Raw genomic sequence first — 243,793 nt, 5'->3', positions numbered from 1 at the left:
AGATCTATGTAAGGAAACTAAGACTGAGATTTAATCGGTTAAAAGCTTGCAAGTGTCATTAATTAAGGAGAATACACAAAAGGCATCTAAAGTTGAGAATTTGGAAAATGCTTTAAGGAATCGTAATTTAAGGCTTATACATTTTTCAAAATGTTCGTCAGTCCCTCCTAAGGACATGTTGAAAAGATATTTTCTTGAGATGTTAAAAATTCGAGAACAAGCATTACCACCTATATCTAAAGCTTATTTCATTCCGAATTTCAAGAAAGAACCTGTATCAACATCACAGCAAGATTCATCAATGGTTATGGATAATTTAACTATGATTTTGGAGAAGTCTGTTACAGAAGAAATTAGTTCGGCTACTTAGTTCTTCAGGCATAAATCTATATTATTTTTGGGTTTGCAAGTTCGAATTTTCCCTGATATAGCAAAACAGGCCCAGAAAAGGCGCCAGCAATTTCTGATACTAAAACCAAGGGCTATGCAAGTGGGAGCTATGTTGTGTTTTTTGTTTTTTTTTTTTGTTTGTTTTTTTTTAAGTTTCCATGCAAGTGTTGCATCAAAAATAGGGGTTCATCAATCACAACTATCAATGTTTCTTGCTGATAAATTGCCTGTTAATGAACCAGCTTCATTGGCAACTTAAAGATACATTATTGCAGCGTTAGTTCTAGCCTCGTTCGATACACTGCCTTTTTTCTAATGCATAATGGGGTAGATTTTAAAAGGTTGCGTGCAGGCGTACGTGTGCGTGCTACCCAGCGCGCACACATGTACGCCCAATTTTATAACATGTTATAAAATCCTAGGTCGGCGCGCAAGGGGGTGCACAATTGTGCACCTTGCGCACGCCGAGCCGTGCTGCCTTCCCCCATTCCCTTCCCCTAACCTGACCTTCCCCCCCCCCCCCCCCCCCCCCCCCCCCCCCCCCCTTTATCTTACCTTTTGCACCTGCCGGCATGCGATCCTCCAACACAGTGGCAATGGCCGGTGTTGGATGTCTCTGGCCCCGCCTCCGGACTGCCCCTGGACTGCCCCTTTCTAAAATAGGCCCGGCCTGCGTAGGGCTTTTAAAATCAGCCCCAATATGTGTGTATTTTTTCTTGAAATTGTGAAAATGCTCCTCCTAATTTGAGGACTTGTTTTGTAATAGGCCAGATTGTGTTTCTTATTACTTTTCCTTTTGTTCTAATTTCTGTCCCTTGTCAAATTTCCATGTCAAGATTTGTCTTGAGATATATTGTGAAATTTAATAAAGTATAAATTACAAAAAAAAAAAAGAACGTTAGCTGCAGAATGGTTTCTGATTCTTAAATAAAATATTTGGTCATATTTCTCCAACTTTGGCTACTCTTCATTGGCTGTTGTCTGCTGGATGCAGTTTAAGACCCTCCATTTGACTTTTAAAGCCAGATATATGGTATGGGCATGAGCTGTCTTAGTAATCAGCTGAACCTTTACTCCCACATGATCATTAGGTTATGTTATGTTAGTTTTATTTATAGGCTGTGGCTCACAACAAAACATACATAGTAGTACCAGAATAGATACAGCGTAGTAAAACAAAATAAAAAGACATAACACTATTTGTTCCTGTAGTGATTTCCGTTTCTGATCTCTCCATCTAGGGCCTACAGATGAGCACAAACAAAGAATCAGACTTTTTCCATTTGCTGTTCCTTTTTTTTAAATGCTCTTCCAAGGGAATTGTGCTTCAAACATTAAAATTTAGGGAATGGTTAAAGACCTTTAGGGCCAACTTGAGTGAAATATTGTATAAAGAATTGATGATATATTGGGTTGATTTGTAATATAAAGTTGTATTTCACTTATTTTATGATTTTAATTGAATATAGTGTTTTGCTATTGTAATATACTTTCTTTTGGCTAAATTTATTTTATTTATTTGTTTTTATATACAGACATTCATTGGAATATATCACATCAGTTTACATTATAATTAATGAAATAATAAGAGTAGGGTGTCATAACTTTTATAGCAGTGAGGGCATAAAAAGAATTTAAGGGTTGGGTACATTGTAACATTTGTTAAATATTAGTCTGTACATTGTTTTGAGCTATGGGCAGGTGAGTCACAGGAAGGGTCTAGCATTTGGTGCCAATTCCCTTGAGTCATGCAGTTTGTATACCATAGACACCATTGTGAAGGGTTTAAAAAAAGAATTGGCATGTTCATAATAGGATGGGAGTCGTGATCCCATCAAGAGTAACTAGAATGCTTAGAATGTTTCCATCAGACAGTATTGGAAGAATGTCACTTAAGAATTTATAGATATAGGTATATATACACATTAGGTCAAACCTAAGATAAAAATTGAAAGTAAGGATAAGTTTGAATTAAAAACAACATTTTATTGCGAGGGTGATAAGGCTCTGGAATAGTCAGTGGCTAAAGGTAACAGCCATTATCAGTGGAGGTTTTTAAGAATTTGGGTGCTGAAAACTGGATCCTTTGCAGTTGTGACACCTCATATTGGATCAACAGAAAACTTAATCAAATCTGTGAGAGGGTTGCCTGCTGCCTCAACTTCTCCATTCCTGACTTTATCCTGTTGCACGTTTGGACTTGGAACTGCTTTTTGTAGGGAAAGCAGAACTACAAGTTTATGCATGTGGATGAAGAAAGAATCAATGTCTGAAAAGGCTTTCTTCAGATCTGAAGACATCTGACCGATGTGGTCTTAAATTCTCATCTTTGTGTAATCAGCCAAGAGAACCGTGGAGTGTTTTCCTTCTATTTTCCATCTTGTTCTCAACATAGTCACTACTCGTAACCATATTATAAAAAATAAATATAGGTTTGTTATCTCAAAAAAGAAGTGACACTTTAGAAAAATATGTGACTTTAATTCTATCTTATAATGCAGTATGTACATTTAGACCTGAACTCTTCCCCATGTTATACTAATAGCTAGACATTTTCTTGTAGGCTTAGAAGACCCTACATAAAATCGACATGGTAATATTACCTAAAATAGAATATGTACCAGTATTACTTCAGTGTTCCTTTTCCCAATTATACAATAACGAATACCAGAACAATATTTCCAACACACCCTTCAAAAGGAAGAAAACCATTTCTGTATTTGTGGGATATGTTCCAAGTCCCATTCTTCCTCATTGGCCTCTTTTGGAGATCAGCTTTCAGAATAGGCAGCTTGAAAGCATAGAGTAAAAGGTTAGATAGCCACCAGAGAGGGGATTAATTTTTCCTGGCTTGTACAAGGTTATATTTAAGGTATAAGGTTATTTTAGGGCCTTCAAAGACTGCATAGCACTATATTGCAGTACCGTATGCCAACATCTGAACATTTCACCATAGCCAACTGGCTTTGCTGACTTGCTACTTTAAAAAAAAAGAAGTCTCTTCTCTTTCTATAGTTGAAACCCCTAGAATGCAGCCCTTAGCTCCTCACACAAGCTGTGGTAAATAATTCAGCTTGCCCTTCATGTGGAGCCTGCCCGATGAAGGATTACAAGACAGTACGTCAGATTCCAGGTAACTCTCCCAAGTGTTGCTTCAGTATCATCGTTGGAGATTATCCATCAGCATGGTGCCACGTTGCACACCGTCCCCGTAACATATGAAGCAGGGCCTGGTCAGGGGTGCTCCATATCCATGAGGTCCCGCAGAGTTTTTGAGACATGCTGGGGTTGACTAGAGGCATATTCCTCCAGGCTAGGTCCCATCTGTTTGTGCAGGCTCTTGATCAGCATGCAGACCACGGCCTTGACGTTTCCACTCCTGCTGACTAGGACCCCATTGCCCGTCATGTTGTTCAGGAAGTACCAGAGTGTGGGTAGGACGTGACGCTCCACAGCCTGAGGTTTGCGGGGATAGACGGAAGCTACCATGACTGCAAGACAGAAGGACAAAAGATCTTGACTTACACATACCTGTTTTGTTAAAAGAAGGACACATCTTCGGTATAGTATATGGCACTTAAAAAGTGCAGAAAGCAAGCACCCTCTATCAATTACATTTTACTTCATTGTTCATTTTTAAATTCTCCTGCAGTTCCCCTGATTGCCCTTGTAGCAATTTTATTAGACCTCTCACAGGGCTGGTCTTATAACTCGATGGCAAGTTCTATGCATTGTCTTGTGAAAAACCTGGGTTTGATTCCTGCAGAAGCAGCATTCCCAGCCCCTTGCATGGAGGAAGAGGAAGAGTCTCAACCATTATTTAATGGGGACTCCTAATGACTGAATTTAGTGTCCACATTAGCCAGGATGTGTAAGAAGCCCTTGGGTGTGTCAATTTGTAGCTACTGGCTGTGGACTGTTACAATGATGGCTGGCCTGAGTTTGGAAGGGGATGCAAAAATTAGTGGGAAAAAAAAACAGTTATCAATGAAAGCTCATGGCTCACTAGCCCAATTCCAATCTAACCGGAAGCCCAAAACAGGAGGAGGAAACTTTCAAGCCAAAGAGATTGTCACAAACTCTTCACATGTTGAATGTGATGCGCTTTGGTTTGTGCAGTATTTCTGGTGTCATTTGCAACATCATAACTTGAGCTGTGTGAATCAGTTTGATGGAAATTTGTTGGATTTTTCAGAAGTTCTGAAAAATTCAACCAATTCTGTCAAATTCAAAAAGTTGTCCACAGATTCGTTACAGACATTATAAAAATGGACTGTATCCCCAGAAGTGTTTGTGAGGAGTTTGTGGACAGAGACAGCAAGAGTGAGATTTTTTTTGTTTTGTTTTTCAGTTTTTCTTTGTCTGGGTTGATTGTTTGGTATCTTTTTTTATATTTTGTGTTTCTTGGTATTCCTGCTAGAATGATAAGAGGGTTAGAGGAAGGCAGAGCACTGGCAGTGGTGAAGAGCTAGTGACAATTTTCCATCAGGGCATATAAAGACCATTCAGATATACAATCTCTCGTTCTTTCATTTTATAGTATTCCTTATTTATATAACATTAGGAATGTCACTAAAACCTGCAGTCACAAACTGGTTGGCACAATACCACATTTCTTTTTAAATTTTTCTCTTTTACAGTAACTGTCCAATAAGCAGGAGGAGGGAGGAGGAATAGCCTAGTGGTAAGAGCAGTGGGCTATGAACCAGGAGACCAGGGTTCGAGTCCCACTGTCGCTCCTTGTGACCTTGGGCAAGCCACTTTACCCTCCATTGCTCAGGTACAAACTTAGATTGTAAGCCCTCTGGGGATAGGGAAATACCTACAGTACCAGTGTGATATCTCAATTGAGATCAAATGTTGGTACATAAAAATAATAAATAAATAAAATAAATAAGCAGCTTTAGACTTCAGATAAGAAGTTGCCATGCTGGGTCAGACCAAGGGTCCATCAAGCCCAGCATCCTGTTTCCAACAGAGCCCAATCCAGGCCACAAGAACCTGGCACGTACCCAAATATTAAGTAGATCCCATGTTACTAATGGCAGTAATAGCAGTGGCTATTTGTTAAGGGATCGATATTAAAAGTGCACACACATGGATGTGCCAGTTTTATAATACACGCACACATGGGGAAGGAGAATTTTACAAAGCAACATGCAGTGATGCAATCGGGCCTGCCCCAGTTCCCTCCCAGTCCGTTTCAATTAAGGAGCGGACTGGGAGGGAACTTTCCTACACCTAACTCTATCCTTCCTCCCTCTTCTGCTCTCCTCCCCCTAAATCTACCCTAATTATCCCTAATTCTTCTTTATATTTACTGCTCCTCTGGAGCAGAAGTAATCTGCACATGCCGGCCAGCTGCCAGCGCGTTCTTCCCTAGGAGAGTGGCTAATGGTGCTGTCCCGGCCCATACCCTGCTCAGTCCACGCCCCATACCCCGCTCAGTCCACGCCCCCCTTGCCACCCCTTTTCCCTCGGCTGACACTTCTGCAAGTACTGGGGTTTATGCACGTGGCCGGGCCTGTTGTAAAATGTGCACGGTGAGCGCAAGGCCTGGCCACGTGCATAAGCCCTGAAATTTACGTGTGTAACCCTTTTAAAATCCAGGCTTAAGTCAACTTGATTAATAACAGTTAATGGATTTCTCTTCCAGGAACTTATCCAAACGTTTTATAAACCCAGCTACACTTACTGCCCTTAAACATCCTCTGGCAACAAATTCCAAGGCTTAATTGTGCGCTGAGAGAAAAAGAATTTTCTCCGATTTGTTTTAAATGTGCTACTTGCTAACTTCATGGAGTGACACCCCCCCCCCAGTCCTTATAAGAAGAGAAGAAGTTCTGTGGTAGTTTCCATCAAAGTACATTCCTTTGATATGCACAAGATTTTACCAAGGTTTCTCAGATTCGTTGTCTTGGTCCCCACCATTCCAAATAAATGATGCTCAACTGTATGTTATAACACATTTCACAAGTGTTAAACAAGTGGAAACCTAGGAGTGGGAAACTGTCGGGGTGTACTGGGAGCAATCTAAATGCAGCTTTTATGTTGGCCTTCGCCATTAGCGCCCCTTTTCCACATTGCCTTACCAATGCAACTGCCGCGAAGGACACGTATTGTACCGTACATGCTTCTTCCGGTAGTTTGTTGTTTACCGACTCCCCTGGTGGATAGGACAAGTTCTGTATTAACCTAAACTCACCCTGTTCTTTCTTTGGCACTACCGCCAAGGGCGACAGCATCATTTCCTGGAATGACGGGTCCACAAATGGACCCGCCATTCTACCCATTTCAATTTCCTTGTTGACCTTACGTTGCATTATATCCGCATGCCTAACTATGGAAAAGGAATTCCCTGAGCTTGCACTCTTAATTTTCCCCTGAAAGGGTATGATGAAACCATATTGGAAACCCTCCCTTAGCCTGGCAGCGTCTGTTCGTCCAGGGTAATTCTGCCAGCCATTTGCATCGGTGAAGGTGCCTTGCCGAATGCGCTATTGCTTTCCTTTTCTTCTAAAACCCACCGCGTGCCCTGGGCCTCTCTTTGCACACTTACTTGCCGGGTGTGCTGTGGCACACACGGAACAGATATGCTTGAATTTACATTCTTGAAAAGTGCATCCTGATTTGTTAAATCTCCAGCATACCTTATTGTTTCCATTTTCCCCCCATTGATTATCTCCGGTGCTGACTGCCCATTGCCTGCCCTCTCTGTTTTGTGTGTCACGCCTATTTCCATGGCCTTACTGGTCATCTGCCGCAGCCATAAACCCACATCCTGTGTTCCCCATGACATGTTTCTGTTTTCCTCCATCTTGTCTCTAAACTTTTCATCATAGTTTAGCCAGCGCCAGCCTTGATATTCTTTGTATGCCCCAAATATCGTGTCTGCGTAGCTAAGCATGGCGCACTGGGATGGGTCCTCCCTCCCTATGACACTAATCATTCTTAAATATGCTCTGGTCCAATTAATTATATTTTTTGGGACCTTCACTTCTCCCCCTTTTTGTTCTTCCTTTTTTCGCTTTTTCTTTTTCTCTGCTGCACCTTTCCTGCCTTCCAATATTGAGAATATATCGATATACTCTCTCCTTCTTATTTTGCTTCGCAATGACCTAGGGACACTCTCCCATAACTCAGCTAAAGTAGGCAGCGCCGCCAAAGTTTTCGCACTCCCTGCTTCTCGCTCGGGCATCAGAGTCACTGTTGATGCCTCGCTCCCTTCAGAGTCCTCCTCTGATGAGCCAGCAGTGGATCCGCTTGCCTCTCTTCCTTTTGGTACCCTTGCCTTTTGATTCTCTGGCTGCCCTCCGGTCACCTGCACTCGTTCCGGCTGATGCCTCTCGCTCGGCCGTCGTTCCCGCTGAGCCTCCAGGTGTCCCCACCTCATTGGCCTCCTTGGTGCTCGCTTCTCCATCGACAGTTACAGTTTCCTGCGCCGTTTTCTCTCTGCTGCTCCCCTCCGCATTGCCCCGTCTTCTGGGCTGCCGGGCCTTTCGGGTTTGCCTCTCCTCTACCTGCGCTGGCTGCTTCTGTCCCTCAGCGCCTGTGGCTCTGCCGCTCGATGTGGGGTGGGTAAGAGTATATGTCAGGGGCAGGAGTGTGGCCTGCTTGTTGCAGCGGTTGCTACCCCTAATTGAGCTGGATGTTCACGTGGATGCAGATCCGGCGCTGCTCTCTACATTGGTGGTGGGGTGGAGGGGAAATAGGGCTGGAGGGTACTGGAAGCCAATAGTAACAGGTGGGAGAGAGAAAAAGGGAAAAAAAAAAAAGGATAAAGTGCGTAGCTTGCTGGGCAGACTGGATGGGCCGTTTGGTGGTCTTCTGCCGTCATTTCTATGTTTCTATGTTTGTGCCCCCAGGCGCTGCAGTATACCACGGCGGCGGTACATATGCTGCTGGTAAGGCTGCGACATTGCTGCTTGCCATGGTGGGGCACTGTACTGGTTTCCCTCCTGCCCTCCTTGCACAGTCAAATTCGTGATTGAACCTGGTGCTCCTGTTCCGGGCATAGCCCCTGGTCCCATCATGGGTCAACCCCACTGCGGTGGACCACCTCAGACTGCGTTCCTGCTGTCCATCGATCACCGCCTTGCTCCTTTGCGCTTGCCGTCGGCTGCTGCCTGCTTCCGCTCCTTCCTTTCTGCGCCTTCTGTCTCTCTTATGGCCGATCCTGCTCCCTTTTGGCTCCTGACCTCCGGTCTCTGTCTCCTTCCGGCTTTTCCTCCTCCCTCCTCTAGACTCGGGGATGGCTCCCCCTGCGCTTCTTGGATTTCTGCCATCCTCTGCTGCCTTTCTCTCTCCCCTGCTCCTCCCCCGGCCAAGCTTCTTGCAATGTGCAAAATGGGGTTTGTTTTTTTGGGGGGGGAGGGGGGGTTTGTACTCACAGTTGACAGTTGTGGGGAGGGAGTGCTGCAAACGTCCCTGGGATCCTTTCCGACCTCACCAGTTCTCCAGTCAAGTCTCTATCCTCTCCTTGCCCCCTTCGATGTTAATGCAGGGGTTCCAACACGTGGCTGCTGTACTGCAGCCCCTCGCGGCGAAAAAAGGCTGCCTGTCCCTTTAAAATTTTTTGCTCCAGCCCCGGGGTCCTCTTTGCTGCCTTGTAGACTGCCTGCCCGATTTCTTGCCCTTCACATGGCTCCGATCGGCCCGGATCCGCAAACCTCCGGCCTCCGCGATCGCCTTGCCCTCCGCTGCCTGACCGCAAACGCGAGCGCTGCCCGTGAAAAGAGGCCTGGACCAGCGCTCGCCGGAGTTTTGGTGACATCGGCCTCGCGATACCCGTGAGGCTGACGTCACCACGTGATGACGCGCCAGCGTCGCTTCGCCACGCGTGTCATCCTTGCACCTCCCCCATAGCAGGGGGGACTCCTGAATCGTGCAAGCACCAGGTTAAGGGGGGGCCCTCCCCACATGCCATGGGTCAATCCTTTTTTTTCTAGTGATTTGCAGCCTATCATTTAAAACAACCACAGCATCAGAAGCCTTGAAGGTAGCCGATGTGACACCAGTTTTGATAAAGGCCTCCTGGGGTAATCCAGGAAACTATAGAATGGTATAAGTATTCTTAAAAACTTATAAATACAGGAGATCTCTGAGGGAGTGATGGGAATTGGAATAGCTAGATAAAGTGGGCGGATGGGCAAACTAGATGGGTCATATGGTCTTTTTCTGCCATCATGTTTCTGTGTTTCTAACAAAATTACTGACCTCATAGATATGGTTTAATGAGTGAGAGTCAACATAATTTTTGCAAAAGCAAGTCTTGCCTTGCCAATTTACTAGATTTATTTGAAGATGTAAATAAGCATGCAGATAAAGCTTTTCAGAGGCATTTGACAAAGTGCCTCATGAGAAACTTCAGGAAATTGGGAGCTCATGGGATAGGAAGCAGTGTCCCCTTGTGGATTGGTAACTGGATGAAAGACAGGAAATGGAGGATAGGGCTAAATCAGTTTTCCAAATGGAGAAAGATTACTAGTGGATTGACTCAAGGGTCTGTTTTGGGACCTGTGCTATTTAGCATATTCATAAATGATCTAGAGAAAGGAACAATGAGTGAGGTAACCGAATTTGCAGATGCCATAATTGTTTTGAGTCATCAAAAAAGCAAATCATGAAGAATTGCAAAAGGAGTTTGTGAGACTTAGGAGACTGAGCGTCTAAATGGCAGATGCAATTTAATATTGACATGTGCAAAGTGATGCACATAGGAAAACATAATTCTAACTGGGTTCCCTATAAGAGAAATGAAAAGGACTGCCTTGTGTGGCTCAGTGTGCGGCGGCAATCAAAAAGGCAAATAGGAATTATATAGAAAGAAAGAGAACAAACCTGAGAATATCCTAATGCCTTGGTATAGATGCAACCACACCTTGAATAATGTGTGCATGTCTGGTCACCTCATTTCCAAAAAGGCACAGTGAACACAGAAAAGGGTGACAAAAATAATAAAGGGATGGAAAAGCTACCTTTTGGAGAGGGGCTTTTAAACTAAAACATGGGGGAAGCCAGACGTCGCTCAGCAGTGCATGATTCGGAGGGCGGCATCTTCAATGGATGATAAAACAACAGAGGAATTAGGGTATTCTGCTAATTTATATTCCACTTTCCAGCACTTCAAAGCAGATTCAATTTAGGTACTGCAGATATTTCCCTATCCCCAGAGGGCTTACAATCTAAACTTTGTGCCTGAGGCAACAGAGACTTGCCCAAGGTCACAAGGAGCGACAGCGAGATTTGAATTCTGGTTTCCCTGGTTCGTAGACCACTGCCCTCACCACTAGGCTACTCCTCCACTCCGGTAGAGAAGTTCCAATAAAAGCAATAGTAGCCCGTGCATCTATAAGTAAAGAACCACCTGAATTAAAAGATGCCAAAATCCCCCTATCAAGTGATAGGCAGATTCTTAATACTAACAAAAAACATACTTCAAAATGTCTGTGTGTTAATGCTACAAGACTGAAAAGTAGATGGGAGAGTTAGAATGTATAGCACTAAATGAAGAGGTAGATATAATTGGCATCTCAGAGACCCGTTGGAAGGAGGATAATCATTGGGACAGTGCAATATCAGGGTACAAAATGTATTGCAATGATGGGGGGGGGGGGGGGGGGGGGTCAGTGCTTTATGTTAGGAATGGCATACCATCCAACAGGATAAAGATCCAGCAGGAGACTAAATGCACAGTAGAATCCTTATGGGTGGAAATTCCATGTGTGCAGCAGTAGGGTTTTACTTCCGTCCACCTGGACAAAATGAACAGATGGACAACGAAATGCTAACAGAGATTAGGAAAGCAATTACATTTGACAGCACAGTAATAATGGGAATTTCAATTACCCCAATATTGACTGGTTAAATGTCACATCAGGCAATGCTAGGAAGGTAAAGTTTCTAGATGAAATAAATGACTGCTACATGGAGCAGTTGGGCCAGGAACAGACAAGAAGGGGAGCTATTTTAGACCTAATTCTTAGTGGAGTGCAGGATTCGGTGTGAAATGTAACAGTGTAGGGATGTGCAGCTTTTTTCTGATGGATGAAAATATCGTACGATATTGTCTAATCCGTCAAGTATAGGGGGGTCCCCGAAAGCAATAGGAAACCCCCACAAAATTTGTGTGGTTTTCTTATCGTTTTGGAGGGGGGGGGAAGAAAGGATACACAACCCCCCCCAAATCCACCCTGACCCTTTAAATCTAATTATTTAGAATCCCCCTCCCTCCCGACCCACCAAAACTTTCCTAAAGTACCTGATGGTCCAGCAGGAGTCCCGGGAGCAATCTCCCGCTCTCGGGCCATCGGCTGCCACTAATCAAAATGGCGCCGATGGCCCTTACTATGTGACAGGGGCTAGCAGTGCCATTGGCTGGCCCCTATCACATGGTAGGAGCAATGGATGGCAGCCGACGGCCTGAGAGCGGGAGATCGCTCCCGGGACCCCCGCTGGACCACCAGGTACTTTAGGAAAGTTTGGGGGGGGGGTCAGGAGGGTGGGGGATTCTAAATAATTAGATTTAAAGGGTCGGGGTGGGGGTTTTTTTTCGGCTTGGGACAGCCGGAAAAAAAAAGCGGGCAGAACCGCGAGAAACAAAGATTTCCCGCGGTTCTACGAACCGGATACCGGAAACTATTCCGGAACAGATTCACATCTCTAAGAGCCACTCAGCAACAGTGATCATAGTTCGATAAAATTTAACTTAATGACTGGGAGGACATTAAGTAAATCTACAACTCTAGCACTAAACTTTCAAAAGGGAGACTTTGAGAAAATGAAGAAAATAGTTTACAAAATAACTGAAAGGTGCAGCTACAAAGGTTAAAAGTTGATGTCAGGCATGGTCATTTTTTAAAAATAATTTCTTAGAAGCCCAGTCCAGAAGTATTCTAGAGACAGGACTGAGACTGTGCAGAGAAGGGCAACCAAAATAGTGAGGGGTCTGTATCGGAAGATTTATGAGGAGAGGCTAAATGATCTGAATACCTCTACCCTGGAAGAGAGGAGGTGCAGGGGAAATATGATACAGACCTTCAGTTACCTGAAAGGTTTTAACGATGCACAAACTTGAAATGCTTTCCATTGGAAAAGGTAGAACTAGTGGTCACAAAATGAAACTCCAGGGGGTACAATTCAGAACCAATGTCAGGAAATATTTCTTCACGGAAAAGGTAGTGGATGCCTGGAATGCCCTTCCAGAAGAGGTGGTGAGGACGAAAACAGTAAATGAAGACAAAAGGGCATGGGATAAACACTGTGGATCCCAAAAGGTTAGAGGTTGGAAATGAAGAAAAGGGTGCATAGGAGTAATCTGCATGGAGCAGCAGTTACTACCCTGAATAGAAGGCATGGGGATTACTACCATTAACTGATGCTTTTGACGCAACTGCAACGTTGCTCTCTTCAGACAACAGCTAACCCTGGGCCCCTGACTTTTACAGTCCAGAATACGGATATGTAGGTCAGGGAAAAAGCACAGGACTTTGGCCACGTCCAAAAGAAAAGCATGTTGAAGTAGCATTGTATGAATTATCACGAAGGGTGCTCACTATGCAAAAATGATGCTAGCGGTAATTTTCTGTACGAGTTTGACAGTTTCTTGGTTTTGATTGTAAATATTACTATGCTTAACATAAGGCTTGAGGGTAACCTGCACAGAGCGGCAGTTATTACACTTAACAGAAACATGGGGGTAACCTGTACGGAGCAACAGTTACTACCATTAGAAGCTTGCTGGGCAGACTGGATGGACCATTTAGTCTTTTTCTGCCTTCGTTACTATGCATGCCATGCATTAAAAAAAGTGAAAGGAAGGCCAAATGACTGCAAACATGGTTAAAAAGTGAAGTGAAAGAGGCTATTTTAGCAAAAATCTTCTTTCAAAAATTGGAAAAAAGAATCCATCTTAAGAAAATAGGAAAACGCATAAGAATTGGCAAGTTAGATGTAAAACATTGATAAGGCGGGATAAAAGAAATTGAAAAGAAGTTGGCCATAGAAGCGAAAATTCATAATAAAAATGTTTTAAAATATATCCAAAGCAGGAAGCCTATGAGGGAGTCGGTTAGGCAGTTAGATGGTTAAAGGGGCACTTAAGGAAGATAAGGCTATTGCAGAAAGACTGAATTAATTCTTTGCTTTTGTGTTTACTGAAGAGGATGTTGGGAGGCTATCTGTGCCAGAAACTGTATTCAGTGGTGATGATTCAGAAGAACTGATACAAATCACTGGAAAACTGGAAGATGTAATAAGGCAGAATGACAAACTAAAGAGTAATAAATTGCCCGGAACTGATGGTATATTCCCCAGAGTTCTGAAAGAACTAAAAAAATGAAATTGCAGATCTGTTACTGGTAATTTGTAACCTATCAGTGGAATCGTCCCTTGTGCCTGACGAATAAAAGGTAGCCAATGTAACCCTGATCTTTAAAAACAGTTCCATGGATGCTCTTGGAAGTTATTGAATACTACATCTGGGAGACTGACCGGTGCCAGGAAAAATCGTGGAAACTATTATAAAGAACAAAATCATAGAACATATAGAAAGGCTTGGTATAAGGGGACACAGTCAGCATGAATTTAAACAAGGGACATCTTGCCTCACCAATCTGCTACTTTTTATTTGAAGAGGTTAATAAACATGCGGCTAAATGGGGAGCTGTTGGATGTAATATATTTGGATTTTCAGAAGGCATTTGACAAAGTCTCCCTTGAAAGAATCCCAAGAAAATTAAAAAGCCATGGCATAAGAGGCAATGTACTATTGTGGATTGCAACTGGTTAAAAGATAGAAAACAAGAGTAGGGCTAAATGGTCGGTTTTCTCAGTGCAGAAGGGTAAACAATGGAATGTTTACAGAGATCTGTACTGGGACCTGTGCTTTCTAATGTACCGGTATTTATAAATGACCTGGAAAAGCAACAACGAGTAAAGTGGTCAAATTTGCAGATAAAATTATTCCGAGTTATTAAATCATAAGTGAGTTGTAAAAATTGCAGGTGGACCTTGAACAACTGGAAGACTGTGCATTGAAATGTTGATGAAATTTACTACGAACAAAGTGATGCATTTGGAGAAAAGTAACCCACACTGTAGTTACACTAGGTTAGGTTCTATATTAGGAGTTACTGCCCAGGAAAAGGACTTGGGCCTCATAGTGGACAATACTTTCAAATTCTCTGGTCAATATGTGGCGGCAGTCAAAAAAGCAAACAGTTAAGAATTATTAGGAAAGAAATGGAGAATAAAACAGAAAATGTTATAATGTCTCTATAATCACACCATGGTGAAGCTGCACATACTGGGGTAGATTTCATAAATTTGCGCACACGAGTACTTTTGTTTGCGCACCAGGCGCGAACAAGAGTACGTGGGATTTCAATAGATACGCACGTAGCTGCGCGTATCCATTAAAATCCGGGGTCGGCGCGCACAAGGCTGCCCAAAATTGGCAGCCTGCGCGCGCCGAGCTGCACAGCCTGCCTCTGTTCCCCTACCTAACCCCCCCCCCCGGTCCTATCTAACCCCCCCTACCTCTGTCGCAAAAGTTACGCCTGCTCGAGGCAGGCACAACTTTGCGTGCGCCGGGCCGGCTGCCACGCACCATGTTCCGGTCCGGGGGCTGGTCCGGAGGCCGCGGCCATGCCCCGGGAACGCTCCCGGGCCGAAACCACGCCCGCGGCACCGCCCCTGGGTGACGCGCCGGCCGCATCACGCCCCCCCAATGACGCGCGTATCGCGACACCCCCCCCCCTAGGAAAGCCCCAGGACTTACGCGCGTCCTGGGGCTTTGTGCGCGCCGGAAGCCTATGCAACATAGGCTCGGCGTGCGCAGGGGGTGTTTGGGCCAGGTTTTCGGGGAGTACGCACGTATCTTACACGCGTACCCCTTTGAAAATCTGGCCCACTGTATGCAATTCTGGTTTCCGCATCTCAAAAAAGATATAGTTGCATTGGAAAAGGTACAGAGAAGGGCAACCAAAATGACAAAGGGGATGGAACAGCTCCCCTATGAGGAAGGGCTGAAGAGGTTAGGGCTGTTCAGCTTGGAGAAGATATGGCTGAGAGGGATATAATAGATGTCTATAAAATGAGTAGAATAGAACAGGTAAATATAAATCGGTTATTTACTCTTTCAAAAAATACAAAGACTATGGGACATTCCATGAAATTAGTAAGTAGCTCATTCAAAACATTGGAAAAAAATTATTTTTCACTCAATGCATAATTATTTATTTATATATTTATAAACTTTTATATAGCGCCATGCATTTGCATATCACATCGGTTTACAATTAACGGGAATTAATCAAACAACGTGCTTTTTAGGAAAGGGAAAATTAAAGTTACATATAACATATAATTAAGCTCTGAAATTCATTGCCGGAGGATGTGGTTAAGGCAGTTAACATAGCTGGATTTTTAAAAAGGTTTGGATAAGTGCCTGGAGGATAAATCAAATTGTTATTAATCAAGCAGACTTAAGAAATAGCCACTACTTATCACTGCACGATAGCATCTATTTACTGTTTGGGATCTTGCCAGATATTTGTGACCTGGCTTGGCCTGTGCTGCAAACAGGATACTAGGCTTGTTGGACCCTCCATCTGACCCAATATGGAAGAGGATAATAGCAGGATAGTGCCCTTGTCTCCTCTGCATAAATGTTCGAATCACCTCAGCATGGGTGAGCAGTCCAGAACCCCACAGGGAAGAGGTGGAAATCAATAGTTGTCCATCTGGCAAGTTCAGAAAACTAACAGCAAGTATATTGTTGTCCGATCTGAAGGTAGTTAGCTTAATTGTGCCCTTGGTGTAAGGATTATTTTATTCCTGCGTTAATGACCATGGAGTGAAGTGTTTTGACTGCTTCAGGTTTTGTTTTGGTGATGATTTGGAAACCAAACCAAAACAATGACCTTTCAGTTGTCTTAGCTTTGACACAGGATACCAAAGAGCTGAAGGCTGCATCAGACCCCTATAAGGGGAGTGGTCAGCTTTCAGCTTGATTTCTCTGTCTCCAGGGAGACATAACCCCCACTCATCTGGACTGATCTGGCAGGACTAAATGAAAGGAAATCAACAGTCAAGTTGAAATTTCATCTCCCCCCATTGTATAAAATAATTGTATTCACGATTGATATATAAGAGAAATTTATGGAGTTGCACTCATAACTGATAAACTGAGATTCTACTGAATTTAATTAGTGATTGATATACAGAGGCTTCAGAGAATCTGAAGTGTGCTGAGAATTAAAAGGCATTTTTAAAGGGGGCAAGGACCAACTTCAAAGGGTTAAAATAATAAAAGTCCATATTGCCAATGCGGTTAACAGTCACTATATTTTTGGATGAGGAAAAACGCAGGTTCAGTCTGAACCCACTTACATTAAATGCTTCACAATCTGCTCTGAGTGAGGAGTTTGCAAGAGCCATTAATTCCCATTAGATTCATGTGAGCTCATCTCCTCTTTCAAATCTGCTTAACAATGTATGAAACAAGGCACTGTAATCAATGCAGATGAGAGTTTGGTGTTTACAGAGATTTGTATTATATAAATTGACTGGGAAGAGTCCCAAGTTTTGTAGGGGGAAGAGTTCAAGAGCTTCTGTTGGGAGTGATAATAACTGAGTAGGCTTTATTAAATCCAGGATTTAAACCATATGGGATAGTTACCACTAGCAACTTACTCCTATTAAACCACTTCTATTACACAGCTTTCGCATTCGACCAAGTCTCATCATTCTCCAGCTTCTTGAATGCATTGAATACCCAAAGATACCTCATGTCTGTAGGGCAGCCTAAGCTGTACTGATAGTGAAAGCAACACAATTTCTTCTCTTACTGACGGAGATGTGGTGAAATGTGTCCAACAGAAGCTCCCTGGAAAGGAGACAAGAGGCCAAACTACAGGTCACAAAACCCCAGAACAAGAAGACTACATTTCCCAGAAGGGACTGGGAGACTATAGACCAATGGGGCTCTGAGGTTGGCGCTCCTGACAGTTGGGAGGGTGAAGACTCCAATCTCCCTGCAAATGAGGGGGAAATATATCGTATAGCACTAGAGAGGAGGAGGAGGGGATTTTCCTATGATGCAGGAGAGTAAATTCCTCTGCAAGAGGAGACGACGGAGGTGGGAGAGATGGGCAAGCCTGAGAATATGGAGTTGGAAAACTGAAAACTTTTTTTTTTAATTTTCAAAGAACTGTTTGCTTGCATGTACTTTTCCACTGAACCAATGAAGCAGTGGGAAAGGTTCAGAGGCCTGAAAGCTTTGTTTTGTTCAGAAAGAACTGTGTTTTGTTTGCAAATGGTTTTCACCGGGCCAGGGAAGCAGCGAGATAAGGGGCTGGTACAACGGCCAGGGAACAAGGCCTCTGCAGGGCTATTTTCTTTTGCGTCTTTTCCCTTTTATTTGTGTTTCCTCGAAGCAGCCATAAGATTGAGACAACACAGAGCTGGCGGCAAGGAAGGCCTGGGAAAACGCTAAGCGAAAGGAGCATTTTTGTAATCAGCTACTGCAGAGGGTAACTGGCAGGGCGGGAAAAGCCTGTGTTCCTGTTTTGTGCAAGATCCCAGAAGGAGAACTGTGACGGGGGAACAAGCCCACACGTTAACAGTTACACAGGATTATCCAACCAATAATAAATCTGATATGAAGAAGGGCAACAATAAAATGCATCACTCATATAAAATAGAAAAAAATGCCTAAGCATAAATAATTAGAAAGTGTATATGCATACAGTATCAATAAATACGGAGCTAGACAGTGCTTTCTGGGGCATGGTATTTGTTTAAAGGCAAGCTAGGTGACTTTCTACAAGTGTCTGCTTTCCGAGGTAGCTGCAAAACGTGCAGGGTACTTTTAGGGCACGCACACTTTGCAGGCAGCCAGCACAGGGCCCAGGTATGCCTGCAGATTTCTTCCATAAACACACACCCCCCACCTCAGCTTAACATTCCCCTCTTCCTCCCCAAGCCGCTGGGAACGGCTCTTTGTAACTCCACTAAAAGCATTCACCCCAGGGAAATCCATGCAGACTTTGAGAGCAAGGCAGAGGAGGGCAGTTTTCAGCCAGGCCGGGTAAATGGCTTTGAAAATTGCTCTCATCCTCAGCTTGGACAGATGCCTAAACAGAATTTCCATTTAACAAAAAGAATTAACGGTAAATAAAATAAATATTGCAAAATTGGTAACATTTTCATTTGGAAACTTTTTTCTGTTTTGTGAATATTAGAAAGTGTACGGGATCAAATACAACCCTCACCCCCAGCAATTCTTATATAAGAAAGGAAAAAAAAAAAAAACTTACGCACGTGGGGGGGGGGGGGGGGGGGGGTTAGGCGCGCCGGGCCTATTTTAAAAAGGCCCGGCGACGCGTGTAAAGTCCCGGGACACGATTTCGGAGCGACCTTGGAGGGAATGGGGGAAAGCCATCGGGCCTCCCCTAGGGCTCGGCGCGCGCAAGGTGCACAAGCGTGCACCTTGCGCGCGCCGACCCCGGCAGCGCGTATGTTATAAAATCGGGTGTACATTTGTGCGCGCCGGGTAGTGCGCACAAATGTACCCCCCGCGCGTAATATTAAAAATCTGCTCCAATATGCGCAGACCACAGACATAGGCCTGCATGCATCCAGGAAAGTAGACTCCTTCAGTTAAGTGAATTTTTTTTTTTTTTTTGGACCTCTCGGTTTCTTCTTTGCTCTTTTGGCAGGGCTGGTGCTTCCATTAGGCAAACTAGGTGGTTGCCTCGAGCACCAAACGTTTTGGGGCAGCAAAATTCTGCCAGGGTAGGGGCCAGATGGTTGCTGTGCCAGGGCCAATACCGCTAAAGAAGAAAGAACTGTGCTGGAGCCTGCGTCAATAGATAAGTTGGAGAAGGGAGGTGCATGACCTAAAGACTCACCTACCGGAGCCAAATACTCTTGTACTGCACCTGTCTTTTGGGTTTCCAGCTTAATCGGAATCATCCTGTGTTGGGCTACAGCACCATGAGCCTTCATTTGCAGAGTTTCCCTCCCCACTCACTTAGCCCTGTCATTGCAGAGATGGTCCTTGGCTGGGAACCACATGCCAGGGCTCCTGGAATCCTGCAATCTGAGGCTCTAAATCTAGTCACACAGTATTGCTGTTGCACAATGACTGGGCTTCCCTTCTCCCACTCATCCCGGGTCCCAGCCAGCCCAGGCAGCAGAAGACCTGAGCTGAAAATCAAGCCCAGATCTCTCCACACGGAAGTGCAAAGTGCTTACCCTGAACTACGAGGCAAGCCTTCCTGTCTTTAATTTTTAAAAGGCTCAGTACAAACGTGAAAAAGAAATAACTGGAAGTTCCTTTATTGCACTTTTAGTGTTTAAAGATTAGATTGATGTCCCCTCTTTTGCAGACCCCTATGTGCATTACATGGGGGTCTGGCACATTTGCCGACCCAGAGGAGCCTGGGCAAGCCCCAGCTGTGTTACCTGACAGGCGCTCTGTAATGTCGTTCACAGCTCTCCCACTGAGGAACTTCACTCTGCTTGCGAACGGCTGCAGGAGCCACACGTTATCTGAAACGGACAGAGGACTACCATTAATTATTTCGCCATGGCCGCTGAAACAAGTTAAATCAAAATATTTCATCAGCCACATAGACATCCACAAAAAGTACTGCAAGAGTTTGCTCACCACTGAGTTCAAACTTAATACCATGGCAAGGCCACAAGAAAAAGCATGAGTTCTAATTGCAGATCAATAACTAATTTTGTTACAATTACAGGTTTTGAGGGGTGTCTTTACAGCAGGGGTAACATTCAGATACTGTGGATATACATTATGCATATACATGTGAAAGAATGGACTTTGGCAGGGGTAAGACAATTAGGTGTACTTGTTGTCAAGAATTGGGAGGGTGCTGGTAAGATGCAGTGATCTTTGTAGAGGGAGAAAATTCTACCCCGTTTCATTGCTGTGGGCCAAAGGCTGATTGAAAAAGCCACGTTTTAGAAGCTTTCTGAAGGCTGGCAGTGGGTTCCAGAAGAAGGTTGGTGCAACACCTTGGAAAGGGTTTTGCCTGAAGCTTACACGCGCAGTTCCTTGAGAATAGGCACCGTTGACCGTCGAGCAGGTTTGTGACCACGAGCGGAGGGAGCAGGATGGCAGGGTGGTGAGATGGTTACTAAGGTAGAGAGGTATGTTACCTGCAAGGGTCTTGTGGGCTAGGGTTTTGATTTGGAATTTTATATAGTAGGGAGCCAGTGGCAGGCCTTTAGGGAAGACATGATCTTGTCAGATTTGTTTTTGTTACTCAGTCATACTGCAATATTTTGTACAAGTTGCAGTCACCGGTTCAGTTTGATGAGCAGTCCAATGTATAACAAGTTGCAGTATTTCTGGGCAGGAGATTACAGAGGTCTGGGTGACTGCTGTCAAGGCTTAAGTCATTGAGAAGAGTCTGGAGATGTCGTAGATGAAGAAAGCGGCTTTCGTCATTGCTTGGACTTGTGCCTCTGCTGTGAGGCTTGAGTCTAGAAGAAAACCTCCGTTCTGAATCGCTTAACCCACGGCTGGGCTCAGGTCGCTGGGTGAGCTGCTGGACAACTTGGCCTTAGCGTTAAAACGACGGACCCAATGGGGGCTCTGCACCCCCTGCCATGAAATCCTCTGGAGAAGATCCAAAGGGGAAGGGAAGAACCACTCGGATGAGCCAGCTGATTAGGACACTCCCTGTTCAAGTCTGAGATGCCAAATTTATCAGTAAGAATGGAATCGCTGATGGATGAAAGGTTTTTCATCATGTGCAAATTTATATCTGGAAATAATGACATGCTCAAATAGATGCAAAATACATTTTAAAAATGTCCATGATTCTTCTCCTTTAAACTCACCAGAATTGAATTGTATGTGTGCTATACCAATACTTTGGTGGGTGCTGATCTTTCTTCCCTTCCCAAATAAATATGATTGCTGGGGTATAAGGGACTGGGTATCCCATAAGAACATAAGCTGCCATACTGGGTCAGACCGAGGGTCCATTAAGCCCAGGATCCGGTTTCCAACAGTGGCCAATCCAGGATACAAATACCCAAACATTAAAAAGATCCCATGCTACTAATGCCAGTAGTAAGCAGTGGCTGTTCCCTAAGTCACCTTGACTATTTATTATTTATTTATTTATAACTTTTCTTTACCGAAGTTCAAATAACAGAGTTAATTATCACTCCGGTTTACATTGCAACCATAAAAAAACAGTGACAACGTTGTCTTACATAGAATAATAGACTAATAACAGTTTATGGGCTTCTCCTCCAGGAATTTGTCCAAACTTTTTTTAAACCCAGGTAAACTAACTGCATTAACCAAATCCTCTGGCAATGAGTTCCAGAGCTTAATTGTGCAATGAGTGAAAAATAATTTTCTCCAATTTGTTTTAAATGTGCTACTTGCTAACTTCATGGAATGCCCCTTAGTCCTTCTATTATCCGAAAGAGTAAATAACTGATTCACATCTACCCGTTCTAGACCTCTCATGATTTTAAACACCTCTATCATATCCCCCTCAGTCATTCTTTCTCCAAGCTGAACAGTCCTAACCTCTTTAGTCTTTCCTCATAGGGGAGCTATTCGATTCCTTTTATTATTTTGGTTGACCTTTTCTGTACCTTCTCCAGAGCATCTATATATTTTTGCGGCGAAAGGAATTGAACACAGAACTCAATGTGCGTTCTCACTATGGAGCGATACAGAGCCATTATGACATTCTCCATTTCATTCATCATTCCCTTCCTAATAATTCTTAACATTCTGTTTGCTTTTTTTTGACTGCCGCAGCACACTGAGCTGACAAATTTGTATGTATTGTCCACTATGACACCTAGATCTTTTTCCTGGTTGGTAACTAACATGAAACCTAACGTCATGTAAGCATCACCTTGCACTTCTCCACGTTTACTTTCATCTGCCATCTGGATGCCCAATCTTCAAGTCTCGCAAGGTCCTCCTGCAATTCATCACAATCTGCTTGTGATGTAACAAATCTACATCCTGGACTGGATCCGGCAGAATAAGGACTTTGTTGAGTTCAGTTCAAAGGTATAGAAGGCAACATCTGAATCCTCAGACATGCTAACCAAGGGCTGACTTATTCACTTCCCCTCCACTGCTGCTGGACGGAAGTCCTCTGTTCCTTTCAGGGAAAAGAGCAAGGCCACAAGCTCTATCAAATGGAAACTTTCCCTTCATCTTGTTATGATTAGTGAGGTTTGGGTGGACCCTTGGACACTGTGGCAGCTGACCACGCCCATGGGGGGAAGTCCCGTGAGAAGCCACAGGTCAGGCTCAGCTTAGGACACACAAACACAGAGATTGATCTTTTATTAGACAATGTGATGAAGCCACCAGAGGTGGCAGTAGTGAGCAGTAGAAGTAGCCCACCTGGGCTAGTATCTCTCAGGCGCTGGAACAGCGACTCCTCCGGTAGCAGAGCTGTAGTGAAAAGAACTGAGAATAATGAGTACAGTGGAATATGCACAAGCCCAGTATAGAGAACACCAGGATAGGGAGAGCAGGCCCTCGAGGAGCGAGTACCTGATCCCTGAGAGGCTTGTAGGAGATGGCACCAGGGCTGGAACGGAGTCAGGCCCTCGAGGAGAGAGTACCTGGTTCCAAGGAACAGCTCTGAGGTGAAGATGGTAGTACTCACTGGTGTTGAAGATAGCGAATCCTTCCAGGCAGAAGAGAAGGTAGGAGCAGGCAGAGAGTCAGGGAACATGGGCCCTCGAGGAGCAAGTACCGGTTTCCTGATAGCAATCTGAAAAGCAAGTGAGCATTAAGAGTCCAATGGAATTGGAGGCAGACTAGCTGGGTACGGAGAGCAAATCCCATCTGTAAGAATCCCCCTTGCTAACTCAAAGGCTAGCAAACATTGTAGGCTTTAAATATCCGGGCAGTGTGACGTCATCACGGGGGGACGCCCCTGAGGTTCGCGCCAAGTAGGAAATAAGAGAGAGGGCCACGTGGCATGCACGCCCAAAGGTACTAGTGGAGCATGGCGGGAGGCAGTGCCCAAGCCAATCCAGGAACGCCGGAGCAGGCAGACGCCGCGGTAGCCAGGCATCCATCTGCAGCAAGAGGAGGAGCAAAGAAAGAAAGATAGGCGGAGTGAAGCCGTCAGGGACGGTTGCAACAGTACCCCCCTTCAAACAGCGGTCTCCTCTGCGGGTACCAGGTTTAGGTTTCCAAGGATGCAAGAGATGAAACTGATGGAGCATCTCTTTGGCAAGGATATTAGCCAGAGGCTCCCAAGAATTTTCTTCAGGGCCAAAACCTTCCCATGAAAGAAGGTATTCCCAGGTTTTACCTCATTTGCGGATATCAAGAATGGCTTCGACCTTGTATTCTATGTCATCTTCTGCATTAATAGGAGATGGTTCCTGAGATTTGGAAGAGAATTCACTGATGAGTGATTTCAGAAGTGAAACATGAAAAGCGTTATGGATGTTCAATCCAGGTGGTAACTTCAGACTGTAGGTAACATTGCCAAGACATCGGAAGATTGGAAATGGTCCAACATAGCAAGGAGCAAATCGAGAGGAGGGTAACTTCAGTCTAAGGTGCTTAGTGGATAGCCAGACTTTGTCACAAGGTTGAAAGACAGGTGCTTTGGAATGATGAGCGTCAAACCTTTTTGGCTCGATCACTCACTTTGAGTAGTATTGCTTTCGTCTGAGTCCATAATTGATGGATTTCTTCAGCAGTGGATTGAGCTGCTGGGGACGTCACAGAGAGCTTCAGTGGAAGTGGCGGTGATGGTAAGCGTACATATACCACTTCAAATGGTGTTGATCCAGTTGATGTTTTTGGATGAGAATTAATGGCGAATTCAGCCCATGGTAACAGTTCAGCCCAGTTATTCTGATGACAGCTCGCATAGGCCTGAATGAACTGTTTCAGGGTCCTAGACATCCGTTCTATTTGGCCATTAGATTGAGGATGATAGGCAGATGTATAATCTAGAGACATGTCAAAGAGTTTGCACAGGGCCTTCCAGAATCTTGTCGTGAACTGTGATCCTCAATCCGAGACTATTTATTTATTTATTTAACACTTTTTTATACCGACCTTCATAGTAATAACCATATCGGATCGGTTTACATTTAACAAGGGTATAACTGAAGCGTAACTAAAGAAAATTAAACAAAAGAGGTGAATAAGGCAAAGTTACATTCAACAAGGGGTAAGAACTTGGAAGCTTACGTAGCTGGAAGAAAGGTAAAGGCAGATAATAAACAAGAAAATACAATAGAGAATACAGGTTAAAGCTACAGGTGCTTTAACCTAGCAGTGCCATAGTCCATCGTTCATGAAAAATCAAAGACCATCGTCCAGATAAGAGAAGGGCAACTAGTGATTATCTTGGGGATCCTCAAAGGCTTGGTGAAAGAGCCACGTCTTGAGTTTTTTTCTGAATGTTAACAGGCATGGTTCCAATCTGAGGTCTGACGGGATGTTATTCCAGATCAATGGGCCTATGTGCTTCGGTAGGCCATGGAGGTGAAAGATATGGACTATGAAGAGCTTCGCAAGTTCAGAGGCCGAGGGTAAGCCAGGCAGTGCCACGAAATGGGCCATCTTGCTGAAGCGGTCGACTGTGACCCAGATGGTATTCATACCTCCAGAAAGGGGTAGATCAACTACAAAATCAGTAGCGATATGCATCCAGGGCTGTTCCGGAGCTGGAAGCGGTTACAGCAATCCCCACAGTTGGCCAGAAGTAGATTTGTGCTTGGCACAGTTGGTACATGATGGCATATAGGAGAGTGTATCTTCCTTGATAGTTGGCCACCAATAATACTTCTGTAGCTTCAGCAGGGTACAGTGTTGACCAGGATGGCCAGCCAGCTTGGAATTGTGCGCCCAATAGAGCACTTTCTTTCTGAGATGCTTTGGCACGATGGTCTTACCAGCGGGCACAGAATGAATAGCTGCTAAGACGACTTTCTTCGGGTCGATTATGTGCTGCGGCTCTTCCGGAATATCCTCCGAGAGAAAGGAGCATGATAGGGTATCAGCTCTGGTATTCTTGTCTCCGGAGCGATATTTGAGCACAAAGTCAAAGCGGTTGAAAAATAAGGATCATCTAGCTTGTCTATGGTTAAGACGTTGCGTATGGCGGAGATACTCTAGATTCTTATGGTCCGTAAACATGGTAATTTGATGTTGAGCGCCTTCAAGCCAAGGCCGCCATTCCTCGAATGCCAACTTAATAGCCAAGAGCTCTTTGTCACCGATCCCATAATTCTTCTCTGCCGGAGAGAAACGTTGTGAGAAGAAGAGCAGGGACGTAAAGACTTGGAGTCTCCAGTCTGGCTCAGAATAGCCCCCACACCGATGTCAGAGGCGTCGACCTCTACGATGAATGGCTTGTTGGAGTCCAGATGACGTAGGCATGGTTCCGTGGAAAAGGCAGTCTTTAAATCTTCGAACGCGGAAGTCACCTCCGCAGACCATTTAGAAGCATTGGCCCCTTTCTGGATCATAGCAGTCAAGGGCACCTTTAAATAAGAATAGCTCTTTATAAAGCTTCTATAGTAATTAGTGAACCCCAAAAATCATCTCAGGACCTTCAGGCTGGTAGGTTGTGACCAATTCTTGATACTTTCTAATTTTTGGGGATCCATCTGGAAGCCATCTTTAGACACAATGTAGCCAAGAAAAGGCACGGAGTCTTTATGGAATTCGCACTTGGATAGCTTGGTGTAGAGTCTGTGTTCTCGGAGTCTTAGTAGAACTTGCTTGACGTCTTCTATATGAGTAGACAGATTCTGAGAAAATATCAGGATGTCATCTAGGTACACGACGACACTCATTTATTTATTTAATGATTTTATATACCAACATTCATCAAAGATATCACATCGGTTAACAGTAAAACAGTAAACTACACTTAAGATGCGTTTGACATGAAACAGGCGAAAAAATATATACATTGCCATGAACAAAATATATGTCAGAAAAAATATGTCAGAAAGATTAACTATATATGGATAAATGGAAGTTCAAGATCACTATATGACAGAATATAATGGTTCAAAGAAACCTACAATCAGAAAGACTGTATATATGAGGCGGTATGTAAATGGGAACTATATACATTGCACAACAAATATTATATACATTGCACTACAAATACTAATAAGATTGCTTCAAGTATATTGAGAATGTTTAAAGAATACAAACGGAGATTATCAATTACTTGCAAGATTGCTTCCATTATACTGCAGGATTTGGGAAAATTGAACATGAGACGTGGAAGTCGACTCAAGGAGATGAATGGGAATAGTGAACATTTATCATGGAAATAGTATCAAGGAAGTGCATTAAGGAAAGGGGATGCCTCAGAAAATAGACATAAGGAGGAGGAAGGGACAGTGGGAGAGTTGAGTGTGTAAGGTGTAGGGTGAATAGACTGGCTGGTGTTAGGTGTAAGCTTTTGTGAACAGCCACGTCTTAAGTTTCTGCTTGAACATGTTTTGGCAGTCCTTCTGGCATAGCTCAACTGGCATTGTATTCCAAAAGGCAGGGCCAGCTACGGAGAGTGCACATGCTCTTGTGGAGGCCAGGTTGGTGTTTTTGGAGGAGGGTGTATGAATGGTAGCGAGGTATTGGTGTCTGGTAGGTTTAGTTGACTCGTGGAGTATCAATGAATCGTTGAACCAATTCTTCTAAGGATTGTGAAGTGCCTTATATATGATAGAGAGAGTCTTATATTGGATTCGGGTTGGAATTGGGAGCCAATGTAATTCCTTTAGTACGGGTGTTATGTATTCGTTTCTGCACGTGTTAGTGAGGATCCGGGCAGCTGTGTTTTGTAGTATTTGGAGAGGGTGGATGGAGTTTTTCAGTAAGCCTAGGAGGAGTGAATTACAATAATCAATTTTAAAAAATATTGTAGTTTGAAGTACTGTATGAAAATCAGGAGGGTGGAGTAAGGGTCTTAATTTCTTAAGTGTGTGCAATTTAAAGAAACACTCTTTTAAAGTGGTGTTAATGAATTTCTTGAGGTTGATGTGCTTATCGAGGATGACCCCTAGGTCCTGTACCTGTTGAGAGAATGGGACTGGTGGTGATAGAGAGTGAAGCAGAGGAAGGGTGTTGGGGTGACTTTGGGATTAAATAAGCATGATTTCAGTTTTTGCAGTGTTCAGGGCAAGGTGAATGTTGGTTAGGAGCTTGTTGATTGAAAGTAGAGTGGATTTCCAGATATTCATGGCATTAGGAAGTGTGTCAGATACTGGAACAAGTATCTGCATGTTATCTGCATAGATATAGTGGGGAAGCTTGAGGTTGGAAAGGAGGTGACAGAGTGGTAGGATGTAAATGTTGAAGAGGGTGGAAGACCGGGAGGAACCTTGTGGGACTCCTTGGTCGAGGGGTATTGCTTTGGACTCATGGTTTCTGATTTTGACTTTGAAGTTTCGATTACTGAGATAGGAATTAAACCAGTTGTGGGCAACACCTGTTATTCCAATTTCATTTAGTCGCTGCAGGAGGATATTGTGGCTGATGGTGTCAAATGCTGAGGATATGTCTAGGAAGACTAATATATAAGCTTGTCCTTTATCAAGGCCTTTAATAAGTTGGTCTGACAGGGAAAGGAGGAGAGTTTCTGTGCTATGGAGTTTCCGGAATCCGTACTGTGAGGGAGCAAGGAGTTGATTGTCATCAAGGTGTTCTGTGAGTTGCTTATTGATTGTTTTTTCAAGGATTTTTGAGAAGAACGGAAGGTTTGAGATGGGGCAGTAATTAGACAGATCAGTGGGGTCGAGTTTCGGTTTCTTCAGTATTGGCGTGACAATAGCTTGTTTGAGGGGGTTAGGTACAAGGCCTGAGATAATGGAGGCATTTATAATGTTGGCTATGGGTTGGGTGATTAAGTTAGGGATAGAAAGGAGGTGTTTTGTGGGGATTGTGTCTGAGAGGTGGGAGGAAGGTCTGGCTCTCTTAAAAAATGATTGTATTTCAAGGGCGGTGGTTTATTCTAATGAGTTAAGGCCTTTGGGAAGGTTTTTTGGGAAGGCCGGGTAGGCTTCTTGTGAGGTTTGAATTGGTGAAGAGGTGGGGGAAATCAAGTCAGCAGTTTGTTGATTTTATCTTGGAAGAATGTAGCGAGTTCTTCTCTTGTACAACAAATCCCATAGAATGTCATTCATCATGTTCTGGAACACAGCGGGTGCATTACACAGGCCAAAGGGCATTACAAAGTACTCAAAATGACCATCTCAAGTGTTGAAAGCCGTTTTCCACTCATCACCACTGCGAATCCGGACTAAGTTGTAGGCCCCCTTCAGGTCAAGTTTCGAAAATATCTTGGCCCCCTGAAGCAGGTCAGACAGCTCTGAGATTAAAGGCAGGGGGTAACGGTCTTTAATCGTAATCTCGTTCAGACCTCGATAGTCGATACAAGGACGTAAGGTTCATCCTTCTTCCCCACAAAGAAGACGACTTTGAAGGTCTAATGAACCCTTTCTGTAAATTCTCCTCGATGTACTCAGACATAGCCTTATTCTCAATTGCAGAGAGTGGATAGACACGTCCTTTAGGAGGATCAGTGTTTGGTTTCAGCCGAATGGCACAGTCATAAGATCTGTATGGAGGGAGGATATCAGCAGCTTCTTTGGAAAACACATCACTGAATGATGTGTATTGAGGCGGCAGTCCTGCCATCACTGGAGTTGTAGGCATGCAGAAAACAGGAGAAACTTCCTTGAGGCAACTGCCATGACAACCTGGGCCCCAGCGGGAGAGTTCCAAGGAGGACCAGTCGAATTGAGACTGATGCAACTGCAACCAGGGTAACCCCAGAACAATAGGGTGCATGGCCTTTTCTAACACAAAGAAGGAGATTGTCTCCGTATGGAGGGCTCCGGTGCAAAGAGTCACTGGTTCGGTGCGAAGAGTCACATCACCGGGCAAAGGCTCTCCACGGATGGAAGACAAGAGTAGTGGAGCTTCTAAAGTAACGAGAGGAGTCCTCAAATGTTCCACTAGACGTCGAAGTATAAAGTTGCCTCCTGCCCCCAAATCCACAAGGGCAAGAGTTTGGATTGTAGACAGTCCACAAATCAGGGAGACTGGTAGAGAGAGCAGAGGAGGAGGCAAGGTAAGGCCTAAGAACAGTCCTCCTGCAGGACTTAGGCCCGTCCGTTTTCCGGACGAATAGGGCATGTTGGGACATCGTGACCAGCTTGTCCACAGTACATACATAACCCTTGCCTCTTCTGAAGTCTTCTCTCTTTTGGAGTCAAATGACTGCGACCAAGTTGCATCAGTTCTTCTCTACTGGCAACAGGCACTGCTGGAACCACCCGAGGTGCAAGTTTAGCATGAGTCTCCTTCTGAACCGGTCCTTTAGTAGGCTTGAGTTCTTTCACCTTATCACGAAGCCGGTGGTCAATTCTAGTAGCCAAAGCCACTAATTCATCCAGCGAGTCAGGTGTCTCACGAGCGGCAAGCTCGTCCTTCAAGCGGGTATTCAGACCTCTGAAGAAGAGAGTTTTCAGGCATTAGGTTCCCAGCATAATTCTGTAGCAAGAGTCTTGAACTCTATTGCAAAATCAGCCAGTGGTCGGTTGCCTTGCTTCATGTCTACCAGGTCTGAACCAGCAACAGTCACTCGAGCAGGATCATCGAAAACGGATTTAAATAATTCTAGAAATCCATCAATATCCTGCAGGATTGGATCCTTACGTTCCCACAGCGTTGAAGCCCAAGACAAGACCCTTCCATCAAGATAAGATAGAATATAAGTAGTCTTGGCGTAGACTGTAGGGAAGTGTGCAGGCTGCAATGCGAAATGCATGCAGCATTGGTTTAGGAAACCTCTTGTTCTTTGAATCTCTCCAGAGAAAAGAAATAGAGCAGCCAGAGGTACCATTGTCTTTATAGTTACTTCAGGTAACTGACCGTCATTACTGGAAGTAGCACCTTGCGTCTTCTGTGCTTGTAGCTGATGAAACGCTGAAGTGAGTTTCTCCAATGCATCTTGTAGTTCAGCAATGCGTAGGGCCAGGTCTGGAATGGCCTGCAAGGCATTGAGCTGTGCAGGATCCATGGAGTTAGCAATCTATTGTAAACTGTGAGGTTTGGGTGAACCCTTGGATGCTGTGGCAGCTGACCACGCCCACGGGGGGAAATCCCGTGAGGGGCCACAAGTCAGGCTCAGCTTTAGGACACACAAACACAGAGATTGATCTTTTATTAGACAATGTGATGAAGCCACCAGAAGTGGCAGTGGTGAGCAGTAGAAGTAGCCCAGCTGGGCTAGTATCCCTCACGTGCTGGAACAGCGACTCCTCCGCTAGGAGTGCTGTAGTGGAAAGAACTGAGAATAATGAGTACAGTGGAATTTGCACAAGCCCAGTATGGAGAACCCCAGGATAGGGAGAGTAGGCCCTCAAGGAGCGAGTACCTGATCCCTGAGAGCTGAGAGGCTTGAAGGGGATGTACTCACACAGCGGTTCCACGTAGGAGATGGCACCAGGGCTGGAACGGAGGCAGGCCCTCGAGGAGCAAGTACCTGGTCCCAGGGAACAGCTCTGAGGTGAAGATGGTAGTACTCACTGGTGTTGAAGATAGCGAATCCTCCCAGGCAGAAGAGAAGGTAGGAGCAGGCAGCGAGTTAGAGAACATGGTCCCTCGAGGAGAGAGTACCGATTTCCTGATAGCAAGTGAGGCCCCCGAGGAGCGGGTACCTCATTAGCATTAAGAGTCCAATGGAATTGGAGGCAGAGTAGCTGGGTACAGAGAGCGAATCCCATCCCTAAGAATCCCCCTTGCTAACTCAAATGCTAGCAAATATTGTAGGCTTTAAATATCTGGGCAGCGTGATGTCATCACGGGGGGACGCTCCTGATGTTCGCGCCAAGTAGGAAATAGAGAGGGCCGCCCGGCACGCGCGTGCCCCAAGGTACTAGTGGAGCATAGCGAGAGGCAGCGCCGAAGCCGATCCGGGAACGCCGAAGAGGGCCGCAGACAGACGCTACAATAGCCAAGGCATCCATTCACAGCAAGAGGAGGAGCAAAGAAAGGTAGGTGGAGTGAAGCTGTCGGGAAGGGACGGTTGCAACACAGCTCTCTATACCAGAGAAAGATCAAAATCTTTTCTTCTCCAGACATGGGCAAATTTCAGATTGAAGATTTCTTTCAGGGGGACCTCTGAAAGAAATCTTCTCCCCCACTGCATTCCCAGTCCGGTTGTGCAAAACTGAACCACTCTCTTTCCCAGAGAATGTAGTATCCCTTTCTCTTTAGTAAGGAAAGTTTTTAAATGTCCATTCCCTCTAGGTCTTTCCGACTCCAAAACAAGTGTATGGTGACTCACAGAGCTCTATGGCCTGTGTTTAGTTCGTTCGCCTTTTCCTTCCTTCTTTCCTTCCAATGAAACAAGCTATGACTGAAATGCTCAATCTTCTCCTTCCTTATTAATCATTTGTCCTTCACTTAAGATCTCTATTTGGTGATATTTTTTGCTTCCTTGTCCCCTGCTCCAGGCAAATAAACGCCTACGCCAACCTTTAGAAATGGATGAAGTTGTGCACATGCATTTATCCGCGTAGCTATCCGATGTTCCGACAGGATTTATGCGGGTGACTTTCGCTTGAATATTGGTTCAGTTTGTGCCAGCTTAAAAGTATGCGCGTCCCCTCAGTTTCAGGTGCACGACTGAAAAATGTACCCAAAGAGGATCTAATGCCCAATTGTGCTGAAAACATCCTTTTGGGTGGTATCATCCTCACACTCATCTCAATTCTAACAGAGGCATAAAGAGGACAATTTTACCTAAGTTGGCGATGAGCTCATCGAGAACTTTAATAGCTGCTGTGTAAATACCGGGATTCTTGCAGTTCAGTTTATCAGTGACCGGAGTTACTAGGGAGATTAAAACGTGGTGCAGGCTGTCCTTCAGCAGAGGGATCATGACTGCCATGGACTCCAAAGCATACTGGTTCACTTTCTTATTGGAGTCCTGAAGTCTTGGAGTGAAGGAGTCAAAGATCTAAAAAAAAGAAACAAGCATTTCTAGGCATGACTTGTGATCATGTTTAGAAACAGTAGGTAGATATTAAAATGAAGAGACCTTTCTATTGTACTTGTAGTTATTTTATGCTACTTTATATTAAAGCATTCAGGGTTCAGGCTGCTAGTGTTTGTGAGAAAGTAAACTGTGTAAATGCCCCTTATGGGGTAATTGTGTATCATCATGCATTAAAAAGTCAGCAAATGTGAGTATAAATAACACCAGTTTTCCAGCTTTGAAAATTATCCCACCAAATCTTCCCACATGACGTACACCTGCTAAAATGCACATATTTTTCATGAAAATTTATGTGCATAAAATCGAAAAATATATGTTCAAGTCCAAAACCCCTTCCCAACTCTGCCCCTAGGAACGCTGCTGCTCAGTCCAGGTAAACTTACGCAAAAATTAGCAATGTGTACATAAGTTTACTCGCATATCAGATAGGCAGTTTTATAAAAGGCCATTTCTGCATGTAAAACACTGTCTCTTTGAAAATTACTCTCCAAGTAAAATTATTTTGTATATTGAGTGTGCTACGCTGCAAGCCAAATTAAAAATGCCCTCGGGGGCAACTACAGGGCCAAGTGAAACGCTATCATTGTGACACTATAGGCTTAAAAACTGATTTGCACATGGCAGAAAAAAATTAAACGGGACTGCAAGACTTGTACACACCACCGTTTTATGTTAGACATGAGTTTAGGGCTTAAAAGCAGAAAATCTGTCCGCCGACGTGGGAGTGCCTCCAAACCTCTCTCGTCTTCCTCTGGGCAGAGTCAACGCTGTGCTCTTCCGTGACTCATCGGAGGTGAAACCAAAGTGCTCCTTGAGATGGCAGGCAAAGGAGCGAGCGTTTGTGCTGGAAACGGGGCCTATAACATCTGTCGGCAAAATGCCAAAATAGTTCTTTACAGGCGAGATTGTCACAAATTGCACCAGGTGTTGGCACCGTGTGTTTGCCAGTGCCTGCGTGTGGCGATCTTAGCTGTGAAACCTGCCAACGGAGGCAGAGCTAGGACTCTTCATGCTTCCCTTTCCAGGTGAAACAGAGCTAATGTTTCCCTTCAGATGTACCTTAGTCCCATTGGAGGGCTAATTTTCAAAGCCATTTACCTGCGTAAAACATATGTAACCCCCCACCCCAGAGTGCCTGTCCTGCACGGGTGAGGCCATAAAAGAATTTATAAGTTCTTTGGGGCAGGGACCCTGGCTAGCTGTAGACACTGGTTCTTTTCTCCCTCGAGGTGTAGGTCCTTTGTTGGCCGAGGGAGAAGTTACCTTTCACAGCCCCACGTGCTAAGGGTGTCTTTTGTAAGTCTATGTACTCCTTGGAGAGGATTACACTATAGGAAAGTTCACACTGTAGGCCTATGGTGCAAAAACTACTCCAGTCGCCAAGGTGGTGTCCAAATCAAAGTTTATTTTCGGATAATAAATAGTGTAGTGGCACAATTCACTCTGTCATTAGCTCCACAGGTAAGGTTAACTTGATTACAGGTCCTTCTCTCAATCTGTGAAAGATTTCCTCACAGGAACCCCGGGCATCTCCACCCTCCAGGGTGTGGAAAAGTGAAGGACTTGGGTAGAGGAAGTATCCTTTTTTAGGAAACAGGGATCCCCCCTTCAACCCTGTGTAAGAACAGATAAAAACAATCTTGACAGTGAATTGCAAATCCTCTCTCTCCCTCCAGAGGTGAAGAAACCTGGGGGGTGCCCTCAGTGATATCAGAAAAGTTCTTATTCACAGTTTTGTTAAGCCCTTTGCTTTTGTTTCCTTGTATCTGGATCCCCAATGGAGGGATCCTTCTGGAACAGCAGCTCCTGATGTTCCCTTCAAGTAGCAAAGGGGCAGCCAAACACTTCCTCCTGAGCCTCAAAACAAAGTCTCTGCCCTAGTAAAACAAATCAACAGCGGAGGGTCCTGGCACTACCTCCTAACCTAACTTCACAAAACCTATAAAATACTTCCCACAGACTCCCTCTAAGGAGCTGCTTAAAAACCTCACAGAGGGACGGCCATTCCAGATTCCTCTAAGGGAGGGGCTATATATATATATCATTGTAACTGCAACCCTGATGCACCAGTTTATAGTTTTATTTTTATATGCACCCCCTGTTCAAATGTAAACCGGCATGATGTGATCTGTTCATGAATGCCGGTATAGAAAAAACCTAAATAAATAAATAAAATAAATAAATAAATATCCTCCTCCTTACAGACGTGCAAGGCTCTAGCTTAAAAATAGGACTTACCCAGGGCTTACTGCTAACCGAAAATGGCTTACACATAGGTTTATGCACATAAATATGAATGTATATATATATATATTGACAGATATGATGCACCCTCGAATATAGGTATAAAAAAGTTGTTAAATAAAATAAAAAAATTAACAAATGGCCTGTTACAAAACTGCCCGGGTTTGTCCTTACTTTTATGCACTCAAAACGTAGTTCAATCTGGGGGACAAAGTTGATTTTAAAAACTTTGTGCGTAAATGAACTGTACAAAATAAGCCCTGCAAAAAGCAGGAGTATCCCTGTGCAGGTTATTTTTTTACATGTTATTTCGGATAATTTTCAAAGCAGACATGCACATAAGTTTGCTTTGAAAACTGGCGTTAACTTTTGCATTTTTGAAATTCAGAACTTACACAGGTTATTATAAAATTACTCCCCACCCCCCCAAGCCACCATAATTAAACTTCTGACTCTTGTTTAATTAAAACAAAGACTCTTGAGGAAAGAAAACATTAGAACGCATTTAGAAAGAGTATTTTTTCCTCTCTACTGCTCTCATCCTTCCTACTGTATTGCTGTTTCTCTGAGGACAAGCAGGTTGGTAGTCCTCACACATGGGTGACATCAGATGCAGCCCTGATGCGGAAAACATGCCAAAGTTTCTAGAACTTTGGCTAGGCATACTGAGCATGCTCAGCATGCCCTATACCACATGTCCACATGGAGTCCCCTCTTCAGTCTCTTCCACGGAGCTGTAAACCTTGCGGTGTGATTGAGCTTACTATGGCTGTTTTTAACCTTGTGGAAAACTTTACTGCTCTTCGCGCTTTTGCGTTTTTTCCTTTGATTCTGTCACCGGTGCCTTCCCGTAGTGTCTCCAGTCAGGGTTTTTGGCATGTCGGGTAAGTTTCCTTATGCAGTTGATTCCCTCCCTTGGTGGCAGTGCCTCGGTGCCTGTTGGTCATTGACACCTGCCGCCATCGCTTTCAACTTTGCAGCCCTTTTGTTTCGCCCCATTATGGCCATGTCTAGTTTTCACCAATGCCCCTGGTGCCTGAAGACCACTTCTGTTACTGATCCTCATGAGGTATGCATCCTCTGCCTGGGGGCATCACATGATGTCTAGGGTGGTTGCTTATGCACCCACATGACCCCGAAGAGATGTTAACTTTGACTCAAAAGGATGGATCAGCTCTTCGAGTCGAGAAAGTCCAAGCCATCAGCATTGGCGGCATCAATGGACCTTAAGCCACACCAAAGGACAGTAGAGGTGCTGGAGACCAACCATTGTCAATCTCCTGAAAGCCAAGGACACCAGGTTTGTCTTCAACCTCAGAACCAGGCAAAGACTGGGCCAAGCATTGCGGGAAGCCTAAGAAGCATCGGCACTGGTCCTCATCAATACACGGTGCTGAGTGCGGGGATGCATCGGCTTTTTCGTGATGCCCCCAAAGTGACCCTGCTGTGAGAAGAGCCCATCCTCTATCGGTGCTGGGGTTCACGATGGTCTCCACTGGTCCTGGTGCCAGTCGCCGATCCCCCTCGCGGATCCAAAGAAGATTTGGTCACCCCTTTTTCCTCTCAGTTGATGTTGACATTGGCAATGTTTGAGGAGGAGCTGGAGAGCTGAGTCCAGCTGGCAATGGAACGGCCGCTGTAGGGCTTTGGTCCAGTGGCACTGACGGCACCTGATGCTGCCTGTCCTCGTACAGCTTCTGGAGAAACTCAAAGTGCTCATCAATGTGTTACTGAGCTGGCTGGTGCCGGTTCCCGGGACTGCATTGGTGCTCAGTGTGGCACAGAGGCCTCCCCCTACCGATATATGCTTATTGCCGGTTTCGAGGAGGAGGAAGCTCCACCAAGGCTGGCAGAGATACTGAGGTCTGTAGCCTCCCCATCCAGTTCTACTGGTGCCTGCATCTCTGGACAAAGGCCAAGGACCTAGGGCCCCATCCCATGTAGCAAACAGTGAGGATGAGGGTCCCTAGGACTCCTGGAGGGATGATCCAAATGTGTCCTCCTCCAGGGACTCTGATGGTCTCCCGTCAGACCCTTCTTCTCCAGATGAACGAAGGAAGTCCTTCACAGGATTTGTGAGGTTGATGGGGGAGGCCATCCCATTTCAACTTTTAACAGAGGAGGATGCCAGGCACAAAATAATCAAGATCCTCCAGTTTGAGGAGCCTCCTAAGGAGATTGTAGTGGTCCCAGTACATGAGATCCTTAAGGAGTTGCTGCTGAGGATTTGGGAACACCCCCTCACAGTGCCTCCTGTTAGTAAGAAGGTGGACAGGGTCTACCTCGTCCAGAAGACTGCCAGATTTGATAAGCGTCAGCTGCCTTACCAGTCTGTGGTGGTTGAATCCGCTCTCAAAAGGGTCAAGCGCTCTTGGACCCATTCCTCAACACTACCGGGTAAGGACCTCAGAGCGGTGGATGCTCTTGGGAAGAAGTTGTTCCAAGATGCCATGCTTATTGCCTGCATCACTGCCTACCAGCTCTACATAAGCCAATACTCGCAGGGCATCTGAAAGCAGGTGCAAGAGGTAGCTGAGAAGCTGCCTCAACAGCAGCAAGACATCCTCATGTTGCTGGTACACAAGGGTCTGGAGTGCAGACAATATGAGGTCCGTGCAACCTACGATGTTTTCAAACTGACATTGAGATTCTCTGCAGCAGAAATCAATGTCCACAGAATGGCATGGCTGTAAGCCTTGGATCTCCGACCAGAGGTACAAGAATGACTTGCTGTGTACTGGAGAAAATCTCTTCAGAGATAGGGTGAGGGATGCTGTGGCCCAACTTTGGGACCACCATGAGACCCTCAGACAACCCTCCACCAGTATTCAGGACCCATCCTTCTCATCCAGGAGGCCTTCGAGACTGGGGCCAAGGAAGTCTTTTTTTCACCAGAGGAAGAACTATCCTCCGCCTCCTCACTCCTGTCAACACCATTAGGACTCCTGCGGCCATCCCAGGCAGCAGAGAGCCCCAAAACCCCAGCCAGCTCTTCAGTCAACTCCAGGGACGGTATTTTGACTGGGCCATAGGGAATGTAAGCCAGTTGCCCGTACCAGAGACAATGGACCTTCGGGTTGGGGGTAAGCTGTGGTTCTTTGCGAACCAGTGGCACAGTGCAACCTCGGACCAGTAGGTTCTGTCTATCACCTGCCAAGGGTACCAATTTAATCTATTGAGTGACCCACCAAATTGCCTTCTGTGCCCACATGGGGGCCGGTAGTGCATCAGGACATACTACAAACGGGACTCTCCTACCTTTTAATAGCCAGAGCGGTCTAGCCCATACCACCAGGGCACAGAGAGCCGGGATTCTACTCCAGGTACTTCCTGATTCCAAAGAGAACAGGAGGACTTCATCCCATCCTAGACCTAAGGGCCTTGAACAAGTTTCTAAAAAGAGAAAAGTTCAAGATGGTTTCCCTGGCCACCTTGATCTCCCCTTCGCAAAAAGGAAACTGGCTATGCTCGACCTAAAGGATGCATATATTCATATCAAGATCTTCCCAGGTCGCAGGAAGTATCTCCAATTTGTGGTGGGAACACAGCACTTCCAGTACTGAGTGTAGCTGTTCTGGCTCGCATCTGCCTCATGGATATTCACAAAATGCCTGACCATGGTGGCTGCACACCTCCACAGACTGGGGGTGCATGTCTTCCCATATCTGCATGACTGGCTGGTCAAGAGCATGTCTTAGGCAGGGACCATCAGGTCCATGAGCTCGAGCATTCGGATGCTGGAGTCACTAGGGTTCATTCTAAACTACCCAAAGTCCCATCTCAACCCGTCACCTCAATTGTACTTCATAGGAGCCCTGCTAGACACAGGTCAGGCCAAGGCCTCTCTCTCCTGCCAGAGGGCCATCGCCACAGAGACCACTGAGGCAGAGATTCAACAGAGCGAGGAGTCGGCCTGGCACATGTTGAGACTATTGGGCCATATTGCAGCAATTGTCCACGTTACTCCCTTAGCACATTTACACAAGCGCACAGCCCAATAGACCCTGAGGTCACAGTGGCGCCAGGCCATTTAGAGCCTCCAGGATTGCATCCGAGTCATCCCATCTCGCCAGGCCTCATTGGAAAGTATCCACCACCAGGACAATCTGGAACAGGAGATCTTGTTTCAGAGTCTCCCCACTCAAACTGTCCGCTCTCGTTTCAGAGTCTCCCCACTCAAACTGTCCGCTCAGGAATGTTCTTTTCAAATCAACTTCTTGGAGCTTCATACAATCAGGTACATGCTATAGGCTTTGAGATCGGCTGTCCAACAAAGTTGTCCTGATCCAAACTGACAACCTGTTAGCCATGTGGTATGTCAACAAGCAGGGAGTCATACCCCATGGACTGTGTCAGGAAGGAGTCTAGATCTGATCATGGGCCCTGTCCCACAGGATGGTGCTCAGAGCCAAGTACCTGCCGGGACAGAGAACGTGGTAGTGGACAGGTTGAGTTGAGTCTTCAGACCCCATGAGTGGTTCCCGGACCAGAGGGTAAGAACATAAGAACATGCCATACTGGGTCAGACTAAGGGTCCATCAAGCCTTGCATCCTGTTTCCAACAGTGGCCAATACAAGTCACAAGTACCTGGCAAGTACTCAGACATTAAATAGATCCCAAGCTACTATTCCTTATTGATTAATAGCAATTTATGGACTTCTCTAGGGATTTATCCAAACCTTTTTTAAACCCAATTACACTAACTGCCATAACCACATCCTCTGGCAATGAATTCCAGAGCTTAATTATGTGTTGAATGAAAAAGAATTTTCTTCAGTTTGTTTTAAATGAGCTACTTGCTAACTACATGGAGTGCCCCCTAGTCCTTTTATTGTCTGAGAGAATAAATAACTGATTTACATTTACTTGTTCAAGTCCTTTCATTGTAGACCTCTATCATATCCCCCCTCAACCATCTCGTCTCCAAGCTGAACAGCCCTAGCCTCTTTAGCCTTTCCTCATAGGGGAACCATTCCCTCCCCTTTATCATTTTGGTCACCCTTCTCTGTACTTTCTCCAGTGCAACTATATCTTTTTTTGAGATGCGGCAACCAGAATTGTACACAGTATTCAAGATGCGGTCTCACCATGGAGCGATACAGAGGCACTATGACATCCACCATTTTATTTGCCATTCCCTTCCTAATAATTCCTAACATTCTGTTTGCTTTTTTGACCACCATAGCATACTGAGCCAATGATTTCAATGTATTATCTCCACTATGACACCTAGATCTCTTTCCTGGGTAGTAACTCCAAATATGTAGCCAAACCTTGTGTAACTATAGCAAGGGTTATTTTTCCCTATATGTATCACCTTGCACTTGTCCATATTAGATTTTATCTGCCATTTGGACGCCCAATCTTCCAGCCTTACAAGGTCTTCCTGCAGTTTATCACAATCTGCTTGAAATTTAACTATTCTGTATAATTTTGTGTCATCCTCAAATTTGATCACATTACTCGTGCTCCTTTCCAGATCATTTATAAATATATTAAAAAGCGCCGGTCCAAGTACAGATTCCTGACACTCCACTATTTACTTTTTTCCACTGTGAAAACAAACCATGTACTCCTACTCTCTGTTTCCTGTCTTTTAACCAGTTTGTAATCCACAAAAGGACATCACCTCCTATCCCATGACTTTGTTGAACACCTTCTGAAAATCCAAATACACTACATCTACCAGTTCACCTTTATCCACATGTTTATTCACCTCTTCAAAATAAGGTAGGAGATTTGTGAGGCAAGACTTCCCTTGGGTAAATCCATGCTGGCTGTGTCCCATTAAACCATGACTATCTATTCTCAGGCCGATACAGTAAAAATTGCGGGAGAGTGGGCGAGCGCGATTCAGTAAATTAATTTATTTAAATTAGGGCCCATGGTAAAAAGAGGCGCTAGGGACACTAGTGCCTCTTTTTGGACAGGAGCGGCGGCTGTCAGCGAGTTTGACAGCCGACACTCAATTTAGCCGGCGTCGGTTCTCAAACCCGCTGACAACCACGGGTTCGGAAACTGGACGCCGGCAAAATTGAGCGTCCGGTTTTCAAACCGTGAGCCGCAGGCCCATTTTAAATTTTTTTTTTTAATATTTTTAACTTTTTTTTTTTTTTTTTTTTAAACTTTTGGGACCTCTGACTTAATATCTCCATGAGAGGGAAAAAGTGCACAGAAAAGCAGTTTTCTGTGCACTTCCCCAGCGCCGGCAGAAATTAACGCCTACCTTTGGGTAGGCGCTAATTTCTTAAAGTAAAATGTGCGGCTTGGCTGCACATTTTACTTACTGTATCGCATGGGATTGACTAATAGGGCCATCAACATGCATTTTCATGTTGTGGGCGCTATTAGTCTTGGGGGGGTTGGACGTGTGTTTTCAACGCGCTATTACCACTTACTGAATAAGGGGTAAAGCTAGCGCGTCAAAAATGCGCGTCCAAATGCAGGTTAACAGTGCACTCCACCAGAGCGCACTGTACTGTATCGGCCTGTCTGTGATTTGATTGTTAACAGTTTCCACGATTTTTCCCGTCACTGAAGTCAAGCTCACTAGTCTATAGTTTCCCGGATCACCCCTGGAGCCCTTTTTAAATATCGGGGTTAAATTGGCCACCTTCCAGTCTTCAGGTACAATGGATAATTTAAATGATAGGTTACGAATTAATTGTAATAGGTATTACATTTTATTTTTTAGTTCTTTCAGAATCCTCAGGTGTATACCATCTAGTTCAGGTGATTTACTACTCTTCATTTGTCAGTTGGGCCTACTACATCTTCCAGGCTCACCGGTGATTTGGTTCAGTTCATCTGAATCATCATTCTTGAAAACTGTCTCCAGAATAGGTATCAGTAAACACAGAAGAATTTGTTTAGTCTTTCTGCAATGGTCTTATCTTCCCTAAGTGCCCTTTAACCCCTCTATCATCTAACGGTCCAACCTACTCCTTTGCAGGCTTTCTGCTTTGGATATATTTTTTTAAAGTTTTTATTATGAGTTTTTGCCTTTACGGTTAATTTCTTTTCAAATTCTCTCAGATATTCCCCCCTCTGGGGGAACTCAGATGTAGATCTGTTCACAACCCTCTACAACAGGAAGGTGCCTTGGTTCTGCTCCCTGTACAAGTCAGACAGCAAACCAGCCTTAGACGCCCTTGCCCATCACTGGGGCAAGGGTCTTCTATATGCGCATCCTCCGATTCCCTTAGTGGCGAAGACTCTCTTGAAGCTTTGCAAGGACAGATGGACTTTGAAACTCTTTGCCCCTCATTGTCAGAGACAGGTCTGGTTTACACTCCTGCGGGAGGTGTTCATAAGAGAAACCGATCAGTCTGGGGACTTCCCCAGATCTCATTATGCAAGATCAGGGCAGGCTGCGGCATCCCAACCTCCAGGCCCTGTCGCTCACAGCCTGGATACTGTGAGGTTGATTCTGCAGTCGCTTGATCTTTCAGAAGATGTGTCTCGGGTCCTGGTGGCTTCTAGAAAGCGTTCCACTAGAAAGTCCTACAGACTCAAGTGGAGGAGGTTTTCTGTGTGGTCTGAGCAGAAGGCCTTAGATCCTTTCTCCTGCCCCACACAAAAACTGCTTGATTACCGTCTACAGCAATCTGAGGCTGGCTTGAAAACCAACCCCAATAGAGTTCATCTGAATGCAATTGGCGCATACCACCATGGTGTAGATGGTACGCCTATCTCTGTACAGTCTATAGTTGTTCATTTCATGCAGGGCCTGCTTCAGTTGAAGCCTCCCCATAAGCCCTCCTGCTGTGTCTTGGGACCTCAACAACGTGTTAGCTCAGCTAATGAAAGCTTCTTTTGAGCCACTGCATCTGTGACCTGAAGTACCTGACATGGAGGGTCATATTTTTGGTGGCAGTCATTTCATCGTGCAGGGTCAGTGAGTTCCACGCCTTAGTGACTTATCCACCGTATACTAAATTTTATCACAACAGGTTGTCTTGCATATGCACCCTATGTTCCTGCCTAAGGTGGTGATGGATTTCCATCTTAACCAGTCAATTGTCCTGTCAATATTTTTTCCCAAGCCGCATTCACACCAAGGCAAATGAGCACTGCACAGTTTGGACTGCAAGAGATCCTTAGCTTTCTCTCTAGAGCAGACAGAAGCCCATAGATAGTCCACCCAACTTTTTGTTTCTTTAGATAAAAATAGTTTGGGCGTTGCCATTGCCAAACAGACACTATCCAATTGGCTACCAGATTGCATCTCCTTCTGTTATGTCCAAGCAGGACTGCATATCTTGGGAATCATGTCAAGGCTCATTCTGTCAAAGCCTTGGTGGCGTCGGTGGTCCACTTGAGAGCAGTTCTCGTGGAGGAAATCTCTCCACGAGAAATGTGTGGAGAGAACATCGAGTTCTCTCCACACATTCACATCTCATTACTTTCTGGATAGGGTTGGCTGACGCAACAGTAGGTTCGTCAATCTGTCCTTCGGAATCTGTTTGAGGTGTAGAAACCAACTCTCCTGCCTAGGGCCTTTTGTTTGGGATCAGGCTCTCTCCCCCTCTATTACCAACAGCACCGGTGTTGTTGTGCCCATTGGCACCTAGTTAAGTGTCTTTCGGTCCCGTTTTTGTTGAGGAGCAGCCTTTAGCTAGGGATTCACCCATGTGTGAGGACTACCATCCTGCTTGTTGCTTACCTATAACAAATGTACTCCAAGAACAGCAGGATGTTAGTCCTCACAAAACCCGCCCGCCACCCCGCAGAGTTGGGTTTTTCATATTTTTTTTTATTTTTAATCATAATTCTATGTTACAAGACTGAAGAGGGACCCTGTGTGGATAGATGGTATAGGGCATGCTAGGTGGGCCAAGTCAAAGTTCTTGAAACTTTCACATAAGTTTTGAGCTTCAGGGCTTCATCTGATGATGTCACCCACGTGTGAGGACTAACATCCTGCTGCCCTCGAAGAACACCTGTTACAGGTAAGCAACTCTGCTTTACCATGAGATGTACAGAATGGAGCAAAACTGACCCTTCCAGACAGGGTGTGGACATGGCCGGTGGCACCTATCCAGATTAACAGCGATGACTCGCCCATCCCCTAAAGTTCTATTGCTCCTGAAGCAAAAGAGACATCGATTTACAGGGTTTTATGGCCTGGTTTGGCCTCTGTTGGAAACAGGATGCTGGGCTTGATGGACCCTTGGTCTGACCCAGTATGGCAATTTCTTATGTATATATATATATATATCATTTCAAAGTGAAAATGTTAAGCACAAGAAGGAATATGTTTTATGGCCATTAAGTCATATATAAAAGCATTCTAGAAGGGACCTGGTGCCCGACCTATGGCCCAGGACAGTCACTGCAATGACCGGATTAAAATGCAAGTTGGGAGGGGAGATAACGAGTGTGGGGGGATGGGGGGAATCCCAGGGTATTTGCATATGAAGGCTGATGGAGCTGGATCCCAGCCTTGGCTCTGATTAAGCTGGAAATTTTTAAAAAGCAGGAGGATAAAAAAATCGCTGGGTTGAACTGCCCCCTGCCCTCCCCTCCCCCTTTGCAAAGTCCCAACAAAATGTGGTTACAGAACTGGCAGCACCGCCTAGCAATTCAAGCACAACCCTCAGACCCTTCAGATTCTCCTCTCCTCCTGCCTCCCTGGGCTTAGTTAGGCTGAAGCTTCCTGGGTTTAGAGATCCCAATCTTGTATATTGCTGTGCACTCCTGCTTTTTTAAAAATTTCCAGCTTTTGAGTCTGGCAAATGTTGAGTTATGTGATGACCGGTTACCTGTTGAAATTTGCAAATATTTTGTCAAACTGCAATCTTGTACAAGAATTCTCTGCTGTTAATAAACATACTTAAACAAAAAAAATTTCCAGCTTAATCAGAGCCAAGGCTGGGATCCCCAGCTCCATCAGCCTTCATATGCAAATACCCTGGGATTCCTCCCCTCCCCACCACACACACTTTATCTCCCCTCCCAACTCGCATTTTATTCCGGTCACTGCAGTGACGGTCCTGAGTCATAGGTCAGGCACCAGGTCTCCTTCTAGAATGCTTTAACCATAGGCCAAACATGTAAGGACCATGACTCCCCCCTCCCCCACAGGGGCTGTGAAAGCTTCCTCTGCAGTATCCCCAGTCCCAACTGAGCTCCTAGTATAACCAAAAGCACCAGAACTGCTTCCCTGCATCCTACCCCCTCACTGCATCTCTGGCCGCCGACTTCTCTAAACCCATTGCATAGTACACGTAAACCACGGGGATGGGTAAAGCATGAATTAAAACGATGCTTCAAGGTTAACACAAGGTCAGACCTTTCAGAAGAGTGGGACTAAGAAGTAAGCCAGCAGTCGGGGTAGGCAAACCCTGAGATTCTGTTCTATAGCACAGCCGGAGCCAGGCCAAACAGCAGCTCTGACCTTCGGAGGGCGTGGGCCCTGCAATGCTGATGTGCATGGCTCCGCCCTCCCAAGCTGACAGGACATTACGGTGTTGAGGATAGGGTGACTGCCCTGGACCCCCATATTGCGGGGCCCAGGGCAGTCACCCCTATTCGTTACCCCTAAGGATCTGAGGTGACTCTTAGAGCCAAGAACCAGCTAAGTCAGGGCAAACATTGGTGATCTGAGTTCTACTCGGTGTGAACACTGCAATGCCTACAGCATTCACTGCAGCTTTCCCAGGACCCGGATGTTTCACAACAGCTGTGTTGTATTCTGGGGTGGGGGAGGGGGTCCAGGCCTATGAGCACTGCATATTTTGCTTCGGCTCATTGCTGGAGACCTAGACAGCAGCCATGGCTCAGCCAACCCAGACTCTTGTCTTTAACCCAAAAAAAGTCACTGACCTGGATGATGTTTGAGGCGACGAACCAGGGATTGCTCCTGCACTGCTCCAACAGAAGCGTCACTCCGTCCATCTTGTCCTGAAAATGCTTGGCCGTCAGCAGTTTGCTCAGCTCTTTTATCTGCTCCGTAACTTCTGCCGTACGGATGGACTGGTGGCGGGCTGCTGGGAATGACTGAGACGAAACCTCAGAGTCGGCCCTCAATTTAAAGGAGAGAGAACCTATTATAGCTTTATAATGCTGGAGAAAAGAGATGTTTAACCTAGTGCATGCAACTTTCCCCTCAAAAGAACCAATCCAGCCGTTCTCAGATGCGCTTATGTAAAATAAGCCTTATGCTTGTCTCCGTCCTTGTATTTAATTTTGATGTGTTTTTAAATAATTAATTGAACTTTTGGTATATAAGTATCTGCATTTTCTAATACTGATGAGCACCCAACCTAGGTGGGCAAACCTTGGCTGCTCGGGTGTGGGTGAATTTTCAGCTGCTCCAGCATGCTGGCTTAACATTTCCTAAATCCAAGCAGCCCAAATCTGCCGTATGGACCACCCGTTTAACCACCCAGCACTGGAAATCTATCCCTGCCCCAGGAACACCTTCAGGGGCCGCCCACACTCATAGCAGCTAAACCGGCCACTCGGAGTGGGAGCAAATTCTAAACATGGGGGCCAACCAGCTGACATCAGACGTTAACTGCCCCGCCCCTCCCCTTCGCAGAGCCGCGCCCAAGCCCTTGAGAAAATGCTGGAGGCAAGGGGGGGCTAGTGATGACCTTTTTTTACGTCGCTTGCCCTGGTGAATTAAAAGTGAGTTTTATGCACGCGCTGTTTTTGGCTGCGATGCATATGAATTATTTGGAGGAATGGCTGGATTGTTTGATGCTGTGCTAATCCGGCTCTGCTAGTTAATTGTCTAATAATTTTCCTGTGCTAAGAAGAGCTCCGTTTCTGCTCTCGAGACTCTGAAGGCACGTGAATGATGTTCCATTTGAGGTCCAAATGTGTATGAAGTTCATTTCTGGGAAAGATACAGGAGAACCAGTGCTGTAACTCTCCAGTTTGTTGTACAGGCGTAATATATATACTTTTGTAAAAAAAACTGCCATAGAAAAAAAGTGTGATTACTGATGAACAGAAAGTGGAGCTTTCGCCCCTGTAAATCATTCCTGCAACAAAAATTGTATTTTTCATACTCCACGGAAGCCCCTTTTTAAAGAACCTGTTGGGATTTGCCTTGTTCTTGGAGAATTTTGCTACTTTCCACTAAGGTGAAGAAACCCTTTCGCAGTAAGTAGCAAATTCTTAGGATACAAGAAAAGAGAATTTAACTTCTCACCCATCCTTGAGTCTCACTAATAGAGGGTGAAAGAAGCTTGTGACCCACGATCGTCATCTGAGCCCTGTGCCCAATTTCCAGCTGTTACCAGTCAGATCAACCTTTTCTTGCTTGAAGTCGGGACTCGAAAATGAACGAGCGGGGAGCATTTGCTGGGATTTTTACAAAGCTCCAGATGGTATAGCCCAGAGAGCAGGTGGATAGTGCCCCTGCTTATAAAAGCTGTATTTATTTTACCACTGCCTTCTCTTGTGCTGTAAAAAAGTCTGCTGCCTCCCTGTGCTAGCACAGAAATCAGCACCTCACTTATGGTTAACTGGTTTATCCTCCAGTGTAAAACTCCTTTTTTACTGGAATAACTGCATGCATTTTTGACAAGCTTTTCAGAGTTAGTGTCCCTTTGTCAGGGACTACAGCTTGACAGCTGGTCACAAGCAGAGATGTGCAAACGTCATGAAAAAAAAAAAAAAAAGCAATGCTCGGACATCTCACGTTGCAAATGTCCTAAGCTGGTCCTGGAGGCTCAGTGGCAGCAGGCGCTGCACTGCCACCGAGGATCTGGGGTCAGTGCCTGGTTCAGATCTTCCCCCTCCCTGGGTCTGCTGGGGCCGGGGTGTCATGAAGAGGCAGCGTCCACACCCCCTGGGGGGGGCCGACGGATTTCCCAGTCATTACGCAACGGCGACACCTAGTGGCTGGATCAGGTCCCATGACTGCAGGGTCCCAGAGGGAGCACCGGTGCACAGCATCCTGGCCCAGGACAGTCACTGCAGTGACTGGGCAAAAGCAATTTGGGAGCGGACACAAAATAAAGGGAATCATCCCCCAGGCAGTTGCAAATGAAGGCTCGCGGTGCCAAGTGCCGGGTCCCGGCCCCGGTTCTAAGAAGCAGGAGGAAACTGCCAGCCCTGAAAAAGAGAGAGGTCTGGCCTACAACATTTTTGTTGATCTGTATTTCTAGTTGTCCGAGTGGACTTACAGCAGCTTATCCCACAGAGCGGTAAGAGATTAGCATCTAGAAGCTGCCTGGGAAGGAGGTCACTGTAGCCCTAGATGCTGATAAGGGGACCATATCACGCCCCTTCCTCCCAAAAGCAGTTCCTCTCTCACATTTACAGATGGCTCTCGTGCACACCTTCAAGTTTCACAGAACAGGATCCCTGGCAGATAATGCTCCAAGGGTCTCATTAAACTTTGCTCTCTCTCCACAAGGGGATTAAGTAAAACCCGATCCTCGACATTAAAAATAGCAGTACCAGGTCTGCCAGCTCCGAAACCCCAAGCATCAAGAGAGAAGAAGAGGCCGATACAATAACAGACGCGGGGTGGGGGGAGGAACGAAGCTGTACAGGCTCCCTCTCCGGTGCTCTCAGGGCGGTTCAGTCTGGGGGGGGATGCCAATAAGATCTGCCACGGGTGTTTAATACAATAATCTCATGCCATGCACCTATCAACACGCAACCAAAGGATCAGAGCCCTCAGCAGTTCAAACACAGGCAGTGGTTGAAGCGTCCGAGTTCTGGCACCGAGGTGTGAAAGCTCAGATGCCCCTGCCACCGACATCTCCGTGGGATCTGCGGCCAGACCCATCATTTTCCTGTGCCTCCCTTTGCACGCCCCTGCTTAACACTGTTCCTTCTTCCTTTTCGGAAGCTTTCCCGCCACCCAGGCACCAGAAAGGCGCCGCCAAGATGCGCACCCCAGAGCTGGCCGCACACACGTTGTTGAACTTCCAAACTGTAAAGCACCTTGGGCTGGTGTGTGGGGACTGAAGGTACCGTGAAATGCGCCTGGGGGATCCTCTGTTTCCCCCCCCACCTCCCTCCCACCGCCCCGCTGGGATTCTGGCGTCTGACAGGCAGCTTGCAGCTCCATCTGTTCATCTGAAGCGCACAGACCAAAGCTTTAATGCAGCCTCCCTCTGGCTCTCTTCTTCAGAGCAGGTTCAACACAAGAATGGTTTCGCGGTTTCTCTTTGCAAGCAGTGGTGTGACTTCTATGGCCTAAAAATGTTGCAGTTTCTCACTAGTAACAGAATTTTTTTCTCGTAAACTAAAAGAATGAATCGCCTTCTCGATAGCTGTATCGTTATAATATGTTTGACGTTAATGAGGATTCTGTTATTCCTTCTTTTCAGGTAAACCGTTGGAATTTGGAGACGGTGAACTAATTCCAACAGCACGGTGGTAGACTGCAGTGATTTTTCAAACAAAAATATAATTTTCTAGTTCCAGCATTTTGATGCAACTGCAGCTTGAAATAAATCAAGGCCCCCGGTCTCCCACAATTCCGTGGCCACGGCAAAAGACTGCAAAATCTGATTTCTTGCTGTGCAACTGCCCAGTCCCCCGCAGCATTGCTAGTATGTCTCCCGGTCACTTAAAGGCAGATTTTAAAAGCCCTGCACGCGCCAAAGCCAGGAGATACGCACAGAAGTCAGACCGGCGCGCACTGCAATGATTTTAAAAAGCGCACAAGTATTCGCGCCTCTCCGGGTCTGCGTGCAAAAATATTTTTGCAAAAAAAGGAGCAGGGCGGGACCGTGGTCTGGACGGGCGTTCCTAGATTTCTCAATGAAATCTGTGTGTAAGTATTTACACGCACAAGCGTGCGCCAGAGTCTCCTACCACGTTAACTTTACTTCTGCTATGGATGGCGTGTAAAGTCCTGAAACAAAACTATCTAAAGAGTGTAGCAGGGTAAAAGGTAGGCTAGTTAACTGGGAGAGTCCTGTCCTTTACCAGGGCAAACTGGGAACGAACTGGGGAAACCTGCAATTTGCGTCAGTGCGCGTATCTACTAAAATCCCCCCCCCCCATTTAACGCGGTACAGGCAGCATTTGCGCGCACACGCGAGAGTCTAAATAAAATTGTGTGGACATGTACGCGCGTACAGCTTATTGTACACCATGCACGCACATATGTATGTAAGCCGGCATACACGCCTACATGGGCGCGCACGCGACTGTCTTATGTAGCACTACAAGGTGTACGCAGTGCTGTACAGATACACACAGAAGACAGTGACCTGCAGGAGCTAGGAGCTGGTGTATATGCGGATGTATATGCTGGTGTATATGCTGATGTATATGCTTATTCCTCAACACCCCAGTCCCATTCACAAGCTGTGACAGACTCTTGGAGCCAGAGCTTGGCGGTTTTCATTACCTCATTATATGAAAATGCTAACAAACGGATTCGCCCCCATAGGAAAAAGATAAATAACAGTCTACACAAATGGTGTAATCATTCCACGAATGGACAGCAGCTGGCTGATTTGTGGAACTCACTAGAAAGCTGCGACAGACTTAACCCATCAAGCAATTTAAGTCATTCCTTCTAACTTGTCTACCCCTTGGTTTTCAGTGCTCTACAGCCTAGAAGTGACCACATGAATAAGGCCCTTGAATACATTGTGGGGCCTGCGACCTTAAGCATCGCACGCCTGCCCCCAGCTGGAAAACGGTTCTTAGTTCACTGAATGAAGGGAAATCAGAAGCAATCAAACCTGTTACTAGTCGCACAACTCCCATGGCTAATGAAACTATTGCCTTTTCTTTTTTTTTTTTCCTCCTGGCCTTTAAGGTAAAAAAAAAAAAGTTATCCCGATCATAAACTCAGCTAACACTCTCAGTAACTTCCCAACACCGTAGGAATACTTTAGCACTCATTAATGAGGTGGAAATTTCTCTAAAATCTCACCATGCAACCTGGTCGATCCAAATTCGTCATCAAATAAATCAGAGTAAATTCCCTGTAGCGATCAAAGCATCAGATTCCACTGTGCCAGCTGTTAAATGGTACAGAAAAAAAACAAACCTACCCTTCATCTGAGAGAAGGCTATCTCGGGATGCGGCTATGCTGCTGCTCCGGTGTGGTCTTCGAGTTTTAGCGGACGGTGGTTCTGATATGCTGTCACACGTTCCCTTTAAAAAAAAAAAAAAAAAAAAAGAGATAGATTTGCTGTATATTGTAAGTTGAGAGGGTGCTGTACGTTACGTTTCTAATTATATAAGATGGTGGGGTTTCAATCTGCAGTCCCAGAGGGGCTGCAAACGGTTCTGGTTTTCGGGACATCCTTGATGAATATAAGCCAGTACACAGAAGATTCACCATTTTACTTACAAGCTTCTCAAAATGGTATTACCTGTTTCCCCCGACCTCCCCTGCAGCCCCTTTCGTCCTCTCATTTTATCTCTGTCTTTCTTCCAGGTTTCCTTGGGTGGAGTAAGGATTCAGGGTGCAACATTTCTGTGAAGTGTACTGGTTGGTTTTGCCCTCTAGTACAGTCATTCCCAAAACGGTCCATGAGGCCGGGTTTTTCAGGCAATCCACGACAAATCTACAAATCTACGTGCATGGGCATAGTCCAAGAACCAAGTTGATCTGGAGTTTCATCGCTTGCAAATCTCTCTCATGCATATTCGTTGTGGATATCGTGAAAAACTGACCAGCTGGGCGGCACGCGAGGACTGGTTTGGGAAGCGCTGCCCTACAGCGAGGGTTTCTCAGCACCGGTCCTCCAAACTCCACAAACAAGTCTGAGTGTTTTTTCCACAGTTACCAAGACATGCAGATCAACTTGGTTCTTGGACTACGCCCATGCACATACAGCCATAGGGCAATTTTCCAAAGCAGTTCTTGAGGGTAAGAAACATTTTTCTGGCATTAATTGTCCGTCTGAAAATTGCCCAGTCTCGGTGCGGCTAAGAGCATGCAGGGTGTTTAACGACTTGCGGAATTTAACAACACGGGCCCTTCCAGAGGGGCATGAGGATCAGGAGGGAGGAGGCCCGCACCCAGACGGCATTTTCAAATCTCTGCACATACTTTCCAAGCAAAATTCTACCCCTAGAAAAAGCAGGCGTACGTGACCTGCGTGTATGACACTTTGTGCCCGCTGAAAGTTTCGAAGTGAACGCATGCGCATACTTTTGCTTTGAAAATTGGTGCAAAGCCCACGGGTAAAAAAGTATGCACGGTCTTTGTCCCAATGTGGACAGTGTTATCCCACCCCCCAGGCCACCAGCCAAGGGCTTTTTGTGACCCTTGAGGACCGCAGCTGAGAATCCCTGGTAAAGCATTTTTCTCATCTGAATCGGCTCTTTCCCCTAAGGGGGGGAGTCCATTTTTCTTCTGCCTAATCCTCCCCAGATCTGTTATTAAGTTTTCCAGCTCTGGATGAACCTGTTCCTGGAGGTTTCGTCATACTCTATAATGGGTCTAATGGCTGGGATTATTGCAATTGATTTTATTAGGAAAAGAGCAGATTACATGCAGACGTCTTATGTAGGCACAAAGTGCAAGCCTGCTACGTAAACAAAAAGATACTGCAAACCTTGGTAAGACTATGAATTGTATTTATTAAAGAGTGGGTTTAAAGTCACTTTTTAATGTATGTTAATGTGTGAGTATGTTAGTTTACCCCTTTTAATTTAAAAAACAAATAGTCTATTCTTAGTAAATAAGTCATACCTTTAAAACATTCGTTAGACTAAAAAATGAAGACATATTTTTATGGTTACTTCATAAAATGTTGTGTCCTGTAAATGAGTATTTTTGCTCAAGTTGGCTTTTCTCCGTAAACCACTGTTTCCCAAGCCACAGCCCACTGATGCGCCTTCAGACCTGATCCGGTGCACCATGGAAAAAAGTCAACACCGCCTGATGCTCACATCCACACACCTGGGCTCTGCTCACTGCATCTCTCAGCAGTGGTGGCTCTTAAGCATGGAGAAGCCTCCTCTCTCAGAACGTGTGTAACTAATTATGCATGCCTCGTCTTCCTAGCTAGAGCATGTGTGATAATTAATGGGCAGCAGGCAGGGCACGGATAGCTGTGGCCTACTTTGGTTGGCACACACAGTACATACGGCACCTTCTCATTCGCCCCTTTCTCAGCCTCCTCCTTTAAACCCTTCCAGCCTCTGTCTTATCCCCAGGCTGAGAGAAACAAGAAGAATGTGCACTTTGTACTCAATGTGATTCACTCTGTGTTCGAAGCAGCAATGAAGGCGCTCTGGCAGCCACATGCAGCAGCCAAAGTAACTAACTTAACTGGCTGCCCGCATCACATTGACTTCTATAGAGGAAGCTGGTACATTGTGAAAAGTTCATGTCTGTCTCCACCCACTTTCTCCTTTTGTTTTAAAGTCTGGAAGAGACTGGTGGGGCTATTAGTGCTTCCCTAGTTCCCTGGCTCTTCTTTGGACTATGAATCCTCTCCATATCTGCACTGTGTGCCTTGGGCTTCAAAGGTTTGGGAAGCATTGCCTTAAACATGGTGGTAATAATAGCTGGCTGGTCTGTAGTGTCCACCATACATACATGAAAAGTACACTAAGCCAACAGCACACCCAATCCCCCTCCCAGCTTAGAATTCTCTTTCAGAGAAGCACCTCTGACTATTGCCCGGGTTCTGCTCCCAGCAGCATCCCAAAGATTGCCCATTCATCCTGGAGACCCCAGGACAATCCTGAAGGCTAGGCAACCCTATCCGTCGTGTTTATATCTTGCCAGAGGGCATGATACACGGCAAGAAACTTGGAGATTGCACGGAGCCAATTTTCATCCTATGAGTCACAGAGTAATTCCAGTCACTAGTGAGGAGGAGTGGGAGGCATAACTTGAAAATGTGTCCCCCTTTGCAGCACTAGGTGCCATTCGAACACAGTTTCTCATAAGGGTCAGATACTGGTTTAATTTTATTTGCCACTTATCTGCAGCTTGAATTGTTCTCTGTAACTGTCTGATATGCGAGCTTAGGGACAGCAGAGTAATACCTTAGTTCTCCTATCTGCAAGGGATGGACAGTCAGCAGGTCATGCTTTGGGATTCTCAACCTCATTCATTTGGGTATCACGGTTGAACCTTTTCATAAGGGTTGGGGGTGTTAAGCACCACACCATTTCACGAGCAATGGTACTATCAAAGATATCAGAAAATACAAAGTGTACTCAGCCATGGCAGTGGCCACCATCCTGTCCACTTACTTTCTGTTTAATGGTGGCCATAATGTCCCGCAGGTCATGAGAAGGGACCGAGCGCTCCATATACACCTCAAACTTTGGATGGCACATCAGTACATTGAGCATCTTCCGGCCATAGAACCTGGTGAGGCACACGTGCACGGACATGAACATTAGTGACCATGAAGGAAGAAGAATGCAGCAAACAAATTTGATTTATTCATGTCAAAAAAAAAAAAAGTAGAATTTTTTTTCTAGACATGTGATTTCTTGAAATCAGAACAAGGAGTGCAAAGGTTAAGGATATATCAGAATTTTTAAGTTAAATAAAAGAAGCTTCAAGCTAGAAGCCAATTTTAGAGTACTACTCTTAGTCCTACAAAAGAATTAATTTCCAGTGTTGCGTGAGATACAAAACATTACAAGAAGCTGTTTTCTTCTGTCATCACCTTTGTAGACAGATAAGACACGCTAGACTAGATAAATACTATAGGACAGGATGCAGAGATACTTGGAAATGAAATATGGCATCACAGAACACGATATGCACACACACAAAAAAAAAAATCCTGTAATTTGCAGGCACGATTTATGTATACACCCTGTAATAAATTCCCCAAGGAAACCAAAGCATTTACTGTATTAATGTTTCTCCTCTGACCATGTAAAAAGGTGGTTACAGAAGAACAGAAAGTCTTTAATAATTCCTCCATGGAAGTCAGGGCATTTATTTGCAGTCTCTAATGCTGTGGAGCCCCTGTATTATCCCAGCTCTGCAGAAAATGGGTGAATCGGGACTAAGGCAACATGAGGATGAATTTTCCAAAGGAATACCGGGCTACACCTGACATGGAAAATCCCCCCCCTCCCCCACTGACCATCTGAATGTGTCTGCCCAAATTTAGCCAGTCAAAAAGATTCTCCCAGTGCAATTTTAGTGCGAACCAGCTAAATTTAGCCGGACAACTCCAGTTGTGCAAATGGCTGCCCTAAATCTATCTAGTAGGGTTCCCAACTCACCCCAGGTTGACTGAACAAGCTAATCTAGTCCTCGTTTTGCTCCATGGCATACATGGAATTGTAGTTCTGACTGTCTAAGAGAAATCAACGAGACAATCAGAACTACAACTTGATATATGTGTGCCTGAAATCAACACAGAATTCTGGCTTAGGCCAAGCCGCAAAGGAGTCTGGGTATATGAAATTCTGGCCATGAGAACCTCAAATTGACCCTAGCTTGGAGAGACTCTGGGAGACATCTGGACTGCATTTGGAGCTGTTCAAATATGATGGAGGGTCATGAGGTCACACGGAGCATATGGACGAGGTTACATTCTCACAGGATACTCTCTCGACCTCAGGGGCCCAGTGAAGCTGGAGTTTTCTAATTCCCCCTGAGGATGAAAGATTGACAGGACAAAGAACTAACAGAAGATTGACAGTGAGCAGCAAGCACGTGGGCCTCAACTGGGCCTCAAGGTGGGAGGGGGGAACAGGGTACTTAGATTTTAGTTTGTCTTATTTGGACATGAGACACGAGGAACGTGATCCTCCCATATATTCAAGCACTACGGGGATTGAGACTGTCTGTGTTATCTATAAAAAAAAAAAAAAGAGGACTTTACTCATGTATGGGGAGACACACAGGAGTAGTTCTGTAAAGATGGAACTACTACTCCGTATCTCCCAGAGGTACCAGGATTGCTTTTTGATATGCAATAATAAACTTAAATTTGTTTCTGATACATTTGGTGTGGTACCTTTGTGTTCATCGGGCAGCGCCGTTAAGCTAATTTAATGCTTAAACTGCATACATGTCACGGGGCAAAATCACAGTAACATAGTAATGTTCTTGTAATAATGTTCCTTGTAATAATGTTCAATGGTTGATTGTTATTGTTCAATGTAAAAAAAACCCAGGTCTAACCTCCCAGACCAGGGCAACCTTTTTGTTACTTGTAAACCGGATTGATTTGTATTGCATACAGGAATTCCGGTATATAAAAGAATTAAAATAAATAAAATAAATAAATAATGGTGGCAGAAAAAGACCAAATGGTCCATCCAGTCTGCCCAGCAAGTTTCTTATGGAAGTAATTGCTGCTCCATGCAGGTTGCCCCCATTATTCTGTAAAGGGTAGTAACCGCCACTCTGGGTAGGTTACCCCTAAGTCTTATCTTAAGGGTAGTAATATTTACAATCAAAACCAAGCAACTGTCAAACCCATAACAAAATTACTGCTAGCAACATTTTTACAATGTGAGCAGCCTTCTTTATAATTGAGACAATGCTGCTTGGATGTGCTTTGCTTTTGAACTTAGCCATAGATGCAGTACTGTGCTTTTTTTTTCCCCTAATGTCTGTGTATCAGTACCCTAGACGGTAAAAATCAGAGCCCAGTGTTGGCTGTTGTCTGAATCCAATTCCCTTTTTTACCTTCCTATCCCCTGTCCCCCTCGAAGCAGAGAGCGATGTTGCAGTTGTTTCAAAAGAATTGAGGTTAATTGGAATAGGATGGAAATCCCCAAGCTCTCCACTAAGGGTATCAACTGCCACTCCATGCTGGTTACCCCCTAATCCCGGCACTTTATTCTTCGTTTCCACCCTCTATAGCCTTTAGGGATCCAGTGTTTATCCCATGCCTTTTTTAATTTGTTTACTATTTTCGTCCTCACCACCTCTTCCGGAAGGGCATTCCAGGCATCCAACACCCTCTTCGTGAAGAAATATTTCCTAATGTTAGTTCTGAGTCTTCCCGTTTGGAGTTTCATTTCGTGAACCCTAGTTCTACTGCTTCCTTTCTAAACGGAAAACGTTCGAAGTTCATGCATCATTAAAACCAGGGCAGGGGCAGTCTGCTCGGTTTACCTGGGTGAGTTGGTGATCTTAGCCGGTGACCACACACCAGGGTTTCTTCCAGAACCCTGCAATCAAGGGCCCTTCTCCTGCCCAGTAGATGTGTCATGTTAGCCTCCCTAACGTGTGTAACGTTGGACACAGGCATTCCAACTCTTTGAAAATGTGGCCCTATGGCTTTTTCCAGCTGCAGGTTTACCAAAAATCCCACTGACCAAGCAGTGATTCCCAATCCATTCCTGCCGGCACATTCACCCAGTCTGCTTTTTTGGAAACCCTCAATAAATGTGCCCGAGATATAGATGCACACAATCGAGGAAGTGCATGCCCAGGATCTCTCAGGTATATTCACTGTATGCTTTAAAGGTATCATTACTGGCTGGCCTGCTGGCTCGGGGGTAGTGTAGTACTCTGCCTACATGGAAGACTTGGGTTCGATTCCTGGGCTAGGACTGCTGATCGCCCAGAGCTGAAGATGCTGGAAAGGTAGTGTTCACACAGCCCCTGGGAGGGTATCTCAGCCATCATGCAATGGCAACATCTAGTGGGCACATTTAGGGTCTGTGTTAGCTGTGTTCCACAGAAAGGTGCGGTGGAAGCCTCTCCCCATCCCTCAGCCAAGGATTGTTCCTGTTGATGGCTGGGCTAAGTTGGGAGGGGGATATAGAAATAGAAAAATATTGTAAATGAAGGCTCATGGTACCATAACACAATAGAGGCAGGTTCTGAGTGAGCAGGAAGTCCATAGGATCAACAGAAATGGACATCACAGCCTAGCAAGACTCCGGTTTTCTCCAGCACCAAGACCACTAATAGAAATGCAGCACATATTCACACGGAGATTTCTATTTCCCATTTCTGGTTTTCTCAGTTTCTGTCGCCTTCTCCCAGAATAACAGCATTTCAACAAAAATATCTGAAAAATAAAATCCCTTAAGACGATATGTCTCAGCCACTGGTCTGGGGACAGACAGCGGTCCCCAGCAGCATTTTTTTGCTGGTCCACAGAGCGGCAGTCATTGCAGGAGGAAGCGGCCCTGTGCTGCGGCCGCACAAATCCCAGCTCCTACACCCAATGATCATGAGTGGGACACTCTCTGCTGCCCTGAACGTCCAGTCCAAAATGTCCTGGCAGCGCTGCGCACTGCTGTGGCTTCTGGAGGCTGGGACGGGCTGCTGACACTCTCCGGGCTCTTCGTTACTGCTGGCACTGAACAACTGATTGGGCCAGCAGACTGAACAGAAACATGGGGGGCTCAGTTGAGCCTCAGACTGCCCCCATTCTGGCTTTATAAATAAACAAAATAAGCCCCACAGGGTTGCTGGTTATGCAGCCATGAAGGCTACAGCAAGCATCAGGCCTTTTAAAGGGGCCCTCCTGACACCAAGTACTGTTCAGCCTTTGGTACATTATGGCCTGGAATGAGAAGACCTGAATGTTTTCCCTTCCGCTGCTCTGGGTGCAAGCAGCGGAGTTCCCATGCCATCATTCTTGTAATAAAAAACATTAGGGGTAGTTGGGTTGAGATTGGGAAAGATTCCTGAAAAGGGGGGGAGGGCGTGTATGCCCTCTCTCTTTAGGTATCTCCCCCCAAATCGACCAGTCACCCGGTCCCTGGTATAAAAAAGGTTGAGGAAATACTTCCCCGGGAGAGTGTTCAAGGGATGCATGAAATCTACAGCACACAAAAGGTGCACAGTATGATCCTATATTTTATTTATTTACTTATTTTATATTCTGTCATTCGGTGTAACCATCACAACGGTTTACAAACAGCAATAAAATTACAATAAAATAACTAAAATCACATTTATACAAAATAAAATAAAAATATTAAAATAAAAAAAATTAAGATACAATAACATAGCTTAATATCATTACAATAAATATAAAATACAATAAGATTATACTTGAGAGCATAAAAGCAAGGAAGAACAGTAATTGGTAAAATGAGTATAATTTCTAAACTAAAAATCATTGTAACATGAGGGAAGAAGCCACTTCCTACCCACATCATTCCTCTCCATGGAGTTGAAGGGCTCTCAAATATCTACTGCCCAAGTCATTTACCCATGCAGACCTCAAAGGAATTACTCTATTAAATATTTATTTTAAACATTTCTAGACCTCCTAACCTCCTTAATAAGCAGTTTACAATAAAAACATTCCCAATTAAGACAAATAATAAAACAGACATAAAATCAATACAAAATAAAAACAACCAAAAACATTGAACCACACAAACATAGAACATACACTTTAGACTTACAGTATGGAACTCTGCGTTGATATAAAAATTCAACGCCTTAATCCTGTCTTAATTACCACAAGTGTTCAATAACAATTTTGTGTAGATTTTACCTCTCCCATATTGAAAGCTTCTAGAAACAAATGCGCTCTCACCAGTTTTCTAAACTTGAGAAGACAAGATTCAGATTTAATGGGACCTGGTATGGCACTCCAACTTGCCAGACCGTGCACGTAAAAGACGCTCCCATACCTCATCCAATCTCTTTCTCCATAACCTTCAAAACCATTGCCCTCTTGCATGTCTTTTCCCCCAGATTTTTCACTTCCACAGGCTTCAGTTGCATCATTCTCCGTGCTAGGACTAACAGAATAGCCTAGCCAGTGGCAGCTCAGCATGCCGGCGAGTGGGAGACCAGGAATGGTTTCTGGACTCAGCTCCTCGGGCTGGTCGTTGCTGGGGGTGCTGTGGAGGCCGCATTCACAGCCCCTGGGGATTACGGAGGCTTGTAGCCATTGTGCAAGAGTAACACCCGGAGGCTGGCCCTAGAGCGCACGTGTGCCAGATCCCACTGGGAACCGCAGCCCGTGCCTCTCAGCTAGAAGGGCGTCGCAGCGGTGCTTGGTCTGGCTGGGATGGGGAATAAACTGGGTGGAAACTAGGTCTCGTGGTACTACGGTCCTAGCGTGACAGGCCCTGACTGAGCTTGAAAGCACAAAACAAGTCCCACGCAGTGGCTTGGCAGGTGGGGGGAGCCCGGGGATGGCAGCATTACCTCGTATCCTGGTGCCCATCCTGGGTGAGCTTCACCATCATCCGCAGGAGCAGCTCTGTGTTGTCTTTGGTCCCCGCGAGAAGCTTGTCTGCTCCGAGCTGTTCCACCACATAGAGCAGGTGCTCCGCGCTACACCTCCTGACAGAACTGTTACGGTGGCTGCAAAACAATCATCGGGTCCATCACAGAAACAAGGACATGCAAATTCCAAACATCCTCTTATTTAGCCAACAGAATTATTATTTCACCTAAATAGTGGTTTTTTTTTACTCCACGGCATCGCTGAAGCTGAGCACCGTTCGCCGTCCACTTCTCCTTCTCAAAGGAAATTCTCCCCCCCACCCCCCCCAAAAATCCCAAACTGTTAAGATTTCCATTATTATTCCTTTTTTTTTGGATAAAGCTGTGTGGTTGCCGTGTTAGTCCGTCTAATTGCATGGATATAAAGGTTAAGGAATAAAAAAAAAACAACAAAATCTATAAGGTGATCCTTTTTTATTGGACAAACAATATAATTTTTGGCTAGCTTTCGAGAGCTAATACTCCCTTCCTCAGGTCAGGTCCTCTTGCTCATTCTGTGATGACCTGGAGAAGAGAGTATCAGCTTCATAGGGGTCTGGATGTCATAGAGGTAGGCTGGGCAAACTGGGTGGACTCATTGGTCAAACTATTGCCTGGCATGTGCTCACGTATTAAAATCTACCTCGCTGCGCACATTAAAGCCCGCAACTTCCTAAGGACAGGGGCCGGCCAATGGCACGGATACCCTGTCATATGGTAAGGGCAAAGGGCCATCAGCGCCATCTTTATGAGTGTCAGCCGACGGCCTGAGAATGGGAGATTGCTCCCGGGACCACCACTAGACCACCAGGTATGTTTTGGGGGGGGATCGGGAGGGGTTTTTTTTTGTTTTTTTTATCGGGCCATCGGCGCCATTTTTGAGTGGCAGCCAAAATGGCGCCGATGGACTGAGAGCGGGAGATCGGTCCCCGTGCCCCCACTGGACCACCAGGTACTCGTAAAAAGTTTTGGGGGGGGTTTGGGAGGGTGGGGGAAGGTAAGGGATTCGTTTTATAGGGTCGGGGTGGGTTTAGGGGGGTTTTTTGTGTGCCGGTTTTCCCCACCCTCCCCCCTCCCCCGATTTACGATTTTTCATGATAAATCGGGGGAATTTCTATTGTATCGCGACTCAACGATTTTTGACGATTTAAAATATATCTGACGATTGTTTTAAATCGTCGAAAAAATGATTCACATCCCTAATAATAATAATACCTTCAGCCCAGTAAATAACTGAACTACCACCTACCTCACGCCTCCTGTCAGTGCAGACAGCGCTTTCGAAGGGGACACATTCTCCACCATGATTCCTAGGGACCTGTCCGACTCTTCCCGAATGAATTCATTTGAATCTCCCGTCTTGTGGAGGAGCATCCGGGTGACCTCTTCCACCTCTTGGTCCATATTTTTCTTCATGGCCAGGAAGAGTTCACCAAGAGACCTTATAGCATGGCGGGACACCTTGGAGCGCAGATTGCTGACCTGGCCAGGGGACAGGAAGCAGGAGAAGTGTACATTGCATGGCTCACGTACAAACGCTAGATAGAACAGCCACTGTAGCAATTGTCTCTGACAGGGGAAATGCATTATTGACCAATATTAATTCACCAAAAATGTCAATACTCGCAATAAAACAGTTTCATAGCTGTTTTCCTATGCTTGAGAAGCAAAATACCAATAGGGGGCTTATTCTCAGTTGACTTTTCCAACTAGTTATGCATTCATGGTATGTATGCTTTAGTCAGTCAGCTTGCTGGTTTCTTGTACGTACATCCTATAATACAAACATTCACCTTTCAGTGTCTTATCTAAAGATGTAGAATGCCCATAAATGTTTTAACTTAATGAGAAACATCCTACCTCCCTTGTGACTGCCAGGGACACGTCGTGAAGTCTGCAAAGGAGGACATCAGAGTGATAGACTGCCAGGCGTCGCACGCTGTGGAGTCCCTTCTCCTTCTGTTCCCTTGGAGACAAGTGCCAGACTTGTAAATTCAGGACTGGAACACTAGTGGCACAGCACAGCTTTCTGTTTAATAAAGATCCCTAGGAAGAACTGAAGCCTGCAGTACTCTCTTCTTCCAGGGTCCTGTCTCCTCTTCATTTAGCCGTTGGAGTGTCGCATCTAAAGCTGGTTAGAGTACGATGTGCACTATGCAGCATTCCAGTGATTTTATCATAAGGACTTCCCAGCAATTTATCAAAGTCTATTTTTTACATTTAAAAGCAGAATCATGGAGGAATTAGCTAGGCAGAGGCGTACCTAGAGTATTTGGCACCTGGGGCGGATACTCCTTTGGGGACCCCCATCCCAATATATAATTTTAAAATTTCCTAAACATCGATAAAATATTTCAAAACAGCAGGCATCAAATAACACCCAATAATTAAAACTAATATGGATTTTAAAAATCTCCCTCTCTCCATATCGGTCATGCTAAGATGTTGTAGACTGGGGCACGCATACACACACACACACACACACACACAATACGCTCCCTCTCTCTCATACACACACATACATGCTTGGTGAGAGACAGAGGGAGCATATGTGTGTGTGAGACACACACCCACACACTTTCTTTGTGTCTCTCTCACACATTAAAACACACACACACACATCCTCTATTTCTCTCTCTCACGCACACATGCAGACAAAAACTGAACTGGAAACTACAAGCCAGATTCTGTATGCAGTGCAACAATGGAAAAGCAAAAAATTGCTATTCCTCAAAACAATACAATCAAAAAATATCAATCAGAATAGTAAAACCATACTAAAAAATATACATTTCAAAAGAGAGCTAATGATTTCCTAAACATTGATTAAATATTTCAAAAAAAACAGCAGCCATCAAATAACACCCAGTAATTAAAACTAATAAGGATTTTAAAAATCCCCTCATTCTCCATACCTGTCACCCTGAGATTGTCATGGACTGGAGGTACACACACACACACACAGAGACACAAGCAAAATGTGCTCCCTCCGACTCACATACACATACATGTTTGGTGAGAGACAGAGGTAGCTTGAGTGTGTGTGTGTGTGAGACAGACACACGTTTCCTCCATCTCTCTCACACATAAGTTTCCTTTGTATCTCTCACACATGATTCCTGTCTCACCCAGGCACACACACACATGCTTCCTCTCTCACCTCCACCCCCAGGCACCCTCTCATATATATACACAAGCACTCACTCACTCACTCTTCTATACACTCACCGTCTCAATCACACACAGGCATCCTATCATACACACACGCACACACACACTCATCCTCTCACTTTCACACAAGCTCACACACATCATGGTCTCCTGTTGTCTTCATACCGTGGCAGGATGAGCTCCACCATGGCCCAAGGGCCTCCTGCTAACTTCGGGCCATATGGCCCACCGATCTTCCAGCTTGGGGGGGAGAGGGGGGGGGGAAGGGAGCGGAAGCTGTGCGCGGGAGGGCATGCGTGCACGCCTGTGTACAGCTTCCGCTGCCTCCCCCCACAAGCAGGAAGATCGGTGGGCCGTTACAGCAGCAGGAGAGGCCTCGGGCCGCCAGCTGGTTAGGCTCCGCTGGCAGCCCGCAGCCTCTCCTGCTGCCGCCGCCTCCCCGGCTGTGCCACTCCAGGCCTGTTCCCTTCGGCTGGCAGGGCTGCGGGCTCCCTGCCGGCCCACTGCTCCTGGCTGGAACGTTTCTTCTTCCCGGGTGACGACAAGAGGTTGATTGGTTGCACAGTCACTGGCACCCGCCTCCTTGTCACCTGGGGCAGACCTCCCTCCTCTCCCCCCCCCCCCCTTAGCACGCCTCTGCAGCTAGGAAACTTTAAATCACATCACAGTGCAGGATGCACTTGAGGGGTAGTTTTGTGAACGCCCACATTGGTGCAAAGGTTGGCGGGCACTTTTCACCTGCAGACCTTACTCCAGTTTTCGAAGGGAAAGTATGCCCGTGCGCTCTCTCCAGCACGCACCTACTTTTGAAAATGCAAAAGCATGCACGAGGCTCCAAGCCCCACCCTAACCCTGCCCACAAGACCGACCCTTCACACCGCGGGGAAAACGTATGGGCGCGTCGGCCCACCGCGCGTGCCTTCGCCTACATATCGGGGAGGAGCCACAGAAAAAGCACCGTCTTACCCAGGGAAATGACTTGGCAAATTCCCCTCCCTACACGGTCTTTATCAGAAAATCTCAGATCTAGGAGAAAATCTGCCCGCCCGCTGCTTTCGGAGTTTTCACGATGGAAACCAGACTTAATAATGACCAGAACGAGAGAGCGTTTGGGGCTGCTTTTTTAAATTTTTTTAAAATGTTGGTCATTGTATGAGACCAAACTAAAGGAAATTCACAGAAATGCCGTTGTTCGGAGCCTGGTAAATCTTTCCAGGACCCTTCATCCCATTACGAGTTCCCTGGTAACCTGGATGACTCAGGCAGTACTGTAACAGCATTGTAACCCCACTGTAATAGTGGTCAGTCTCATGCATTTGTGCTATGAAATATGTGGTGAGAGTATTAAGGGCAAAGACACAAAGTGTTCTGTGCTTCATCATTGGTTTGCTACTCATATTAAAAAGAGTTCTAATTCCATAGTATTGAACAAAATGAAAAAGCCACCAAGAGTGTCTGGATATTATTAATAAGAGAAATACTGGATTTATAAGTTAAATAAATACTCTTTGACCAGTAGGGCAAATGTGCCAGAAAGTACACATTCGTGATTTTGTAAGTTTCTTTTTGGACATTTTGTATGGACTTCTTGTAGCTGGATTTTGTTTTAAGCATAGAAAAGATTTTTTGAAAGTGACATTTGAGCAAATGTGTGTATGTCACCGGATGAGTTTTGTAGACAAGGGTTTGTGCGCGAGTTGATCTTGTAACCTCTCGCAAGCGCGCCTCTAGCATGGAACGCCGTTAGTTTGGCCAGCATTCCCTCCCCTTAACACAGAAACAACGGCAGAAGACGACCAAACGGCCCATCCAGTCTGCCCAGCAAGTATGCTCTTCTGGCCATAGTGCAAAGATTTGAAGAATGCTTTGACATTTTGGCTTTGCCCTTCCTGCAACTCATTGGAGAGTTCATTTAAAATGGAGCGTGGTGGCCTGGTTCTGCTACAGTTTTCCTTTCTGAGCACGGGGGCCACGGGTGTCCTTTACTTGCCCAGGGGTCGTGCAACCAGTTCACTCATTTGCCCAGTATCCCTTGATGGTCCTGGAACCTTATTAAGTTTTATATAGTCTAGTTCTTTTTTCACCCAAACCAATGTTCCCAAAATCGCATGGCATCTAATGGGCAGAACCCAATACCCTTGTAGGATAAGCTTCCTCGATCATCTGTTCGAAAACGATTCTCTAATCTCTGTGCCTATTCCCAGCAAATATGCTTTCCACTTCGTTTACAAAGTGGCCTACAGCATCCCTCCTCATCCTTTTATTATTCATATGCTTGAAAGGAACGTTCGGGGCTGTTTTTGATGAGTATGGCAGTTAGTGGACAAGTTATCTGGATAAATAACCCGCTGAATATACTTGCTTAACATCATCCCGGCTACATGCTGGACGTGCTGGGAGCAGGTAGGCGGTTCAGTTCCCTTGCTCCCAGCAGGGTTTCTGAGGGTCCAGCGGGGTGGGGTAAATAGTATCGCGAGTGCTGGTGGGGAGGGGTGGCGGTTGGAAAGCTTTAATAGATGCCAAAACAGAAAAGGAGGGGGGTGGAAGCGATATGCAATCCCCATCCCCAAAAAAATCAAATTATCTTTGTTCCCGGGTGTCTGGGGACGAATGGAGTAGCTCGGCCCAATGTGGTCAACATGAATTTATTTGGGGGGGGGGGTTTGGAATTGAGCTGTTGGCACACAGAGGCCTTTTTTTTTTTTTTTTCTATTTTACAGTGCTGCTCACCCAGATATCTTTTAAAAGTAGATGGCTTGCCTGTGTCACTGAGGTTTGCATTGCTTGTGCCAACCGGATCAGTGCAATTTGCTGGCTGCTCACCAACGCCAGCTGCTGGGCCACTTGTTCTGTCACCATCCCCCAGGTTTTCTGCTGCTCCTTTTAAAAGATATCTGGGTAAGTAGAAAGTTATCCGGCCACACTAGGCCAGATAACTTTAGGCCTACTCTGAAGCAGGCCTAAAGTTATGCGACTGACCTAGCCAGATATATCTGATATTCAGCTAAGTTAGCCAGATAACTAAACCTCTTCCCAAATACCTCTTTTTTCATCCAGATATAATTTAGCTGGATAATGAGTTATCTGTCTAAATGGCTTTTGAATACTGAACTCGCTATTTTTAGTCACATTTTCTTTCACTGTTCCTTTTTATGTAGTCTGATCACTGTCTCACACTCCTTGTTCCATACTTGGTGGTTTCATAAGACTTATCTTTGTTCCTTCCTCTTTATTATAAAGGCGATTTCTTTTCTTGACTTGTTGATTGTGCCACATGGGATTTGCACTTCTGCTCTTACAGTTGTCTCCCAGGGGCATAGACACTTCTTGGAAACATTGTAAAATCTTTTTTAACTCTCTCTCATCTCCCTTTGGTGTCCTTTCCCATGAATTTGCGTCCCAGTACACCTTAGCCAACAGACTCTGGTAAGCTTAAGGTTGGTCCTTTTACATTTTAATAGCTTTGTTTTTCCACTTGTCTTTTCTATTTTTGTCCTCAAGATACAACAACACAAGTGTTTGTGAACTGATCCAGCACAGAAAAAAACCATAAAGGCTCTAATCAACATTTTTAGGGTCCTAAATAAGTTCATAATGAACTTGGAGAAGGTTGCTCGCGATGAGTTCAATGAGTGAGTACTGCACCCTGGAAGCCATGTTGGAAAAGGTACTCTCTTACACATTTTCTTTTTCTCTTTTCTTCTTTCTGCTCTAGAAATATCTGGAATAAGATTATCACATGACCTAGAATAAGACCCACATTTTAAATGATCCACCATTAGTTTACCTCTGAATAAAGAAAATATATATTTTTTTTCTCCAGAGTGCATAAGACGGCGAATTCATTGCAAAATTGAAGGATCCTACCTAGGAAGATATTAGCCCTCTCTTTCTTTCTCTCCAACATAAAGAGTTAAAGCAATTTGGCATCAGAAAGAATTATCCATCTGCCCTCCAGCCTGGAGGAGGTACAGCACCCTTCTCCTTACCAATCCTTATTATGGAGACACTTCAGGGCATCAATCAGTCCCTGCTCGGGATGGGAGAAAGGCCTCATTTCCAAGGAGTCTCCACTCTCAGAGCTGTCATCGTAGTCTGGAGAATCCAGAAGATTCACTGGCAGGGAATTAGCTAAATGTACAGTAAAGACACAAAATAAAACAAAAGCAGGAATATCAAATCGTTTCCTTTGACAACGAGGCAGAAAGACTTCTCTTAGGTTGAGAGAACACAAAAAAAATATATATATGCCACCATACTGAGTAATTTCTCTGTTACTAATTAGTTCCATGAAACCTCATTGTATGAACAACTTCTGCTATAACACCGTGTAGCATATTTTTAGCATATTTTAAACTAAGGACTTTTTCAGTGAATGCTGGTCTTGTGAAAGCTGAGCTAAGATAATTAGAGAGTCTCTTCGTCTATGCAATCCCAGCCGTGGAGCAACTTGCATGTTTTCCCACAGTCTGTTCTGCTATGACCACTTTCTCCAATTTCAACAACCACTGTTTCCTAGGATTAGGACAGAAGTTAAGTTTCACTATCAGCTTAGTCCTGGGCCTCTCAGCAGAAGCTGCAAAATCTTCCAAACTATAGACGGGGGAGGGGGGGGTTATGATCTGATGGCTCCACTTAAGACCCAAACTGTCAAAAATCACTTTAAGACTTGAACGTGATTGTGAGATGAGAAAGACAGGGTGCTGTGCTAGGTAAAGCATCTCTCTCATTCTGTGACGACTGGAAAATGCTTCTGAAAATAGAGCCTGGGGTCTTCATCAACCTCCCCCTATGTTCTCTTCCTCAGCCTACTGACTTGGTTTAAATTAATAGCCCTAAAAGTGCTAAGTTTTTAAATTCTTGACCTTTACAGTAAGGAGGAACATTTCAATGGGCCGCCCAGCAGCAAAGTGTGGAGTTATTTATGAACCCCAAGAAACTCTTTACCTTTCCTCAGCTCTCTTACCACTAGAGGGGGCTTTATTATAAAACACACCTGAAGAGTGTCGGCAGTTGCTGATGTCCTGACTCATGACGGGAATGCTGGGTAGAGAAGGCCTGTCAACTCGTTTCCTTAAGGTGACACTGCCAGTCGTTCTGTGAGGATCTTTCATGCTGACCGGTACTTGGATCACACCGTTGAGACTAAATGGGCCAGTGTCTGCTAAGTCTGCAAGAGAAGGTTTGGATCGGTACAAGCTTCTGATTCACCATTATTTGCAAAATCTCATGCATTTTTATTGCCTACATCCTGAAAACCAGATTGGTTAACTGTGCCTCCAGGACAGGGTTGGGAACCCTCAACCCAGTTGGAAACAACATTTTTTTTTTTTTTTGGAGCACGTAACTGCACTTTCAGCTTACTTTCCTGAGAGATGCCCTTAAAGTCCAAACTCTTCAAGGTCCGAAACTGCTGCTGGGACCACTCCTTTTCCTTCATTTGGCGCCGAAGTTCAATCTCTTCCATCTGCTTCTGGCGCATCTTGTCTTGGGCCGACTTGGATATGGTGACGTTGATCTGTACACATCACAAAACCCGGTTAATAACATCTCTGCAGTATAACCGGACAAGACAGACAGTGTGAAAGTGAAATTAAGACTAAGAGTAGCAGAAATCAATATTCATGTTCACTTACTACCCACATGGGGTTTCTGCCCATGCTGCATCTATATGGGGATCACTAAGGGGGTAAGAATCAAAGCCCTTTACATGCATAAACCCCGATTTCATACGAAATGTAAAGGGCTGTTCTAAAATTGACCCGGCCTCAATGCGTATAAAAGTAATCCAGTTTCATGCATATCTTTATGCACACCGAGGAGAGGCATTTTGGGAAGGGGTGGGGGGTGGAGTCAGCACTTATGCGCTTATGTTTTGATTTTAAAACTATCTGCATGAGTGTACACATATTAGTTATATCTCCTATTTGGAGGGCAGAGCTATGAGTGAATGTCTGCACCTTGTCAGCCAGTCATTAGCTCACTTTGAAAGTACTCGGTAAAGATGGCGTGTACATTGGTAAAGTCTATGTCTCTCAGGAAAGTAAGTCGACACTGCAGTAAAAGGAGAGAAATGATTGTAGTATACACTGACTTTACCACTAAGTGGGCTGTTCCAAAACCACCCTCCCTCCCTCTCTCCACATGGGGTCTTAGTCCAGGCTGTACCTGTCCAGGTTGCGTCAACCGGAAAGAAAATAATTGTTAATTTGAAAAACTTATATTCTATTGACAACTGTGCTTACAGCATTTAGTTATAAAACTCTGAACAGGAGGATTTCTTTTCCTTTTGTGAATGAAAGAAATCAAGTTTACTTTCCTGTATAGAGTTCATCTCTGCCTTCTAGACACAGTGAAGCTGACATTTTGGCTTGGAAAGAGCCCTAGTCAGGGTTAAGGGACGGGTACTCTTTCTGCATCTCTCAAATCTGAAGAATATGCTTTGAAGAAATGCAAATATACACAGAAACATAGAATTGGATGGCAAATTAAATGCACTGAGCCTCTGATCCTGCTGAACCTCCAGCTTAATCCTTGCTTTCCTACGCTTTCTGTTTTTGTGCCAGCCTTTCCATGAAGTAAAACCGCCATACATTACTCCTTAGACCAACTCTCTCTAAACTCGTTCTAGAACCTTTTTGGCCACCATTGTTGATATGCTTGAAGTTTTGGAATGTCTCTGTCATCCATTCTTCTCTATATATTTTCCCATTCAATGACATTATTTTGGTTACTCTCTTTTGCATTGCCTCTACTCTATGTCCCTCCAGAGATGCAGCCCCCAAAACTGAACACAGTGTTTCAGCTGAAGTCTCATCAGTGATCTGTGCAGGGGTATCACCTCATTTTCTGTTGGTTATTCTTCTCCCCATCTGTTCCAACATCCATGCCCAAATGCACTAGTCCTCTTGGGTTCTACATTCCAGATGTCTGACTTACCTATTTGTACCATATATTTTCTTGAATCCACCTTCATCTGGAATGTCCACACTGTTCTGTTGCATATCTTGGCATCATCTCTTCCAGACCCTCTGCAATATCTTTTAATAGATATTGAACAGAACTGGTTCTAGGACTGATACTTGGGGCACCCTAATGAACATCCTCCTCTCCTCATACCCTCCTCTGTTGCCTGTCACTCAACCAATTTTTAATCTGGTTTACCACCTGGTACTCTCAGGCTGCCTATTTTGTTTATGAATATCCTACATATAATGAATGATATTGAAAGTTACTAAAGTCCAAGTAGATCAAATTACTACTATTGCTCTTTATTGTTTCGATAATGCTATGATACATATGCAACTCTATACAGATTCACAAGAAATTCTGGTCTATGGCATTTTCAATCTAGTCAAGACACACATGCAAGACAAACGAGAGGCTTTGGGAAATCTATTAATTATAGGAAAATAGTTAACATCAGAGTTTAATATTTAAAAGCAACCTCAAAAAGATGGGTTTTTAGCAGAACTTGAATAAATACTCAATAAAATTCATTCTGTATTGTATACACTTCTTAAATATCTCACCAGAACTTATTTGAAACTAATATAACGGACCCTCATATAAGGAAATATTTGGCAATTATACTGAATCTGCCTTTAATTGTTCCATGATATAACCATAGGCTCCAATCCTCATCTTTTTATATTCTTTTAAATGAGCAATTAAAATGCAAATGTACTTATCCTTATAATCCCATCATTATAGGTCCCATAGGGTCCTCAGGTGGTAAACCGGATTAAAAACTGGTTGAGTGACAGGCAACAGAGGAGGGTGTGAGGAAAGGAGGATGTTCATTAGGGTGCCCCAAGTATCTGTCCCAGAACCATTTCTATTCGATATCTCCTAAAAGATACTGCAAGACTTGTAACAATGGGATTTAAGGATAAGTACATTTGCATTTTAATTGTACATGTAAAAGAATATAAAGAGAGATTCTATCATGGAACAGGTTCAGGCAAATTCGGCATAAGCACCAAACCATTCCTTACGCGAGGGTCCTTTATGCTGGTGAGATATTTAAGAAGTGTGTACACACAGGATGAATGTTTGAGTACATTATTATGAAGTTTCATCCATTTTATGGATTTTTCTTTTCAGCAGATCGTGAATATGACCAGAGAGGGAGCGTGATACACAGACTAAGGAAGGGCAGTCCGGGTTCACAGTGCAGCAAGGTGGAAAGCACAGAGAAGGCATGGAGAAGGGCACCGATAAGAGCAGTTTGCTCGACGAACTGAAGTAGTGAGGAGGGACGTAGAAGGAAATAAGACAGAATGAAGGCAGGTGTAGGCGAGAAGAAGAAGAAGCTTGAACTGTATGCGGCAGCAGATAGGGAGCCAATGTAGTGACTGGAGAAGAGGGGTCACACTGTCTTAATGACACTGGAGGAGGCTAAAGCCATGCTGGAGACCTGTAAAGAAGAGGTTGCAATACTCTAAGTGAAAGGTGATGAGGGAGTGGGTTAAAAAGGAAGAGAGGAATTGAGGTGATATTATAGAGGAAGAAATGACATTTTAGCAATGTTTTGGATGTGTGCAAAGAAGGAGTCAAAGATGACCCTATTGTACAGCTCTGGTTACAGGTTGAAGATTTTGAGAGGATGACCGCGTTATCCATGAACAAGAAAGAGGGCAAGGGGGAAGTTGATTTGGGAGGAAAGAAATGAAGTTTTGTCTTGGCCAGGTTAACTTTAAGATGGTGGCCCTGGACATCCAAGTGGTGATGTCTGACAAGCAGGCTGAGATCTGGGAGAGGATTCTCAATAAAAGTTTCGGTGTAGAGCAATAGATCTGAAAGTCATTGGCATAAAGATGATACTGAAAGCCATCACTAGTAGAGCAGTGGGCTACGACCCAGGAGACCAGGGTTCGAGTCCCACTGTTGCTCCTTGTGACCTTGGGCAAGTCACTTTACCCTCCATTGCCTCAGGTACAAACTTAGGGACAGATTTTCAAAGCCCTACATGCGTAAATCCAGGAGGGGTTACGCACGCCGGGCCTATTTTCAAAAGGCCCGGCGGTGAGCATAAAGACCTGGGACGCGTGTAAGTCCCGGGGCTTGAAAAAATGGGCGGTCCAGGGGCGTGGCCAGAGGCCTCTCCACGGCTGCTGGATCATCTGCCGGCAGTCAGCCAGCAGGCGTAACTTGTGAAATAAATGTACGGAGTTTTGTTTTTTTTTCGGGCTGGGGATCGGGACAGTTGGGGGGGGGGAAACGTGGAAAGCCAGCTGGTCTCCCTGAGGGCTCGACGCGTGCTAGGTGCACCCCCTTGCGCGCGCCGACCCCTGATTTTATATCATGCACGCGGCTGCGCACACATGTTATAAAATCGGGCGTACATTTGTGCGTGCCGGGTTGCGTGCACAAATGTACGCCGCGCGCGTACCTTTTAAAATCTTCCCCTTAGATTGTAAGCCCTCTGGGGATAGGGAAATACCTGAATGTAATCCACTTTGAAGTGCTGAAAAAAAAAGTGCAAAAAAGTGGAATATAAATCTAAATAAATACAAAAGTAAAATAAAAATAGTCAAAGAAATCATTCAGATCTTTTTGATGTGACCTCCCATGCTGCCTGGGATCCTGCAACCTGCTGAATTTGAGAATATTCCATAATCCTATCCATTAATAATGAATCCACTAATATCCTCAGCATCAAGGCCACCCTTCCCTGCTCTCACTTTTATAGAGAAGGGTTGTATTTTCTCACTTTTGGACTTTTTGAACCACTGCTGTCTCCAGCATGTGATTAAAGAGGATATTTCAGTGGTGCTGCCTGCACCTTGCCAAACTTCCTTTATATTTTATGATGTATCTTAAGTGGCCTATTGCCTTCTCCATTTTCAGTTTTCCTAGTTCCATAAGGAATCTCTCTTCTGTAAATGGAGTGAGATCCATTATTACTCCATTTTTGCTCCTATAACTCATTTTTTTTCCCTACCCATCTCTTTCTTTAATGAATACTGCATAAAAGAATTTGTCCAGGGGCCAGTCCAGTGGCTCAGTGCCATATTTTGTGCACTACCATGCACACAACCTGGGTTCAATTCCTAGAGTAGTTCTTTGTTTACAAGGCCAACTGTAACGATTCTGGCTGCTAGAAAGCCCCCTCCCACCAGCAGAGGTTCTCACTGAGCCATGCTTTCTCCCACTCCAGCCACCTACTTGATGGCTCCATGATGCAGTAAGGCCAGCCCTATTTAGCCTTGCCTCTCCCACAACTCGGTGCCTCTTCATTGAGTCACCTTGGCTTCTTGCATTGGCCCATCTTACCTTGCTACTGCGTGGCCACTGTGGCCTTCATGCCTCATCTTGCCTTGTCCTGTAGCTTTCATGGTCTCCTTGCCTTGTCTTGTGGCCTCCTATGCCTCCTTGCTTTGTTCTGCAGCCTTCTTGGCCTACTTGCCCTGCCTTATGGCCTTCAGGCCTTCCTGTCTCATTCTGCCTTGCCCTGTACAGTCTTTGTCTCCAGTTCGAGCTCTGCCTTCAATTCCAGCCCTTGTGTGCTGTTACTGCCCTGTCTCCAGTTCCAGTCCCATTCTCTAGTTCCTGGCCTTGCCTCTTGTTCCAGCTCTTACCTTCAGTTTCTACCAATCCCGAGCTCCTCCCTGGTTCGCCTAGGCTGCCTTTGCCTTGCCTTCCCTGTCAGCCTTCCTTGAATTAATCTTGTTGCTGACTCGGATTGTCTGTGGCCTTGACCTCACTTGTTCGCTGCCTGCCTTGACTTGGTGCTTGGAAACTGACTTTGTCTGAATGCTGCCTGCTTTGACCTCTGCTCCAGGAAATCCCTTCTGGCCACCAGAACCTGCAAATTCAACCCAAGGGGAAGTTGGCCAGTCAAGCATAAGATCCTGTCTGGCTCTGCCCAAGTGTTTGGTCCTATTCCTGTTGGGGGAATCCCCCATCCAGCTAATTCCCTTCCACATGACACTGAACGGGGCTGAAGATGCGGCAGAAGCCACATTCATAGCCACTGGAGTGGGATGGAGACCCAGTCATTGCTCAGTGGTACACAGTTATCACTCCATGGTGACACCTAGTGGCCAGACTTAGGATCTACATATGCCCGGTTCTGGTGAGAGCTGCTTTTTGCTGCTCCAGGTCTGTGATGGTGGGGCTGAATTGGAAGGAGGATATGAAAACAGAATTAAAACCCTGGGTAATTGTGAATGAAGACTCAGGGCACTATAGCCCAGTACAGGCTGGCAAAAAAGAGCATTTGTTCAGTATTTTCTCTATCCCCCCCCTCCACACTTCTTGCCTTCCCATCTAAGAGACTCACAATCCCATCCATGCACTTTCTCCTCTCTCTTAACGCATCCATAATAAAGGCCTTGATTCCTTGTTTTAGGGATTTAAAGGCCAATATTCAAAAAAGCTGAGCTCCTTAATTTAAAAACCTAAATTAGGAGCCTAGAGCCCAAGTTTTAAGATGAAATTTCATCTACATTTAAGAACTTAAAACTTAAGTTCCTAAATTTATGACTGCTTTTCATTTGGGTTTTTATTAATTATGCAATATATATACATTTTTAAATAATTAAATTTAAACAGATCAATATGGAGGTCGATATTCAAAGGGTTTTCTCAGGTAACTTTTGAAGTTCCCATCCACCCCACCCCCACACTCCCTGGCTAAATTTTGTGTGGTCAGTGAGGTGTCCACACCAAATGTACCCACGTCAAAAGAGGCAGCGCTGGCAGCATTCCCAGGGCGTGGCATCGCTTTTTCCAGGCAGTGCTGGCATTCACCGGGTAAGTCTTGTTGGACAAATACCTGTGCTAAAGTTATCTGGATAACAATCAGAGGAACACTTCTTTAGGTAAGCTGCGCTGAATATCCAAGTAACGTTATGCGGATAATTTTACCTGGACAACTTCCCAGCTCACTAGCTTACTCAATATGGACCTCATGGGTTTAAAAAAAATCAGGTAACTGACATGGCGAAGACAAAATGGTCAGCATTTGGGAGACAAAAGGAACCACAAAAGAAGATAAGGAACCATATATGGAAAAGCAGGGAAGGCAGTCAGGAGACAAAAAGGCAAAATGGAGTAGCTAATGCTTCATTTAGTGTCCTCACAAAGCACTGTAAATTGCATTAGTGGATTATAAAGAGGTTATGAAGACCAAGACTGAACTATATTGGCAGTTCTTTATGGGTAAGCCTGCAGAGTACCTTCCAGTGCTAATTTAATCTTCACTTTCAGAAGCAGCTATAGGGACTTTAATTGGATTTCTCCTTGTTTCAAGTCATGCGAATATCGATATAATAGATTTTTAACATAGATCTGATGGATGGAAGGAAGAGGGAGAGAGAAACCTACCCTTCCATTGTTCTCTTTTCCGTCCTCTTCATTTAAAAGCTGCTGGTGCAGTATCTGGTCTTGCTCTTTGGATGGATTGAGAAAGATGGTCTTCAGTGGAATGGACTGGGGTGCATTTTCAATTAACTTTGCGGTGGTAGTAGGCGACCCACGTCCCAAAGCTCTGATTTCTGATCAGCCAAAAGCACAAAGTTTACATTATTAGAGACTTCACCTGTACATCCAGTCCTTGATGCCTGCACAATAAATTACCCAAGCCCACAGTGAAGTGCTGTACAACCCTTTACAATCCCACAGCAAATGCTGTCCATAAGAACCCTACTCTAAAGGAGTTTATAGTGCAAGACAAGACAGATTAAAGGAAATGAACAGTGCAGGATGATAACAGATAATGGTCAAGTAACTTGCTGGAGGTCAGAACATACGAGTGATGCAGACAAGATTCTAACCTACTCGTTCTCAAACGGGCTTGACTTTCCCAGCATGCTTGGGATTGACCTTTAACTCAAGAACACACATCTCAGTCAAGTAGAATGAGCTTCCTTTGTCAGACATGACAAGTTAAGCAATACTGCGGATAGGCTTACTATCAGACTGAGGTCACCCTTTACAGGCCAATTCACTCCTGGTTTGCCTAGACACCATTCTACTGGATTCTGGGAATTCTTGTCATAATGAAAAATTAGAAAACAAACCCTTTTGTCTATTGTGCAGTATTCCAGAGATCATTACCTCCAACAGCAAGATTCACTTTGGGGTTTATTTTGTGAACCTGCAATGCTTGTTAATGTCTGCTGGTGTTTACCGTGGCTTCCATTATTTGCGATGGGGATGATATACTAATAACGTACCTTAATGAGTGCTAATTATTCTTTTAAAAATGTTACTGTTGAGCCAGTATATTTGAAATCTTGAAATAAATTCTTCCCCTATAAATCCTCTGAAACCCAGGAGACAGCTGAAACCCAGGAGAGCCCAAAACTGCTGCATCTGATTGGTCCACGTTGGCTGTGATGCCACAAATAGCATCATCAACTAATTAGCTCTTTTTACATGTGCAATAATTTGTGTCATTGGTTTGAACGCAGCTGCTCCCAGGGGTTCAAAAGAATTGCAGGGAATTAAAAAAATATATATATGACTTGGCAATAAAATATTATTTGACGCAGGGAGGGTACTGCTGCTACCTGTGTGCAACCTGTGAAGTAAAGAACAGTACACAGGGAGAGTAATTTTATAACAAAACAAGTAATTTCTGCCTTGCTATAAAAGTTTGCTTTAAAAATTATCCCTTAGAACCCACACAAAGTGACACCAGCTTTTTGCAGGACCTGCACATTTTAATATTTATACATAACTTTTTTAAATCAAAATTATGCATGTAAACCCAAGCTCTATCCCTCACCCCCAGAACCCCTTTTTTTTGTCTGCATAGAAGTACGCGTGAAATCGGACGATGCATGCACTTTTAAGAACACAAACTGCAAGGCGATTTTATAATGAGTCATTTACGATTGTAAAGCCGTGTTTTATGCTAATCAGTGGCCTGGATGAGTTCCCCTCCCCCCCAATTAGTGCACGGCTCTTTTAATAGGGAACATCTCAGAATGCCATAAGTCTACGACAGGCATGAAATGTTTTCATGGAGTTTACAGCTGCACCAGTAACTGACTCTTTTGTTTTTGAGAAAAAACAGAACCCTAGCAAGTTACTTAGGGCCATATTCAGCATGTGCAGCAGATTACACCTCTACGGATGTCTGAAGTTTTGTTTTGTTTTTTTTACACAGAGTACACTTAGGAGGTACACAATGCCTTTTCCGAAGCTGCTGCTCCCTCTGGAATGCCAAGCATTTCACCGTATGATGCAAGAGTTACCCAGGGCACTGATGGAGCGGGCATTCTCCTAACCAATCCTCCAGCAGAAGCTGGTTCAGCTAAGGGTTGTTCCTTAGCACTGTAAGACCTTGGAGGCAAGTTCTCCCAAGAGACTTCCAAGCAACTGGCAAGAATCCCTGAAGAGCCTTCTGCGTCAGAACACATGAAAGTGTCTCATGCTGACCAAATGGTTATCCAAAGCAGAAGAGGCACAGACTTCGGGTCTCTTGAAGGACAGCGGGCTTTCCCTGGCCCACGTACATATATTCTGACATCTCTGCTGTGCCCATGTTGTAAAAGTTTCTATTTGTTGAAATGTATTAGTTTACTGAAGTTTCATAAAGTGAATTAAATAAACATACAGAGGCCAATATTCGGCACCATTTGTCCCACTAAGTTCAGACTTAGCGGGACAAACTGGATTTGAAAATCCCCACTGGATGACCATCTCCCACTTCTATGGCTATGTAGTTGGCTGGATACATCTTAGAGGGATAACTTAGAGGTGTTATTGCAAACCAGTTTTAAACTTTCTAAGTTCCAAATAGGTTTCTAAGAGAGAAAGAAGTTTGTTGGGAACAGTGGCGTAGCCAGAATTGATTTTTTGGGTGGGCACAAGGTTAACATGGGTGGGCTGTAGGCATGCAGGTCTACTAGTTGTTTTTTTACTGATAAATAATGCCAAATTATGCAGCATAGCATTCACATCCATGCCTAAGTATGAGGTTTACTTAATGATACAAACATAATTCACGGTGATTTGTGGTACTTTAGCCTTCTTATTATTACGATTTTATACACGGCTCCTACCTGTCCATAAATTTTGAGAGAGCGGTTGTGTTGCTTATATTTAAATTGCTAACATCTCAAAATATAGATATATATTTTTACCTTTGTTGTCTGATCTTTGTATTTTTCTAATCAGTTGGTCCTGGTCTCTTTTTCCCATTTTTTCCCTTATAGCTCATTTCCTAATTCCTTTTCAGTGTCTTTCTTCTATTACTGTCTTCTTCCCTTCCACACACACACACACACACACACACACACATACACGCTTTCTCTCACAGACTCCCTCTCACACACTCAAGCTGTCACTCTCATATGCTCTCCCACCCCCCCACAAGCTCACATTCAAGTTCTCACTTTCTCACCCCTCCCCAGGCTTATATTCTTATGCACACACAGACGCACATCCAGGCACCCATTCTCACCCACACACATAAACCCAGACTCCCATTCTCACCCACAAACCCATGCTCCCAGTCTCACCCACACATATTCAAGCTCCCATTCTCATCCATACATATACACATTTAAGGTACTATTCTCACCCACACATACACACATTCAAGCACCCATTCTTATCCACATATTCAAGCTTCCATTCTCACCCACCCACACAAACCCAGGCTCTCATTCTCACCCATATATACACACATTCAAGCTCCCATTCTCACCCACCCACAAACCCAGGCTCCCATTCTCAACCACACATACACACATTCGAGCTCCCATTCACCCACATATTCAAGCTTCCATTCTCACCCACATACACACCCAGGCTCCAGTTTTCACCCACACACACTCCCATTCTCATCCACACATACACATTCAAGCACGTGCACAGCTTCCGCTTTCTCCCACAGAGCAGGAAGATCAGCTGCCTCTCCTGCTGCCACCGGCCTCCTGCTATCTTCGGGCGTCGGGCCGTACTGCCCGCCGAACTTCCTGTCGGGGGGGGGGAGCGGAAGCGCAGCGCACAACGTCCGCTTCCTCCCTCCCCCCCCCCCCCCAAGCAGGAAGATCGGCGGGCCATAGGGCCCGACGCCCGAAGAAGATAGCAGGAGGCCGGTGGCAGCAGGAGAGGCAGCTGATCTTCCTGCATTGGGGGGAGGAAGCGGAAGCTGCGCGCGGCGCTTCCGCTCCCCCCCCCGAACAGGAAGACCGGTTGGCCATACGGCCGCAGCAGCGCTTCCCCATGTGTGCCGTGATGGCGCGCGAGGCGTGGGTTCTCTTGTTCGCTGTCGCGGGGATGGGATCCCGCGACAGCCTTGCAGTTCCGGTGCTAGTTGGGTGGGCCTGGGTCTAAGTTGGGTGGGCACCTGCCCACCCAGGCCCACCCGTGGCTACGCCACTGGTTGGGAAGTCCCAATATTTTGCCGATATGCTAAAGCAGCATCAGGAACTGTATATTTATGCTCCTTTTAGTTAATGTTAATTCTTTTTTCTAATTTCTGTAACATTTTACTGCCCGCATTTTTGTGTGTCAGTAAAAGTTAATTTTGGTTTGCAACAATGCTTCTCATGTGGCGACTTTTATTTGGAAAACCATAGGCCTGATCCTCTTGGGCCTTGGCAGCTGTGCTGCCCCCCTCAGTGTAAAAATCCTGATCCCAGACCTGTCGGAGGTTTTGTCTGCAGCTTCTGAATGTGGCCCCTTGCTACCCTGTGAAAGGGGGATAACACTGCTCTCATTTGTCATAATACAATTCCACGCCTAGCTGGAATCCAGCATGCAATCTGTCCAAAATGCACTCCGAGGACGCAATTTACGCTGGTAAAAATGGTTTGGCTGAAAGCTATCTTTCCTCTGCTAAAAGTATGCATGGGATTTTACAGGACAGATACTCTCAGCCGGGCTATGAAGAGGCAGTCCTGGGAGCACATTTAAATCAGAGAAAAAAAAAAACATTGCACGTACATTTTATTTTCAAATGTGCATGTGCTATTTTGCCCGTTCTCAACTACCCACCCACACTAATAGCAGCTGCAAAGTTCATAGATGCTTCCAGTACACATATTTATTAATTTTCAAAGGGGATCAATGCGCGTGGTTTCCCTTGGAAAAGAGACTGCAACGTAGACAGACTAAATCTGTGGTACTACAGGTATGAAGATTAGCAGGTAAGGAATAATTTTCATATAAACAAGGGGATAAAGGTGAGCCAGTTGATACAGTATATCTGGATTTCCGGAAAGCATTTGACAAAGTCCCTCATGAGAGACTTAGGAAATTAAAAAGTCATGGGATAGGTGGCAGTGTCCTGTTGTAGATTGCAAACTGATTAAAAGTAGGTCTAAATGGTAAATTTTCCCAATAGAAAAAGGTGAATAGTGGAGTGCCCCAGGGATCTGTTCTGGGACCACTGCTTTTTAATATATATATAAATGACCTGGAAATAGGGACAATGAATGAGGTGATCAACTTTGAATATGACACCAAATTATTCAAAATTCTTAAATCACAAGAGGATTATGAAAAGTTGTAAGAGGACCTTACAAAACTGGGAGACTGGGCATGCAAATGGCCAATTTAAATTTAATGTGGACAAGTGCAAAGTGATGCACTTAGGGAAGAGATACCCAAATTATGCAAAGTAATGCATATGGGGAATGGAAATCCGAATGAACTGTATTCGATGGGGGGGGAAAGGTTGATGTGCACGGAGCAGGAGAGAGACCTAGGGGTTATAGTGTCTAATGATCTGAAGTCGGAGAAACAATGCGACAAGGCGATAGCAAAAGCCAGAAGAATGCTGGGCTGCATAGAGAGAGGAATATCGAGTAAGAAAAGGGAAGTGATTATCCCCTTGTCCAGGTCCTTGGCGAGGCCTCACCTGGAGTACTGTGTTCAGTTCTGGAGACCGTATCTACAAAGAGACAGAGACAAGATGGAAGCGGTACAGAGAAGGGCGACCAGAAAGGTGGAGGGTCTTCATCGGATGACATACGAGGAGAGATTGAAGAATCTGAATATGTACTCCCTGGAGGAAAGGAGGAGCAGGGGTGATAAGGTTTTTCAAGTATCTGAAGGTCTGAATCATAACGATCCAAAGACAACGACAAACCTTTTCCACCAGAAAAAAATCAGCAGAACCAGGGGTCACGAGCTGAGGCTCCAGGGAGGAAGACTAAGAACCAATGTCAGGAAGTATTTCTTCACGGAAAGGGTGGTGGATGCTTGGAACGCCCTTCCGGAGGAAGTGGTGAAGTCCAAAACTGTGAAGGACTTCAAAGGGGTGTGGGATAAACACTGTGGATCCATCAAGTCTAGAGGGCGTGAATAAAGAGGAGGCAGCAAAACACTGCACGGAGCGGCAGTAGCCACAGAGGCATTCACGGAGCGGGATGCCAGTGGCCAGTAGTTATTGTTCCACCTTCACGGAGTGGAAGGATGGAGGGCTGCTATCTCCAAAAAAAAATAAAAAAACCAAACAAAAAATAATAACAGGGGTGGGTAAGAGTATGGGGTAAGGGTGTGGCCTGCTTGTTACAGCGGTTGCTACCCCTATTGAGCTGGATGTCACTTGGATGCAGATACGGTGCTGCTCTCTAAATTGGTGGTGGGGTGGAGGGGAATTAGGGCTGGAGGGTACTGGAAGCCAATAGTAACAGGTGGGAGAGAGAAAAAGGGAAATAAAAATGGATAAAGTGCGTAGCTTGCTGGGCAGACTGGATGGGCCATTTGGTCTTCTTCTGCCGTCATTTCTATGTTTCTATAAATCTGCTGACACACACCTCCCGAAAACTGCCTCCCTCCTGAAGTTTGCCCCCTTTATTACCATTACCCAACTAATTCTAATAGGAAAATGTTTCCTGTATTCTATGGGGTCTGTTCGATTCACATCCATAGTGGGGGTTTTAGGTCTGTTCCCATTCTCTGGCTTGTACTACCTTATTGACTTAAAACATGCACAAGGTGCATTGCCCTTTTTCAGACACGTAAAGTCGGTCTTCTGATGTCAGTAACATCTGGAATCGGGAGGAGGAAGTCTGGTGAGAGTGAAAAGCAGACCAGGTGGCATAACTCGAGGAGCAGCACTGAGAAGCCCTGGTCCAAAGCATTAATAAGTAGAATTAGAACAACCTGTTAAGCCAGGGCTACCCAAACCCGCCCTCAGGTCACTCAGCTTTGTAGGATATCCACTGTGAATACCCATGGGAGATATTTGCCTTCAGAGGCAATGCATGCACATACAGTATCTCTCATGCATATTCCCTGGAGATATCCTGAGGAGCTGAGCGGCAGAGGGCAGTTTGGGAGCCCCTGTGCCACTTACAGGTACATCTGGAAAAGAAACTACATGCAGACTCAGTGATTTATGTCAATAACATATCATTGAAGGTCTTCTCTTACTGTCATCATATTAGAACTGAATCCGGGGATGGGATTAATGCTGAATGATATTTTTAAAAACTTCTATATTCTAATAACTAAATGATAATCACTCCTCTACCGCAGTTGCTAAATTAAGTTGGAAAATGAGTTTCAGTCAATATTGTTGAAGTTCATGTACTTTAGGGATTAATAAGTGGGACACCTGGAAAAAAAACCCCCACATTTACTGCTCAGTTTTGCAGTATTTTTTAGTGTCTGGTTCATTTGATTGATGAATTGAGGACCTCCAGGTTCCTGGATGTCATTTTGACGTTGTCCATTTACTGATACCTATTAGTGTTAACTAATAAAAATCAATTATGATTCTTATCCCAAGGAAACAATATTAAGAGTGGTACTTCTCTAGTTTCACATAAACTCTATACTGTTGATCTTTGACCATTTATCTTGGAAGCAAAATAATGCACATGAAATTAGGAATATTAAATATTAAATGGTTAAACATTTTAATGGTGAATAAAGTTTAAGATTTAGTCGATTTTACTAGTGTAATATTTGCCAGCGCTCCTGCAGGGACAGACTCAGTAAATTAACCCACAGCTGATTTTTGGGTTTGCTGTGTGGCTCCCTTCATGTTGGAGCATGCCGAGCCACTATTAGCCAGCTCTAAGAGCGCGTGGACACATTAGGGGGTATAGATGTATAAGAAATGCAGAAATGCACAGTCCACACCCCTTGGGCTCCCACAGGCAGCATGAACACCACGTCTGGACCCTGCCGCCCCCACACCTGCCGCTCCTGCAAAGCCACCCTGGCAGGTAAGCGTTGCCCAAGGGCGATCCCTGTACATCCAAGGCAGTCTTCTTTTCTCCCCCTCACACCAGGGCAGTCTATGTCATCCCCCTCTCCTCCCCCTCCCCAGGCAGGGAACAGGAAACCTGGAAGTCAGCCACAGGCTGATTCTCTCAAGAGCTCTCCATCCCTAATTCCCCCAAACCCCTGTAACTCTTCCGTGTAGTTATTCAAACAGTTAACTTTGTAAATGATATTTACATTCTAACATGAAATGATTCAAGGCATTGACCCTGTGAGTATACCCTACTCACCCAGACATTTACATGCAACACTACCTCCAGTAAAATGCTGATCAGCCTTCAGAGGCAATAACAGAATCGGCAGCAAAGCTCTTGCTCTTGTCACTCAAACAGAAGACCCCCTCTTCTCTTTTAATAAGTGTCTTTACTAAGAAAAAGAACGTGGCAGTCTGGGGCGTGGTCACCAGCAAACAAACAGTTTCTGTAACACCACTGATGCAAATTCAGAGATTCCAGGTCCTCAACACAATGAAAACGTAAGAGCGCCAAAAGAAAAGGATCTCCCAGTTAAATGAACACAAATGCACCCTGCTCGGAAAGAAGAAGTGCTAGCATAAGCAAGGACACAGTTGCCATGTTTGTAAGAAGAACATAGTTCCCGATTTTGGTCATGTCTGCGATTCCATTCAATAAACTGGCCAGCCACTTCTGAGGTTCTCACGCATTCTGCAGCACTTTACCGTTCAATCTTCGGCTGAGCTGCAGAACACATGCAACGCTTCGGAGATGTAACAGTTCTCAAACTTCGGTTTCTATAAATCTCGACCAAAGCCAGGGTATAGTGGAGAACTGGCTCCTTGGTATTTGATTATCTCACTTGAGAAAGCTCAAATAATACTGGAAAACTACGGTGAGCATACACAACCAGGGCCAGTACGAGAGTATATGGCGTCCTAGGCAAAGTGTCGGTCATGCACTCCCCACCTCCATCTTACCTACTGGCGGCAGCTCCAGTACAGCATTAGCTTTCCCCCACCTGGCCTTGTGCTGGTGGGATTCTGCCACCCCTAAAAGTTTCATCAACTACTAACCATCAGGGGAACACCCAGATGTGTGGTTATGTACGGTAGATATATCCGAGATGACCACTCTGTAATCATCTCTTTGTATAGCCACCATCTTTAGTCTCCCTGAAGCAGACAAGCAATTGTCAAAACAATGCAGGCAGCTTCGACCCAGAGAAAGCCAATAGAAGTGGCAGGCACTCATTCACAGCATAAAGAACGATAAGTATTAATGACAAGAAGTGTAAGCACTCTAAGAGGGTCGAGCTGACCGCCAGGGAGAGTCTAAATCAAGGGCTAGATATGGAATAATTGATAAAAATACAAAAAGCTAAAAAAATATTTTGGGAATAAAGACAGTGGCTATACAAAGAGATGATTACAGAGTGGTCATCTCGGATATAGCTACCACACATAACCACATATCAGGATGTTCCCTTGATGGTTAGTAGTTGATGATCCCTTTAAAAAAAAAGGGGGAACAGAGGTTTGGTTGTTGATAACCCCTAAAATCTTGGCTTTCTAGGTGAGCTCCTAATTCGTCTAATTGAAACACTGGCCCTGTATGCAGCTACCATTTTTTTTTTATTTTTCATATCTGATCCATATAGTATCATCTTTAGCATCTCAACAAAGGCCTCAGGATGTTGCCTTGAACATTTACAGGTACCTTATTTCTCTATTATTCTAGTTTAATTAATTTTCTTGGCCACCAATTTGATGGGTCTGTGTTTTGATCCCCTTAATTAGTGCGTTTATTTGAACGTTCGTCCATTTAATTTGATCCTGTAAGCTGCTGATACATTGTTTGGCCTTATACTCATTCAGTTATGATGCCCAGACCTCTCCCAATTTCAAGAAAATTTCAGGTCATCCAAATTATCATTATTGTCTTCTAGATTTAACATGAATCTTTTGCATAAACTGTCACCTAGCACTGGATTTTCCAGATGTTATCTCTGTGGAAAAAAATAGTATTGCTCCCATATAAGCAAAGATGGTGGCTCCAGTTCCTGAGAAGCAGATAGGTCCAGATCTTCAGCTCTACACATACATTTGTCAAGGAAAAGAAGTTCCCTTTGTTGAGCTATACAAACAGCTATAAGTTAAATCCTACTATACTGAAGAGAGTGCAATCCACTATTCGGCCACCAGGTGGCACTTTTCTGTTTCCTCTTGTTGCCTCTGCTTTGCATGGTGATCGTTGCTAATCTTACTGATCCTTTCCTGTGGAGATTAAGAGCTAGATATTAAATAACCTAATATTTCAGATTCCTGCTGCATCTTAATCTTGAGCATGTCGGAACAAGCTCACGCTGTAACACCCTTCCCCACTCTCTGTCCTTTTTAACAAAGCAACAGTCCTGAAAATGACCAAGGCAGACAGCGGCACCGAGTCTATTCCAAATTCGGACAAAACTAAACTTTTAGTTCCACATTCGGCACGAAGCATAGCTGGACCCTTCATGCTCCTTGTTCTCCACCAATGTGCCCCCATCAGCTTGACTACCGAGGGAACGATCCTGCTTCCTTCTCCCTTTTGTGACAACTAGGAGGCTAACCTTCAGTGATGTCTGTTTTTCTTGTTAAGAGCATAAAACAAAAGAAAGAAGGAATGAAACAGAGTGAAAGATGGGAAGAAATGAAGAAAATAGAAAAGAAAAAAAAAAAAGGAAGGGTACAAGTAAGAACTGGGGCCGGCCGGGCAGTACGTCAGATCACTACCAGCCTGGCCAGCCGGGGATGCCACGGAGGCAGAGTTCACAACCAGCAGGGGAGGAAGTCTCCCAGATCCAATGCAGGCTCTGGAAGGAGCTCTGGGACACGACTCGGCCCAGGACCATCGCTGTAAATACTGGGCTATTCATAAGTTGGGAGGGGATATGAAATAGAGGGGGAAAATGAGTTGGTAGGTACAAAGGAGCAGAAGGAAACCCTCAGGTCAAGAAAAACAAAAAGAAAGAAAGATGATTTTACGTTTAAAGCAAGCACAGAGCCTTGGTTAACAACCTGTTTCTCCCGAGACATCCACTGTACGCACATAGTCATGCACACAGGACTCATTATCAGCTTTCACCCTCTGAAGCTGAAATTCACAGCACACTCAGGCAGATGCCCTGCGGAAGTTCAGATTTAACTCTTCCCTGGGAAGCTCTGGCTGTCAGACACATGCTGCGGCACCTGTACTGCTGGCGCTGTCCCTGGACTCGGAGGGAGAAGTGAATAGCTAGGTGGGAACGCAGATCCTAACTGCCTTGCAGCAGTATAGCAGTATCGAGGTGCTTTTGGTTCGCTTACTGAATATCGCGCCCTCCGCCGTGAGATGGAATTCGGTCACACGTCAACAAGGTGCAAACTCGATGGCTGACCTTGAACACCCAACTGTATAGTGATATCATCTATGCACCAGAAGTCAAGGAAACGTTTGTGTCATGCTCCAGCTTCTATAAAAACAGTCTGGACACTGAGCAAGCACCACTGGCGTGAAATCTGTTCTGCAGTAACTGTGCCCAGCAACAATCCGGTCATAGACATTGGACTGCACTGAACCGCCTATGTTTAGGACATGGAAGATGTGCCTCTTTTTTCAACAAGAGACGCATGAAGGAATCGCCAAACTACGTATGTGGAGAGGCCCTGTCAGCCAATGAGCCTCATAAAAAGTTCCATGCTGGGTCAGACCCAAGGTCCATCGAACTGTCCAGGTCACATGAACCCTTCAGATCCCCAATAGTTGATCTGTTTCTCGTATCACACGTCCAGAGAGAAGCGCTGGCTTTCCCAAATCTATCTGGCTAATAACTAACTGTTTATGGACTTTTCCTTCAGGAACTTGTCCAAACCTCTTTTGAACCCCGCTAGCTTTGTCACCTTGACCACGTCCTCTGGCAACAGATTCCATAGCTTGCTTGTGTGCTGAGTGAAAAAATATTTCCTACAATCTGTTTTAAATCTGCCGGTTGTCAGTTTCGTGTATTGTCACCTAGAGCTAGTGTTTGAAAGAGTAAGAACTGTCCCCTACTTACCCGTTCCACCTCACTCACGAGTTAGTAAATCTCAGTCATATCCCCTCTGATGTCTCTGTTTCATGCTATAGAGCTCTGATTTGTTCAGCCTCTCTCATCCCCTATCTCTGTACCTTTTCTATGCCCACAATGTTTGGGTTTTTTTTTAAGATGAGGCAACCAGAACTGCACACAGTACTCAAAGTGCGGTCGTACCATGGATCTATACAAACTGAGTATGATATGCTCAGTTTTATTCACTATTCCTTTCCACATAATTCCTAACATTCTATTTGCCTTTTTGAGCTAAAGATTTCAAGGTATTGTGCACAAGGGCTCTGGGGTCCTCTTCCTGGGTGGTGACTCCCAACATGGAACCCAGCATCGTGCACCTGAGGTTGGGATTATGTTTCCTTACATGCATTACCTTGCGCTTGTCCACATTAAATTGCATCTGCCATTTAGAAGCCCAGTCTCCTAGTCTCACAAGGTCCTTCATTAGTTCTTCACAATCCGCTGCTGTTCTAACAACGCGAAACAATTTTGTGTCATCTGTAAGTTTGGTCACCTCATTCATCATTCCTTCCTCCAGGTCATTCATGAATATGCTAAATAGCACAGGTCTCAATACAGACTCTTAGGGAACTCCACCAACAGCCTTTCTCCATTTGGAAAACTGACCATTTACTCCTACCCTCAGTTTCCTGTTCTTTATTCAGTTACTAATCAATAGTAGGACGCTGCCTCCAATCTCATGACCTCCCAATCTCCTGAGTCTCTCATGAGGGACTTTTTCAAATGCCTTCGGAAAATCCAAATATACTATCGGCCGAATTTTAAATCGGTCACATGCGCAAATATCGTCACTTATGTGCGTGGCTGGGCCCTGCACGCACCACGCGCATTTTGAAAAGAGCCCAGCCGCACATGTGATGATACACGTATAATTGCCAGGCCCTGAAAAAGGGGGTGGGCGGGACAGCGCGCGCCGGCCGACTGCCGGTGCACGCAAACTACTTCTGCTCCAGGGGAATAGTAAGTAGTGAAACGAAAAAATTGTAAGTTTTGGGGATGGGTTAAGGGGGTGGGGAGGAGAGGGACAGAGGGAGGGGGGTAGGGAATTTCCCTACCCCCCTCCCAGTCCGTTCCTTAATTGGAGTGGACTGGGAGGGAATGGGAGAAGGCCCAATTTCGTCGCCGCACGTACTTTTACAAAACATTTGGTCCCCCTGTGCGTGCCGCCCGCAAATGCACGCACGGCCCAAGGATTTTATAACATGCACGCGCCAGCACACGCATGATATAAAATCAGCGCGCCCATTTTACAATCTGCCCCATATCAGTGGTTCCCAAACCTGTCCTGGGGAACGCCTGACCGGTCATGTTTTCAGGATATCCCCAATGAATATGCATAAGAGAGATTCGCTTACTCTGCCTTCCATAGTAAGCAACATTTATCTCATGCATATTCATTGTGGATATCCCTAAAACCCGACTGGCTGGGGGTCCCCCAGGACAGGTTTGGAACCTCTGCACTACTGGGCCAATTTTAAAAGGCCAGCGCAAGTAAAATTCGGGGGTTATGTGCGTGGCCGGACCCTGTGCACGCGGTGCACATTTTCGAAGGAGCCCAGTCATGCGCATAATCCCTGGTTCGCGCTGATGTGCCGGGCCTCAAGAAAGGGGCGGGCTGGGAGGCGGGGTCTTGGCAGGGAGGGACAGGGGGGAGGGCCGGGACAGCGCCATTAGGCCCTGTCCCGGGGAAGCAGGTGCTAGCAGTCAGCTCCAGAAGAGCAGGGAGATTTAAAATAAAAAAATTTGGGGCCTGGTAGGGTTAGGTTAGAGGTCAGGGAGAAGAGTGGTAAGAGGGAAGGACAGGGTTAAGGAAGTCCCCTTCCTTTACTGGAGCGGACTGGGAGGGAACAGGGAAAAACCGAAATTGCGTTGCCACGTGTAAATTAAAAAATACCCCCCCGCCCCGCACGCAGAAGAGGCCAGCCGCCTACATATGCGTGGACAGATATTAAAATCCAGTGCTTATGTGTACATGGGAGTCCTATTTCATAACATGTGTGCACCGACACGCACATGTTATAAAATAGCCGTGTCCATGTGCGCGTGCCGGGAACCACACACACGCACGTGCGTTTTTTTAAAAAATCTACCGCATATCAATATGTTCACCTTTATCCTCATGACTATTTACACCCTCAAAAAAATGTAATAAATTGATAAGGCAAGACTTCCCTTTGGAAAAACCATGTTGACTCTCCCCCATTATCTCATATCTATTTATATGGTCAGTAATTTTATTTTAAGAATAGCTTCAAGCATCTTTCCTGGCACAGACATCAGGCTCACTGGTCTATAGTATTCCAGATAAACCCTGGAGCCCTTTTGAAAATCTGGTGTCACACTGAGCACCCTCCAGACTTCTGGTACATTAGCTGTTTAAATGATAGGTTGCAAATCACCAGAAATAGGTCTGCAATTTTATTTTTGAGTTCCTTCAGAACTCTGAGGTGAAAACCATTCAGTCCCGGTGATTTGTTATTCTTTAGTGTATCAAACTGATTTATTACATCCTCCAGTTTCACAGTGATTCCATCTAGTTGCTCAGCGTCATCACCATCAAAAAAATGTTTCCGGTGTGGATATGACCCCGACATCCTCCTCAGTAAAGACACAGGCAAGGAATTTAGTTTTTCTGCTGCTTTCCTCTCTTCCCTGAGCACTCCTTTTGTCCCCTCGGTCATAAAGCGACCTGATTCCCTCATTGGCTTTTTGCTTTGAATGTACTTTAAAAAGTTTTATTACTTGTTGTAAACCTCTATGGCTTGCTTCTTTTCAAATTCTCTCTTAAACTGCTTAATTATATTTTTGCATCCAACTTGCTTGTGCTTGTGCTCTTCCTTATTTTCTTCATTTGAGTATGATTTCCATTGCCTTGGATATGCTTTAATTGCTTCTTTCACCTCACTATTAAACCACACCAGCATTCGTTTGGCTTTCCTTTAAATCTTTTTTAATGCGTGGAATACATTTTGTCTGGGCCTCAAGAATGGTAATTTTAAACAATGCCCACACCTCCTGCAAGTTTTTAACCTTGTGACTTGCTCCTTTTAGGTTTTTTTTCTAACAAAATTCCTCATTTTATCACAGTCTCCCTTTTTATAATTAAATGCTGCTGCAGTGATTTTCCTTAGTATTTGCCCTCCGGTGATTATGTCAAATTCATTTATATTATGATCACTGATGCCAAGTGGCTCTAGCACTTTTATCTCTTGCACCAGGACCAGCCATTTACCATCGGACTAAATATTAACAAATTGTTGACATCAGCCATGTCTTCAATCGCTTCCGGTAACTTAAATCAATCCATTTCCTCCTTCAATTCCTGCGGCAAGTTATTCCGCAAGTCAGGGATTACGGCTGAAAAATACCTACTCTGCAAGTGCTCTAAATGAACAAAGTCTTCACCCTTAGGAGCTGTAAAAAGTGTTTGTTAGCCGAGCACAAACTCCTACCAGCTTCATACCACTTCAGTCTCCCCTGTAAACGAGGGGGACAAACACCATGCGACACCTTAAATGCCAGCACCAGATTTTCAAATGTGCAGCATGTATTTACCGCCAGCCAGCGTAAACCTCGTCATAAAGGGACAGCAGGTGGTCTTCTAATACAGCCCATAACAATACGAGCTGTTGTATTTTGTATTAGCTGCAACTTGTGTGTCAGTTTCATGGGAAGGCCCAAATATAGGGCATTATAATAATCCATGTGGGAAAGAACCAGTGCATAAGCAAATGATTTCAATGACACAATATTTGAATAGAGTGCAGTTGTACCGTTTTCATCTTTCCATAAATACTCAGTGTCAAATATGCAAAACGCTTCTCCATATTCAGATTGGAATCCAGCACAGTTCCCTAAGTTCTCACTTCACTCTTAGGAGTCAAATCATCTCCTTTCAGATTTAATGATTTAAAACATTCCCACTAGATTTAAGCACTTTTCCAGCAAGTCCAAACTTACCACCAGCAGATGAAGTTTCTGCTGTCAGCACTCCTTCTGGACTGAGGTATACTCAGGTCTTACTTTCCTATAATATCTTTCCTTAAAAGGAAATCTCCTGTGAGTGATTTAAACTGCAAGTAGATTACTATTAGTCCTCTCAGGTAATCCTCCTCTTTGTTTCTTAACAATATTTCTCCTTAACAGCTTTTCAGATCAAACACTAGTAACTAGGTGCCCAGGAACCACTTTATCAGATTAAGCAAGTGACTTTTGCAAACTCACAATTCTAAACACTGGCAAACAGATTGTAACCTTAAAACTAGCAAACAATATACACAGCCAATAATAATTTAAACCTCCAAGTTTTGGGGGGTTTTTTTTATATCATGGAGGGGCTGACACAATCCACTTTGCCAGTCTAGATATCATCAACTGGTTATCAAACTTCAAAAACACACAATTTTAATGAATCTGTACTTTTTCTTTTGTTGCTCACCCTAGCCCTGTGAAAGAAGGTGGTGGTGAATTCACAAGCACAAGATGAGTTATCCATACCCTTCATACCCTGTCATGCACTTTGTCCACACATTACCCAAGTTATTCTCCTACACTAGGGAATGTGTGCATCCTCAGGGAAAATTTACCAAAATAATCAAGATAAAAGATTCACAAGGCTTAAGATTCCGGAAAATATTGTGCAGCCAGTTACAACCTTGGCAAACTGAATACAAATATTCCTGCTGCTGCCTGGGACAAATACAACAGAAGTAAGTGAGAAGTCCCTGTGTATGTCAGCCTTCCCCAACAAACCAGGACTTCTGCATTCAAAACGCCACTGCCATATTTCCGTGAGGGTCAGGTGAGAGAGGAACTTTGTCAGCTTGCTCACTCTGCGATGGAAGTCCCAGCTGCTCTGTTTGGCCCAACTCCAGGGAGCACCGTCTGGAGTTTGACCCTCCTGCTGAGGTCATCGCAGGCCAACCTCAAACGGCAGCCTGCAGCAGGGGCAGGGCTCCTCCAAAAGGGTCAGCCCAAAGGGGATCACTGCTTGGGGAGCAATTTAGGGAGTACATTGGAAAATTTAGGGAGTACATTGGAAATGATTGGGTTTTCCCTTTCAACAGCTGGATTAGTAACTTGCCCTTTCTTTGTGAGGGATTGGTCTGAGTTACGTTTCTGATTTGCTAATGTATTTGCATTTTATGGATGCATTTTATACTTTATTGATGCACTGTATTTTATCGATGTATTGGACTATGATTATTATGACATTCACTTATTGTATATCTTTTGCTTGTTGTAAATTGCTTGGGGTCGAGCTTTTATTTGAGGAAGGTGATCTGTAACATAACATGACATGTTTCCCGAATGGCAAGCACCACCTTTGAAAACAATACTGACACAATCCCTAAATAAAATTGCTTTTCCCCATGATCCATGCAATTTAAAAGATAGTAAATGTAAAACACATAAAATAATTCTTAATATTACATTAGTGTCTTCCACCCAATATTTCTTTTCTGCTGTAATAACATTTGTATTGGAATTTGTTTTAGATGCATCATTTACTCTGAGGCTGTAACTTTATAGCAAATGATCCAAGGAGACTCTGACCCCTTTTTCTCATTCTGATGGATAACAGTGTCAGTTTTGCATCTTTCAAGGATGCTGTACTCTCTGCATATGTTCCATATTTCAAAAGTATACCAGCCAAGCAGCAATACCCAGCATCTATTACATAAAAATGAAAGGGATACTACTGGAGTTAGTACAATGTGAAATTGAAAATGTCTACAAGACAAATTATATTAGAGTGATGCTATTTGTTGCCAACTGTGTAGCTATGCCTTACATTCTTTTGGCTTTTTGATTAGTTTGTTAATATTTTTCAATTTAAAAAAAGAAGGGATATATTAGGGCCACAGTGCGCCAAACTTCAAAGTCAACATTAGTCTTTGATCTTTGTGCAAACTGAATCAACAGAGCCTCTGCAGCAGCTCAACAGGAACAGGCTCAGCGAAGTGGGTCAGTCCCCTTGCTTCGATTTGCATCTTTTTTTCTTTTTTGCTGTGGCACCACATCTGTAAATGGATGTCAACAGTTTTCAGGCTTCCTCAATTACCAATGCCGAGAGGGCCTTTTCTTTTTGGAATTCCTTAAGCAGCCGTCTCTGAAATTTTCAAACATCTTGGGCAACAGCTGTGTTAGCGAAAGAGTCACAAATTACACCACACACACACAATCTGGTTGATCCTTATTGAGTATAAATCCACGTACATCTCATGCATCCTACATGAACCAATGAGCCACCGCTCTGTGTGTGATGCAATCAGTGAACACGTACATCTCACCCACTCTACATGAACCAATGAGCCACCGCTCTGTGTGTGATGTAATCAGTGAACACGTACATCTCACCCACTCTACATGAACCAATGAGCCACCGCTCTGTGTGATGTAATCAGTGAACACGTACATCTCACACACTCTACAAGAACCAATGAGCCACCGCTCTGTGTGTGTGATGTAATCAGTGAACACGTACATCTCACCCACTCTACAAGAACCAATGAGCCACCGCTCTGTGTGTGATGTAATCAGTGAACACGTACATCTCACCCACTCTACATGAACCAATGAGCCACCGCTCTGTGTGTGATGCAATCAGTGAACACGTACATCTCACCCACTCTACAAGAACCAATGAGCCACCGCTCTGTGTGTGATGCAATCAGTGAACACGTACATCTCACCCACTCTACATGAACCAATGAGTCACCGCGCTGTGTGTGATGTAATCAGTGAACAAGTACATCTCACCCACTCTACAAGAACCAATGAGCCACCGCTCTGTGTGTGATGTAATCAGTGAACACGTACATCTCACCCACTCTACATGAACCAATGAGCCACCGCTCTGTGTGATGTAATCAGTGAACACGTACATCTCACACACTCTACAAGAACCAATGAGCCACCGCTCTGTGTGTGTGATGTAATCAGTGAACACGTACATCTCACCCACTCTACAAGAACCAATGAGCCACCGCTCTGTGTGTGATGTAATCAGTGAACACGTACATCTCACCCACTCTACATGAACCAATGAGCCACCGCTCTGTGTGTGATGCAATCAGTGAACACGTACATCTCACCCACTCTACAAGAACCAATGAGCCACCGCTCTGTGTGTGATGCAATCAGTGAACACGTACATCTCACCCACTCTACATGAACCAATGAGTCACCGCGCTGTGTGTGATGTAATCAGTGAACAAGTACATCTCACCCACTCTACAAGAACCAATGAGCCACCGCTCTGTGTGTGATGTAATCAGTGAACACGTACATCTCACCCACTCTACATGAACCAATGAGCCACCGCTCTGTGTGATGTAATCAGTGAACACGTACATCTCACACACTCTACAAGAACCAATGAGCCACCGCTCTGTGTGTGATGTAATCAGTGAACACGTACATCTCACCCACTCTACATGAACCAATGAGCCACCGCTCTGTGTGTGATGCAATCAGTGAACACGTACATCTCACCCACTCTACAAGAACCAATGAGCCACCGCTCTGTGTGTGATGCAATCAGTGAACACGTACATCTCACCCACTCTACATGAACCAATGAGTCACTGCGCTGTGTGTGATGTAATCAGTGAACAAGTACATCTCACCCACTCTACAAGAACCAAAGAGCCACCGCTCTGTGTGTGATGTAATCAGTGAATAATGTCTTTGGTGATCTCAACAGCTCATGTCCTGCATTGTCTTTGTTGTTGGTCCTTGGGGGAGGCCGATGTTCAGAACCCCAGTGAGGACTCCCCACTGAGTGGATGTGGGGGTTGGCGGGGACATAAATATCCTGCGGAGCTTGCAGGTACAAACCTCCTGCAGGGAAGTACGCAGAGGGAGTTGAAAAGAACCTCCCCGTGTGCATTTTGCCAGCCCAGCCCTTTTACATCGCAGGACACACTGTGCATGCTGTGGATACTGCGCATACTCTTCTCCACAATGGTGGGCGGGGGGGGGGGGGGGGGGTGAGTACTTTTCAGAGGGATGCTCTCTGTGGGCACCCATCCCCCCCCCCCCTCCCGATACACGAAACCCCAGCTGGGAGCGCAGTAACGTCTTACCTTCTCTTGGTGCTAAAGTAAATCACCTTTTTGAACTAACTGGTGATAGTAAAGTTACCAGGCAATGACTAATGAGCTTTCATTAGCAAGCTAAAACAAGATTTTGGGCATTGGGCCACGAGGAGCGTGGGACTGCTGTGCTGGTGCACTGTGCTTCTCTGGTCAACTGGCTAGCGAGACCTGCACGAGCTGGGTCTGTCACAACCATTCATAATTTATCTGCAGAGCGGTTTCCAATCCACATTTTTCCATTGACAGAGATAATTTCAGGGTCCACTTAAAGCATGCGTGTTAGAGGGACACCGGTTTGTGACCTAACTGTAATAAAGCACTCTTCCAGTAATAATTACGGTACAGGGTGCACAAAACTAGACGCATGCCTGCTTTCATTTGCACCAATGCGTTATTCATGCTTTTACTCATATATATATGTTAGCAGGACAAATCTGCAAGACACTGCAGTCTATTTTTTTTGCATCAAAGGACAGAGGCATCAATGAAAGGAGCTTAGAAATCCTTGTGCTTCTTTCTTCATTAACAGAACCGTGAAACTTTTTTTTTGTAGGAGAGATCAATTATTTCACCTATGCCGTATATTAGAGGTTCCAAAAGTGGGTTTATAGGGAGTACCTAATTTTTTGGGGTTAATTTATTTATTTATTTTTTTAACGGATTCTGGGACCTTTTCAGTGGGTCTTTTTAAATTTTTTAAATAGAGAGAGAGTAAGTTTCAAAGCCATTTCCTTGGTTAAAACTGTCTTACCTGCATAAATGGGCCTGTACAAAATTGTCTGACCAATATTTATTTATTTGCTCATTCATTCAAATTTTTTCTTGCTAGATGCACTACAGAATATGCATAGTAAAAGTAATATAATGACAACTAACAATAAACATCACAAAACTATAAAAATATCAGTAACACAAAACCAGTAAAATATGACAGCATAAGGTCAAGAGCAAAAGTCTCTGGTCCCAAACAATACAGCCAAATGGTCATAAATCAAACTAACAAGCTGGGGTGCTCAAACCGATCCTTGGGCCTCCCCCCAAACAGTTTTTCAGGATATACCTCATGAATATGTATAAGAAATATTTGCATGCATAAGAGATAGTGCATGCAAATAAATCTCATGCATATTCATGAGAGAGTTCCTAAAAATCTGACTGGCTGGGGACGCCCCAGGACCGGTTTGAGCACCCCTGGCTTACAGCACAGATAACAGCCAAGGGGGATGATAGCCAAAAGCAGACATGAATAACCTTGACTTTACGGGCTTATAAAACAAACCTATGAAGTCCCGCAATAACCTCATCTCTAGAGGCAAACAATTTCACACAGCTGAAGGCTCTCTCACGTGTTACTGAGAGCTGAGCAACCTTCGGTTAAGGTGTAGGCAGGCAAAAGTACAGGTGTAGAGCGGCACACGCAGACCGACAGGGAACAGCGGCATTTCTGGGGAAGGAACTGGGGAGGGGGTTTGCAATCGCATGTATTCTTTTTCATTTTCAAAAAGTACACGTGTTATTTTTTTTCCCCCAAACTATTGATTCGTACACATTAGCGGGTGCTGAAGTGTGCAGAATACTCTCAGTGGTATAATTTTCAAAGGGAAAGCGTACATGTGTACATTCCCCTTTGAAAATTAGAATAAAGGCCATGGGTGCCTGGTTGAGGATTTCTTGTAAATATAAAGGGGCTAATTTTCAAAAAGATTTACATGTGTAAATGTAACTGCTATCGTAGCAATTTTCAAAAGCCATTTACCCACATAAAGTGCACTTCTACATGAATATCCTATGGACAATTCAATGGCATATATTGTAGCAATTTTCAAAAGCCCATTTACATGGGTAAAGTGCATTTACACATGTAAAAACCATTTTTAAGTGTGTAAATGCTTTTGAAAATCAGGCCCAAAGCACAGTCCAGCTCAGAGTAAGACAGAGATTTTATTCCAGAAAGCACTTCATATCATAAAACCTGCCCCTGACTTACATTCTGCAGGAGGCGCAGTACCAGGCTCCCTCAGTACCACTGCGCAGATGTAAACGCTCCCAATTCTTCTGCATCCATGCAGCTTAGTCCCTCTAGCCCTCGAGCTGCCGGGAACACAATGGTGTTCCTCTGCAACCTCCTCCCCCCTTTGAACCTCCGAAGGGCCAATCCACATCCCCTGTGATGGGGGGGGGGGGGGGGGGAGAAAGAGTCACAGATCTGTGCCTGGGACCGCAGGGAAACCCCTTCTGACCTTGCTCAGCCTCTGTTCAGCAGATCCACCCTATGGCTCACAGGCAGAATTCCTGCACCCATCCCGGACAAACCCCAGCACAAACCTGGCCAGAGCTCCCCCCCTTGGTCCTGAGAGTAGGTAACCACCTTTAAATGTATTTATTTATTTATTTGTAAGCTTTTATATACCGAAGTTTAGCTAAAGGCCTTCACTCCAGTTTACAGGTATAACAACATATTACAGGCGTAACACAACTGGTATAACATCAGATACAGATCGGTTATAACATCAGATACAAATAGTTTATATATAACAGCTTATAAAGCAACAGATTAGGTATAGCTTCAATTACAAAAAAATTAAATATTACGTTCATAACTGTGGGGGGTGACGTGGGCTTTCCATTTGTAACTGTGGGAGGCGACGTTGATCGAGTGAATGATTAGCCGATCCCGTCTTTGTAGGCTTGTCTGAAGAGCCAGGTTTTGAGTGATATTTTAAATATTTTAGTGTTGTTTTGTAATCTTAGATGTTCCAGTAGGGAGTTCCAGAGGTGAGATCCTGCTATAGATATGGCTCTGTTTCTTACGGCAGTGAGTTTGGCGGTTGTGACTGATGGGATGCCTAGTTGTACTTTGTTGATATTGTACTGCGTTGGGAGTTGTGTCTTTGTATAATGGTGTTTAGGCATGTGCTTTCACTGTTGTGTATTGCATTGTGGATAATGGTTAGAGTTTTATATTCGATTCTCTTTTCTACTGTTAGCCAGTGTAAACCTTTTAGCACAGGGGTGATGTGGTCAACTCTTTTGTGACCGGTGAAGATTCTGGCTGAGGCGTTCTGTAGCAATTGGAGTAGTCGTATGGTAGATTTGGGTAGGCCTATCAGGAGTGAGTTGCAATAATCAAAGCTAGTGAATGTTAGTGACTGGAGAATGGTTCTGAATTCAGGGTGATACAGTAGTGGTTTTAGGTGTTTGAGGATTAGTAATTTGTGGAAATTACTAATTGTAATTGTCCATGTAAATCTACATGGACAATTACAAAATTACCACTTAAAGGGTAAGCCCTGGGGGAACCAAGATGGCAGCTGCAAAACAGACAGGTTCCAGAGCTGCTCCTGAAGAATCCCCTTAATTTTTCTTTGATTTCAGCAAAATTTTCTCTTCAAAATGGGGAAGCGGAAAGGAGCTATCAGGCAGGGCAAGACAGCTGTAATGTCTGCTCCCCTTCTCCAGCCTACAATGTTGGAATTGCGACCTACCCGCAGTTCGGTGATCGATGCTGGCTTGGTTGGACCTGGGGATGCCAGCCTGGCAGCGGCGGATGTCTCCATTAGCCCCGATCACCATTCCACTCTGCATCCTCCTGCCGGATCTGTCGCTTCAGTTGATGCCTCTTTGGAAGTGCCTAGGTCTTTGGGTGGCTTTGCTTTTTCCATTTTGCCAACACAGTCTCAGTGTCGGGATCTGGCGGATGAGTCTCGAGACGTGCGGCTTGCTGCAGAGGGATTGGTTCTGCCACTTTCCTTGCCGGCTGAGTCAACTGGAGCAGGTTTGGCAGGCTGTTTTATCCACCATGGCTCCCTTCTATAATTCTTCAAGATTCTGCTTCGATTGTTAAACCTGCTGTTATTACTTTGGACAGTCTTTGGACTGTCATGATGTCAATCAATCAATCTCTTACTTCCTTAGTTTCTTTGACCACTGACTTGCATAATAAAATTTCAAACTCATGAATCTCGGTTACCTTCTTTGGAGCATCAGGTGTCTGAGGGAAAAATATCTATAATAATGTTTCAAGATGTTCAAGCTAATATTATTAAAGATCCGTCTTCTACTTCTTGTAGAATTGAGAACACTGAGACCTCACTCATCTTTAAAGCTGAAGTTAATTTTCCTCGGATGGTGCTCTCTCAACACTCCCTCTGATCTCTTTTCTATTTACCTGAAAAAAGTATTAAAGATTCCAGAAGATGCACTTGCTCCTATGGAGATTTTTTTCTTTCCAGCTTCTAGAAGATAAGTGGATAATAATGTGATGGATGTTCCTACTAATGTAACCGATTTCCTTGGAAACTCTGATGAAGGAAATGTGATTGACCAAGCTACTTTGTTGGTGACTTTTGTCTTTATGCAAGGTCACAATAACATTCTCTGTCTATATTTTCATAATAAAGACGTCTTGTTTAAAGGCCAAAAGATTTGGATGTTTCCAGACATAACTACGGCAACGCAGGAACGAAGAAAGAAGTTCTTAACTATGAAAGATGCAACTCTTTTTCTAGGAGCCACATGCATTATATGTTATCCTTGCAAATGTGTGATAACTCTTGATTCTGTTAGATTTGCTTTTTTCAATCCCAGCCAGTTACAACATTTTCTGGATGCCCGATAAGGGGTTATGATTCCTTCTTCCTCTGTTAATGTGGATATTGTTTGATATAGTAATAAAAAATTGAAAATTTGCTTTATGGCTGCCATGTTATGATTAATTTATTAAACTGATTAGGGTTGACTCAGTAATACTAAAGGCGATATTAAAGGCAATATTAAAATAAGCACGGATAGCAATATCAAGTCGAAGTGATCAGGGTATAGAATCAATTTGTGTTGCTACATTTTAATTAATATGTGTTTTTAATCTAAATTGTAATTATTATTACATTTTATTTGTATATTTGTTTTATTTTTGTAAATCGCTTTGGGCAATAAATATTTAATCGGTAAAGCATTTAATAAATGATGATAAATAAATTAGTAAATTATTCTGCTCTGCAGCTTCCATCCTTATTATGGTTATATCTTGATTTGTGTCTTAGCCATTCCCCATAGTTATTTTCTTGTTCCCCCCCAATTTATTGGGATCTAATGTGGCAATTTACATTTCCTCTTATTGTTTTACTACTGGTGTATAATTACCATATTTTTCTTTGTCAAATGTTTTTTATATATTTGATTTGAAATTATAAACAAAGACAAAAAAAAAAAAAAAAAGGCACTGTTTAGCACCCATCTGGCCACGCGTTTTCGACACGCGCCTATTACCCCTTATACTGCAAGGGGTAATAGCGCAGCCAACCTCGCAAAAACTAATAGCGCTCATCACATGCAAATACACGTTGATGAACCTATTAGTTAATCGCCCAGGATACTGAAAGTAAAATGTGCGGCCAAGCTGCACATTTTACTCTAAATTAACGCCTGCTAGATCTAAGCAACTTGGAAAAGTGAACAGAAAAGCAGAAAATACTGACCTGATTATTAGGCGGTAAGAGTGCCCTGCATATGATAGCAATGCCAGTACTCTTACAGGATTAGGTCAAGGACGCCCCCCACACACACACAAAATATTTGCCCGGTTGCCCCTGCCCACAGTGCTCTGGCTGAGGCTATCTCCCAGCTGTCAGCTGTACAAGCTTGGCCGCCTGCGGGGAAACTGCTGTCGTGACTCCACCACTGAGGTCTTTATAGGGGGCTGAATTTTACTGCAAGCTGGCAAGAGCAGTGTTATTACAAAACGGAGGCAAGCCAGAGGTCTCAGAAGTGTAATAATCAGGCTTTCTGCATGCATATTTTTTTAAATATTAAAGTGCACGGAGGTCTTGTCTGCCGCCAGGTGCTTTTATGACATTACTGTTGCTTACATTCTTACTGAAATACACAAGAACCGAGACATGAAAAATGTTTGCTGGATCAGAAGATTCACAGTCACCGCGCTTGATCTCAGAGCTTTCAACTGCACATTAGAACAAACCCAGGTTTCCCTGTTTTTCTGCTCAAAATGTCAGCGGGAGACCTTTTTTTCATCTCAGTCCATTAATACCATAAATCCTTTACATCTCCTGCAGCAATCTACATATTTCTTACTTATTCTGGGAGCATAAAAAACTTGCATCACACGTACCCAGATATTCCAGGGTCCTCTCAGCCACATCACCATCTGTTGCTGTCCTGGGAGGAGGAGGCAGAACGTGCAAAGAGTCAGGGACATACCAGTGACATTTCTACCGTTTACCAGCTTTGTTATACAAGGTTTACATTGGGCATTCTTTACCATTCAACAGCTCTAATCTTAAATGACATTTTATACTGATCTTTGGAATGCTTCTGCGGTGGCTTGCATGCAGTATTTTCATTTTACACAAATTAATTTCACCCTAATTGATTCATCAGTGTTTAGCTACAATGCTGCCCCCGATTCATTCAGTCTCTGTCCCACACCCTTCATAAAAAGCCCAGCTCCCTCCAGCAATCTATATTTTTAAAGACTGACACCCCCCCAAAATGGAATCCATGGTCAAGGGAAGGGTATTAGGTAACCTAAGCAAACCTTACAGCCTCACACACACACACACACACACGTCCCCTCTACAAACATTCACACACACAATTCAATTATGCATTTATAACAGATTTTACATGAAAAAAGAACATTCAAAAGCACAGTCTTCAGAAGCAAAAATATCACTTACAACATACGTATTATTATTTACATGCACTGCTGTGGTGCCAACCAGAAAACTCTGCAAAAAAGGACACTTGGAATTCCTATGGAATTAAACTTTTTGTAATAAGTGCTGGGTGAGGGCTTGGCCCTCAGAAAGCCATGAATAAATGAAATTACCATTATAATATAGTAAACCTCCCACACCAAAACAACCTAATTGCTAGCACTCAAACAGTAGCTACCTTATGTATGAAAAGGTAACACTGCACATATTACACCAGGCCCTAGAACACCAGTACTCCTCCTATAAAGGAAACAGAACAAATCAGACTGATACAGATGCCTACAGATAAATTATATGGTAGCAGAATACCTCACCTCAGTCACACATGGGGAACACAGACATCTAAGGTTAACACCTTGAAATGCCCATGCCCTGCCCCTATCACTCCCACACCCCACTCATTTTTGGAAACTTTTGAGATGTGCACACTGCAGGACATATGCGCATATATCTGTGGTTTTTAAAATCCACTCAGCATGCACAAAGCCAACTTATTCACATATCCCCTAATTAATGCGTACGCCGGGCGTTTAAAATTCACTCTAAGAAAGCACCCCGGACACTTTCAGCTATGAGAATCATGGCATAGATAAGCCTCCCGAGGCATCCTTTAAACCAGATGCTTCATGTGTGCAGAAATAAAGCAGCATCCAGCAAGCTCCCAGCAGGCCTAATGCACATTTGACAAATGCTTATAGTTTTGCATGTTCTAATTCCAAAAACTTTTTTCTAGCCTCAAACTCCACAGGCTGCAGACCCAAGCGGACCTAGCAGATGATGCACCAGGAAGAGCTATACCTTGCATAAGGAGGTCCCCGGAGAGGCGGGGCAGGCTGCTCATCTCGCTGGGAGCTGAGATGAAGGCCTAGCAAAGTGTCCTCTGGGCTGGCGTCTGGCGATGACCTCACCGAGTTGGGAATAGGCGGGATCAGTGCGCCCGACAAAGACTTACGTTTCTTCTCGGCACTGTAACGCACGTACTGCAAGGACTTCTGCACCTGGAAGAGGAGGAGATGTGACCAGCCAAGAAGAGGGGGATGGGTTATACCACAAACCCCCCCCTCCCCCCACACATCCCAACACAAAATAGCCCGCAGCACTACAGTCACCTTCACCATAACAGGAGTATCAGACAGTATGGGTCTGCCATGCCAAATGCATGACGTTGTTTGAGGAGGAGACCTTAAACGGTCCCAAAACCCTTGCGCTTTGAAACATCTCATGGTGGTAACAAAAACATCAACTCCCGAGATGTGCCAGAAGCGTTTAAGGAGCAGCAAAAACAAACCAGGGCCAAAATGTCTACTGCTGAATATTTTTTCACCATGGATATTACTGGGAAACGTTTGCAGGGAAATGGACGAAAAGAGAGAAATGTGCTGCTCTGCGGAATACATGGGAAATCCTGCAACATGTCGGAATTTTCTTCCTTTCATAAGGAAATTCTTTCACTGAAGTTCATTGTGAACAGCTTGTGACTCTGGCAGATTAATTATTTGCTAGACTGTTTTTGAAACAAAAACGGTACTGTTGGCACATCCTTAAATCATCTCCACTCAATTATTTTTGTGGGGTTATTTTTTTTTTTTTATAACTCATTTTACTTTGGCAGCCACTTCCCTTTCTACAGACCAAAATCCATTACCATTTCCTTCTTTTTAGCCATGTTATTATCAGAGTGCGCACATGACTATGTTTCATATCACAACGAAGCCATATGGTCTCTGGCAAGGGATCCAACTTCATTAGGAATCAAGAGACCCAGCTGGTGAGCAGGCATTTCTCAAGCTTCAAAATAAGAAAAAAAAAAAAGACACCACATCATAAGCTCTTATCTTTCTCCAGGATACCTCCTTGGGTGCCGGAGTTTGCTCCACACTCTGGGGGTGATGACCTCTTTCCTCTGAGGGCCTCTGCTTATTCTCTGTGGATCCAGCTGGTCCTGGAGTGGGGCTCCTCTGAATGGGAGGCATGGGCTTGGGGGCATTCAGCAGCCTCTGAGAGGCAGATCTCGGAACGGCAGGCTTTAGGGTGACGCCATCACTGCTGCTGGATTCGGATAAGGCTGCAGTAAATAAAAAGTCACAGAGTGAAAATCCAAGTTGCACTATTGAACTAAAGAGTCAGAGTGTGTTAATGCCAAAAGATATTAATTCAGCAGTCACTACTTTTTCAACTTATTATGCATCTTAAAAGTACAATCCACAAACCAAGTGTGGAGTAGTACAGGAAGATGAAATTTCCCTACTGTTTCTTTTTCCTCCTTTCTCCTCTAAGTTCTCATCTCTGTGTGAGGGCAGCATTTCTAGAACTAGACAATGCATTATCATGAAAGCCTATACCCATGCTGCAATTGCTCAGACTCTGCCATGCAGAACCAGCTTTAGCTAACCAACATCCTATGCAATAATTGAAATTGGCAACCCTCCTCCCCACTTTTGCACAGTGCTCCCTCCTTCAGTGGTGACAGTGGTGGTGGCTCCAACACAGCATTCCACTCTCTCCCCTGTCTGGTAGCATCCCCCTCACTCTCTGCCCAACATCCCCCTTCTTCCCACTACCCTGCCTAATAGCATTTCTCTCTCTGATAGCCTGCCCACCATCCTCCTTTCTCTCTCAACTACCCCAGCAGGTGGTGACAAGCTAAACTCTGCCTATGACGACTATATGCGAAATTATCAGTACAGAAGTCTAAACCAAGAAGATCACAATGGACAACAGGAAGTGCTGGGAGCACACAACACCACAAAAACTCCTGGCAGCACAGCAGCATGCTATGCTGCAGATTTTGATTTGGCTAGACGTCTGAAGCAGCTAAACTTCAAGTGATATAAATCTTAGAGGAGCAACTTTAGGGTAACAACTTTCAGTAATAGGCTTTGTTAATAAATTTTGGGTGAATTCCTATTTTTAAGTGATATCCCTGGACTGAGAGTTATTGGAAGGGGTGGGGTCACATAGCCTATAATTGATTTGTACCTGGAAAGGGAGGGGTCCTCTAAGGGTGTTCACTTAAGGGTTAGCCCATTTGTATATTACAATTATAGATCATTAGCCTGGAGAATAATTTGGGGCAACAGGAATCCAAGATTTTGAGATTAGTCTTGTGATTTCCATTCTCTACATATACTCAACTTTAAGTTTAGAATGGCAGGTTTTCAGATGTTGTCTAGAAAAGAAGGGAAAATTAATGGACAACAACTGGACAATGATAAAGAACCCCTTCCAACAAACAACTGAGGAAGGAGATGACACTTTTTGTACCTATAAAGTAAGAGAAAGTATAGACAAATTATTAAACTCACAGAATAACATTTATACTATGTGTCTTTTGTTCAGTGAGGGAGGCTCTCTTTACTTATGCTGTAATAATTACACTGGAAAATGGTTAAAAATTACATTTTATATTTTTGTATAATTTCTTATCTATCTCTGCCTGATGGTATGTATATCATCAGTAGTTTATAATGGTACATTGAGTGAAAAAGAATTTTCTCCGATTTGTTTTAAACATGCTACTTGCTAACTTCATGGAGTATCCCCTAGTCTTCATATTGTTTGAAACAGTAAATAACAGATTCACATTTACCCATTGTAGTCCACTCATGATTTTATAGATCTCTATCATATTCCCCCCCCCCCCCCTCAGCTGAGTCTTCCCCAAGTTGAGCAGCCCTAACCTCTTTAACCTTTCCTCATAGGGGAGCCATTCATACCATTTATGATTTTGGTCGCCCTTCTCTGTACCTTTCCAGATGTGGCGACTAGAAGTTCTGTCCACCCTTTTCTTCATTTTGGGTTGCCTTTTGGAGCTAGGTTATTTTTACTCTCTGGGTTCACAAGGACCTAGGGACTCTGTATTGCCATCTACAAGGAGAGTTAAGAGCCTCTCACCCTGAGAGATCCATGGACCTGTGAAGGTCACTGGGGGAATTCATTCTCATTTGTTCCTGGTAAGAGGAGAAGTTGGACTCCAAAGAATACCAGTCACACTCATTTGATGTTAACCACTACGCTATCACTGGATAATGAAGAGAGGAGACTGAAATGGGAAGTAAGAAGTGCAGTCTATGCATCTGAAGAAATATGGGACTTTATGGTGTATCACATTAACCGACTTAAATCTGCTACATTCTGAAATTTGGGACGGAGCTTCTAAACTACCTTTATAATTGGAAAGGATCAGGAGTGAAAGAAAAGAATAATAATGAGAGAAAAGATGCATGAAGTGTTTACAAAGTCACAGATTTATTGAAGAGCTGCACATGCAAATGGATTGGATTGCCTGAGGAGTTGCAAACAGTAATTTTCACTATTGCACCTTCAAATGTCAGTAAAGTTGGAAGCAACTTCCAGCTTGATTATCACTGCTGTATGCAAAGACTGTATTAACAATGCTCGGGCCTTGGAGAGAAGTCTCTCCCCCTTCCTTCCCTCAACAGGGAGTTTTGGAACTCAGAGAGGGACTTAAGAACTGTATGGGAAATCTGACTATCCTAACCTTTAGGGCTGCAGGTTGACCTCAGCTCAGGGGTTACATACAGTACAGGTTGAGCCTATCAACTGGCAGAATAGGTTTTGCCAGCTGTCCCTGGAATTCCCTCTTCAATCACTGGCAGGAAACTCACAACCAACCCCCAGAGAGTCTCCTTCCTCTCTTCTATGGCTGGTGGGATGGTTTCTGCCAGTCTCTCTGGGATTTCTTCCTCCCTTTGGCAACTGACAGGGTGGAGTTCACTAGCCATCCCATGCCAGCAGTAAATGCACTTTCAAAACTTATGGGCCAGCCCTTTCTGGCTACTGACCTAACAATGCATAAGATCAGAAGTCAGGCAGTGCCAGCCCACAGGTTTTGAAAATGTCCGAGTGTCTTAGAAGGAAAGAGAAATTATGTGCAGATATGATTTAAATTGAGCAATGCTACTCATGTGCACAGCTCAAAGAGAACTTTGGCAGGCAGAATATCCCCTCATGCCTGGTGCCCTGCGCAGGTGCACAATTTGCACGCCCCCAGAGCTGACCTTGCCAATGTGACATTTTGATCTCTTTCCAGGAGAACAAAGGAAATTGATATAAAGCTTCAAGATTCATAGTTTGGGCAAAAAAAGGGAGGGGAGCTGGGTGCTGATTTAAATATGGGAGCTTATATGTTCATCAACTGAGAATGGTAGAGGATCAAAGAAGGAAGACAAAAAAAAATTGATGTGAATAAGGAGTGATATCCTGCAGATGGCAGACAACTGGTAGATGTCCTTAGCTTGAAATTAACAGAGAAGACTAGATGGGCAAATTGGTCGTTCGCTGCCATCATCTACTACAGAACATAAGAATATAAGTGACATGTTGGGTCAGACCAAGGTCCATCAAGCCCAGCACTCTGTCTCTGACAGTGGCCAGTCAGGATTATAAATACCCGTCAGATCCTCAGTAGTTGATCTATTTCTTGTATCTCACTCCCAGGGATAAACGATGGCTTTCCCAAGTCTACCTGGTTAATAGCTGTTTATGGGCTTTTCTTTCAGGAACTTGTCCGATCTTCTTTTGAATCCCACTATGTTGTTAGGTATCTAGCTACCATGGAACCAGTACTCTCACCTTCTCAGATCAAGTAAGTGAGCATTGCAAATGCACAATCTGAACATTGGCAAATGCTATCTTTTACTAGTTCAGAGAATTAAATACTGTTTTCCCACTTCAAACAATTCTAACACTAGCAAAGAAATACTATATTTTACTAGCTCAGAGAATCAAAGTCTATTTATAACACAAACAGTTATAACACTGGCAAACAAATACTAATCTTAAAGCTAGCAAACATATGAACACAGCCAGTAATAGTTTAACCCACCAAGATTTTTTTTTTTGTCTCAAGATTTAAGCACAGAGATTGTACGTTGCATTTTCACAAAGAATGAGATTGATATGTTGTCCAATCCTTTAGAGTTTTCTCCATTTTGGATCAGAGAGTGCCCTGTCCTTTTCCTGGCCATAGTTTTTTGATTGGAATAATTCAACGATTTCTGGACTTGCACAGAGTAGGGATATACGGCGCCAATTCCCAAAGGCCACAAAATAGGTGCGCTTTCCAGGGTAACTAAGCTAAGCAAATGAATCTGGTTCTTAGACTAAATTTATACAAATACATCTGAACAATATTCATTGGAGATAATCTGCAAAGTAGGGGCGTTGTGGCCCTGGAGGGCTGGTCTTATGAACCCTTGCAATGGAGACTTGCTGCGTGTTGTTTGACCATGTATGGATTTCCTTTGTCCCTTCTTTACATCTCTGTGACTCAACTGATGTAACATATTTTCAGTTAATACACATCACCACCATATCTTGGAATCTGATAGATGAGTACATCGTACATTTATACATAGTTCAGTAATGCCTAGCGTACAGCTGGGCACTACACGCTTGTATAAAATATTCAGGGGAACGGTTAACTGGGAATATTTCATATTGGTGATCTAATTGTGCAATTACTTGTCTGTGATCCAAAGCCTTCCGATATCTTTCTCTTCATCTTATCCTTGAGTCGAGCAGTCTCCAGAACCGCGCTGCCCACCTCCGGCTCCATCCGACCCAGCGCTGGGCTGGGTGGCTGCGGGAAATCCCTCCTGCTCTCTGGGTCCTGGTGACCGTTCCTGCTCTGGCAGCCCTCAGAAGGAGACACTGTCCCAGGATACAACTGGTCACCATTGCCACCCCATGGACACGACTTCTTCATCTGCATGCTTAGTGCGGATTGAAAGGAGGCTGTAGGGGGGGGAAATAAAGCAGCAGATGAACTGATCACCTAAGCCTAAGCGACACGATACTTATTTAACTTCTTACACAATTGTCTGCGAAAGTGAATTGGAAAGCTGCAACCTCTGTGGCCTGGTGGAGTGTTTCAAGACAACTTCTAGCAAGCAGACAGACTAATTTGTAGCATCATGAGGACCATGAGGCAAAAAGGTTGGTATCTGGAGGAGCAGCCATTTTTTGGATCATCATCAGACCACCTCTCACAGGAAACACACAACCCACTGTCTTTATCAACGTAACATGATTGTACTGCACTATTTTTTAAATCCCTAAACAGAGAAACATAGGATAAAGGTCATAGAGGCCTCTCTAGCCTGCCCAATTTGCTTTCTTTTGCAACGCCATAGACCACAGCTTTCCCTTCATAATTAAGGAGCCTGTGTGCTCGTCCGACACCTTCTTCCATTCTGTCAGTGTTTTGGCCTCCATGTGCCTACCACCTTCTATGAATACATTTTTTTTTTTTTAATGTTACCCCTAACCCTACCACCCCCTGAGCCTCTTGCTCTAGAATGGGAATCAGCACCCCCCCCCCCCGTCACAATACATCCCGCCACATCGCTCACGCTACAATCCAATAACCCCAGCATTGTCAAAATTTGCAGGCGATCAGCACAGCTGACCTGCGAGACTGGAAAATGATTGCGGTGCCAAGTAGTATATACACCACCTGTCAAACGTACCCATCGAATGAAACCATGGCCACACCTCACCCGAGCTCTGCCCATGCCACTCCTTCCAGAGCAAATGAATGGTTCTGGGTCCACCCACGCCCAGCTCACATCCCAGCCACCTGTCTTGCTCCATCTCTGGCTACGTTCAAGAACCCCTTAAAGGGCCACCTCTTTGAGATTGCTTTTAAACCCAGAAACCCTGTCTTTCCCTGATCTCGACCCTCTCGCGTTTAACGCTGTTTTTTTCTTTAATACTTAAGCAATTGCTAGAAGTCATTTGTGTGTCTCAACTAGATTTCAAGCTCCATGGAGCAGGGGCTCTCTCTACTTTTAGAATCTGTACAGCATTGCATATTTACAACAGCACTATAGAAATATTAAGTAGTCGTAGTAATGTCCACCCTTGTTCTCTGCAGAGCTGTTAATTTAACCCAGTAGAAACATTAAAGATTTCTAGGTCAGAATGGCTCGGTTTCTGGTGACGCTGAGAAGAAAAATGGACAAGGGTTTATTTTGACAGGTGGGAGCTGATTATTTTGACAGATGCGTGGGACTTGATTTGGTAACTATTCACTGTGTATGGCGGTTGTTGGGCAAGGGTGGGGTTTTGTGTGAAAGGTACATTTGACATGTAGTATACCCATATACTATTCTGTTAATATATCTTACAGCATACAGCGTGCCACACGGGTGAGACAGTGGCAGCAGGATTCTTCCGGGGTTACCCATCATCTCCACATGGACACCAATCCGTCTGAGTTTTCAGGATATTCCTTAATGAATATGCATAAGATAGATTTTGAAACAATTAAAGTAGTGTGCATGCACACTATTTCATTAGGGATATTCTGAAAAGCCAAGTAGGTTGTTGTCCATGGGGACTGGAAGATGCCTCTCTTTGATGCCAGAAGACATGGAGGTAATTTGCACGGAATGGTAGTTACTACCCTAAACCTGCTGGGCAGACTGGATGGACTATTTTGGTCTTTCTCTGCTGTAATTTACTATGTTATTATGTTACCATATTTCTCTGATAAGAACATAAGATTTGTCATACTGGGTCAGACCAAAGGTCTATCAAGCTCAGTATCCTGTTTCCAATAGTTTTTTTTCTGGTGTGGACTCCACCCACACACATACACACACACCTATAGCCCCTATGGGCACCAATATGTGGAAGAGTATAATTACACACACTTTGCCTGTTTGGCTCATGCAGTGTGTGTGTGTGATATCATTTATTATATCACAGCCTTTACTGATTAAACTGGTTTAATAAAAACAAGGTAGTTTGTGAATCTCTTGCTGACCCCAGGACTCAAACTCAAATCTGGCCCTCACTATGAGAGCTCTGTTTTCCAAAGGAACAATTTAATTATCCTGTGGTTTTGGAGAAAAGCTCTTGAAAACACTGTGTACAATTCTGGTCGCCGCATCTCAAAAAAGATATAATTGCGATGGAGAAGGTACAGAGAAGGGCTACCAAAATGATAAGGGGAATGGAACAACTCCCCTATGAGGAAAGACTAAAGAGGTTAGGACTTTTCAGCTTGGAGAAGAGACAGCTGAGGGGGGATATGATAGAGGTGTTTAAAATCATGAGAGGTCTAGAATGGGTAGATGTGAATCGGTTTTTCACTCTTTTGGATAATAGATAGAGTAGGGGGCACTCTATGAAGTTAGCATGTGGCACATTTAAAACTAATCAGAGAAAGTTCTTTTTCACTCAATGCACAATTAAACTCTGGAATTTGTTGTCAGTAGAGGAGGAACCATCAGAGGAAATGCTAAATGTGCGATGGGAGAGGTAAGAAGAGAACCAAGACAGGACAGAATCCCGAAATCCAAATGAGGACAAAGTATCGAAGAGTAGGTGCTGAACAACAGTGCAAAAGCAGCAGACAGGTGAAGGAGGATATAGTCAGCTTGCTTGGCTTTGGATTAAATGTAGTACAGTTGTAGATCTTGTAAGAAGCAGTGCTACTTAGGTGTGAGTATGGATGTGTGTAGGAGAGGGGTTGTTAGAACATGTTAAAGCTTTGTAAGCAAGGTTAATGAATTAGCTTTATTAAGGCAATCTCAAAAAAGATATACGGTAATTGCAATGGAGAAGGTACAGAGAAAGGCTATTAAAATGAAAAGGGGAATGGAACAGCTCCCCTATGAGGAAAGTCTAAAGAGGTTAGGACTTTTCAGCTTGGAGAAGAGACGGCTGAGGGGGGATATGATAGAGGTGTTTAAAATCATGAGAGGTCTAGAACGGGTAGATGTGAATCGGTTATTTACTCTTTCGGATAATAGAAAGACTAGGGGGCACTCCATGAAGTTAGCATGGGGCACATTTAAAACTAATCGGAGAAAGTTCTTTTTTACTCAACGCACAATTAAACTCTGGAATTTGTTGCCAGAGGATGTGGTTAGTGCAGTTAGTATAGCTGTGTTTAAAAAAGGATTGGATAAGTTCTTGGAGGAGAAATCCATTACCTGCTATTAAGTTCACTTAGAGAATAGCCACTGCCATTAGCAATGGTTACATGGAATAGACTTAGTTTTTGGGTACTTGCCAGGTTCTTATGACCTGATTCCAACAGTGGATTGGCCACTGTTGGAATCAGGATGCTGGGCTTGATGGACCCTTGGTCTGACCCAGTATGGCATGTTCTTATATAAAAACAATGCATACAGTACAACATACACCAACTACAGAAGCATGATCTACAAAACCTTTATTTAATCACACAGAAGCCTGGTGCCATTATACTGTGAATACACCACTTTAATTAAGGACCCCCCATTTAGAAACAGAGAATATGATGGCAGATTATGAATTCTGGCTTCCCTTAATTTCTTGCAACTGACGAAGCCCGAGGATTTCTAGTTCCATGCTGCACAGGTAAAAACATTGCTCCACTTCTAAAACGACTTTTAACTCAAGTGTTTTCCCTCAAGGTGCAGTCGTGTGCTGGAGGAGGCCACTGCAGTCTCTGGGAGCTCTCTCCTTGTCCCAGAGCATGAACGGCTGGAGGGCAGATTACAGGCTGGACTCCACATCTTGTATTACATACACTCAAATGATACGGAGAAGCGCTTACCTCAGCAATACTTCCTACCAAAACACATCGACCGAGCAGCGTGGAGCTGCAGCCTCCTCATCTTCCTGCTTTCCTCTGAGCTTACACATTACTCCTGCTCAGAGGAGATGCCCTGCACCAAGAACGTCCTGCATTAAGGTGGACTGGGCCCTGGCAGCTGGGACCCGTCTTTTAAGGTGTTCCGATTGTTGCTACAGTGCACTCTGCCACACCTTTTATCAAACTGCTTGTTAAAAACCAAGAGCACCTCACCGAGTGGAGCAAAGAAGGTGGGAGCCCCTGGTGAGAAACTAATCAAAGTGGAGTTTCAGGTGAGATTTGAAGGGAGAGAGAGATGGAGGGAGCTGCCTGGAGAATGGGTACCTTCCAGAGATGTCTGCAGCAGACCTTTCACATTTTGATGGCATCTCAGACGTTCTCGGCATCTGCATTCTGTGCTTGCAGACTTGCTTAAAGAATAATAAGGCGGCCATTTCTAGGCTTTCTTCGACCGGCAGGAGGTTTCTGTTAGCCTCCCAATTCCTAGCTCAGAAATTGTGCCTTACCGTTACAGTTCTCAGCAGAATGATAAGGAGGACTCCCAATTTCTATACTTTTAAATCTCACAACATTTTGCAAATAAGAGGATTAAGGTGACCAACTATGAAATCATATATTGAGGGACATAATGGGAATAGGAATAATACCTTGAATTGAATGAATTTGATTGCAAGACTAACTGGGAAAAAAAAAAAGTCATTTTTAGACTAAATGAGAGTCTTTCCCTCTAAATGCAAGACACAAACGGGGGAACAATGAAGAAACACAAGTGAATACATCCATTCATACCAAAGAAATTAACTGGGTCTGAATCTGAACCAAGGCATCCAACTGAGTTGATCCCAGGCAGGGAGGTCATAGTCACCCCCACCTATCCTTAGGAATTTCTAATTATTTCAGCGCTTCATCTCTAAGGTATAGACAGGGACTGCATTTCTGGTCCATCCTTACCTTTGTCCGACGCCCATCTGCTCCCACAGAGCTGAAGGTTCGAGTCAATGCTGCCGTTCCTCAGTGACCTGCATCCTGGTTTCAGTTTTGGGACGCTTCCACAATATACCGCCATGGGGGCCCGGAACTTGGCTTTCAAAACAAAATCACAGTGGATCTGAAATGAGCGGTTTACATGTTACATTACCCTCTGAAGACTGCGGGTTAGGGAACGTGAAGCGTGACTCCTACTTCAACCCAAAGTCCCCCCCTTCCCTTTAGGAAAGCATTGATACGCATCCACATACCTGTCAGATAAAAATGAGTGCGTACCCTGCAGTACGCATCCTAGCACTGATAACGGACATATTTACCAGGGGGCACACTGCAAATGATCTATCATTAATAATGACTGCCGTTGGCGATGGCAGACTGTTGAGATAGATTTATTGAAAATGAAAGTGTTATGCACTGCTAGCTTAAACTTGGTTCTGTTGCTTTCACTTTTGACCCTTTGCTCATCTTTTTTTTATTTTCATGTATTTTATTTCTTATACTTTCACGCTTATTTGAAATCAAAGGTGTGGGTCTTTTATTCGGCTTGCATACCTCGTTTTTGTTTTTTTTTTATCATGGGGAAGGCTTGGGCCTGGTCATTTTTTTTCCTTTTTCACTGGGCTTCCAGCTTAATTGGAACTGGCCTTTTCTGGGCTATAGTGCCCAGGAGATCTTCATTCACAACTACCCTTGGATTCTTCCCCTATTTCATGATCCCCTCCTAACTCAGCCCAGCCATTGTAATGAGAGCCCTTGGCCAGGAGCTACAAAACGCAGTTCCGTCTGGGAGCCCTGAATCATGGGTCCTAAATCAGGCCACTAAGTGTCACAGCTATGACTCCCTCCCCCACAGGGGCTGCAAAGGCCACTTCTACAGCATCTCTGCCTGCGGCCAGCCTGCGGAGCCACAGATCCGACCCTGAAACTGAATCCGTTTTCATCCATATATGCAGAGCTGCTGCTGAGCACATCCCATTTCAAAAAGCGCATTCTCTGGGCTAGTTTAGAGGCAGTGCCATATGGGATGGCCAGGTGCGATTACCCGGCCCAGCTTCTGCTCCCTGGGGGAGCCTAGGCAAGGAATTCTGTGGAGGCAGCATTCACAGCCCCATGGGGAAAGGAATCCTAGACATCATGCAACAGTGACATCTACTAGCGACCTGAAGGGCATACCTGGGTTGGGTGGTGGAGGGAACTGTAGTCCATGCCTCTCTGCCAGCCACCATGACTGGGTTTGAGGGGAGGGGGTTAAAAATAGGGAGAAACTACAGGAAGCTTGAAGTAAAGACTCAGAGCCCTAAGAGGGAGCAGCTCTAACTGAGCAGGAAGCCAATGAGAACAAGACATTGCCAGTCCATAAAAGCCCTTCTGTTCCGGTATTTGTGCCTGCATGAGGTTCAGCACAGCAATAGCTGGATAAATTCAGATTCCTGACTCTCAGACTGGCTAAGTAGAAAGAACTTTCAAAAACATTAAATAAAATTCAAAGCGAATGAAATAGAAATTAAAGCACGGATAAAGGGGATCATAACAATTCTGTTAGTTTCAACTGTTAGCTGAATAAATATTATTAACACATTCTCTGACACCGGCAACCAATGAAGTTTTTCCAGTACTGGTATAATATATGTTCATGATACCTTGTACCCACGAGCACTCCTACCACACTGTTTTGCTCAAACCGTAGCACTCTAATCAATACTTTAGGCAACCCTATGAGCAATGCATTGCAATAATCGAGTTTACTTATTACAAGAGCTTAATACTTTTTGAAAATCTAACTTGGGTGAAACTGGTTTTAAATGCCGAATTAATTTTAATTTACAAAAAGGCAGCCCTTGCGACCATTTTAATTTGCAGCTTCATAGTCAATCTATCTAAGAGAATCCCCAAATTGCATGCCTCCGACACTATCAGAATAACATTTCCAAATATAATCTCATGAATATCATTATCCACATTATCTTCCCAACTGCAACACCACTACTTTTTCACATTGAGAGCAAGTTTAAAATTTCCCCAATCAATCCTGTATAGCTTGCATACACTCATTAAATTGCCAAAATTGCAAAGTGCCATCCAAATTACACCTTAAACCGATCTGCATATCATTTGCAGAAATTTGGTATGGCTCTTTCAAAGACCAGAAAAGCTCTCCAATAGGTTGCAAATAAATATTAAACAGAGTCGTGGACAATGATGAACTTGCAAAACCCCTGACTTAAGATATCGCCATGAAGAGACTTGGTCCCCAATTGCAACTCATTGACTTCTGCTTGACAAGAATGATGTAAGCCATGATATCAGAGGATACTAAACCTATCGCTTCTAACTGCGCTAGCTAAATCTTGTGGTTTACTGTATCAAACACTGCTGCAGTGTCTAATTAAATCAATAAAACAGAATAACCTTTATCCATTTCTAATAGCAAGTGATCCAATATTGATATTAATAACGTTTCGTCCCACAGTTCTTCCTAAAGCCCAGTTGGTACTGATATAATATCCGATTCTTCTCTAAATATTCTTCCAACTTCTAAAATTTTATGCAAAAGTTGACAAATTTGAAATAGGTTGGAGGTTTGGTTAAATCTGATTCAGGTAAGTTAAGGATCTTTTTGTATCGGACACCGTTGCTTTCTTCAATACTTCTGGCATAATGTCTTCAACTAATGATTATTTTACTATTTACTTGATAAAGATATAGACATATCCTATACAAAAAAGCAACCAGTGTTATGCAAAAATCAAAATTCACTTTAATGCTATTCAAATCATTGAAAAATGTTAAGGGACAATATATATATATATACAAAAATCAAAATTCACTTTAATGTCATTCGAATCAAATTTCAAGGGCCAATCATATGTGGGAAAGTTTTTTTCCCCCACATATGATTTGGCCCTTAAAATTTGATTCGAATGACATTAAAGTGAATTTTGATGTTTGTATAATACTGGTTGCTTTTTTGTGTAGGGGATTCTTTTCCAATAATTTTTTTTGGGTAGTGAGAATGGTAATATATAATTTATCTTTAAACACATCCTCCTCCTCCATCAATTTAAAACCAGATCACCCAACCATGCTGTTCCTAATCAGGAGATCTGCTGAGTCAGGTACATTATACTTAAGCTGGACATTTTGCAAATTCAAAAGTTTTTGTTCAAAAAACTTTGCAAGAGCCTCACAACCAGCCTCCACAGATTTTAGACTACATGTTTTTTCCCTAATGATTTAACTATACCAAACAACTCCCTCCGTTGATTTATGGAATTCTTAATATGTTCAGAGTAAAATACCCTTCTAATCCTCTTGCTTTCTCCCTTATAGTCACTTAAACATTTACACTATTTCAGTCTATCAATTCCTTTGCCATTTTCACTCCCGCTTACATACAGTAATTCCTTTCTTTTACTATTAAATCTAAAGAATCACATGGGAGCTTTTTTTTCCCCTATCACATTCAGGAGCCACCTGATTATAAACCATTGAGCCACCTGTCCAAACCATTGAGATGAATTCTCCAACATTAATATTAGTAAAGTCTACTGTACCCTGCTCCCATTCCTCTTGTCAGCTTCTTATTATTCAAGTCACATATACAGTGGTTTGAATCATATCAAATGTGGCAAATATAATGTATGTCCCAAACAATGTGTAAGGCCCTTTATTAACTGTTGCATGCCAGATATAGACATGAAATATAAAAACTGCTGAGCAATCGCAGACTTCAAATTATCAACCTGCAAATTAAAACATTAGAATCAGCCGATAATAAACTCACCAGGAAGAAGATTAAGAAACTGGAAGTACTGAAGAGCATATGGACTGGAGGTATTTGTGGGAAAGGAGTGCCGACACCCCCCGGTCGATCCTAAGATACCCAAGTGTTCCATGCCCTGGAGAACGAGGCATCTCAGATACCAAATACCGAGGAACCCATTCACAGGTAAGGAGAAGTGTTGGAAAATATTAGTTGGGCCATGGATGTAACTCCATAGTGCCAAATGATTACTAGTGAAGCTCTGCAGCAGTAAAGTGTTACGACCTTGGCTGCTAGGCAGCCGCCTCACCACCAGAGGTCCCCCGCGAGCATGCTCACCTGACTGGTTCCTCTTGTCTTCTCTATGTTCCACACTTCCCTTTATAACCCTGCTTAGCATTTCCATCGATGCTTCTGCATCGAGCTTGTCTGGGCTCCCTGCTCTAGCCTCTTCCGCCTTCTGTCTGTGGCCTACGGGCTTTCTGCCTGCTGTGTGTGTGTGGCCTACGGGCCCTCAGTCTGCTGTCTGAAGCCTTCGGGCCTTTTGCATCGCTCTGCTGCCTTCGGGCTTATGTGTTTCATGTTCAATGTTAGTGCTGTCCTGGTTTGTCTGTCCAGTTCTCTGTCAGTCTTGTTATTTATTTATTTATTTATTTATAGGATTTATATACCGGAAGTTCCTGTATAATATACATATCACCCCGGTTTACAGAGAACAGTAACTATCGCTTCATTTAGCTGTTTACATTGAACATAATTAATCTAAGTAACAGAATAGTATATAATATTGCTAAACAGTTAATAAATAACATGCGAGTTAATAAGTAAATAAGTAAATAACATTGAACATAATTAATCCAAGTAACAGAATAGTATATAATATTGCATATGCTTAAGTACAGTTCAGTATTGATCTCTTCAGGAAGATATATGCTGGGGAAAAAGATGGAGAATATGAAATGTCTTTCTTCTTGCTCTTAGCTCTAAGGGAATGCTTGTTTGAACAACCAAGTCTTAAGTTTCTTTTTAAATGTAGCGTGGCATGGTTCAAGGTGAAGATCCGGAGGAAGCGAGTTCCAGAGTGAAGGGCCCGCTGTGGATAGAGCGCGTTTCCTCAGAGAGGATTTCGCTGGTTGTGTGATTAGTCTGTTCTGATATGCGCTTCTAGTCGGTTTAACGGATGTGTGTAGCTGAATTTGAAACGTTAAATTGAGCGGAGCGATGTTATATAAGGCCTTATGTATCATCATTAAGGACTTGAATTGGATCCTGTATTTAATCGTTTTGAATTGGATCCTGTATTGAATTGGATTCGTTTTGAATTGAATTGAATTGGAATCGAATTGGAATCGAATTGGAAAATTGAATTGGAATCGTTTTGAATTGGATCCTGTATTTAATTGTTTCCTCAATTCAGTCACTTATACCTCCAGCCATTATCACTCTTACCTGCACGCTTCCTGAATTCATCCTTACCAGCACCCAGTTCCCTGTACACCTTTACCTGCATTCACGTTCACACATACCTCCATGCTGTTCCAGTATTCAAGTTCACCATTACCTTCATGCATCTGGTATCAGGTATCTCCAGCCAGTATTAGACTCCGTCTGCCTATTCCACCTTCCCACTTGCCCATAGGGTTCACTCATTCCTGCCTGCACCAGCCAGCATCTAGACTCTCCTGCCTTTCTCCACCCTGAGACACCCCTGTAAGTGGTGTTCATGACTCCTGACCTGAGCCCATTCGTAACAAAGTTTGTTGGAGCACCCACCCCGAGTATGTCCCAACTGATTAATCAGCCTCTGCGTACACTCAGCTCACACAGACTGAGCTTACACCCAGCAGAAGGTTTCTTTCCCTGCAGGTTTACCCTCTTCCCTTTAAGATAATCAATCCCAGAGCTGTGAGAGAATTGTAACAGGGCTTAGCCCCGGGACAGAGTGTGATCCCTGCCTTCTCAGGAAAACTTAGGAATGGACTTTGATATTTTCTAGGAGTCCTACGAAGAAGTCAGTGGTCCCCAATCCAGTCCTGGGCGAGCCCCTTCTCGGTTTGGTTTCCAGGATATCCGCAATGAATATGCCATGAAACAGATTTGCATCCACTGCCTCCGGTTCTACGCAAATCTCTCTCATATAGTACGTTTCCTTGCGGATGTCCTGAAAACCAGAGGGTAGGGCCGCGTCTGGCACCGGACTGGGGAGCAGTGCCCTAGGCAGGCGGAACGCTTTGCATCCCTAGGTGGATGAAGAGAGCACGCCTGCTGCGGCTCGGGAGATGTGTTCTGTCACTAGGGTCAGCATCATCGGAGCACGCATCACTTTCTTTCAAGCTGCCAACAGCTTCTCTGCAGTTCCCGGTAAAGGCGAAGCGTGAACTAGCACTCCCTTGGCAGCACGCCTTTGAGGTTTATCGAGCCTTTCATAAATGGCGCCAGACTGTCAGTGTGAAAGAAACAGAAATTTATGAGAAGCATTTCTTCTCTACAAGATCAATTGAGGTGTGACTTAGCAGAAGAGTAAATATTTATTGCGTGGCTCTGCTTTCAGCCAGGCGCTAGTAGTCGCCATCAGCTTGTTTCCTGCTGCGTGCTCTGATTATGCAGAACGATGGAACAATTGTTCTCCATGACAATAAAATGCGCATCTGATTTGTGTGATTGACTATGAAAGACTTAAAGTACACAGCCAAGTTTGATTGGCTGCCGAACCATGAAATATGGCTAGTAGCCATGGTAAATGGTAAACATGGTATTTCACAAGATCCCCAGCAGGTCTTCCATTTGCAAGCCTTGAATAAGTGCATCAAGGCCAAATATAATGAGCAGGTTGGCCTTCTAGAGGTCAGTTTACTAATGTTGACAGTTAAGAGTGCTGCCTGAGGTTAGGACAGGAAACGCTGTGGATGCAGCACGTCTGCATGTGGAATCAGGGTTATCCCATTCTCTCCATGGCCCGCTCAGCTTTCCGGAAGATGCTGCCCGCACATGGCAAGAGAAAGACTGTTCAGCTTTGACTTCTTCTCTCCTCTTTATTGTGCGCTATCTATGCACTGTGGGCCGGATTTTAAAAGCCCTGTGCGCGTAAATCGTAGCGGAGAAATGGAACGGCCTCCCTGTGGAGGTGGAGGAGACAAGGACAGTAAAGAGGATTCAAGAAAGTATGGGACAAGCAAAGAGTATCTCCAAGAGGGGGAAAGGGACTATAAAGCTGATTAAATGATACGGATGGGCAGGCTGAGTGGGCCTCCTGTTCTTCATCTGCCATCACGCTCTGTGTCTCTATGAACAGTTGGATAAACTGAGGGCACAGAGAGATAAGGCGAATACTATGTATACTCTGACACAAAAAAAGATAGGGACAAACACCTCGAAATCCTAACTGAATCCTCCAGATAAAAAAAAAAAAAAGCTAGCACCCTAAAATCATCTCTAGAAAGACTGCGTCTTCACCCAAAAAAAATACTGCAATACAAAGAGAAGAAAACAAGCGAGCAGGTACTTCTTGGAGTAACCTACAACCCACAGCTAGAAAGGCTAAGGAAAGCCAAAAAAAAGGTTTTACAGCAACTGCCGCTGCAAGAAATATCCCCTACGCCTCCAGTACCAGCTTTCCAACTGCTCAAGGCCATCTGCTGCCTGAGGCGAGGGATGAGACGGCGCCCACCGCGGCACAGGTCACACATCATCGAGAGAGAGCCAACGGGGGCGAGTCCGATTTGAAATGCTGCAGAAGGGGGGAAAGCAGGGGTCCGGGTTCCCAGGGGAACGGCACACAAGAGCGTCAGTGATAATATTTCTAGGAAACCCTGCCACACTGCCAGGAAACCTACCACCTGCCTCCCACGTTTCCCCGGCATTTGCCCCCTGGAAAAATGGAAAATAGGTGAATGGTGGGGGGGTCTGTGTGTGTGGCACACTCTCTCCAGGTAGGGGCAAGGGTATTAGGTGCTTTAGAGCCTTGCGCCCTCTTCCCTGCCAGCCCTCACCACACACGATCACATATTACACACTTAAAATAGCAGGTTTTACAGGAAAACTACATTCATAGTCTTCCGAGATAAAAATATCACAACAAAATGTATAATTATTTTTACATGCACTGCTGGAGTGCCAACTAAAAAACCCTGCCTAAAGACACTTGGAACTACTATGGTATTATAGGCCTTTTGTAAAGTCCATTCAATGTGGGCTTGGACCTCAGAAAGCCGCGAGTAAACTGAATAACAGTTACAATATAGTAAACCTCCCATAGCAAAACAGCACTAACTGCTGCCACTCAAACAGTAACAATCCTATGTATGAAAGGGCAACACTGTGAATATTACAGCAGGTCCTAAAACACCAATATACCTCGTATTAGGAAAACAGAACAAGCAAGGCTGCTATAGATCAATAAACAGAAATTACATGCCAGAAGAATACCCCACCTTAGTCACGCACACAGAACACAGATGGATCCTCACCAAATACAGGATAAGACACCATAAAGTATAAACAGAAATGTGCAGACAAAACCTGAAAATGGAAAACCACAAAAAGCCAGATTCTGTATGCAGTGCAACAGAAACACCATCACTGCTCATAAAACAATAATATCAAGAAATATAACACATCTGTCATAAGAGTAAAAGTATACTAATAGGAAGAATAAATATTTCAAAACAGCTGACAAACAGAACATCATTCAATAATTAAACTCAAAATATTTTCAAAAAGATCGACGAGCCCAAAACGGGTGAGATGAGCGTGAATAATCTGAGCAGGCTACAGCAGGAGGACGACGTATGTAGAGTCTCGTCCCCAGATGAATGAAAGGTGACTTTTTTTTTTTTTTTTTAAGAGGTGGGCAAGATGAATTCATCCATGGGTAGACAAATCCTTTGGTATAATCAGTCTTGTTACGCAGACATTTACACAAGAAACATTGTCATAACCCTGTGCAAATTTCTGTACAGAAGATGGAAACGAGGCATTATGTAATGTTCGCACATCTCCCTGATTTATCATGCGACGTTTGTTCGGTCCCTGACAACGAAGCGCCTGACTCCCGAACATCACTTTGCACTTTAATTTTAATCATTAACCATGAGGTAAAGGAGAGGAACTCTGCTCATAGCCTAGAGCAGCTCCCTGCAGCCCCCATTCCTCCGGGGCAGCCGCCGCACACAGTGCTGCGCCTGTAACCTAAATTCCGATCTTCCTCATCAAAATCCCTCCCCCTGGATTTTGACCCTAGATTTTCAAGGCAGAAAAGGGTGTTGTGCAACCTAGGCTCTTACCAGGTGCAAACTCATTATGAGTAGCCATGGTCTGTGCAGAAAGCTTGCAGGGCCTGATGAAATTCCCTCACTCCACGATCTCCCTAGGTCCAGGCTGAAAAAAAAAAAAAAAGAAAAAAAACACAGACAGGTGTCAGTAACAGAGGCATCCATGACTCCTGCATCACAGCTTACAGACTCCGCAATCCTGACCTGCGTTTGAGCACGCAAGAGCGAGCAGCAGGTCTGTTCCTCTAAACAAGGAACAGGTCGCTCAGGAGCCTTGTTTGCAGATCAGTTTATAGCGATGAATTCAAACTCTTGTCCACTAATTGGCAGAGGAACTTAATCCTGTCTGCTAACCTTCCCTCCCCAGGCTGTGAATCAGGGGAGGAGGAGGAGAGGAGCGTTACCAGCATCTCCTGATAGTGTGATGACAGGTCTCCTCTCACCTTTAGCTGGGCTGTCCGCAGGGAGCCGCTTCCAGTACGACGGGGAAAAAACAGGTGTACATGCATTAGACCACAGGGTACCAAACAGAAAGAGGTTGAATTTTGCACAAGTTTGACATTTGTGAGCAGTAGCACCAATCATCGAGGCTTCATTCCTTTTAGAAGCAGAAAACGCAACAGGACGGTGCTCTCCTCCCGTTCACCTGGGCCCCTTTGTAACCCTTTTTTGGGGGATAGAGATGATTCCAAAGGGCCATAAAAGAATTTCTTTACGTGGGCTAGCGCGTCTGTTTTTTCCCTCCCGGGGGGATTCTTTCTGTGGGGTTGAAGGATAATGTGGCCGGACCCTCCAGCCCGCCACTAAATATCCCTAGTTCCATTTCCATTGCCTAAACAACTTTAGAGCTGTCCATCCGACCCAGGCCCTCTATAACCAGCCATTTTGTGACTAAGGGTGTAGCTAATTTCATTTTAGAGCATGCACCAGAGAAGCAGGATGTAGGATTTTTTTTCCTTCCTGCCGAGGCCCCCTGCCTCATCAGGTTTTCCCCTTTATTTGTAGGGGATTGGCCTCTGTGCACAACCTGCCAGAGGAGCCCTAAGTATTCAGGTCAGTAAGATGGGTTTTTGCTGGATTTCGCTTTGGGACAAAAGGGCTCTCAAGCCAGAGGACTGAAGACCCATGAGCACCACTCTGCTCCCTAGGTGGGCAAGACCGGTGCCAAATCTTTCTGGGTGAGATTTTTGATGGCCAAAATGTGTCCTGTTTATCAAAAAGGAAACGACACTTTTCTGTTTGTGAAGAGTTTTTAAGCCTCTGCTCTTCACTGGAAGTCAGGCTGGATCAGCGGTTCCCATCCAATGACTTTCCAATCTGAGGAGTCACCTTTCAGAGCAGCTTGAGTCATGGAAGGGTGAGGAGACGCCATCCGGTTTCTCCACTAATTTGGGACCAGGACACAGGGCTGGCCTGTAAGGTAGGATTTTCCTATGCTAGGAGGGGGACCACTGACCTAGGAATCCCAGATCAGCCGCTGGGGGGGGGCTCTGAGTGCACATTTTACACCCCCATGGGAAGCTCAAGCAGTGCGCTGAAAGGAAAAAAAAGAGACACCTACTCAAAGTGAAAGACCTCATCTGCAGCTGCACCAGTATTTAAAGATGGACTTTTATTTTGCCTTAAACCAATCAGTAAATTATTATTTAGCACCCAGCACATGGTCCTATTTGGTTATTCACAGCATCTCCCTCCAGGGGATGCCACAGCTACAAATACACACAAGGGACACACTAAAGTTTCTTTCATTATATGAGCCACAGACGAGAGTCTCCCCCATAGAAAGAATCCCCCCCCCCCTCACCCCCAGGGATCAAGACTCAAGCTGGGAAGGAGTCATCTAGCAGGAGCAGTCCCAGAGGTTAGAAATACGATTGTGTGCCCCTGGGTCTAAACGCCCTGGGTAAGGGTTACATAATTTGGCGCACAACATGGGGCTTTCTCTCCTGCAGATGCCTTGATGCAGGACAGGCCCCTCGAGGGCTGACTGCATTCCTTCTGTGCAGGACTCCCAGGTTCAGTGACTGCATTCCAATCCCTTAAGGCAGGGTCCTGCACCAGTTCTTCTGTTTGCTGCCTCCCTTCCATGCCTATTGGGAAACCCTGAAGTCCCCTGCTGGGGGCAACTTATTTCTTCTTTATCAGTTAGCCATGTCAGGTCCTGAGATTTCAGACTAACACCTCCCCCCCCCCTCCAACTCCCCACAGACATCATCCCAGGTATGAGACTCCTCCTGCATTGATGTCATTGGCACCACCTCTTGGTAAATGGCACATGGATTTTCACTCTCTACTCCGCCCCCATAGCCAGGGCTGGTGGCCATCTTTAGCCCATGCATTCCTATGGGGGAATTTTCTTTTAAGCTTTCCCAAAACACAGCATAGTTGTACAACATCACAGTTCTTTTCTGTAACACACATTTTTACAGTTCCACCACGGTCCTTCGAGCCCCACATTGGGCGCCATTTTATATAACCCTATTTTGAGAAATAATGATGATTCCAAAGGGCCATAAAAGAATTTATGTGGACTAGCTCTTCTGTTTTTTCCCCAACTCTTCTTTCTCCCGGGGGGGGGGGGGGAATTCTTTCTGTGGGGTTGAAGGATAACCTTTCTGGCCCAGGCAAGGGAAACCTTGTGTGTGTATGTGTGTTACTCTTACTCTTGAGATAGGTACCTGGACAAGACAGGCAGGACTCTCTGGATGGGTGTTCAATAATATTTACTGATATTGATTGCAGGAAAATCAAAGTGTATAGATAAAATGTGCAAATACGTCCAGATTCCTCATCTTTGATGTAGTACAAGTTTAAATGATGTGTCCCTCTGTGGAAGTGTCTCTTTTAACTGAAACTTGGAACTTGTAATCCATCCGTGGTGTGGAATGAACATCTGTCCTGAGGGGCTGGGGTATCCTAACCAGGGCGGGTAGCCCTTTCCCCCCAAACAGTATCTGACTCCAGAAGGGCAATCCCGATGTTCGCTTGCCTGTGCCCCGTGTCCCAGGGTGGAAATTCTGGGTGGGGGTCTCCTGATGGTCTTATTCCCCAAACTCCTCTCTGGAAAAATAGCTCTCTCACTGGGCAAAGAAAGGGGAGGCAGCAAAAAAAAAAAAACAACCAAAACACCTTCCTTCCCACAAAATAGGATTTCACTTGCCGGGCACTGCAACCTCCTCTTGATGGGTCGAAGGGGTGCACAGGTCCTTCCTGCACATCCGGAGAAGGGGTTACAGCCACCCAGAAGATCTCAGGTCAAACCAGCCCAAATCCTCACTTTCAGTCTAGGGGAAATTTACAAAGATCACTCTGGTTCCCTCTCTTTCCCTCCAGCCTGTCACAAAGCACTGGCAGGGCAGCGCCTCTCCCTTCTTCTGCTAAGCCGAGGGGCCTAGCTCTGGAGCGCACACTGAAACACCTTCCTTCCCTTCAACACGATGCTGCCTCCTCGTCATACGGTCTGACCCCCCTCCTCGTGCCTAACAGACTGCCCCATTCCTGCAAGCCTTCTGAGGGAGGAGCAGAGGTGAGTGGCACAGCCTGCCACGCAGATGGACTAAGATTTAAGGCCGGGGGCTAGGGCCACTTGGTGGAGACCTCGTCGTCTCTACACTTTGGGTGAGTGAGGAGGGACAGCTTGGATCCTTTTGCGTCTTTAGACTGAGCTATAGGCGGGACAGGGATTCTCTCTGGGAGCCTGGTAATCTTTAGGTTGATGGATCAGTCAAATCAGTGATTGATTTTAGTCTATAAATTCCGGCAGGCAGCTTTTGTGTCAGACTGATCTTTCACTCCACTCGGTTCAGTCAGCTTGCTGGTATTAAAAAAAAAAAAAGAAAAACCCAGCAGTAGCACTAACTCGACTTTTGGAAATGCCTCTCTTTCTCGAGTCTGTTGCTTCCTGTTTAGGTCTTATTCCCAGCTCTCCTCTCTCTATATGCCCTCATACATTTTATAGCTTTTCACACTTTTTCTCTTTAGAGAGGGGGAAGTGGTGAAATTAAGTGTGTGTGGGGGGCTTTTTTTTTTGTTTTTACTGTGGCCACAGAATTCCAGTTTTTAGAACATCTGCACACCAGTGAACCCCCCCTTTTCACCTTTCCGTGCTGGAATCGTATTTTGCAGGCATCCGAGTGACGCCTGCGTTGGGTCCCGATGGAGAGCAGTATGGCTGTGCCACAGTTTACTCGTAATCCTAAGGGTGGAAGTGACTAATTAGGAGAAGCTATCGTAACCCTAAAACGCTCATTTTTCATCAGAAATAATATAGATCTAAATGAAAAGGAAACTTGTAAAGCCTTTCTTTGCCAATGGGATTATCTGGATACATTTTTTGCTAGCCTGGGACTGTTTTCTGTAGCGCACGGTTCATGAAAGGCTGGGCAGCTTAAGGGACAATGAAACCCCTCAGATACAATCCACTTCACAGAAACTGGATATAAAATATCTCCGACAGGAAACCCCCCTGGAAAAAAATATATCTGCCTCACGCTGACGTAAGCCAGGTGCTCTGCGTTTAAATCAAGGCCTTTGGCATCCAGTCCTTTCCACGAGCGTAAAAGTTCACCATGAAAAGAATAAAAATAATAATATATCACATCACTCGGTCGCTGTGCTTTTATTGTCACCTGGTGGGGGGGCTCTGTGCGCACAGGCTGTACTCTATCAATAATTAAATGTTTCTTAAATATGATGGTGCAGTTAGTCGAGACACCCCGAGGTGTAACTATAGAGGGCCGTGTGCGCCCCTCTGTGTCCAACTGTTCCAGGCTCTGGCCCCTTCGAACGGGGCCGACGCCGACAAAAGGAGCAGTCAGAAAATTAAACACCAGTGACAGGAAGCCAGAAACAGCCTGCAGCTTCCAAACAAGGGTGAAACCCATTCAAAGGCCAAATGTTTTAACCCGGGGCGCAATGTAAAAAGAAGCACGGGAAAGACGCGAGCTGAAATTCAGCACGCAGTCTGTTTTTTTTTAAATGACTGTTTATTCTGGCGTCAGAAGAGAACATTACAATAAAAGTAGAACAAAAAAGTAGAACTAAACAGTAGAACAAAGTAAGTACAGAAATCATAAGATCATAAGAAAATGCCATCCTGGGTCAGACCAAGGGTCCATCAAGCCCAGCATCCTGTCTCCAACAGTGGCCAATCCAGGCCACAAGAACCTGGCAAGTACCCAAACACTAAGTCTATTCCATGTTACCATTGCTAATGGCAGTGGCTATTCTCTAAGTGAACTTAATAGCAGGTAATGGACTTCTCCTCCAAGAACTTATCCAATCCTTTTTTAAACACAGCTATACTAACTGCACTAACCACATCCTCTGGCAACAAATTCCAGAGTTTAATTGTGCGTTGAGTAAAAAAAGAACTTTCTCCGATTAGTTTTAAATGTGCCCCATGCTAACTTCATGGAGTGCCCCCTAGTCCTTCTATTATCCGAAAGAGTAAATAACCGATTCACATCTACCCGTTCTAGACCTCTCATGATTTTAAACACCTCTATCATATCCCCCCTCAGCCGTCTCTTCTCCAAGCTGAAAAGTCCTAACCTCTTTAGACTTTCCTCATAGGGGAGCTGTTCCATTCCCCTTTTCATTTTAATAGCCTTTCTCTGTACCTTCTCCATTGCAATTATATCTTTTTTTAGATTGCCTTAATAAAGCTAATTCATTAACCTTGCTTACAAAGCTTTAACATGTTCTAACAACCCCTCTCCTACACACATCCATATTCACACCTAAGTAGCACTGCTTCTTACAAGATCTACAACTGTACTACATTTAATCCAAAGCCAAGCAAGCTGACTATATCCTCCTTCACCTGTCTGCTGCTTTTGCACTGTTGTTCAGCACCTACTCTTCGATACTTTGTCCTCATTTGGATTTCAGGATTCTGTCCTGTCTTGGTTCTCTTCTTACCTCTCCCATCGCACTTTTAGCATTTCCTCTGATGGTTCCTCCTCTACTGCTACTCCACTATCGATTGGTGAGCCTCAGGGCTCCGTCCTGGGCCCTCTCCTCTTCTCACTATATACTAATTCGCTTGGTGCTCTGATTTCCTCTCATGGCTTTCAATACCATTTTTGTGTTGATGGGTTCCAGATCTACCCTTCATCAGAAATCCAGTCTTAGATCTCAGCCTGTTTGTCTAATATTGCTGATTGGATGTCCCACAACTATCTTAAACTCAACATGGCCAACCCCTTATCTTCCCCCCAAGCCCACCTCCCCTCATCCTCCTATTTCTGTGGATAACACAGTCATCATCCAGGTCCCCTCAGCCTGTAACTTAGGAGTCATCTTAGACTCCTCTCTCTCCTTCTCTATGCATATCAAAAACACTGCTAAAAATGTGCCGTTTCTTTCTCTACATCTCCAAAATCCGTCCCTTCCTTTCTGAACACACTACCAGAACCCTTATTCACTCTCTCATCTCCTCCCGCTTATTGCAACCTGCTCCTCACAGGTCTCCCAGCGAGCCATCTCTCTCCACTGCAATCTGTCCTAGATTCAGCTGCAAGACTTATCTTTCACCAAAGCCGTTATGCATTGGCTCCCTATCATCTCCCGCATACAGTCCAAGCTCCTCTTTCTCACCTACAAGTATCTTCACTCTGGAGCTTCTCGCTACCTCTCCTCTCTTATCTCTCTCTACATCCCTCCTCATGCATTCTGCTCATCGGACAAGTCACTCCTATCTGTGCCCTTCCCCTCTACTGCTAGTTCCCATTTCCATGCTTTAGAGCTGTCTGCACTATGTGCTTGGAATAGACTTCCTGAACTGGTGCGTCATGATCCGTCTCTTCCCTTGTTTAAATCCCATCTACCATATTTCTGGGATCCAGCTACCTTTAGATCCTACTGTTATCCTTCTTGGCCTACCATTTGAGGGAATATTACCCATGAGAGGCAATTGTAGGCATTTGACCAGCAAGTGTGCATTTGTTTCCAGACCTCTGAGGATAAGTGTGCTCCAACTGACCCATGGGTAAGTCTGAGCTGTTTTTCTAAAGTTTGTGGGGAAAGTATTAAGCTTGTATTTTTGTACCTGTGTGCTTTTAGTGGGGCGTGGTTTAAAAACAAAATAACAGAGAAAAAGGAAGCTAAAAGTGCTTGGCTAGAAACTATAGTTTTGTGACTCTAAAAGTCAAACTTCCTGGGCCTCTGTGTTAGGAGGTGGCATGCTATATTTGAATTGGAGCCCTTAAGTTTTTTCCTGCATTTAATATCAACTGTGTTATGCTTTTATTTTATAAAACTTTTATTTATATATGGATGAATGGGTGGATCTTGAATGAGTAGTGTGAAAATAGTTTGAATTTTTTACATATATGATTATTTTATTTAGTGTTGGCTAAGCTCGACATATAATAAAGCAATGTGCATTAGATTTAAAAATGTAAACATTTTTCCCTACCTAGGTTTTGGAGATATTTCCCCTTAAAAATAAAGTTCTTTTAAACAATATAGTCTAAATTTGAGGTGGCTTATCTCTTAATTAACTATATTATGCTTTTATTTTATAAAACATTTTTTATTTCTTGAAAACATTTTGTTTTTAAATATGCAAATTTTCAGGCAAATAAAAATACTGGCTTATTAACAAAAAAAAGCTCTTTGGTTACTGAAAGCTACATTCAATATGTAATCCAATCCATTAGATTCAAAATGTTCAAGAGTCCATATAACATGTATTGTGTGTCAGTATCCTTCTGGAAAACTCTAATGGATGCAATGTCTCAAAAGTACGATGTTATAACAATTGAATCATAGACTAACCTGGCAGTAATTATACCAAAACGTTTTTTAAATCCTTAGAAACCTCAATGTGCTGAAACTGCTGAACTTGGCCAACTGCAACCTAGGATTATATCGATTCGATAGAGATACATATCGATATCTATATCGATAAATGGCCTAATTGAACCTTGAAATATATGAGTACTCACCTGTATTATTTCTTAATTCAATCCAGGTCTGCATGATAGATCTGTTTTACCAGTTCCACACATATTTTTACCAGTCAATTTACATAGAATTGTTCTATTTTATGTTTGCTGACTGATTACTTACATAGTGTATCAATAAAATATTTTTTAAATTTAAAACAATAAACACCTTTTTCAGTGCATTTAAACCTTAAGCCTGATTGTCCGCCTTTAGCCTCATTACTAATTTTAACCATTGACTTGCTATATGAAACTCCCCAAGACCTGTATGTTTGTCTTGACTGCAAGCTCTAATGAGCATGGACTGACTCTTATGTATTGTTTGTATAGTGCTGTGTATGTTGAGTAGCACTATATAAATGTTAAGTAGTAGGACCATATCAATCATACAGCCAGCTGGAGTCTGACATTCTCCAGCAGACATTAAATCATCAGTATCTTTGAGACCACTTCAATTTGCCATAAAATGACTCAAGAGGATGTTGGGTTTCAATAGGCAGACTCATAACAAGAGGCTTCTAAAGGGGAAATAAATTCTTTAAAATCCACAGCCGTTCCCTGTTGGCATACCAGTTTCTCGAGTTGAAAGATCTCAAGCATTAATCTTTGCCATAAATCTTTATTGGAGTCTATTTCCTTTATCCGTTTGATGAGCATAAATTTCCTAGCTACCATTAAGGCCAAGTCAATTAAGCATTTATTGTTCTTATGTACATTATCTTCCATCATTTTTAAACCCAACAATGCTCTTGTGCCATCACAAGGCACTCTCACTTTCAAAAGTCTTCATATTTCCTCAAAAACACTGTATCTTGCGACAAGAGTAGAAACTATGAATAAACGTACCTTTATCAGTCTTGCATTTAGTGCAATTATTTGATTCCCTAAATCCCATCCTATAAAGCCTACTTTTGTCCATATAGGCAGAGTGGAGAAACTTCAATTGCATTTCTCTATTACGCATATCTACTGAAACTGTACGCGCCTGTGTATAATAAGAACATGCCATACTGGGTCAGACCAAGGATCCAGCAAGCCCAGCATCCTGTTTCCAAGAGTGGCCAATCCAGGCCATAAGAACCTGGCAAGTACCCAAAAACTAAATCTATCCCATGCTAATAATAGCAGTATATATTCTTTAAGTCAACTTAATTAATAGCAAGTAATGGACTTCTCCTCCAAGAACTTATCCAATCCTTTTTTAAATACAGCTACACTAACTGCACTAACCACATCCTTTGGCAACAAATTCCAGAGTTTAAATTGTGCGTTGAGTAAAAAAGAACTTTCTCCGATTAGTTTTAAATGTGCCACATGCTAACTTCAAGGAGTGCCCCCCTAGTCTTTCCGAAAGAGTAAATAATTGATTCAAATTAACCCGTTCTAGACTTCTCATGATTTTACACACCTCTATCATATCCCCTGTCAGCCATCTCTTCTCCAAGCTGAAAAGTCCTAACCTCTTTAGTCTTTCCTCATAGGGGAGCTGTTCCATTCCGGTCACCCTTCTCCATCGCAACTATATCTTTTTTGAGATGCGGCGACCAGAATTGTACACAGTATTCAAGGTGCGGTCTCACCATGGAGCGATACAGAGGCATTATAACATTTTCCGTTTTATTCACCATTCCCTTTCTAATAATTCCCAACATTCTGTTTGCTTTTTTGACACCGCAGCACACTGAACCAACAATTTCAATGTGTTATCCACTATGACGCCTAGATCTCTTTCTTGGGTAGAGGCACCTAATATGGAACCTAACATTGTGTAACTATGGCATGGGTTATTTTTCCCTATATGCATCACCTTGCAATTATCCACATTAAACTTCATCTGCCATTTGGATGCCCAATTTTCCAGTCTCAGAAGGTCTTCCTGCAATTTATCACAATCTGCTTGTGATTTAACTACTCTGAACAATTTTGTGTCATCTGCAAATTTGATCACCTCACTCGTCGTATTTCTTTCCAGATCATTTATAAATATATTGAAAAGTAAGGGTCCCAATACAGATCCCTGAGGCACTCCACTGCCCACTCCCTTCCACTGAGAAAATTGTCCATTTAATCCTACTCTTTGATTCCTGTCTTTTAGCCAGTTTGTAAGCCACGAAAGGACATCGCCACCTATCCCATGACTTTTTACTTTTCCTAGAAACCTCTCATGAGGAACTTTGTCAAACGCCTTCTGAAAATCCAAATATACTACATTTACCGGTTCACCTTTATCCACATGTTTATTAACTCCTTCAAAAAAGTGAAGCAGATTTGTGAGGCAAGACTTGCCTTGGGTAAAGCCATGCTGACTTTGTTCCATTAAACCATGTCTTTCTATATGTTCTGTGATTTTGATATTTAGAACACTTTCCACTATTTTTCCTGGCACTGAAGTCAGGCTAACCGGTCTGTAGTTTCCCGGATCACCTCTGGAGCCCTTTTTAAATATTGGGGTTACATTAACCACCCTCCAGTCTTCAGGTACAATGGATGATTTTAATGATAGGTTACAAAATTTTACTAATAGTTCTGAAATTTCATTTTTTAGTTCCTTCAGAACCCTGGGGTGTATACCATCCAGTCCAGGTGATTTACTATTCTTCAGTTTGTCAATCAGGCCTACCACATCTTCTGGGTTCACAGTGATTTGGTTCAGTCCATCTGAATCATCACCCATAAAAACCTTCTCCGATACAGGTATCTCCCCAACATCCTCTTCAGTAAACACTGAAGCAAAAAAATCATTTAATCTTTCCACGACGGCCTTATCTTCTCTAATTGCCCCTTTAACCCCTCGATCATCTAACAGTCCAACTGACTCCCTCACAGGCTTTCTGCTTTGGATATATTTTAAAAAGTTTTTACTGTGAGATTTTGCCTCTATGGCCAATTTCTTTTCAAATTCTCTCTTAGCCTGTCTTATTAATGTCTTACATTTAACTTGCCAATACTTGTGCATTATCCTATTTTCATCTGTTTGATCCTTCTTCCAATTTTTGAATGAAGATCTTTTGGCTAAAATAGCTTCTTTCACCTCCCCTTTTAACCAGCCGGTGATCGATAATATCCTCTACCGTTATTTCAACTGGCAGGTTATCTGCCCATTGATTACTATGTGGTTCTAAGACAGTTTATTTGACGCTGAGTGCATAATTTTTTAACCTGCATGGTAAAAAAATATATATAGAACTCCCGATTAAATAACCAAATGATATGCTAATGCATCAGGAGTTTAAATAGCAGTCAAACCAGAATTAAAATGTGTGCTTAGTCTTTGTAAATGGGTGAGACCACGGATACGATTCAACATGAAAACAAGAACTTTAAAAACTGCTTAATACCTAAGGGGGCCAGTGGAAGGAGCAAAATGAAATACTGTAACGTGAGAATCAGTGCAACAAGTTTTACTTATTTATAAGGGTTTTTTATGCTGCTGATATCTGAGATTCCATGCTAAATGATATACAAGTTCTGAAGACAATGGAGGGGGAATTGAAGAAATGAGTCAGGAAGAGCAGGCAGGAGACTTTTACAATAGTGCAGATAAGAGAAGAAGGCAGTGTAAAGATGATGATGATGAGCTTTGAAAATAAGAGAGAATTGAATTTTATATCTGTAGACTTGAAAACGAAGACAAGAGCAGAGATTGGACTTATGGGGATTTCAAGAGAGCCCAGGCTCAATGGTTACTCCAAAACATCTGGCCAAACCAGAAAGACACAGAAGGAGAGAGTCACTATGAAAAAGCTAGAAGGAGGAAGAGATGGAACAAGAGGAGAAACAGGGGAAAATATATGACCTTGGGTTTTGGAGGGGTTCAATATAAAAAAAATGGGCGCGCACCCATGAAGATACAATAACGTTGCTGCTTTAGCTGGAACTTAACAAAATATTATCTGAATCAGTATCACATTGAAAACCATGCCATGAGCTTCTTTATTCAGCATCATTTGTCTGGCTAGGATCAGACTTAGCCAAGCAAATAGGGGGATCTGAAAATCCCGCCATGCTGACTGGCTCTAAGTTAGCCAGATAATATTTTATCCAGCTAAAATGTTATCCAGCTTACTCAGGGGATGGGAGTGCTCCTGGCAGGGGTGGCTCAAGGGAATCTGCTGCCTGAGGTAAAGGATGAAAAGCCCCCCCCCCCCCATTGCAAGTGAAATCACCGAGGGCCAGGTCAGGGGGGAAGACAATGGAGGATGAAGCGACTTGCCCAAGGTCACAAGGAATGGCAATAGGATTTGAACCCTGGCTTCCCTTGTTTGTAGCTCACTGCTCTAACCACTCAGTTTTTGGGCCTGTTATTTTTTTGTTCTCAGTCTTCGGCGTCCACACTAGGGGGCGCTGGAGAAATGTATAATGGGGTGGGGCAGCCAGTGGCTGCCCCACCCCATTATACATTTCTAGACCTAGGAGGTGGGGCAGCCAGTGGCTGCCCCACCTCCTAGGTCTAGAAATAGGACTCCTCCATTCCCTATTGCCTGCCTCCCACCCTTCTCTTGGATCTGCCCCCTGGTGGAGTGAGAGGTTGGTGAATGGTGGGAGTCTGTGTGTGTGTGACACACTCTCTCTTAGGGCTGATACAAGGGTATTAGATGCCCTAGACAAACCTTGTAGCCCATCCCCTCCCCACATAATTAAAACTTATGCATTCTTTCCCATTTTAAAATGTATTAACTTCCAACCTAAAAAGGCAGATTGCATATGGAAAATAGACATTCAAAGTACAATCTTCTGAGATTGTTGTAGCTTGGAGGAGGGTGCACAAACTCTAACCTCTCTCTCACACACACACACACACACGTGCGGAGGCACTCTCCCTCAGACACACACAAAAAGCCTCATTTATACATGTACACACCCACCCACCCTCTCATACACACACATACATATGTATACACAAACACACACACCCCCACCACCCTCTCTCACACAAACACTCCCACCCTCCCTCGCATACAAAACACACATCTCTTTCATATACACACACATTCACATCCCCACCCTCTCATACACACTCACAAAGTCTCTCTCACATACAGGCACTCACTCTCACAGGGCAAGTCTCTTTCACACACACATTTTGGACCTTTTCTCTTGCTACACAGTAAAGGCTCTTCTGCCACTGGCTGCAGGAAACGGCCTACAGTGCCGCCAGCATTTCCCCCACAGCTGGCGGCAGGGAAAACATTGGTGGGACCACAGTGACTTTTCTTTAGCCGCTGGATTGTCCTTTTGCTGGCGGGGAGTGGGAATCTTGCCAGCACATTGCAGTTCCGTGCCACTGGGACCTTCCTTTTGCTGGCAGGGAGTGGGAACCCGCCAGCATGTGGCTGCTCTATGCCGCCAGCACTGCAGGTTTTCCTGCCACCAGAATTTGCCTGAATGAAGGACGAGGTGGCTGTGGCAGGAAGGTTTCAGTGGGCAATTTTGCCGCCTCAAAATCTTGCCGCATGAAGCGGCCGCCTCACCCTGCCTCATTATAGAACTGCCCCTGGCTCCAGGACGCAATCACCTAGCAATCTAAATTAGCTAGATAAAAACAATTTTTAGCATTATCTGGCTAACACAGCCATATTACTTTAAGCAGCCAAAAAGCTATCCTAAAGTTAGCCAGATAAACTTATCCAGCTAACTTTAAGATAGCTGCCAGTGCCACTGACTGTTCTCAAGTTAGCCGGCCAGCAGGTGAATATGGATCTCAAGGTGACCAGATAGATGCATGTCACAAGAGACCCAGTCCCAGCTTTGCTCCCAGTGCACCTATGGACTTGTAGTAGTATTTTTTCTTAGGAAACTGGAAAAAGCCCAAAGATGCAGTGGGGGGTAAAATCAGGACAGGCTCAGCCTGGCACTTGTGATTATGGCAATGTCTGCTCACCTTCTTTATCTCATATTGGAGTCTTATTCTTATCCCCTGGCTTATTTTGTTGACCAGATGATCTAAAAGGGTGTCTAACATTAATGCAGGACTGAAGTTATGTAAGCATATCCTCTACTATGCTGGTTTGACATGTTGGCATTACTATCCTTCTGGGCTTACCTGCTGATCATAAATTATGTTGTTTTCTAATTCTCTTCCCTGGGAAGCGGAGGGTAGTGGTGGTCGGTGATGTGCATCTGCCAGACATGTTGTCTTGGGAAGTATGCTGTCTGCCGGTTGCCAAAATCTAAGACATTACAGAGAGACGGCAAAAACTTCTCAAGCCTAGTGATCACTATCCAATGCTGCTCATCCATGTTGGCACAGATCATGTCAACAGTAACTTCATGGCTCTGGGAGAGAGGGTAAAGCAGTTAAGGTGTATATGTGGTATTCTCCTCCATCCTCCCAGTCAAGGAAGCTCGCATTTTGGAGATGAATGAATGTCTGTGTAGTTACTGCCAATAAGAGTGTTTCGGCTTCCTGGACCATGGGATGATGTTTCAAGGATTGCCGAGCAGAGATGGGGTCCACCTGTCGAACAAGAGGCACAGCATCTTCCAGCACAGATTGGCAAACCTACTGAAGAGGGCCATCAGGGATGGGTAAACAAAGCCCTAAGGTAAGTGAAAAACCATAGGTAAGTAAAAATTAAGCACATCTATAGAAATGGGAAAAAAAGGGAACATCTGGAAAGCTATGAACACTAATGCTCATACTATGGGAAATAAAATCCCAGATCTAGAGGCAATCTTGGAAGAAGCCGACTTGGAGATGTGTTCCATGGAAAACCATGACTGGGATATAGTTATACTGGGCTACAATCTATTAAGAAAAGACTGGATAGGAAGAAATGGAGGAGGAGCACTATATAAAATGAAATGGAAAGTGCTATTGCTAAGGGATTTCAATCTGCATGAAGATCCTGGATTCTCTGCAGGGAGAACGGTTCCATCAACTGGTAATAGAACTCACATAAGACAGTGTGACACTGGACCTGGTGCTTACCAATGGGAGAAGTGTTTCTGATAGTATATTAAATGACCATCTGGGATCCAGTGAGCACTGGATGGTGTAGTTCAGTATTATAGTGCAGGTGGTAAAAGATTCATTCAAAGATGAGGGTCCTAGACTTCAGGAAAATTAACTTTGTTAAAATGGGGGGAGCACCTCAAGGAGTTATTAGATGGATGGGGAACATCTAGGGGAAGTAGAAGAGCAGTGGGAAAAACTAAAAGGAGATATCATAAGGGCAACTAAGCTTTTTGTTAGGGAAGTAAATAAAGGAAAGATGAAAGAGAGAGGCCGCTATTGTTTTCTAAATAAGTAGCTGAAAAGATAGGACAAAAAATGGTTAACATTCATAAACTATAAGGGATCACAGAAAGAGGAAGACAGGCGACAATATCTAGAAAAGCTAAGAGAAGCTGGGAAAGTAGTCAGGAATGCAAAGATGCAAACAGAAGAAAAATAGCAAATTCAGTAAAACGGGGGGATGGATAAGATCTTTTTTAGATTTGTTATTTAGTTTATTATATTCTTATTCCAATTGATATCTCCACTGAAACACTCATCAAAAATATTGGATATATACTCATCAATTAAGCAACTATTGAAATAAATGAAATTAGTTTTAAATATTCAAAAAACAGAAATCATATTGCTAAACAGAAAAATTCCAACTACCGCAACAAGTTCTATAATAATTGATCTGGGCAAAATTGATGTAACTGATTAAGCGTGTGATCTCAGGATTATAATTGATAGCCATCTTACATATGAAAAAACATCTCTCAAAAAATAAGAAATGGTTACTACAAAATGAACATTTTAAAATGATTAAAACCACTTCTTACACATGAAGATTTTAGAACAATCTTGCAAATGCTCATTTTTACTGAATTTGATTATTGTAATGCTCTTTTTTTAGGCTTACCGACTAGCACAATTAGACCTTTACAATTACTGCAGAATACAACATCAAGATTATTATTATCAGGCAATAAAAGATACAATCACATCACGCCTATTCTAAAATCACTCCACTGGTTGCCAGTAAAATACTGAGCACAATTTAAAGTTCTGTCTATACTTCAAAATATGATCAATAGCAATAATATGGAGTGGTTAAACGCTTCATTACATCTATATGTTCCAACTAGAAACCTAAGATCCGCCAATAAGGGTTTACTTCAAATCCCATCTATACATTCAGCCCATCTAAGTGAAGTAAGAGAAATGGCATTTTCAGCTGCTGGTCCAAAACTTTGGAATTCAATGCCAGAAAAGCTATGAACCCAGAAAGATAAGCTTTTCAGAAAAGATTTAAAAACATGGCAATGTAACATGGCATATGCTGAGTAAGAGAAATAATGACGTGTAGAGTCGAAGAGAGAATTGATATTATAATTTTTATATTGTTTAGGTTATTATTTTAATGATTTTATTGTAACTATTTTACTGTATTGTTTTATTGTGATTTATTGTAAACAGCCATGATTGTATGTCCAGAATGATGGTATATACATAAAAAAATATGAAATATTTTATGGATTGCCATTCTTTACAGCAATCAAGGCGATGTATGTGAACAAAAGCAGGCAAATAATACAATTAGTGATAGCACAAATGTGGCATTGTAAGACAGAGGTGAAGAGAAGGAACATGTAGAGACTAACAAGGAAAAAGCAAAATTGCTTTAAAATGGTTTTATCAGAGGTAAGTCTTGTCGGACTAATCTGAAGATTTTCTTTGATTGGGTGACCAGAAAATTGGATCATGGGAGCACGCTAGATGTAGCGTACTTGGATTTCAGTAAGGTTTTTAACACAGTTCCGAATAGGTGACATAAATAAGTTGAGTGCCTTTGATAAGGGACCCTAAAGTGACTGGGTTAGAAACTGGTTGAGTGAAAGGCAACAAAGGGTTGCGATAAATAAAGTTCACTCCAAAGAGAGGTGTATTCCTAGTGGTGTGCAGCAGGGATCGGTCTTCAACTGGTTCTTTTCAACAATTTAATGAGTGAAATTATGGAAGGACTTGATATGATACAGACGTTCAGATACTTGAAAGGTTTTAATGATCCAAAGTCAACGACAAACTTTTTCCGTTGGAAAAAAAATCAGCAGAACCAAGGGTCATGATTTAAAACTCCAGGGAGGAAGACTCAGAACCAATGTCAGGAAGTATTTCTTCACGGAGAGGGTGGTGGATGCCTGGAACGCCCTTCTGGAGGGCGTTCCAAAACTGTGAAGGATTTCAAAGGGGTGTGGGATAAACACTGTGAATCCATAAAACCTGAAGGATGGGAATGAACAGAAGAGGTATTGGGCTGGCTTGCGGGAATGACGGCTACTACCTGGTGATTAATACCCTTATTCAACAAACATTCACATGGTTAATGAGACTCCAACATTGCTCTATGCTTCAACAGCAAGAGGAAATGTGGAAAAAAGGATTTCATTCAGGCAACAACCAACAAGGTAGCACAGTCTGGATAAACAAATAAGTGTGGGAGTAACTTGCTTGTTACGGCGGTTACTACCCCAAACCAATTAAGCCTGATACTTCACTTTGAATGCATATCCAGCGTAAATCTCTGCTTCAAAAGCAGGGGGAATGAAGATAAGAGGATTTACATTCAGACAAACTACAAGGACTGAATTGCACAGTCTGGGTAAACAAATAAGCGTGGGAGTAGCTTGTTTATCGCGGCAGTTACAACCTCTAACAAATTAAGCCTGATACTCCACTTTGAATGCATATCCAGTGCAACTCACTGCTTCAACAGCAGTGGGAATGAAGAAATAGGATTTACATCCAGCCAACAACTAACAAGACATTGATCTGAGCAGTATGAGTAAACAAACATCGGGGTAACTTGCTCGATAAGATGCTTAATGTATGAGGATAGTAACCATTATAGTTCACTTTGATACAGCTCCAACACTGCTCTCTGCATCAATGGCAGGGATGGAAGGAAATTAGAATCAAAAAGCTACCAATAAGGGCCCTGAACTCAGCGGTCGGAGTAACAGATAAGTATGAGAAAATAAGTGTGAAAGCTTGCTGGGAAGACTGGATGGGCCTATTGGTCTTCTTCTGCCGTCATTTCTGTTTCTATGATTATTGGGAAAAGTTTATCTTTTTGCTGAGGATACCAAAATCTGCAATAGGGTGGACAGTCAAGAAGATGAGGAGAGATCTAGCAAAATTGTAACAAATTATCTGGAACTAGAAAACCTAAGGAAAATTATGAAAAATCTACCACCACTACTACTGGAGAATGAATTACTGAAAGAAATATTCCCTGCATCCCAGTTCTAGCTTTCCAACAATTACCTAATCCGAAAGAAAAACTAATAAAAGAATAATCTCCAAACAGAAACCCAAAAAGAAGAAAATGGCACAAAATCTTGCAAGAAACCATTATGCAAGTTGTGCCAGCACATATCAGAAGACCCTACTGCTACCTACATGGGAAAAACATTCAAAATAAGAGGTTCACATTCACGCTGATCTATGAATATTGTATGCATGATCAAATGAAAAAAAAATGTTATGAAATATACTGCAATGGTGAAATAAGCCAAAAATTAAATCTTCATAGACATAACCTAAAACATTAGAAAGAAAATCAGAATTAACAGTTCAGTAGGTGAGCAAAAGAAGACCCATTCCCTTAACAACCTCACAATCAGGGTGCACAAGAACAGTAAACATTTGAAATTTGGAAGACCAAAAACTTTGAAAGAAACACAAAAGGTCCTAATAAGAACATTGGTTTTCTCACCCAATTTCATATATATAGGACCTTTCAACTGTGAAGTTTTACTGTCTCATCATTCCTGGCATTCTCCCCCTTCCCTTTACTGAGCTGTAATGACACCCACAGGTAGCTAAGATCTAGATGACACTGTACTACTTAAACCCAGTGTAACTGCCCTGTTTCTTCACTGATCTGATGGAAGGAGGAAAACTCTCAGAACTTATCACAGACGTAGTAAGTTAGTCCAATAAAAAGATATCACCTACAACATGGTTTTTGACCCTTAATTCCACAATACAAAATGTAAAATTAGTTAAAAGAAACAGATCGAGTAATTGGCTAGAGATGATAGCATACACTCTGCGTGAGACTACCCTCTTACGATTCTGCAACTTATTTTAATTTTTGCTGGGCTAAATACTCTCTTTCCACCTACTTAAGAAATAGCTGAAAAAATTCACGCAGGCTAGGAAAGGCTTTTCTAACAGATTCATAGTGTTTACATTAGTCTTTGTGTAATCTTAGTTACCTTATCTTTATTGTGTGTTCTTATCCTGTGTAATTTATTGTTCTGTTATCGAGCCCAGTGCTTGGCTGATCTTTGTGCTATTCGATCCTGATCCCCCAGGATTTCTTTTCTCAACACACCTCCTGATGAAATTATATCGGTATCAGGTCTAGCCCAGCACTTCAAGCTGCATTAGGAGGCTGTGCCTGCTCCCATCTTAAGTGTTAACAAATTTGTGGGGGGGGTTTCCAAAGTTATAGGTAGTCAGAAGTTTTGTACAGTAAAAATAAGATTTATGTTTATTATAATTGCTATAACATCCTCAGTGATTTTGTCTGTCCAGTCAATTAATACATCTTCAATATTAAACAGAAACGATATGGCTGAGTGATTAGAAAAGCCATGTGGTGGGTGATTGTGATGGCACTGCCAGGGCGTACCCGAGCCTAGGACAGTTCTGATTTACTCCCTTATCTGCTTGAACCTCATCCCATTCTATTCCTGGATTTTCCGTCTTACATGGGATGAAGTTTACCCTAGAGGATCCGCACAGAACTAGTGGGGCGTGCGTCCTGGAAGGCGGGCGCACGTCTACGCGGATGCCTTTGTGGATCTGGGGGAAGGATGCCTGTGCCCAGCTCCTCTTGGTCCACCCCAATAGCTCCTGCAAATCTGGTGTCCATCAAATGCAAAACCAAAATGTTATCAGGTGGCGAAAGTGCGCATTCATGAAATACGTGGAGTCCCCCTTGGTAGAGAGGACATGGTACAAATCTACTCTTCTTTTACCTTTCATCACTCCAAATGGCAGTAAATCCTCACTGATGGCAACTGTGCTGTTTGTACCCTATGACTGTGCATGTAAAACTGCCCCCCAAAACCTACCCCACCCCCCACTCCAGGGTCAAAAACCAAGTGGTGGGTGATGTCTTTTTATTGGACTAACTTATTACGTCTGAGGGTTTTCCTCCTTCCATCAGGTCAGTGAAGAAACAGAGTCCCCTAGATCTTAGGTACCTGTGCGTGTCCTTACAGCTCAGTAAAGGGGAGAATGCTGGTCCCTCTCTTCCAAATCCCACTTTCTCCCTTACATGTGTAAAGAAGGTTTTATCTTCACCTTTAACTGACTGGGCAGTTTGTACCTTTGCTTGCCTTTCTCCTCCCCTTCGTGTTACATATTCCAACACACCAGACTGAGCTTTGTTTAAAACTTTCATTAAGATGAAATCCATGAGAAAACAGTGCCACACTGCTTTATTATTGTTCCAAAGAATTGTATTTGAAGATACTGGGAAGCAGCTGAAGTGAATCATTTTTAGAGAACTGCCTAATCTCGTTTCATCTCCAGCTTCTTATTTATTTATTTTATTTGAGTTTTTTCTATACCGGCATTCGCGATGGAAATCGCATCATGCCGGTTTACAATAAACAAGGTGTGCAGAAAGGGAGAATAATAATAACATTAACAGGTGCAACAGAAAAAGTAGCAGTTACAATATAACAGGGACGTAATACAACTTGGAACAATGAAGAGTTGATATTAATTTAACAGAAGAACGAAAAACTACCCAAACCTGGCAGAGTCTTATGAATATGTATTAGCAAGAAGGTATTACATCCTAGACTTTTTTTTTAAGAAATATGTGCTAACCTCTTTAAGCTCAAAAAGGCATGCTTGGCTTTAAAAGATGGGACTGGGATTCTGGTTAAGGGCTATGGTACTGAAAGGTGGGTGAGTGGGGGACAGGGGGGATAAGGGTAGGCTTGTTTGGATATTTGGAAGTTATTGTTAAAGTTTAAATTTGGAACATAAACACCTGGGAGGTTATTTGCATCAATTTGATAAAGCTTTACATCTCAGTATGGATACGTGTAAAAACTGCGCTGTCAGATCAGGTGCGATGTCTTGGAGTTCTAATAGATGAGAAACTTTCCATGAATAAGCATGTTAAAATGTCGATTAAATCTGGTTAGGGGAAATTACGTCTCTTACAATGGTTGAAACCCTTGTTAATGATTTTCGTACGGTTTTTACAGACCTTAAAAACATTTCCAGCATGGATTATTGCAACTCGTTGTTGCTTGGTCTTTCTGCTTACACTCTGTTATAAGATGCCTCTGCAAGGGACTTTTAACTAGTTGTAAAAAGATGTGATCCTATTACTCCACTTTTGATATCTTTACATTGATATTCAGTATGAAATTCTCACACTAGTTTTCAAAATCATTCATTCTAAAGATTCTGGTTGGATTGAAGCAGCTTTGCATTTCTATATCCCCTGAAAATAAAGGTCTGTTCACAATTCCTTCGATTCGGAGCTCTCATTTAAGCAAAGTGAGAGATCGTGCCTTTTCTGTAGCAGGCCTTAAGCTGTGGAATTCTATGCCTGAATTATTGCACACATTAACGGATGGAAAGACATTCAAAAGTGAATTGAAAACTTGGCTGTTTAAGAACGCTTATGATCTGATGTGAGAAAGTTACGGAGAGCTACTTATGTGACTGATGTAAATTTTGATTAGCTGATTGGATGTTTTTATTTTCTTTTTAGAAATGCGTTGTTTATTGTGTTAATTTTATTATATTTATGTTATCCTTATTTTATGTATGTTATGCTGAAAACGTTGTGATGTTTATTTGGAATTATGGTATACAAAACCTGTATTCTACTTGTCTGTTATACTTGATGTGTATTCTGGTTTTGTGAGTTCTGTTTGTTAGTCTGCAATAACTTTTTTTTTTTTTTAAATAGGGAGGAAAGGATCCATGTGATCTTGAAAGCTTGGACAGGGCAACATCTTTTTTTTTTGTTGTTCCAATAAATGGTGTGATAACATAAAGACTTCCGTTTTCTCTGGGAAATAACATCTTTCCAGAGCTGCAATATGTCCCCGACTGCTGAATTAATTCCAGCAATAAGTCCAGTGAAGTCTTCCTCATGCCAGTGCTACAGAAAAACAAGATACGCAAATAGCAGTGAAAGTAGGGGGTTCCCCTGTTTTTTTGAGTAAGTGCTGTGAAGTTGAAGGGCGAACTCATTTCTTTCTCTTTTTTTCGAACCAGCGACCTTCAAACTACTCAAAAGTTCTTAATACAAGCAATTATGCTAAGACAGAGTAAAGGGGGTCCAGAGCAGGGCTACCAAAATGACGTGCAGGGCCTGGCCCATAAACCCTATAAATGAGGCTTACGGACCGAAACGGGGCTGATATTCAAATACCTCACAAAGGTATAAACAACACACAAGAAGGAAAGAAAGTTCTAGAAGAAAGGGTCACAGTCTGAGGGTCCTAGGGGTGTGGGCCGAGGAACGGCACCAGAAAACATTCCCTCACAGAGAAGGTGGTGAACGTGCAGAAAGGTCTCCCAGGGGAGGTGTGGGAAGCAGAAACGGTAAGAATCTTACCTCGCCAGGGACAGGGGGTGAGGACGCAGCTGGAGGCAAACTGGGCCCTGTGCGGCAATGCAGCAAGAATGGAAAACAGGAGGAGGAGATGGTTCTTACAGTGTTTCATCTGCCGTCCATTCTCTGTTTCTGTTTGATGGACTCCCTCCAAAAAAAACAGCGGCTTCTTCCTACGCACGTTTGCAAAGACGCCAACCTGTCAGACAACACCGAGGCTCCGCTGGGAGCCCCTGGTGAATTAGAGAGACTTCCTTTGCGAATTATTAAACATGTTTGTTGGCTATTCAGCCTTTATTCCTACCTCTCTCTCTCTCTTCCCATCCCTTGTGAAGGCTTTTCCCAGGTGGCTCCCAGGGCTGCACAGCCACCGCGCTTTGCTGCCATTCTGTACGGCTCGATTACAATTTTCCAGGCCAGTCATCCTTCTACCCGCTTCTCCCTCCTGTGCGAGTCGTCCCCACCACAGGACTCATTCCCTCAAACTCCACAGGGCTCCCTAAGCAGAGAGGTTTGACGGCATCATTAGTTAAATGCTGTCGCTCATCCTTGATTAACTCTCTACGGGTGACGACTTGGCCGTGGATGGTGGCTGCACGGGAGTGCAGCCCACGTGCCGCAGTCTCCCGGGATGTGTGGCGTTTCATTACTTTGTCTTCCCCTTCTGAAGCACTGTCCTCCTCCTAGTGTCCGATTGCATTTATAATTCTTTTAAAGCAGAACGAAGGTGCTGTAATGTTCTTTTTTTTTTCTTCTCCTTCTGGGCATTGGGTTTCAAACACTCTCACACAAAGAATAATAAAAGCTGCACCTCCCAGCGCCTCTGGCCTCGTGCCTGACGCTGCACCCTGGCTGTCCATCAGACACCCTCCCTTTTGTAATTGCTTAATTAATTAATTACTGTTTAAAGCTGGTGTTGGGAACGGATTGAGTTCCTCCTGTTTCCCAGTCGTCGGGTGAGGAGGCAGCAGGAATGGAAAGAGCAAAGAATTCAGAATTTAAAACATACAAAAATAAAAGCACCACCACCACCACAAGAGGAAGAATTATCATGAAAAACTGTTTGCCAAAACCTATTTATCGGAGGGCAATTCCCCCAACATTGCCTAGTTCTAGGCCCCCTCCATGGGGAAACCTCTAGAGATTTTCCTTGCACGAGTTTCAATACCTTGTGCACCTTATAGGATATCAATCAAGATTTAAAAGCGGGGCTCGACTTCACCACCTGATTTGATATTTATGTAAAATATCCAAAGGTCTTACAAGATCTTCAATAAACAGCCCAAGCCCTTGGAGGCAAACCCAATAATAAAACCGGACATTTGACCCACCCTTTCATTTCTGGATAGTTGCAAAAAATCCTTTCCTTATTCTTGCCTTTTTTTTTCTCCTATCCAAAGAAACTGGCTACATCATTTTTCCATCTTTGAAAAGTATTTATCTGCAATATGCAAGGGAAGATGCGAAAGAGAGGGAGAGTTGAATTGAGCTTGTGGTATCATTTTAATGGCATTCACCCTCCCCCAGGGGGAGTCAAATTCAAAGTCGTCTACATGTACTAATTTTACCTAAGGCGCCATACCCTTCAATCCTTTCCTCAGTATAATACCGACATATTTTGCTTTATCTACACTTCCCTTAGCCCCAAGAGCCAAAACATCCTCAGCATCCTCAAAAAGGACAAAGCACTCTGATGTAGTCCAATTCAGCCTGCACCCTCCGAATCCCTTCTCCAGAAATACTTACTCCTGGGCCAGCGCAGGTCTGCGCTGCTCGGCATGGGAGCATGCTTTCCAGAAGACCCTCCTTCACATTTTAACACAACATTTTGCTTATTGGAGCCTCTTGTTTCAAGCCCTGGCATCTCTTTCTCTCTCAAAGTGGCTACACAGTTCAGACACTTTCTGTTCCCAACCTTCCATTCCCTCGGTCCCAAAAGCATCCCTTTCAAGTAAAACCGACTTCAGAAAGTTGTACTGGTTTGGCCTGGGAGAGACCTTGCGACAAGTTGTAAGCTTTTTTTTTCTTAATTGCAATGTACATCCAAAGCCAAAATATTTTAACAAGACAGGGTTATGCCTATGTTAGCACAGTTCTGCCATAAGTTTGCATACCCCCGGCAGAATGTGTAAGATGTGCAGCATTTTAAGAAAGCATGAATGATCAGACAAAACACGTCTTGTTATATTTTCTGTGTGTTTCAAATTAAACTCTTATGCATCACAGAACAGCACAATCATAAAACAAACCATAGCAGTAAGGGAAATAATAAAATGGTCCTGTTCAAAAGTTTGCACACCCTTGAATGTCTGGACTAATATACACTCGAGTTGACACACACAGGTTCAGCTGGCAATGAAGAGTAGGTATCCACACCTGTGCCTTGTCTGATTGCAATTAGTGTTTGTGTACAAATAGTCAATGAGTTTCTTAACTCTTGAGAAACCCTTGTGCATTTCATCCAGGGCTGTACTGACTTTGGTGGTTACTGAAGCATGGGGAAAGCAAAAGAACTGTCAAAGGATTTGTGAGCAAAAGTAGTTCAACTTTATAAAATCGGTAAGAGGATATAAAAAGATATCCAAAGATTTGAAAATGCCCATCAATACTGTTCAAACTCTGATCAAAAAGTGGAAACTTATAGATTCTGTTAATACCAAGGTAGACCAAGAAAGATTTCAGACACAACTGCCAGGAAAATTTGTCAGGATGCAAAGAAAAACCCACAAGCAGCTTCTTCTGAAAAACAGGCTTCCCTAATACAAAGTGGTGTGGGTGTTTCAGCATGCACAATAAGGAGATGCTTGAACAAAGATGGGCTGCATGGTAGAGTTGCTAGAAAAAAGCCATTGCTGAACCAGCACCACAAAACAGTCCACTTACAATATGCTAAACAGCACCTAGAGAAGCCTCAAATCTTCTGGAACAAAATAATTTGGAGTGATCAGACCAAAATTGAATATTATGGTCACAACCATAAACGCTATGTTTGGAGAGGAGTCAACAAGGCTTATGAAGAGAAGCACACTATCCCTACTGTGAAGCATGAGGTAGATCTCTGCTGTTTTAGGGGTTGTGAGCTACAGCGGCACAGGGAATTTAGACAAAGATGGTGGCAGGATGAATGCAGCATCTTATTAGAAAATATTGGAGGAGAATTTCCATTCATCAGCCAGGAAGCTACACATGGGGTGCACTTGGACTTTCCAACATGACAATGATCCGAACACGCAAGGCCAAGTCGACCCTTCGGTGGTTGTGGCAGAAGAAAGTGAAGGTTCTGGAGTGGCCATCACAGCCTCCTGACCTCAACATTACTGAGCCACTTTGGGGAGAACTCAAACATGCAGCTCATGCTAGACAGCCAAATAATTTACAGGATCTGGAGGCTTTTCACCAAGAGGAATGGGCAGTTTTACCCCATGAGAAAATAAAGGGCCTCATTCAGAACTATCACTAAAGACTTTTGGATAGTAGAAAGACTAGGGGGCACTCCATGAAGTTAGCATGGGGCACATTTAAAACTAATCTGAGAAAATTCTTTTTTACTCAATGCACAATTAAACTCTGGAATTTGTTGCCAGAGGATGTGGTTAGTGCAGTTAGTATAGCTGTGTTTAAAAAAGGATTGGATAAGTTCTTAGAGGAGAAGTCCATTACCTGCTATTAAGTTCACTTAGAGAATAGCCACTGCCATTAGCAATGGTTACATGGAATAGACTTAGTGTTTGGGTACTTGCCAGGTTCTTATGGCCTGGATTGGCCACTGTTGGAAACAGGATGCTGGGCTTGATGGACCGTTGGTCTGACCCAGTATGGCATTTTCTTATGTTCTTATGTCATTGATGCAAAAGGAGGCAATGCACGATATTAAGAACTAAGGGTATGCAAACTTTTGAACAGGACCGATTCATTACTTCCTTTATTGCTGTGGTTTGTTTAGTGATTGTACTATTCTATGATGCATAAAATAGTTTAATTTGAAACACGCTAAAAATAACAGACGTGAGTTTTGTCTGATTACTCGTGTTTTCTTAAAATGCTACACATCTTACAGATTCTGCCAGGGGTTTGTAAACCTATGAGCACAACTGTATATAATAAAAAAAAAAAAAGCAACAACGTACATTGACCACCATGCCTTAGCTGTTAATAGCTCACAAGATCCCCAGTAGCAGTTTTTGATACTAGTTTTTTCTCCTAAGAAAATCCTAATAGTATCCGTTTGTTTCACCGTCAATGACGACTTGACTTACCCGGGTCTGACATGTGCTACCCTAGGCTAAGACACAGCAAGAGTGAAGAAACGCTGAGCAGGAAACCAAAAATTCCATAGCTCCCCAAAACTAGCAATAATTAACCGTGAGCAAACATGAAAGTTCAGCACCCACTGAAGCATACAACGCCCTCTCTTCCAGTCAGTGACTGCAACCCATAGCTTAGTTCCTGGACCGGCAAACCGGGACCCTGCCGCTCAGTTAAAGGAGCTGGGAAGAGAATCTGGTTAATCATATACCTCCTCCTCCTCCTCCAGCAGGTCCTGGGTGGCCCAGACTGCAGAGCTAAAACCCCACCACCTGTCTTATTCATCAGCTGGCTCAGAATCAGGCAGAGCAGTAACATCTCCATGGGGCAAAACCAGCTCTCTCTCCGCAGAGATGCGCCAGATCAAACTAAGACCAGGAGAATTTCGTGCCCAGGTTCCACTAAAATGGGATTTTTTTTAGTGCCATGGTGGGGAAAATTTCATTAAAAGTTTTTCCAGTAGAGCCTGGGGGAAATCTGACCGTGTTTGCTGAAATTCAGTGTGGATTCAAGGATTCACAGAAATCCCCTTCGCAGTTTTACCAATAAACACTGAGAGCAAGCCTGTGAAAATTCTCACAACTCCGGTGAATTACTTTGCAAACTGTTTTGTGAAGTTTGCCCTTCTCTGCCTGTGAGCTGATTTGAAGATACTGAAGTAGCCTGAGGGGAAAACTCCCTTGTCTGAAGATCTCATTACCCTCGGCGACTTCTAGGGCTCGTGAATTTTGCAGATTCGAGACTTTTTTTTTTTTTTTTTTAAATTATTTTTGACAGGGATCCCGTGTTACAAGCACTGGTGTTTTTCAGAAAATGAGGTAGTGGGTGGGGGCCAGCAGCCGCCTCCACCTTCCATTCCAGCTGCAGTGGGGGGCAAGGAAGCTTATTAGCCACAGCTGGGGAAAAAAAAAGTCCAGGTCAGCGCCCTGATGTGACTTGGCAGGAAGTCAGCCCTGGTTGCAGGGTGGGGTATTTGTGGCACGAGGACAATCGTGAGGGGAGGGGGCTCCACGCGTTGAAATGGGGTTTGCTATAAAGGGGGGGGGGCCAGTTTTACCAGAAGACCATGGAGTCTGGCGCGAGCCCCCCCCCTCCCCTCCCCCCTAGAGTGACTTGAGATATAAAGAGTAGGAGAATCCAATGCCTGTCAGACCGTGTGGAGAAGGAATATTCCCCCCTGCACGGATCGCAAACTATTTTTCTGGCCTGAGAGGACCAGAAAGTAAATTGTAAGCTTAAACTTTCTTCTTGTACCCCCCATCCCGGTCCATGCCCCAGGGGAGGTAAAGTGAGCGGCAACTTTCGGCAAGATTGCTCCACTCACCTCTCTGGTTCAGCTCTCCATTTGTCAGCCGGGAAGCGCTCCGGTAAGCACGGGGAGAGGTGCAAACCGCATCCCGAGGAGCCGCGGCCGAACTCTCCCAGCCCGGGGCCGCCCGGCTCTCTAGCCCGGGCCGGGGAACGGGCGCGGAGTCTCGGGCACCGGTGGCGCCTGCAGACGGGAGGCTCCGGTAAAAGCCCCCGTCACACAACCAGGAACAAACAAGGCTGCGTAGCAACCGGCGTGCAGAGCGCTCACCTGGCAGGGCGCACCTCGGCATTGTTATGGTAATAGGGAGGCAGGGCCGGGCGCGCTGCCGGCCTCACGCGTGCACCGCCCCGCTTCTGCGCGCTACCGCTGCCCGCGCTTGGTCTTCTTCTTAGGTCTCCTTCCATTTTTTTGTTCTACGAATACTTTGTTCTTCTCGTTTCTTTTTTTTTTTTAAGAATTAGGGGAAACTATTTTTAAGATTAGAATGAGCATCGATTTAAAAGCAAATTATAAAACCAGTTAAAGGAATTGTTGTTACTGTTATTAACCTTTCATTAAGGCCATGCCCTCAGTTTTCAGAAGCCTTCCTTCCCCCAGCCGACTCTTCAGCTGCCCGGGCCACATTTTTCCTGCCTTTATAAGTATCCGTGTGACGCCTGTCCGGGGGAGTTCTGATGACGATCAGCACCGCAGCGCCCCAGTGTAGTGACATCCATAATGCCGAGGGCAGCTAAGCAGAAGGAGTTCTCGGAAACCTTTGAACATGCAGATCTCCAGAGGAATGAAATAAAAATCAGAAATACAAAAAAAAAAAAAAAGCCCAAAAAAACAGAGAATCCTAATGCTATTTTTTTGTTTTAATTGGCAGCTGATTTATCTGAAGATGTTTTTGCTGATACTGGTGCTGCCTTGTGTCCTGGTGCAAGATGGCCCCTCGTGATGCATGTTAAACCCAAGGGGAGTGACCTTCAAAGGGACCCAGCCTTGAGTGTAGACTTTCAGCACGGGTTGTACTTGTCAGGCATTCTTCAGGGATGGTGGTTTGAGTTCATAAAGGTGTCTTTCACCTTGCAAAGCTTTACTAATCTATATGCACGCAGCCAGCTCTGGGATGGAAAGTCTGACCACAAATGTTGATGCCTGCTCAGTGCAGCAGTTTACGAAGGAGAGGGGGGAACAGGAAGAATGTTCTTAGTGGTGGGGCAGAAGGAGGTAAAGTGGCATGGCCAAGGGGACACAGGCCCCGCTTTGAACTGACAAATCTCAGGAGCACAGGTTCGCTGAGCCTCTTTTTACAGAAAAGAGAGAGAACTCTATTGCCATGAAAATCCCCAACAGATCCTCAGAGATCCCCAAAGGGTTGCCACCTCACTCCAGGTAAGCAGACAGGCTAACCCAGTCCTGGTTTAGCTCCATTGCATGCAGGGAATTGTAGTTCTGATTTTTCCCATTGGCGTTTCTAAGAAAGTCAGAACTACAACTCCATGCATGCAATGGGGCAAAACCCAGGACTAGATCACCCTGTTTGACTGGCCTAGGGTGAGGTGGCAACCCTAAATCCAAAGGAAACCAGAGCAAATTGTGGCACAGATTTCACTGAATGCATATCCTTGACAGCTGCAGGGAAAATTTTGATGGATTTTGGGGAGATCACTTGGATCTTGTGGAAATGAAATCAGCTGAAGACCACCTGCTTCAAGGCATTCTTAAAGAAAGCTCACACATCCTTAACCAGGAGGTGTCGGATGGCAATTGGTTTAACACAGAAGTTCCCAAACCTGCCCTGAGGATTTGTTTCATGCATATCCTGAAAACCTGACTGGCCGGGGGTCCCCCAGGCCAGGTTGGGGAACCAGTGCAGTGAAGTATGCCTGAGCGGGTATTTATGGCAGCCAGAATGAACGAGTCATGAATCCAGGATCAATTCTTAAACTCAATATTCTCACATCCTGCTAGTGATGGATTTAACATTTTGACCTCTAGGCCAGGGCTTCCTAAACCTGACCTGGGGACTCCACAGCCAGTCGGCTTTTCAGGATATCCACATGAGATAAATTTGCATACCATAGAGACTCAGTGTATGTAAATGTGTCTCATGCATATTCATTGTGGATCTCCTGAAAACCGGACTGATTTAGACACTGTCGGTGCTGTCACCCCCCCCCCCTCCCCAAAGGAGGTCACACAACAGGAGAGGTCTGAGGTACAGTCTCACATTTTCCAATAGATTCTGTGGCAAGAATTAGAATATTTTGCAGCACACAGGTAAACCTTTTCAGCTTTTCCTATACATTAAAAACAAATGCTTGGGTCTGTATGATTTATTATGACTTTACTGAGTGAGGAAAAGGGATCTGAAGTATCAGCACAGGGAGGAGGAGAAGAATAGGGTGGGAGGACCAGAGATGGGCAGAGCAGAGGAGAGAGGATTGGCATGGGGAGGAGGGATACAGGGAGGATCAAGGAAGGAGATGAATCAGGAATTGGGGGATGGGGAGAGGAGGGAATAGAAGGGGGATCGGAAGAGGAAGGATCTGGTATGGGGGGGGGGGGTTTGAAGGGGGAGTGAGGGAGCATGGGAAAGTAGGAAGGGTCCAGGATCTGGTGGAGAGAATCTGAGCTCAAGGGAGGAGCAACCTGAATTGTGTATAGTGGAGGGTGTCCCACCCTGCCTCAGTACTGCTCCCACCCAAACACACACACACACACACACACAAAATCTGTCTGTCTGGGTACACGGGTTACTCTCTGACAGACCGATGCAGAAAGGTGCATTTTACCAGCTTTTTAATGCACATTTTCTGCCTGCAAAACTTACTGCCAACGCAGCAAGGAGTTCTGTGAGTGAAAACCATGAGTACTATTTAGTGCCCTTGCTTGGAAATCCCATGCAAATGAGGGCATTAAGCGGAGAGGTGCGCTGGCACTAATTCCTGCTCTGCTAACACTGCAAACTTTTCTCCTGGTCAGAGGTGGAGTAAAGTTTCCAGCATTGCTGTGCTGGTACCAAAGACTACTGACAGGCAAAAAGAAAAGAAGTTTTCCTGTTGGCCAGATAGATGGATAAATATGGACTTATCTGGCTAAGTGGCAGCAGCTAACCATGGTCAAATAGGAAGAGGAGTCCATTCTTATCTTTCTATCTGGCCAACAGGAAAAACTTATTTTCTTTTCCTGGAGATTTCAGAGATGACCTTCTCCCTCCTTCTCGGGTTAAAATGTGCATTCATAAGAACATAAGAAATTGCCATACTGGGTCAGACCAAGGGTCCATCAAGCCCAGCATCCTGTTTCCAGCAGTGGCCAATCCAGGCCACAAGAACCTGGCAATTACCCAAACACCAAGAAGATCCCATGCTACTGATGCAATTAATAGCAGAGGCCAGTAATAGCAATTAATGGTCTTCTCCAGGAACTTATCCAAACCTTTTTTGAACCCAGCTACACCAACTGCACTAACCACATCCACTGGCAACAAATTCCAGAGCTTTATTGTGCATTGAGTGAAAAAGACTTCTTTGATTAGTTTAAATGTGCTACTTGCTAACTTAATGGAATGCCCCCTAGTTCTTCTATTTATTTGAAAGAGTAAATAACCGCTTCACATTTACCTGTTCTCGACCTCTCATGATTTTATAGACCTCTATCATATCCCCCCTCAGTTGTCTCTTCTCCAAGCTGAACAGGACTTAACCTCTTTAGCCTTTCCATCCCCTTTATCATTCTGGTCGCCCTTCTATGTCCTTATGAGAACACACAGACATCCCACATCAACATGTCAAAACTGTTCCTCTCTTTTTTCTATACCGCCTATCGTGAATCTAGGTGTTTTACAAATTTTACATACATACAAATTTAAAATAAATAAAATACAAGACCAATACAAAATAATACAAAACATACAACAGGAATAAGAGACTCTTGACCTTCCCCTCTAAGTCCCCTTGCTGCTTAACTCTTCAGCCCTGTCTCTTTACCTTTAGATATCATTAAAAGCCTCCTTAAAAAGCCAGATTTTTTGCCCTTCCCTAAATAGCTTATGCTCTCTCATTAGCCGTAACTCCTCCGGCATTGAATTCCAGGGTACTGATCCTGCCACTGTAATCACTCGCTCATGCACCAGATTCAAGCTAGCTTCCTTCACTGAGGCGGTCCCAAAAAAACCTTAATTCACAGACTGTAATTCCTTTTGTGGCACATACCACTGTAATCTGGATCTCAACCATTCATTTTCCAGTTTATAGAGTACCCTATGTATTATTACTAACACTTTAAAACGGATTCTAAAAGATACTGGCAACCAATGAAGGTCCTTAAGTAACAGGTGTGATATGTTCATACCAACCCATTCCACACAGAGCTCTGGCCGCGGAATACGCCACTGGATCAGTGGAGAGAAGACGGAACGGGTGTGATACTACCAAAAGCGTTATATCCAGTAAATATGCAAGCAGCAGAGTTTTGGAGAACCTGCAGTAATCTCAGAGTACTGTCTGGGAGCCCGAGCTTAAGAGAATTACAACAAGCACGTTCATAAATACATAAAACATCCAAAGATACATTACTGATTTTATTGTTTATGTAACAGAAAATGCTGTAATGTTAAAACTTTCAACTACAGCCTGTGTCAACAGCAAAGATTTTATCTTTATTTTTTGTTTTCTGAAACTCGGATAGTCGTGCTCTTCACGATACGCAGGCAGAAAAAAGAACTGCACCCAGTGGGCCCTGCAATTCAGAAAACACGTGAATGTGTTTCTTGAAGTCTAAACGTGTGAAATGAGGGCGCTGACAGCAACGTCTGACCGGATGTGCGCAAGTGGTTATAAATTAACATAAGGCGACAACGTTTCTGCCAGGCAGCGAGGGCCCTCATCCGGAATTGCTCTAAAAACGAATGTAAAAATGTTAAACTGAATCCGCCGGGGAAACAGTGGAGATCTCTCTCAGCCTTGAAGAGATTCTGTCTGGGAAAATGTGCCCCTCCGTAAACTTGTAATAAAAACTTTAGGCACCGCCAAATAAATAGAATTGCAGTAATCAAGGGTATTTAGTCCCAGTGTTTGACTTACAAGGCAAAAACCCGTATCAGAAAAAAAACCCATTTTAAACACCTAATCAACCTAACTTTAAAAAAGGGCTGCTCTGACTACAGCTTTAACTTGGCTTGAAATCTGTAAGAATACACAAATTCTGAACTTCAGTCAGAACTGGCAAAGCAAGATCTAACATTTTTAAATGTCCCCAATCTTTAGAACGGAGAGATATACTCAAGTTGAAATGCCTTAGTATTTTGGAGATTCAAAACCAAATTATTGGAACCCATCCATCTGTGAGGAGTCTTCAGAAATGAAAAAAAAAAATACTTGAAGTCCCCTCCCCCATGAGCTTAGACTACAACTGAGTTTTTGTTGCTTCAGCTAAAAGGGCAGAAGTAAAGTCTGTGCCTGCTGGACAATGATTTTTACACTAATGTTAATCCTCCTCATCTCATTAGTAGTCACAAATAATCACAAACAAAAATGTCTTTCACACAGATAAATTGAATGACCGTCATAATAGGCATCATCAATGAATGCTATTCACATTACCAAATTCTCCGCCTGAGAGAATGTGGGAGGAGGAATAGCCTGGTGGCTAGAGCAGTGGACTATAAACCAGGAGACCAGGGTTCGAGTCCTGCTGTTGCTCCTTGTGACCTTGGGCAAGTCACTTTACCCACCATTGCCTCAGGTACAAAAACTTAGATTGTAAGCCCTCTGTGGATAGGGAAATACCTACAGTACCTGAATGTGTATCTTGTAAAATATATTTATTTTTTTTACTTTTTCAACACTGTGTTGACAATTTCTAGAAATATTCCAAAGCGAACTTATCTCTCTTATCCTTCAAATAGCTTGATAAATGCCATAGATACTCTTAATTAGTGTAATATGCCTATATTGAACCCAGCCCGACACGGGACCATGTTTCGGACTAAATAGTCCTTCCTTGGGATACAGTCATCATGAGAATATCTAGAATTAAGAACAAGGAGAAATTTGAAATAAAGTTCATGTACATATAAGACTCACCCCGGAGAAATGCACTCACTTGTTTTAAGATTTCCTCATCACATCAAAACAGGAAATTATGTCATATCTGTTCCCCCTTCACAATCTACCCATTAAAAGGTAGATCATTCGTCAATCAAATGAGGTCAACACACATAACACACATGAAATCTTCTTATCCTAACTACAATGTACAGCACCTACATAAGAGAATACCAGTCTATTTCATTGTTCATCTCTGATGGATGTAGCGTGTTCAAATAAAAAATTAAATATTGCTCTCTGTAGTTCAAGTACTTTATGGGGTCTCCCCCATGTGGGTTCTTGTGGACCCATTCGATCCCACGCCACTTAAAATGCTGACAACTACGTTATTGCTCAATGCAATGTTGTACCATTGGTGCCTATAACTTGCCAGTCTGTCCACAACTGCAGTGCTCAATAAGATGCTTGCAAATAGGCCGTTTGGTCCTGCCTATATATCTCTTATAACAGGGACAGACGGTCATATAGACTACATTAGAAGTTGTGCAATCAGTGAAATCTTTGGCCTCATGTTGCTTCCCTGTATGTTCATCATGCCAAGACGGCCCAGTATTTGCCTGCTTACATATGGAACAGCTTCCACATGGTCAAAGCCCTTTTAAAACCGAGTCTCCATGAGTATTTTCCATCTCAGCTTCCCATGATGGCATCCAGGACTAAGCCACAAAGCCATGTATATTCTTATCCCAAGTGTATACTATTAACAGTCTGTCAGGAAAGGTTGGCTATATCTGTAGAGTTGGCCAATATTTTTAGATCAAAGAAGCAACTGCTGAGGACCTGGCTGAAAGTCTCAACACACAAACTACATGATCATCTGTATCCCTGGTGAGATTATCCATAAGGAGCCATTGCCCTTCTGCATGTGTCGCTCTTTTGAAAGCTTTGATGTGTGGCATTGTGTTATTACTGTTTACCTTGTTAAATATTTTGTATTTTTGATCCCAAACAGCCTTGCTACTGGGGGATTTGTACATCACCTTGGTCAGTAATGCCGTAAGGCAATTCATACATTTTTTAAATTAACCATTTAAATTCTTGAGCTCCATCACTGGAAAGAGCAAGTCAGAGATGTGAGGTAGCCACACATCTTAGGGTAGATGCAGTCTGGACTCTGGAGGTCCTAACTCTGACCTTCGACCCACACTGACTAAGCTGAGATGAGTCAGGCTGAGTTTGCTTGACTCAGGCAGAGCAGGGGTCACAGTCTGGATCTGCTGTAAAATTCAACTATTTTTAACTTTTTTTTTAATCGGAAGTTTTGTATCCTCATTGGATGTTTAATGATGGGGTATTAACCCTCTTCTGCCACCCCTTCTCGTACAAGTTTGCAGTATCAGCCAAAAGACATCACCCTCAGCCCTTAAGGTTGATTATCCCATGACATCTTCAAACTTCTCCTAATGTCTACCACAGCTTGAACCCATGGCCATCTAGGGGGTCCCAGTCGACACTGCATAGGTCTCTCCTGCACTTGCATGTGGCCACTCACCGGCCAATAGGGAGGGGCTCTGCTTTCTTTCAGATAATTACCCTGCCTGCAAAGCTAATCCTTCAGGATTTTTCTGGGGACACTGTGACTCCACAAGCCAGGGATCCCACAGTTCCCAGAGAGGTGCTCACATACAAAACACGGGGATCACCCAGCCTCTCAATCACCTGGGATTCCAAATCAGTCTCAAGCACAGCAGCAATAAACCAATGAGTTTATTATTAACAAGGAGGAACAGGGAGTTTAAAAGATAACTTAAAAAAAATCTGTGTTGCAGTAAGCAGAGAAAAAGGAAAAGGGATTACTTCTATGGAACGTAACCGCAGTCTAAGCACTGCTCTAGCCTAAATGAAGTTCTAGAAACTTTGGCAGTCAGGACTCCAGATGTCTCTCTCTCTCTCTCTCTTGCTTCCAACTGCTGTCAATCAATTGTCACCTTCTCACAGACAGTTTTTAACTGATTCTTCTTTCAGACTCCACAGCAGCAGCAGCCGTGACATCATCAGCTGGCTCTGTCTCAGGATAACCCCTTCAGCGCCAGCTGCTGGTGACAGTGGAACACTGCTGCTTGCTGCACCGGTAGAAGGAGTTTAAAATGACAAGCAATAATATTCACAATGAAACTACTGGTTTGCCACTTTGATCTTAGCCAGAAGTGGAGAGAGTTTTGGCAGCTGCCCACGTTCCTGGAGTAGGGTGCGTGTGTTACTAAGGATTGCTCCTCTCGGCGCCATTATTGAGCACCCTTTCGAAGCTGCGAATTTGGGAGTATAGAAGGTCTAAGTACATCCAACAGCAGCAGGCCCTCTTAGGGAAGGATTCAAACAGGTGGTTTAATATAGTTCTCTCACCCCCAGATATTTTATGTATTTCTTTCATCGTGTAGTTTGCATTTTAATTGTAGAGGGTTCATTAGGATGGTCGAAATATTGAACAATGAGGCATAGTGGTCAATAGCCACTATTTCCATCATTGGAGCGTGGAAAATTGTCCTCCCCAGTGTTTACGGTACAAGCTTGTTGGTTTTAGTGGACAGCCTTCCTGTTTTTGGAAATTTGATTGTTGTACTCCACAAGTTAAGTATCAGCCAGCTTGGAACTATTTAATAACCGCCAAAGTCTTTCTAATGATAATAATACCAAGGACCTCCCACATGCTGTTATTAGCAACACATAGGAAGATTATTATTGTGGAAGTATAATTTATTGAATGAATGAATGAGGTGTGAATGTTAGGGATTTTGTATGGTTTTATGTATTGGGATAGTGTGAAAAATTTATTTAGTGAATTTTTGGTCTCAATTGAATTTTGATATAATATTTTTAACAAAATAAGTTTTGAAATGAGATACATGATGTGATATTATGAATATATTAGATATATTAATGTTAGTATTTAAATGTTTAGATTGTGTTTATTGAAACTGTTCATTTCGCATACTATTGTGGTTTTCTGACCTTAGATCGAACATTGCGGAATGGTTTGCTAGCATCCGAGATGTGCCATGGCGGACATGTTTAAAGTGGATCCTGAAAAATTAGTTCCAGATATTTTTTCTGCCAGCTCCGAGAAACACATGAGCGAAAGAACTGACCATAAGGGGAGAAGATGGCTGAATGCCTCCCTCAAACTAGACCAAACATAAGAGGGCATGATCTGACTGTGGAATGATTTTTCCTGCTGTGATTTGAAGGGCCTTTAAAAGAAATGACCTTATGTGGTGCTTCAGAGAAAAGAGCACTAAATAAGGCCCAGCATATGTTTGTCATCTTCTGAATTGCTGAAGATTGCTTGCCAGGAAATGGGCACCAAGAGCAGCAGAGGGGCTGAGTTGCAGATTCTCCTGCACCCAGTCCTTTCCTGAGGTTTGTATCACACCTTGTGCTTTAGTTTGCTCGCTGCTTCTTTCTGTCCTCTGTTCTTTTGCAACTTTCCATCCAGCAAAGCTAAGTTTCTAGGTCTTCCCAGCCTGTCCCAGCTCTGCTGCTGGTGAAGATGTGAGGCCTAGCCGTGCTGAAGGAAAGACTCAATAATATCTCAGGAGATGAGTGGAGGTTGAGAGGGGATAAGCTGAAGTGCAGGGGAAGATGAGAAGGAATGAATGGAGGGGGACCATATCCCTGCTAATTTATTTTGGTCATTCTCTGGGGTCATGTGAATTTTCAAGTGGTAAAATGGGGTCACACCAGCTAAAAGTTTTAATTGTTGGGTGTTATTTGATGTGTTTGTTTTGAAATATTTTATTGATGTTTGGAAGATTTTTATATGAGTTTTTAATTATTGAATGTAATTCTATTCATTAATTGTTTTCAATTATTCTTTTCATTGGTATGGTTTTACTAATTTTGTTTTATGAGGAATGGCAGTGTTTATGTTTTTTTCATTGTTGCAGTGCATACAGAATTTGGCTTGTTGCGATTTCCAGTTCAATTTTTGTCTGTACATTTCTATTTATACTGTATGATCTCTTTATTCTGTATTTGAGGATCTATCTGTGTTTTGCGTGTGTGACTTGTGTGAGGTATTCCAATAGTGTATAGTTTCTATGGAGGGATCTATAGCTGCTTGGCCTGTTTTCCTAATAGGGGGTATATTGGTGTTTTAGGCCTGGTGTAATATTTGTAGTGTTAACTTTCATAGGTACAGTTACTGCTGTTTGACTGCTGGCAATTAGTGCTGTTTTGTTATAGAAAGTTTATTGAATTGTAATTCTGTTTTCTCATGGCTCTCTGAGGATCAGGCCCATGCCCAAATGCATTACGGTAGGCCTAATACCATATGGGTTTCAAGTATCTCTTGCTTTTTTGCAGGATTTTCTGGCTGGCACCACAGCAGTGCATGTAATACATATTGTAAATTATATTTTTACCTCAGAAGACTTTGAATGTGCTTTTTAATGTAAAATTTGTTGTTATAAATGCATAATTTTTAATTGTGTGTGAGGGGGTGTGATAGGGTAGGAGTTTAAGGCTGTAAAGATTTCCTAGGACACCTAATACCCTTGCATCGATTGTGGGCATTGCTGTACAAACATTTAACAGAGTGTTCCAACTTGTTGTGTCATGTGTTCTGTAACGGGTGAGGATGCAGATTTTCACTTGGCGATGGGTGCCACATTGCCTGGCTATGGCTCTGCTCCCACACACATACACCCATGCTCTCTCTCACTCTCCCACACACATACCCACACACTGTCTTTCTCTCTCACTCACATGCTCTCTCTTACCTCCCTTCCCCCTTGAAGCAGCAGGCAGCAGCAGACTCCTTCAGCCCCCGCAGCCAAGGGAATGACTTTCGGGAATGAGGGCTAACCCAACTTTGGCCTTGGAATCCTGCCAGCAGGGCAGGACAGGGCAGGGCACGCTCCTCCTCCTCCACAAAGCAGCACAGCCCCTCCAAAATCGATAGCATGGTCGGCAGCCCCATCAGAATCAGCAGCATACCCTGCGTGGCCACGCTGCTTTTCTACTTACTAAAACCCCACTGACTACGCTGTCAACTTCGGCGTGGCTGTGCTGCATTTTCTCTTACCAAGACCCCACCAGTCGCACTGCTCTCGCTGGCACATGGTGCCCTTCAGTAGTGGCGCCTATGGCCATGGCCATATTGGCCATAGGCATACTATGGCTCTGAGGATTTTAGTGTTGTTGTCCCAATAGGAAAATCAGGACTACAAGTCCCATCATGCCTTTGGATGGAAGTTTTAAAAAAAATAAAAAGAAAGAAAGAAAGAAAGAAAAGAAAAAAAGCAGAAGGAGTTGAAAATACCCCATTGTTTTATGGAGTCATCTCGTCACCCTGTAGAAGTCTTGCAGACCCAGCCTCGTACAGTCCATTTCTTTCTCCTTCACGCGTAATCCTGGCCCCCCAGCAAGGATTGTTCTAAAACTGGCCTGCAGGCTGCAGCTCTCTGAAATTTGTCAAATAATGTGTTTGGAAAAGGGAATGTGAGCTCCTCAACATGGGGAACCTCAATGACTTGTGTTAATCGTTCAATCGACCCTTCCATTAAGGTACCTGTTGTTGCGTCGGAGGTGAACCCTTGGGCCGAGGTGGGGTTGACGCAACCTGTAGGAAAGGACCTACGGGTCCCCACCATCAGCAGGCGGCGTGGGATGAAAGACAGAGGCCGCTGGAGCTTCACCTATACCAGCCCTCGTTCCCCGCGGTTTGAGCCTTTGGGTGCCAGGGCAGGCAGGACTTAGATGGGCCTCTGAGTGTAGTTGAAGTATGAATTGGTTCAGCCCAGTCTTACTCTGGACTGGGTAATGTCCTGGAAACTCGGGCGCCAAAGGAAAGGAGGCAGACAGAGAGCGCTCGAGCAAGAGCAGGCCGAAGCCTGAAGAAACAACGTCCAGGGAGTAAGCTAAAGAGGCATCCAAGAGCAGGCTTGAGTCGGGGCTGGCGGAAATCCAAAGGCAGTGGCAAGCAAGGCTGAGGTCTGATCACGGAGATAGTCAAACGTATAGTCAGGCAAGGCAGAGGTCTGGGTCTGGAGATGGTCAAAAGCGTAGTCAGGCAAAGCGGAGGTCTGGGTCTGGAGATAGGCAGTAGCGTAGTCGGACGAAGCAGAGGTCTGGGTCTGGAGATAGGCAGTAGCATAGTCAGGCAAAGCAGAGGTCCGGGTCTGGAGAGAATCAATGGCAAAGTCAGGCAAAGCAAAGTCAAAGTCCATGTAGCCAATCCGAGGTATGAAGCGAGGTAATAACAAGGAGACAGGAACCAGGAACAACGAGGAACAGGAACGCAGGGATGAGATGAATCTTTAGGAGGCAACGAGTACGCGACCAGCGAGGAGACCTGTTGCAAAGGCAATGCTAGGGAGTGGAGACTGAGCTTAAATACTGTAGTTAAGTTGACGTCATCATCTGGGGGCCACGGCTAGGTTCCCGCCACTTTCCCTTGAGAAGTATGCCTGAACACAGAAGACCAAAATGGAGAAATCCCCAGAACCCTCTGCGTGTCTTTGGCTTGCCTGGGCTGAATGGACTCTGAGTGACTTACAGAATGTCCCTGGATATCTGTGGAGGCAAGCTGGCACCAGACAAGTGATGTCTATTCATAGAGTCACAAAGAAGAAACCACAGGGGAGCTTCAGGCACTATTCTCAGGAGTTTGTAATCCACACAGTTACAGACGTGTTGATTGTCTTGACCAGCAAGAGTTTACCAGAACAAAGAAAGTCATGGGAAATGGGCTACACATCCTGGGAAGCCAATCAGGATAGTTAGCGATGATTTAATCATGCAGTTGACATCACAACTTATGTAAATGATCCTTTGGGCAGTCATGCAAGTCTCTGGAACCTTCTACCCTGTATTTGAATGTAATCTATAAAACAAGGATCATTTTCTGTATACGGCGAGATGCTAGACAGTTCGAAAGCATCTCCCGAGAACACTCATATTGACTAATAAATATCCATTATACTTTTACTGAGTTTCAGTGTTCTTGTGTCCCTGGCCATAAGCATAGAGTAAGCTTAACACCCTACTTAAGGATCAATGGTGAAGTGTGTGCACCTAGAGAAGGGCATGGCGCGAGTAGCAGTGTCTCTCCGTGGGCCACGCGGAGAGGCCCGACGAAAAGTGGTAGCAAGACCGGGAACGCCGGGGACTGTGGCAGAGCCAGAGGTACCGGGGGAGGTCCGAGGACGGAGCTGATGGCCCACCGCCACCAGCGAGGAGGAACCAGAAGCTGCAGTCACTGTAGAAAGGTGAGGGGGCTGTGCCACGGGTCTGCCGCAGACGGCACACGTACCACTTGTATTTAACTTATCTAGCACTACCGACAGGTGCTGAGCAAGCTAAATACAGGCACTTTAATGTAAACTGTCTGGCTGCTTACATTATTTCAATGGTTTGATCAAGTTCCTCGTGATGGCAGTAGGGCAGGGCAGTTTTCTCTTCTGCTTCTTTGGCCAGAGCCAGGGGCCTGTGCACCGCAGGAAGGAAGGAATATTTAAAGTTTGGAGGGAGAGGTCTGGCAGACTGGATGGACCGTTTTAGTCTTTATTTACCGACATTTACTGTGTTACTAAGGCACTCCAGGACCAGATTTGCCTACTTCTGACGTACACCGGCAAGGCTATAGAGAAGAAAATAAACAAGCTAAGCAAATATGAGATAGGTAGCACTATTCCACTAAATGGTCTCATTTTTACAAAGTGATTTCTACATAATGGGATAGAAACTAGAGCCGGAACCGGAGACTCTAAGATAAATCAGCACACCATAGCCTAAGGGTGATAGTTGAGGGTCAACGGTAGAGTGACTCCATGCAGAGAACTTGACCTGGAGTAGTTTCTGTTCTGGTCATTGCTAACTAATAATGGGCCATATCCATCTGCATTCATTGGACCTGCACATTGAACCAAAAACACTGAGCAATGACCCTTGCGATTTTCTGGGTGTGGTAATAAAACCCAAACAGAATTAGGGATCACTAGGCAGGAGGTCCATGGTTTAAGAAACATGGATTACAATTTGTGGGGGCAGCTTCTCTCTGTTTCCCTTTACAGCTCTCGGGCTACCTCCTCCTAGCCCTCCACCCAGGAACTTGCACCTGACACCAGCTTCCCATACGTTGATCAGAGGGGGTGGGGAGGTACTTACTCTCTAGCAGCTTCTCCGGGTAAAATTAATAGCTGCTTCAACAGAGCCTGCCACTCCAAGAGATATTGCTGGCTTCCAGGTGCAGGAGCTGAAGTTTGTGTGTCCACCTCCACCTACTCTCTAGTCTCAATACTGCCAAACATTTAGCTTTTTTTTTTTTTGGGAGGGGGGGGGAGTTCTGAACGAGGTGCATTAATGCTGTTGTTCTCCAGAGGGATGGATTAGTGAGCCCAATGATTTATTCAATGAATAAGGAGGTGAGAAAAACCTTCTGTGGCATTGGAAGCTGGATCCGTTGCTTTATGCCTGGCGTGACCCTGAATCTCTACGATGGAACATTTGGGGGCCAGTCCTCCTGTCACTTGATGGCCGAGATGCTGCTTCCCGGCTGAGGGAGGGGGGTTTGGGTATGGGTGGGGGCCTCAGAGATCATGTGCTTGGATACTGGGGAGGGGGTGGGGAGAGGGCAGAGGATGAAAGCCTGTGAGAGCCCCATGGGGTGATGGGTACATGGAAGGGCAGGGAGGTTGAAGGAGGCGCTGTGGGGAGGGGGTTTAGGGTTTATGGGGTTCATAAATATAATTTGCTTGGGTGCAAAGGGCTGTATAGTGACTGGGATGACAGAGGAGACGAGGGGCTTGGGAAACAATGACAGGGGCTGTCAGAAGGAGTAAGGAGTGCCGGAGAGAGGCTGCAAGGGAAAAAAGTGTTGATCACCAGCTGGCGTTTGTAAACGCTCCAGCCATGAACATATCAATAAAAAAGAAGAGGGGTGCACACATGGAGAGCAGTTACCAAAAGGATCGAACCGCCTAGCTTAGAAGATTAAGCCTAGATCCACTGGGCTGGAGCTCCTCAGGCAGAGGGGCTAAATAGAGCCACAAGCTTCACTAGGTCGCTCTATGCAGCTATGTTTAGAGGAGTCATTCCCGGGGCGTTTGGGTCAGGGGAGTATAGAATTGAATTTTTCAATGTGCATACGGAATTTCTTCCTCATAACCCCAGCAGCAGCAATAGCAAGGGCACAGTACATAACACGGGAACCTTTGTACCCGCTGACCTTCAGCAAACTTTCAAAGAGACACTACCCAGGTTCAAGAGTACCCACAATCTTTCACACTTCCTCCAATGTGTATAACACACACTTTTATTTTTAAAACCATTCTTCTTTGGCAATGGTGTGTCCCCAGTGGGGTCGGGTGGCACTGCGTTAATCGCCTCCCCCTCTTCCCCCATATTGTATAGGCTCTCAGCCGAAAGGCCAAGAAGGGAGCATCCTCAGCTCACAGCTCAGACCCTGCTCTTTCCAGCTTGGACATCTCTATCTCCCGAATCCAGCAGGATCCGTGACACGTTGCGTCTGTAAGGGTGACCCAAAAGCATTCCTTGCTATTTGCATCAGTATCTCCTCAGACCCTGGATGCATGAGGTCACAGGAGTGTGTGGGTGGTGTCCCATGAACCCCTGGGAGGTCTCCAGTGAGGAGTATGTCTTGTGTTCATTTGTCCCGTCTTCCATCCTTGGCAAGGTGGTTGAGACTCAAGGTCGGAGTCCTCATGCGTTCAAGGAGGAGGGAGATTTTTGGGGAGTCAAGGGAGGATCCTAAGAGAACCACACGAGAAGTGAAGAGTAGTGAAAGGGGAGTTCGTCCCATACTCCTTGCATTTCAGTGTGTTTGAAGAGTGAAGTTTCAGTTTGGAGTTAGAGAAAGGAATGCCAGGCTTGGAAACCTGTTTCTGAGTTGCTGCTTAGAAAGAATCAGGAGAAGCTCATTTGCATCAGTTCAGGAGGATTTGCCCAGTACTGCACTACCAAGATCTGAACACTAGAAAACTCAGCTGGTACCATTTGAACGGAAGATTAGGAAGGGCCTTTCTTTATAGAGCAGGGATCTCCAAACTTGGCTTTTGAGGGCGCCAATCCAGTCGGGTTTTCCAGATTTCCACAATGAATAGCTGTGAGATCTATTTGCATACAATAGAGAGAGTGCATGAAAGAACCAATCCCTGAGGAACATTGCTAGTAACCCCGCCCCCCCAGAGTAAACTCCATTTACCACTAACCTTTGTCACCTCCCACTCAGCCAGTTTCTAACCCAGCCAGTCACTCTAGGGCCCATACCAAGGGCGCTCAATTTATTTATAAGTCGCCTGTGCGGAATCGTGTCAAAGGCCTCGCTGAAATCCATGTATATTATATCTAGTTCTCTCCCTTTATCCAGCTCTCTGGTCATCTGATCAGATTTTTCTGACAAGATTTACCTCTAGTAAAACCCTGCTGCCTCAGATCTTGCAATCCAGTGGATTCCAGAAATTTTACTCTCCTCTGTTTTAGCAGTGATTCCATTAGCTTGCTCACCCCAGAGGTCAGACTAAGCGGTCTGTAGTTTCCAGTCTCCTCCTTACTTCCACTTATGAATAGGAACCACATCTGCCCATCTCCAGTCCACTGGACCTACTCCCAACTCTAAAGAAGAATTGAAAAGTTCAACCAGCAGTTGCCAGAACTCCTCCGTTTCCTCTGTACCCTCGGATGTATCTCATCCGGCCCCATTGCCTTATCTATGTTAAAATTAGCTAGTGCCTCATGAACACAGTTTTCTGAAAACCAATTGAGGTTTACCTCACTTCCAAACTTATTTGTGTTTGTTTTAGGTGGTTCTGCTCCAGGCTCTTCTACAGTAAATAAATACCAAGCAGAAATATTTGTTAGGCAATTTTGCTTTTTCCTCATCATCTTCTATATAATCCTCTCCTTCACCTCTGAATCTCACAATGCTACGTTTGCACTTCCATCACTAACGTATCTAAAAGAAATCTTGTTGCCCCGTTTTACCAAATTTTCCATTTTTAGTTCCATTTGAAATGTTGCATTCCTGATTACTTTCCCAGCTTCTCTTAGCTTTTCCAGATGTTGCCCGTCTTCTCCGACTGTGATCTCTTCTAGTTTGTGAACGCTAATCTTTTTTCCTTATCTTTTCAGCTTCTTCTTTAGAAAATCAAAGCAGCCTCTTTTTCTTCTTTCCTTTATTTACTTTCCTAACAAAAAGCTTAGTTGCCCTTATGATATCTCCTTTTAGTTTTGTCCATTGCTCTTCTGCTTCCCCTAGATTTTCCCTTCTAGCTAATGACTCTTTGAGGTGCTCTCCCCCCATTTTAAAAAAAGGTAGTTTTCCTGAAGTCTAGGGTCCTCACCTTTGAATAAATCTTCATCTCCTTGAGTAGCGTCAGCCGCAATGAATAATACAGAAGAAGACTGAAAGGATAGTCGAGACATGGAATGGCCTCCCAGTGGAGGCGAGGGGTGTAAAATCTGTAGCAGGATTTTACAAAGCCTGGGATAAGCACAGAGCATCCATAGTGCTGGATAAAACTGGAGATGAAGAAATTATATCTGAAAATATTCTTTCTTGGAAAAGGTGATGGATGCATGGAACGGCCTTCCAGTGGTGGTGACAAAAACAGTGACAGAACTGAAGAACGTATTGGATACACACAGAAGATTCCTAGGTGAGGGGGAAAGCCAGAGATCAATCTGTATCTATGGCATGGTACCAGGAATGAAATTTGACATAGAGGGATTTCATGGTCCTCATCTGTCGTCATCTTAAGCGGGGCACTCGATATGTCAGTAGGAAAAGAAAAAGGTCACACAGAATGAACAGTGTAGTCTTTGTCTGCCATATTCTAGATTTTTCTGTTTATTTATTTAAAAGATTACTTATCCGCATCTCCAACGTTCAGCGTGGGGTACAATAAACATCAATAATAGAGCAGAGAAAGCATAAAAGCAATGAGTACAAGTAATCAAATGAAAAACTGCTGAATGCAGAGCTTTAAACGGATCAGCTGTCAGAGTTGTAAGAGATACGTTTTAATGCTTTCCTGAAGAATTTAGTGCCAGAGATGGATCGTATCTCTCTTGGGAGGGAATTCCACAGTTTGGGACCGGACATCAAAAAAGTGTGTTTTCTGGTCTCGACAAGCAGAGTTAATCTGGCAGAGGGAACATCTAACAGTCCTTGCCTTGAAGATGTTAAGGAACGGCAGGGCTTATTCATTTTGAATGATGCAGTGATCCACGGGAAGGAAACACAATTCAATAAACTATGGATTATTGTAGCCAGCTTGTACTGAACACTATAAGAAGTGGGGAGCCAATGAGGAGACTTGCAAAACTGGGGTAATATGATCATGTAAAGATGAATTTGCTAGCAAACGGGCAGCAGAGTTTTGTATTATTTGGAGCAGATGGATTACATATGCTGGAAGGCCAGTGAAGAGAATGTTACAATAGTCAAGCCCAGAAAACAGAAAGATTGAAGCACCGAGCGAAATTCAGGAGGATCTAGAAGAGGTTTCAAGTGTCTTAACAATCGGAGTTTGAAAAATGAGGATTGGGTAACTACTTTGATGTGATCATGCATGGATAGAGACGGATCAATAAGGACTCCAAGATTACGGACAAAATGGGTTATGACATTCTTGTGGTCTCTGAAAACAAGTTTACCAGGAATGTCTGTGATGGGGAAGCGTGAGAGAACAATGATTTCAGTTTTATTGATGATTAAAGCAAGCATGTTATGTTTTAACCAGGCATAGATGGAAGATAAACACAAAGAGATTAATTGCTCAGTTTGTGGCCATGAGGGCCTTAACGGGAAAAAGAATTGTATGTCGTCTGCGGACAATTTATGGTGTTCCCCAAGCTCGCTAGCACTCAGCATAAAGGGATCAAATAGATGCTAAACAGAGTTACAGAGAGCGCTGAGCCTTAGGGAACATCAAGGCCCTGTCCCCGTCTGCTCTTGGGCACGGGGGCGCGTGGGGAGGTCGCGTAACCTCACAGGGGGGAGAAAGAAGAGTATTTTCAAAGCCTTTAGGGTTTTGTAGTCACGAGGGCTCTTCCTGTTCACCAGTCAGGTACTCCAAAAAAAAGACCACATCCACACCTGCTCTGTTACTCCAAAATAAAAATCTTTACTGACTGATGGCAGGGGAAACGCAAAGTCCAAATTATTTATTTATTGATTTGTTTTATATTCCACCTTTCTGACACTTTAAAGCAGATTACATTTAGGTCCCGTATGCATACACTTCTGAATAGTGCTCCAACAGAGTCCCAAAATAAACGTTCTTCATCTCTTCTCCCCCAAAACAGATCAGTACCTGTTTGGTAGCTGTAATTTATTCTTCCAAGGCCCTTTTCTAGTCCTCTGTCTCTCTCTCTCTCTCTCTCAAGCTGACTGTAGATGAATCAGTCTTAGACTCTGGCGAACTTTCCCAGGCAGGCTGCCCTTCCTCTGGCACCTCCTAATGTACTCATCCCCAGTTTTCAGGACCTTCTTCTTCAACTTCTGGACTTCCAGGAACCTCTCTCTTGGAATCCTTTTCATCAGACTTCTCTGAGCCTTCTCCGTGAAGGGAAAGACCCCTAGTGCTACTCTGTGAAAAGATAAGTCCCTTCACTCTTACAGAATCCTCTCCTTACTGCCTCTTGCTTTACATGGGAACAGGTTTTTTATACTCTCAAATCACCCCAATGGGGCAGTGTATTCCCCCTTGACACACTAACACTATGCTGACATCACAGGCAGGCAAGGTCTGGTGAGACCTCTGTCATACTGAGGGCGCTCAGAGCAGCTGAAGCCAGATACTGCATGCTTGTAAAGGGCACGGACATTTTCCTAGGGGCAGAAAATGGGCACCCCCTTACATAAGTAAGACGCAACTCAATTGACACAAATTATTTTTCAGGCTAGTTACTCTGGGGCTAAGTCCCACTGTTTGCTCAACTTCAAACAGGCCACACATCTTGGCCAACATGATCAGTCTGATGGTATGACGACACAGATTTATACTGGCCACGTGCTAATTTTCCTTGGATGTGGTTGAATAAGCCAATTGGATTGCATGAAACAGCCTCTCTAAGCCTAAAGCCCCTAGTCTGCCTTTACACAGAAGAGTTAAATTGGTTAGAAAACAGCATATTAAATCTGAATAAATATACATTGCCCCTCTACAATAATAGCTCACGCATTAAGCAGTTCTTGCCATAAATTGTCTAATGAAAAATGATAGTTCTTGAGATTGACTGTAGGAAGATTAGGTCAGCTCCATTGAAGCTCCACAGTGTATCACTTTGGTTACTGGTACTTCCTGACGCCAATGGAAGTCAAGACGTTTGGGAAGCAATCAAAATGTAAACTTTAGAAAGACGCCAACTGAAAACATGAGGAACGTGATTGTACAGCATGATGGTTGTAAGATGCACTGAAGGACAGAATTCTTAAGACATCTGATACCTGGTCTCAACCTACTTCTCTGTGGCGTGCCATTGATACCATGGCTTCATGCCCATGTTCCTCCTTGCCGATGGCACAGTTCTGATACACATGCCAGGGGGTTGCTGGGCCAGCAAAACCTTACTGATGCATAATGTGCTGTGTTGCTGGGCAGTGGCAGAGTGCTAGGCCATGCCAGTCAGTGCTCAGTGCCATGTTTTGGGGCTTCAGTCTCAAGAAGGGACCTACAGATACTGAGTCACTGAGTGAGCGATGGCATCACGAGTAGCATGGCAGTTAATGGAATTTCACAAATATGGCTTAGCCGATGTCTGATTTGACACACAGCGTGAAGTATATTCATATAATAGATGATAATTATAGTAATTTGGAATGTTAGCCCATCTTTCCAAATTATGTTCAAGGCAGTTTCTATCATTATTAGTAATTCAGGAACAGTAAGTCCCTACCCTTAAGAGCTTACAAGCTAAGTGGGTACTGTATATAGGCCTTAAGCCTGAATATGTATTTCCTGATTCTGCTGGCAACATATTCCACAACCATGTGCTTTGGCAAGCTCATTACCGGAAGATGGCAACACCCCAGAGACGGTACCTGATTGGATAATAAAGCTACGTTCATAATTGGATATTGACTGAAATTAATACACCCAGGATGTGCATCAATGTATTTCTATTGGACAATGAAAAAAGTTTAAAAGTCTCGACCCAGGCAGTCCAGAGCTGAGAAGCAGCTTGATGCCCAGTTGCCACTGACCTGCGTCTCCAGGAAACAACGACTTCCTCTTTTCCTTGTTTCTTCTTATATATTGTCTTTGTATTGCTATCAATAAATTTGCCTTTTAGATCAAAAAGCTGTCTGAAGGTGCTTCCTGAATACCAGCAGAAAACATATGGTCCTTCGAGCCGGAAAGAAGACGGAGGAAAGCCTAATGCCTGATGCGGGTATCGCGGGCTAGCACACCTTCAGGGATACCTCATTGCCAGCATCGAAGGAAGTGAGGGTGCCATTGATCGGGAGTGGAAAACCGCCCTGAAGCATCCTGAATCTACTTTGAGATTTTTGAGCCCTGAAGCACTTCAGTAACCACTTTGAGGAAGTAAGTCTTACTCTCAAAGAAAAGAAAAAAAAAAACTGTTCATTAACTTTTATTATCTCTCCACCAATATCTCCTAGACCTTAGCGCGCACTGCTATCTGGCAGATCTTGTACAGTACCAATCAATAAGCCCAAGTTGAATATTACGACATAACCACCTGGGACTTTTTACCTGGAACCCCCGAGGGAACACGTACAGGGACGGAGTGTCAGGTGGATCCCGAAGCGGGAATACGTACCGCCAGAAATAAGAAGCCTTCAGATCCAGCATTCCAAGGAATACGTACTTGGAGCTGGCCACACAGTCTGGAAAGGTAAGTAAACACTTGTCTTATACGAGTGAGTCATAGGTTTTTCCGTTAGTGTACTAATAAGTTCAAAAACAATTGGCAGACTTGACGCTGCCTTTTGGCCCTATCCCGGTTGTTTTGGCGGTAACGCACTGGAGCCCAAGTAATTTAAGTAGGAACAGGTAACCAGTCGAACGGAACGAAAAGGAGTAGATAGGTCTTTAGTTAGATAGTTAGATAAATAGTTAGATAGTTAGATAGTTGTCTGCAGGCTGTCTCTCCCTGCCCCGCTGTGAATACCTTCGTGTTTGAGGAAGTACAGCACGCCGGAAGCGTGAATTCACGATACGGTGAAAACTACAATTAAGGTAAGGTTGAACCACTCTTTCTCATAAGGGAGTGGCTACACGAAATTTATTATTAATACTTGTGTCGTAGTTTGGTCTGCAATATTGAGAGATCCCAAGATGGTAGGAGAGGCTAGTGAGTCATGTCCCCTGAACAAAGTCATTGCCCTGCTTAAACCCAATGAGAAGTTAATTCGTAAATACCATTCTAAGTGGGTAGCGTGGGCAGAGAAGGATGCTTCCCTTGCATGGCCAGCAGGAGGCTCCTTTGACACGCCCTTGCTCGTACAGCTTATAACATTTCTGGAAAACAAGTATTGTAAATCTAATGGGCAAGATGTAAGAACACTGGCAAACCATGTCCAAATTTATAGGTGGTTTGTCATGACAAAGGCCTTTTTAGAAAAAGAGGAAGAAATTAGTAAGAAATTCACATCACCGCCCCTTTTTAGGACTGCTGACACTGCCTCCAGATGTCTAGTGCAGAGTACAGGACCCTCTCCACCTTTGGAGAAGGCGATGACCGCAGTAGGATACTTCCATTTAATTCCTACAGCATCTCCTGAGGAGACACCACACCCTGATTGGCCCACACCACAACGTCGTCTATCCAAAAATTGTTATGAGTGTGGAAAACCTGGCCATTACAGTAAAGATTGTCATTATCATCTTGGCATACAGTGCTATCGGTGTGGACAACATGGTCATTATAGTAGGGATTGCCACTATCGGCCTAACAATCACTCTTCATTTCCCAGAGGGAATATTAGAGGCAGATATGCTGCAAGGGGGGGACCGAGTAGACCCCCACCTGACAATAGGCCGCCACCACCACAATTTGACCCTAATCACTGGAGGAGCAGTGGCAGTCGGAGCCAATACGCCCCTCCATCACAATGACGCCAGGCTTTAATAGTCAACATACATGTCCCCAGATAAAGTGAGTCCACACTTATCAGAGAAGGTATCTGCGTATGTAGGACCTTACATTGCCACCTTAGTGAAGCTTGGACAGAACACAGTGTGAACTTAATATGAAACACAGTTTTAAATGGAACCACATTTAGTACGACCATCCTTTAGGATGATCCCCTTATTCTGAGCCTTATTTTTATAGCTATTGCTTGCTTTGCTGCAATATTCATTTCAGGACAAAGAAGCTAAAATAAGAATTTGCTTACCTAGGATATTTGTGTACATAAGACCAGTAAATCCTTGCCAGCCTTCCCGATGTCTGTCATGTAAGCCGGAGTGACACGCGTAGCATACAGGAACCTCCGGTATATAAAATCCAAAAATAAATAGATATGTCTCTATAGACTTTGTCTGACTAATTACGTGCTGTCCCTATTACTGAAGACAGCAGCCGTGCACTGGGATCAGATGCATGTGGTCAGTCAGTTGTTATCTGATTGAGAACTTTTGTAGTGCCATCACAGATGTTTAACGCCCTAAAAGTAATAAGCTTGTGGACAGATATAACAGGTGGCTAGGCTTCCCATGTTAATGTATTTACTGGTCTTATTGTTCAAGCTATTAAGATTTATTTGTGTTACCATTTGCAGGTATATTTTTAGTATAAGCATTTTTAGTATAAGTAAGTTAATTTTTAAACGGTACCATATAGTTTTAAGTTATAAGTTTAAGTTCCTCTTTTCAATGCATTCACATTGAAATTCATTTTTATTAAGGTGATCACTTTGCGCATGCGATACCTTCCTCTTACAACATGTTATTTCCTTTCTGCTTTAAACTGTACATTTGTGGTATAAGAGGGATCAAGGGGGGAGCGAGATACATCTCCCACCAAAATAAATCCCCTTTGCTCTCAACTTTACATACTGATTCTTTATTACGTTACTGACTTCACATTCCTTTAATACTGAACTTGAGTACTGACAAGAACATATACTAGTGTTAGAATTTAGAGTCTGAGCTGCTGAATTATGATTCTGAGAAGAGAATTATGAATTTGAAAGGACATTTTAGCTAAAGAATATCTTTAGAAAAAAAAAGGGGAAGTTGTCTCTTGCAAACATGCAGAGTACAGCTTATCTGTTCTGCCAGCACTAGCTGTGCTACGAACGGAAGAGAAAAAAAAGGAGAAATAGTTCCTAGTTTAAAATGTAGCATATTTAAGTATTAATTATTTGATATTTGAGTTCTAATTATTTTAATTCTTTGATATGACACATTGACTATAAGCTCAGAACATTATTGATTAAATTTATTTAATATTATTGGTTGGAAATCTATATGTACAATATTTGTTAATTTGATATTTCAATTGTATGCTAGTATTTACTTTTCAGGTCTTCAAGGACTTCTACCTTTTGGATAGGACTTCTACCTTTTTGACAGAATTCTGAACTTTTATTTTTCATACACATTTTTGAATTTTTGATTTTTGATCCACTTTTCTTTTGATACATTTTTGATACGAATTTTGAGCTCAAATTATATGTTATCTGTTGTTCGTCCCCTGTGATGAAGACAAGGAAAGTATATTTGTTGGATGGATGAATATGTGTCAGTCCAGTATGACTTATGTTTAATGTAATGTCTGAAATATTCGTTATTTGTGGTTTAGCTTACCGCAGATGACTTTTCTTTAAATGCTTAATTTGCTTTTATGCTACTTTACCATATTAGGTATCTGAAACTATTAGAGAAGCACATATCCTCATTAGGCCGTGATGAATGAAAAGCTGTTACACCTTACTGAAAGCTTGAAAACGACATTTATGGGACTCACTCCATTCTTCCCATCCCTTCTACGGAAGTCTCGGCCTTAACACAGAATTCATCTTCCACTCATCATTGAACTTTACTACTCTTGCTTGATTATATTTTGCCTTTATATTGTTGTACTCTACATTAATGCAGTTCTCATGATTGTGTGAATCTTATTGCCCTGATCAGATTAGATCCATTCCCAATTATTGTCAGCTCTTTACACAAAGACTAATTGTTATACATTACACCACACTATGCTTTGTCAAATGCCATTGATAATTGATTGCCATATACTCCAAGCCAACATGCCATTCTGCAAATGCCATGATTTGGATATCTACATACATCTACATACACCTATATGTTACACACCACATTAATTTAAAATACTAAAGTTTTGCTGCTATTCCCAGTTCTCTCATATCCATTATATGATTAATTAAGATGATCATTCATCCCTAGGTCCCATAGATAACTGGTTTGACTTACCATCTATGATTTCATTATTGCTTTCCACGTTATATTCATCTCCAGTTGATACACTCTGCCCTTTTTAGTCCAGACTTGTTCAGACATCTGCGTGTCAGTGAAAGACCGGCGCAATGTGCTGCAGCATAGTTTGTCAGTTCAGCCTTCACGCCGTTCTTGGGCAGCTCATGTGAATAGGCTGCACAGACCAGCTATAGCTATGCCCAAATTGAAGAGAACATGAATGGCTAGTGATTCTAGAGGTTTAATGTAGTCCTAAATGTTTATATAGTTATTCTTGGTAATTGAAGACAGAATTATGACATTTATTTGATTTCCCTATTCTTAAACATCACATTTAGTAGAGTTTGCAGATACCATCCCATTGATTACGGAGATTTCTTATCCCTCATCCATATGGATGTCTCCTTCGACATCCTACTCCTAATTTAGATTTTAAGCATTTGTTTATATTCCCATAATGTTCAAATGTATGATAGGCCAAGACATAAGCAATAGTACTCCCAAGCATGGTTATGCTTCTATTAATTAATTCCAACTATTGCCTCTGCTATGTCTCAAATACTCTCAAGTTACTCTCAAGTCACCGCAGTTAGACAACACCTAATGATGAACATACATGATTGAATCTCCTTCTGAAACTAATGAATGAGATTTTCCAAGGGAAAAGATTGCATTTCCACAGAATTTGGTTTAATTGATGGGAAACACAGTTTAAAGTGGCTTACATTTCTAAGTGAGTTTGCAATGGTTAATTGTGAGAATGAATGAAGTTTGTTATTTTAATGGCCTAGGATATCATCATCGGTGAAGACAACAGAAAGCCTTTCATTTAACAGCAGCAATGTTACTTCCTCAGGCTGTTATGCTTAACGATGACGGGTAAGCACCAGGTAGCAAATCATTAGGATTGCGTACCCTGGGCAACCTAAGACAGTGGCATTAACCCTGAGTAGAATGATGGATTATTGCTTCAACTATTCTAACCATTCATTGACAATCAATAATCAATCATTAAGTGGATTAATTGATTCATATGCTGCTAATAGGACCACATTACAGAATCTTGGATCAACTGGAAGAAGGCCAGAACAATACCTGAATGAAGAATGAATGTGAGATTGAATGACAATAAAACAAAGTACAAAATGAGTATGCCTGAATAATTGTGATTGTGATTGTGAATGTGAGTTATATAAAAATAATGATTCAACACCATAAGGAATATGGAAGCCATTTTTAACAGTCCAAAAGGTGGGTCATACTAAATTGATGCTATGACCATTTCATTCCAGGAAATACAATCTCAGCCTTTCATTGGTGAATCGTTTCCCAAACGATTCAAGGGGGGGAATGTATATAGGCCTTAAGCCTGAATATGTATTTCCTGATTCTGCTGGCAACATATTCCACAACCATGTGCTTTGGCAAGCTCATTACCGGAAGATGGCAACACCCCAGAGACGGTACCTGATTGGATAATAAAGCTACGTTCATAATTGGATATTGACTGAAATTAATACACCCAGGATGTGCATCAATGTATTTCTATTGGACAATGAAAAAAGTTTAAAAGTCTCGACCCAGGCAGTCCAGAGCTGAGAAGCAGCTTGATGCCCAGTTGCCACTGACCTGCGTCTCCAGGAAACAACGACTTCCTCTTTTCCTTGTTTCTTCTTATATATTGTCTTTGTATTGCTATCAATAAATTTGCCTTTTAGATCAAAAAGCTGTCTGAAGGTGCTTCCTGAATACCAGCAGAAAACAGTACCTGAGGTAACAGGAGATAAAGTGGCTTGCCCAAGGTCAGAAGGAGTGTCAGTGGACTTGAACCACACTTCCCTGGTTCTCAGTCCATTGTTCTTAGTGTCTCCCAACTTTTTCACATCCAAGGCACATCTGACATTAGCAAAAATGTTGTGAGGCACACCAGCCTCTACGGAGCAGGACTCAAACAGCTGGAAGAAGAGAGGGGGAAGCACTGAAAGCCCCACCAGTCTCTAGGCCAAATTTTAAAACAAAGGGAGAGAGGAGGCAGAGACTCACATGGACCCATCACGCTGGACCAGCTCCCTCTGTATACAGGGAAAGATGTGGACACAGCTGCTCATGGAGTTACCTCGGGGGCTGCATGTGGCTGCCAGAGCTCCTCCACTGCCACTGCTCCCAACACCGAGTCACATCCGGTGCTCAGTGCAAGCTCTGCCGTGGGTGATGAGAGGCTGGAACGACTCAAAAGAGGTTGTTCAGGAGGGGGGAATATAAGGTGATGCTTTGTGCAGCTCACAAAGCAGGGCTAGCTGCCCATTAACTTCCACACTCCAGGGCTCACGCTGTAGCTGGGAGGAAGCGGTGTGCATGATTACACAGGTTCTCCTACACAGGCTTAGGAACCACCACTGGGAGGTGCTGAGAGCAGAGCCCAGATGCCGTTTTGGATCCAAGCATCAGGCAGCGGTGCCTTTTCCGTGGCGCACCTGATCAGGTCTGAAGGCGCAGCAGTGTGTCATGGGGAACACTCCTCTAACTACTAGGCCACTCGTTCTCTGGCAGACAAGGCCCGATTGGCCTATCCAGCCTGCCCAGCTGTCCTCTTCCCCCCCCCCTTCCATCATGTCTTTTACCTGACCTTTCAACTCTGTTCCGACCGCTGACCTCTCTATCTGTTCCAAGCATGTTTAAGTTGCATTACGGTGCTGGTCTCCCCCAGCATAACTGCTCACCACACAGGACACTGAAAGCCCGGAGATCACGTTCACATCACAAAGGCTTCTGCCTGTTTTAAACAAATTCAGAAATATTTCTCTGTCGCTCATCCCATCAGACTGCAACGGGGTGACCCATCCAACCCAAAAGCATGAAAATAATAAATGCAATCTCTTTATACTCTCAACTCCACATTTGCATGGTAAATGTGTTCTTTCCAACCATAACTATATATATATATATATATATATATATATATATATAGGGTCACATAAAATAAAAGAATGCCTGATGGCAGGTTTTATTAATCCTGGTACCAGTTTCTGTAGGTTCAAAATTAATAAAATGGTCGAGTAAATGGTGGACTGGACTTGGCCCAGAGGCAAGGCTTGCATTCTCTCTTGCTGGAAAGGAAAAAATATCCATTACTCTTCATCCAGCCAGACTAGTCCCATTGATGGGTTTATGTTCCCTGACCAGCAGATGGCGACAGAGAACAACCTTCTGATATCACCTAACATAGGGTCCCATACTATGCTGACTTCAGCTTCCCAGTATTCTCTGCCTCCAGCAGATGGTAGGTGAGCATCCCGCGCTGAAAGCTGGGGCCAAGCCTAGGCTGAGTGAAGAATATTTTCTTGAAAGGCGTTGTCTGCTTTCTCAGTGATGGGCCTTTGAGCTTGATCCTCCCCTGGTTGAGCGTAGCCTAAGAAGGAGAGGGGGGCTTCTATGAGGCACTGAGATTCAGCGGGGCTGACTTGGTCGATTTACTTTTGCTCTGCCCATCGCACTCTTCCATCTTTCTCCCTCCCTCTCCCCCTCCCCGCCCTGCCTTCCTCCTGCATGGATAAAAAATGAAAAAGAAAGGCACAAGAGCCCTGGGGCAGAGCAGTATGAAGAGGCTGAAGAAGCAACACCTGCGTCATTGTATTGTGGCAATTAGAGTGACCAACTGCCCGATTTTCTACCTGACAGCCCAGTTTTGCAAGAATAACCGGACACTGTAAAACCCGATCATCAAGGCTGAGGAAAATCAGCGGAAGGCATGTGCTTGAAGACACTGGGAGCAAAAAAAAAAAAGAGAGAGTCTTGGTGACCACCCCCAGAGCCCATTCCACTGCTGCCTAAAGACACAGAAGAGGCCCGGCAGCTGCCAGTGGAGTCCATCCTGTTGGTGGCTGAAGACACCAGAGGAGAGAGGCAAGCCCCAGCATGAGTCAGAGCATGTAAGAGCGGATGTGTGTGTGTTAGAGCATATGACAGCAGTTGTGTGTGTGTCAGGGTATATGTGAGCATGTATGTGTATGTCAGAGGAGGGGGTGTGTGTGTGTTTATGTGTCAGTGCATATGTGTATGTGTCAGAGCATGTGAGAGTATATGTGTGTGCCAGAGCATGTGAGAGCAGGAGTGTGTGTGTCACAGCATATGTATGTGGGTGTCAAGCATACATGAGCACGTGTGTGTGTGTATGAGAGAGAGTATGTGAGAGCAAGTGTGTATGTGTCAGGGTATATGTGAGCATGTGTGTGTCAGAGGAGGGGGGTGTGCGTTTGTGCGTCAAGAGCAAATGTGTATGTATCAGCATATGTGAGTACATGTGTGTGTCAGAGCAGGGGTGTGTGTGTGTGTGAGAGAGTATGTGAAAGGTGTGTGTGTGTCAGGACATATGTAAGCATGTGTGTTTGTTTTAGAGCATGTGACAGCAGGTGTGTACGTGTGTGTGAAAACAGATGTGTGTGTGTCAGAGCATATGTGATCATTTGTGTGTGTGTGTTTTATTGTACATTGCTTCGGCCTTTTTTGTGTGAAGCGATTAATAAATACTATTAAATGACAAAAAGAACAGCTGTGTGTGTCAGAGCATGTGAAAGCTGGTATGTGTGTGTCAGAGCATATGTATGTGTGTTAGAGCATATGTGAGCAGGAATGTGTGTGTCAGAGATTAATATATAAGTAGGTGTGTTTATGTCAGAGCAGGGATGTGTGTGTCACAGCATGTGTGAGAAGGTGTGTGTGTTAGAGCATGTGAAAGCAGCTGTGTGTGTGTCAGAGCATGTGAAAGCAGCTCTGTGTGTGTGTGTCAGAGCATATGTTTGTGTGACAGAGTATGTGAAAGCAATTTTTTTGTTGTGCATTTCTCCCGTGATAAAAAAAATCGCATGATGTGATTGCTGAGATATTTTGTTAGGGAAGGGCAAAATATCACAGAAACATCTCTCCCACCTTCCATTTTTGATGCAAATGACCCCCTAAGGTTTGTTCCTGAGGCAATGGAGGATGATGCAACTTACCCAAGGTCACAAGCAGTGGCAAGGGGATTCGAACCTGGTTTGCAGCCCACAGAACTAACCATTAGGCTATACCTCTTACTCCTCTGTACCTGCAGGTGTCTCACAGCCGGCAGAGAGGGCATTCACTTCAAGTCGTAGACACCTTCATGAGTGACACGTTTTGACAAGTTGTGCTAATTCAATCCCTTGTTTGTAACTGTGGCCATGTGCACATAAGGACATGACACACTGTGCAGCGTTTTCAGCGCACCGAGGCGCGTATGCTCAGAAAGACAACAAGGACTTGCTCAAGAAACATAAAAAGGACGGCGGCACTATTTCCATTCTTTCAAAGTTCTGTTTAGGATGATTTATGCTTCTTTTGTACATCACTTAGAATAATCTATTTTATGTACCGTATGTGCTTTATAAGGACTTTTAATAAATAAATGAATGTAAAATAAAGTGATATTTCACAGTAAAAACGTTTCACTTCTGTGTCTTAACCTGATAAAGTGAAGATTATTGTACTTTGTGCATTTTTTATTTGTGGTTTATTAAAAACAAACAATATGATTGGTTTTCAATTTTAAAAAAAGTACTTTTTTTTTTTGCAGAAGAAAATGCCATACTGGGTCAGACCAAGGGTCCATCAAGCCCAGCATCCTGTTTCCAACAGTGGTCAATCCAGGCCATAAGAACCTGGCAAGTATCCAAAAACTAAGTCTATTCCATGTTACCATTGCTAGTAATAGCAGTGGCTATTTTCTAAGTCAACTTAATTAATAGCAGGTAATGGACTTCTCCAAGAACTTATCCAATCCTTTTTTAAACCCAGCTACACTAACTGCACTAACCACATCCTCTGGCAACAAATTCCAGAGTTTAATTGTGCGTTGAGTGAAAAAGAACTTTCTCCGATTAGTTTTAAATGTGCTACTTGCTAACTTCATGGAGTGCCCCCTAATCCTTCTATTATCCGAAAGTGTAAATAACCGATTCACATTAACCTGTTCTAGCCCTCTCATGATTTTAAACATCTCTATCATATCCCCCCTCAGCCGTCTCTTCTCCAAGCTGAACAGTCCTAACCTCTTTAGTCTTTCCTCATAGGGGAGCTGTTCCATTCCCCTTATCATTTTGGTAGCCCTGCTCTGTACCTTCTCCTTCGCAATTATATCTTTTTTGAGATGCGGCGACCAGAATTGTACACAGTATTCAAGGTGCGGTCTCACCATGGAGCGATACAGAGGCATTATGACATTTTCCGTTTTGTTCACCATTCTCACTCAGAGGTGTGAAGCTTTATGCAAAATTATTCAAATTTGTCACAGAATTGCTGTAACAGTGGAAAATCTGCTACAGAATCTTGAAAAGTCTGCCGTGGGAAACCGTGAGGTGGGGGAGAGGGGAGGGGGGCGAGAATAAATCTCCATGGACATAAAAACATTTCAGAGAAAACGAGAACGACAGCTCATCGCTTCTCAAAGGAAGATCACTCCCTTAAGGAGCGCACGGTCAGGGGCCTTTAGGAGTGCACAAGAACGGAAAACGTTTGCAATCAGTATGATCAAACACTTTGACAGCAACGCAAAAGGATTTAATATGACATTTATTGGCTTTTTCACCCATTATGAGGTGCAGGACCTTTCAGCTTCAAGGTTTTACTGTATCTTCACCTCTGGCATTCTCCCCCTCGCCTTCCCTTTACTGAGCTGTAAGGACACACGCAGGTACCTAAGATCTAGGTGACTCTGTACTATTTAAACCCAGTGTATCTGCGCTGTTTCTTCACTGACCTGGCGAAGGCCGGAGAGCTCTGAGAAAGCTCGTGGCAGGTATATTGGTCCATTAAAAAGGCATCACCCACAACCTGTTTGATGACTCTTCATTCCATGTATCCAAGTGGGCCAACATGGCAACCACAAGTCTTTGCTTTAGAGGATAGGAAATGGTAGCATGAGAGGTCATGAGATGGCGTGGCGTACAGGCTCAGGAGTGATTTATGGAAGTATCTCTGCTCAGAAAGGGCGGCCTATGCATGGAAGAGCCTCTCAGAGGAGGGGGTGGAGGCACCTGGGATAAACATGGAGGATTCCTAGCAAGGAGAAGAGGGGTAAAGCCAGAGAATGGGGCAGAGAAATGGTCAGACGTGCCAGAGAAATGGGATAAAGCCAGAGAATGGGGCAGAGAAATGGTCAGACGTGCCAGAGAAATGGGGTAAAGCCAGAGAATGGGGCAGAGAAATGGTCAGACGTGCCAGAGAAATGGGGCAGAGAAATGGTCAGACTTGTGCCGGTGTCCTGTGTTTTTTTTTTTTTCGCCTGCTGTCATATTCTACGTGTGCAGATAAAGTGGTGACTGGGTAGGACGTGTAACAGATTTGCAGTATTCCCTCCCATCCACAGTAGGGCCGGGCTCACTAAGCTTTTCCGCCATAGATACAGAATGGTAGAAAAGCCGCTTAGGTAGATAGTCCATCCAACTGGCAAGTTTTGGTATATGTAGCCTCTTGTCCAGCTAAATTCTAGCCAGATAATAAAGAGGCCTTCCCAGGGTGAAACAGGGAGGAGCTGCTTACCTGGGTAAGGTATCCAGCTATGGAGCAGGTCTAAAGTTGGCCGGAATAAAAAGTCACCAATCCGTGCCAAAGTAGACCACAATACGTCTACTCCATTTTTCTCATATTGAGGAGCTATGTTTTGTTATACTCCATCTCCTCACCTCGAGGAACCTTGTTTTGTTTACCCTGTCTTTTCTTCACTGCCTTTCGTTACCCCCTCTCCCAGTTTTGACTTCCCTATTAAAATGTAATTTTCCAAACTTAACCTGTTTACTGTAAACCGACATGATGTCCACAACGAATGCCGGTATATAAAAATGTTTAAATAAATAAATAAATAAATAAATAAAATCTGGCTAACTTTAAACTTATCTGGGTAGATACAGAGGGACGGCCATACCACTGAGTATCCTGGCTAAATTACTTAGCCGGCCATGTGTAAATGTTGACCTTTTGGTGAAAAGGGATCTTAATGTCTTCCCATATGCAGGCCTGGATTTAGGGGCGGGCAACATTGGCAAGTGCCTAGTGCGCTAAATTTCGAAGGTGTCAAATATCCAGGCCAGTGAGGAGTGCAGCTGTGCCGAAGAGGCGCCTGCTCCCACCGTCCACTTCCAAGGGGGCACTGCTAGGGCGCTCTGGGACTCCGGAGGGAGATTGGGGCGGGAGGTCCTAGAGTGACTTCAACCGCTATTTGATCTCTACGGTTTCCCATCCCTCACCCTCCAACCCTGCCTCTGGGCACCTAAATCATAAAGCCGGTCCTGGCCGTACGCTGCATGCCAGTTTACTGCCGGGAGGGTCCCAGTTTCTGCCTGTATATTGGCTTCTTACGGAGAGTAAGACTATGCTTGAGAGAGGATCCCAGCTCAGGCTATTCGCAGAGATTTTATCAATCAGCCAAACAGCCTTCTTTACGGGGGCGGCCTTTCCAATGGGCCTACAGGTGGCCATTCCTAGTGGGGCAGCCGCTCTGCCTGTGCCGGCACTGCACCAGCCAAAGTTAGCTCTTCGTAGAGATGTGCCCACGGTTCGAGCTTTTTTTTTTCCAGGGAACCCAAAATTTCGGGTTAGCGTGCACAATCCCAAAAAACAAATTTTTCCAAAATTTCGGAAAAATTTCATTAGTTTTTCGGGTTTCCCGAAACAGGATGAATCCAAAACGAACGCGCATCCCGTTCTGCGACCCTCCCCTCCCTTACCAGGCTAGAGGGGGAAGCCAAGAATATAAATTTGCCGCTGCTTGATGATGTTGCCCTGTGAGTCCGGGCTTCCTCTAGCGCCGTGACGGAAGGGGGATGTAAGCATCCCCCCCGGAAATCTGAGCATTTACAACACCTCAGTAGGGGGTAGAAAGAGAAAAGGAGGGTAGATATGGATAAAATGGTTTAACCTCTCCTCCCCAAGGCCCTAAGGGATGGGCAAAGCTTCTGAACGAGTGGCTCCCACCTGTTGTTAGGGGTCCCCGCCAGCAGATCGCTAGCTGGGCTTTTCATTTTTAGAAATAGAGTTGGTTTGAAAAACTGGCCACAGCTAAGGGGATCTTAAGCTGGGTTCGCAAACCCACAGGAGCTGGAACAATTTTTATAGTGGGGGGGGGAGGGTGCAGAAGACCTTTTCTGATTTGGGGTATAATGGACGCTAACCCTCAGGGGCCACTGCAGCACCCCTAGCTCCAACTCCCCTGCTGAAGGCCACGGACTCTAATGCAGCCCATGTGCAGGAGGGGCGTCCCAGGGGTTCTCAGGATCCCCCCTCTTAAATTGTCATATGACACAGAGGGCCTCAACGAGAGGCCGATGTGCTAAGCTTGGCTCTCCTGTTTACTCAAGCTTCGGCACACATTCTTCTGCACTACATTTATTCACAATTCAATAAGGTTTTTAGTGCTGAAATACGTGCGTCTCCATGCAAATCCCATTTAAATGAAGGCATTAGCTATTACGCCCCAACGCAGGGAGGTGCATGAAAGGTCCGATGGCTTAGCTCACGTGTTCTTTCTTTTCTTTACTCTGAAAATTAACTCCTGGGTCTGAGCTGGAGTAAAGCTAGCTCGCGTTTCTGGGACTAGTGATCGTCTAGGGCGCTGTGCCAATGTGGACCTGGTTCTGGACTATTGCACCTGGGAACCTCAGGTCCAGGATCATGCCGCCACAGCCCTAGAAATGTGAACTGACTTCTGTCCCAGGAGTTGAATTTTTCAACCTTAGAAGAAGGACAAGCCAAGCCTTGGGGTACCTGAGTCAGAGACGCTCTGTCCTGGGACCCTTCAGTGCTAGGGACTCTGCACCAAGACCTGAAAGTCCCCCACTAGTGAGTGGGGAGGGGCCTCTCAGGTCCTGTTATGCAATCCTTCTGACTCAAGGGTCCCAGCCTAGACCAGAGAGCCTCAAAATTTTAAAAAGTGAAAACCGGTATTAAAGTTAGTGCGCCTTTTCACTTTCCTGCCGTTTTTAGCGCACCTGGCCAACGTAAGAAGGCGCATGAAGCTTGGCGGGCCTTTTTCTGCAGTTTTAGCACACATTTTGCTCTAGCTTGCTTTTTTTTTTACCTCCTGATGCATCTGCGTACCATTTGCTTACTGCACCAGTTTATTCGTGTGTTTAAAAGGCAAGCTAAGAAGATGCATGCAAAGGCCTCCAAGTGCAAGGAGCCTGAGAAGAAACTTGCAGCCTGTTCTGTTCCTTCCCTTCCAGCTCCTGATGTGAGGTTTTGGAGCCCTCTAGTGGTGAAATGGCAGCAGAGCATGATGTTGTTACAAACCACAATTGAGAAGCCACGCTCTTCCGATGGTTTCCAAACCAATCCTCAGGACCCAGCTAGGAAGACCGGTTTCTAGGATAGCCCTAATTAATATACATTTGCATAAATCAGCCTGGCTCTTGGAGTCAACATATGCCAAAATATCACATGGATATTCATCAAGGATTTCTTGAAAAAGAAAGAATGGCTTTGTGGGTCCTGAGGACTGCCTCGAAAACCACTGCTCACATCAGTGCTTTGTACATTCCTTGGTGAAGATAGGAATTCCTGTCCAGTTCAGGCCATGTCTAGCAATGGAGAGCTTGTTTTTAAGGGCATGTGAACGCTGTATGGGGACGACCTCGCTGACCGGTAGACATCCGTAGACATCTGTCTACCGGTCAGCGCCTCATCCCTTGCGTGCGTGCAGGCAGGCCCTCTGTCTGAGAGCCGGCCACCTCTCTATTCAGTCATCGGGTGGGGGTAGGAAGAGGTAGAACTTGTGAGGTAGAGTGGGGGCTTCTCCAAACCCATCCTAGTGACCCCACATCCAGTCAAGTTTCAGGCTATCCGCAATGAATATTTATTTATTTTTATTTATTTAAGGCTTTTATATACCGACTTTCTTGATACAAATCAAATCAACTCGGTTTACATCGAACTAGACAGTAACTATAACCAACCAACCAAACAAGAGACAATTGAAGGAGCACAAAGTTACATTACAACAAGGGTGCCTTTAACTGGGAGTAGGAAACAAGAAAGGGGAACGAAAATAAAGTGCAATATACAAGAGGATATGTGAGGGGCAAGGAGCTGTCCTCGAGGTAACTTGTAACATGATTTAACATTTATTTCAATACATAATTGCTAGAACGTTATTTATTTACATTCAAGTCAGGCTGTTGGACAAGAGGCGGGGATATGTATGAGATACATTAGCATAAACTGGGTTTCCAGTGCATGCACATTTATCTTATGCATATTCATTGTGAAGATGCCAAAAACCAGACTGGTTGTAGATTGAAACCCCCCCCCATGGCCTTCCTATGGCTTTCAGAAATCCCACTGGTGCTCTTCCAGGGTTTGTGCTGCAGTTCAGTTACGTTGCCTCAGGAGTGCGCACTCCCAGCGTCCTCAAGACTACCCTAACAGCTCTGGGTTTCAGGCTCACCATGGGGTCTATACTTACCATACATCTGCAGGCATCAACCTGCTTCCTAGGGCCAATCTAGCTTTGAAGATATTCTGCACATTCATTAGGATCAGCTGCGTCCACAACCTGATGCGCTGCGTGCGCAGTGTTAAAAAGTAATACTTCGAAATAATTGTTTTCTTTTCAACTGACAAGAGTTTTTATTGAATATTTGTTCTTATTAACAAATGCTTTATTTTAGTTTTGTGGTATAGGGAGAAGCAGCCCATGTTTTTCCAAATTCATTAGCAAAAGGTCCTCATACCATGGGTCAGCCTCACCGTTTACTGCTGCCTGAGCTGAGGTTTGAGTGGACCATTGACTTGCGTTGTTGCTGGGATAATTACTTAAGGGAGCAGGGTAAGGCCACATTCTCTGACGGCTGGTGCTGCAACTCATTGGGATGCTCCCGAGCCTCAGACTGTCCAACGCCACGTCCTGACAGGAGGTGCTGGTGCCGGTGCCACAGTTCATGGCAGCTGATGGCAGTGGAGGATCTGTGACTCTAGCACCTGCAAGTGCCATGTTCCTAAGTAAGTGTTTAAGGTGGTGGTAAGGCCAGGCTGTCTCCTGGCCACAGGTGCTGGCGCCACAGTTCACGTTAGACGATGCTAGCAGAGAACCTATGTCTGCAGTTCCTGCAGGATAATGCCTCCAACTCTCGGTGAGTATTTAAGGTGCTAATAAGGCAAGGCCACGGACTCTGACCAGAGGCGCTGCTATTGGTACAGCAGCTTATGTCAGCTGATGGTGACTGAATATCTGTATTTGCAGTGTGATGCTCCCTAGTCTCAACCACTGCTTAAGTTAATAGTAAGGCAAGGCAACGTCCCTTGACCACAGGTGTTCCCATCGCAGCTCATGTCGGCCGATGACAGTGGAGGATCTGTGCCTGCAGTGATGCTCCTGAATGTTAACAACTGTGTAAGGTGGAGATAAGATAGAGCCACGTGCTGCAGCTCCTGTCAGCTGAGGATCTGTGGCTGCAGCTCCTGCAGCACGAAGGTCCCGAACCTCCGTGACCTTTTAAGGCAATGGTAAGACAATGCCATGTCCCCTGCAGCTGTTGGTGTTGCATCTCATGGCGGCTGATGGCAGTGAAGGATCTCTGGCTGCAGTGCAATGCTCCCGCGTCTCAAATGACTGTAAGTTAGTGGTAAAGCAACACCATGGCCCCTGACCACAGGTGGTGGTGTTGCAGCTCGTGTCAGCCAATGACAGTGGAGAATTTGTGCCTGCAGAGCAATGCTCCTGAATCTCAGTGATGGCAGTGGTTGTAACATACAAAGTAGACAGAAATATATCTTAAAAAAATATAGTTTCACTTTTAATGATGTATACCAAACACAGTCATTCCATATGACTATATCTTAATATTTTAAACATTAAAAAAATCTTATACATTTTTTCCTTCTTTAAAGGGTATCAAATGGGCAAGTTGAGAACATTGCTTTTTTACTCTTAGCAAAACGCCTAAACCTCTTTTTATGTAACTATGAAAAAAAATCTACTTTTTGTGTATAAGCCTGTTTCCTATATATGTGAACCATCACCAGCATTACTGTTGTCCCAAAACTCAAGTAGAACTGTAATTGAAGGAGGGTGGGGGAGTTACATGGAAGCAGCTTTTAAATAGCTGGCAAATAACCCAAGTCTGCATCAGGCAGGTTGGCCTTACATATAACACCCTTCAAGACGTTGGCTTCTAGTAGTGGTGGTAATTATTGGGGCGGCACATGAAATTGTTTAAAGGCAAACAGTGGTCACCTGGTGCTTTGGGACAATAAGTTCCACCCTCATAACCCAAAAAGAGAGAACTTGAGTACCACTAAACTTTGCTGACATCGGAATTTAATCTCCTAGGCCAAGCCCTCTTCCATTGCCAGAGAGTCACCCCTGAGTTAAAGAAGAACTGGAACGTCTCCCGTGTCACCCTCACTGTCCTAAAGGTTGCCTGTTCCTCAGAAGGCTTCTGTCTGGTAATGGGAGATGTTCCTCCTTACTGTCGTTAAGATTCGCACAGCAGAGTCCGCATGGAAACAAGAGGTAGTCGCTCACGAGGCCAGCCCCTCTCCTCCAGGCAGTCTGCAGGGAAGAGGGAGGGGGGCCTGGAGCAGCCAGAGCAAGGAACAGTCGCTCTGCTCTCTAATTCGGGCCCTCCCCTCCTGTTACACAGAGGGGAGGGCCCAATCCTGCAGCCTAAAGAACAGATACCAAAAGGGGTTGAATAAGCATAAGTTTGTGAAGTCTTGTCCTCAAGACGTCAACCCTGGCTACTATTCTACTGCTCACAAGTTTCAAACTTGTGCTAATTCAGTGGCTTCATTTTTGAAAGAACATTCTAGAATGATGTTCTGCCTCCTTTCTTCCAGGACCTGAGGAGGGTGAAGAACAGCCAGGAGTTGGGCACTGGTGGGGGCTGGGGATGGAGGATCACTGGGGTAAGGAGGGGGAGTGTGTGTGTTCACAATTGGGTCCTGGCCCTATCCTGCCGCACGTCACACCTGGCACTGACCCCTCTCTCCTCAAACTCCACTTCTTTTTTATCTACAAATTAAGCCGTGCTCAAGAGCCTTCCCTGGCTAAGTGTACTATATTTGCAAGCTTTTTTGTTTGCTAAAACATTTGCAGGTATTTGCTTGGCTTTAGACAGCGAAAACTTCGTAATTCTGTAACTGCAGAGTTCTTCACTTTCTTCCTTTAGTCCTGTATCATTCACTCAGGCCAATCAACTGTTAAAGAGGACCTGTCTTCCTGATCCCTGTCCTCCGTGGCTACTGCAAGAGTAAGCTAAGGTTTATTTAAAATCTTTTATATACCGCTTATATCAACACAGCCGTTCTAGGCCTTTTACAATAAAACATACATAATAAAATGTAGAAATCACAAGACCACAAAAACAAAACAGAAATAAAAACATCAAAACCAATATAGAAAACATTTCAGACTAAAAAATTAAGAAAAGGCTGTCTGAAAAAATGGGCCTGAATTTTTTTTTTTACGAAAGAGCTTATAGTCTTCAATTTCCTCCAGCTTTAATGGTAGGGGCATGGCCAAAACATTCTGAGCTGAGTAGACTAGAGATGGATCTGGATCATTCATTGTTAAGAAAAAGACAATTGTTCACTGTCAGCTCAAAAATCCTTCCTTGCAATTCCCAAAAACGTTACAATTATCGACCTCTCTCTAATTTTCCCTATTTGGGGGAGCATATTGAGAGGACGGTGGCCTCCTAGTTGCAGGCAGATCTTCATGCCAGTACGCTCTTGGACACGCTTCAGGCCGGGCTACAGCTGGGCGAGCGTACGGCTGGCATTAGTGGACCGTAGAAGACATGATGATCAGAGCTCGGATTCTTATTGCTTTTGGACTATGCTGTAGCATTTGACACAGTAAATCACAAAATCTTACTGAATCAGTTATTAGAATTTGGAACTGGTTGTGTGGCATTTAGATGAACGGTTCAGCTCTTTTCATAGGAATAACCCCCAGCTGCACTTAGCTTCAGCAATTGTCTTTCCCAGCCCTGGTGTTCAGCATCAGGCATTCAGCTGCGATCTGTTCTTTCCCCAATTTTAATCAACATCTATCTTAGTCCTCTGGGGAAACCTATCTGTGACAGCAGGCTGAGATTTTTTTTTTTTCTATGACAATAACATTGTTTAAATATTTACCACGGGGTAAATAACCGATTTACAATAACCTGCTCATGCCCTTTCATGATTTTATAGAGCTCTATCATGTCCCCCCCCCCCCCCCCCCCTCAGTCATGTCTTCTCCAAACTGAACAGCCCTAACTTCTTTAGCCTTTCCTCATAGGGAAGAGTGGTCCAAAAAATACTCAATCTACAAAAAAATACAATAAAAGTCCCATGGTAAGAAATTCCAGAGGCATAGCACAATATTTAAAAAATGCCTTCTTTCCGGTAGCCTCTAGTTTAATCTTAGCAATAGGGGAGAGCTTTAATGAGCAGAGTGAAGGGCTCTATTTGAGATTATATAGGTCAATTCAAGAGGACAAGAATGGTGGGACAAGCTAATGTTCATTTTTTCTCAAAGTGTTTATTGATAAGTTTTCAAAATGTACAAAAATACAAGGTAAGCCTAAGCATTGATATAGATGATGACGCCCCCCTACACACCCTCCCTCCCTCACCACCCCCCATCCATTTTATGGCTTCCTGATATTCAGTCACCACCTCTCCTTCCCATCGCCACCCCCTGCCCCCCTGTACAGTTCCTACCCCACCCCGCCTCCCCTATGCGCTTCATCCCCCACCCCCGCGCTACCCCCCACTTTGTCGTCTCTTGTATATAATTAATTTATGTCCAACCTGGTTAACCACATGTAATCTCATTTAATAACTGTGGCGCCCGTTGGCTCTACAGTAAAGTTGTCACCTTTTAACTTCCTATCCTTCCTCCATCTATCATTGTAATTTCCTTTCTCAGTTGTCTGTAAACCGACATGACGTTTTTTTTACGAATGCCGGTATATAAAAGTTATAAATAAATAAATAAATAAATAAAACTACATACAGTAAGTTTAAACTGAATTCTCTATTGGACAGAAAGCCAGTGTAACTCATACAAATCAGGGGATATGAGCCCCAATTTTACAAGCAGAAGTAGCTGTGTTGCCAAGTTTTGCATTATTTGCAAGCTTCTGCAGCTTAGATTTTTCATTCCTGCACATAAGGAATTATAAAAGCCTTAAGCGTCTCAGCACTAAGAGCCTGAATCACTGTGATTAAATCTTCTTTAGTGAAAACAGATTGTAGTTGCTGAATGTTGCAAATGGGGAAAAAAAAAGCAGCTACGTGTCACTGCCAAGCTCCGAGGACCCATGCTTGAGGTTTTAATGAGTTTAACACCCACACTCTTAACCTGGAAAGTTGAAGGTTAGAGCAGCCACCCACCCACTTGAGGTGGGGATGACATTTTCCTTAGTTTATAGGCCATTTGGTCTAGATTCGGTCCTTGCACTTTGCCCCTATCACATAATAGAGGCACATTCATTATGGAGATCCTGAAAACCAGGCCTGTTGGTGGTCCGCGAGGCCTGGAGTTGGCCACCCCTAGCTTATAACAACAATGGTTGCTGACAGTCAGCTGTGAGGCCTGTGGAAGCCAGGGGTGGCCAACTCCGGTCCTCGAGAGCCACAAACAGGCCTGGGAAACCCAGGCTATCCACAATGAACATGCATGAGATAGATTTGCATATAATGGAGGTAGTGCATGCAAATCTGTCTCCTGTATTACAGAAGAGGAAACCATTAAAAAAAAAAATTTTTTTTGTGAAAGTTTCACACATTCTCTTTCACTCTTCCCTCCCGCAGTCTGGTTAGAGAACTCCTGTCCCTATCCCCCCCCCCACCCGCTCACTTCCATTCTGCTTCTGGGACTCAGGAACTGGAACCGCTGACCTCAAGCTTGCTCCACACAGCTGGGGAAAGGAGCCCTTGTCCCTCACTCACCATCTCTCGCTGCCAGGGGGCCCCCATAATCACCCTGTGCTCCTGGGAGAGTGGGCCCCAGTCCCAGCCTGACAGAATTGGCCATTTTACAGTGGTCACTGAAACATCTCTCAAAGCACGGCCTTTTTTTTTTTCTTAAAAGTATTTTTTCAGCCAAATCTGCTTACTGGCTATAACATCTTCTCCCCCCGCCCCAGACATGGACTTTTACTGCACAGAGAAAGCCAAATCTGAGCTCGGGACGAGGGTGACCCCCTCCTTTAAATGATGGCAATGGGAGAATAAAAGAATCCTTGCCCAACACTGCCATCTGAAATCATCTAGAGACATAACACCTCCTGCACTTTACAGTCCATTTTAACTCTACAGGATCAAAACATGCAAAAAAATAATTTTTTAATCAGGGACCTGTGCATATTTGATCTGGAAGTCCCAGAGCAAGCCCAAAGCCTTACTTTTACAAAGGGACCAGAAGAGGTTTTCCAGCAAGACCCTGCTCTATGTACTGTCTTACCAAAAGACCCTCTCTTCACAGAACCATTTTAATGTAAAAACTCATTCAATCTTGGTTAGACTCTCTCCCTTGCACCCGCACGGGGACCAAGAACAGCGCAGAGTTGGAGAAGTCGGTCCAAAATCCCAGCCAAGACCCTTCCTTCCCGAAACCAGGACGGGGGGTAAACAAAACAAAAAAAAATGACCGTTTCCAAGCAAAATGTGGGTGCCCAGAAGTCCCAAAACAGCAAAAAAGGGGCTGTCCCTAGGGTTTCCATGCAGGAGATGCAGGTACTAATTCCCAAGCCTAGACCCCTGACCCCAGCAGAGCATTTGCAGTGACCAGAGGGGAGTCCTAGTCATCACAACGCAACTGGCCAGGCTCAGGGTGCACATACACGGCTCCAGGCTAAGCCGTCACCGTGAACACTGGGCTACATAGGAGGCAGGGGGGATAGTGATGGAGTGTTAAAAGAAATAGTGAAAGCCGCCCCCCGATGTTACTCTCAATGAAGGCCCAAGGCGTCCTACTCCCGAGCAGGATCTCGTTCCAATTGGATTGGAAGCCCCTCAGAAAAGCAGGACAACACTTCAAGGCCCAAGAACCAAACCAAACCAAACAATAAGGCAGTGAAAATCCAGGCCACTGCCACTGCCACCATCTCCCTCGACCTCTATCCACCAGAATCCATGAAATTGCTTGGATCTTAGTTTACGAAGCAAGGAACAAACTTCTCTCTTGCAGAACAAGGATCAGGCCGAGCTGCACAAATTCATTGACTTTGACGCGTCCTCTGACATTAACGTACCTCTTTCTCCAGGAAACGCCACACCAGTGGTGCACTCTGTCCCAAGGCTGCCGGGTTTAATACGTTCATTAATGTGTACTTGGGGCAAAAAAAAAAAAAGATTTCTGTTGCTCTCGGTTGCCTGTGGCAACAGTTCCCATGGCTATAAATCATTTCTCCCCTCTTTGGTCACCAGTTGAATATAAAGAATGAGTTTTCTTTCAGCTCCTTCCCTCAAAATACTGCATGTGGCTTGCATTCACTCAGGAACATTAACTGAGCTGGCAACTACTCTCCCCTCGATGCCAGTACGTGCTGATCCCGGACTTGTGTTTAAAAAGAAAAATTTCCGCTTGCGTTCGGAAGCCCTTCCAATAGTATTGCCTTGTTCATTTTTCCATAGCATCCCTGCCTCGTTTGAGGCATGAGCAAGTAATTCTCTTACCCTCTGTATTAATCCTGTGCGTGTGTCTTACAGGCCCTCACAGCAGAGGCTCTCTACAGTTACTTTCCATCCCAGAATGAGTAAAATTGCATAGAATAAAAGTTTAAAAAAAAAAAAGATCAGAGGGGACTGGAGTTATCCATCCCTCAGTCACTGAGCTCCAATGCAGCTGGATTTGTAAGTTATTGCTAAGCAGCACCAGAATGTCCAGTCGTAACCTAAGGGACTGTCAGAGCATGGTAATAAGGGAACTTTCAACGTGCAGTGCCCCTATAAATAGATGGTCATTAAATATTACTTTTCCCTCATTGCAATTCTGATTTTAATGTCTTCGCTGAACAGTGTAGTTAAAAAAAAAAAAAAAAAAGAGAAATGACATGTGGTAGCAGAAAATACAATGGAGGTAAGTGTAGGACCATGGTCTTTTTCTTCTTCCCTTTCTCCGAGCCTGAAGTAACAAGATAGGATTAAAAAATATGTGAACGTCAGTGCACATTTACTCATACACTAAAAAAAAAAATTTAAAAAAAGGCTCAGAAGGAAGGCAGCAGAGGCAGATAGTCTCCCCTCTGCACCAAGCTTGTACACCTTTATCCCAAAAATATATTTTAACAAGTTGGAGAAGTAAAGCACAACACAGGCATGCCTCACTCTTTATGTATTTTGTTGTTGACAACATCTGGAAAACTATATAAACTAATGCTCATACAGGCAGTCATAGAATAGGGCAGGCTTGGATATAGGGGGCGATCAGAGAGACACGGTACACACAGAGCCATGACTGAGATATAGACCAAGCTGAAATCTCTTGAGGAAGAAGGCATGGCGTTTTACTTAAAAATATATATATATATATTACAGCAGGGCTCACAAGTTAAGAAGGAGACACTGTGCGTTTATCTGGAAAGAGGGAATAGAACATCCACCACCACCAGAGGCAAAAGAAATAGAGATTTAATTGAAGACATCCACAAAATTGCAATGAAAAGGGAGGTGGTTATTGCTAGGCGATTTGAATCTACTGACGTCGATTGGGACATTCCAGCCGTGATGTTGTCATCTAGAAGAACAGAGATCCTGGATTGCCTGCAGAAAGAACTGTTCCTGAAACAGGTAATCGAATCAACACGTGCAGGGCTGATACTGGCCTTGGAGCTTACAAATGTACTAATAGTTGGGGGGTGATCACCAAATGGCATGGTTCAATATCAGAGCACAGGAAGCGGTAGTTCATTCAAAGGCAAGGGTCTTGGACATCAGGAAATCGTTAATAAGATGGGGGGGGGGGGGGACTATCTCAAGGATTCATTAACTTTATGGGATTAGCTAGGGGCAGTAGAAAAGCAGTACGCAAAACTAAAAGGAGAAAGTGTAAGGACCTCGCCAAATAAAGGTAAAAGCGCCGGCGCCATTTTGCTACCTTTGCCCTCACTATGTCATACAGGCGACCGTCGCCCGTATGACATAGTGAGGGCAAAGGTAGCGCCGGCGCCATTTTGAAGATTGGCAATACGGCCCGCGTGCAGGAGGTCGCTCCCGGACCCCCGCTGGACTTTTGGCAAGTCTTGTGGGGGTCAGGAGGCCCCCCCCAAGCTGGCCAAAAGTCCCTGGGGGTCCAGCGGGGGTCCGGGGGCGATCTCCTGCACGCGTGATGTCAGGAGCCAGGAACCAAAATGGCGCCGGCGCTACCTTTGCCCTGTCACATGATAAGGGCAAAGGGCCACCGGCGCCATTTCTCAACGCAGCCGTGGCCAGAGAGAGAGGGAGATTGCGTCGGGACCCCCCACTGGACCCCAGGTAATTTAAAACATTTTGGGGGGGTTCGGGAGGGTGGGGGATTTGTTTTAAAGGTTCGGGGTGGGTTTTAGGAGTTTTTTGGTGTGCCGGTTTTCCCGCCCTCCCCCGATTTACGATTTTTAACGATTTTTTTTAAAAAACCAACATGACAATAAGATTTCCCTCCCCCCCCAGCCAAAATCGATCGTTAAGATGATCGATCACACGATTCACACCTCTAGACCACAAAGAAAGCCTTGCAAATGTCTTCCAGAGAGACAGCAACTGCTTCTGCCCAGGATGACTGTACTTTAGTGGAATGAGTGTGAATACTCTCAGGCCCCTGCCAGCTCGATATGCCAAAACAATTTTGTAACTGATCCACTTAGCTATAGTAGATTTAGAGTCCACCTTCCTGTTATGTAAGTCTCCAAACAAAAAGAGCTTGACTGCGAAAATAAACTTCCAAATATCTGATCAATGCACAGCATAATCTAGAAATCTCTAAGTCCTATTACTACCTTGACAGTCTTCCCTCAAAAATGCTGGCAGAGTAATAGATTTATTTAAATGAAACAGACATTGCCTTTAAAAAGGATTGTATAGGATGAAGGAGTCAGAAGCAATGAGTCGGAAATACAGCGAGCTGAACAGATTGCCATTGGAAAGACTGCTTTTAAAGTGAGATCTTTAAGAGAAGTGTGCGTCAAGGGCAAAAAGGGAGCTGAGACCAAAAAGGAACCAATGGCCGAAAAGAGGCCACAATCTTTTTACTCTTTGAAGAAACCAGGATACATCCAGGTGGGCTGCTACTGAAAGCCCTCAAATTCTGCCTCTAACGAAAACTTGAACCTTCAGGTTTAGCTTTGAATTCCCTGTCCCCAAACTTGCCTGAAGAAAGGCTTAAAATACATAGTATATCAGAACTCCAAGGAGAAACTGATTGTCCTTTCCAGAATGTTTCAAAAGCGCCAAATCAAAATATAAGCCAGAAAAGTAGTAGTCTTTTGGGCCCGCAATAAAATACTGACGAGAAATAGCCTATTTTCCTAAAGCAGAACCTTTCAAGAGCCAAGCCATAAGAAAAAATGGAGGATTCTCCATCACAACCAGATCCTGCAATAACAAACCCTGAGCATTCAGCAGGCACAGTGGAAGGTTGACCTGAAGTTTTCTGAGATCTGCATACAATGGTTTCTGAGACCAGTCTGGAACTATCATGACTCTCAATTGCTCTTGTCTGGTGAAGAATCCTGTCGATCAGTGGCCAGGGAGGGACAAAAACGTCCCTTTCAGTCAGGGATGGAATAGAGAATCTATGCCTTCCACATCAAACTCTCTGAAACTGAAAAATCAACAAACTTTGGCGTTTTGTAAGTTGCCAATAGATCCATGTAAGAAAAACCCACATGAGAACAATGCAATGAAAGGCCTCCTGGCTGAGCTCCCATTCGCCTCACTCCAGAAGATTCTTGCTCAGGAAATCCACTTGCATTCTCTTGTCCTGACAAGAATTATAAGATTCTTCTCTCCCCAAGGAGGCTTGCTGCATTCAACACTCTTAGACTTCTGGTGCCCCCTCTCCGCCTGGTCACAGATGCTACCGCTATAGCACTGTTGGATAGTACCCTGACAGCTTTCTCTCTGATGAAAGTAAATGGCACAGTCAGTCTTATCGCCCTGGATTCCAGTTTGTTGATGGACTAGGACGCCTCCTCTGGAGACCAAAGTTCTTGGACCACCTGATCCAGATAAGTTCCCCAACGGTTCAGACTAACATCTGTTGTTAATAAAATCCAGAACAGAAATGTTAGACTGACACCTCTCAAAAAGGTTGTGATGGCACATCCACCACTGCAGACTATTCTTCACCAATGCAAACAAGCAGGCCGATTCAGTAAAGTCCGCGGGAGAGCGGGCGAATGCCCGCTCTCCCGGCACGCACACAGGCCACTCGCCTGTGCGCACGATACAGTATTTTAATGAGGCCCGGTGGTAGAAACGGGCAAAAGGAGGCGCTAGGGACACTAGCGCGTCCCTAGCACCTCCTTTTGGCCCGGAGCAGCGGCTGTCAGCGGGTTTGACAGCCGACGCTCAATTTTGCCGGCGTCGATTCTCGAGCCCGCTGACAGCCACAGGCTCAGAAACCAGCAAAATTGAGCATCCGGTTTTCGACCCGACAACCGCCGGCCAACTTCAAATTTTTCTTTTCTTTTTTTTACTCTTTGGGACCTCCGACTTAATATCGCCATGATATTAAGTCGGAGGGTGCACAGAAAAGCAGTTTTTATTGCTTTTCTGTGCACTTTCCTGGTGCTGGAAGAAATTAGCGCCTACCTTTGGGTAGGCGCTAATTTCTGAAAGTAAAATGTGCGGCTTGGCTGCACATTTTACTTACTGAATTGCGCAGGAATACCTAATAGGGCCATCAACATGCATTTGCATGTTGAGGGCACTATTAGGTTCTGCGGGTTGGACGCGCGTTTTCCGCCCCTTACTGAATAAGGGGTAAGGGAAAACGCGCATCCAATGGCAGGTTATCGGCCCTGGGAGTGGGGTGACAAGTCAAGAGGAAAAGTTGTAGAGGTCTCTTTTGAGCTCTGGCCCAAGAATCAGATGCAGTGTGGTTACCATGGAGCACAGTAGCTGAAGATAATCCCAAGCTCTTGGGACTTCCAGAGCGACAAACTTGCGCATCTGACAAACCAACTCACTTTGTCGTCAGTCACACCCAGCCCATCTTCATAATGAAATGTGCCCCCATGGACTCCAGACTGCGAAGGAATAAACTTGCTCTTTGCAAACTGGAGCACCCAACCTAAGCTTTCTAAAAAAACAAACAAAAAAAACAAACCTGGACCATTGTTGGATGTCTGAACCTCTTCCTGATAAGACTTGGCTCTAATCAGTTAATAAACAAATGAACTATGACACCTTTGCACATCAAAGAGACTGCAATCACTACCATGACCTTGGTGAATGTTCACAGAACCATTGCTAAATCAAAGCAGAGTGCTTTGGAAATGCTCCTGAATGATACAAAGAGATACTTTTGGTCCTCTTGCTGGATGGGAATATGAAAATAAGCCTCTGACAGGTCTATAAATGATAGAAATTCAACTGGATGAATACCTATTAGTACCAAATGAAGCATCTTGATTTGAAAATGGGAGATTCAGACTGCTGTTGACTCCCTTCAGATTGAGGATAGGCTTGTAGGTCCTATCTTATTTTGGAACCACAAAGTTAATATAGACCATGACCCCTTTCTGAGAGCTTATAACAGCGGAAGCCTCAACTGTCTCATGAACTGCTCTTCAATTGGCAGCTAAAACAGAGATACACCATAAAGGCATCAGAATGGTTGCAACAAATTCTAGGGCATAACCGAGATGGATCACCTCTAGCATCCACTGATTTGAGGTTATTCAGGTCTACTCCTGATAAAACTGCTGTAAGTCACTGCCCACTAGCAGAACCATAGTGTGAACCTATCATACTTCATTACAAAGTCCAACCGGTGCCTGAGGAGGGACCTGAATCTGGCCTTGGCTTTTGAAAGCTCTTCCTCTTCAACCTTGCAAACCATGAAAGGAGTAAGAACAAGACTTGCCAGGCCTATATTGCCGATAATCCTGAAACTGGCCTTCTCCCTTTGCTCAAGCATGGCTTGTCTTTGGGTGGTCTTTGTGTTTTCAGATCCCCCAGATTTTTAAGTAGCTGCTCTAGATCTTCCCCAATCAGAAGCTTTCCCCTGGGAAGCTTCCCCAGCCTAAACTTTGACCAGGAATCTGCTGCCCAGTTCCAAAGCTAAAGGAATTTCCTGGCTACTACTGCAGAAGCCACTGAACTAGAAGACAGTGGATAATATATTGAAATCGTCAGCCCAGTGTGCTGTGGCAATCAAAAAAGAAAATATTAGGAATTATTAGAAAGGAAATGGAAAATAAAACAGAGGATGTCATAATGCCTCTGTATCGCTCCATGGTGAGACTGCACCTTGATTACTATGTGCAGTTCTGGTTACCACATCTCAAAAATGATATAGCTGCACTGAAGAAAGTACAGAAAAGGGCGACCAAAATGATAAGGGGCATGGAATGGCTGCCCTATGAGGAAAGGCTAAAGAAGTTAGGGCTGTTCAGTTTGGAGACGAGATGACTGAGGGGGGATAAGATAGAAGTCTACAAAATCATGAAAGGACTTGAACAAGTTAATGTAAATCAGTTATTTATCCTCTCAGATAATAGAAAGACCAGGGGGCACGCCATGAAGTTAGCAAGTAGCTCATTTAAAACAAATCTAAATATTTTTCACTCAGCGCATAGTTAAGCTCTGAAATTCATTGCCAAAGGATGTAGTTACAGCAGTTAGTGTAATTGGGTTTAAAAAAGATTTTGATTGGGGGGTAGTGTCGTCATCCTTACAGCATGGTCGCTTAAGGCAATAGCGCCCCCCCTCATACTATTCTAAATCTTTGCTATATCGGCACAATCGGGACGAATTTCTAATTTTGGAAAGTGACTTGGGTTCGTGTAGGACATAATGACATACAGGAAGAAATCGATTGTCATCTCCTATGAAGCAGGGGGCTCGTGATTTGCGGCCTTGAGTGAAGTTATGGAGCTGGGTGAAAAAATAATTGTGGACGAGTCAGCGCAACAGGAAGCAGAGGACAAAGATACAGCAGAAGTTGGAGCTGAGGCCGGAGCTTCAGGGCAAAGCTCAGAACCCACAAAGGAAGATTTTCGGAAGTGGTTCCAAGAAATACAGAAAGATATAAAATCTATTAAAACTGATATGCAAGAGGCCTTGACAAAGTTCCGCTCAGAGCTGGGGGATTATGGCCGCTGGGTTGAAGATGTGGGAAAACATAGTAGAAGGGCAAGTAGTGGAATTCTCTCGCCTTAATAAAGAGCTTAATGATCTAAAAACTGCTAATGAGGAGATTATGCTCAAATTGGAAGATCTCAAAAATAGATCGAGGCATACAAATATTAGAATAAGAGGAGTTCCTGAATCAGAAGTTTATGAAGATGTCGGTCTGGTGGTCCGAAAAATCTGCAGGGTAGTGCTTAATGAAGGGGCTGACTCTGTTGACCTTATAGACAGTGAAATTGTTCTAGACTGGGCACACAGAGCGCTCCGAGCCCCAAAAACAAATGCTCCATGAGACATCATCGCTTGTATACACAGCTTTCATATGAAAGATGCGATTATGCAACAAGCCCACAAAATGGGAAATATCACATGGGAAGGACATAATGTTGCCCTGTACAATGACCTGGCTGCTGCTACTTTTCAGAAGCGAAGGGAGCTTCAAACAGTGACAGCATTGCTCAGAAAAGAGAACCTTTGGTATCGATGGCTATACTCAAGCGGATTAGCCTTTATTAAGGAAGGAGCTATCCATCGCCTCAGAAATGTATCAGAAGCCGGATCAGTGTTGGCAGGAGCGGGATTAGTTCTCCCCGCTGCTGAGATTATATCACAAAAGTCTACGGGGACTGACCGTCCAAGATGGCAACGTGTGGGGAAGTCAGGATCCAGACTATGCTGAAAATCCATTGATCAAGGATTGCCAAAAGAGGGAGTAGAGTGAGATTATTAGGAATGTAGACAGCTGGGTGGCTGGTGGGCGTGAGGATCGCCTGGTAACATGCCTACCTGGTGCGAAGGTGGCGGACCTCACGCGTCACCTAGATAGGATTTTAGACGGTGCTGGGGAGGAGCCGGCTGTCGTGGTACATGTGGGCACCAACGACATAGGAAAATGTGGGAGGGAGGTTCTGGAAGCCAAATTTAGGCTCTTAGGTAGAAAGATTAAATCCAGAACCTCCAGGGTAGCATTCTCTGAAATGCTCCCTGTTCCACGCGCAGGTCACCAGAGGCAGGCAGAGCTCCGGAGTCTCAATGCGTGGATGAGGTGATGGTGCAAGGAAGAGGGATTCAGTTTTGTTAGGAACTGGGGAACCTTTTGGGGAAGGGGGAGTCTCTTCCGAAGGGATGGGCTCCACCTTAATCAGGGTGGAACCAGACTGCTGGCGCTAACCTTTAAAAAGGAGATAGAGCAGCTTTTACACTAGAACAAAGGGGAAAGCCGACAGTCGCTCAGCAGCGCATGGTTCGGAGAGAGGTATCTTTAAAGGATACTAATGATGCATTAGAATTAGGGCATCCCGAAAGTGAGGTTCCAATAATTAGAAAAGTAGTCCAAGTGCATGTAACTAAAAACTCACCTGAGCTAAAAAATTCTAACTTATCCCTACCAATTAAAAAGCAGAATAAAAATACAAACAAAAAACAAACTTTGAAATGTTTGTATGCTAATGCCAGAAGTCTAAGAAGTAAGATGGGAGAATTAGAATGTATAGCAGTAAATGATGACATAGACTTAATTGGCATCTCAGAGACATGGTGGAAAGAGGATAACCAATGGGACAGTGCTATACCGGGGTACAAATTATATCGCAATGACAGAGAGGAACACTCGGGAGGAGGTGTGGCGCTTTATGTCCGGGATGGCATAGAGTCCAACAGGATAAACATCCTGCATGAGACTAAATACAAAATTGAATCTTTATGGGTAGAAATCCCTTGTGTGCCAGGGAAGACTACAGTGATAGGGGTATACTACCGTCCACCTGGTCAAGATGGTGAGATGGACAGTGAAATGCTAAGAGAAATTAGGGAAGCTAACCAAATTGGTAGTGCAGTAATAATGGGAGACTTCAATTACCCATAAATTCAACGTGCAAGGAACAGGTAAAGAAAGTCCACCGTAAAGGTTATAATAGTTTTTTATTTAACTAGATTTTTTCAGCATTCGTAATGGCAACTCCACACAACTTCAAACACAATTATTCAAGTCCCCCGACACGGTCCGTGTTTCGCGGTGGCTGCATCGGGAGGGACCCATAATCAGTATCATCTTATGTATACATCATGGACCCATAATCAGTATCATCTTATGTATACATCATGGACCTCCCGATGCAGCCACCGCGAAACACGGACCGTGTCGGGGGACTTGAATAATTGTGTTTGAAGTTGTGTGGAGTTGCCATTACGAATGCTGAAAAAATCTAGTTAAATAAAAAACTATTATAACCTTTACGGTGGACTTTCTTTACCTGTTCCTTGCACGTTGAATTTATGGATATTTACTGATGTGCAAGGCGTTTTGCTTCATGTCTTTGCTTGGTAGACTTCAATTACCCCAATATAGACTGGGTAAATGTATCATCGGGTCACGCCAGAGAGATAACATTTCTGGATGGAATAAATGATAGCTTTATGGAGCAATTGGTTCAGGAACCGACGAGAGAGGGAGCAATTTTAGATCTAATTCTCAGTGGAGCACAGGACTTGGTGAGAGAGGTAACGGTGGTGGGGCCGCTTGGCAATAGTGATCATAATATGATCAAATTTGATTTAATGACTGGAAAAGGAACAGTGTGCAAATCCAAGGCTCTCGTGCTAAACTTTCAAAAGGGAAACTTTGATAAAATGAGAAAAATTGTTAGAAATAAACTGAAAGGAGCAGCTACAAAAGTAAAAAATGTCCAAGAGGCGAGGTCATTGTTAAAAAATACCATTCTAGAAGCACAGTCCAGATGTATTCCACACATTAAGTAAGGTGGAAAGAAGGCAAAACGATTACCGGCATGGTTAAAAGGGGAGGTGAAAGAAGCTATTTTAGCCAAAAGATCTTCATTCAAAAACTGGAAGAAGGATCCAACAGAAGAAAATAGGATAAAGCATAAACATTGGCAAGTTAAATGTAAGACATTGATAAGACAGGCTAAGAGAGAATTTGAAAAGAAGTTGGCTGTAGAGGCAAAAACTCACAGTAAAAACTTTTTAAAATATATCCGAAGCAGAAAGCCTGTGAGGGAGTCAGTTGGACCGTTAGATAATCGAGGGGTTAAAGGGGCACTTAGAGAAGATAAGGCCATCGCGGAAAGATTACATGATTTCTATGCTTCAGTGTTTACTGAAGAGGATGTTGGGGAGGTACCCGTAATGGAGTAGGTTTTCATGGGTAATGATTCAGATGGACTGAATCAAATCACGGTGAATCTAGAAGATGTGGTAGGGCTGATTGACAAACTGAAGAGTAGTAAATCACCTGCACCAGATGGTATACACCCCAGAGTTCTGAAGGAACTAAAAAATGAAATTTCAGACCTATTAGTAAAAATTTGTAACTTATCATTAAAATCATCCATTGTACCTGAAGACTGGAGGATAGCAAATGTAACCCCAATATTTAAAAAGGGCTCCAGGGGCGATCCGGGAAACTACAGACCGGTTAGCCTGACTTCAGTGCCAGGAAAAATAGTGGAAAGTGTTCTAAACATCAAAATCACAGAACATATAGAAAGACATGGTTTAATGGAACAAAGTCAGCATGGCTTTACCCAGGGCAAGTCTTGCCTCACAAACCTGCTTCACTTTTTTGAAGGAGTTAATAAACATGTGGATAAAGGTGAACCGGTAGATACAGTATACTTGGATTTTCAGAAGGCGTTTGACAAAGTTCCTCATGAGAGGCTTCTAGGAAAAGTAAAAAGTCATGGGATAGGTGGCGATGTCCTTTCGTGGATTGCAAACTGGCTAAAAGACAGGAAACAGAGAGTAGGATTAAATGGGCAATTTTCTCAGTGGAAGGGAGTGGACAGTGGAGTGCCTCAGGGATCTGTATTGGGACCCTTACTGTTCAATATGTAATCATATGTATTTCGCTGCTCCCCCTTTTAACCCGGCCATTTCTCAGTTCACTATTTATTATTCCGATCCTGTTTTAAAAAAGCTGTATCAAGTTGTTATCCCGTTTCACTGTATATCATTTCGTTCCAGTGCTACCAAAATGTTACTGTTTGTTACTATATATCAATTCGTTCCAATGTTACCAAAGTGTTAATGTGCATCAATCTGTTCCAGTGTTACCAAAATGTATTAAGTTGTTATCTTGTAAACCGGAGTGAAGGCTTTCCCGCTATATTCGGTATATAAAAAACTCGAAATAAATAAATAAATAAATATATTTATAAATGATCTGGAAAGAAATACGACGAGTGAGATAATCAAATTTGCAGATGACACAAAATTGTTCAGAGTAGTTAAATCACAAGCAGATTGTGATAAATTGCAGGAAGACCTTGTGAGACTGGAAAATTGGGCATCCAAATGGCAGATAAAATTTAATGTGGATAAGTGCAAGGTGATGCATGTAGGGAAAAATAACCCATGCTATAATTACACAATGTTGGGTTCCATATTAGGTGCTACAACCCAAGAAAGAGATCTAGGTGTCATAGTGGATAACACATTGAAATCGTAGGTACAGTGTGCTGCGGCAGTCAAAAAAGCAAACAGAATGTTGGGAATTATTAGAAAAGGAATGGTGAATAAAACGGAAAATGTCATAATGCCTCTGTATCGCTCCATGGTGAGACTGCACCTTGAATACTGTGTACAATTCTGGTCGCCGCATCTCAAAAAAGATATAATTGCGATGGAGAAGGTACAGAGAAGGGCTACCAAAATGATAAGGGGAATGGAACAACTCCCCTATGAGGAAAGACTAAAGAGGTTAGGACTTTTCAGCTTGGAGAAGAGACGACTGAGGGGGGATATGATAGAGGTGTTTAAAATCATGAGAGGTCTAGAACGGGTAGATGTGAATCGGTTATTTACTCTTTCGGATAGTAGAAAGACTAGGGGGCACTCCATGAAGTTAGCATGGGGCACATTTAAAACTAATCGGAGAAAGTTCTTTTTTACTCAACGCACAATTAAACTCTGGAATTTGTTGCCAGAGAATGTGGTTAGTGCAGTTAGTACAGCTGTGTTTAAAAAAGGATTGGATAAGTTCTTGGAGGAGAAGTCCATTACTTGCTATTAAGTTCACTTAGAGAATAGCCATTGCCATTAGCAATGGTTATATGGAATAGACTTCGTTTTTGGGTACTTGCCAGGTTCTTATGGCCTGGATTGGCCACTGTTGGAAACGGGATGCTGGGCTTGATGGACCCTTGGTCTGACCCAGTATGGCATGTTCTTATGTTCTTAAAAAATGGCCAGTCCTGGGACAGATTCAGAATTACAGAACATGTACAGTTCTGTTTACTCATGGTTGATATTTCAGTATTTTCCCAAAGTTACAATTTAGATGGCGCCCTGTGGTATTGATTAATGCTATATATGTTAGACTTTATTTTGTGTAATTGATGAAGGCTGGATGCTGTGGGGGGAGGATGGGGGGACTTACTTCAAGGGGTCACTACCGATGAAGCGGTGGTGGTCTAGGGGGAGGGGGAAGGGGGAAGTAGGACGAATGGGGAGCATCAGGTATTGTACAAGGAGGTGGTTTTTACTAGGGCAGAGGGATGGTACCTCAGACGCAGTGAGAGAAGGTTTGCTTGGTGACTATAGCGAAGCGTGGAAGGGGAGGTTGGTCAGTAACGATGTCTCTTAAAGTGGCATTCTGAATGAAAAGGATTAAATAATCCATCTAAGCATAAATTTATGTTTAAAGAAGCTCTCTCTTTGAAAACCTCTATAATTTTCTTTCAAGAATCTCATCTCAGAAAGCGATATGAGCGATTGCTAACCACACCTCAATTTGCGCATATATTTTTGGCTGCTAGCACGCCTATGTTTAAATATATCGGGGTGGGGATCTTAATTTCCAGGGATCTAATGGTCCAGGTAGACTTGATTCACAAAGATGCAGAGGGAAGATTTTTCATAGTATCATTAGGCTCCAGGGGCGATCCGGGTAATTATAGACCAGTGAGCCTGACTTCAGTGCCGGGAAAAATAGTGGAAACTATTCTCAAGATCAAAATTGTAGAGCATATAGAAAGACATGATTTAATGGGACACAGTCAACATGGATTTACCCAAGGGAAGTCTTGCCTAACAAATCTGCTTCATTTTTTTGAAGGGGTTAAACAACATGTGGATAAAGGTGAACCGGTAGATGTAGTGTATTTGGATTTTCAGAAGGTGTTTGACAAAGTCCCTCATGAGAGGCTTCTACGAAAACTAAAAAGTCATGGGATAGGAGGCGATGTCCTTTCGTGGATTACAAACTGGTTAAAAGACAGGAAACAGAGAGTAGGATTAAATGGTCAATATTCTCAGTGGAAAAGGGTAAACAGTGGAGTACCTCAGGGATCTGTATTGGGACCGGTGCTTTTCAATATATATATAAATGATCTGGAAAGGAATACGACTAGTGAGGTTATCAAATTTGCGGATGATACAAAATTATTCAGAGTAGTTAAATCACAGGCAGACTGTGATACATTACAGGACGACCTTGCAAGACTGGAAGATTGGGCATCCAAATGGCAGATGAAATTTAATGTGGACAAGTGCAAGGTGATGCACATAGGGAAAAATAACCCTTGCTGTAGTTACACGATGTTAGGGTCCATGTTAGGAGCTACCACCCAGGAAAAAGATCTAGGCATCATAGTGGTTAATACTTTAAAATCGTCGGCTCAGTGTGCTGCAGCAGTCAAAAAAGCAAATAGAATGTTAGGAATTATTAGGAAGGGAATGGTTAATAGAACGGAAAATGTCATAATGCCTCTGTATCGCTCCATGGTGAGACCGCACCTTGAATACTGTGTACAATTCTGGTCGCCGCATCTCAAAAAAGATATAGTTGCGATGGAGAAGGTACAGAGAAGGGCAACCAAAATGATAAAGGGGATGGAACAGCTCCCCTATGAGGAAAGGCTGAAGAGGTTAGGGCTGTTCAGCTTGGAGAAGAGACGGCTGAGGGGGGATATGATAGAGGTCTTTAAGATCATGAGAGGTCTTGAACGAGTAGATGTGACTGTTATTTACACTTTCGAATAATAGAAGGACTAGGGGGCATTCCATGAAGTTAGCAAGTAACATATTTAAGACTAATCGGAGAAAATTATTTTTCACTCAACGCACAATAAAGCTCTGGAATTTGTTGCCAGAGAAGGTAGTTAGTGCAGTTAGTGTAGCTGGGTTCAAAAAAGGTTTGGATAAGTTCTTGGAGGAGAAGTCCATTAATGGCTATTAATCAATTATACTTAGGGAATAGCCACTGCTATTAATTGCATCAGTAGCATGGGTTCTTCTTAGTGTTTGGGTAATTGCCAGGTTCTTGTGGCCTGGTTTTTGGCCTCTATTGGAAACAGGATGCTGGGCTTGATGGACTCTTGGTCTGTCCCAGCATGGCAATTTCTTATGTTCTTATTGTTCGGATTCTATATGTCCTGGTTAATATGTATAATGCTAACACGCTTCAGAGAGGTGCTTCAAAGAATAGTTGAGATATTTCTCCAATTTAAAAGTGGTAAATTGATAATTGGGGGGAGATTTTAATATGGTGAGCAATCCTAAAGTAGATTGTTCTATGGGAGGGGGACATTATTCCAATGTGGACCAGAGAGCTCTTCAGACATTTATTAATAAATGGCAGGTGGTGGATATATATATGGAGGGAAAGGAATCCTAGAGGTTGGGACTATTCATTCTACTCCAAAGCCCATGATACCTACACCAGAATTGATTATTTTATAATTGATAAATCCTAGTGGGCATCACCAAAGATGTAGGCATTGGGAGTATGACATGGTCAGACCATGCACCTATTTGGTGGTTATTTACTAGTTATGGATCAGATAACGGGTGCAGGTTCTGGAAAAAGAATGACTCCCTGCTCAAGGAAAAGGAGGTGGAAATGCAACTCAGGACAGATATCCGGGAATACTTAAAGACTAATGATACAGCTGACATCACCCCAGTAATATTGTGGGATTGCCTAAAGGCTGTCCTATGGGGAAAACTCATTGTGATGGCTTCCTACAAAAAAAGAGAAACTTTGCCAAACTCTCCTTTTAAGGGAAAGGTTGGAAAAGGTGGAAAAAGCTCATAAACAGGCACCAACCAGGCATTTGCTGAAAGAATATGGGGATATTAGATATCAGATACAAATGTTAGAAGCGGAGGAGATGGCCCACAAATTAGATCTTTCTAGGCAAACTTATTATGAACATGGCAACCGAGCTGGGAAACTATTAGCCCACACATTGAAAGCTAGAATCACACAATCACAGATCACTAAAATAAAAGCAACCGATGAGTCCATAATAATGAATGGGGAGGGGATACGTGCCCAGTTTAATCAGTTTTTTGCAGCATTGTACTCACGAGAAGATGGTGCCTCTGATGACGATATAATACAATATCTAGAGGAGATACAGCTTCCTTGCTTAGAGTTGCCTTTGGCAGAAGGGGTAAGCCAACCTATTACTTCAGCAGAGGTTTTGACCGCTATATCTGAGCTTAAACCCGGGAAGGCCCTAGGCATTGATGGGTATACCCCATTACTTTATAAAAAGTTTAAGGAAGAGCTGGTGGGACCACTAGTTAATGTTTAACAGTTTAGGAGCTGGGGGTCATTTAATGAACTCGGCTAATGTAGCTGGAATTACGATCTTACCTAAACCTGGGAAATATCCCCTGTTGTGTAGTTCCTACCGGCCAATATTGCTTATCAATATTGATCTGAAGTTATTGGCTAAAATTTTGGCAAATAGATTAAAATTAGTAAGTCCATTGCTAATTCATGATGATCAAGCGGGATTAATGCTGGGCCATATGGCTGGGGATAATATTCGAAAGGTCGTAAATATAGTCCATTATGCAAAAACGAAAGAAATTTCATCAGTGTTGTTTGGGGTAGATCTGAAAAAGCATTGGATAGAGTCCACTGGCCCTTTTTGTTTCAAGTATTGAGAAAGGTTGGTCTTGGTGGGGGATTCTTAAAATGGGTTCAAGAATTATATAGGGAACCAGCTGCCTGCATAAAAGTCAGTGGGGGCTACTCAGCTAATTTTGAGGTGCAGCGAGGCATGTGACAGGGGTGACAGGGGTGACAGGGGTGCCCCCCCCCCCCGGCACCATTGTTTTTTGCACTCTGTTTAGAACCCCTGGCAAAAAAATCAGGAAAGCTGAAGATATTCAGGGAATTCAGGTACAGGTTAAGATTTATAAGATAGCCCTATACGCCAATGATGTGCTATTCACATTGGCTGATCCGGAATGCTCCCTGAAAGAATTAGTGCCAGAGCTTGAGGCATTCGGGAAAGTATCGGGCTTCAAAGCTAATAAAGAAAAATTGGAGCTATTGCCTATTTTTCTATCGCCAAATATGATTTCTCAGTTGAAAATGATTTTCCCTTTCCAGTGGGCGAAAAAAAACCAGTAAAATATTTAGGGGTGCTGGTAGGATCTGAATATAAGGAATTATTCTGTCTAAACTATCTTCCTTTATTTAAACATCTTGAGAGAGAGTTGCAGGCATGGGATAGATTAATGCTTTCATGGCTAGGCAGAATTGCTGCCATAAAAATTACATTTCTGCCGAGACTGGCTTATTTTTTCCAGACCTTACCATGCATTGTGCCTGTCCATTATTTAAGAGGATTACAAACCAAAATATTCTCCTTCGTATGGAAGAGGAGACCTCCAAGGGTAGCCCAATGGGTGCTGTATCAAAGCAAAGCAGATGGAGGATTAGGGGTTCCTAACCTTACCAAATTTTATGTTGCATCACAATTGAAGGTAGTTATAGAACTATATAATCATAAGGTGATCAAGCAGTGGGTACATTTGGAAAAGAATATGGCCCCACACATTTCGATTAGAGACATATTTTGGGGAGGGGGAAAGCACCAGTTTGATATAGATCATATTTCCCCATGCACAGCTACCACTTTAAACCTATGGAAGAAGCAATGGAGGATAGTGTTGCTGGGCAATCATAGATATCTGTATTACACCTCGATAAGGGGATGTGAGGCCTTTCTGGCGGGGAAAGAAGGGAAAGTGTTTCAAGAATGGGAAACAAAGGAGTTGATTACACTTGGACAATTCTGGTATGATCAGGGGATATCATCATTCTCTGAGATGAGAGATAAGTACCAATTGCATAAATCAGATCATTATGCTTACGTTCAGTTACATCATTTCATGTTCTCTAAAGAAGTACAAGTAAACCTGAAGAAAGGGAAGACACTAATGGAAGGATATTGTGATACAGCTCATATGGTAAAAGGGGCTATATATCCAAACTTTATACTATTCTTAATGGGGCTTTATTGCATACTGTGGGTCATATACGAGCATGGGAAAAAGATTTGAGAGCCCCTATGTCGGAGGGAGAATGGGATGTTTGTTTCTTGGCAATAAGTCGTAGTTCTCTGGCTGCACAAATGGTGGAAAATAGTTACAAACTGTTGTTCAGATGGTACCTAACTCCATATAAGCCAAATAAAATGGGGATTAGACGAGACCACTTCTGTTGGAGAAACTGTGGTCAGGAAGGTGACTTTTACCACATATGGTGGACATGTCCAGTTATTCGACACTTATGGGTACAGGTGGAACAATGGTTTCAGGGTCTGCTACATGTCAATGTAAAATTGAGTCCACAGGAGGCTTTACTGAATGTTCCCGTTGGCTAATGCCAACCGAGCAGCAGCACTTTATTAGGGCTATAGCAAATGCTGTTCGAGGGGAGATTGCAAAACATTGGAAGGAGGCTCGAGCGCCTCCCTTATCTGCAGTCCTTCAGAGACTAAATTGATTTACTACATGGAATATCTTACTGCCATGAGGAGAGTTAATTTGCAAAAATTTCATAGAACTTGGCACTCATTTCAACACTGGAATGGTTACAATATCTGTTGCGTGATACGTATAGGGGGAGTTGGGGTGGGAGGTATAGACAAAGGGGGGGGGGGGGGGGGAGATACAGGATAACCTGGGTATATCTAGTTACAAATTTCAGTATTGGACATAAATTTGAGATTCACACAATCTTTGCTCTTATTAGCTTATGCTCTCTGGGGCAGATTTTTAAAAAGTACGCTGGATTTTATAAGATACGCGCGTAGCCGCGCGTATCTTATAAAATCTGGGGTCGGCGCACGCAAGGGGGTGCACATTTGTGCAACCTGTGCGCGCCGAGCCCAGCGCTCGCTGCCTGTTCCCTCCGAGGCCGCTCCGATTTCGGAGCGGCCTCGGAGGGAACTTTTCTTCGCCCTCCCCCCACCTTCCCCTCCCTAACCCACCCCCCCGGCCCTATCTAAACCCCCCCTTACCTTTGTCGGCAAAGTTACGCCTGCTGAAAGCAGGCATAACTTTGCGAGCGTCGCCAGCAGCCCCGCTCCATCCTCCGGTCCCGGGGGCTGGTCCGGAGGCCTCGACCATGCCCCCGGGCCGGCACCACGTCCCCCGGGCCCGCCCCCGAAACGCCACGGCACGCCCCCTCTCGCCCCTTTTCGAAAGCCCCGGGACTTACGCGCATCCCGGGGCTTTACACGCGCCGGTGGCCTATGCAAAATAGGCGCGCCGGTGCGCGAGGGCCCTGCACGCGTAAATCCGGAAGGATTTACACGCGCGGCCCTTTTAAAATCTGCCCCTAAGTTTTGTATTCTATATTATATTTAGACTCTTGGTGTTCTTATCAACTAAGACTGGCTCTATGATGTAACTATGCTTGTTATTTGTAATTGTTTGGCAATAAAGAAAATTACAAAAAAAAATAATAAAAGATTTGGATAAGTTCCTCAAGGATAAATCCATAAACTGCTATTACGGTAATTAATAAGCAATATTAGCTTGTGATCTATCTAATGTTTGGGTACTTGCCAGGTATTTGTGACTTGGATTGGCCACTGTTGAAAACAGGATACTGAGCTTGATGGACCCTTGGTCTGATCCAGTAAGGCAATTCTTGTGTTATGTAAGAAATTTGGAGATCATATAAAGCGTCAGCCAGGAAAGCCACAGCTGATTCCATTCTAGCTGCTTCTTCACTTTTGGATAATTGTTGAATTTAGTACAAAAGCACCCTAACCACAAATCCAGCACGAACAGAAATTTGAACAGCTGAGGTTTCAAGATGGCCGCCATGTGAGAAGTTGGTGAAACACTCTCTCCTCGTTTATTCTTAAAAATATTTTCTTACTAAGAAATGCCGCATACAAAACGAAAAGCCAAACTCAGAGAAGCGGCGGCTTCTTCGTCGCCAATCTCTGAGCCGGGCCAAACGCGGATAGAGATGTTTTTCGCCACTGAAGCTGCAGGAAGATTGCTGGTAGAAGCAGCCGCTGCAAAAGCCGACCTCGGGCGGATCTCGGCATTGCTGGCTGAAGATGTTACCTTGAGTCCCGGCGCTCCGACGACCCCCCCCCCACCGGTTCCCCCTGAAGCTGTGCTCGCTGGGGTAAGTCCTTTGGAATTACATTTTACTTCGGAAAATACTGAAAACGATGCCCCTAATATAAAGGACTTACATGGAGCCAGCAGAGAAGAGGAGGATAGAGCTATCCGGGAGGTGGTGAGAGAGAAAGCCCCGGGGGGGGGGAGAACAAGCTCAGAAACCTATGCTGGGAAGCTATACACCGATTGAGACGCCGAATGTTATAACTATGGAGTCCCTTTGACATGCAATGAAGGGCCTGGAGAAAGCTGTAATTAACCTGACAAATATTACTTTGGAAGCCAATAATAAAATCTTGAAAATTGAGAAAAACCTGGCTGAGCACACGGACAGTTTGCAGGAGACGGAACAAAGACTGAGTAAAGTGGAAAAAGTTCAAGCTGAGATTTTGAGAGTGGAAAATATAAATCTCAAAAAACTAGAAAACTTGGAAAATCAAACAAAGTATTTAAATCTCCGAGTACTGAACTTTCCCTATATAAAAGAGATATCCGCTTATGAGATGTTTAAGGATTATATGTTAAAGATACTGAAGATTCCTCTAGAAGGAATACCGGTGATATCAAAAATATACTATATACCGAGTAAAGAGGAGAAAGCAAAGGAAGTGATACAAAAAGATGAAGAGAATTCGTTGAATTTAACCCAGATCTTGGAACTGTCGGTGGATTCAGAGGTTAAGAAAAGAATGACTCTCTTTCTTTCATGTACTTTTTCTTCAGACAGAGACTTGATCTTAAAGAGATTTATGAGGAATAGAGAGGAGGTGTATTATGGTGGTAAAATCTGGATCTATCCAGATATCTCTCGAGTTACACAAGAGAGACGTAAAAAAATTTTATCTTTAAGGTCCGAAGTTGTATCTAAGGGCTCCAGTTTTAGTTTGAGGTATCCTAGTAAGTGCGTTATCACACATCTGGACGCAAAGTATATTTTCTTTGAACCGGCTCAACTGCAGAAGTTTCTAGGGCCTAGTAACCCCCCAAACCTGGAGTAGTCGTAGCATGATATAAGTATTCTGCGCACTCACATGACGACCTAAATGCTTAAGTTTAATGACCTTTGTGTTATGATTTCTTGTAATCCGCCATGTTTAATCTCCCCCGCTTTACTTGGAATAGTAGGTGAAAACTTGAGTTAAACTAAGTAAGAAATGAAAGGTTTTCTGTATTAAAAATGTTTGGTGAATATTAACCTACACAATGTATAATGTTTGCTTTATGTGAATATTGAAAAATTAATAAATATTAAATTAAAAAAAAAAAAAGAAATTTGAACAGCTAATGCTGAGATTACTTACCTGATAATCTCCTTTTCCTTAGTGTAGACAGATGGACTCAGAACAAGTGGGTATAGTGTGCTCGTGCTAGCAGCTGGAGACGGATCTGACGTCAGCACGGGTACATATACCCCCACAGGAAGTGAAGCAACTCAGTAATCTTCCTTGCAAAAGCTGTTATGGATATATGTGTACTGACCGATCAATGAATTAGAAAACAGGATTCCCCTGACCGATTGATAGTAGCTGGAGACCGCCAGCGTTTCCAACCAGAAGGCATCGACACCTGGTAGAGTGGACGCTCTTATGTAAGAAACTGACATGGCTTACCTTGAATTGGTGAAGCCCATGTACACCGGCAGCCGGGCTGGATGCTGAGTCCATCTTTCTACACTAAGGAAAAGGAGATTATCAGGTAAGTAATCTCAGCATTTCCTAGCGTGTAGCCAGATGGACTCAGAACAAGTGGGATGTACAAAAGCTTTACTCCCAGACTGGGCAGGAGGCTGCCTGAGGACCGCGTAGGACTGCCCTCGCAAATGCTGTGTCCTCCCTGGCCTGGACATCCAGACGGTAAAATCTGGAAAAGGTATGGAGGGAGGACCATGTCGCCGCCTTACATATTTCTGCGGGCGACAGCATCCTCAATTCTGCCCAAGATGCTGCTTGTGCTCTGGTAGAATGAGCCTTGACCTGTAAAGGTGGAGACTTTCCGGCCTCTACTTAGGCCGCTCTGATAACTTCTTTGATCCAACGGGCTATGGTAGGCCGAGAGGCCGCTTCCCCTTGCTTCTTCCCGTTGTGAAGGACGAACAGATGGTCCGTCTTTCTTACTGCTTCTGTCTGTTCCAGGTATCTGGGTAGCAATCTGCCGATGTCGAGATGGCGTAGCAAACTCCCTTCTTCTGATTTCTTCAAGCCCGCCGTGGTTGGCAAAGATATGGTTTGGTTGAGGTGAAATTGTGAAACCACTTTAGGTAAAAAGGAGGGAACCGTGCGAAGATGGATAAGCCTCAGGAGTGATTCTGAGAAAGGGATCACGGCAGGACAGCGCTTGTAGCTCTGAGATGCGGCGTGCGGAACACACTGCCAGCAAGAACACCATCTTCAAAGTTAGCGAACGGAGAGACAGGCCCCGAAGGGGTCTGAAGGTGGATCCTGCGAGGAAATCCAAAACTATGTTGAGGTTCCACAGGGACACTGGCCACTTCAGTGGTGGACGAATGTGCTTGACTCCTTTCAGGAAGCAGGAAACATCTGGGTGCGTGGCAATGGTCTTGCCATCCCTCCTGGGACCGTAGCAAGACAGCGCAGCCACCTGAACCTTGATGGAGCTTAGGGAGAGACCCTTCTGAAGCCCATCCTGTAGGAAATCCAGAACAATAGGGATTGTGGTCGCATGTGGATTGGTGCCATGAGTGTCGCACCAGGCTTCAAATACTCTCCAGATCCTTATGTAGGTGAGGGATGTGGAAAACTTGCGAGCTCGGAGGAGTGTATCTATCACCGGCTCCGAGTAACCTCTTTTCTTCAGTCTAGCCCTCTCAATGGCCAGACCGTAAGAGAGAATTGAGCCGGATCCTCGTGGAGGATGGGACCTTGATGAAGCAGGTCCCTGAGAGGAGGCAGGGGAAGGGGCTCCCCTGCCAGTAGTCTTCTCATGTCCACGTACCAAGGTCTTCTGGGCCAGTCTGGTGCCACTAGAAGAACTAGGCCTCTGTGTCTCTGAATCTTGTGAAGCAGGGTGCCCAGCAGGGGCCACGGAGGAAAGGCGTATAGCAGAGTCCCTGGAGGCCATGGCTGAACCAGGGCGTCGATCCTGTGAGAGAACGGATCTCGCTTGCGGCTGAAGTATCTGGGTACTTGAGCATTGGACCTGTCCGCTAACAGGTCCATGTCCGGAATCCCCCACTGATCCACGATCATCTGGAAGGCTGTGGGGGACAGCTGCCACTCTCCCGGATTTAGGCTTTCCCTGCTAAGGAAGTCGGCCGCGGTGTTGTCTCTTCCAGCAATGTGGACAGCGGAGATGTCCTGGAGATTCGCCTCTGCCCAAGCCATCAGCGGGGCTATCTCTAGGGACACCTGTTGGCTTCTGGTTCCGCCTTGTCGATTGATGTATGCCACCGTGGTGGCGTTGTCTGACATCACTCTGACTGCTCTGTTCCTCAGTCTGTGGGCAAATCGCAGGCATGCGAATCGGACTGCCCGTGCCTCTAGACGGTTGATGTTCCACCCCGACTCTTCTCTGTTCCACCGCCCTTGGGCGGTAAGCTCTTCACAGTGTGCTCCCCATCCACTCAGGCTGGCATCTGTGGTGAGCAGAGTCCACGTGGGGGAGGACATCTTCGACCCCCTGCTCGTGTGGTCGGACTGCAACCACCACCGTAGCTGGGTCCGCAGTCTGGCTGGTAGAGGTAGATGCACGGAGTAATTCCGGAAGCGAGGGCTCCATCGAGAGAGGAGGGAGCGTTGTAGTGGTCTCATATTGGCCCTTGCCCAGGGTACCACTTCCAAGGTGGATGCCATGAGACCGAGAACCTGCAGATAGTCCCAAGCTATGGGCCGACTGGCTCCCATCAGGGACCGTAGACGCGTCTGGAGTTTTAACCTCCTCTTGGTAGTGAGGCTGACTTTGTCTGCCTGGGTGTCGAACTGGATTCCCAGGTATTCCAGTGATTGGGAAGGCTGTAGGCAACTCTTGCTTAGGTTGACTACCCATCCCAGGCTTTCCAGAAGGGCGATCACTCTGTCGGTTGCCCGATGGCTCTCCTCTCGTGATTTCGCTCTGATCAGCCAATCGTCTAGGTAGGGATGGACAAGGATTCCTTCCCGTCTGAGCGCTGCTGCTACTGCTACGATCACCTTGGTGAAGGTCTGCGGCGCCGTGGCTAACCCGAAGGGCAAAGCCCGGAATTGGAAGTGTTGTCCCAGAACCTTGAAGTGGAGGTAGCGCTGATGATCCCGATGGAGCGGGATATGCAGGTAGGCTTCTGATAAGTCTAAGGCCATGAGGAATTCCCCTGGCTGTACTGCGGTCTTGACTGAGCGCAGACTTTCCATGCAAAACCTCGGGACCCTTAAGTATCGGTTGACTGACTTGAGGTCCAATACGGGCCGGAAAGTGCCCTCTTTCTTGGGTACCATGAAATAAATGGAATAGTGCCCAGAATCCATTTCCCATGCAGGTACTGGGATTATGGCTTTCAAGGACGGGAGCCTCGCCAGGGTAGCTTCCAGTGCTGATTTCTTGTGGATTGGACACGGAGATTCCACGAACCTGTTCGGAGGGATGTGATGGAAGTCCAGATAATACCCCTCTCATATGATGGCGAGGACCCACTGATCCGACGTAATCTCGACCCACCTGGGGTAGAAGAGAGTTAACCTGCCCCCTATGGCTTCGACCCCTGGATGGATCAGCTGATTCTCATTGGGGGGTGCGGCCGGGACCCGAACCAGAGCCGGCTCCTCTCTTGCGCTGCTTGGTCCGAAAGGACTGGTTCCTGGCCTGAGGACGAGGTGCCTGGTAGCGACTCCTATAGGGAATGAAGCGTTGGGAGCTTCTACCTCTGGAGGGCCTCGGAAAGGTGCGCTGGTTCCTCTTGGACCTGTCTTCCGGCAGTCGAGGTACTGGAGAGGCACCCCACGTGCTGGCCAGTTTATCTAGGTCGCTGCCAAACAGAAGAGACCCCTTGAACAGCATTCTAGTGACACGTGTCTTAGAAGGGGTGTCGGCTGACCAGTTTCGTATCCAGAGCTGCCTCCTGGCTGCTACTGAGGATGAGACCCCCTTGGCTGTTGTACGGACTAGGTCGGAGGCGGCATCCGTAAGGAACGAGAGAGCCGACTCCATGTCAGCTGCCGGGGCATTGTTCCTGACCTGTGACAAACAGGAACACGTTACCACGGTGCAGCAGGTTGCGATTCGCAAAGACAGAGCTGCTACCTCAAAGGTGTGTTTCAGGATGGCGTCCAGGCGTCGGTCATGAGCGTCCTTGAGGGCCGCCCTCCCCTCCACTGGAATGGTAGTGCGCTTGACCACAGCGCTAACTAAGGCGTCCACCTGAGGGCACGCCAGCATATCCTTGATTGCTGGGTCCAGGGGGTACATGCCGGACAGGGCCCGTCCCCCTTTGAATAAGGCCTCCGGCGCATTCCACTCCAGATCGATCAGCTGTTGCGCCGCTTGCAGGAAGGGGAAATGGCGGGCTGTGGGACGAAGACCCTCCAGTAGGGGGTTCTGCGTAGATGCCTCCATGGTGCTGGGGCCTGGAATAGCCAACTCCGTCAGGCACTGAGAGACCAGGTCGGAGAGATCCTCCTTGGGAAAGAACCGCCTCATAGTTCGATATGGCTCTATCCCCGAGGGAATTTCCCCCTCATCGGGGGATTCTGACTCGTCCTCCGAGACATCAGGGTCCGCATGAGCGGGACTGCCCGGAGGCGGATGCCCGCAATAAGGGCGAGAAGGGCCAGGGGTAAGGTCAGCCGGAGCGGCAGCAGGGCCTGGACGGGACGCTGACTGCATCTGTACAAAGGCGTGGATCCCCTTAAATAAGTCAACCCAGGAAATGGAAGCGGTCTCTAGCTGCCGGGGTACTAGGTCCCCTGGAATTCCTGGCTGTTCAGGGCGCCCCGCTAGATCCGGGGTGGCCCCTGGGGAACTGTCTGTAAACCTCAGTTGAGACTGGTTCTGGCCCGAGGCTCCCACGGCCTCCTCACATTGGGCACAAAGGGAGTCTGGCTCCTCGCTCTGCGTGGCTCTAAGCTGGCACGCTGAGCATAGGCCAAGAGCTTTCACGCCGGAATCAGGAGGCACCGCCCCTGGAAATGCCGGGGCGTTCAAGTGTTCCATCGCTGCAAATGCAGGGCGCCGGCTTATACCAATTATATGCGCTTAATAATATACAATATGCGATCAAATATACAATATGCGCTCAAGAATATGCGTTCAGCACTATGCGTTCTAATAACGTACAATATGCGCTCAAGCCTATGCGTTCAGCATTATGCGGTGAATAATATCCAATATGTGCTCAAATATAACATATGCGCTCCAGAATATGCGTTTGGCACTATGCGTTCAAGAATATGCGTTCAGCTATATGCGTTCAGGAACATACAATATGCGCTCAAGAATATGCGTTCAGCTATATGCGCTCAAGAACATACGATATGCGCTCAATAATATACAATATGCGCACAAAACATACGCTTAGTAATGTATATGCTGCGTTGTGCGCCCCTCCACAGGCGCCTATCCTGGGCGCTTAATACCTTAACAAGGCAGACAAAATGGCGACCTCCACGGCGTGTCGTCCACCGGCAACGCCGCCGATCCTCGTACCTCTGAGACCAAAAAGTAAGAGATGTACGCCTTACCTGATCTTCGGCACTTCCCGGCTGTAACCCGGGCGGTCTCCAGCTGCGGGGGGAGAGGGGAAATACCTTCACTGCCGCGCTCGAGGAAATGCACCCGCTGCCTCTAAGCCGCCGAACTCGTCACGTTTGGGGCGAAGTCCACGCCGGGACCGAAGCACCTCTCAGCCAGGCCCGAGCCCTTCTCGCTCGGAGGCTAGATCCCTGCCGCGATTCGGCCACTGGACCGAGGCCTAAACCTCCGAGGGATCGCGGAAATCGCCTCGGGAAACTTAACTGGGGGAGGGACCTGAGGGTATCACCGCAGGAGTGCGGGGCCGTCTGTAGCTTCGTAGAAATTTAGTAAGTCGAAAGTAGAAAGTAGATTTGGAAAACACGCTCAGCGAGTGTGCAGGCGCTCCAAACTGCTTTGGAGACGGAAATTACTGAGTTGCTTCACTTCCTGTGGGGGTATATGTACCCGTGCTGACGTCAGATCCGTCTCCAACTGCTAGCACGAGCACACTATACCCACTTGTTCTGAGTCCATCTGGCTACACGCTAGGAAAAGCTGTGTTTCAAAGGGAATTCAATCCTTCTACCCTAGGGATCCTTTAGAGAAGTGCTACCTTCCATGGAACAGTAATATGCCTGGTGACTGCTGTGACCGGGGCATCTGCCCTAAGGTATTTGAAACAGATGCTAAATCACATCTGGAGGAGGATACAACTTAAGGAAATTCTTTACATCTTTGAGACCATTTTCTGGAGCCTCCCATTCCTCCAGTACCATTTCTTCCACCTTGGAATATAGAGGGAAAAGCTCTGGTGGATTTGTGGACCCACTTGATAATGAGGTCCCCAACAGGAGACTTCTTCATCTTGGGATTTGCTATCCTGAGGCAAGTGACCTGTTCAATCAATGCCACAATCTTTTCCCTATGAAACAGATGAATAGCAAAATCATCCTCCATATCAGAGGATACCTCTCCTGGCAGAGTCCAGATGATCCTCTGGTTCCTCCTGTGTCTCCTCCAAGTCAGGCGAGGAAGGATCTGCCATCTCCCTGGGTTATTTATGGGGAGCTGGGTCCCCCAGAAGAAAAATCAGTGACCCCAACAGAAGCCTTGTGCTTTGTACAGCACAAAAAATCTGATACCAAAACCAATAAAACTTCAGGGAAAAATCCCCATAATCCTTTGTCTGACCTAAGGGAGCCCAGATGGAAAGGCCCTCAGCAGAGGCCAGAACAAGGAGATACCCAAACTCCAAAGTCAAGTCCATGCCAACGTGCGCAGCACCTGAAGCACTCATAAATGGCTGACAAACTGGCTCCAATCATCAAGGGGATGCAGAAGTATTAAATCAGTCCAGATTGCATAGGGACAAATCTTTATTTCATCATAACGGCATACTCCTTTGCTTAGAGGCATAAATTTCAAACACAAGGGGTCCCCCGACACAGACCCATGTTTCGCCAAACACTGCTGCGTCGGTCGGGACAGTAGTTTTTTTGTGTTATTCACAAGCTTTAAACCTTAATATCTTAGTGTAATTTTGGCGCAAGGAGACTTAAAATGGCTGCCACTCCCACAGCATCTGAGACCTTTCCCCACATGGGTTTTAACCGCAGAACGACTGAGGGAGGCTTTCCTGCTGTGAATGGAGCAGTAGTTGACAACTCAGGGCCCACAGAGCACTCCCCTGGAATCTCACCTGATTGCACACACATGGAGCCTAAAGGATTCAGAGGTAGCAGGCCATCTGCGTGCTCTGCAGCAGTGGATGAAGTCCTGCTTCTCCATGGAGCCTAAAGTAGCCCTGGCGCAGTCCTTCCCTGGGAGTACTTACCCGGTGTCTTAGCTGAAGGCTTTCCCTGCCAAACAAAAAACTGACCTGGACTTCTTTTTTTTTTTTTAATTCTGCCAGGCAAAGTAGAGGAGAAGCTAAGAGAGGAGAGGTTAGGAGGTATGGGAGAATAGGCAGGAGGCTTCTCTCATCAAGCCTGTAAAACCAAATCACACAAGTTACCCATTCCAACTTTTTTTTTTTTTTTTTAAGGAGATACACCCTTTCTCCCCTCACTCCTCAGGCTCTACCAAGTTCCCTCTGGGACTGGGAACCCTCTGAAAGGGGCTTGCTCTCCTGAACACAGCAGGGGCCTGGCCCTATGCAGTCATCAGTGCCTTCCAGAAATCCTGCTGCATCACCTGGAGGCAGAGTATACTGGGTTTTCTCATTGTTGCACCACCTATACAAAGTGACGATGTAAATCTGTGCGCTTTGCCTCTCTATCTGGTGTAGGGGACATAACTCATGTTTTGGACAGGATTGGTGTAGCAAGATAAAATAGATGTTGGCGATATTGCCTCTGTATAAGTCTCTGGTAAAACTTTATTTGGGTATTGTGTGTAGGAACAGCCTAGTGGTTAGAGCAGCAGACTGCAAACCAGGGAAGCCAGCGATCAAATCCCACTTCTGCTCCTTGAAACCTTGGGCAACTCACTTTACCTTCCATTGCCTCAGGTACAAACAGATTATGAGCTTCTGGGGGACAGAAAAATACCTACTGAACCTGAATGTAATCCGCTTTGAAAGTGTCTGAAAAGCAGACTATAAAAAAAAATAATTCTGGAGACTGCATATACAAAAGAATATAAACGAATAGATTTGGTCCAGAGGGCATCTACTAAAATGGCCAACAGTCTTTATCATAAAGTACATGGGAACAGACTTAAAAATCTAAACGTGTATACCCTGGAGGAAAAGGAGAGAGATGACAGACATTTAAATAGCTCGAATGAATGAATGCATAGGAGGCAAGCTTCTCACAACAAAAAGGAGGTTTTGGAAGGAGGGATCGTGGGATGAGGGTGAAAAGGAGTGATCTAAGGAAATATTTCTTTACAGAAAGAGTGGTCAATACATGGAACAGCCTCCCTCTTGAAGTGGTGATGAGGGCAGTATCAGAATTGAACAGCACATGGGACAAGAACAAAGGACATCTGAGGAAAAGGAAGGCACTATATAAAGCTGAACAGGTGGTATGGATGGGCAAACTAGATGGGTCATAGTCTTCCATCTGTCATGTTCTAGATTTCTATGATTAACCCTTTAATAAGCTTAACAATACAATATTTGGTGTGGAAGGAGTCCTTGGCTGAATGGGAGGGTTAGCATTGTGCAGCAGTAGGGTAAAGGTACGGTGTTGTTACAGAATGACTCAAAGCTAGGGAACCAACATCTTATAAAACATTAAGATCATTAAAGTTACAGGAGGATTCAGTTATTTCAAATGTCAGCTTGGGAATCCTCACTTGTGTGGCTGAATTCAGTTCTGCCTATGAAAAAAAATTAAGTTTCTTACTTGTAACAGGTATTCTTCTCATAGACGGGGCAATTCAGCCACATAATCCCTTCTTTATGCAGAGTTGAACACCCACACATGCTCAGAAAAGACTTCTAGGTCTTTTGAGTTCTGAGTCAGCACATTCTGTGCTGGCGCTATCTGATGACATCACCCACTTATTCTGCTCGTCCATGCAGAACACCACAAGTCCTGTCTAAACTTTTCTACTGGTGTGTACCAGCACTTCCATGTTCTTGCACGCCTCCTCAAACACTACATGACCATCAGGGGTTTTAAAGGAGAATTATATTTATTCACTTTACAAAGGTGGTGGTATTTGGTTGCCAGAAACAGCTCCATTTATAGACAAACATACTGTACATTATTTCTCGTGGCTGCAGAGCTCTGCTGTGGCTCTCCCTCGGTTTATACACTAATGCTGCTCTCACTGCCTGAGAAAACAGCAATTCCAACTCCACTGCCAAGACATACAACTTAAAAAAAAAATACAGAAGTTCAAACTACTGCATGTAGTCTGTTATTTATTCACAAGCGTAAGCATCTCCTCTCCTCAATCTTACGCTCAGATTAGGTCTTTCATCGCTTGGCCCTAATATATGTACAGGCTCAGTTTTTTTTTTTTCTCTTTAATGATCCAGAGATCATTCTGGTAAAATTTCAAAGCATAAGAAAGCAAAATACCACGATTCCCTGTATACACAAGTGTATGTATATTTATATATATATACACAAAATAATCTGAGTCTGAATAAAATTAAATGTGTCTCGGCAGCTCAAAGTAGATTTAGACAAAACGAACAATAGAAAATAGAAAAAAGGGGGGGGGGGGGAATCCTTTTGTGATTTTTCAAATATTGCCAAAAATTTTTTTTTCCTGTTATCCAATAGAATGAGGAGGAAATTGCTACCTCTAATTGAAAACTAAAAGTAGAAAAAAAGTCTGATTTCGTACACCCATTTTCCTTTGAATTTCTCAATCTTCCTTAACTCAACAAAGCCTGACCCATAGTTTACACACCACTGGATGGCAGTGGCGAGTTTATTCCTCATAGAAATAGACGGCTTCCATCGGAGGAGACAACCTTATGCTTGAAGAAGTACACGCTTCTTTCCCCTCCCCCTTTAAACAAGAAGTGTTAGGGGAAAAAAAAAAGCAGAGCAGAGAGACGGAAGTATAAAAAGAGGGGGAGAGGCACGGAGAGAGATGTAACAAAAGAAAAGGCCAGCATGGTTGAACGCTCTGGGGTCTGAAATGTGCAGACTTGTTCCCGGGCTCTCCTGAAGACGGGAGCGATTCAGGCCTACTCTCTCCTGGGGAGAACGAGTCAGCAGCTTTCTCGCCTAGTGACCCGGTGGCTCAGATGTCTGGTGGCCCACTTCTCGTGACGAACGTATAGAGGATGAAAGAACACCGGCACCCACTATTCTTCCTCCTCCTCGCTCTCCTCTCCTGGGTCTGGATCGGAATCGCCATTGATTTCTTTGTCAGCACTCACGTCCTGTTCTTCCCTCTCCTCCTCTTCTTCCCAGTTGTCCTAGGAAAAAAAGTTCAGACTTACAACTGATTTTAAGTGGTACAAAGACATTGTGCATGCCCTACATCTGCTGTTGGCCTTTTTTTCCCACTTTTTAAACATATTTGGCTGATTAAGTTTGGCTTGTGTATCAGCACTTGTGGCGATTTTGTTCACTGGGAGTCAATAAGGAAACAGTACTTGTAGAATGGCATGGACTCTGTTCTTCCAAAATACTCTGATTCAAAACAAACTGCCCAAACGTAGCTGAATTCTATAAACCTTTTTCAGGCAAATCAACCATGTAACATTATTTCAAGGGAAGAACATAACAAGGTTGACAACTGGAGAAATTGCTTACCTGATAATTTCGTTTTCCTTAGTATAGACAGATGGACTCAGGACCAATGGGTATTGTGCTCTCCTGATAGCAGATGGGAGACGGAGTCAGATTTCAAAGCTGATGTCAGCCTACATATACCCGTGCAGCGTGCTTAGTTCTTCAGTATTCTCTTCGAAAAGCCAGTGTGGATATATGTTGCTTAATACTTGATCACACTTTATTAACCTTGAACTGGTTCAACTGATATATATATATATATATATATATATATAAAACTTTTGGAACTGGAGATCACCAGTGCATTCAAACAATAAACGCCGACACCTGGGCAACTGCGGGTGTCTTGAACTAGAGGTAGGCCGTGGCTTACCAGTATTTGCTTAGTCTTGAGATATGATATCTGAGGTTCTTGATTTCTGGAGCAGCCGTGGGCAGGATGCTGAGTCCACCTGTCTACACTAAGGAAAACGAAATTATCAGGTAAGTAATTTCTCCATTTCCTAGCGTGTAGCCAGATGGACTCAGGACCAATGGGATGTACAAAAGCTACTTCCCTACAGGGTGGGAGGCTGCCCTTGGCCCACTTAGTACTGCTCTTGCGAAAGCTGTATCCTCCCTGGCCTGAACATCCAGGCGGTAGAACCTGGAGGTGGTGTGTAGGGAGGACCATGTCGCCACCCATCAGATATCGGCTGGCGAAAGCAGCCTGGTTTCAGCCCAGGAGACTGCCTGGGCCCTTGTAGAATGCGCCTTGACCTGTAGAGCTAGTGGTTTTCCTGCCTCTATGTAGGCTGCCTTGATTACTTCTTTGATTCAGCAGGCTATGGTTGCCCGCGATGCCGTTTCCCCTTGTTTCTTCCCGCTGTGATCTGTTTTGCACAGGGGTTCTGATCTTTCGAGGTATCGGACTAGGATTCTGCCGACATTCAGGTGGTGAAGGTGGCGTCTTCCGAATCCTTGTGCTCATATGGAGATAATCTGGAAACCACTTTTGGTAGGAAGGAAGGAAGGAAGGTACGTACATGCAGCTGTATAGGGCCTGGGTGAACCTGAGGAACGGTTCCCGACAGGATAGTGCTTGAAGTTCGGAGATGCGCCGAGCTGAATATATTACGACCAGAAATGCTGTCTTTAAGGTCAGGAGACGTAGAGACAGGCCGCGTGTTGGTCTGAAGGAATTCCCTGCTAGGAAGTCAAGTACTAAGTTGAGGTTCCCTAAGGGCACTGGCCATTTCAGGGATGGTCAGAGTTGTTTAACTCCTTTCAGGAAGCAAGACACATCAGGATGAGTTGATAGTCTGAAACTGTCCACTTCGGCCCTGAAGTACGCAAGTGCAGCAACTTGGACCTTGAGGGAGTACCCCTTCTTCATCCCGTCCTGTAGGAATTGCAGGATCTTGGGAATCTTGGCTGTCCTCAGGAGGAGACCGTGGTCTTCACACCAGGCTTCGAATATTCTCCAGATCTGTATGTAAGACAGAGATGTGGAGAACTTGCGTGCTCAGAGCAAGGTGTCAATCACGGCTTTTGAGTAGCTGCGCTTCTTTAGGCTAGTCCTCTCAAGGGTCATACCGTAAGAGAATTGGTCCCTGCTGAAGAAGGTCCCTGTATGGCAGTAGACGCAGAGGATTCCCCACCAGTAGTCTTCGCATGTCCGCGTACCATGGCCTTCTTGGCCAATCCGGGGTGACTAGTAGAACTAGTCACCTGTGGTGTTCTATCTTGTGGATGATTCTGCCCAGTAGTAGCCAGGGTGGGAAGGCGTACAGGTGGTCTTCCTCTGGCCAGTTCTGGACAAGAGCGTCGATTCCCTGAGATTGTGGTTCTCGTCTGCGGCTGAAGAACCTGGGGACTTGGGCATTGAGACGACTTGCCAGTAGGCCCATAACCGGGAGACCCCATCGATTCACTATCAGCTGGAAGGCCATGTCTGCCAGTGACCATCCCCCCCCGGGTCTATGCTCTTTGCTGAGATGTTGTCTTTTCCCGTGATGTGGGAGGCCGAAATCACCTGTAGGTTTAATTCCGCCCATTCCATGAGGGGGTCTGTTTCCAGAGACACCTGCTGGCTCTTGGTTCCTCCCTGGCGGTTGATGTAGGCAACGGTTGTCGCGTTGTCTGACATGACTCTGACGGACTCGCCTCGGAGTCTGTGGCTGAATCATAGGCAGGCTAGTCTGACCACTCGAGCTTCCAGGCGGTTTATGTTCCATCCCGCCTCTTCCTTGTTCCATTGTGCTTGGGCCGTCAGTTCCTGACAGTGGGCTCCCCATCCTCGCAGGCTCGCATCCGTAGTGAGCAAGATCCAATTCGGTGGGAATAGGTTTACGCCTCTGCTTAGGTGTTCTTCCTGTAGCCACCATTGAAGTTAATCCTGAACCTCTGTCTGGAGGCGAACTGAGTAGTTCTAGGACACTGGGTTCCATCGTGACAGTAGGGAATGTTGTAGCGGTCGCATATGGGCCCTTGCCCACGGAACAACTTCCAGAGTTGATGTCATGAGGCAGAGGACTTGAAGGTAGTCCCATACCTTGGGGCGAACCGAGGTCAACAGTTTTCGTAATTGGCCCATCAGCTTCCTTCTCCTTGGAGGGGGGAGATAGACTTTGCTCCTTTTGGTATTCTAGTGACTGGGAGGGCTGTAGACAGCTCTTGGCTGTGTTCACGACCCACCCGAGCTCTTGTAGTAGGTTCCTGACTCTGGTGGTCGCGTGGCAACTCTCCTCCAGAGACTTTGCTCTGATCAGCCAATCGTCCAAATAAGGATGTATCAGGACTCCTCCTTTCCTCAGTGCTGCCACCACCACCACCATAATTTTGGTGAAGGTCCTGGGAGCGGTGGCTAGTTTGAAGGGTAACCCTCGGAATTGATAATGCTGGACCAGTATCGCAAAACGCAGGAAGCGCTGGTGGTCCTGATGGACCGGGATGTGAAGGTAGGCTTCGGATAGGTCCAGGGAGGTTAGGAATTTTCCCGGTTGTACCGCCATTATAACGGAGCATAGGGTTTCCATGCGAAAATGTGGAACCTTCAGGTAACGGCTGACAGCCTTGAGATCCAGGATGGGCTGAAATGTTCCTTCTTTCTTGGAAACGATAAAATAGATGGAATAGTGGCCAGTATTTTGTTGAAGCGTAGGCACCGGAGCTATTGCCTTCAGGCTGAGTAGTCTTGCTAGTGTGGTTTCCACCGCCAGTCTCTTGGCGTGGGAGTGGCAAGGTGATCTCATAAATTTGTCTGGAGGGAAGCTTTGGAATTCCAGAGAGTACCCTCTCGAATGATGGTTAGGACCAGTGTTCCCTTTAAGCTGTGTGCATGTGCGCGCGCACATGGCCCGTGAAGGCCGAGCACAAGGTACAAAGTTTAGCGCACAGAGGTTTTTAGTACTAGAGTTTTTCCAAAAACTAGGCAAATTATTAGGCATAAAATCATTATACTTGCACAGCAATGATGGGAGTCACCTAACGTGCGCTACATAATGTCTGTGCCACTCTGTGGGTTAAGAGATCTCTGACTCATCTCTACACAGTCCATAGTATTGGTTTAAACACTTGCTCCAAAGTTTCTGTAACCCCAGTGAATTTAGGCCTAAGTGCACACACTGATGCGGCTCTCTGACAGAGGCCAGGATACCACCTGTTACTTAGAACTGACTGCTAGCCTGCTAGGTCATTAATGGGATGAGGTCAGGGAGAGTTCATACTCCCAACCTCCAATGGCATAGCTGCAGCGGTTCAGGATACAGCTACACAGTGCAGATGGGAGGGATGCTAGCATTGCTAGGCTACACAATACACACGCGTACAAGAATCTATGCTCTGCGTCAGCAGCTAGATGACTGAGTGTATATGATGCCATGTGGTAATATAAATCATTTATAAAGAACATTAGAAAAAGATAGTGTCAACTGGTTAAGTTTAAATAGGTTGATAATATTTAAGTTAATTACAATTAAGATAATAAGATTTGAACAAACAAAAACCGAAATGAGTAAAGGTGTTAAACGCAAGAGAACAGCTACATCATTTAAATCCGAATGGCTAGATGAGACTGTTGAAACTAATATCGCGAAGTCACATGGCCTAACTCGTGTAGCCCTGTACGAAATTTTTTCGTATGATGAAGATAAAGGAGTCATTTGTCTGATCTGCGCTGAAGCGAAAGCTGTAGAGGCAGGGGCGGATTGGCCTATCGGGGGATCGGACATCCCCCGGTGGGCCGATCGCTCCAGTCATGTGATCTGCCGTGCGCGGCCGTGACAGAGCCGCGCTCGGCAGACCACGTGATGTGTCCTGGGCTGGCGAATACTCGGGCCAGTCCGACATCGTGAGTCCGCCACTGGCTGTAGGAGAGTTTTCTACGGGTAAAAGTTGGAACGAGGTCTGGAAGCTGGATTTCCTCAAAAGACATCTAGTAAGTAAATCTCACATTGACAGTGTAACAAAATTGAAAAATATGAATCCACTATTTCGCGGTGGGTTGAAAAACCTGTTACTAGAGACTCCAGAAGAAAAGCAAAGGAGGCAAATCGTTGTAGAACGGAAGCGTTCAAATCCAGATGAGATAAAGGTCCTGACTGACAGCGTCTTGCCAGCCATCAAATTTGTAAAGCTGCCAGATAGTTGGAGAAGTAAAAATTGCGCATTTGAATTTCTTGACGTCATCAACAGCATTGTTCAAAATGATATAATGCAAGAAATTTCTTCGGCATTGCTCCACACTTTAACTGTTGATGAAAGCACTGACATATCTTTGACCAAATGCTTAATACTTTAAGTATCGGCCTAGTAATGCTTTGGATTACAATTTATTGTTTGGTGGCATTTTGCGATTAGAACATTGCAATGCTGCTTTAAGTGTATCTGCCATCAAACTCTTTTATACAGCAAACAAGCTTGATTTAAGGAAGATAGTTATGTTTACATTGGACGGAGTCTCTGTTATGTTAGGAAGAAAAAATGGAGTAGCAGCACAATTGAAAAAAGAAATCCCACACCTAACTCAGCAAGATTTAGGAATAATTGATACATGGAAAGAAGTCAAACTGATGCAAAACATTGAAACTCTGATCAGAACTGTGTGCTCGATGTTTAGTAGATCTATTTCAAAAAGAGTTAAATTTCAAGAAATCGTTGACACCTCAGAGCATGATTCAGTGGCATTCAGACCTTTAAATGAAGTGCAATGGCTGTCGAGGCATTTTACTGTGCAAGCTATAGTTCGAAACTATGCTGTTTTGTTACAATATTTCGAGGAAGAGCGGGGAAAAGACCCAATTGCCAAATACTGTTTCAAGAAGCTGAGCATTTCTGAGTTTAGGGTAGCTCTAGAAATTTTGAATTGATGTTCTATCAGATTTGGCTTCATTGTCTTCTTCAGAAGAAGGGTTTAACAACTCTAGAAGCTCACCATCTAGCTCGAGGCAAACTGAACAAGATCAGAAGTTAATATCTAACAAGCTCACCTCAGTGGAGTCAAAGTGTTAAAGCACTATTACAGGTACCAACCAATAGTGCAGTCGACACAAACTCGCTGATCACATTTATCTCTTGTGTGTCCATCTGGATGAAAGGTTTCCAGAAGAGGATGTACAGGCATGGGCTGCATTTGATATTGGGTCACTTGTCAATTGTGACTTCGATTTCAGAATTGATAACATAAAATCACTTTGTGTTCAATATAAAGAGTTTCTGCCTGAGGAGTTAACAGTAGTTGATAAATACAACGACTTCAAATTCGTTGTTGCTGAGAAAATCAAAGACAAAGTTGTTTCAAATTTGTCATCTATGTTGTCATTTGTAACTCAAAATGAACAATTCAAAGACCTCGCTGTGTTGATGGATATTGGAGGAACATTCATGGCATCCAGTGTAGACTGTGAATGTGGCTTCAGTTTAATGAACGCTCCAAAAACCAAATCGCGGAATCTGTTACAGACAGAGCATTTGGATATGATCATGCGTGTGAAGAACTATCAAGTAGATGGCGGAAATATACCGTATTTTTCACTCCATAAGACGCACCTGAGCATAAGACGCACCTAGGATTCAGAGCACGAAAATTTAACAAAAAAAAAAGGTGTGCTAAACTGGCTCTGTTCCCGGGCATCTGTATATCTTATGAAGCAAATTAGGGGAGGGCATAAAATGTTTTTTTGTCCCCATTCCCCATCCCAACCCTTTAAATTTAATTAACTACAACCTCCCACCCTCCTGACCCCCCCAGTAGCCCCTGTGACTTAGTAAGGGCAAAGGCTATCGGCGCCATTTTGAATACTGGCAGCCGTCGGCCCGAGTGAAGGAGATCGCTCCCGGACCCCCGCTGGACCACCAGGGACTTTTGGCAAGTCTTGGTGGGGGCTTGTAGTTAGTTTTTTTTTCTTTTTTAATATTCGCTCCATAAGACGCACATACATTTTCCCCCCACTTTTGAGGGGAAAGAAATTGCTCCTTATGGAGCGAAAAATACGGTAGATCTTGACAGAATCCATAAAGAATGGACAAATGTCAAAGACCGCAGGGGAAAAATGTAAATATTATGGACTGTGAAATTGTGAACTGAGTTATGAGGCACAGTTGCATAGTATATATGGTATAAAACAAATAAACTGTTACGCTTTCTACTTGCTATACCTTAGCAGCTTCTTTTAGTATATAAACATGGTAACATTTCATTTGGTCTTCACTTCTTTTTTAACTCCAGTAGGCCGAGTTGTAAGTTTGGACGCACAACATTAAATTAAGTTTCAGAAAAGTTGCATACAACAACATTTTTGCGCACATAGCATGTCAGAAATTAGAGGGAACACTGGTTAGGACCCACTTGTCCGATGTTATCTCGACCCATCTTTGGTAGAAGAGGGCAAGCCTGTCCCCTATGTCTTCTTCCTGTGGATGGGTCTGCATCTTCTCATTGTGGGGTATTGGCCTGAGCCTGCCCCTGTGCCTCTCAATGTGCTTGTTCCAAAAGGAATAAGACCTTCCTGAAGGGCAAGGTGCTTGGGACTGTGTTCCTGTAAGGTTTAAAACGCTGCGATCCTCTACCCTTGGTTCTTCTGGGAGAGGAGCACTGATATGTTCTTTTGTTCCTGTCTTCAGGTAATTGGGGTCCTGGGGATTCGCCCCATTTGTTGCCTAACCTCTCCTGTTCGGGAACGAACTGGAGAAATATTTTAAAAGGCATTTTTGTGAGGTTCGTTTTGGAAGTCGTGTCAGCCGACCACTGCGGTGGCGACACCCCTGGCTGAGGTACACACGAGGTCTGCAGTAGCATCGGTGAGGAAGGAGACTGCAGGTTCCATCTCTTCTCTGGGCGTGGTTGCGTCTCTGGCGAGGATCAAGCAGAACCGTGCCACCAATGTGCAGCAGGAAGCAATTTGTAGCGTCATTGCTGATACTGCTTAAGGATGGCTTCCAGCCTTCAGTGCCGCTCCTCCCTCCACAGGGATCGTAGTGCGTTTTGAGACTGCACAGATCATAGCGTTCACTTTAGGGAAGCGTAGGAGTTCCTTAGCTGTGGGTTCCAGCGGGTATAGGGCCTCTATGGCCCGTCCCCCTTTGAAACTGGCCTCTGGAGCATTCCATTCCAGGTCAATCAGTTACTTTATGGACTCCAACATAGGAAAGTAGTAGGAGGCCTTACAGAGGTACACCAACATGGGGTTCTTCTTTGGTTCTGATATAGGCTCTGGTTCCGATATAGACTCTTTTTTGGTTCCGATATAGTGTCTTCATAGTCTGGGACACGAGGGCTGGTAATTCGTCCTTAATGGCAGCCGACGGCCCTTTGCCCTTATGTCACAGGGGCTACCGCCGCCATTGGTCGACCCCAGTGACATAGTGAGGGCAAAGGGCCGTCTGTGCCATTTTGACTACTGGCAGCCGACAGCCCAAGTCCAGATCGCTCCCGGACCGCTTCTGGACCCCCGCTGGACCACCAGGGACTTTTGGCAGGTCTTGGGGGGTCAGGAGGGTGGGGGGTTTTGTTAGATTTTTACTTTTTTATTAAAGATTTGTCTGCGAGCCAGATGCAGCCATCAAAAGAGCCACATCTGGCTCGCGAGCCATAGGTTCCTGACCCCTGTCCTATAGTATAAAGTTGTGAGCGAAAGTTTAGGAGCCCCTGGTCAAACTGCATATTTCAATGAATCGCTATGTGAACAAAAGTTGACAAAACCTCTACATGGTAAGAAGTTAATCATGACATCTTTCTGCAATTTTTAATGCTAAATTACTATCTGCTGATTTTAACAGATTGAAAATAAAAACAGTGAATACAGCATATGCAAAAGTTTGGACACCCTTTTGGCAGTAATAACTTCAAAACTGTTCCTGTAGCCAGGACTTGTTTTCCCCAACTCGTCACAGAATATTTATAGCTCAGAAAGATTCTTAAGTCTCCCTGCACACACTGCTTGAGATCTCCCCACAATCTTTCAGACTTAAGGCCATTCCAAAACCATCTTTTTTCCCCTGCAAGTACTTCCTGGTTGATTTCAAGGTATGTTTTGATCGTGGTCTTGATGAAATATCCAATCTCTGTGGGACATTAGCTTCTTGAATATGCCATTCAGTTGAATCCATACTTCTACCTACACACAGCATTTCCTGCGGCGCTGGCTGTCACATAAGCCTAAAGCATAAAAGATCCACCCCATACTCAACAGCTGGGCAAGGTGCTTTTTTTTTTCTCCAAATGCATCTTTTTGGTTGTGGCTGAACAGTTCAATTTTTGTTTTTTTAAGTCCAAAAAGTACTTTGTTCCAAAAAATTTCAGGCTTATCAAGTTTCTGTGTTGCATATTTTAGTGATGAGGTTGTAAAAACGTTTCCTTATTATAACTCTCCCAGCTGGATCATTATTATATAAGAAATGCTGTATTGTGGTCAACTACTCCGATGTTAACTAAACTTCTCAGCAAGTCATTTGCAGCAATCTTTGCGTTCTGTTTTGCAGATCTAACCAGTTTTCAGGCAGTTCTTTCAGAGATTGCTTTCTTGTTCTTCCAGATCTTGCATGGAACTGTTGAAGCTGAGGCAACTTCCATTCCTTAGCAATGCTTTTGACTGGTAAAATTGCTAACTAGAAGTGTTTGGAGAATCCATAATATATCTGGCTTGGTAGTGTGTCCGTCAGTGCTCGCGCATGTTCCCCAGCCTGCTGACAGATGGCGCAGGTGGCTCCCCTGGCTGCCTTGGAGGCTCAAACATGCCATACAGCGGCCATGTCACACCACCAGCTACAAGAGGTACCCCTGGGGGAATTCAGCGCTACTGCGGAATACAGATTTTGCCCAGAATTCCTCCTTCCCACAGATTTCCTCCCTCACCTTGCAGATTTCCCCCACCTTGTCGGAAGACTATTCAAAACCGGAAGGACAGCGGCCATCGCGGGACAGGCAGAAAATAGCAGAGGAGACCCCGACATGCCGTGAACGGAGCGCGCCCCGCGGCACATGCTCCGTTTGCGGCGAAGATGAGGGCCAGTGCGCCATTTGCAGCGAAAAGGGAAGGCCCCCGTGTGCTGCGATCGGCGCGCCCGGGCCTTCACTTTCGCCTAACAGAGCGGGTGCTGCGGGATGCGCTCCGTTCACGGCATGCCGGGGTCTCCGCTGCTATTTTCTGCTCAAGGCAAAAATGGAAGGCCCCCGTGTGCTGCGAACGGCTCGCCGGGCCTTCATCTTTGCTGCGAACAGTGCGGCATGCAGGTGAGAGAGAATGTGTTTCAGGGAGGGTGAGAGAGAGCAGGAGGGTGTGAGAGAGAGCATGGGTGGGGGGGGGAGGATGCCGGTGAGAGAGAATGTGTGTGAGAGAGAGCATGGTTGGTAAGAGAGGGTTGGGGAGGGTGTGAGAGAGTAAGGGAAGTAAGAGAGGGTGGGTGGGGGGGGATGCTCGAGTGTGAGTTTCAGAGAGAGGGAGCCTATATGAGGGGCGGGGGATGCCGGTGAGAGAGAATGTGTGTGTGAGAGAGGAGAGGGGGTGTGGGGGAGTGCGAGAGATAGCTTGGTATATAAACTTTGCCAGCCCTGGCTTTAGCAAATGTGCCTCCAAGTCCCTTGCCCTAGGTGAAAACAATTTAGTTTTTCCTTTTCGGCTAACGCTTCCATACAAGAGCATATGTGCCAATAAAAAGGCTCGCCACCCGGGCGTAGAACGGGTACAGTTCCTAGTATATATCTATATCTATCTATCTATCTATTTTTTTTTAATAGCCTTTTCTCCTGCTTTGCCAGAGTGAATTATCTTCATTTTCAAATGCTCAGACAACTGCTGTTTAGAGGAACTGGGGATAGGGGCTGCTGAATTGCACTCTTCCTGGGGAGGGCGCAGTCCCAAGATTGCTCAGATCCGGGGGCTACCAGATAAGGTCGTGGCTGGCCTGTCCTCCGACTGGGAGGGGTCGGACTTGGAGAAGTTCTGAGTGTCCAGTCCTCCCCCCTGGGCTCCCTCACAGTGCTGACACAGGTCAGGCCGAGCAGCCCTAATATGGCAGGCAGCACAAAGGGAGCCGCTTGTGCTTCTTTGTTGCCAGAGCCATAGCTCACAGTAGCTTGTGCGTTTAGCTGATTAGCACAAGCTCGAGCTCGCACAAATCGCCCCGACTCACGTAAGTATAAGCGTCTGGTTGTGCGTGCGCACAAGTATGCACGTGGTTATGCCCACAGGTGTGCGTGCACTTATGCACACATTAGGTGCACAGGGCCGGCCTGCATCACGCGTACCGACGGTCAATGGGGAAAAATGGCACCACCGCGGCCTGCCACATGGAGTGACCACCGACCCTGAAACGGGGCCTAGCCCATCAGGGGCCCGCTCAACCCTCTCGGAAACCCCCTTCCCTTGCCCTAACGGGATCGGGAACGTCGTCAGTATGGCGCGCCGGGCAAGGAGACAGGAGGAAAGACTTACCAAAGCCCTTCCGCGTCTCTGAATGGGAGGAGTTCTTCTCTACTTACCTTGGCTCAGCGCTTACCGGCTGAGTACAGAGACGGTCTCCAGCTGCAGGGGGGAGAGGGCTTAGGCCATCACCACCATGCTCTGCTTCCTTTCAGATGCTTCAGCAGCAAAGTCCATGCCAGGGACTGGCTACAGGACCAAGGCTCACCTCTGAGGGATCTCGGAAATCACCTCAGGAATTCTCAGCTGGGGGAGGGACCTTTAGGTATCACCACAGGAGAGTGGGGATCAATCTTTCTCCAATTTAAAGATAAACTTTCTTCTTCAAATTAGTACTGCAACCCTGCTAAACACCAATGCTGGTGTGGGGATAGCACGTTCACATCTGCTAGGAGATGGAGAGATACTGAAGGGCTGAGGTCACTGCAGGGGTGTATCTAAGGTGACATCAGCTTTGAAACCTGACTCAGTCTCCATCTGCTAGCAGGGAAGCACATAACCCATTGGTCCTGAGTCCATCTGGCTACACGCTAGGATATACAAAGCTTTTCTGAACGAAACCTGTCATATCCAGCCCAGCTACTGAAAGAGCTAAGATAACCAAAGAGAAACATACAAAGTTTGACTTACATCTGAATCTCTCTCCATCATCTCATCTTCAGATTCTTCATCAGAGGACTCTACGAAGAGAGGTAGGATGGTTAAAGACACAAGAACAGTTTAAGTTCAAAGAGGCCACTGTAAGTAGCTCAGTTGATGTTGTGGGGGCTGGGGTGAATCAGGGCAGATGTTGTTTCCCCCTCCCCAGCACTTCCTGTTCTGCCGCAGGGTCTGCGAGCTGCAGAAGCGGCGTGACAGCCACTTTTGAACCCACAGGAGTTGGGTCCATCCCACCCTAAAATCAGCCCTTGGGAGTGGGAGATGGTGATTATATCTTCAATTTGCGGATGACAGTCCTTTTTCCTAAGCTGTAATTTTGAAGATGGTTGAGTAAGTTTGAATAAAATAAAACCTAAAATAAAACAAATTTCAAAAAATCTTAAGCAACAAATTTCATAGGGAGAAGTTATGGAAAACAATCCTATCCTACAGGAAGGAGAATACGTCAAATCACACGGATCACTAGAACACAAAGCACTGATGAAGACCCATGCAATGTTGAAACATTTAAGAGAACGCGAGGAAACTGCAGCACCGTGGTAACAAAGATAACCTACAAAAATGATAAAGGGATGGAACAGCTCCCTTATGAAGGAAGGCTAAAGAGATTAGGGCTCTTCAGTTTGGAGAACAGATGACCGAGAGGAGTTTATTAATTCTGCATTTAGTTGTTCTTTGGGCTTCCAATTTAATCAGAAACACTATGAACCTTCATTTACAACAATCTTGTGGTGGTTTTTTTTGTTTTGTTTTTTTTAATTATCCCTCTCTCAATCTAATTTAGCCCAGACATTGTAGTGACAGTTCTCAGCCAGGGGCCATGTACCAAGGGTTCCCTTCCAGAAGCCTGAAATCACGGATCTTAAGTCTTGACACTTAAGTGTTTGAGATCACCTACTTTGCAGCATTTCCAACCCCTGCCAGCTTGGAACACCTAACCCCGGAAATCAGACCCAGCTCCTCTGTGTGGCAGTGCGCAGCTCTGCCAGTGAGATACCGGGCCAGCTTGCTACCTTTTTTTTTTTTTTTTTTTTTTTAAACTATTCCCATCCAATATGTTTCACTTCCTAGACAGATTCCCAGGCTGAACTCCTCAGTGCACTTCTTGTGTCAATAGCAGCAAGGGCAATGTCTATGCAACATAACGTAAGCAGTTTGTGCCCAAGGCTCCCAGCACTGCAGCTGAGCCACAGGGCCAGCCCATACCATACAAGTTTTAACACTGCACACACAAGTACACAGTTACCATTGACACTACACTCCTGATCATACAGATTGGGCAATATATATGCTATGTGAAGTGCTCTGTGTTATTTACTAAAGAAACCCCAAAAAGGGAAAAATGCACTAATGTGAAGATAATAAAAACCAATTTTATTCAAAAGCTATCCCTGTTAAAATAAATGAGCATGGCCTGTTATACTCAATTTAAAACAATCAATCAAATATAGTACAATATTGTATTTTAACAAATAACTAGGATACAACCTAATACAAGTTCAAAATGCGGGCAAAAAATGTATTACACAATACAGTTATTTAACAGTCAGATGCCTGTCAAATCTTTGACTTTTACGGTTTGTGAATATATACCAGATTCTTTAAAATACAAATATGCTGTTAACGCAGGACATCACATGCCATAGCTTGTCTTCTCTGTGCGTGTATGAATATAGTATTGTTTGTGTACATCTTTGCGGCCATACAATCTATTGTTTAAATGTGCTTATGTAATACATTGACATGTAATGTGGTTTTATACACGTACACTAATGATTGATACAATCAAGTGTAATGAAACATAGAAATGACGGCAGAAAAAGATCAAACGGTCCATCCAGTCTGCCCAGTGGGCTTATGGTAGCATCTGCCGCGCAGTTTACCCCCATGCTTATCAGTTTCCCAAACCGTAGAAGTCAAAGATTTGACAGCAGAAAGTCAACACCTACCTTCTTCGTACACAAGTTTTGCTGTCTGGTTTACGTCTGTTACATCCTGACGTGTTTCAGATGCTGAAATCTGCAAAGAAACACATGCTGCACTTACACCAAACATATTACCACTTTGTTTTTTTAAATGAAATGCAAAATCCTGGTTTTAAAGGCTGCAGGTGTGGCCTAGGGACTATGGACCGAATTCTCTTTGCAACTTCTGCATTTAAGATCTGGAGTTGGTACTTAAAGGCCAGATAAAGCCTTACTATCCCTGCACAGGCTTTCTATGATTTTCTGTATGTAGAATTTCATTTTGGCCACAGAATCTGTGCTATCATCACATTGTGCTGTATTACAGTTACAGTGCATTCAGAAAGTATGCAGACCCCTTCACTTTTTCCACATCTTGGAACATTACAACCTTATTCTAAAATGAATATATATTTTTCCCTCCTCAAGCTACACACAATACCCATGATGACAAAGTGAAATCAGGTTTGTAGAAATTTGTGCAAATTAAAAAAAAAAGAAAAACCACACAACTGAAATATCACATTTATGTAAGTATTCAGACTCTTTGCTAGACATTCAAAGTTGAGCTCAGGTGCTACTGGTTTCCACTTGAGATGTTTCTCCAACTTGACTGAAGTCCACCTGTGGTAAAATTCAATTGACTGGACATGATTTGGAAAGGCTTAAGTTGACAGTGCATGTCAGAGCAAAATCAAAGTCATGAAGTCGAAGGAATTGTCTGTAGACCTCCAGGACAAGATTGTGTCAAAGCACACATCTGGGGAAGGGTACAAAACATTGCTGCAGCACTGAAGGTCCTGAAGAACACAGTGGCCTCCATCATTCTTAAATGGAAGAAGTCTGGAATCACCAGGACTTCTCCTAGAGCTGGCTGCCTGCCCAAACTGAGCAATGGGGAGAAGGGCCTTGGTCACAGAAGTGACCAAGAATACGATGTGATGGGAGAATCTTCCAGAAGGACAACCATCTCTGCAGCACTCCACCAATCATTCCTTTATGTTAGAGTGGTCACACGAAAGCCACTCCTCAGTAAAAGACACATGACAGCCCACTTGGAGTTTGCCAAAATGTACTTAAAGGAACCGCTGCTCTAGCAGGGACACACTGTTGTTCTAAACATCAATGGTCAAAAAATCTCTAAACCCGCATGTATGCCAATGATGCAGAAAACTTTCGAGCTCGCAACATAGTGCCTACCACTGCTAAGGAAAACCCATTTTAGCAATCTTGCCATCTCAAAGACCAAATCATAAGACAAAAAGGACCAAACCATAAGACAAAACTGATCGGGATTCTTGTGGAGGATTCTCTGCCTCAGAAGGTCTCTGCAAAATGGAAGTTGCTACGGCATGACCAGCTGTTGAAGGTTCATATACCACGGCCTCTGCAGCCAATCCCGGGCCACCATAAGGACCAATCCCGGGTGATAGGCTATCTTCTGCAGAAATCTGCAGATCATTGGCCACGGAGGAAACACATATTAAGTCCTGGCCTCACGGCCAAATTTGGACATTGAGTCAGAGTACCTAAGGGTGCAGCCTACAGCTATAAAATCGTTGCACCTTCATATTCTCGTGGCTTACCATCAGATCCAAACAGGGCCAACCCCACCGGTAGACAACGAGCTGAAAGGCCTTGTTTGCCAGTTTCCATTCCTTGGATCTAAGACATGAAGACGGAGATAATCCACCTGAATGTAGTCAACTCCTGTAATGTGAGATGCTGACAACATCCGGAGATGCTGTTCCACCCATGGCAAAAGGACATTCACTCCCTGAGAAACCTGCTGACACAGAGTTCCTCTATTTATTTAAAATCTTGTCGTAAACTTCCATACATAACTGTGGTCAGTTGATTTATGTAGGCCACCGCCATGGCTTTGTCCAACATCATTCTCACTGCTCTCCCGCTCTATTGGTCCACAAACTGCAGTAAAGCTTGAGCTTCCAATCTGTTAACGGACCAACCTATCACCTTCGGGGTCCTCAGCCTCTGTGCTACCAAGCTCCTGGCAATGAGACTCCCCTTCCTTGGAGACTCACATTCATGGTGACCACTATCCAATCAGGGGGCCTCCAGATCTGTTCTCATGGTGAGATGATACCTCTGCAGCCACCAGAGTAACTCCTATTTCACAACAGAAGGGAGACAAGCTTGATCGTGTATTTCTATGATTGAGGGTTCCACCTTGACAGCAAGGTTCTCTGAAGTGGTCGCATATGTGCCCTAGTCCATGGAATTAACTCCAAGGTTGCCATCATGGAACCCAGCGTCTGCAAGTATGCCCACACTGATGGCCGGTTCGCCAATCGCAGGGCTCAGATCTGTCCCCAAAGCTTTTGGATATGCTGTTCTGGTAAAAACACTTTGCCCTGTGCTGTATCAAACCAGGCACCCAAGTAATCTAGAGCTTGCAAAGGTTGCAAGCTGCTCTTGGATAGATTGACTACCCATCCGAGCTCTTGCAGCAACTGAACTACCCTGCAAGACACAGTCCAGCTCTCCCCGGCTGACTTTGCCCCGATTAACCAGTCATCCAGATAAGGCTGGACTAGGATGCCCTCTTTTGCGGAGCATGGCTGCCTCCACCACCATTACTTTTGAGAAGGTATTGGGAGCTATGGTCAATCCAAACGGCAATGCCTGAAATTGGTAATGATAGCTGAGCAATGAAAAGCGCAAATATCACCGATACTCCTTCCTGATGGGGATATGAAAATAAGCCTCCATAAAATCCAGAGACTTGAGAAACTCTCTTTTGTACCACCATGATCACTGACCACAAAGTTTCCATCCTGAAGTGGGTGATGCGTAGAATCCAGTTGACCCCTTTCAAATCCAAAATGGGGTGAAAGGACCCGTCCTTGGAAACCACTAAATAGTTGGAACCACCATCAATTCCATCCTGGTCTTTCAGAGCAGGAACCATGGCTCTTAACACAATCAGCCACACAATCAGCCACTGTAGAGTGGCACACACAGAGTCCCTCTTTCCGGAGTTGCACAGTGAAACCATAAATGAGTCTGTAATGGATCAGATAAATTCTAGAGTGTAGCTGTTCCTGATCATGTCTAGAACCCACTAATCAGAAATGATACGAGTCCACCTCTGATAAAACTGAGAAAGATGATCGCCTATCTCCAGTACCAGAGGATGGATCCCCAAAATTTCATAGGGAGAAACAAGAGGCACTGGAACAAGAGGTCCCATACTTTCTAGGCTTCTTTGTATAAAGGGCCTGAGACTTTTTAAAGGAACAAGATCTGACTCCCCAAAACCTTGCTTGACTAAAACTGCTGGGAATCTTGAAAGCACCCTCCAGGGAAGGAAGACTGCGAAGATGGCTTCTTGTCTTCCAGCAACTGAGGGATCTTGGAAGCACCCTACCTATTTGCCATCTTCTTCAACTCTTCCCTAAACAAAAGACAACCCTAAGGGTAATTTAATTAAATTCAACTTAGAAAAGGTATCAGCTGACCAACTGCACAGCCAGAGCAAATGTCTGGCTGCAACCCACCCTAGAGGCCCTGCGCATCAGATCAAAGCCCGCCCCCACTAAGAAAGGGGCTCCAGGCTCCCAGGAAGACGTATTATCTTCCTGACCCTCGGGATCTTCCTGAGTCAATTGAAAGCCAACACGCGCACCACAATGCATCAGTATGCAGCAATCTGCACATTCATTACCTTCATAGGCTTGTTTCAGGATAGCCTTGATTTGCCAGTCCTGAGCATCCTTTAACACAGTTTCACCTTCCACCGGAATGGTGGCCCTCTTAGTCACAGAGTACACAGAGTACACTTTAGGAAAACAAAACTGCTTTTATACCCAAGGGTCTAGAGGGTAGATCCCTACCAAGGACCATCCCCCTTTAAAATTTGCCTCTGGTGCTCCTCATTCCAAATCAATCAGTTCCTCTACTGCCTCATGGAGGGGGAAAAAAAAAGGCACATTACTTTTCACAAACTGACCATGATTAGATCCTTTTTCAGAGGCTGAGAGGCAACCAGTTCTTCCTCATTTGGCTCTAATGTCCTCAGGTACTGAGCTATCATCCTTGGAAATTCATCCCGATGGAGGTATCTGAGCTTTGTTTGGGAGCCTCCACATCCAGAGGATTCTCTCTCCTCCAAGGTGGGATCCCTTGAGCCTACAGGATTGGGCTGAAATCATCCAAGAAGTCCTCTGACACATCTGGCTCCTTCTCTGCTACCTCCCGGTCCTCCCTGCCTCCTTTCTGTGCCTTGTGTCACAGAGTAGAGAGCGGAGCTGAACGTTTAAGGCTCTTCGAGAAGGACTG

The 243,793-nt window shown here is 44.4% G+C and overlaps 2 protein-coding genes across 22 annotated transcripts in view; both read right to left on the bottom strand.

Moving 5' to 3' along the window:
- Positions 1–1,521: 1,521 nt before the first annotated feature.
- TOGARAM2 (TOG array regulator of axonemal microtubules 2) lies at positions 1,522–151,490 on the bottom strand. Of its 20 annotated transcripts, none has more exons than XM_029592978.1 (21): positions 150,904–151,010; positions 123,163–123,190; positions 122,732–122,825; positions 113,651–113,807; positions 108,571–108,843; positions 103,935–104,149; positions 102,883–103,082; positions 101,478–101,524; positions 75,294–75,463; positions 68,325–68,478; positions 67,957–68,130; positions 66,950–67,091; positions 61,650–61,755; positions 61,039–61,271; positions 59,730–59,888; positions 53,873–53,990; positions 50,703–50,806; positions 45,544–45,742; positions 32,216–32,432; positions 19,861–19,947; positions 1,892–3,881 (listed from the first exon to the last, which is right to left on the bottom strand). In XM_029592978.1, exons 3-21 carry the CDS (start codon positions 122,744–122,746, stop codon positions 3,625–3,627), a joined length of 3,027 nt encoding a protein of 1,008 aa, XP_029448838.1. In that variant the 5' UTR covers positions 122,747–122,825; positions 123,163–123,190; positions 150,904–151,010; the 3' UTR covers positions 1,892–3,624. The 20 variants fall into 20 exon arrangements, with proteins under 20 accessions (XP_029448835.1, XP_029448851.1, XP_029448832.1 ...); XM_029592983.1 differs by having other exon boundaries at positions 1,894–3,881; positions 113,651–113,782; positions 150,904–151,009; XM_029592975.1 differs by lacking the exons at positions 123,163–123,190; positions 150,904–151,010 and adding an exon at positions 151,159–151,310 and having other exon boundaries at positions 1,522–3,881; positions 32,267–32,432.
- Positions 151,491–224,662: 73,172 nt separating this feature from the next.
- WDR43 (WD repeat domain 43) overlaps positions 224,663–243,793 on the bottom strand; it is a 180,883-nt gene continuing 161,752 nt past the window's right edge. Inside the window, exons 16-18 of one of the 2 annotated variants that reach the window (XM_029592967.1) lie at positions 239,477–239,546; positions 237,498–237,547; positions 224,663–225,650 (exon numbers count right to left, since the gene is read on the bottom strand). In XM_029592967.1, coding sequence (XP_029448827.1) covers positions 225,537–225,650; positions 237,498–237,547; positions 239,477–239,546 — 234 coding nt within the window. In that variant the 3' untranslated portion in view covers positions 224,663–225,536. The remainder of the gene's footprint in view (positions 225,651–237,497; positions 237,548–239,476; positions 239,547–243,793) is intronic. The other variant, XM_029592968.1, reaches the window with a different exon arrangement.

This window comes from Rhinatrema bivittatum, chromosome 3 (genome assembly GCF_901001135.1).
Source record: "Rhinatrema bivittatum chromosome 3, aRhiBiv1.1, whole genome shotgun sequence".
Lineage (NCBI taxonomy): Eukaryota > Metazoa > Chordata > Amphibia > Gymnophiona > Rhinatrematidae > Rhinatrema > Rhinatrema bivittatum.
Note: the sequence above shows the minus strand (reverse complement) of the source record. Positions and strands in the feature narration are given on the sequence as shown.

Coding starts and splice junctions, on each gene's coding strand:
- TOGARAM2 (XM_029592972.1), bottom strand. CDS start 151,295: ATGGAAGGAGACCTAAGAAGAAGACCAAGCGCGGGCAGCGGTAGCGCG. Junction 104,150..108,570: donor AGGCTTTGGATCACAGACAA/GTAATTGCACAA, acceptor TATTTACTGCAG/CCTTATCCGAATCCAGCAGC. Junction 75,464..101,477: donor GAGGACCCTGGAATATCTGG/GTACGTGTGATG, acceptor TTGGCTGATCAG/AAATCAGAGCTTTGGGACGT.